This window comes from Talpa europaea (genome assembly GCF_964194135.1).
Source record: "Talpa europaea genome assembly, contig: HAP1_SCAFFOLD_60, whole genome shotgun sequence".
Lineage (NCBI taxonomy): Eukaryota > Metazoa > Chordata > Mammalia > Eulipotyphla > Talpidae > Talpa > Talpa europaea.
In genome coordinates, this window is record NW_028168043.1 from 25,954 (window position 1) to 296,842 (window position 270,889).

The 270,889-nt window shown below is 66.8% G+C and overlaps 11 protein-coding genes across 23 annotated transcripts in view; 7 read left to right on the forward strand and 4 right to left on the reverse strand.

Moving 5' to 3' along the window:
- Nucleotides 1-8,862: 8,862 nt before the first annotated feature.
- On the forward strand, nucleotides 8,863-17,225 carry LOC311187932 (golgin subfamily A member 2-like; the record flags this gene model as incomplete). Its single annotated transcript, XM_084259701.1, is given in 23 exon segments — nucleotides 8,863-8,946; nucleotides 9,107-9,187; nucleotides 9,951-9,989; nucleotides 10,227-10,289; nucleotides 10,373-10,466; nucleotides 10,574-10,680; nucleotides 11,034-11,083; nucleotides 11,338-11,479; nucleotides 11,880-11,960; nucleotides 12,061-12,168; nucleotides 12,370-12,457; nucleotides 12,796-12,851; nucleotides 12,855-12,995; nucleotides 12,998-13,147; nucleotides 13,431-13,544; nucleotides 15,263-15,487; nucleotides 15,580-15,655; nucleotides 16,092-16,294; nucleotides 16,459-16,512; nucleotides 16,516-16,549; nucleotides 16,633-16,739; nucleotides 16,810-16,963; nucleotides 17,047-17,225. Coding segments are annotated over 23 exon segments (2,430 nt in total).
- A 20,227-nt stretch (nucleotides 17,226-37,452) lies between these two features.
- Nucleotides 37,453-61,905, forward strand: NAALAD2 (N-acetylated alpha-linked acidic dipeptidase 2; the record flags this gene model as incomplete). Its single annotated transcript, XM_084259702.1, has 19 exons — nucleotides 37,453-37,531; nucleotides 37,613-37,724; nucleotides 40,513-40,699; nucleotides 41,937-42,038; nucleotides 42,503-42,628; nucleotides 42,952-43,138; nucleotides 45,563-45,656; nucleotides 47,214-47,312; nucleotides 48,063-48,148; nucleotides 48,388-48,507; nucleotides 48,596-48,678; nucleotides 51,937-52,000; nucleotides 52,798-52,865; nucleotides 54,203-54,294; nucleotides 55,174-55,264; nucleotides 56,285-56,549; nucleotides 56,773-56,854; nucleotides 57,531-57,623; nucleotides 61,716-61,905. The coding sequence occupies 19 exons, from the start codon at nucleotides 37,453-37,455 to the stop codon at nucleotides 61,903-61,905; spliced, it is 2,220 nt and encodes a 739-aa protein (XP_084115828.1).
- A 7,925-nt stretch (nucleotides 61,906-69,830) lies between these two features.
- Nucleotides 69,831-157,917, reverse strand: CACNA1B (calcium voltage-gated channel subunit alpha1 B; the record flags this gene model as incomplete). 2 transcript variants are annotated; one of them, XM_084259720.1, is made up of 46 exons in its annotated part: nucleotides 69,831-70,390; nucleotides 71,042-71,286; nucleotides 71,364-71,559; nucleotides 71,751-71,867; nucleotides 71,949-72,084; nucleotides 73,491-73,618; nucleotides 74,570-74,682; nucleotides 75,003-75,110; nucleotides 77,527-77,635; nucleotides 78,353-78,449; nucleotides 80,211-80,338; nucleotides 81,111-81,255; nucleotides 82,280-82,371; nucleotides 83,064-83,129; nucleotides 83,499-83,615; nucleotides 91,718-91,801; nucleotides 91,899-92,009; nucleotides 92,140-92,304; nucleotides 92,418-92,619; nucleotides 93,138-93,275; nucleotides 95,772-95,932; nucleotides 96,186-96,282; nucleotides 97,806-97,912; nucleotides 98,457-98,516; nucleotides 98,716-98,845; nucleotides 99,372-99,498; nucleotides 110,846-111,063; nucleotides 111,597-112,379; nucleotides 116,990-117,096; nucleotides 118,836-118,903; nucleotides 119,795-119,912; nucleotides 127,589-127,661; nucleotides 127,782-127,913; nucleotides 128,582-128,694; nucleotides 130,592-130,704; nucleotides 131,726-131,932; nucleotides 132,625-132,714; nucleotides 133,209-133,265; nucleotides 133,533-133,648; nucleotides 134,929-135,032; nucleotides 138,687-138,880; nucleotides 138,987-139,139; nucleotides 139,719-139,810; nucleotides 154,721-154,860; nucleotides 156,945-157,066; nucleotides 157,644-157,917. In XM_084259720.1, 46 exons carry the CDS (start codon nucleotides 157,915-157,917, stop codon nucleotides 69,860-69,862), a joined length of 6,984 nt encoding a protein of 2,327 aa, XP_084115846.1. The 2 variants fall into 2 exon arrangements, with proteins under 2 accessions (XP_084115846.1, XP_084115847.1); XM_084259721.1 differs by having other exon boundaries at nucleotides 69,979-70,203.
- Nucleotides 157,918-164,970: 7,053 nt separating this feature from the next.
- On the reverse strand, nucleotides 164,971-187,232 carry EHMT1 (euchromatic histone lysine methyltransferase 1; the record flags this gene model as incomplete). Its single annotated transcript, XM_084259719.1, has 25 exons — nucleotides 164,971-165,145; nucleotides 165,257-165,432; nucleotides 166,564-166,642; nucleotides 166,765-166,851; nucleotides 167,369-167,484; nucleotides 167,916-167,993; nucleotides 168,171-168,315; nucleotides 168,409-168,576; nucleotides 169,019-169,173; nucleotides 169,748-169,852; nucleotides 170,356-170,457; nucleotides 171,804-171,926; nucleotides 173,604-173,710; nucleotides 174,311-174,393; nucleotides 174,692-174,865; nucleotides 175,136-175,362; nucleotides 175,775-175,918; nucleotides 177,672-177,817; nucleotides 179,938-180,063; nucleotides 180,629-180,749; nucleotides 181,412-181,489; nucleotides 184,239-184,427; nucleotides 184,533-184,690; nucleotides 185,810-185,981; nucleotides 186,771-187,232. 25 exons carry the CDS (start codon nucleotides 187,230-187,232, stop codon nucleotides 164,971-164,973), a joined length of 3,696 nt encoding a protein of 1,231 aa, XP_084115845.1.
- Nucleotides 187,233-199,712: 12,480 nt separating this feature from the next.
- ARRDC1 (arrestin domain containing 1) lies at nucleotides 199,713-204,527 on the reverse strand (the record flags this gene model as incomplete). The annotated part of the gene is made up of 8 exons (XM_084259698.1): nucleotides 199,713-199,934; nucleotides 200,003-200,435; nucleotides 200,531-200,707; nucleotides 200,798-200,980; nucleotides 201,072-201,226; nucleotides 201,301-201,351; nucleotides 201,643-201,753; nucleotides 204,410-204,527. 8 exons carry the CDS (start codon nucleotides 204,525-204,527, stop codon nucleotides 199,870-199,872), a joined length of 1,293 nt encoding a protein of 430 aa, XP_084115824.1. The 3' UTR covers nucleotides 199,713-199,869.
- Nucleotides 204,528-209,331: 4,804 nt separating this feature from the next.
- Nucleotides 209,332-213,749, forward strand: ZMYND19 (zinc finger MYND-type containing 19; the record flags this gene model as incomplete). Its single annotated transcript, XM_084259699.1, has 6 exons — nucleotides 209,332-209,382; nucleotides 209,902-209,961; nucleotides 210,393-210,499; nucleotides 210,798-210,938; nucleotides 213,209-213,389; nucleotides 213,478-213,749. The coding sequence occupies 6 exons, from the start codon at nucleotides 209,332-209,334 to the stop codon at nucleotides 213,619-213,621; spliced, it is 684 nt and encodes a 227-aa protein (XP_084115825.1). The 3' UTR covers nucleotides 213,622-213,749.
- A 916-nt stretch (nucleotides 213,750-214,665) lies between these two features.
- DPH7 (diphthamide biosynthesis 7) lies at nucleotides 214,666-221,273 on the forward strand (the record flags this gene model as incomplete). Its single annotated transcript, XM_084259703.1, has 11 exons — nucleotides 214,666-214,669; nucleotides 215,089-215,196; nucleotides 215,290-215,528; nucleotides 215,816-215,949; nucleotides 216,239-216,326; nucleotides 216,777-216,868; nucleotides 217,153-217,325; nucleotides 217,811-217,880; nucleotides 217,995-218,060; nucleotides 218,176-218,348; nucleotides 220,813-221,273. 11 exons carry the CDS (start codon nucleotides 214,666-214,668, stop codon nucleotides 221,235-221,237), a joined length of 1,572 nt encoding a protein of 523 aa, XP_084115829.1. The 3' UTR covers nucleotides 221,238-221,273.
- Nucleotides 221,274-222,133: 860 nt separating this feature from the next.
- MRPL41 (mitochondrial ribosomal protein L41) lies at nucleotides 222,134-222,871 on the reverse strand (the record flags this gene model as incomplete). The annotated part of the gene is made up of 1 exon (XM_084259693.1): nucleotides 222,134-222,871. One exon carries the CDS (start codon nucleotides 222,869-222,871, stop codon nucleotides 222,464-222,466), a length of 408 nt encoding a protein of 135 aa, XP_084115819.1. The 3' UTR covers nucleotides 222,134-222,463.
- A 1,279-nt stretch (nucleotides 222,872-224,150) lies between these two features.
- PNPLA7 (patatin like domain 7, lysophospholipase) lies at nucleotides 224,151-250,422 on the forward strand (the record flags this gene model as incomplete). Its single annotated transcript, XM_084259704.1, has 35 exons — nucleotides 224,151-224,366; nucleotides 224,613-224,687; nucleotides 224,836-224,929; nucleotides 225,244-225,323; nucleotides 226,174-226,265; nucleotides 226,347-226,487; nucleotides 226,970-227,129; nucleotides 227,405-227,485; nucleotides 227,639-227,767; nucleotides 228,002-228,082; nucleotides 228,544-228,643; nucleotides 229,474-229,637; nucleotides 229,869-230,018; nucleotides 230,131-230,430; nucleotides 230,518-230,667; nucleotides 234,451-234,528; nucleotides 234,657-234,862; nucleotides 235,510-235,641; nucleotides 235,828-235,951; nucleotides 236,371-236,484; nucleotides 237,480-237,549; nucleotides 238,491-238,640; nucleotides 241,113-241,176; nucleotides 241,554-241,722; nucleotides 242,037-242,219; nucleotides 242,656-242,774; nucleotides 246,931-247,087; nucleotides 247,994-248,110; nucleotides 248,248-248,317; nucleotides 248,622-248,738; nucleotides 249,078-249,226; nucleotides 249,403-249,555; nucleotides 249,626-249,736; nucleotides 249,841-249,925; nucleotides 250,024-250,422. The coding sequence occupies 35 exons, from the start codon at nucleotides 224,151-224,153 to the stop codon at nucleotides 250,308-250,310; spliced, it is 4,668 nt and encodes a 1,555-aa protein (XP_084115830.1). The 3' UTR covers nucleotides 250,311-250,422.
- Nucleotides 250,423-250,998: 576 nt separating this feature from the next.
- NSMF (NMDA receptor synaptonuclear signaling and neuronal migration factor) lies at nucleotides 250,999-256,384 on the forward strand (the record flags this gene model as incomplete). Of its 12 annotated transcripts, none has more annotated exons than XM_084259713.1 (15): nucleotides 250,999-251,069; nucleotides 251,143-251,204; nucleotides 251,740-252,255; nucleotides 253,152-253,227; nucleotides 253,860-253,928; nucleotides 254,276-254,328; nucleotides 254,627-254,716; nucleotides 254,834-254,958; nucleotides 255,044-255,127; nucleotides 255,340-255,373; nucleotides 255,447-255,517; nucleotides 255,591-255,670; nucleotides 255,752-255,854; nucleotides 256,015-256,090; nucleotides 256,184-256,384. In XM_084259713.1, the coding sequence occupies 15 exons, from the start codon at nucleotides 250,999-251,001 to the stop codon at nucleotides 256,279-256,281; spliced, it is 1,608 nt and encodes a 535-aa protein (XP_084115839.1). In that variant the 3' UTR covers nucleotides 256,282-256,384. The 12 variants fall into 12 exon arrangements, with proteins under 12 accessions (XP_084115839.1, XP_084115833.1, XP_084115837.1 ...); XM_084259707.1 differs by having other exon boundaries at nucleotides 251,740-252,240; nucleotides 253,836-253,928; nucleotides 254,276-254,352; XM_084259711.1 differs by having other exon boundaries at nucleotides 251,740-252,240; nucleotides 253,836-253,928.
- Nucleotides 256,385-263,419: 7,035 nt separating this feature from the next.
- The window catches only part of ENTPD8 (ectonucleoside triphosphate diphosphohydrolase 8), a gene marked incomplete at both ends in the record, with an annotated part of 9,550 nt that continues 2,080 nt past the window's right edge, over nucleotides 263,420-270,889 (forward strand). The window contains 11 exons of the mRNA XM_084259705.1: nucleotides 263,420-263,542; nucleotides 263,618-263,735; nucleotides 264,236-264,386; nucleotides 264,562-264,721; nucleotides 265,052-265,618; nucleotides 265,750-265,860; nucleotides 265,946-266,086; nucleotides 266,155-266,342; nucleotides 267,780-267,952; nucleotides 268,807-269,012; nucleotides 269,981-270,220. Coding sequence (XP_084115831.1) covers nucleotides 263,420-263,542; nucleotides 263,618-263,735; nucleotides 264,236-264,386; nucleotides 264,562-264,721; nucleotides 265,052-265,618; nucleotides 265,750-265,860; nucleotides 265,946-266,086; nucleotides 266,155-266,342; nucleotides 267,780-267,952; nucleotides 268,807-269,012; nucleotides 269,981-270,220 — 2,178 coding nt within the window. The remainder of the gene's footprint in view (nucleotides 263,543-263,617; nucleotides 263,736-264,235; nucleotides 264,387-264,561; nucleotides 264,722-265,051; nucleotides 265,619-265,749; nucleotides 265,861-265,945; nucleotides 266,087-266,154; nucleotides 266,343-267,779; nucleotides 267,953-268,806; nucleotides 269,013-269,980; nucleotides 270,221-270,889) is intronic.

Below are 270,889 nucleotides of genomic sequence, written 5' to 3' on the forward strand. Positions count from 1 at the left end.
GAAAAGCCTGGATTCTATTCAAGGGTTATTGTAAAGTCGCCTCATGAGGCAGTTTCCAGGGTCAAACCCCCTTCAAGGCTCTGAATGGCCACATCACCTGCACGACAGGTAGTGACGCCTCGGCCCCCAGACGTGGGCCCAGGCCCAGCACGGGCGGCATCTCAGGCCCCGTGAGAAATGCGGAGCCCCAGGCGCCACGCAACCCCCTGGGTCAGAACCTGCACCCCGGGAGACTGGGACTCGGCTCTGCCCTTCGGCCTGCTAGACCTGGCATGGGGAGGGGGGTGTCAGCCCCCAAAAAGTTTACAATACATCCCCCAAATTATATCCTAAGTCCACAGAAATAAAACGCACAGGTCAATGGAACAGAGCGGAGAGCCCAGAAAACCCACCCCAGGGGTGATCGGTGCAGCCGGGAGGAGCCGGGAGCAAACACAGGGGGGGGGGGGTGCGCCTTCATTCAGGGGCGCCGCGCACCCACGGGTCACACTCGGGAATGACCCGACCCCCATGTTCCTCCAGGACCCCAATGACCCGGCAGAGCTCCCCACAGCCCGCCCGCCCCGCCCGGGCCCCCGACGCGCCGCTCCGCATCAGCCACGGGCGGGAGACGCCCTCGGCCCCCTCGCTCCGGGGCGGCCCCTGAAGAAATCGGGTTCCCGCGGGCGAGGCCGCACCCCGAGTCCCGGGCAGCGATGCCGCGGCGAGCCCGGCCGCTGGGGAGGCGGGAGCCGGTGTTGGGGCGGGGCGGCAGGGCGGGTGTGGGGGCGGGCGTGGGGGCGCTCCAGAGCCGGGGGCGGGGGGAGCTCCAGGCCGGGGGCGGCGGGAAGCCCGGGGCGCTCACGGGGGCGCCCCCGCCCGTCCCGCCGCGGCTGAAGTTGGGAAAAGCCGACGCCAACGGAGGCCGAGCGCGCGTCTCTGGAAGCGCCGTGACCTGAAATTCCCGCAGCCGTGAAACAGCAGCTCGTGTCCACGCGCATCACAGACACCGACCCGCGGCCACAGGGGGCCCCAAACCCGCTGGCCCCGCAGGGAGAGAAGGGGCGGCCCGCCCCGCCCCGCCCCCGCCCCCCACTGCGCCCGCCTCCCCCGCCCCCCTGCCCCGGCCGCCCCGCCCCCGCCCCCGCCCCCGCCGCGCCTCCTCGGGATTCCCCGCGAGGCCGCACTTCCCGCCTCGCCACCAGGCGGCGCGCGCTCCCCTCACGCCCGCGCTGCCCCGGGGCTTCTCCTTCCTCGGCCCGGGGCCCGCTCCGCCGGGGCGGGCGCTCCTGGCTTACGCGTCTCCGCCACTTCCGTTCCGGCCGCCACTCCGCGTCAGCGCGCAGGGGCATGACGTCAACACGCAGGGGGCGGAGCGAGGCCGAGGAAGGAGAGGCGCGCGGGGGGACCAGGGCCAGGGCAGCGGCGCGCGCCGCCTGGTGGCGCGGAGGGGCGGGGCGGCCGGGGCGGGACGCGGGCGGGCAGAGGCGCCGGGGCGCGGGATGCGCGGGATGCGCGGCGGGGGGGGGGGGGGGGGTGGGGGGGTGCGAGTCAGCGGAGCCACATGGGACGCGGCCCGGAGAGTCCTGGGGGGGCCGCGCAGAGGCGGAGCAGGAAGCAGGAGTTTGTGACGTCAGAGCCCTGAAGATGGGGAGACGGAATGACGTGGAGGCAAGAACCCGCTGAAATAGGGGTCCTCGCGCATTCGGGGCAGAGAACAAGTTGGTGCTGCCCTTCCGCGGGGGCTCTGGGTTGAGAACTGGGAACATTATCCATGTGCGTATGTATTAAAAGAAATAGTAACTCAATAGCAATTCCCAGTAGTAATTGGGAAATGACCTAAGGAAATGGTTTGAACACAAATAAAAATCTTTATTTGTAAAATGCTAGCCAGCACTCTCTTATACTAACAAATACTTGGGAACAATCTGAATAAAAACCCCAGAAAACAGTGACATATATTACACTGTATACATAAAACAAATGTCGCAGCTGGGTGCAATCATTCTGAATGGCTTTAAATGACTTGAGAAATACTTATGTCATAATGTTAAATGAAGGAGGAAAGACATAAAATTGTAGACATCGTGTCATTCCAGATATAAAATGAGCATACTATGATTGATTTGAATTTTAAATACCAGACAAAATTAAAAGCATGTGTTAAGTCTACAGTTACTGACATGCACTTAGGTGATGAATTGTCCTGAAGGGCAAGGGAAATACTTACAGTGACACCACACATTGGTGCTTACTCAGAGGGGAAGATTATGACAGAGCGTGGCCTTATGTTTCCTCACCCAGTTAATGGAGTTCATTTGGTAATTCTAAAATTTCACGTTTATACTGTCATATAAATGTCACGTTTATAAATGTCACATTTATGTCTAAAATGTCACGTTTATACTGTTTACACGGATACAGCACCCAGAGCAAACCTGGAAACTGTGTCCCCTTCACTGACATCCAACCAGCTGCCCCTGTCTTATTTTTATTTATACAAAAACCGGGGTGCAGGTCAGAGGCACGGGAGGGTGAGAGGACTCACCAGAGAGAGCGGGGAGCAGAACAGGCAGATGGACCAAAGACACTGCCGAGGGGAGCAGTGGGGAGACTGAAGAATCTGCCGCGCCGTGTGGGTAGCTCCCTGGTGGGCCGGAATCGAACCTGCGCTGCAGAGGCTGCGGACAGCTTCACAGCGCGGCGCTCAACCCACTGTGCCACGAGGGAGGCCCTTAATATTTGTTTTTAAAGATTCAGTTATTTATACAAGAGCCAGGGTACAGGCCAGAGGCACGGGAGGGTGAGAGGATTCACCAGAGACGGAGCAGGGAACAGAACAGGCAGACGGACCTAAGACACTGCTGAGGGGAGCAGCGGGGAGACAGGAGAATCTGCCGGGCTGGGAATCGAACTGGCACTGCAGAGGCTGCGGACAACTTCACAGCGCGGTGCTCAACCCGCTGCACCACAGGGGGGCCCAGCCCTCTCCTTTTGCCACCCAGAATCGGACCCCTTGGGCTCCGGCCTCCAAGGACCTCCTCCCTGCGGCCCCTCCCCCCCACCGTGGAGCACTACCTGGGCATAGGTGGGGAGGGGTGGAAAGCGGTGACGTCACAGTCCCCTGGGAACCATCCGTAGTCGCCAGCCCCGTGCTTGATCTGTTGACCCAGCCCCCCAGTGCTCACCCCTTCTCAGGTTCCTCTTGTCGCCCCAGATTACCAACTTGAAGGGGGTGTGGGACCATGGGGCCTGACCCCAGGAGAGGGTTCAGGCTGCTTGCTCTGTACCGTACCCCACCATTGAACACTGGTAGCCTGCCAAGCCCGCCCGTCCCTAGTGCTCGTGGAACGTTGACAGCCACTCTGGGGGACACTGGGAAGAACTTTCTAGTTTGGTTTTCTGCGGGGTGTCTACTCCGTGGAGACTTTCCAGTTTGTCTCACTTCTCCCTCTCACATTCTCATTCCTCGTGACCCTGGGGCCAGGCGCCCCCCAGCCAGTGCTCTTGGCAGCGATCTGTGTATCCTCCGTGGCTCAGATCCCAGCACACTCACTTCCCGGCTGGGAATCTTCCCCCAGTCCCCTCAGCCTGGGTTGCTCTGCGCGCCCCGGGGTCAGCAGGTGGAGGAAGCAACCATGCTGCTCCGGCCTGAGGACAGGCCTGTGTCCACGCACAGACGCACAGGCGTGCGTGATGGCAGCAGACTGCCCGGAAATGTGCTGGCCTGGGCCCCCGGTTGGCCCCTCCCTGCCTCCTGCCACGGCATCCGTGGGCGCAGGAGCTTGAGCGGCGCTGGCAACAGCTCACATGTGTAAGAAAGGGCCTGGCGTCTGAGGACTCACATGCTTGCTGGTCCACCCCTCGCTGGTGTTGCCCCCGGCAGCTCCTGAGTCGCGGCATCCCAGAAGTTCGAGTCTGAGGACGGAGTGTAACCTCCTCACCATTTTTTCTTGAAACCACATTATCTGTCCCTGTCTTTGTCATGGGGGGTGCGGGGACTCACAGCACCTGGTAGAGTTGCTGGTGGCGTGAAGGCAGATGGCAAATCTACCTTGTGAAGTGGGGTGCAAGGCCAGGCGCTTGCAGTTCTCGTGAGCCTCGTCTTTCTCCTCTCTGCCGCTGAGGGACTACCAGCAGAGAAACAGCGTGGGGTCTCCTGCAGGAGCCAGGAAGAAAGGGAAGAACAAACGTGGCTGCAGGCCAGAGACACCCGCTTCTGGCGGCTGGGAGTCATGGAAAGATGTAAGTCTGGCCCGGCCGGCTTCCTGGGAGAGGGGTGCTCCGGGGGCCGCCGAGTGAGAGGTCAAGGGCACAGGAGCACCGCTGAGGAGCCAGGGTCTGAGTGCGGCCTCTGGGCAGCTCTGCCGGGATCTGATCTGGGCCAACGCTGTTGAAGCTCTCCCTGCCCCCGCGAGTCAGGGCGCTGCAGTGCTCCCGAAATCCAGGCCGCAGCTGTGAGAGGATCGCGTGTTCAGCCCTCCGTGCGGGCCGGTGCGCAGCCCGCCTTCGGCCCAGGGCGTGGCCAGTGACTTCTCGCTCTGGCAGTTTCCCTCCTCCCCGGCCTCCAGGGGCGGCAGCCAGGGAGAACCCCTCTCCCGTTCAGGCGGCACAGACGCCGGGTGCCTGGGACCAGGCGGCCTCTGAGGTGGGAGTCTGTCTTTGCCGCCTGCTTGCCAGGGGGTCCCCGCGAAAAGCACGTCCTCCCCGGGACTCGGCTGTCTCCCCCGGGAGAGGGGACTGTGGGGCCAGACCAGCGAGCTCCGGGCGGATCTGGTCGCGGGGCTCCGTCCCTGGGCTCGCGTAGCTTCTGCCTCAGGCAGGCGGTGAGCGGCCGTCGGGCAGGATGCGCAGGCCGGGGTGTGGCCCCGTCCTCCTGCCTCCGGCGCCCGTGGTCCAGAGCTGCTCTCTCTCTCCCCTGACCTTCGTGTCCTCTCTGAGCCGCTTTTCTCTTGCTCCCCTTGCCCTTGTTGTTCCCTTTTCACCTCCTGAAGCGTCAGGACATTCCGCAGGCGCTGGTGTCCGACCTTAGCCGCTCCAATGGGGTAGCGCCCCCCTCACCCCCGGCCAGGAGGAAGGCGAGGCCGCACCGAGACCCCTCTCTGGCCTGCTGTCTCCCCGCGTGCGGGCCGCGGCTTGTCTGGCGCAGGGTCCTTGGCCTCCGGCTGGTTCCGTTGCCATCGTTAGCCCTCGGCGTGGCGGCGTCTGCGCTTTCACCGGCTCGGCTGATGGCTGGTTTCCTTGCCGTGCATCTTCGTCTTCTGGGAAGGCGCCATGCGCCGTGAAGGGTGAAAGGTCATCGGGAACAGCGTCCAGAGCAGGGGTGCGAGATCGGGCCTTCCGGGCCTCCCGCGGGAACGCCCGGGCCGTCCTGCAGGAGAGCGTCCTAACCGCCGGCACAGGGCTTCCCTCAGGCTAAGAGAAAGGGGCTTCTGTTCCAGGGGCAGGGGTTGAGGCTCGCTTGCAGCAGGACTGCAGAGCGACCGAGGTTAGCCAGAGAGGAGCGACTGGGACATTCCGCCCCCCGTTGTCTTTTAAAAATCAACCGGACACTCACCCTCCCTCCGGGGGCCCTCGGCGGCGGGCGCTTTGCTCGGCCACACGGTGGGATGTGGAGCTGCGGGAGCAGTTGGCAGTAAAGGGCGTGGAGGCTGGAGGGGTGGCCTTTGAGAGACCGATGTGTGGAGGGGGCGGTGAGCGGGGCAGGTGGGAGTCGCGGCAGAGGGCTGGTGCGGAGAGGATGAGGGTGCGGAGCGCAGAGAGCGCTGGGCAAGAAGGTAAGTAAGGCGCCCGGGGTGCCCTGGGCCGGGAGACCACCTCGTCCCGAGGTGAAGCGCTGCTTCCAAGGTACATGGGAGGCCGCTGGGGCGGGGCGGGGGGGGTGTCAGACAGCCGCCCGGCGAGAGGACGACGACCAACAGGGACAGATCCCGCCCAGGACAGCGTGGCGGGAGGGCTGGGCCGGCCCGGTGGCCGGTGTGAGTCTTGTCCTCAGGATCGCTCGCGCCCAGTCCATCGGGTCTGTGCGGTCCTGGGACTCACCTGTGGGCTCAGAGCAGGCACTGGGAGGCACCCGGGAGAGCACAGGCTTCCTTCCCCTAATGTTCACCCCATCTCCTCTGTTCCCCTGGAGACGAAGACCCAGCCCCCCATACGCCTGCTTGTTTTTAAGCCTCTCCGTGACATAAGGGTTCCCCGCTCACGTTTTCTGTCCCAGCGACACGGCCCGTGACTGGTGTTCTGGGCGGAGCTGAGGGCATCTCCAGAGATGGGGGATTCTGGGGGAATAAAACAATTTCTAACGGAATGGGACCTTTGAGGGGGCGTGGACAGTGTTATCTTTCTGAACTCCAGACTTACCTCCAAGGCTCGAAATGACAGAACTCGGTTGCTCACGAACCAGCCGTGTGTATTTCAGAGAAACAGTACATCTCGAGAAAAAGAACATTTTCCCCTTGTGAGCTTTCCTGTGTCTAACTAAGCATCAGCGGGAGCCCAGCAGGCACCTGGAGCCTGCCAGGCCCCGGCTAGACGTGCCCACCTCACCCCAGCGCCTTGCTCTGGCCTCTTAGGGTCTGTTGTAGAGGTTGGCATGGCAACACCAGGCTCCAGGCCAGAAGTGGGCGGTAAGCACATGCACAGCGGGACCCCCCACCCCCTAGGCTCTGCAGCCCTTGCTCTAAGGAGGGTCGTGATTGGGTTTTCAGGGGCCATCTGAGGGGTCCAGAGAATAAGAAGCCCTTCCCCCCGAGGGAGCTGCAGCCCCATCCTAGTGCCCCTGCCACGCCCCTGCCTCCCTCAAACTGGAGCTTGTCGGCCACCCTTCCTGCCTCTCCGTCCGGCCTGCTGGATGCCCACTCTCAAGGGCCAGGGGCTTGGGTTCAGTGTGGGGCCTGAGCCTGGAGAGGCTGGTGGGCCTCTGGCCGAGCAGGTGGGTCCAGCTGGGGAAGGGGAGGCCGCTTCTGTAAAGCTCTGGGCCTCCAGGAAGCCAAGGGTCAGCGGGTCAACATCTCTCTGGTGGCATCTGGGGTCTGTGGGTGTCCTTGAGCTCAGAGGTCGGGGTGCAGGAAGCGGCCAGGTTTCTCTTTTACCAAATCCAGCAAGAGAGAATGGAGTCCAGGGGCAGCTTCTTCCCCAGAGAAGGGAGGGCCGCCCCACCAGAAGTAAAATAATTCTGATGAAATGGGGCAATTGAGGGGAGTGTCTTTTTGAACTCCAAACTTAGTTCCAAGCTCCAGGGATGTATTTGGTCACTCACAGACCAGTCATGAACGTGTAAGTTCCAAGGATTGGGCCTTTTTCCCCCTCCTGTGCGCTCTTGTGTCTTAACTGTAAAGATCCAGGGAACCCAGGAAGCAGGAGGCATCAGAGCCTGCCAAACCCCGGCCAGGTGTGCCCGCCTCGCCACAGCCCCTGCCCACCGGCTGCCTTGCTCTGGCCTCTTAAGGTCCGGTGTGGAGGTTGGCATGGCAACACCAGGTTCCAGCCACTGCCCTTGGCCCCTGCCCCTGCTGAGCTTCCCGCACCGCTGACCCCTGAGTCCATCCCCAGGGCTTTCTGGCTGGGGGAGGAGGACAGGAGGAAGGGACGCAAGAGGGGAGAGAAGTACCTGGCGGCCTTGCCGTCTGCCTCTCACACTGCCACTCTGCCCTGCAGGGCCCAGGGTGCGCGCCAGGCGGGCTTTCCAGAACAGTGCCTCACTTCTCCTGGGCTGGGCACACCTTTCTCCTGCAGTGACGACCTGTGCCGCGCCCGCCCGGGCTTGGGCTGTCGTCTGGAAGGCCGCAGAGCGCCCCGAGGCCTGGGCTCCCTTGGCCACGCGCCATGGTGGCTCCCAGCGTGGGACCGTCCTCTGGCCACAGCATCCCCGTGCTCCCTGCCCGCACCCCTGCACCCTGGCAGTGAGGCAGCCCCTTTCCTGCATGGCTACCCTAACCCCCGCCCCGCTCTGCCCTGTGCCAGGCGCCCTGCGGCCGCGCCCCTCCTGCGGAGACACCGGCTGGCGACCACAACACCATGTCCCCTGGTGTCCCTCCTCCCGACGCCGCCCTCCCTGATGCGAACAGCACGGCGTCCACTCAGGTCTGTGCCCCTTATCCCTGCCTGCACCCCACTGGCTCGCCCGCCCTTCCGGAAGGACCGCGCCTCCCCCGTTCTCTCCCGCGTCCTCCGTGCCACTCGCTTCCTAGAGCCGAGGGCCCTCCCTGAGGACGGGGTGGGGAGACCGAGAGCTTGGGGAGCCGAAGGTGGTCACAAAGCGCCGGGCCCGCCCCAGCCTGGTGGGCTCTCCCCAAACTGAGTGGCCGCCTCCTGCATTTCTTCCCACACAGAACTGTGGCGCGGAACACGGCTCTGGTTCCTTGGGTGAGAGCATGTGAGTGTCTCCCGTGGGGCAGCAGCCCCTCATAGAGGGCGTTGCGGCACCTCCTGCTCGTGACCCCCACCCCACTGAGCTTCCTGTGGCCCCGACTCCTCTGTCTGTCTCCAGGGCTGTCTCTTCCACCGAAGGCCAGCGGCAGCTCTCCCGCCAGCTGAATGGACTTCCAGCAGAGGTGCCCTGGGGACGGGGCCCAGAGGGGTGGGGGGGAGGTTCGATAGGAAGACACTGAGGGAGCAGTTCCCAAGGGGGGTGGCGTCCTAAGGCTGGCCCTCGCCGCCAGGGGATGTCTAGCTGGCCGCTGCTCCTTTGGAGCGGTCAGGTGAAGGGTCGGCCCGCGAGTCTGTGGTTCCATCCTGCCGCAGAAGCACGGGGTGAGGGGGCCAAAGGGGAGCTCAGAACCAGGAGAAGTTGGCACAAAGGCATTATGAGCAGAAGGGAGGCAGGAAAAGGAAATTTTGCCAGTGGATGGGGAATCTGAGGACTTGGGCCTTGAGAGCCGCTCCATGGGCGTTCTGCCTCCCTCCGAGCCTCCCTCCTGTGTCAACGGGGAGGACCAGGCGTCTGTTGTTAACACAAAGGATCTGGAGGTAAGGGACCCTGCAGGCCAGGCCCCCCCTTCTCCCAGAGTGGGGGCTGGGTGCCCCGCTGCCAGGGGAGACTGCCCAGATGCCCCTCCCAACCCTGCGGACCACTCCCTCTCCCTGTCTCCGGCTCCTCCAACCCTCCTCCTCTCTGCACGCGCCTCAGCACCGGCATCAAGAACTGGCACTAGCCCCGGACTCCAGCAATCTAACAAATAAGCAGCTCACTAGCAAGATAGAAGAACTGGGAAGAGCCCGCTGGGGCCCCGGATTCCCAGCTGCAATCCAGGACTCTGATTTCCTCTTGGGGCCCCGAAGAGAGGGTCCAGGGGTCCTGGGCCAGGGGAGAACGGGGTGTTGGAGGATCCAGGGCTCAGCTGGAGGGGCCCCGGGGCACAGAGCTGGCAGCATGGCTCTCTTGTGGCTGCCCTCTTTGCCCCTTTTCTACTCCCCAGACACCCCTGCTTGTGCTCCCCCTCCCTGGGGGAAGCACTGGTTTGGCTGGTGTGGTCTGGCCCTGACTCAGCCCCTCACTTCCTCCGCTTTCACCTTGGACAAGACACCTCTGCGCCCTTGCTTTTGTTCCTCCAGGAGGCAGACCTAGAAGGTGTCAAGGTCTCCGGTAGCTCAAACAATCCCAGGTCCTTTTCCTTCCTCCCCCTCTTCCTGTGCACAGCGCCCAGCCTGCAGCTCGTGCCGCCTCAGTCTCTGTCGGGTGAACGGACAGACCCTGCCAGGTCACCCGCCGGCGGAAGGGTCGTCTTCCCTTCTCAGACTCTGCCTGGGGCTTAGGGTGTTGTCCTCCAGGGGAGCCAGGTGCAGACTCTCCCGTCGCTGTGAGCAGCGCCCCTGAAGACCCAAGGTCTGTCTCCTGGGGAGTGTGAGGAGGGCCTGGCAGCTCGTGCATGAGAACTTCAAACCCATCGCCGGCCCTGCGCATGTCCCCCTGCTGGTCTGAGAAGACGGAAAAGGGGGTCACTCAGTTCCCTTCCTTTGACTTTTCCCCACAGAAACAACAGAACCAGGAAACTTTGGATGAGCTGGAAAAAACAACATTCCTTTGTTCATTCCCTGACGGGGGGACCTGAGTGGGGGGGGGGGCTGATGTGGGGCGTCTGGGCTTGCCTGCTTCCAGCCTGCAGACACACAGGGTCCCCGGCTCCTCTCCTGCCCCTTCCCCCCACCCCCATGGTCTGGGCTCGCCGGTGGGCCCGCCTGGGCCGCTGGTGGCCCACGGGGCTGTGCCTCGCCTCTGCCTCCCGTGGAGACCCTGATTCCCTTTGCAGGAGAAGAAAGACCACGAGCGGAAGCTGGTGAGGGAGCAAGGCGCGCTCCGGGAGCAGTTACAGGTGAGGGGCAGCCCGGGTTCCCCGTCCCCGAGGAAATGCCTCTTTACCGCCTCGGCCCGACTCATTTGCTTTGTTTCCCGAAGAGTCACATCCAGACCATCGGGGTTCTGGTGTCTGAGAAGACGGAACTGCGGGCTGCGCTGGCCCACGCTCAGCAGGCAGCCAGGCAGAAAGCAGGTGGGGCTCCAGGTGCCCTTCATCAGAGCACCTGGCACGCGGCAGGCCCACGGGGCAGGGTGGGGGGGCTCCTCCTTAGGGCTGCGCTCTGACCTGTCTCACGGCAGGCGAGTCGGAGGAACTGGCCGGTCGCCTCCAGTCTGCGCGTCTGCGTGTTGGAGAGCCGGAGTGCACGCTCTCTGCCATCTCCACCCATCGCAGACAGACTGACCAGGTGAGCCCTGCCGCCTGCCCAGCCCCTGGTGGGGTGCCCCCCCATCAAGGTGGGGGCGAGCCTCAAGGTCCCTGATGTGGGATGGAGCTCTCGGCGCCCAGAAGGTAGCACAGCCTGCTGCTCGAAGGCTGTGGTCAGTTGCAGCCTGAGGGGGGTGGCCGCTGTGGGCCTCGTCCTTCCCTCCCGAGCTCCTAGTGAAGGCAGATGAGAAAGGGGCTCGGAAGTGCTTTGAAAAAAGGTGAAGTGTGACTCCGGGCGAGGAGGGCTGCTCTGCGCTGGTCCCCGTCTAGTAACGAGTCTGCAGGCTGCATCCCTGCCCACAAATCCTGACCTTGCCTTTGCCTCTCAACAAGGAGCTAATCCGAGAGAGAGACGCTCTCAAGCTGGAGTTATCTGAGAACAAGTAGGCCTGGGGGCGGATGGGGTGCTGGGGAGCAGGCTTTGGGCCCAGCCGTGTGCTGGGCAGTGGGAGGGATGCAAGTGCACGGGGTGAGGAGGGCAGACAGCTTGCGACCTCTCCCTGGCCAACCTCTGGCGATGCTGAGCCCTGGGGCCCTGGGTCCTGCCACGGCTCTGGGGTCTGTGGCGAGGACAGCGTAGATCTCCGGGGGGACCCTTTCTGGCTCTGGTCACGCCTCTCTCTTTGCGTGGCCCTAGCAAAGTCAACGAGGACCTGCAGCAGTGCAACTCCGAGCTGGAGGAGCGGCTCCGGCTCTTGTTGAAGGAGAAGGACACCATGCAGGCAAGACTGGAGGACCTGGAGAAAAAGCTGGAGATGTCTGAGCTGCTGTCGAAGCAGGTGAGAGGCTGGAGCAGAACCCCAGGGAATCTGCGCTCCATCCAGGTGGGGCGGGGTCTCTAGGGGTGACTGTGATCTAGCTGAAACCCTTTCGGGGGGACATTGCACAGAAGACGCTGGGCTCCACATATCACCCCCTCACTTTTTGAAAAATTTTACTTTTGCATATAACTGGGGGGTAGGCAGGGTGAAAGGACTCCCCAGAGACAGTGGGGAGCAGAGCAGGCAGATCCACTGAAACCCACTGCTGAGGGGAGCAGTGGGGAGACAGGAGATGTCCGCTGCACCCTGTGGGTCGTTCCCTGGCCGGGGATCGAGCTCAGACAGTAGCGGTGGAGGCGCTGAGACTCCACCCCAGGCCTCCAGGGAGGCCCTCACCACCTCACTTTCCACCATCCAGTTCTCCGGCCCATCCGAAGTCCCTGACGGCCACCAGTCACCACCGGCCCCGCAGGCGCGCCAGAACATCCGCGTGGAACAGGTGAGGCTCTGCCGGAGGAGGCGGGCTGCGGAAGGAGCCCAGGGGACCGGGAGCGGTGGGGCCGGGGGCAGCTCCCCGACGCCTGTGTCCGCTCTCGCAGCTCAAGGAATCGCTCCGGCTGCTGCGGGTGGAGAGAGACCTGTTTGCCCAAAGGCTGAGGGAGGAGGGTAACACCTGGCAACGCAAAGTGCAACAGGTCTTGGAGGGGGTGAGTTGTGACCTTCGGGCCCCACCGTGGAGAGTTCACTTGTCCGGGTCATCTGTAGAACGGAACCAGGTATAGGCTGTGGTGTCGCCAGCGGGGGAGGGGAGTGTGGTTTTGTAGATGGAGGCTGAGGGGAAGATGGTGGTGGGGCCATTCCCCTCCACCTCCTTTATGAGCTTCCCCCTCACCCCGGATTCTGGGCAGATGAGAAAGCTGGAGGAGGGGAAGGAGCACAGCAGTGCCCAGGTCCGGGACCTGGAGAACACCGTGGCGGAGCTGAAGAGTCAGCTCGGTGAGCTGGCGCCGGAATGATCGGGGGAGCTGGCGCGGGTGCCTTAGAACGCCCCAGGAAGCGGGGGCAAGGTGGCAGAGTGCAAGCGGTCCGTACCAGGACTCAGCAAGTCTGGTGCTCTGAGGCTGTGTCCCCGTTTGCAAAAGGGATGGGGGCCCCCCGTCAACAGTTATCTCAACCCTGAAAGCGAGATGAAAACTGTGCATCCTGCGGGTGAAGAGAACCCTTAGCAAGGAAGCCAAGGTCTGGGGTGAGGACCTGGGGTAGGAGCCGTCGACCAAGGAGAGGGGCTCGTCCCAAGATGACGAGCCCTTGAGGTGTGCTCCCTCCTTCCTCAGCTGTGCTCCCAGCCCCGGAAACACCAGCGGGGCCCTCCGATGCAGAGCAGCAGCAGTAGGCGGAAGCCCAGGCGCTCCGGAAGGAGCTGGAGCGCCTGGAGGAGAAGCTCCTGGTTCAGGTCCGGGACAACGAAGACCTGAGCCGCCTGAACCAGAAGCAGGAATTCCGCCTGCGGGAGCAAAAGCTTTGCCTGCGGGAGCTCGACCGGAGAGGTGGGACGAGCAGGCCGAGGCCCGGAAACGGGTCTTGGCCGAGATAAAGAGCAGCCGGGCCACGATCAGCCGGGCCGTGTTCCAGAACCGCGAGCTCAAGGCGCAGCTGGCTGAGCTGCAGGACAGATTCATCTGTTTGGTCCGCAGCCTCCAGCCCGAGCAGGCCGCCCTCCTCCCCTCCGTGCCGTGTCCTGGGATGCAGGGCAAGACGCCCAGCGCCTCTGGGCCTTTGTTTCCCCACCTGCTAGATGGGCTGGTCCTGGTTGGTCGCTGCTGCTAGGCAGCTGCTGAAACGGTGCCTGAAGCACCGTTGAGCCGAGAGTTCCGTGCAGTGCAGGGGTCCCAGAGCCGTGGGAGGGGACACTGAGTTCCAGGTCTCCACTGCACTGGGGGGCGTCTCATTGTGTCCTCTGTCTGTCCAGTCCCATCAGAACATGGACGTGACCAGCTCGCTCCAAACGGAGCAGCATCTCAAGGGCGAGCTGGCCAAGAAACTCGGTCAGCTGCAGGAGAAGCTGGCAGAGCTGCAGGAGACGGTGAGCCCTGTGCCAGCCGGGAAGGGCTCGGAGGCCTCCGGGAGGGAGGCCCTTAGGCCAGGACAGAGGGAGCCCCAACTCAGGGCAGGGGGCACGGTGACCTTGTGTCCTGCTGGGTCCATGGCCACCTGTGCCCTAGGCTCTGCCATGGAGCGGTGGACCTGGGACTGTCGGTCACCTCCCTGCTGGAGGCACGAGCCACTAGCGGAGAGATGAGGAGACGTGGAGACATCCTGGATTCCAGACTCGGCTCCAGGCTCGCTCTTCACTGAACAGTGCTAAGCCTCGGCATCCTTCCCTTCAGAGGGCACTCGCAGGCAGTTCTGAGGAGGGTTAAGGAAGGGGCCTGGGCAGGCGGCAAAGTCCCACAGTGCTGCCTCAGGAAGAGGGGCCCGGCCTGTCTCCTGCATCTGTGGGCGCAGATCTGGGAGGAGCCTCAGTGGCGGGAGCCAGCAGCAGTGGTGGTCTCTCACTCTGCCGCTCCACCACAAGGCCGTTGTGGCAGTTGCTCCTCAGAACTGGCCTTTTCTGCACACTTCCTGGGTGATGGAAAGGACCAAACATGTGCAGGCTATGAGCTGATGGGGGCCAGATGGTCCGGTCAGCCGCAGGATGAAAAATGGTCCAGGGCCTCCCCGGTGGCCCATGGGTTAAGTCTCGGCACCATCACCACTACTGCCTGAGTTTGATCCCTGGTCGGGAGCCGACCCACGGGGCGCAGCAGACCCCTCCTGCCTTGCCGGCTGCTCCCGTCAGCAGTGGATTTCAGTGAGTCGGCCTGTTCTGCTCACTCTCCACCTCTGGTCAGCACCCTGGTTCTTCTGCACAAAAAAGGAAAAATGGTCCAATCAGACTGATGTCAGGGCACCCTGAAGAGTGATAGAAGCCAGGGTCAGAGGGAGCTGAGGGGCTCTGTTCCCACCTCCAAAGAAAGAAGGGGAAGACTCTGCTCCTGGCCTCTGAAGAAAGAAGGACCAGAAGCTGAAAGAAGAAAAGCAGCATCCAGTAGCCAGCCTGCGCGGGAGGAAGAGAGGATGACGACCTCTGGCAGAGTCTGGGCCTCCAGTCCTGTGTCTCACATCACCTGCAGGGGGCGCCCAAGGCTCGGGCCTCATGTCCGAAAGAGCTGCTTGTCGGTGTTGTCCCGCAACTCACCAAGGGCTTTTAACGCTTGGTGTCTCTGACACCGGCTGGGATCCCAACTGAAAAGGGGAGTCACAGGGCATGAAGATGGGATGCCAGGACAGGCCGCAGTGGCCACCCACCTGCCCGGGCTCGAAGACAACAGAACCGCCAAAAAGCCCCAGTGCCAAAACCAAGGGCCGTAGCAACACAGTCCCCATCGATAGGGGCCTACAGGCTAGAGCCGAGGGAAGGCTAGTGCCCATAGGGGACTCATCACTGTGCTTCTCAGCCGTGTGCACAATTGCAAGAGACTTCAGCCTCTGGGAACAACCACCTTGGGGTTCATTTTACAAATGGGCAACAGCTTACTGTGGCCACAAGTGGTGTCTGGCTCACCCAGGTAGTGTCCACCAGAAGTACCAGCAGAGTTCCAGTCCCCCGTCACCAGGAGTGCTGGGCAGCACTGGCCAGTAGTGATGGTCACTACCAGTCCCCCTGTGGTAGTGTCTAGCTGAGGCAGCTGGGTTCCGGTGACAATTTGGAGACCGACCACCGCCTGCCCTCACCCTCCCCTCCCCGCGTCTCCCCTGCAGGTGGAGGAGAAACATCAAGAGGCTCAGGAGCTGCAGCAGCAGCGGGACCAGTACCTCGGTCACCTTCAGCAGCACGTGGCCGCCTACCAGCAGCTGGCCAACGAGAGGGACGTCCTGCAGAAGCAGGTGCTGCTTAACACCCAGCTTGTCCACCGGATGCAGCACGAACAAGAGCAGAACAAGATGGAGGTGGAGCTGGCCCGCCAAGAGCTGCAGGAAACACAGGTGGGGCAGTTGGAGTGCCAGACCCCCAGGGGGCCACCCGAGCAGGAAGCCCTGTAAGCGGCATCCCTCCTCCTGCTTTCCTGACCCCTTAGGGCCGCCTGGAGACTGCCAGCAAGCAGAACGAGCAGCTGAAGGCCCAGCTGAAGCTCATGGCTCAGACTGGAGCAAGTGAGTGGGACGTCAGCAGAGGGCGGCTGTGCAAGAGAGGGAAGCCACCCCTCGGACAACTTGGATCCTTCTCCTTTGGGGACTTGCTGGCGCAGGGTTGCAGAGAGAGGAGGGGGCAGACCTTGCTGGCTTTCAGGGCTGCTTCAGAACCCAGGGGTTCTCTGAGCCCCTCTGGCTGCCCCCCAACAGTAAATGGACTGAGCGGCGAGGAGGAGGAGGAAGAGGCGGACAAGGGTCCCCTGCTGAAGCTACGCATCCCGGACAACCTGGACAGCCGTGAGGCCGTGGTGAGCTCGGCCCGCAGGCCCCTTCCCTGCCCCACCTTCTCCCTCCCTCCCGCACACCTTCTTCCTGGTTTCCCTCCCTTTGGTTACGCCTTCCCCCCACCTCTGCTGGGGACCAGCGGGCAGGCACCAACACCAGCCTTGACTCTCAGGTGTGCCCATGAGGCCCGAGAGGTGTGCCTCCCGGGCCCCTGCCTGCACCTCTGGCCCACGGGTGGCATTTTGTAACGCGGCCTTGGCCAGTGCTGAGGAAGAGCGGGCGCGGCTGCGGGGGCAGCTAAAGGAGCAAAAGCTGCTCTGCCAGCGCCTCGCTCAGCAGGTGGCCCCATCGGACCAGGAGCCCAAGAAGATGGAGGCCCCAGCCCCCAGGACGGGGGGGGGGGGGGACATGTGCCTGGGGAGACCCACCAGGCCCTTCAGGGAGCCATGGACAAACTGCAGGTGAGTGTGGTTCTCCGGAGGGCTGGGCGGGCCGGGGGCTGGGCGGGCCAGCGCCCTGAGCCCGCTGTCTGGCCGCAGGGGCTCCTGCAGGAGAAAGCAGCCTTAAAGGAGCGGGTGGAGGAGCTGGAGCATTGACGCACCCAGCTGTCTGGAGAGAAAGATACCATCAGTGAGCGGGGAGGCTGGCGCCCTGGGGCCGGGGCCGAGGCTGGCGAGACCCCAGCAGCTGAGCTGCCCGCGCCCTCCCCCTAGCAGAATACCTCACGCTCTACGGGCACCAGAGAGCACTGATGAGGGCGGAGCGCCGCGAGAAGGAGCAGCACATCAGCCGGCTGGCCCAGGACAAAGAGGAGATGAAGGTAGTCGGAGCTCTGGCTCCTGGGTGGTGCGGCTGGGGGTGGGGCGGGCTTCGAGCGTCTCTCCTTCCAGGCGAAGCTGTGGAATCTGCAAAAGCTGCTTTTCTGGGTGGCGGCAGAGCGCAGCGAATGGCGGGCAAAGTTCCAAGCAGCCAACCAGAACCCTGCTGCTGAGCCCACCGGCGCACCCCCAGCCCCCAAGGAGCCCGGTGCTGCCAAGGGCCAAGGTGAGGAAAGCCCCACGCGGGCGGCCGGGCAGGAAGAGCCCCCTCCGCCCGGCACTCAGCGCCCTGTCTCTGTCTCTCCAAAGAACCGAGTGAGGTGCGCCTCGCCGCCGCCGTGCGGCCGACCCAGGGAGAGGCCCAGCTGGGCCCGACTCCCCTGGAGCTACAGAGCCCCCGGGAACGCGTCACCACCAAAACCAGCCTGTTCTTTCCATTCTTCTACTGGGCTGACCACATCGAGGTGGTGAAAACAATGGTGGTGTAGGCCACCAGCATGGGGCCTGGAGCTCTGCCCCAACCTGGCCCTCACCAGCCCATCCCCGTTCCCCGGAATTTCCCACCCTGTCCTTTGGCTCCCCGTCCTGGTTGTCCTCCTATCCCCAGGCTGACAAAAGGGGGATAATAACTCCCCCATCCAATGGGGGAAACAGGAGCAGACCCCACCATCTTAGGGAAAGGTGCCTCCCCGACCATGTGGAGCGGGGCAGCACTTCGAAGGCCCTGCACACCTGTCTAGACTAGCCAGAGAGAGCCACAAAGGGGTGACCTCCCCTGTCCCCCCTCACAAAGGACCCACGGGCATGAGGCCACCCCAATCTGCAAAGGGGTGGCATCCCCTGTCCCCACTCACTGCAAGGGCGTGGCCTCCCCTGTCCCACCCTCACAAAAGACCCGTGGGCATGAGGCCACCCCAATCAGCAAAGGGGTGGCCTCCCTCATCCCCCCCGCACAAAAGTCCCGCGGGCATGAGGCCACCCCAATCCACAAAGGGGTGGCCTCCCTCATCCCCCCCGCACAAAAGTCCCGCGGGCATGAGGCCACCCCAGTCCGCAAAGGGGAGGCCTCCACTTGCAGTCTTTAAAAAGTCCCGTGGGCCTCTGTGCCTACATATCTTGGAGGCCACCCCAGATCTGCAGAGGGGTGGCCTTTGGTGCTGCTTTTACAAAAAGTCCCCATAGAGGGGATGTGTGGCTTATTTGGGCAATTTGGGGGTACACACTTACTCCCCCAGCCATGTGGACAACTGGGCTTGGCTCAGAGGCCGGGCCGCGGTGGCTGGTGGAGGCCGGGCGGAGGGCGCAGGGGCGCCCCGCGGCGTGCACGCTGGCCTGGGACACCCCGGGGGAGGAGGCGTCTGTGAATTATTTGGCACGGAGGAAACTTACTTGTCGCTCGCCTGCGCCAGACGGAGGAGGCCGGGACAGGGGGTGGTTCCGGCCGTTGCACTTTTGTTTCTGAATAAACCGAATTCACCGCGTGGCTTGGACTCGTGTGTCTCGGCGGCGGCCCTGGGACCTGGGCTGGGCACCGCGCCGGGGGTGGGTCCCGCGGGCAGAGGGCAGGCTTCGGGGTGGCGAGGTGCACCGCGCGGTGTCGGCGTGTCCGGCCCCGCTCAGCTCTCCCGCCTGCCGGGCCTGTGGGCTGCGCGCCGCCCGGGAGGGCCAGGGCCCTGCTCGGATGACAAGGCTGGGAAACCCGGTTGAGTCCTGTGGAAGGAAAGCGGGGTGCCAGCACCCCAGGCACTGGCTTCCACAGGCATCTCTGCTCTCCCCCTGCTCCTCTGGGGCGCCCAGCCAGCCCGCGCGGCCTCCAGGCTGGCACCTACCCCCGTGGCCACAGCAGGGCTCAGAAGACCACCAGCAAACGTCCAGGTGCTTTCCAGGGCAGCCTGGGAAAGACGGGGGCCTCCCCGGCACCCCTGCGCCCCCCCCACCCCGTGCTTAAACCCTCCCTCCCCCTGAACCCCCGGGACACAGCCGCCCGCAGCCCGTCACTCCCGCCGGTCAGAAATGGGCTTTGCCCGCAGCGAGAGGCCGCAGGGGTTGGCGGGGCGGGGCGCAGCGTTTCCTGCAGCTGGGCCAGGGGCGCCTGCGGGACAGCACGGGGTTCCCAGCACCAGAGATGTGTGTGTGTGCGCGTGTGCGCGTGTGTGTGCATGTGTGTGCGTGTGCATGCACACGCGTGGGTTTACAGACGTCTACAGGGCAGGGCAGGCGCGATCCCATGGGGGGCACCGGGGTCGCCGAGGCCCGCTGGGCTGTGTCACCCACAGACTAGAGCCACAGGCGAGGCGGGGCTGGGGAGCCCCGTCATGGAACAGCCCCCCGCAGGCTCGGGAAGGGAGGTGCGCGGCAGAGGGTGTCTGGCTAGAGTCGCGGGGGACTTGGGGCTCAGGACAGGTGACTCGCCCGCCGCCGGGCCGGCAGCTGGAGAGGGACAGAGAGGATGGGCGAAGGGCAGGGGCAGAGCTGGGGCTGCGGGGCAGGAGGGGGTGGGGAGGAAGACACGCGGGGGTGGGCAAGGGTTCTGGATGAGAGGAGATGGGGGAAGAGGGGGCGATGGAGCAGGAGCTGGAGCCTCTCCCTGACACTGGTGCCCCCCACACACACCAGACGGCGCCCCGTGCTCCAAACATGCGCTCGCCCCCCCCCCACTTCCCTCCCCTGCTCCCCTGTCCTTCAAGCCACCGGCCCAGGGCCACCCTCAGCCTCGGGAGTAGGGGGCGCCGGCCCCACGACACCCCCATCTCGGACGGGGAAAGGCAGGTGGGAGAACACAGTTTGCACCGGGAGTCAGAGCGGAGAGGATGGCTGGAGGGAGCCTGGGGGCCCCCTGGGGTGGGCAGAAAGCCCAGGAGTGCTCCGAAGGGACCCTGGGGAGGCAGGGAGGGCGGGAAGCCGGATGCCAGTGGCCACAGGCTCCTCAGTCTGAGAGGGGAGCCTCCCTGGCCGGGGGCCCGCGGGTCGTGTAGGTGAGGCCGGGCCCTTCCTGCTGGGGAAAGGTGGAAGAGCAAGTGCCAATGTGGGGGTGCAGGGGCAGGCAGGTCCGTGGGGCGCGTGTTACTGCCCAGCTGGGGCAGAACTCAGAGAAGCCGACTTGCCCGGGTCAGCAGACGCTGAGGTCCCCTGGCTTCTAAGGGGAGGTGACTGTAAGGAGACACGGGCCCCGGGTCCACAGCCTGCAGGCGGGCCACGGCCTTTCCCCTGGGGCACAGGGGCTGCCTTGGCCCTGTACTGGCGGGCACAGCCATACCGGGCATGGATCCAGTCGTCACCCTACAAGCCTAAGACTTTGGAAAACGGTAAGCTCAGTTAGAGCAATTACAAAAGAGCCACACGCCTTGTGTACCACTTTAGGGTTGATCTGTTCAAGCCTTCCTATTAGAAGTCAGTCCTGGGGTGCCCTGGACAGCAGCTCAAAGAGCAAATTCAATATCAAAGCACAGATGACCCCTCCCCACACTCAGGAGACATGGCAACGACATAGGGGAGAAAAACCCAGTAGACTGAACTGAAATCCACTGCAGAGGGGAGCAGCGGGGAGACAGGAGAGGTCTGCTGCGCCATGTGGGTCACTCCCTGCTGGGCTGGGGAACTGACGTCCTGCTGCGCTGTGCTTAACTCCTTGCACCACCGGGGAGGCCCAATACCTTGATTGTTATATACAAAAAGACTGAAGTTTGGTGTTACATAGGTACACCACTGATATTTAAGTCAATTAAAATCTTTTCCCATAAGTCACTCGAGCACACAAAATTTCTTTTTCTAAAATTTGTCATTCAGACCTTTGACCATTTCTTTTGCTTTCTTATTGGTTAACACTTTTGCTTTCTTAATATTTCTTTTTCTCCCTCTCTCAGACCTTTAACACTTGCTTTAAAACTTTTTACTTTACCTTTAAAATATCTATTGTTAATACATGCTTTTCTTTGCAAACACTCATCTCACTTTGCATCTATTTAGCATTATTGTATCTTTCGTTTTTAGTAAAACATGTAATGGCTGTTACACTATCATCTGTTTAGAATAGATAAATTAGACATAAGCACAGGCTTTCAAAGAGATTGAAAATTAGCTTCCTACCTGACAAGAAATAAAAGGTTACCTGAAAGCTCAATGATTTTATACAAAGTGACTTAATTATTTAAGAAACTTTCATTGTTAAATTTAGTAAAACCTCAGTTTTATAAGGAATTCTGCCATTATTTAAATAACGATAAAAGAACAAAGCTAAGAGATACCAAATGTATCTTTCAGTTTTTCTTAGGACTGCTATGCTAAATTAATCACAGAGTTGCCAAATGTAACAATGCCAGAAACCAAGTTTCTTCCTTAGGCAATCACTGGATAGACAAAAAAAAAAAAAAAAAAAAAAAAAAAAAAAAAAACAAGTTCAAAAACAGAGTTACTATCATATACATTTCTTGTACACTTGTGAGAGACTCAGTATGACTAAGGAGTTGGTCCATGTGACTTTAGATATTCTCTTGAATTCTTTAGCTACAGAAGGAAAGAAGTTAGGGTATTTGCTAAAAAAAAAAATATTATAAGATAAGTGGATACGTTTTCCGGGAAAGGAACTTTATCAAGAGAAGTTTTAATATAAACATTAAAAGACAAATTTATCTTTGTTAATACAGACCAGATGAATCACTATTTTTTCAAATACTATGAACTTCTTTTTAAAATAAAGACGTTTAAACATAAATCAAGTATTGATATACAACATGGTAACTTTAAGACATGCAGGCTTTGAATTATAAAATTAGATTTGAACTAGCTGTTGTTTACCAAAAATCCTGGATCGTGATCTCAAAATTTGTTTCTATTACAATTTATATAGGCACCATGTATAATGAACTCTCCAGAGGTAAAAAATAAAGACATACACAGAGATCTCTTGATTCTCATTTAAATGTGTACTAATTTTAAGAGATCATTATTTTACCAATATGTGTTAAGACACATATTGAGAAACTTGGGGCCTCCCCGGTGGCACAGTAATTGAGCACAGTGCTGTGGAGCTGTCCGCAGCCTCTGCAGCACGGGTTCGATTCTCCTCAGCCGGCCATGGAGCAATCCACATGGCGCAGCAGACCTCTCCTGTCTTGCCCGCTGCTCCCCTCAGCAGTGTCTTCGGTCCGTCTGCCTGTTTTGCTCCCCGCTCTGTCTCTGGTGAATCCTCTCATCCTCCTGCGCCTCTGACCAGTACCCCAGCTCTTGTATAAATAAATCAATCTTAAAAAAAAAAAAAGACACTGAGAAACCTGGTTTTGATTTAATTTCAGTTTCTTAGCAACCCCTTTTGATCAACCATCTTCTAAATTTGTATTTTTAAGAGTGACTCTTTGGCTTTAAAGAAGTTGTGCACAGAGAATTTACACTGATTTTTTTAAAAGATTAATTTATTTATTTATACAAGAACTAGGGTACAGGCCAGAAGTGTGGGGGGGTGAGAGGATTCACCAGCGACAGAGTGGGGAGCAGAACAGGCAGGCTGACTGAAATACACTGCTGAGAGGAGCAGCGGGCGAGACAAGAGAGGTCTGCGGCGCCATGTGGGTTTCTCCCTGGCCGGCAGGGAATGGAACCTGCGCTACAGAGGCTGTGGACAGCTTCACAGCACTGCGCTCAACCTGCTGTGCCACTGGGGAGGCCCCATTGATTTTTTAGGACTAGAAAAAAACCTTCTTTTAAATTGTAGAGGAGGGTTCTTCATAAAACAATTCAAACTAGTTTTTGAACTACCTTAGATTTTAGTTTAAGTTCAATACTCTCATTGACCAAGTTTTTTAATACTTTTTTATATTAAAGATTTTTAATGAAAGAAAAGCAAAAATCTTTACATAGACTAAGTGTCTAATCTTAATCATTACCAAAGACCTAGGGTTCAAGAACACAATGATTCATGCAGTTTTTACTAACTTTTTAGGTAAGAAAACATTTTTGAGTTTATAGTTCTAAGAAATGATTCTTAGGCTTTAAGTTGTTACTGTTTTATCTCACTGAGACCAAGCACATTCTTTTTTTTTAAGATTTATTTATTCATGCATACAAGAACCAGGGTACAGACCAGATGTGTGGGAGAGTGGAAGGATTCACCAGAGCCAGAGCGGGGAGCAGAGCAGGCAGAAGGACCGAAGGACACTGCTGAGGGGAGCAGCGGGCAGCAGGAGAGGTCTGCGCGCCTTGTGGGACCCTCCTCCGGTGGCCGGGGAGCGGCCGGGGATCGAACCGGTGCCGCAGAGGCTGCGGGCAGCTTCGCAACCCAGAGCTCAACCGCTGCGCCAGTGGGGAGGCCCCCCAAGCACATTCTTAAGAGAAAAAAAGAAGTTTTCTGAGGACAGGAGAAGGGGTAGATTTTTGCAGTTTGCCCGTTTCTAGACTTTTATGAAAATCCGAGGTTTGGAAATTTAGCTCAAAAAAGTTGTATTTTCATTTTATATTTTTACCAGGATAATTAGTTGTAACAAGAATCTCAACCTTTTACCTTTTATTTGCCCAATAAGCAAATTTTAAAAATTTTTTACAGTCAACCAATAATCATGTAGTAGGAGCCACAGGGAAATAGAATTTTTTTTACCTACAGAACAGACCAGAAAGCATCTCAGGGCGGGCAGAAAGAGAGCCCGGGCCCCGGCAGGAAGGCAGCGGAGACCTGCCGGAGATCTCAGCCCTGGAGCAAAGGCCCAGGCAGCCCCGCCCGCCCGCCGCTGGCGGCTGATGCTGTTTCATAAGAACCCTTTAGTCTCAGGGTCACCCCTTTAGTCTCAGGGTCACGCGCGACCCACTTCCGCAAACCTGGACAACTTCGAGTGCACTTGGAAGACCATTTTTAGAAATACCCTTTTTATTTTCGCCAAAAGAGCAAATGGCAAAACGCTGGTGTGAGGGGACCCCGCCTCCGCCTCAAATGATGAACTGGACAAGCTCGAGACTCGGGGAAACGTCGTCCGCGCGGGGCTCCGCGTCTGGAGACCGGCTCGCGCCGTGGGGGCTCGGCGGCGCCGGGAGGGGGGGCGGCGCCTCCGCTGGGGAGACAGACGCGCTCCCTCCTCCAGGCTCAGGGAGGCCGCGCCCGCCCGCGGGCTCGAGCGCCGGGGAGCAGAGTCCAGAGGGGCCAAGCCCAGGCGGAGCGGCCTCCCCCGGGGAGCCGCTCTCACCCCTGAGCCGCCCCCACCGTTCTCACCTGCCCCGGGGAGCCCAGCCGAGCCTCCGCGAAGCCAGCGCTCCTGAGGGGACGCGCGGGCCTCTCCACCCGGCCCTCCCCGCAGACCCCGGGAAGACGCGGGCTCCTCGCTCCCAGGCTGTCCCAACCGCCAGGGAGCCCCCAGGCCTCCCCGAAGGTGCGGGCTCCTCCCCTCAGATCCTCCCCTCGGCCCCTCCCCTCGGCTCCTCCCCTCAGATCCTCCCCTCGGCCCCTCCCCTCGGCCCCTCCCCTCAGATCCTCCCCTCAGATCCTCCCCTCGGCCCCTCCCCTCAGATCCTCCCCTCGGCTCCTCCCCTCAGATCCTCCCCTCAGATCCTCCCCTCGGCTCCTCCCCTCAGATCCTCCCCTCGGCTCCTCCCCTCAGATCCTCCCCTCGGCCCCTCCCCTCGGCTCCTCCCCTCAGATCCTCCCCTCAGATCCTCCCCTCGGCCCCTCCCCTCGGCTCCTCCCCTCAGATCCTCCCCTCGGCCCCTCCCCTCGGCTCCTCCCCTCGGCCCCTCCCCTCGGCTCCTCCCCTCAGATCCTCCCCTCGGCCCCTCCCCTCGGCTCCTCCCCTCAGATCCTCCCCTCGGCCCCTCCCCTCGGCTCCTCCCCTCAGATCCTCCCCTCGGCCCCTCCCCTCGGCTCCTCCCCTCAGATCCTCCCCTCAGATCCTCCCCTCGGCCCCTCCCCTCGGCTCCTCCCCTCAGATCCTCCCCTCGGCCCCTCCCCTCGGCTCCTCCCCTCAGATCCTCCCCTCAGATCCTCCCCTCGGCCCCTCCCCTCAGATCCTCCCCTCAGATCCTCCCCTCGGCCCCTCCCCTCGGCTCCTCCCCTCAGATCCTCCCCTCGGCTCCTCCCCTCGGATCCTCCCCTCGGCCCCTCCCCTCGGCCCCTCCCCTCGGCTCCTCCCCTCAGATCCTCCCCTCGGCCCCTCCCCTCGGCTCCTCCCCTCAGATCCTCCCCTCGGCCCCTCCCCTCGGCTCCTCCCCTCAGATCCTCCCCTCAGATCCTCCCCTCGGCCCCTCCCCTCGGCTCCTCCCCTCAGATCCTCCCCTCGCCCCTCCCCTCGGCTCCTCCCCTCAGATCCTCCCCTCAGATCCTCCCCTCGGCTCCTCCCCTCAGATCCTCCCCTCAGATCCTCCCCTCGGCTCCTCCCCTCAGATCCTCCCCTCGGCTCCTCCCCTCAGATCCTCCCCTCGGCCCCTCCCCTCGGCTCCTCCCCTCAGATCCTCCCCTCAGATCCTCCCCTCGGCCCCTCCCCTCGGCTCCTCCCCTCAGATCCTCCCCTCGGCCCCTCCCCTCGGCTCCTCCCCTCAGATCCTCCCCTCAGATCCTCCCCTCGGGCCCTCCCCTCGGCTCCTCCCCTCAGATCCTCCCCTCGGCCCCTCCCCTCGGCTCCTCCCCTCAGATCCTCCCCTCAGATCCTCCCCTCGGCCCCTCCCCTCGGCTCCTCCCCTCAGATCCTCCCCTCGGCCCCTCCCCTCGGCTCCTCCCCTCAGATCCTCCCCTCGGCCCCTCCCCTCGGCCCCTCCCCTCGGCTCCTCCCCTCAGATCCTCCCCTCGGCCCCTCCCCTCAGATCCTCCCCTCAGATCCTCCCCTCGGCCCCTCCCCTCGGCCCCTCCCCTCGGCTCCTCCCCTCAGATCCTCCCCTCGGCCCCTCCCCTCAGATCCTCCCCTCAGATCCTCCCCTCGGCCCCTCCCCTCAGATCCTCCCCTCGGCCCCTCCCCTCGGCTCCTCCCCTCAGATCCTCCCCTCGGCCCCTCCCCTCAGATCCTCCCCTCAGATCCTCCCCTCAGATCCTCCCCTCGGCCCCTCCCCTCGGCCCCTCCCCTCGGCTCCTCCCCTCAGATCCTCCCCTCAGATCCTCCCCTCAGATCCTCCCCTCGGCCCCTCCCCTCGGCTCCTCCCCTCAGATCCTCCCCTCGGCCCCTCCCCTCAGATCCTCCCCTCAGATCCTCCCCTCAGATCCTCCCCTCGGCCCCTCCCCTCGGCTCCTCCCCTCGGCTCCTCCCCTCAGATCCTCCCCTCAGATCCTCCCCTCGGCCCCTCCCCTCAGATCCTCCCCTCAGATCCTCCCCTCGGCCCCTCCCCTCAGATCCTCCCCTCGGCCCCTCCCCTCGGCTCCTCCCCTCAGATCCTCCCCTCGGCCCCTCCCCTCAGATCCTCCCCTCAGATCCTCCCCTCGGCCCCTCCCCTCGGCCCCTCCCCTCGGCTCCTCCCCTCAGATCCTCCCCTCAGATCCTCCCCTCAGATCCTCCCCTCGGCCCCTCCCCTCGGCTCCTCCCCTCAGATCCTCCCCTCGGCCCCTCCCCTCGGATCCTCCCCTCAGATCCTCCCCTCAGATCCTCCCCTCGGCCCCTCCCCTCGGCTCCTCCCCTCGGCTCCTCCCCTCAGATCCTCCCCTCAGATCCTCCCCTCAGATCCTCCCCTCAGATCCTCCCCTCGGCTCCTCCCCTCGGCTCCTCCCCTCGGCTCCTCCCCTCAGATCCTCCCCTCGGCTCCTCCCCTCAGATCCTCCCCTCAGATCCTCCCCTCAGATCCTCCCCTCGGCTGCCCCCCTCCGCCCCTGCTCGGGCGCCGCGGGGAGGCCGGGGAGGCCGGGGAGGACTCCGGGAGAGGAGGGGCTGCCGTGCGCGGGGAGGGGCCCCCTGCGCGCCGCGGACCGGCCTCCCGCCGGGGACTGCGCGGCGGCGCCCGGGGCCCGCGGGATGAGGCGCCCGAGGACGGGGGGGAGGAGATGTTTCGCTTCGCTAATTAACGCGCCGCGAAGGAAGCGCCTGGCGAGCGTGAGCGGCGAACGCGCGTGACCGCGTCACTGCCCGAAGCGCGTCGCGGGGGCCGCGCCGAGGGGGCCGCGCCGTCGCGGCCGGGGCGCAGCCGAGCCCGGACCGGACGGGCCGAGACGCCGGGGCCGCGAGGGCGAGGCTGGCGCGCGGCGGCTCCTCCCGCGCCCGCAGAGCCGGACGAGCGGCCGGGGAGCGGCCCCGCGGGAGGCGCCGCCGGTGGCCGGAGCTTTGCGGGCAGCGCAGAGGCGGGCCCGGGGGAGCCCCGTGCCGGGCGGCCCCGCTCCCCGGGCCTCAGGGGGCGCCCGGGACAGTCCGCAGGCCTCGGACACCGCGGGGGGCAGCGCCCGCCCCGCCGCGCCCCGCCGCGCCCCGCCCCCGCCGCGCCCCGCCCCGCCGCGCCGCGCCCCGCCCCCGCCCCTCGGCCGCACCGCCCCCCGCCCCCGCCCCTCGGCCGCACCGTCCCCCGCCCCCGCCCCTCGGGCCGCCCCGCCCCCCGCCCCGCCGCGCCCCGCCCCCGCCCCTCGGGCCGCACCGCCCCCCGCCGCCGCCGCCAGGGGGCGCCGCGCCCCGCGACGGGCCTTTCCTCGGCCCCGACTCCCCCGGGGCCGGCCCTCGGCCCGCGCGGCCTCGCGGGGACTTCTCGCCTCGGGGACCAGCGGGGCCGAGAAGCGCAGGAGGCCGCACGGGCGGAGCCGGCGGGGGCGGAGCGTCCCGCTGCCCGGGGTCGGGGCCACAGCGGGCAGGAGCGGCCCGGGGAGCGGGAGGCCGCCCCGCCCTCGCCCGCCCCGCCCGGCCCGGCCCCCCGGGCCCCCCAAGCCGCGGGCGGAGGAGGGGAACCCACGCGGGGAACCCACGCGGGGCCGGAGGGCGGCGACGAGCCGGAGGCTCTGGGCGGCCCAGAGCGAGGCAGGGGGCGCGGAGCAGGGCCGGCCGCCGGGGTCGGCGTGCGGAGGCCCGAGGGCCGCGGAGGAGGCACCCCGGACCCCGCGCCGCGCCCCGGCACCGCGTCTGTCCCCACCGCCTCCTGCGGCGCCGGGAGCCGGGAACGCGCGCCACGGAGCGCGTCACTCGGTGTTTGGGAAATGACTTTGAAACAAGAAAACGCTGCGCTTGCGAAGACGCCCGGCCCTTCATTACTTACAGGAACAGACGCCGGGAATCCATCTCCGTGGAAACCCAGAGGACCGGCCAGTGCCGCCCCGACACGCAAACGGCCACCGCGATCGGTGGAGCAACGGGCGCGCCAGCTCCCGAGGCCCCGCTCTTCCAGCTCCCATAGACTCATGCCTGACATGATCTCGCGGCCCTACCAGAGAAGGTCCAACGACCGGCCCCGGGGAACACTGCACGGCGGAGAAGACACGCGCCTCTGGCTACAGCCAACCCTGTGGATCGCCTCGCCCGCGCGTTGTTGGGTGAAAGAGCCTAGATAGAAAATGAACATATGATTTATTTAAATTTTAAACACCAGACAAAATAAAAAGCGTGTTTTTACTATACATTCAATAATACATGATCGTGTGGGGATGTGTCTTGGGGAGCAAGGGAAACGGTGATTGAGGGGGTCCCCTATTGGTGCAGACTCAGAGAATCAGAGGACGGTATGGGATTTTATGTTTCTTCATCCAGGGAAGGGGAGTTCATTGTGTGATTCTTAAACCGTACATGTGTCCTACCTGCCCTGATACACGGGTGGCGCAGTTCACGATTCAAGGTATTGGAAATGACGAGGGTGAAAGTCAGCAAACTCATAAAAGCATTTCTCTTTGGATGAAAAATCATAGCTGACCCTTGATCACTTCGGTTTTATTCTACCGCTCATGTTTTCTAGAAGGTACACGGCTCTCTCTTAGGATCGGAGCCAGTCCACTAGAGCGGACGAACACATCATCAGCGCATTCACTTCCCCGTCCTTGGCAGGGGGAAAGGAACCGGGAACACGATTTTTAAACTAAATCATTCCATTGTGGTCATACAAGAGCTTTTAATAAGGATGAAAATGTGGCCTCCCTGCTAGACAGGCAGGCGTGGGCAGAGCGGCTTCATTTGGAGAGAGTGTCAAGCTCACCTCAATTACTTTGGTGAAGGGGTTTGTGTTTCTGGCCTGAACCTAGACTCCTGCTCGTCTATAAATACCAATAAACACATTTTGCCATTTTTTTAATTTCTAAAATTTTAAGTTTATTCTGTTTTATGCAGAAGTTTCATACTGATTTGATTTGTTTAAAAAAAGTAAAATAAGACACTCATCCAAAGTCTACACCCATTCAGCTTTCCAATACAAGAGTTCTGAAAGTTGTACACGTACATGCTGGAGCCATGATATTTCATAACACAAAATTTGAAATGACTGAAAGATCCTTGCTCTGACTAGTTCATTGCCTTTACCAAAACACAAACCACAAAAAAGAATAGGACAGAATATGGGCCTCCCTGCTGGCACAAGGGATTAAGCACAGAGCTAGGAAGCTGTCCCCAGCCTCTGCAGCACGAGCTCGATCCCTGGCCGGCCAGGGAGCAACCCACAAGGCGCAGCAGACCTCTCCTGTCTCGCCCACTGCTCCCCTCAGCAGTGTAGTTCAGTCAGTCTGCCTGTTCTGCTCCCCACTCTCTGGTGAATCCTCTCACCCCCTGCATTGCTGGCCTGTACCCCAGCTTCAGTATGCATAAATAAATAAATAAATAAATAAATAAATAAATAAATAGGCAATTTTATTTTGGGCTCAAATATTTCAGTCTCAATGAATTTATGTCAACTGTTAGTGAGCAGAGGTCACTAACGTACTGCAGTTGCCTTTTGCAATGTCTATCCTGGCCCTTTTATTTTTACAGCGTCATTTTCAGCATAGTAATGTGGACAACATCGTTATAGTCAAAAGCTCAACACATTTTAGCAACTTTGAAATTGAATTGTGTACAAACCACATAAAATTGACGCCCCAACATGTCTGCCAAGGCCTATGGGGGCGTTGAGCCTTCCGCTTTGTACTCAGGCTTCTTAGGTGGACACTATTGATGGAGCAGGTTCCGGGCATTTTTTGACGTGGGTGTGGATGTGGGGTCCCAACCTCCCCAGCGGGCCCTCCTGGACCTGGAGTGACATCCGTGCTGGTGGGAACCTGGTCCCTCCCTCGGGACCCAGCAGGGCAGCGCCCTCTGCACTTTGAACTGGGGAGAAGGGGTGCCCTGAGGGAGGGGAAGGTGAGGAGCATCTCCCTGTGGGCAGCGGCTGCCTGTGGAGGGGCGTCCAGAGGGAGGACGCACTGGAGGGAAGGCTGGGTGTGAATGCTGTCAGGTTTGAGGTTCTTTTTGTGCCTGGAGAACACAGGTATCCGGTTTCATTCCTGAGCAGCCGACTGGGTCAGAACCTGCCCTGGGAGGGATCCCCAGGAGACCTGCGCTGTGCTGAGCACTCTGAAGACAGAAATCAATGGAACAAGGTAATAACATACCATGCCACTCCCAGGAGCCTCGCCCTGCAGCTCCGTGCACAGCCATGGGTCCCGCCGGGAAGGGGGCCGGCTGCTCACTGACTCAGGTCTCAGTGGTCACCCGAGACCATCCGCATTCGCCTGACCAGAACTCCACCCCCGGAGGAGGGTGACCCCACACCGGTTGCCACAGAGCCCAGGAGGAACGCAGGGTCAGTCCGGCCAGCATGAGGGAGGCCTCCGACGGCCCTGACGTGGGGAGGGCAGCTCCAAGTACTCGTCCCTCCAGAAGGCAGAGCCCTAACTCTCCTGCCTCACCCACTGCTCCCCTCAGCAGTGAGTTTCAGTACTTCTGCCTGCTCTGTCTCTGCTAAATCCTCTCACCCCCCGCACCTCTGGCCTGCACCTCAGCTCTTGTGTGCATAAACAAATAAACCATTAAAAAAAAGGATTTTAAAAAAGCTCCCACTCTGAGCTTACCTGTGGGCATCTGGCCTCTGGGTGACTAGTGGTGGTGGTTTGGGGACGTGATTCAGTGGCCTGGTGGTGGCCACGGGATTTGGCTGTGCACTTGCACCCCCACGGGGGGGTGCTCCTGTGCTCGGGAAGGGTCAGAACACCAGGCGTCACAGGGCCCATGGCATGAGGGGCGGCACATGACCTGCTCCTCTCCTGCAGACAGGGCTTCGGACACTGGCTCTGTATCCTATGGGCTGACGGCACCGGGGCCACGAGCCAAGTGCTGATGACAGACACTCAGACACAGGCCCAAGTGTGACGCACTGGGGCTCTCGGGGCGCCCATAGCGTTTTGGCGTCAGGCGCGTGGCCGTCGGTGCCCACGGCAGCAGGTGGAGCCCGCAGGCGTGCCTGTGTGCCGAGAGCCGAGACGTGGCTTCAGTGTGTCTGGACCTGTTGGAGGCTCCGGCGCCATAGTCCATCTGGGCTCAGGACCATGGTCTGTGCCCAGAATGGTTTGGGCTCAGGTTCCTGATGCAGGTGTTCATTTGTCAGAGTAGGGGGTGCAGGTGGCCAGGGGTGCAAACACACAGGCTGCAACACGGATGGTGCGTTTCCCCTGCGGCCTTTACTCACAAGACAGTGTCTGCAGCAGCTGAGTCATCTTTTGATTTCACGCTTAGTTCAATTCCACTTCTTTAACTGGGGGGCTGTTACCCCAGCCCCTGCAGGTGTTCTGGCATTCTGTCCCACCTTTGAGGATTTTCATGAAATGCTCCAACAACGTTCTTGCTTGTCAGCAGGGGCTCCGAGCAGTGAGGTGTCTGCTGGCCGCAGCCGTCACTGCAGACGGGGGCCTGTGCTGGAGACCCGAGGCCCCGGTCTCCGTGGCCGTGGTAGGACCGGAAGGCACCCAGGGACCACCTTCGTACCTCGGCCACGGCACAGGCCTCAGGTACTTTGTCTCATCATTCCTTGTTCCCTTTTCATCCGCCTTTACTTTTCAAATCAAATTTTATTTAAATATCGCTCCATGGCTTGAGAGGACAGCGGCACCCCCAAGGCGGCAGCTACATCCCTCGCCGAACCCACTCCCCGCCAGGAGCCTGAGCCCGGCAGGAGTCTGAGCCCCCGCGGGACCCCTCGCCCAGCGGAGCCGCCGGCCCCGGTGACACGCGTCTCTCCAGTGCCCCGATCCCTGCCGCTTGGCTCACGTGCCTGGTCGGTGCGTTTCCTCCACAGATGCCGACACCATCCTTAACTGTCTGATTTCTTTCTTTCAGGGTGACCACCTCCACCCCATCTGAACTGCTACAAAGGCTTGACTCCATCTTTTTAACGGCTGGACGGTGTGCACGCCACGTCCCCAGGGCGGGCGCTCGGGCCTCTGTGTCTGCAGTCACTCCTTTCGTGGCTCAAACGGAGTCGGCAGCGGCTTCATGTTGTTCCTCTGACACCCCTGACCTCCTCACTGGCTGCCTCGCTGGCCGGGGCCAGGGGCGGAGGGCGTTCTGCACACAGCCAGTGCGGGCGAGAAGCCCTGGGCGGTCCAGCAGCCCGTCAGGGAGGCCCAAGGGGCAGAGGGCAGGAACACGCCTCGCGATCCCGCACCGACACGCAGACCCGGGCGACCGGGGAGCGCCTCCATCATGGCCAGGGCAGGCGGACGGGGTCCCCTGTCCGCCCTTATGAGATGCGTTGTCCTTGGTCAGCCCAGGGACCCGCCCATCACCGCTTGGTCTCGGCTCACTGGAGTAAGTTCGGGGAGTACCTTCCCTCTGCCGACGACGGTCTCCCTGTGTGAGCTTCCTGGACTCTTCTTTCTTGTTCTTTAGCCTTAGGAGGGGCCGTGGGGCAGGCCGGTGGGAGCCCAGGAGCTGCCCGGGCCATGGTGCCTTTACCAACCGCCTTCTTCCGTAGCCATGGACACAGGGTTGGCCAGGAGAGCGCAGGGCCGCAGGCCCAGGGCTGTGTGGCTCTTTGTGATGCCGGCAGTCTCTGCTGCTGAGGTATGTCCCTGGTCGCTGCCGCTGCCGCTGCCGCTGCCGTCTGGTCTGCGCATCCCCGAGTGTCTGCCTGTGGGGGCTGAGCCTCCGAAGCAGGGCTGGGGGGGGCTGCTACTCGGCCTGGGGCTGTAAGTTCCATGAGAAACGCCCTTGGAGGGACTGTAGCGAGCACACGACGTGACGGCTAGTCTCAGAAAGCGACTGTACCGAGCTGACCGTGGCCTGTGCAGAAGCGAGGCCGGAGGCAGGCAGACCGGCGAGGGGCCGCGAAGTCCCTGGACTGTCCCGACGGTCCTGCTGTTGAGCCCAAGACAGCTGGGAGTGCGGCTAGAGCAGGGGAGTGTGGCGCAGCAGCTGGAGTCCAGGCGGCTTTGGGCTGTGGAGCCAAGTGTCCCCACAGGGCGCGATGCACACGAGGAGGCAGCAGGAGGACTGTGGCCCCGCCCCCACCCCCCACCCCCCACCCCGGGCCCCAGGGAGACTCGAGCTACAGAAGTGAGGTCTTGTGTCTCTAGGGAGCGCCGTCCAGGGAAAGCAGACATCAGGAGGACAGGGCAGGCGGGGCGCGAGGAGGAAGAGCAGGCAGGAGGGGTCTGCTCTGACCAGGCTGGGGCCAGCGGGAGGTCAGCACCCCCGGCCGTGGCTCCCCCGCTGCAGGCAGAGGCGCGTGGCGCTGGCAGGGCTGAGCAGGCACAGCCCCAGGTCCCGCCTGGAGCCTGGCTGGGCGCACCCTGAGACCCGGAGGGCTCCTCGCAGACTCACGCCTTTGTCTCGGCGGGTGGGTCCTTCCTGACACCTGCCCTTCCCGCTGAGCGGAGGGGTCCTGGCGCCGGCAGGAAGCCTTCCAGTCACGGTGCCCCGGCTTCCTTCCAGAGCTTCTGGCTCACGGTGATGCTTCTCCCAGCGTCCGTGCCGCCCCACCCGCCGCGCCTCGGGTCGTGACAGGCCGCGCGACATACTGACAGGCCAGCATCTTATTTTAAGGTTAAACCCGACTGTTTTTTATTTGGGGGTTACACGTTTGCTCTTCCACGTGTGCACTTTACACTCACGCTCGACCCACCGCCCACACCCGCGCCCCACGTGCCTCCCTCCCTGCCCCTTGTTCGCGGTGGTAACCAAGCTATTTTTTCACTGAATTCCCGATTTCTCCCGACTGTACTCGGCCTGTGGATGTTTCTGGTTATTTGGACTCCACAGACGAGTGAAGCCTTCCGCTATCTTTCTTTTGCTTTTTGACTTACTTAACACAATCACCTCAAAATTCCATCCGCTGTCTCCCAAACGCCCTTTGCCCTCTTTCGAGCGACCGTGTGGTGCTCCGCTGAACATACGCTCCCCGATTTCTTCATCCACCCATCTGGGGAAGGGCACGTGGGATGGTCCCATGACTTGGCCATTCTGGACGGTGCTGCTGTGAACACAGGCACGGGGGACCCATATTTGCTTTCTTATTATTTGGATAAATACCTAATAGAGGGATTGCCAATTGTAGAATTTTCATTCTTATTTTCTTAAGAAATCTCCATGCCACTTTCCATGGGGGCTGCCCCAATTTGCACTCCCAACAAAAGGGGATGCGAATTCCTCCTTCACCACCACCTCACCAACCTGTAATGGTTCTGTTCCTTTTTCCGCAAGCCATCTCCCAGCGGTGAGGCGGCATCCGAAGAGCTTTTGATTGGCCTTCCCCTTCTGAGAGGAGAGGTTGGACAGTTTGTCATATGCTTGGAGGCCATCTGGATGTCTTCTTTAGCAAAGTATCTATTTAGGTCCTCTATTTTTCAGTCGGGTTATTTGTTTCTTTGTTGTTGGGTTATGTAAGCAGCTCGTAAATTTGGGCAATTAGCCCTCTGTTAGATGTCTGATGTAAAAGTATTTTTGCCCATTCTTTAGGTTGCCTTTTGTTTCTGTGATTTTTTTTAAGATTGCTTTATTTATGCCCACAAGAACTGGGGTACAGGCCAGAGGTGGGGGGGAGGTGAGAGGATTCACCAGAGACAGAGTGGGGAGCAGAACAGGCAGAAACACACTGCTGAGGGGGCAGCGGGAGACAGGAGAGGTCTGCTGCGCCATGTGGGTAGCTCCCTGGGTGGGGATGGAACTCACGCTGCGGTGGCTTGGGACAGCCTCCGAGTGCTGACACTTAACCCTTTGTATCACCAGAGAGGCCCCTGTATGGTTTCCTTTGAGCTACAAAAGTTTAACATCCTCCCACTTGTTTGTATTTGCTTTTGTTTCCCTTGCTCTTGGGGTTAAGTCCCGAAATGCATCTTTGTGGTAGATATCCTGGGGTGTCCCCCATATTTTTTTCAAGCACTTTATGGTTTTGGTTCTTATATTCAAACCTTTAATCCATTTTGAATTAACTTTTGTGCATGCAGTTAAGTATGGGTCCTGTCTTGCTGGGTTTTTTGTTTGTTTTTGAAAGCGGCCATCCGTGTTTCCCAGAACCACTGATCTAAGAGGCTGGCTTTTTCCCATGGTCTGGCCGTAGCGCCTCTGCCAGAAATGAGCTGTCTGTGTGGGTTTATCTGTGGGCTTTCGATTCCCTTCCGTTTGCTTGAGCTCATCTGCCTGTCTGTCTGTCTGTGTCCCAGAGCCACAGTTTTCATTACTACTGCTGTGTGACACGGTTCAAGTCAGCAAGTGTGATGCCTCCTGGACCTGGTTCTTGGCAGCTCCTGGACCCAGAACGCTAGAAGTAATCCACCGGAAGTGGAATCTTGCCGCGAACCACCCAGAACTGCTCAGAAAGCGGACCCTGCACTTGACCTGCCCGCCCTTCTCCAGTAATGTCACCTTATGACATCGCCGTCCGCGGCGCGAGCACGCCGGTGAGCCTCTCGCATGAAAGACGACGACGTCTCCAGACCAAACACCACCTTTGTGACAGCGAACAGCACCCCTTCTGGTAAATCGCAGCTGTCACGGTCACCCAGGAACTTACTTGTTGCACACACGCCGCTTGGCTTCAGGCCTTGCTGCAGCCCTCAGGGAGGCTGGGGCTTGGGACCTTGCAGGGTCACCCCCTCCACCCTGGGAGGCAGGAGGAAGGTCATGTGGGAGCAAGCTGCTTTATGAAGGAAGAAGATGATGCATTTTGTGATGCAAAATCCATCTAATAACGAGCAAACCAAATGTGTTCAACAGTTTCACTGAGAAACTGGTTTCACAACGCTGGCAGTTTCCAGCATACTTTTTAGTTTTGAAGAAAATGCAGTTGGCCCAAATCAACTACGTTCCTTTCTTAAATGACCTTTGCAGATGCAAGTATCTTTCTAGCTGCTAATAACTATCAACTGTGATCACAGCCTTCTAAGCTGGAATAACGTATCTATATCTGTATTAACGAAAGGTCAGAGTCTTGCCGAACCACCTAACCGAGCTTCCCACACATGGACTGGCAAGATGCAGGCGGCAGATACCAGCTACGGCGGCGGCAGCATTCCTACCTAAGGTATCACCGCACCTTACAGCACCTGGCCCTTGATTATGTGCTCCTTATTGGTCTTCTTGTCGTGCTAGAGGCTCCCCAAAGGCAAGGGCCGTGTCCCCAGAAGTTTTCAGTGTGTAGCGTGCTGTGTAGCCTCTCAAGTATTAAAACAATACGATTTTTAGATTAATCAAGCTTAAAAACTGCTAATATACTGATTTCTCTTATCAGACTGTAATTAGCTATCGAGATCAGAGTAAGAACAACTTCACAGACATGGGCTTTCCATCTTCAGGGCCTGACTTCCCTGAGCCACACCCCCAGTTCACAGACACCTCAGCCTCCCTGGGGGGGGCCAGCTCTGACACCAGCTGCATGTCCGGCAACGCGGCTCAGCCCAGACACCAGCCTGGAGACGGTGCCCTGCGGCTCGGCGCCCCTGCCACCGCTGCTCTCCTCACCCACCTGTGCTCAGGGGCCAGGGCAAGTGCAGGATGTCGCCTGCCCGCGGGCTACAGGCCAGAGGGTCCAACCCCCTTTCAGCTCAGTCACTTTGCCAGAGGGGCTCTCGGGACTCTGGAAACACACTCCCAGTTCAAATGAAGAGATTCAGGGACGAAGGGGCCTGGGCAGGGGTGTCTGTCCCCAGAGGTGGGGACTCCTCCCTGGGGTGCATCACCCTCGGGTGTCGACGCATCTGTTGGCCTGGAAGCCCCGAGAACCCTGCACTTCCGGGGTTCCCGGGGCTTCCTCACTAGGCCAGACCAGCTATTAACTCGGGGGGGGGGGGGGGGCTCCCTTCTCTGGAGAATGGAGGCAAGGGAAGGGCAGAATCTTCCAAGCTGGCCAGCATGTCGGTCTTCTGGCCCAGCCCCCTCAGGGGCCACCAGGAGCTGCCTCAGTGGAGCAAGAGCCGTCCCTGCGCCCGCCTGTCAAAGCACTTCAGGAGCCCGGTCAGGGGAGAGTAGAGGCTCCCGCGCTCTTCTGAGCTGAGGGGGGCTTGGGGGTTGTGCCCTACAAGCAGAGCAGAGGCCCGAGCTGCCTCCCATTATTTCACTGATGCAAATGTAGGCACCAGTATGGGGGCCGGCAAGCAGCCCCATTGCATCCGCTTTGATATCAAGGAGCTCAGGCTTACGGGGTGCCCCTGCCCCCGGAGACACTTCCCAGAGCGACCAGGCAGGCCAGAGGCAGGGCCACCCACAGGGAGGGCGAGGCTCAGGCCCGCCCCCGCCCCCGGGGGAGGACGGTCAGCCTGGCCCTCCCAGCCTCCCCCGCCTGGGCCCAGCACGGCCTGTCCCTGCCCCTTCCTGGCGGCCGCGCGCTCACCAGCCGCGTCCTCTCTGCAGCGTCCCCGCCCAGCAGGGTGGTCGGGGCCGGCAGGCGGCAGCCAAGACCGCCATGGCCGGGGCCCGGGGCCGGCTGTGCCTGGGCTTGTGCTTGGCGGTGCTGGCGGCCTTCCTGGCCGGGGTCCTGGCGGGTAAGTGCGCACCGGGTCTGCCTTGGGGCGCGGGCGGGGCGGGCGGGCTGGCTGGGGTGGCCTTGACAACCCCTCCCCCAGGCTGGATGGCGAAGCTGCTGGAGGGAGCAGCCCGGGCGCCGGGCCGGCACCAGAGCGTCCGCGGGAAGCTGGTCTCGGGGATGGACGCCGGGAGCATCAGGTCCTTCCTCCGGTGAGTCCCGCGGGGCCTGACGGCCACCTTCTCCCCGCTTCCCGCAGCGCCAGCGGGGCCATCGCGGACACGCCCGGCCCTTGCTTTGAGCAGTTTTCACTCTGGCTTTATTACTCCAGCTGGATAGTGGTGGGGCTCGGCTGGCCCTCCCTGGCCACCCATGTCCCCCCCGTCCAGCGGCCGACTCTGGTGGTGCTGGCGGTGCCTGTGACCCGCGCCCCCCCACGCCAGTTCTCGTCCTGCGCCCTGCGGCCTGGGCTCCATGGGCATCTTGTCAGACAGGGTGACCTGCCATCCATTTCAGTCAGGCCTGAGGGACTGGTCCTCCCTGCCAGGGGTCACGCTTCGGGCTCAGGTTAAGAGCTCCTCAGCCTCACATGCCTCCTCCCTACACTGTCCTGACCTCACCGTCTACACTCTACTCTCTGCCTCGCGTCCAGTTACTCTCGGGGTGCACGTCTGCGGAGAAGCTTTCTCTGCCTCTGGCTGTGTAGTTGCTCAGCAGCATGCGCTGACACGTTTCTCCTTTCATTTCACTGCTTTTGCGCCTTTATTAAGAACACGGGCATAGCTGTGCGCGCCTCTGGGCTCTCTGATCTGCTGAGTCCCCCGATGTCCTGCTCCGCCTCGAGCGTTCGCGGTCCACAGGGAGCCTCAGCAGCGTGTGGGGTGATTCCCACCACTGTACTCTTCTCAACGATTGCTCCGCTTATTCCCTATAACACGCACAATGAGTGTGGCTGTCCGCGAGTCCCTGCTGGGAACGTGGCAGCGAGGCTTGGCCACCGAAGAGCCCCCGGGGCACCAGGCTCTCAGGAGGCGTGTGCGAGGCGGCCGTCCGAGTTTGACGTGTCTTTAGGTCAAGTATAAATCCACTGTGAGTCACTTCATGCTTTCATGTTTGCTGTTAATACGTGGAAACACTGTTGGATTCTGCGCGCCGTCTTGCATCTTGTGGCCTGTCTAAGCTCTCGTTAGGTCTAGAAGTTATTTCTTCGTTTGTTAGGGCTCTGCATCTTTGAGCAGGGAGTTTTTATTTCTCTTTCCAAACTGTGGGTCTCTTATGATTTTGTGTACTTGTGCTGAACAGAACCCCGGCACTGTCCCGGGGAAGACTGAGGAGAGCAAACATCCCGCCTCTTGGCACCTCAGGGGAAAGGATTCTGTTTCGCCATGAAGTCACGGCAGCTGCCCTCTCCCCCAGGAGGGCCGAAGGTGCCACAGCTCTAAACTTAGGAATGGACAGTCTAGCAAACCGCTTTCCTGCATCAGCTGATATGGTCGCATGATTCAGCTTCTGAAGCTGACTGGCATCGTGATTCGCATTTCTTTAGTTTCTGAGTTGCGGGGTGACCAGATTCTACCAAGATGACGGTTAACAGTCTCCTCCGGGCTGTGAAATTGTCTGTTTTTCCCGCTGACTGGAAATTGTTGCCAAGTATGTTGAGGCCTGTTTGTTGTTCCCACAGTGATGGCGTCATGTTGCTCTTCATCTCGAGAATGTCCTTTTCTGTGTCTGGCAGGCCCGTCAGTCCGCCTCCCTTGGTGTAAACGGGCCTTTCCAGCTCTTACGGGCTGTGTGCTGTCTCTTCTTCCCTCCGCTTCCTGTCAACCTGTTGTTTTCTTTACAATTACAATTGACCTTCCGCAGAGAGGTGCCAGTGTTCCGTCTCTTCTCCCTTCCGAGGTTCCAGCTAGACCACGGAAGCAGATGCGTGGAGTGAGGGACCGCGGTACAGCCCGCCACGTGTCTGTGGTTGGGCAGGGGTCACGAAGTTCCACTTTAAGTGTCCACAAGTGTAACTGGAGCAAGTGAAAACACTCGACCGACGTGACACTTGTGTCTCATCTCCACTGGGGCTGCGCGCAAGAGCGCAGGGGCGGTGTCCTGTGTGAGCAGCTGGATTGCAGCCTGTCACCTCGCTGGGGTCGGCCGTTCCTTCCTCCACACCCGCCTCGACATAGGTATTGCTCACCAAGGACGACGCCCAGAGTGAAGGGCCTTAAATGAAGAGCCCGAGACTTTAGGGACCAAAGAGGCGTGGCCCTCAGTCTTGCCAGCACCTAGGAGGAGGAGTAGGTGGGGGCTTTTGGTAGGCGTTTCAAGTGTTCTGTTATTTTTGAAAGAAAGAAAAATATGCGAGAGGGCCAGTGGAGGGTGTGGCCTCCTAGCCGAGACACCTGCGGGCACAGAAAGCAAAGCTGTGTGCAGGTACATGGGGTGCTCAATGCACCGGCAGGCCGGGAGGAGGTTCGGACAACGTGGAAGGGCCGGAGTCGACTGGCCACAGGCCGGGTGGCGGGAGGCAGGAGGGAGCAAGGATCAGCTACAGGGGCTAATGCCATAGAGCTGGTCTGGCTTCTCCAAGCTGTGCAGCGCTTGCCCCACTCTCTCCAGCCCAGGAGGCCTGAATGGCCCATTACCCATGGCTGTGATTCCCTTCTGGCGATTCTGGTTTGATAATGCGCTACGTTGTTATTCCCGACAATAAACACAAAGTTTTCTTCTGTTAAACACAGACAGAGACAAGCGAACAACCAGGCAAAAGTTCAGGGTTACTCTTCCACCTCAAGGAAGGCTGTTACTCTTCCATCTCACTTTCCCCTAATCATGCAACTCCCTGCTCACCGCAGAGTGCGCCTTCCGGGCCGGGGCGCGGGCCTGCGCCCGCCAGTGCAGCTTCCACCTGGGGTGGACGCGGCACCGCCACGCCTGCAGGAGAGTGTGCACTCGGCCTGGAGTCCGGACGGCGGCTGTAACCCAGCTTCTATCTCATTTTCATTCTAGTTCGTTTACAAAGCTCCCTCACCTGGCCGGAACAGAACAGAACTTCCTGCTTGCCAAGAAAATCCAAAGCCAGTGGGAGGAATTTGGACTGGATGCGGTCAAGCTGGTTCATTACGACGTTCTCCTGTCTTACCCCAACGAGACGAACCCCAACTACGTGTCGGCCGTGGACGCACAGGGGCTGGAGGTGACAGAGCACCACGGACACCGTTCATGCTTTTACGTGTCCACCGTTTTCTGTGAAATGGGACGTGGGCACAGTCCAAATGGACACTTGCCAGGCCGCAGCGGGCTCCTGAGCTTAGGAGCCCATGGGCTGTGGGCTGATGCCGCGGGGCCCAGTGCTGGCCCCCACGGCACTAGGTCGTGAGTCAGAGCGAACCCGAGGATGTGGCTCCTCTGCGTAGGTAAAGTGAGGCAGGTGCAGGACATGCCGCAAGTGAGTGGGGTGAGCACGGGACAGGGCCAGCTCTTCACACAGGAGGGTCACTCAGCGCAGCCCAGGAGTCAAGAGACCCTTCCTGAAAGTATTAATGTCCCCAGGAGCTGATGACACGAAAAAGCAAACAAAAAGCTTACTTCTGGGCAGGAAAATTGTATCGGCAAAGGCTGGGAAACACAGTGGCTCCGTGAGCGGGAGAATAAGCTCTTCTCTATTTAACAGTCAGGTGCAAAGTGGCCGCGGAGAGCGCCCAACAGTGTGTCCTCAGGCTTCTGTGCTGTCCGAGGGGCTGAGGCCCCACTCAGACCGCAGGAGCCACTGGCAGCCCTGAGCCCGCAGGTGTGGCCGGCGCTCACAGCCCGGGCAGGGGGCACGTCAGGCTGGACAAGGCGAGGGGCTGGGTGCGGAGTCCTGCCGAGAGGTGGCACAGCCCGTGGGGCAGGGCAGGGGGAGGCTGGGATCAAGGAGCAGGCGGGACGGGGCAGTGGCTCCCTGGAGGGAGGGGGCAAGGGCCTCCGATGACACTGGGGTCAGAGGGCACCAGACACAGGCCCGGGGTGCAACAAGTCCAGGCTTTGGCGTGTTGAGCTCAGTCGTCCACGGGCCCATCATAAGCATCCGGGTGAAATGTTGAGTCATTTCAGCCTCGCGGGCAGGGCTGGAGGCGGCAGGCAGGGGCTGGGGCGACTCGTTTGGGGCAGACAAAGGGGCCACGCGTGGCGGGAGGTGGAGGGGCGGGTGCCGCCTCTGGAGCCCCCTTGGCTCCTGAGCACCCAGCTGCCAGAGGGCCAGGCACTTCTAGAAGCTGCTGCTTTGAAGACAGGACAGAGCTCTCTCTCGCCGCTGTCTGGGAGGGTGGCCTGTGCAAGGTAGGCCCTGTTTTCAGGAAGCATAACTTTAAGTGGATAGTTGGGGGCAAAATGCGTTATTCTTCAACAGCAATCTGGAATGTTCCTGTCCAACTTCGTATGTTTCTTGTTAGATTTTCAAGACCTCAGGCCTCGAGGCAGCACCAGGCGGCTATGAGAACGTCACAAATATCGTCCCGCCATATAACGCCTTCTCAGCCCAGGGCACGCCAGAGGTGAAGACACTCAGCCCCTCACAGCTGCCTGTTTTATAAACCTGCGTGGTAGGCAGGCCAAGGCAGTGGGTGGGCCACGCACGCCCCAGCATGGGTGCCCGGGGGAGTCCTGGACGTGCCTGCACCGCGCCCTGCGACGGCTGGTCCCCTGCCTGTGATCCTGGGGCAGGGACCCTGCACCGGTCCTGCTGCGGATTCATGGGGCGGAGTTCACCGACTCACCACGAGGCCAAGGCCAAGGGTGGAAACTGAGCAGCTGGGGTGTGGCCGTTATTTTATTCCCGTTCTCCTCGGCAGCTCCTGCCACTCGGGCCGGCCCAGGCTGTCTTACACGCTGCCCCTTTTTAGCTTCGCAGGGCTACGAGTGCCCCCGCCAGCCGCACAGAGCCCGCCCGCACCGGCTCAGGCCCGAGCTGGGCGCTGGTCTGGCCGGGGTCCAGGCCTGACGCAGCTATCGCCCACAGGGGGACCTCGTGTACGTGAACTACGGGCGCACCGAGGACTTCCTGCGGCTGGAGAGGGAGATGGGCATCAGCTGCGCCGGGAGGATCGTCCTCGCCAGATACGGGAAGGTCTTCAGAGGAAACAAGGTGCCTGTGCCCCGGGCCGCCCCGCCTAACCCTAACCCTAACCCTAACCCTAGTCTGCCCTGTGTTGTCCTGGAGAAAGTTGCCTTTTGCTGCCTGAGACCCCTGGAAATTGCATTTACTGGTTGGCAGGTTTTAGGGGTGCAGGCTGACAGCTCCACAGATGCCGTCACCACCCCCTCCTCCCCCCAAGGCACCCACAATTCTCCATCAGCCGGTGCCCCACCCTGCCCCAAGGGCTCCGCACGGCACCCCCTCCCAGTCTGCTTCGCACCCGGGCACCCCAGGCCAGCCAGCATCCCCTGCTCCCCCCGCTCTCCCCTCAGGTCAGGAACGCCGCAGCGGCGGGGGCCTCAGGAGTCATCTTGTTCTCAGACCCGGCCGACTACTCTGCGCCTGGGGTGCAGCCGTACCCCGAAGGGTGGAGCCTGCCTGGGACCGCTGTCCAGAGAGGCAACGTGTTGAACCTGGATGGCGCGGGGGACCCGCTCACCCCGGGCTACCCAGCCAAAGGTACCCCAGCCCACGCCCCATCCTGCAGGACGCGCGACACGGCCCGGCCCCTCCGCGTCGTGCCTGGGACGCCAGGAGGGGGTCCTGGCCCAGCGCCGCCCGGGCTCGGCATGTCCTGCTCTCGGCCGCACGCATCTTGTGACGACACCGAGGCTTCCCCTGGGAGCGACACGGGACACACGCTGTCGCCTCTGCCGTCACCCAGAGTGTCGCCGCCCCATCCTGGCCCCCGCGCCAGCCCCTCCCCACTGAGCGGCTTCCTGCAGGCGGGCCCTGGGTCTGCTGCCCACTTGGCGCTGGACAGCCAGACGCCCGCGCTGCCTCTGTCCCAGCAGCTACCACTCGAAGGCTGCCGTGCAGGGTTTCAGGAAAGTGTTCGTGGGCTTCTCTCTCTCGGGCAAACACAGAAACCGGTTCGCAGGAAACAGGCCCAGGGGGTGCCTGGCTTTCTAAGAATCCCAACTGCTTTGAGGGGGGCCCTACGCCCAGAGGCCGGCCGCAGGCACCAGCCACAGCCACCTTTGAACTTTATTCCAGCGGGGCCGCACACCCTCCAGCCTGCGCTGCCTTTTTCCTCTTCAGAGTCCGTAGCGCTAGTCCAGATGCTTCCGCGCGGCGTTTGGAATCAGTGGTGAAAGAAGCCCCTTGTTTCCACAGGGTGGCTTATAGACCAGCTTGGAGAAAACTGACATCTTAAAACATGTTAAATCTTGGGGTGCAGGAACGAGTGCCGGGGGCCTCCCCAGCTGTCAAGGTACCCCAAAAGGCTTCCCAGCACCTGTGGCTTCCCCACACCCGGGGAGCCGTCTCCAGCTCACCCGGCGCCGCACACGCTCACGCCGGCCCAGCTTCACTCCCCAGCGCCACAGTCGGCGCGTCGGCCTTGGGCCCTGCAGCCAGGGGTCGCCAGCTGGTGGGGTCTCCGTGGGTCGTGTCAGGGCTCTCCGAGCAGGTCAGCCGTGTGCAGACTCAGCTTTGTCTCTTTCAAGTTCTTTCTTGCCTCACCATCGGCTGACGCTTCCGATGCATGCTGAAAACGGCCGTGAGAGGAGACTGCTGGCTTGTTCCTGCCCCAAGAGAGAAAACACAGCTTTTCTCTGTTCAGTAGGACATTAGCTACAGGTTTTCTTGGACTCTCTTGTCGGTCCGCGGACGTCCACGCCCCTCCTGGATGGGGGGTCAGCACCGGGTGCGGCACCAGGAGCTGTCCTCCAGGGGCTCTGCTGCGCCGCCATGTGCCTGCACCATGACTGCTGCTCTCAGGTCACGCTGACTGACCAACCTGCCTCCTGGGCAGACCAGACCCTGGTCACCACATACCCCCTTTGACCCGTCATCAGTGCATTGCGGACTTGTGTTGACATTCCGAGAATCCTTGTCTGTCACCGTGAGCCCATTCCTGCCGCCAGGAAGGCTGTCCTCGTGGCATCTTCTCCCATGGACCTGGTCCTCGCAGCCCTGCCTGCCGCGCCTGCCTGCCGGAAAATCCGCCTGGGCCTGCAGTCCCGTTTGCATGGAAAGTCTCTGCTGCATGCTCAAGCTCCTCGCTTGCGGACGGCCGCTCAGGCACGCTGTCTGTCCTGCCGTTTGGTAGCTTGTGTCTTTCAAGAATCTTGTCTATTTCATCTGAGCTGTCGGATTTGCGGACACGGAGCTGCTCAGAGTCGTTTTTCTTTCTTGGGGGCCGCAAGCAGGGGGGCGACGTTCTCTTCTTGCTGCTGGCCCTGGCCACTTCGCGGCTCCTTAGGCTCGGTCTTGCTAGTGATGTGTCAGTTTTACTGACCTCAAGTAGCCTGGGTTGGGTTTCGTTAATAGTGTGTTTCCCGTCTCTTACATTCCTGCTCTGACCCATGTTGTGGGCTCTTTTACTATTTTTTTTTTTTACTCATTAACTCTTTTTCCTAGTTTCTGTAACTGGAAGCCGGTGTTGTTTGTTTGCAAATTTCCTTGTTTTCCTAAATTCTGGGCTGAGAGCGGAAGTCCCAGGGAGGTCCTGGGCCGCCTTCGCCCCCCCTTCCAGGCAGGCTGTGTGGCTGCTGAACAGGCCTCCATCAGGGTCCCCCGAGCGCCCGGCCTCCCCTGACTTCTTCACTGGCTTCTTGTTTCAAAAATCCTGGATACATTTTCCAGACATCTGGTAACTTCTGCAAGAATCACACATATCCTTGAGGAAACCTTATAAAATTAACCAAGAGAACTGAGCGAGGTGGCAAAACCAACTTGAAAATCTCAGTAACCAACATGTTCCATTAAAACCTGAATGATTTCATGTCTTACTGCTGAATCAGGCCCTCGTAGAACAACCATTGGCTTTGGGGACACTTGATGTATTTTTAGTATCATTTCAAATACTTGGCAAATATGGAATAGTAATAAAATCAAGTCCTTTTCACCAGTTGTCTTGTTTTCATGTGATTTTTGCAGAGTATGCCTTCAGACTTGATGCAGAAGAAGGAGTGGGGATCCCCCAAATCCCGGTACATCCCATCGGGTATCATGATGCAGAAATACTATTACGGTATAGTTTTTAATGGATATAAGAGATTTTGCACTAATATGTCATTTTCCAACTAAAACGAATACACATCAGCTCTGCTGTCGCTTCTGAATAAGCAGGCCTGTTTTGCTCCTCTCCCAAATAAACATGTCCTTTTAAAATGTAAAACAGGGGCCTCCCCGAGGGCGCAGCGGCTGAGCGCTGGGTTGTGAAGCTGCCCGCAGCCTCTGCAACGCTGGTTCAATCCCCGGCTGCTCCCCGGCCACCGGAGGAGGGTCCCGCATGGCGCGCAGACCTCTCCTGCCGCCCGCTGCTCCCCTCAGCAGTGTCCTTTGGTCCTTCTGCCGCTCTGCTCCCCGCTCTGGCTCTGGCGAATTCTCTCACCCTCCCGCGCTTCTGACTGTACCCAGTGCTTGTATAAATAAATAAATAAATCTTAAAAAAAAAAATGTAAAACACATACACACATACACACGCTAATGTAACCTAAATATGTTAAGTCAAGGCTTGTATGAAAATAGTACCTGAAGCAAGAATAAGAGCAGCCGTTTTATTCAAGAAGAGCAGTTGCTTCAGTAACTCAGACATAAAACATGACTCTTTATGGGCCTCCCTGGTGGCGGAGGGTTAAGACGCAACCTATGAGGCTGTCCGCAGCCCCCGCAGCACGAGTCCGATCCCCAGCCAGAGAGCTGACCCGCATGGCGCAGCAGACCTGTCCTGCCTCCCCCGCTGCCCCTCTCAGCAGTGGATTTCAGTCAGTCTGCCTGTTCTGCTCCCTGCTCTATCTCTGATGGATCCTCTTACCCCCCGCCCCGCACCTCTGGCCTGCACCCTGGTTCTTGTAAGCATTAAGTAAATAACTCTTAAAAAAAAAAAAAACTCTTTGCTACAGATGGAAAAATCTCAAAAGCAAAACTATGTCCAGAGATAAAAATACTGATATTTCAGGCCATTGGGTTTCTTGACATCCATGGGGTGCTTGCATGTTCCTGCACTTTGAAAACATACTGCCCCCCGATCGCTAAACGGGCTGCCTTCAACCAGCCAGACAGCCAGCCTTTCTGCTGCGGTTCTCCTCCGACTTAGCTTCCTTGTCTGCAAATGAGGAGAGAAGTCAGTTCCCTGAGGGGCGGGCGTGCAGACCGTGTCTGTGACACGTCGGGGACAGGTGCGCACTTGGCTGCTGTGTGCCTCTTTGCAGTGAGCGGCCGGAGTCCTCACAGACCCGTTCCTCGTCACCAGATGGATCGACACAGTCGTGTTTTGAGTCTCTTAGGTGACCAGCAGCTTCTCTAACCAGATCTCTTCTGACACGTATTTCCCGTCTGCAGAATTCCTGGCTGACTCTCCTCGCGTGCCTCGGCCTTGCCCGCTCCCCTCCCCCTGGGCACATATCGCGGCCACATTAAGTGTCACTTTCTCACCTCTGTGGCCGCCAGAGTGGAGGCCCGTAGGACAGGCACCTGGACAGGACCTGGTGCTCCGCCGAAACGATCGATGACAAACCCCCATCACGTGGGAGAGCCGCGCGGCCTCGGAGGAGGCTCAGTGCCCTCTCCTTCCTCTCTTTGGCAGCCACATGGGGGGCGCGGCCCCGCCGGACACGAGCTGGAAGGGGCGCCTGGATGTGGCCTACAACATCGGGCCGGGCTTCTCAGGGGAGGCTTCTTTCAGGTAATTCTCGTCACGCACGGTCTGCGCATTTGGTGGGGAAAGGCCGAGGCGACTCCTGCGTCAGGGGCACGCTACTTGTTTTTTCCTCACTTTCCACAGCCAAAAACTGATCTTCTCTCACTTAGGAAATACATTTAGGACATTTCACGGTCTCAAAAATGACCGCATTTGCACTATAGGTTAACATCTTCCCCGTTCACCGGCAGGTGGGCAGCTCTCAACATGCTACACACGCCAAGCAGCAGGCTTCCTCCGGGAGGACAAGAGGCGAGCAGGGGCCAAGTTACCAACTCCCCCGTGCTGGCCCGGTGCCCAGCAGCGCTGCCTAACCAAGGATGCGAGGCAGCCGCAGAGATGAGCTGGCCACACACTTGCCCACCCCGGATGGCCACAGCCACCATCCTTCTTTGGGGCTGAGGGCATAGCGAAAGTCTTTAGGCCGCCCAAGACATTTTGAAAGGAAATGTTTTGGATTTTAAAATCCCAGCAATTATGAGGGGGAGGCAGGATGCAGGAGAGCGGCTCCAGTTTTAAGATCTGATGACCAGGTGTGCACTCAGCGGGTGGGAGCGAAGGGTCTCACCCGTGGCCGGCAGTGGCTGGTGGTGCCAGACACAGGATCCAGGAGGCTGACGGCTATGGAGTCATCATCCTGTTGGCTTCCTGTGCTTCTGAGATTTTTCGTAATAAAATATGAAAGACAACTTACACATAACACTCTGAAGTAATCTACTTCCTTTGAAATTCCAGGAAGGTTAGAATGCATGTTCACAATACCAATAAAATCACAAGAATTTACAATGTCATCGGAACTATCAGAGGAGCTGTGGAACCTGGTGAGTCAGTCCTTTTTTTAAACCTTTCTTTACAAGAATTGAGATTCAGAGTAGATAGACCTTTGTCAGCTATCAGTCTTATTCAGGCAGATGTGAAATAACCAAATCTGGAAAACTGTACAACTCTGAAAAAAACTATAGTGTTGATTTCCCCGATGAAGAAAACTCAGGAGGGAGTTCGACTTAGGCACAAACCGCAGGTGTTCCTACCGCGCCCCCAGTGTATGTGTCCCTTCCAGACAGGTACGTCATCCTGGGAGGCCATCGGGACTCCTGGGTGTTCGGCGCAATCGACCCGACCAGTGGGGCTGCGGCCCTGCAGGAGATTGTGCGGAGTTTTGGGAAACTGATGAGCAGAGGTGAGTGTGGTCTCCTGTAGGTGATCACAGAAAGGGGCGACTTGTGCCTTTAGAGGACTGCCCCTAACCTGGCTCCACATGATTCCAGGCTGGAGGCCGAGGAGAACGCTCATCTTCGCCAGCTGGGATGCAGAAGAATTTGGACTTCTGGGTTCCACAGAATGGGCTGAGGTAAGGAAGACAGAGCGTGCCCTTTCCTGGCCACCAGGGAGAGGCATCTCAGGGGGCTCCAGACAGACCCTAACAGTCCCTAATGTGGATTCAATGTGGAGAAACGTGCAAGAGAATTTTTAAAACGGCTTGTTTTCACTTTCACATCAGTTTGGCAAACAGAAAAACCTCTTTGTTCCAGGGCTACAAGCAGATTTATTCATTGCTTTCAAAATATTTTAGTTTCTATTTGTTTTGTGAAAAATAAGTAAACTCTGCGTGGTTAGAAAATAACCCTAACTAGCAAGACACTTCTGACAAGTGAATGAATGTGTCTAATTTTCAAGTTTCTGAGATGTCCTTGCATTTCGTCCAGGAAAACTTAAGCTGTTCTAGTAAGATGACTGTACACTTGGTTAAATTTCACAGGTATGTTTTATCCTTCACACACGTAAGTCTGCATCACTAGGCATAAGATGTTAATTTTGTGAACTGCGAATCTAGTTTAGTAAATTGACTTACTTTATGATTTTGTGATTTATCATTTTCTTCGGAGATTGTCACAGGTTACTGGCTCTAAGCGCTCTTCCGCCACGTGTCCCTGCCAGGCCCTTCCTGCATCGTCCCCGAGCCTCTCTGTCCACAGCGCTAATGCACAATGCAGGTGCAGGACACAGTCACTCTCCCTGTACCATACCCTTAAGTTCAGATTTCACAGAACTGCTTCAAAGCAGGGCATCCATGTCTTGTCATTGTGTCTAGTTTTTTTTTTTTCAAAGATTAATTTATTTATTTACACAAGCACTGGGTACAGTCAGAAGTGCGGGGGGGGGGGGGGGGGTGAGAGAATTCACCAGAGCCAGAGTGGGGAGCAGAACAGAACAGGCAGACTGACGAAGTACACTGCTGAGGGGGGCAGTGGGCGCGGCAGGAGAGGCCTGTGGCACCATGTGGGACCATCGCTGGCGGCCAGGGATCGAACAGGCGCTGCAGAGGCTGCGGGCAGCTTCGCAGCCCAGCGCTCAACCGCTGCGCCACTAGGGGAGGCTCATTGTGTTTAGCTTTTAAAATGCTTTCCTCTGAGACTAATTAAAACAATAAACCAGTTCAGTGAAGTAGGAGGTTACAATATGAACACACAAAAATCAGTGGCCTACCTGTATACAATCGGTATAAAGAGGAAGAAATTAAGAAAACCATCCCATTTGCAATTGTACCCAAACAAATTAAATACCTGAGAATGAGCCTAGCAAAGGAGGTGAAAGACCTATACAAGGAAAACTACAAAAGCAATTTACAGGATGCAATTCCAATAAAAATCTCAATGGCATTCCTCAAAGATGTCCGGAGCCGCCTGGAGCATGCGCCGTGTTGCGCATGCATGCGATAAGTTAAGTTTCGATTTACCGTTTCGCCTTCTGAGAAACCACTGGGTTTTCCTGTAAATCACGCGGGGCTGGGAGGTACGATGGGAGGAGCTACGAGGGTATAAGAAGGGAACCACGGGAGAGAGTAGAAGAGACTGCGTAGAGGACAAGGAGAAGAGACTGCGTAGAGGATAAGGCGAGGAGACTTCGAGAAGGAGACTGCGGAAAGGATACTGCATAGAGACTTCGAGAGAGAGACTTCGAGAGAGGATACTGAGAGAGGTTACTGCGAGAGGAGCAGGGAGAAGGCCAGGGAAGGTAGAAAGACGGAGAAAAGAAAAACATGTAAAAGTAAGAGAAGGTAAAGGAAAAATAAAGAAGCAACCGCTAGCGGCAAGTCGTCTCAAGCTCCTCATTTCAATCTTCAGCCCTTCTCTTTCCGTGCCTCCGAATCCCGCGGGTCGGGACAAAAGAAATACAACAAATACTGCTGAAATTCATATAGGATCAGGAAAAAAAAACCTCAAAGAGCCAAATCACTCCTGACTAACAGGAAAATGGAGGAATTACACTCCCAGACTTCAAACTATACTGCAAAACCCTAATAACAAAACAGCATGGTACTGGAACAAAAACAGACACACAGACCAATGGAATCGAATTGAAAACCCAAAAATATAGCTACACGTAATGTTGGTCAACTAACGTATGACAAAGGAGTGGAGAACATACGCTGGAACAAGGACAGTCTGAAAAAAATGGTGCTGGGGAAACTGGACTGCAGAATGCAAAAGAATGGAACTAGACCACTGTCTCTCACCACATACAGAAGTCAACTCACAACGCTAGAAGACAGGACTGTAAGACCTGACACCGTAACACACAGACGAGGACACAGGCAGGACACTCCATGACATGAATCTCAGAGACGCCTTGGAGGACTCGTGCCCAGAAGCAAAGAAAATGAAGGAAATGACAAACAGCTGGGACTACATCGAATGAAAAAGCTTCTGTCCAGCAGAAGAGACAGTAAGCTAACTAGATACACCCCGTGGAATGGGAGAAAGAATTTGCACACCATGTGACAGATAAGGGACTGATATCGAAGATCTACAAAGAGCTCACACAGCTCAGCAAAACAACGCAAATAGCCCAGTCAGAAAGTGGGCAGAAGAACTAAAAAGAAACTTCTCCAAAGAAGAATGGCAAATGGCCAAGTATAGGGAAAAACCCTCGGCAGCACTAGTTTCCAGGGGATGCAAGTCAAAACGCAGCGAGATGCCCCTCGTCCCAGCGCATCAGCCCACATTACAGAGACTGGCAACACCAAGTACCGGCGCGGGTGGAGAGCCAGGGTCTGGGCAGTCCCGGCCAGGTGACCAGTTAGCCTGTCTTCCTTGAGTCTGTCTGGAGGGGGCGGGGGGGACGCGGCGCGCGAGACCAGTCTTTGTCCTGACAGCCTTTCTCTCCTTCTTGTTCAGTCTCTGTCCTCTTCTTTCTTTTTCTCCAGATCTTCTCTTTTAAAAAATAAACACTGTATTTCACTTTTAAAATGGTCAGCTGACTTGGGAGGCTGATCTGAGACTCCACCTTCATCGCCTGCAAGGGTCCCCAGAGACAGGAGGGGCCTCGCCCGCCATGGTCCCCACAGGGACCGAGCCCACGTGGAGAAGAGGCCTCCCGGGCCTGCTAGTGCTGCACACTGCAGTGAAGCACCATAGAGTCTTTCCTGTTGGCATCACATTAACACTGCCGCCAGCCGGTTATCGCGGCCATCCCAGAAACTTGGCGGAGGCATAGGGATTCCACTCAGAAAGGCTTGTGCCTGCCGCTTTCCCACTGGTTTCTTACTGTGCTTATGTGTCGGCTGCTCGTGACTGCGAATCAATTACCCACTCTGTTCCCAACGCAGGAGAACGCGAAGGCACTGCAGGCGAGAAGCGTCGCCTACATCAACTCAGACTCCTCCATAGAAGGTGGGCCTCTCCCAACACTGTCAGCCGTGGCCAGGCCGGCTCTCTGGGGCTGCCCTCCCGATTGTCTCCCTGATGCTTTCACCTTCCAGTTTAGCAGAGAGGGACCCCGGGCTGGAGCCGAGGTCGGGTATCCCTGCAGGGGCTGCCTGGGGCAAGTGAGGGTCACCATACGTGCGAGCCCGTCTACCTTCTGCCTGTTTGGCACTTGCTGTCTGCCGCCTGGGCCTCGACTCCATCGTGGGAACAGCCACGGTGGGCCGAGGCCAGGGCCTGGCCATGACACCCGTCTGGGCGCCCACCGAGCGGGCCCAGCCCAGCATCCTCAGCCCACTGGTGGGCACCCGGGGCTGACGTCCAGACACACAGCTGGCTACGAACGAGCCAGGTGGGCACTGTAGCTGGGTCACCCCCGGCCAAGCACCCATGCTGCTGCCCTGGGCCAGCCCCTCCAGGATGACGGGCACTGCCCATGGCCAGGCCTCGCCCCTCGCCCAGTGTGCTCTGGGGCCTCTTGCTCCAACAGCCGCCACCACCCCATGTCTCATTCCCCGGACCAGCTGCCTTCATCTGATCCATGACGTCTTGCTCTAAGTCTTTAAAAGTTGCACTTTCTTAACTGCGGTGACATTGGCCTCCAGCCATGATGACCTGGGGGCAGTGCACCCTCCTCCGCCTCCAGTCCACAGGTCTCTCCCCTCCGGCCCCCACCTCCCAGTACCTCAGCTCTGCGCAGTTAACATCAGAATGGGTTGGGCCCTCACTCACGGGATGAGGCAGTGACATGTGTTCTTTTTTAGGCAATTACACGCTCAGAGTGGACTGCACGCCCCTTCTCCACCAGCTGGTATACAAGCTGACAAAGGAGGTATGACGTGAACTGCCTGAATGTTTCTGGTCAGTGGATAAGTGAACGCTGCTTGTTTTCCTAGTTAATGGAGCTTACTTTCAAGACAGTGACAGATGATGGGCCTCCCCGGTGGCGCAGCGGTTGAGCGCTGGGTTGCGAAGCTGCCCGCGGCCTCTGCGGCGCCGGTTCGATCCCCGGCTGCTCCCCGGCCACCAGAGGAGGGTCCCACATGGCGCGCAGACCTCTCCTGCCGCCTGCTGCTCCCCTCAGCAGTGTACTTGGGTCCTTCTGCCTGCTCTGCTCCCCGCTCTGGCTCTGGTGAATTCTCTCACCCTCCCGCGCTTCTGACTGTGCCCAGTGCATGTATAAACAGAACAAACAAATAAATAAATAAAACATGCCTCTTAAAAAAAAAAGACAGTGACAGACGGAGCTTATCTGCACAAACAAGCTGGACGCGTGCACGCCAGCCACGAAGGCAGTGGGCTGGACTGTCCTGGACATTCGTATTGATAATTATTTTAGCAATTTTTTTAAGTAGACGAAATATTCCACACAATCCACAATTTTCTACCACATGGCCTGCTTTTCTGAGTCTCAGGAGAGAGGAGTTAATTATTATACTTTTTTTAAAAAGATTTATTTATGCATCAAGAACTGGGGTACAGGCAAGAGGTGTGGGTGGTGGGAGGATTCACCAGAGACAGAGTGGGGAGCACAACAGGTGGATCCACTGAAACACACGGCTGAGGGGAGCAGCGGGGAGACAGGAGAGGTCTGCTGAGCCATGTGGGTAGCTCCCTGGCAGGGGATCGCACTCATGCTGCAGAGGCTGCAGACAGCTTCATAGGTTGCGTCTTAACTCCTTACGCCACTAGGGAGGCCCAATTAGCATACTTTTTTAACGAGGATAGTAAAACCTGTATTTACACACGCAGAAGCTGTCAAAATACCCAGACTGAAATCTGAGTTTATATAGATTTTTTTGAACTGATCAAATGCCAGCTGTGTTTAAATACGACTAGAACATGTGAAACACTAGTGCCTGCGCCACAGACCCAGGACTCACAGGGTCAGGCTCAGCTTCTTACACCTGCGGCCTTGAGGGCTCTCGGTGGACTTGGACAGAGCAGCGCACCGAAGCACACATCGTATCCACAGCTTTCCTTCAACGACGCCCACTAAAAGAGGTCTCAGCTTCCCAACACCCAAGCCATTATGCTTGTTTAAAATCCAAATGAAAGGAAATCTCGTCGGGGTTCGGGCAGAGTCTCCAGCAGGCAGACACCACCAGGAGGGCGAGGCTGTGGGGGCAGCGGAGCCTTGGCCCCCGCCCAGCATTCAATGTCTTTCAGATTTCCAGCCCCGACGACGGCTTTGAGAGCAGGTCACTCTATGAAAGCTGGCTGGAAAAGGACCCGTCGCCAGAAGATGGACGTGTCCCCAGGTGAGCTACTGGCAGATGCGTTTCCTGCCCAGGCCCCCTGTGTGGCCTTTCTGACCTGCCAGAGCGGTGAGGAGCCTCCCCTCGCGGCAGAGAGCTCTGGTCTTGCCAACTCTTAGTCAGTTATTTGGCCTTGTTGTTCAGCATTATTTTCCGTTTCTGCGTAAGACTGCATTCAGGTGTGTGAGACGCACTAGCAGGTAACCGGAGAGGCAAAGAAATAAAGGATGGATTCTTGCTTCTGGGCTTGACAAGGGGCTGGGACCCCTGGGCTGGGTCCTGTCTGGGTCATGTCCTCCTGACTCACAACATGTGTGCCTCTTGCTGGGACGCTCGCGCCAGCGGGTGGTGGCCTGTGGCACACCTCTCTCCCCAGTACGTGCTGCGGTGGCTTAAATGTTTCTAATTAAAAAGTTACACATGCTCTTCCAGAGAAAGCGCTAGACTAGAAAGATTCTGCAAACACTCAGGGTCTTGGTCTCAAAAACGTGCCCTGTGTCCTGCGAGTGGACAGCTCCGCGCTGGACACGGGCCCCTTCTGTCCTGCCTCTCCGCCTGGCCTGCCCCCTGGGCTTCCTATGCCACAACTCGGCATGTGAATAAAGTGGTTCAACCACCTGCGAATAAACATGTGGCAGGTTTATTTCTGAAATGAGACGCATGCAGCCCTCGCCACATTCGAGGCACTTCCTCTACACAAACACCGGGACAGGGACAGGCATGGCTGCCAGGCCAGCTCTGGGTCAGTGGACACAGGGGCATGGGGCTGCCATGTGGCGTCCAGCCTCAGCCTCCGGTCCCGGGGGCGGGGGCACAGCGCAGACGTCTGACTTGGCCTCACTCTCTCTTTTCTCTCCGTGCACGGCTCGTCTGCTGCACCAGGATCAACAAGCTTGGGTCCGGCAGTGACTTTGAGACTTATTTTCAGAGACTCGGAATCGCGTCGGGCAGGGCCCGCTACACCAAGAACAGGGTAAGTGGCTGTGCTGGGCTGGACACGCAGTGCCCACTCTGTCAGCAGCCGGCACCAGGGCGGGGCGTGGCCTGGCAAGAGCTGCAGGCGCAGGGATGTCCTCTCTCCTCGGGTAGGCGAGGAGAGAGCTGGGCCTTCTTCTGGGCTCCCGCTGCCAGGGCAGGGGAAGACATGGCAGCTGACCATGTATGGCCGGGCGGCTGGCGGGATGACGGGCGGCCCTCACCGTGCCCTTTGCGATGTCGCCTGGAAAGGCTCTTGGGCCCGTGGAGACCGCCCCATCCGGGGAGCGCCCGGCTGAGGAGCTCTGCTTGCAGCTGACCCCGGCTCTTGGGTGGGGCATACAGCAAATCCAGTGACCGGTTATGACGTGTCAGCACGGGCTGAATCCACCCAGGTGCCCTAAACCAGGTGCAGTCACATCAGTAAGCCCCGCCGTCTCGCAGGTGTACCCCGCGCTCGCTCGCCCCCAGGACAGCCTGCCGACGGCCGCCCCGCCTGGTGCCGGGCACGCCGCTCTCCCAGTCGGCTCCCTTCCCTCCTGTGAGCAGCCGGAACCCCTGCCTGGCTCCAGGCTCTGGGAAGCAGCGAACAAAGAAAGGCTGAAGGCAGGAGTCGGGAGCCCTCGCCCGCCCAAGCGCTGTGGCCTGCTGCCGCGCTGTCTCTCGGGGCCTCCTGGGGATGCAGGGGGGCAGCCGCAGACACAGCTTCCCCCGCCCGCACCCCGTCGGCTGGCCGTCCGTGCGGTCCCACGCGGCCCGGAGCGCACCCAGATTTTAGTCACCGCAAGCAGTGTGGGGAGTCCCCAAAAAGCGGTATTTCTAGGGAGGCGCTCAGGGGCTGTAAGCGGGGGGTGGCGACACTGGCCTCCGAGCACAGCTGGCGGGGTCTGCTGCCTTAGAGCTCAGCCCTCCCCCCTTCACGGCGACACCCTCGGGCGCCAGGCGTCGGCATCCTTCCTGCCAGCCCGCCTGCGCCCACGGGGATGGTCCGCTCAGCCCTCCCTCCGTGTGTTTCCAGAAAACAGACACCTACAGCAGCTACCCGGTCTACCACACAGCCTACGAGACGTTCGAGCTGGTGGAGCAGTTTTACGACCCCACGTTTAGGAAGCAGCTCGCCGTGGCCCAGCTGCGCGGGGCCCTGGTCTACGAGCTGGCCGACTCCGCGGTCATCCCTTTCGACGCGCGCGACTACGCGGCGGCGCTGAGGGGCTACGCGACCAGCATCTACAGCCTGGCCCGGAGGCACGCCCCGCAGCTGGCCGCGCACGGGGTGTCCTTCGGTGAGAGGGCGCCGACCGCTCGCTCCCGGGCCCCTGCCCCTCCCGCCGGCCTACAGCGTGCGCGGCCGGGGGCTCCCCGCCGCGGGCTCTCCCCTGCGGTCACGGGGCGGCCGTGGGAAGCTCCTCAGCCCTGGTGTCAGCTTCCTGAGCGCGCCTGCGCTGGGGGGGTCCCCACAAGGGGCAGCACTTACTGATCTCGCCTCCATTTTTCTATTTTTAAAAGATTCCTTGTTTTCTGCCGTGAGCAACTTCTCAGAGGCTGCTTCCGAGTTTCACCGGAGACTCCTGCAGGTGGATCTCGATAAGTGAGTCTCACGCGTGCAGCCCCCACCGCCTTGAACGCGGCCTGGTTCCCAAACCGCGCTGTGGGCCGAAAGCCCGCCCAGGACGAGGGCCACGAAGACCCGTCCCGGGGTCTGCAGGGTCGGGGCTCTGCCCGGCTGGGGCTTCACGGCTCTGCGGGGTGACGGGCAGCGGCCATTTCTCACCCCCTCCCCCCTCCCCCGCTCTCAGGGCTCCCGTGGCCAGTCTAGAGACTTGTTTTCGTTGATGCTTTTTTTGCATTTCATTTGGCGTCTTGCCTGTTTTGGGGTGATAACTCACACCTCACACAAAGCAGGACGTTAACAAGCACAAACTGCCCCCCCACGCCCACAGTGGCGGAAAGCTCCACGTGTCATTTGGAGGGGCCCTGCCCCTGGGTTGTAGCAGAGCTGGAGGACTTGAGCAGCTCCACCGAGAGAGCCGGCCCACTCCGGAGCGCAAGGGGCTCCCGCCCCACCCGGCAGCGCTGCCGGCTCCCGGGGAACGCCCAGGCCCCGTCGGGAGGGGGGGGCGGAGGCTGTCTCAGATGTCTGACCGGTCTGGGCTCTCGGAAATCCACAAATCCGCTCCCCGAGGGCGTCTCCACAGGCCGCGAACGCGGGCGCGGGCCTCGCCTCACGTGGCACCCGACTCCGCGAGTGACTGTCCGTCTCTCAGCCCCCTGGCGCTGCGGGCCGCGAACGACCAGCTCATGCTCCTGGAGAGGGCGTTCGTCGACCCCCTGGGCCTGCCCGGGCGGCGCTTCTACAGGTGAGCGCACACAAGGCACCTCACGCCGGAGCCCCGTGCGGCCCCGTCTGCGCGGCCGAGAGCTCACCCAAAAGGGGCCTCCGGCACCGGCTGACCTCACTACGAGCTCTTGGGGAGGCCCTGGGTGGGGCCGGCAGAGGGGCCGATGGGTGGGGGTCCCGGACGGGCCAGCGGAGGGGCCAGCAGGGGGCCGGCGGAGGGGCCGGCGGAGGGGCCGGCGAGGGGGCCAGTGGAGGGGCCCCGGATGGGCCAGTGGACGGGCCAGCGGGGGGGCTCACTGCACGTGCGCAGATCGAGGTCCCTCCGTCTACAAAAACGGCCAGATTTTCTTCCTACAGACCTATATTGTAACTGTCCCCCACCCTGTGCTGCTTCCCCAGTCTGCTGGGCCTGCACCTGCCCCCAAAGGACGTCCAGGTTTGGGGGGACGGCAGCCGTGCTCCCGGAAACCCCCTCTTCCTGCCTGTGCCTGCCACGCTCCCTCTCCCGTCCCAGCCGCGCGGACGGTCTCGCTGGCCACCGTGCTCCCCGTGCCGGCGCCCCTGGGCCCGCGTGGCTCCATGGCGGGCTCGGGGGTCACTGCCCCCCCCACTCCTCGCCCGCGGCAGTCCTGGGGCCTCCTGTCCCCGGAGCCTTGCTCTCCATGGGCGCTTCCTGGCAGCCGCCTCCCGCGCCATGTCCTCGTGGGCCTCCACCCTGGGGCGGCATTTCTGCCGCGTCCCCCCACTCGACCTGCCTGGTCCCTGCCCCGCGCCTGCGTGTCCCCCGGGCGAGGCCGCTCTCCCTCCAGGAGCGGGTGCTGTCCCCGCGGACCTGTGTGGGGCGCCGGGGGACGGGAGAGGGTAGGAGGGAACCCGCCCAGGCCGTCAGGCTGGGGGAGGCCGGCACAGAGCCAGGCCCTTGTTTCCTGGCTCAGCGGCGGGTATTAGCGGCAGCGACTCTGCTCGGCCTCCCCGGCTCCCAGGGCAGGGGGGTGGGGTGACCCGGTGCTCCTGCAGCGGGCAGGGAGGACGGTGGGAGGGGTGACGGCGAGGCCGGCAACGCCAGGAAAGGCCGGGCTGGCCTGGCCTGAGCAGCACCTCCTGGCAAGGAGACGGGGCGCCGCGGGCAGCCTGACCCCGGGCGTGACCACTGAGGGGCGGCTGCTCTCTGAGGCGAAGCCAGAGGCCCGGAGAGCATCTCCTGCCCCGCAGAGGCAGCGCCCGTCCTGTCCTTATCACGCGCTGCCCTGGACGTGAGGGGCTGAACCCGCCCACCAAATGCGGTGACTGGGTGGACCAAGAAGCCAAGAGGGGCAGACGCTGCCATGGCGGGCTGGAGCCGAGGCCGGCAGGCCGCAGGGAGGGCGGTGCCCGGCAGCAGTTGCCGCAGGAGCTGCAGGCGCAGCCGCACCCATGGGGCGACCTCGGTCCAGCTGCGCTGAGACAGGAGCGCGGTTACAGGCAGTGGGACGGGGCCGCCACGGCAGGGAGATGCCGTCTCGCCGGGCCGGGCCCTGGGGCTCATGTTGGCACCGGCTGCGCGTCGGGCATGAGCGGCCCGGGAGGTGCCAGAGACCGTCACAACGGGGCGGCCCCCGGGACGGAGCAGACGGGAGCCACAGCCCAGTCTTCACAGAGGCAAGGCCAAAGCCGTCCCCGGGAAGGACGAGGCCTGCGAGGTGCGAACTGACCGCTGCTGGGGCAGAGGAAATCAAAAGGGAAATGAAAAGTCAAGTGGAAACAGAAAAACGCGCCCCATTGCGGGATGCAGCAAAGGGACCCGCGCGGGGACAGCTCGCAGCGGCACATGCAGAGACACCGCGCGCTCCCGCCACGCTCCACAGCAGGGCCTGCGGCACAGCAGCCAGCGCTCAAGCACGACCGCGTCCCAAAATCAAAACACGTCCCCCACGAGACTCAAGGACTAGAACAGACCCCCAGACACGTGCAGAAAACTGGACGCCAGTCCTCCTGGGCACTTCCGGCGCTGAGAGGGCCGGTCGGGACCGGCCCTGGCGAAACCAGAGAGGCCACGAGAGAGCCGCAGACAGGCGTCTTGCGGAGAGATGCGGAGGTTCTCGGCAAAGTAACGGCGAACCAGAGTCAGGAACGCGGCTCAAGGCCCACGCGTGGTGACTACGTGGGGCTCGCCCCGGAGCAAGGGTGGCCCAGCGCACGACCCAGCAGCATCGCTCGCTAACGAAACGGAGGGAAAGGCTACGTGGTCACCCCAGCAGACACAGGGGCGCGTTCCACGGAGCAAAACCCCTTTTGCAACAGATGCCGACAGCGTGGGGTGAGCAGGGACAGTCCTCGACCCCGTCCACAGAGGGCAGGGCGGGGGGGGGCGGGGCGGGGCGGGGTGGGCCCACCCGACACAGGACAGAGACCCTGAAAGCCCCCACAGCCAGAAGTGGGCGCCCGCGCCCCACTGCTCCCGGCACAGCACAGCACGGAGACCCCCGTGCATGGGGCCTGAGACCCCGCACAGGACTGACGCGCAGCCAGCGCCTGACCCTGCCAGCACCAGCAGTAGTGGACTCATGGCGGACACAGCGAGGGGCGGCCGGAGCCAGGAAGCACGTCATGATGCGCGAGTCTGAGTTGCTGACGGTGGCGCCCTCAGACACTGCCCGGGCGCCTGTGGCCCGAGATGACCAGCACCTGTGTGACGCGGGCAGTGATGTGAGCGGCGGCGGCATGGTGATCAGGCCGGCGGTTACTGACCATGTGCCAGAGGCGGCCAGAGGCCAGCGGTGGACAGTACCGGTGGCTGGCCCGACAGTTGGCTTTTGTGGGTTTGGGTTTTGGGTTTTTTCCCAAATCTCTTGTCATCAGAAGTTTTTCCTTCCAGCTCACCAGAGCGTTGGTTCAGAAGCTGCAACCCAACGTGGGCGGTGATGTGGCCTCATGCAGCCTCCCCCAGGCGTCTCGGCGGTCCTGTCCCCAGTGTGGACGATCTGAGCCGCTGGCCAGCCCGCGCCACATCCTCGGGGAGTGGCCCCAGCTCCGCCCACACCGGCTGGTGCGACCCCGTGGCCCTCGGCTCGCTCCGCCTCAGCACCGCGCATGTTGGCAAGTCCCTCCCCGCCCGCCTGCCTCACTGTCGCGTCGCCCCGGGAGCCCCCCCTGTCAGTTCTCACCGAGGCGGCTCGCGTGGGCCTGCGAGGCCCAGAGCTCGAGCGCACACGGGCCGCGTTCCCCACGTGGGCCCATCCTGGAGAACCAAGTTCCCCGGGGCGCGGCTTCTGACACGCTGTTTTGCCCCCTTGACTGGGAGCTCATTTGCTTGTGTCGACTTAATAAGATACATCAAAGTCACGGTGGATTAATAAAAACTAGAAGCTGTAGATGCCTCCAGGGAGAGCTTCTGGACTGAAGCTGCAACTTCAAGGCCCACCTGAGGGCTTGCTGAGACTCCCCGCGAGAATGGACTCTGAGGCGACGGACTGTGAGCGAGCCCCGCGTAGTCACCACGCGTGGGCCTTGAGCCGCGAGGCGCTCCGGGAACCCAAAAGGCAACACGGCCGTCTCTTGGCGCATGCGGCTGGCTGGGGCCCCCTGGTGCTCCGCGCGCTGGCCGGGCAGGCTAAAGCCGCTCTGGCTCATTCTGATAAGCGTCTAAAAAAGCACGTCTGCTTTTAAGGCAGAACTCCACGCACTGCGGAGGGAGCAGTTCAAGCCTCGAGCTGTCACGAGGCGGGGAATCAACGCAACATTCATTTTCCTCCTGGGTCAGAAAGTGAGCATGTCCTTGTGCGGGCCCGACACGGCCACACTTGGCCTTTGGAGAAGTTTGGGGACTCGGCTTCTTCCGTCACTGCCTGTTCGCGCGTGACTGCTCCAGCAAAGGCAGCTCACAGACGGCCGTGTCTCCGGCCCCGCGGCGGCCCCATTCCGAACGTGCGGCGTGAACTGGCGCCGCCACCGCACCTTGGCCACTGGACACCGCCAGCTCTCCCTGCTGGGCACCGCCAGGGCGCGGGTGTCTCGGCCGTGGCCTGGTCAGGGCTTGAGAGTAATAGAGGTGACCGCGGGAGGCGACGCAGAGGGCGGGGTGAGAGGGGCGGGCCGGGAGCAGGACGCGCTGACCGCTCTGTCCTCCCTGCAGGCACGTCATCTCTGCGCCCAGCAGCCACAACAAGTACGCCGGGGAGTCCTTTCCCGGCATCTACGACGCCCTGTTTGACATCGAGCGCAAGGCCGACCCCCGCGCAGCCTGGAGGGAGGTGAAGAGGCACATCGCCGTGGCAGCCTTCACGGTGCAGGCGGCCGCGGGCACCCTGGCGGAGGGGCTGTAGGGGCCGGGAGGCCGCGTGGGACGTGGCACCGTGTCTGAGGACCCTTTGTCCTTCTTTTCGATGACTCAGGCCTCCTGAAAAGCAAGCGTGCGTGTCAGCTTCTTACTTTAGACTGCACCTTGTTCACCTGCAAAGGGAGTGTCTTGGCTCTTTAACAGTCGCTAGCTTCATCACAAAAGTGTACTTAATAAAACAAAAAAGCTCCAATCAAATAGCAAAAGCTTAAAGTAACTGAAAGTTCACCCAGAACATGGCGCGGACGTGAAGCCTGACTCCGCTGGCGGCATGTGAAGGGTGTGAACCGCTAAGGAAAACGGCAGCTCGCGTAACACGGAGCACGCTAGTGGGTGCGCCGGCGGCTTCTGGACCTTTCCCCAAGGGAAGCCAATGCCTGCGCCGTTAGCAGACGTGACCCGCGGCCCGGCCACCGCTTGGCCGCAGACGCCCGCGGGGGGACGCGCCTGCAGCAAGAGGCAGAGCTGGCTGCGCCAGGGTGGGGCAGGGCAGGAGACACAGCTGGGCCCGGGGCTGCGGCGGGGGCTCCCTGCGCTTGGCCTGGTGGCGACTAGGCAGGCTGCCCACTGGCCAGATGGCAGCGAGGCTGAGGCCTGCGCAGCGCACGCCGTGTTGAGGGCGGACGCTGGACCGTGAGGCGAAGCTGGCCGGCGGGAGGAGTGTCCAACGAGAGCTGTATCCGCGTCCTCACGAACGATTTTTAAGGTTCCTTCCAATGCCATCATTCTAGAGGACACAGTCACGGAGGCCGCCAGGCATGGGGCAGAATGCTGAGCCCTTGCGTAACCGTAACTGCTGTCGGGCAGGCGCCTACCGTCCGCCTGCCCAAGCGGCTGCACAAAGAAGGCGCCCCCCAAAGCAGAGATCTAGAGCCGAGAAACAGCAGGAAGGGAGCGACCCAGAAACTCCACAGGGAGACACCCAGGGCGGCTGCGCCCAAACTCAGCCCCAGCAGGAGGAGCTGGAGGGACCGACCACAAGGCCCAGCCACCCATGGCCTGCTCGGGGGTGCAGCCGCTGCCGGGAGAGGAAAGTGGCAGGAGACCCCATGGGGTGGAGGGCAAAGCGGGAGGAGGCCAGGAAGGACATGGCCGGCACCAGCAGGCAGGCCCCAGGGTTAGGGTTAGGGTTAGGGTTAGGGTTAGGGTTAGGGTTAGGGTTAGGGAGACGTGGCCACCTGGGCGCGCTGCGCGGCCTGGCCAGCGGGAGGCGCCAGAACCCCGTGGAGCAGCAGCAAGGCCGTCCCAGCGCAGGGAAGCTCCACCCTGAGGGAGGGCCCGCCAGAGGCCTCAGCAGCCCGGCCAGTCACCCCGGGGCTGCCCCCGCCCGCCATGGTGCACGCGCGCATATCCAGGAGTTGGGGTCCCGCTGGGCTGACGCCCCACAGGAGCCGGCAGCACAGGGGAGGGCCGCTGTGTACAGCCGGTGGGACAGAGACACGCAGGGAACAGGACGAGTCGGGTGCGGGACCGACACCCAACCACAGAAAACCTCGGACCACGCTCCCCACGCCTGGCATGACTTCTCGGAAGTGACATCAAACAGCCAAAGAAAGGGGGGGCCGGGAGGTAACACCTGGGGGCGGGCAGGGCCTGCGCCGGGGAGCCTGGGGTGCACAGAGGGGCCAGCCCTGCACAGCCCGGAACCCCACTGCTCCCTCCCGCGAGCCAGGAGCGGACTCTGCAACAACAGCAACCTCGTCACGACACACAGATGTGCCAGTGACACTTCACACACGCACGTCGAGTCTCTCTCAGTCACGGCGGACGCCCCAGGAGCGCGTTGCTCGTCGGCGCAGAGCAGAGGACACGCATCAGAGCATCAGACCCCAGCGCGCCTCGCCCGGGTCCACGTGTCACCCCTCAAAATGACTTAAGGTCAGCATTAAGCTGCTGACCGTCAGGTCCTCAGGCTGGGCAGGGAGCGGCTCAGTCAGCGCGTTGCCGCATCATCACTGAGCTTCAGAATCAAACTTAAATGAGACACAAGCCCCTGTCCTGACGCGATGACTCTCATTCCACAAAGCCGCACGCGGCGCTTGGTCTCACAGGATAGAAGCGGGGGGACAAAAAGCAGCGAAGGACATTTGGAAAACCTCTAATCAGGTCTAACACGCCGGACATCGCTGGAGAGAACCCCGACGGGCCGGGGTGGGCACCATGTCTCTCCTACTAATACCCCCGAGAGCTGCTGACGCCCACAACAGGGCCCCAAGGAGCCGCGCGATAGCAGGCTCCAGCCGGGTCCGCCGCCCAGCCTGGCCACGGGTTCCAGGCACGTCCCATTCCTTCATTTTTGTGCTGCTCGGCTTTTTCCCCCAGAATACATTCCACGCACAATGGAAAGCTATAATAAGATCGGGCTGTTCCTGCAGCACGGAGAGGACACAGAGTCCTGGGCTGCAAGAACATTCCCAAATAGAAACGTCTTTGCGTCTCGGCCGCTTGCTGGTTCTATTCTGAGAACACAAAGGACGCTCGTCCGCAGACACGGGGCCCGGGCGTCTTCTACCGCCAGCCCGGACCCGCTGCACCCCATGTGCGAGCGCCGAGGTGGGGCGCGGCGGCTCCAGCGAGTCTGCACAACACGACCGCAGGGCGACGGCCCGTCACGGGGTCTTCGCAGCTCCGGCGCTGGCTTCCCGTCTCCCCAGCACTCGTCCGCCTCACGGGGGGCCGTGAAGACAGGCCCGCGGTGCCTCCCCTCCAGGGATGTGGCCAAGGCCCCCTCAGGTCAGCCTTTCGGCCCCTGCACGCCCCAGCCGGGCCGCCCCACCGTCTCCGCTGCCGCCAGGAGACCGTCTGGTCGCACAGCCCGGACAGCGGGACACTGCGAAGTGCTTTCGGGGCACTGAGGACCGTGGGAGCAGCAGGACTGGAAGTGCCGGCCCCTTGGAGCTGGGCCCCGAATGGTCACAGCCCGAGGCGGCGGCCAGCTCTGCGAGCAGGGTACGGGCAGCCGCGCGGGCCCAGGCGCCAGCGCCAGAGTCAGCAGAGCTCCCGGGCGCGGGGTGAGGCCGCCATGCTGGCCTGGAGAGAAGCCCCCAGCCAAGCCGGCCTGCGCGGGGGGCGAGGCGTGGGGAGGCGGGGGGAGCTCAGCGAACACACCGAGGGTCTCAACAGCTGCTGCCGCCTCGCGTGCCAGCCTCCCCGCCGGCGTTTCTCACGGCCCGGGAGCTGCCCCTCCACAAAGCCCGGCCGCTCCTTAGGTTTTCCCGTGAGCACGGTTTCTGCCCTCGCGCCCTTGCTGCAGGCGTCCCAGGGCGCAGAGGCCTGGCTGCTGGGTCAGCGCATGGGAGACAACTGGACACAGGACGGAATAAACAAGCAAGAGGACAACTGCGGCACCGAAGATGGTCTCGAACTTCGTTTCGTCAGGAGCGTTGACAGAGCCCGTGAACGTCACACCTGTCCGCGCTGAACAGCCCCTGGGGGGAGCACCGTCAGGAGATGTGGGCTCGGCCCCCCGCCCCAGACGCGCCCCCCACTCCAGACTCCACGCGCGGCTGGCCCCGCGGCGGGACGGCCGACTCGGGGCTTGGGAATGCCATCTGCTGTGATCCCCGGCGGCGGCCTCGTCGCCACCAGCGAGGCCCAGCCGCTCCATGTGCCTGGACTAAGGGTGCCTGCTGCTGCCCCACGCCCTGGCCTCCTCAGGTGTCCCCTCAGGTGTCCCCTCAGGTGCCCTCCTCAGGTCAGCGGAGCACCTGGCCCGCCCGCCTCCGAGCACAGGAGCGGATGGCCGTTCTGGGCCCAAGGATGCGGGGCCCGGCCGCGGACGTGCACAGACCCCGGGCCCCGGGCGGCCCTAAAGCTCTACCCCTGTTGTGAACTGCCCGCTGGCCATGCAGAGCCCCCCAGCCGCTGCCGGGACTACGGCAAAAGCCAGAAACCGCACCCTGAGGCCGTGGCTCTGAGGAGGGGCGGCTCCCTGACGAGGCGGCTCCGCCTGCAGGCCTCGCCCAGAGACGGCGGGAGTCGCGATTCCGGCGGGAAAGCCCCGCAGTCACCGTCACGCCTGTTCCCGCGCGGGGAGCGGCCTCGCCTGGGCCTCCCCAGGGAGCAGCGCGCAGCCCAGAAGCCCGCGAGCCGGCGTCGCGGTGGCCCCTGCTCGCCGAGCTGCCGACGGGGGCCAGAGCCGCGCGGCCCTCACCCCGCACCGACCCCGAGCCCCGCCGCCACGCCAGCCCCGGGCCGGCCCGCCGCAGCCCCGCGCCCGAGGGTGAGGCCGAGGAGGCGCCATCGCGAGCGCGGCCAGCCGCGCCTCCACCCCCCACGCCCACCCCCACCCCCCCCCGCCGCCCCGAGGCGGGCAGGTGCCAGGTGCGTCCACGCGGCGCGGGATCTCAGAGGCGGGAGCTGCCGCCGAGTCGCCTCCCGCTCGCCCCGAGCGTCGCCCGGTCCGGGAAAGTCGGGGCGCCGCGCGGCGCTGCTGTGGACCCCGCCGCTCCGGCGCCCCCGCCCCGCCCCCTCAGGTGCCTCACGGCTCGGCCGCCCCCGCCACACACGCGCCCCAAAGCCCGCCCGCCCCGGCCCCCCCGGCTCCCCCCGGGCCCCGCCGGCCCCCCCGGCTCCCCCCGGGCCCCGCCGGCCCGGCCCCGGCCCGGCCCCGCGCTCACCTCGTCCTCCCCGCGGCCGGGAGCCCGAGCGCTGACTGGACCCAGCTCCGCGCTGACCCCGCTGACCCCGCTGACCCCGCTGACCCCGCGCCTCGTGGCCGGCGGGGGCGGGACGCGCATGCGCGGGGCGGGGCCGTCTGCGCCCGAAGCCACGTCCGGAGGAACCCGGAGCCCGCGCGCCCGAGCCGCCCCCCCCCGCCCTCCCCTCCCCCCGCCCTCCCCCCGCCCTCCCCCCTCCCCCCGCCCTCCCCCCTCCCCCCCTCCCCCCTCCCCCCGCCCTCTCCCCTCCCCCTCCCCCCTCCCCCCGCAGGGCCGGGGGAGGCGTCCTGAGCTGAGGCGGGCGCGCTTGGGGTTCGGGGCCAGCCGAGGGCGGACGCCGCGCGGGGACGGCCCCACCGGACCCCCGGCCGGCAGCGCGGGGACGCAGGCGGACGCGAGGCCGCCCCCCAGCCCGGCAGAGCGACCCCCAGACGGGCCGCGCCCGCCCGTCCTCCCCGAGCCTCGGGCGTCCTGGCCTCGGGAGAGGCGGGCGCGGGGCGCGGGGCGCGGGGCGCGGGGCGAGGTGCTGCCTCTGGGCCTGCGCGCCGGTCCCCCCACCCGCGGACACCCCCGGAACCCCGGACCCGCAGCCGCCCCCGACCCGCGGCCGCCCCCTCGACACCCCCGGACCCGCCGCCGCCCCCCCAACACGCGGCCGCCCCCGGACCCGCGGCCGCCCCCGACCCGCGGCCGCCCCCTCGGCCGCGCCCGGCCGGGCCACGGGTCGCGGGCTGCGGACACGCGCGGCTCCCGGGCGGCTCCTCCCCCGGGCTGGTCCCGGCGCCTCGCGGCGTCTGCAGGCCGGGCCCGGGCTCCGCTGGCGGGCGGCGAGGGGCGTCCCCCCACCCCCGCCCCGGCGTCCCCCCCCCCCCCCGCCCCGGCGTCCGCGCCGTCCGGCAAAGCCGCGAGCGCGCAGGGAGGCCGGGCCGGGCCGAGGCGCGGGGCGACCCCGAAGGGCCGAGGAGGCCGACCACGGAAGGGGCGCCGAGTGGACGGCGCCCCGAGGACGGGCTGCGGCTCGCGCGACCTCGCGCAGCGGCCAGTGTGGAGCAGGCGGCTGTCCCGGGAGGGGCCTCCTGACCGGCCCGGCCCGGCCCGGCCCCGCGGCGCTGCCGCCTCCCCGCCGGACGGTGCCTCCCGTGCCCGGCCCTGCGCACGGCGGCCTGCCCCGGGCCGGGCCCGGCCTGCCCGCGCCGCAGCGCGTGGGGGGCGGAAAGCCAGGGCCAGCGCCACCTGCGACGCGGTCCCCTGGCCAGTCCCGGCCCCCCTGGAGGCCACAGAGGGCGGAGGGGGGGCCGGCCAGCCGCGCTCCGTGCCCCGCGCCCTCACCTCACCCCTGAACCCCAGCCCGCGGGATCAGTCTCCCAGGAAGGCTTCCCCCGGTGTCCCTTCCATCAGGGGTGGGGCACCGGGCCCTGGAGGCCCGGGGTGCTTCCAACCCCCGCACCCCCCTCACACCCCGGCCCATCCTACTGCATGTCTGTCCAGTCCCTGGGCACCTCAGCCGCACCGTTGGCCCACAGGCCCCGTCCACGACCCTCGCGCGCTCACCTGCCGCCCGCCTGGCAGCGTCTCAGCCCTCACAATCAGCAGCAACAGGTGAGGTTCGGCTTTTGATTTTCTGCTAAGTTTTATTTTAATCCAAGGACTTTGCTTCATACAAAATGTCATTGTAGAAACAAGAGCGGAATCCAAAGTTTGGCTGATAAATATCACTCAGGCAGCAAACTAGTCAATCACAGAATCTGTTAAAGCGAGTCCCAGTTTGCGTGGTTGGGACATCTTTTTTAACACTGTTCTTAAATATAAAGTTTTGCAACAAACCTTTGATTTATATCAAATATAATTAAAAATTAACAAATGAATACATTGTATCAAAAAGTACGAAGATAGCCGTTTCCATGCACATACCTGTATATATGTATATATGTATATATTTTACATGCACACATAACTTGTTCAAACTACAGCCACGTCTTGACCGGTTCCAGATGCAGACAACTGGTGGATGCATTTCAGATTTGGCAACTCACTATGAGATTTCAGGAGACACGTGACAGTCAGAAAAGACAGTACAGAAATAAAAACCCAAAGTTGAGAGTCCAGGCGGCATCGCCTCCCCTGCCCGCGCCCCTTGGCAGAGCCGCCCGGACCACCCCAGGGCGCGCCCGGGGCACCGGAGGCCGCGGGGAGAGGACACGCCGTCCGGGCCGCCCGCCGAGGCGAGGGGCTCTGCGGTGGGAAAGTTTCAGAGTGTTGTGCCTTCGAGTGAGGAAATTCTATAAAAGGTTTGGTCACAATCGTGCTGAAACTTAGAACAGGCCGCGGTCTGCTGTGCTGTGTCCAGACACGGTGTCTGTGTTGCATAGCCCTGTGGTTGACGGCATCCAGTCCCGGGCACGCCTCCACGCACGCACACGCACTCGCACACACGCACCACACGCACCTGCTTCCCGCGGGAGGGGTGCCGCCGGCCGCGGGACCCCACGGGCACTCCCCGCCGGCCTGTCCTCCCCAGCCCTCGCCACTCCCGCCTGGCGGGCGCGCGTCCCTGAGAATCCCACGGGGACAGACTGGAAACGCCCTGGCAGCCACGCTCCCCTGGGGAAGGGGACCAGACGTCCCCGGTCCCCATACCCTGCCCGAGGGGTGCTCCCCGAGCGCCGCCCGCGCCACCGCCTCCCTACCTGGCTGCCGCCAGCTCCGGCTCCACACGACCACCCTGGACAGTCGCACGGGCCTCCCTCGCGCCCCAGGAGCCAGCGCGAGGGCCCGGAGGTCAGGCACTTGGTCAAGAGCAGCGGGAACCAGGGCCGTCCGGAGCCCTGGGCGGGCGCGAGCACCCCGTCAGCACCCCTGTGGAGGCGCTGCCGCAGCGGGCACCCTGAAGCAGGCCGGCTTCTCCTCCCCCCTTTCCTGGTTTTGTTTTCTTCTGGATCAAAATACAGAATCGACAAGAGTGAAGGGTGTTGCAACGAAAACCAAAATCCACCGCAAGCCCGACGTCCAGATTTGGTCCCTGTCGAGTTGACGGCGTCTGGGGGCGCAGAGATGGGCATGCGCGTCCCGCATCCGCTGGCCCCTCGGTCCGGCTCCTCCGGACATGGGTCCGGACCCCCACGCCGCCACCCAGAGCCCCAGGGTCCCGGGGCCCCGCTCCTCTGCACCGGGCGCCCCCCGCGGCCCCAGGCCCCGCCGGCAGCTGGCGCTGGGCCTCGGGGCAGGCTGCGCGCCAAGGGCCAGCCGTGCCGAGCGCGCCGGGCGCCAGGGCTGCGGGGGCAGCTAGCACCAGTGGTCCTGGTCGGGGTGGTGGTAGCTGTGCCGCGCCCGGCCGCCCGCGCCGAGCCCCAGCGTGCAGTGGAAGCCGTTGGGCACGCGGCGCAGCGGGTGCGGCTGGGACGTCAGGGAGGACACGTAGGAAGTCCGGGAGGAGCGCCCCGAGTTGGTGGCCACCGCCTCCTCGAAGGTGAGCGTGTCCTCGGGCTGGGTGCGGGCAGCGGCCTCGCCGTCCAGCCGCTGCCCCAGGTAAGGGTCGGAGCCAATCCGGGAGCTGGGGGCCAGAGGCTGGCCCAGGGGGTCCCTCTGGAGCAGGGCGTTGTGTTCGGAAAGGCCGCGGCTGAGCCGGCCGGGGGAGAAGGCGGGGAGGCTGCTCTGCGCCCCCGAGAAGTGGACGGGCGAGGAGTTGGCCGTCTTGTAGGTGATGCTGGGGCGGGGGGTCAGGGGGGTCTGGGGGAGCTGCCGCCTCCCACCGCGACCTGGAGTGCTAGCACCAGATGTTGACAGCAAGGGGCTCCCATTAACTGAGCTGCTACCCTGCCAGGAAACGGAAAAGGGACGGTCACCCGGCTGGCGGGCCAGGGCCCCAGGGGACCACGGCTGGGGGCTGGGGGCGGGGCGGGCCGGGCCTGGTGGGAGTGGGCTGTGATGGGGGCAGGGCCGCGCAGGACTCCGCGGCCTGGAGGGGTGTCTGGAGGGGGCGTAGAGGGGGTTGGGGGGGCCTGGAGGAGGGTCTGGGGGGCAGGGGGGAGGGGGGGCCTGGAGGGGACCTGGAGGGGGTCTGGGGGGGCCTGGAGGGGTGCCTGGAGGGGGACCGGAAGGGACTTGGAGGGGGTGGGAGGGGCCGGAGGGGGCCTGGAGGGGGGTCTGGAGGGAACCTGAAGGGGGGTCTGGGAGGGCCTGGAGGGGGTCTGGAGGGGCCTGAGGAGGCCTGGAGGGGATCTGGGAGGGCCTGGAGGGGGCTTGGCGGGGGCTGGAGGAGGCCTGGAGGGGGGATCTGGAGGGGGTCCTGGAGGGGGCCTGGAGGCAGCCTGGAGGGGGTCGGGAGGGGGATTTGGAGGGGCCTGGAGGGGTCCTGGGGGGGGCTGGGGGGCGGAGGGGGCCTGGAGGGGGCCTGGAGGAGGTCTGGGGGGCGGAGAGGGCCTGGGGGGGCCTGGACGAGGCCTGGGGGGGCGCAGGGGGCCGCACCTGTTGGGGCGGGCCCGGCTCCGGCCCGGCCGTGGGCGACGTGGGGTGGCTGCTGAGGCCGGGCTTGGGCGGCGGGGGCTCGCGGCCCCCGAAGCGGTCGCAGGAGTAGAAGCGCTGCTTGTCGGAGGACGAGGACGACGGCTGCCTGCGCTCCTGGGAGCGGCCGCGCTCCTGCCTGCGCTCGCGCCGGCCTCCTCCGGCGGGCCCCTGGGGGGGCGGCCCGGGCCCCGCGGCGCCGGCGGGGGCTGCGCGGGGAGGGCGGGTCAGCGGGGCGCGCGGGGGGCCCTGGGGCGCCGCCCCCCGCCCAGGTCCCCGCACGCACCGTCGGCGTCGGCCGGGCCCGGGCCGCGCTCCGGCGGCCTCTGCTTGCGCTCGCGGCGGCGGTGGCAGCGGTGGTGGTGGTGCGGGGCGGCCGCGCCGGGCGCGCGCTCGGGGGCGCCGCAGGGGGGGGGCGCGCGCGGCCGCGGGGGCGCCAGCGTGGACACCGAGCGCTTCATGGGGCTGGCGTCGGGCGCCGGCTGCGGGCACAGGGGCGCGGCTGGGCGGGGCCTGTCCGCGAGGACCCGGCCCTCCCGCGGGCGGATCCCCAGGAGCACGGGCGCCGCCCCTCAGGCCCGCGAGGGCGGCCGCGGCCGGGGGAGTCCGGGGCTGCCCAGGCGGACACCAGCCCCTGCGCGGGCCGCCCCGCCCGCCCTCCCGCCGCACCCACCTGCGTCTCCGCGGCCAGGCGGGGCATGGAGGCCGCCCGGCCCTGGCTCTCCAGGCCGGGGTGGGGCTCCCCATCAGCGTCTCTCAGGGCCACACTCTGCATCTGGACGTCCCCAGCCTGGGGGTACAGCGGCGGTCACGCGGGCCCCCACCCCGCCCCCTCCTCACCGCACCCCTCTGGCGTGGCCAGGAGCCTCACTTGTTTCCCCGGCTGCGCCACCGGGATCTCGGTGGAGTGGCCGCGGCCCAGGGGCGCCTTGGCCTCGCAGGCCGGCTCCTGCGTCCGCTGGGTGCCCCAGGAAGCAGACTCCTTGATGCCGCCCTCCTGGCTCTGTCTGTGGGGACAGGAGCTGCTTGGAGGCTGCTGGCTGCAGAGGCCCCCTGCCCGGCCCCCTGCCCGAGCCTCAGCCAGGCCCGGGACAGCAGGAGCACAGGGTGGGGCCTCCCCGGAGGGGCACGGACCGGTGCCAGGCTCCAGGGGGGCGGCGGAGACCCCGGCCCCCAGCAGGAGCGGCGGCCCCCCAGCCCGCGCACGAGCAGGCCCCTGCGCGGCTGGCAAGCCCTCGTCCCCACAGTGGGCGAGCGGGGCATGGGAAGGAAAGGCCATGCACGCCATCGCTGTCCCGGAAAGCGGGCAGCAGAGCACACACGCTGCTCCCCCGAGGCCCGCGCGCGCCTGCCCACCTCACTCCACACTCCACATCGGCACGCCACGCCCTGCCCCAGCCAGGCCTTTGCATGCGCAGGCCCAGGCTCCATCCCCAGGGGCACCCGCCTCTCCCACCAGCGTCCTCCTTACGCACTGCCCTCAACTGCACCATGTTCACCCAGGCAGAGGCGCCCACCACACTCAGCCTGGCCCCCACAGGCGGGCCTGGGGTTCCCAGGGCACCCTGTCCCCAGGCTTGCAGACTGTCCCCACCATGTGCCACTGCAGCCGTGGTGGCTCGGCAGAGGAACAGCGTGGGCTAGCAGGCCTGAGGCAGTGCCGTGTGAGAACGGGCGTGCTCGCACACTGTCCACTGCCCAGCCAGATGGGCACACATGACCCCCGTCCAAGGGTAGCAACTGATCACACAGAGACATCACTGAGGAATAATCAACACTTTCCTGAGCTAAGAGCCAGCTCAGGTCAGCCCAGAGACCCCCCCACGCCCCTGACCGGTCACTCTCTGGACCCAGTGCTCCCTGGGGGCACCAGCACCAGCACGGGGGTAGTTCGTGAGAACAGGGCCTTGGGGCTCAATGGCCAGTCCGGGCCTGTGGTCAGCGCCCACTCGGGTTCCAGTCAGGCCCTCCGGCCATCTGTGATGCCCCCTACCTGAGCTCTTAGCCGGGTACTGAGGCCCAGGGAGGGCCTGAGCCTGGCCATTAGGCAGCCACTCCAGGAGCACCAGGCAGGTGGGTGAGGAGCTGGGCGGGAGCTGGCAAGGAGCTGGGCGTTCTTAACATCAGGCCATGCCCCGGCAGAAGGCGGCCACTCCAGTCACCAACAGGGAGCGGCAAGAGCCACGCGACGCACCTGCCGGGGCCAGCTCCCACCCACGCCCGCTCTAGAAACCGGGTGGAGCAGAGGCCTGGGGCAGTGCCGCCGGGGTGGGGACAGCAGGCCGCGCCGGGTGCAGGTGAGGACGACCCGTGGGACCCCGTCGGTGTTGCCGAGGCTCCTGTCGGACTTCATCGCAAACTGCTCACCCATCCCTGGCCCCGCCTGCCCGCCCGCCAGTACCCCGGCACTCACACGGCGCCTCCGTTGCTGAGGGAGGCCGAGCTCTTCTGCCGAAGGAAAACCCTGGCTCCCCGGAGCACGGCCGGCTGCGTCTGCTCCAGCGTGGCCTTCAGCGGGTGGAACAGGGACGCAGGGCCCATCTGCAGCTGGCAGGGGCGGCGGCTCTGAGGGCGGGACCCAGGCACCTGCCCCGCTCCACCCCGCCCCTCGAGGCGGCCTCTCCGTCCTGGCTGCAGGGACTCAGGACAGCCACGTCGCCTACGTCTCCCTATCCACTCATGGAGGGGGAGACCTCATCAGCGCGGGCTGGCGGGCAGAGGCTGCTGGGTCTGGCGGGTGGGCACCAAGGAGGCCCAGGAGTGTCTCGCTCCAGGGGGTGGCTGGCCACATCACTGCAGACGCCCGTGAAGGCCTTGGCAACGGCCAGCACTGCCCTGCACAGTCCGAGACCCACTCGCAGCCTGGGCAGGGGCGAGGGCCAGGCCAGCCTGTGTGTGCTGTGGGCACCTGCTAAAAGGGAGGGACCGAGGCCTGCACAGCCTGCCCAGAGCCAGCAGGCTCTGAGTCGGAGCCCTGGGGAGCTGCAGCCCCTCCCGTTCTTAATATCAAAGACTCACAGTTCCCATCTCCGTGAGCTAACCCACTCCTGGGGCTGCTTCCCGGGGCCCAGCCCTCGCCTGGGCATTCGACAGAGTCTGACTAACGGTCATCAGGACCGTGTCCAGTGGAAAGCCTGGAGTGAAGCACACCCGAGGTCTCCCTAGGGCCACAGCAGGTCTCCCTGGGAAGGGTGGGCACGACCATCCCGTCAGCACCTGGCACCCCCGTCCCACCCCAAGCCAGGCATAGAGGGTCTCCAGGCACAGAGGATGTCCGGGCACAGAGGATGTCCGGGTACAGAGGTTGTCCGGGCATGCTCCACTGCTCCCCACTCAGAGACGTGGCCTCACCCAGGCCCCAGCCTCCTGCGGCCCCCAGAGGAAGCCGGGCTGGGCCAGGGAGGGGAGGCGCCTTCTCCCAGAGGGTGTGGTTTTGCTGCCCAGCACCCAAAGTAGCCGCCGAGAAAGGTCCAGGGCTTGTAGACCCAGTACCTGGGACAGGCCTCCGGGCGCCTGGTGACTCTGGTCTTTGGTGCTCTTGTTCTGCTTGTAGAAATCGAAGATCATCAGGGCGGCGTAGACCTTCCCCACTGTCATCTCGTCGGCTGCAGGGGAGCAGGCAGGTGGACTGAGCACGCAGGGGCAGAAGCACAGGTGGGTGCAGCAGGGGCTGTGGCTGGGCAGGGGCTGGGCAGGGGTGCCTGCACGGCGGCAGCCGGCCTGGCTCACGGCTCGGCCGCCAGCCCCCGGCCATTTCTCTGGCTCATGGCAGTGGTTTCCCGCACAGGCTTGCACAGGCGGCCAGGAGACCCAAGCCAGGCCCCCCCCACACCCCGCGCCCCGCCCCGCCAGCAGCTCACGCCTCCGGAGGCTGGACTTGGACCCGCCACGCCCGCGGCCAGCACAGCGGCCTGGGCTGACATACGTTTGTGGGGCGGCACCAGCAGGTCCAGCGTCTTCTGGGGCAGGCTGGCCCACACACACGCGATCTCCTTCCTCAGCTCCGCGTCGCACTGCTGCTGCTTAGTGCCAGCTGGGGGCGGGAGACAGGGTTAGAGCCCCACGCCGCCGGGAGGCAGTGACGGGCCGGGCTCGGGAGCCAGGGCCGTGCCCGGCACTCGCGCCACACCCAGTGGCATCCAGCGCCGTCTGTCGGACTCCCCGACGGCCAGGAGCTGTCGTGGACGGGGACAGAAGCACAAACCCTGCCCTCTGGACGTGCTGGGCTTGCTCCCCCAGGCGGGGTGTAAGCGCAATACCCCTCAAGCTGGGCGGGGGCGGGGCAGGTCTCTGGGGAGGCCTGGCGCCGGCGTGTGGAGGCTGGACACCCAGGCCATGGCGTGCACCAGCCAGTGCGCGCTCAGCACAGCCGCACCCTTGGCCCCGTGTCCAGAACCCGCCCCTGGGCCCTGTCCAGGGCCGGCTGTCCAGGCCCATGGCCGTGTGGCCTCCTCTGCACCTTCTGCAGATGTGCACGGCTTTGGGTGACTTCCAGTCCCAGCACAATGGCTTGCGGTCCACCCACGCGGCGGAGACGTCTGCCTCGTAGCCAAGCGCCAGCCACGTGTGGACATGGACACAGCGGCCAGTGTCCACCCGCCGATAGCTATTGGAGTCGCTCTCAGTTTGGGGCAATGGTGAAGGACACGGGAGATGCTGGCATTTAGGCCTTTGTGAGTGCGTTTCCTCTCACCCATCCCCACCGCCAGGGGAGGTGAACGCAATCTGAGGGGCGCCTGGGGGTCTCCCTCATGGCCCGCGTGGACGCTGGGCACATGCTGCCTGCCATCCACTAACACCCACTAACACCCTCTAGGGCCCTGGCTGTGGAGCCACCAGCCGGGTACGCGGTGGTTCTCGCTGACTTGTGCAGCTCTGGATGCCGGTCAGACGCAGGCTTTGGAAATGTGTCCAGCCCCTGCTCTGTGTTCTCGTTTTCTTAAAAGTCTTTTGTAGAGCGAATGTGTTTACTGTTGACAAAGCTCAGTTTACAAGTTTTCTTATTTGATGGCTCACGCTTCCTGTGTCTTAACCCTCGCCTGACCCAGGCGGCCACCGCCTTCCTCTGCTGCCCTGGCCCGGAGGGCCCCGGGACGACAGTCTGGCTCCGCAGGAGCATGACGGCTGCCACCGAGCCCCCCTTCACTCAAGCCCAGCAGTCACTCGTCAACAGCCTCCATCGTGAGCCTCTCTTCGGCTCCTCCTGTGCTTCTCGTTCTGCTTCAGCGCAGCCAGCGGTTTATTGACTTCGCTGCTTTTACCTGGAACACGACCGCTCAGGCTGCCGTGCTGGAAGCAGACAGACCAGCCGGGCGTGTCACTTGCCGAGCGCACACCGCCTGGCCAGCGGCAGCAGAGGCACAGGACACGTGAGACCCGACGTGGAGCAGAAGTGGGTGAGAGAGGAGGAGGGAAGAGCGAGCCCCAGCGCTCGGGCCTGAGCAGCTGGAGAAGCAGTTTCCGCTGCGGGGTGCAGGGTGGGTGCTGGGAACGGCTGAAGCCCAAGTTGGGGCCAGTGAACTCTGGCGGGCGCCAAGGTGGGCGCCAGGCAGAGACACGAACAACCCGCGCCGGACGCTCGTCTGCAGCCCGGCAGGAACCCTGGTCTGGACACAAGACCGGCTAGTTAGAGCCACGGAATTCGGGGAGCTGAGAACACTCCCTGCATCCAGAGCCTGAGCCGTCTTGAAGGCACACGAGGGGGTTCGGGATGGAGGGGGCGGCAGCGGGGGTGGGGGCCGCAGCCGCAGGGAACAGGGCGGCGCTGGGGCGGGCAGAGCAGCGAGGAGCCGCAGGGCCAGGGGCTGGGGGCAGGCGGGGCTGGGCAGTCTGCGGGGAAGCGGCTGCCAGCAGGGAGAAGCAAGCAGGGACGCGGTGAGCGGGGAAGCGACACCGGCTGAAGGAGGGGGAGCCGCACACAGTGTTCCGTACTGAAACCAACAGTCCAGCAAAGAGCGAGAACCCTGAGACCGTAAATTTCTGGAGTGAAGCGCAGCCCCACAGCGAGGGCAGGGGCTGGCCGCCCAGAGGTGGGGGTGGGCTGGCGTCCATCACAGGGGAGGGGGTGGGTGGGGGGCGGGGCTGCCATCTGCCCTGCACCCGGCGAGGGGAGCTCCAGGGCCCACTGGCCAGCCAGGAGCGGCCCTGGAGGGCACAGGGCAGCAGATTCGGGCCCCGGTGGGCCCGGGAGCCGGGCCCAGGTGGGATCTGGCCCGGTAGCTCTGGGCCACCTGGGCGAGTCCTTAATCCTCCGTGCCTCAGTTTCCCTATCTGAAAACAGGACTGCTGTGGTGCTCGCCTGCGGGATGGTCACCAGGGGCAGTCAGGCCCCACAGAGATGCCCTGGGCAGCCGTCCTCAGGCGCAGCCCTCCCAGCACACCCACCTGGGTGGCCCCTGAGGGCGGCGGCCAGCCCCAGCTCCACACACTCCCTGGAGAGAGCCTCTCACCTGGGGCCAGCTTGATGTCCAGCGCAGTCCGAATGAGGGCCATCAGGGTGGATGTGAAGTGGACGGTCATGTCCTCACTGGAGATGGGCATGTTCATGCGCACCAGGCGCTGGGGACAAGGGGCGGTCAGGCCCAGTGGCACCCACCACCCTATGCTCAAGGTCCCGGGGCTGCTGGCCCCGGCCGGGCCCAGCAAAGGTTGCAGACAGGAGCTTTGCCAGCTGCCCCGTCCCGCTCCGGCCCCTCCCCGGGCAGAGGACCCTCCTGGCTTCAGAGCAACAGGTACCCGGCCAGGGGCCTGGGGCCCTCAGGGAATCAGCACGTCCTCAGCCCCACAACCTCCCCTCTGGGGAGGGGCTGGAGCTGAGCAGGAGGCTGGGGTCTGGCTGCAGACCCCAGATGGGAGGGGAGACCCCGGCCTCAAGGCCCAGCTGCAGCCTCTGCCTCTCACCATCCGGCCAGGTCCGGCCGAAGATGGCAGGGGGAGCTGAGACCAGCCCATCCCCTGGAGGCCCAGAGCAGATGGGCCATGGGGACCGGCAGGCCAGGGGCTCCCGAGACCCCGCCCGGTCCAGGGGTCTGCACTGGTGAGCCAGGCGGCCAGGCAGAGGGCAGGTAGCCCCGCCACAGCAGGGGCAGGGACGGAGCAGGAATGGCTCTTGTCCAAGAAGGGGTGTCACCGCCTCCAGGAAAGAGAAGGGGGAGGTAGGGCAGCTGGACGGGTAGGGAGCGCAGTGGGGAGACGGCCAGCCCCGGAGTCTGAGGCAGGTGGGGTCAGGGAGGGAAGCAGACGGGGTGGGGCGCAGGGGGCGGGCAGGCGGGGTACCTTGTAGGCCACGCGCGCCGGGCACTTCTTCCCCAGCCCCAGGGGCGGCGACATGTGCTTCAGCATCTCGAACATGTCGTCGTAGCTGATGCGCCCGCTGGGCAGGCGGGTCCGAGGGCGGCGGGAGGAAGCAGAAAAGAGACCCGCGTCACCCGGGGCTGGGCGGCCTCGACGGCTTCTCAGGTCACCCCAGCGCCCAGCTCACCCCTGACCGGAAGTGGCGCGTTCCGGGGCCGGAGAGGGCAGCGAAACCTGCGCAGGACCCCAGCAGGCAGGACCCCAGCAGGGCTGCACGAGGGGCAGCGCTGGGGGCCGCACAGGTGGGGTGCGCTGGGGGCTGCCCTGGAGGGGAGCCACACTGGGGGCTGGGCTGGGGGGACAGTGCTGGAGGGGGCTGTGCTGGGCGGGGGTGCACTGGGCGCCTCTGGGGGGCTGCTCAGGGGGGCAGGGCTGGGGGCATGGAGCTTGTGGGGGTCAGTTGGGTGTGACTGGAGCGGTGCCACTCTTGCCCCCTCCTGGGTTGGGGGGCACACATGAGATCAGGCTCCAGGCTCAGGGGGGCACCTGACGTCCAGGCCCGCCTCTTCCCAGGGCCCCAGGCCTCATCAGGCATCCCAGAGGCTCGGTGGGTACCGGCTGCCCACAGAAGGGGCAGCTCTGTCCGGGCCTGGCCCTCTTGAGGCCCAGCTCAGCTGAACGGGTGGTCCACAGGAGAGGGCGGGGCGCCCTGGGGCGGGGGGGGGGGGGGGCCGCTGGCACGAGCCTGCACTTTGCTGTGACGTTTTCACATCGCCTGACTGCCCACGCCTGGCAGGGTCCAGCTCTGGACTCACCTCGTCGGGCGTGGTCTACGCAAGGCCACAAGGCCGTGTCCAGCTGTGTCCACCTCCAGGGAGGTGACCGGGAAGTCCCGGGTCTGCAGGTCACAGAGACCAGACGCCCCGCAGCCCCACACAGCCCTGCTGCCCCCAGCACACCCTCGGCCGCACCTCGGGAGGGGCCTCTGCTGGGGTGAACCCTGAGCGGCAGCCTGCGGGTGGGAAGTGGCGCGGGGTGGGCAGCTGCCTCCACGGCGCTGAGAATGTCTGCGCTACAGACGCCGCCACAGGCAGGACGGGGCTGGAGGGGCTGGTGCTGCCTCGCCCAGGGCGTGCCCAGACCGGAAGGGCCTTTGAAGGGTAAATGACTGAAATAATTGTCAGGCTTTTCGGCCCTTCCTCCCCTGGGATGGATGAGGGACCCTGAGGTCCTGAGTGCGTGCCTGATGGCGGCACCTGGAGTGGGGCGTGGGCATGAGAAAGTGGGGACACCTGGGCTGAGACTGTTAGAAGATCGGCGTCACGCAGAGGGGACACCAGCAGAGCAGAGCAAAAGGAGCAGAGAAGCGGAGGCCACGAGAGACGCCGGGGAGCCCAGAGAGAGTGAAGACTTGCTGGGGGCTGAGAGCCTGCCAGCCCCCGGCAACCCTGCCTGCCGTGTACCTGGTTTAAACTCAATAAAAGCCTGCAAAAGCCCCCGAGGGCGCCAGGACGCCTCCATTACCCCATCTGCTCGGATCATAGCCAGCACTGGCCCTTCCTGCCCCTGCAGCTTCGCTGTGTCCCTGAGGTCTGCCGCTGCCCTCTGCCAGCCAGAGCCCTCCCGGCCAGCGCCAGGCCGACGATCTGCCCTGCACAAGGGCCCTCCTTGGGGCTCAGGAGCCAGCCAGGCCCACACCAGTGGAGGGAGCATGGCGGAGGGTGGCCAGGCAGAGGGTGGCCCGCGGGCCTGCAGCTTTGCCTGCTCCCGCACCCGCCCGCCAGCCCAGCCCTCCCCGCCGTGGGAGGGCCCGACGGCGCATCCAGGGCGCGCCGCTCACCTGGCGGCCGGGTCATACTCGGCCCAGACCCGGATGAACTCGTCCAGGTGGTGAGGCCCTAGGATGGAGGAGTCTCGCGTCAGGTACTCGAAGTTGTCCATGATCACAGCCACGAAGAGGTTCAGCATCTGCAGGGAGGCGGGCAGTCAGGCGGGGCCGGCGACCCTCCCTGGCCGCACCCGCTGAGGACCAGCCCCCGTCCCCAGGCCGCGCGGCCCACGTGCCCTCTGTGGACCGGCTGTGACTCCCGCAGTCCAGTGACTCTCCCTGGGCCCACCCCAGCCCCTCGGCAGGCCTGGCTTCGGGCCCGGAGGCCGACCGGCCGGCTCTGCAGCCCCATCTCCAAAGCCCCGCCTGCGGGTGTCCATCCCTCCAGCGCCTGCTCCCAGCAGCCAGGAAGAGTGCCCGGGCCATGGGGGCCCGAGACCGCGCAGCCCGTCTGTCCATGTCCGGCACCCACCCCAGCAGGCCCCACTGCCCAGGTGGCCACGGCTCACCATTAGCACAGACCCAGGCACCACCCTCCCCTGCGGGCGGCCCCTCCGGCGCTCGTGCAGACGCCGCTGAGGCCCGCCAGGGACACGTCTCCGTGCGGACGCGCCTTCTCGGGGTGGCCGGTGCATGGCGACTTTCTGCTTGACTTGAGGGGCTCCCAAGCTGTTTTCCAGAGCAGCCGCTGAGTCCGAGCTCCCGGCAGCAGCGAACAGGGCCCTGCTTCTCCATGTCCTCACCAAAAGGACTATTTTCCATTCAAAAAATACCCCCCACTGGGGGGGGCCAGTTACCACGCATCATCTCACACAGTTACCACCTGCTGTCTGAGCACACCTAAGCTCTGGCCTCCGTGACACCGTCACGGACCCAAGGACAGCCCGGAGGCCAGGGCTCACGGCCGCTCACCAGGAAGGAGCAAAGGAAGATGAAGGAGACGAAGTAGAAGTAGGCGAAGTCGCTCCCGCACTCGCTGGCATTGGAGCGCTCGTCACAGGCCTGGTTGCTGAGGCAGGACAGCATGATCTCGTGCCAGGCCTCCCCAGTGGCGCTCCTGGGGGCAGAGAGAGGCGGAGGGAGCTGAGGGGCGGCGGGTGGGCCCCCCCAGCCCGGCCCTGCCCAGGGCGCCCAGGCAGGCCCAGGCGCGGCGGCTGCTCCCACCAAGAGCCCCTGGCTCAGATCTCCACACGGCTGGGAGCCAACATCGGGGTCGCCAGAGCGCGAGCGCCGAGGCCATGCCAGCACCTCCGTCCAGCCCAGGAGCCCGGGCACCCGCCCAGAGACACCAACCGGCTGCCCGCCACGCCCTGCCCCCAGCCAGCCCTTGCCCTTCCCCCTCGGGGGAGGCGGCAATCCCCCGGAGTCGCGCTGGCACATCTCTGGCTCTCCCTGACCCTAACTCGCTGCCCGCTGCCTGCTGCCCACAGCCCGCTCTCACCTGGCCCCCCCCAGCACCGTCCCTGCAGCTCCCCCAACATGCCAGGACACCCCTCGGGCCTCCTGACCAGCCCCAGGCAGAGGCTGGGCCCTTCCTCTAGATGTGGCCAGATGGAGGCGCCCGCGAGGCAGAGGCTGGGCCCTTCCTCTAGATGTGGCCAGATGGAGGCGCCCGCGGGGCCACGGCGCCAGGCCGGGACTCCTGGCTGCAGATCAGGGAGGGGGAGAGCTTGCGCCGCGGCTGACAGCGGAGGCTGTGCCCGCCGGCCACCACAGGTCTTCTCGCAGAAAGCGGCACTTTAACAATGGAAACCAACATGGCCGTGAAGCCCAGAGACGCACGGCAGGACCAGCGGGGACCTCGGCCACACCGCTCGGGACGCGGCAGTGGACGCTGGAGCTGCCCAGACAGCGGCCAGGGCGGTATGCCCCACCCGCCCGCAGCAGCCCCCGCACTGCCTCCGCAGCACGCAGAGCAGCCTCCGCGGGCCTTGCAGGTGGACTCCCGGCTCGAGGGACGCTCTGCCGCCAGGTCCTCCTCACACCGAGAGGCCCCAGTCCAGTCTCCCGGGGCCGCCGCAGGCACCTCTCCATCCCAAACGAGGCCCCGAGCCCAGATGGCCCCCTGAGCCTGGGCCCACCTGAACAGCAGCATCAAGGCCTGTAGAAATGTCCGGAAGTTGTTGTGCCGGTTTATGCTGGTCTCGTCATCCAGGGCAATGTTTCCAAAAACCTGAAATAGAGAAACAGCTGCAGGCTGGCCGCCCCGGGCGGTGAGGGCCTGTGCCTCATGTGTAGCCAGGCGCACTGCCCGGCATGGCAGCGCCTGCTCTCGGTCGGCAGGGCAACGCTGCAGGGGCGGGGTGGGTGGGGGGCTTAGGGGTGCAGGCTGGCTGCAGGGGCACTAAGGCTGAGAGCCCAAGGCCGGGAGCCTGGGCATGGGTTAGCGACGCATTCTGGGGTTTCCGTCCAAGCCCGTGCCGACGTTTATGGCCTTCTTACCCACACCGGTTTTCCTCAAGGAGCCAGTACCTACAGTTAGCTTAGAATCTAAAATCCAGCCGAGAAATTTGTGAGCTGCCACGTACACCCCCAAAACAGACTAGTGAGGTGCATGTTCGGTGCCTTCACAGACCCACGCAGGGAGAAAACTGTCAAGTGGCGTCAGCGCTCGGTCCTGAGCTTGCAGGAACCCACCCGACCAGCCCGGCGGCCCCGCTGCACCAGAGACCATGGCCCGCGCCAGCAGACACTGGGCCAGCAGACACTGGGCCGGGCGGGCCGTGCAGGGCGGTCTCCGGACCCCCGAGGGCCTGGGCCCTGCACCCACCACGGGGCCGGCGCCCAAACCCGGGTCCACGCTCAGGCACGCGGGAGCTCAGCCTGGCCCACCCGCCCGCCCTGGTCCCGGGCGACCGCACCCACCTGCATGCCGATGATGGCGTAGATGAAGAACAGCATGGCGATGAGCAGGCACACGTAGGGCAGGGCCTGTGGGCAGCGGGACGCAGCTCCAGGAGCGCCCGGGCAAGCCGCGTCCGCCAGCGCCCCCACCCTCAGGACCCCATTCCACTGAGAGGCTGCCCGGTCCACACTCGCCCTCGGCGCCCCAAATGCTGTGGGAGCTCGCCACCCCCAACCCGCTGGGGACCCCACCCCCACCTCCTGCCCAACCCCGCACGCCCCTCCACCCTGCCCCTCGGCCACCCACCCACCCACCCACCCTGCGGGCCCCTCCGCTGCCTGCCCACCCCTGAGCTCCCCACGCCTTGGGAGTGCCCACCTCAGGGCCTGCCCGGCCCCCATCTCTCCCCGCCCCCCACCTCCGTCCCCCGCCCCTGGCCGGCCCGCGGGGCTGACCTTGAAGGACTGCACGAAGGTCCAGAGCAGGATGCGGATGGTGTAGCCCTGGCGCAGGAGCTTGATGAGCCGGGCTGCGCGGAAGAGGCGCAGGAAGCTGAGGTTGATGAAGTTGTTCTGTGGGGAAAGGGCCTGCGTGGGCAGCCAGCTCCACCTGCGCCCCCTGCCCGACAGCCGGCCCGGGCAGTGGGGAAAGGCGGACCACAGGCACCACAGGCGGACCACAAGCGGTAACGGCCGCCAGACACCGCCTGCGGTCAGTCGAGCGGCCGTGGCCCCAGCGGGGCTCCCTGCTGCCCAGCGGCCAGCGCGGTTCAGCCTCAGCGCCCCCCCACCCCGCAAGCCAGGGCTGTCCTGGGGGCTGCTTCTGCCTCAGGCTGGCCCAGGCTGGGGCCAACCGTGGCCTCCCACAGGCCAGCAGAGCCCCTGCCTCCTGGGCCCCCAGCTGGCCCGAAGGGGCGCCCGCGGGGATGTCGCGGGGCGGGAGTGCTGGGTCCCTACTGTCCATGCCCGGCCTGCTGCAGGGCACCTGAGGCTGGCCTGCCCTCGTCCAGGAGCCGCTCCCAGCTCAGGCGCAGACCGTCCGACTCCAGCTCACCCAGCGCACCAGGAAAGCCGGCCCGGCCCTCAGGGACAGTCCACATGGACGGTGCTGGCCTGGCCCGGTCGCTTGGAGGGCAGTGCCCACCCTGGCCTCAGAGCAGCTTCCCCAGGCGGCCTCGGAAGCCGACTCAGGGCGGTGGGGGCAGCAGTGAGGCAGGCAGCAGTGAGGCGGGCAGAGGCCATCTGAGGGTGAGGGGCAGAGCGGGGTGCATGCAGCAGGCTGGGGAGCCACGCCTTGCTCTCTGGGGCTGGCTGGGCTGCCGCACAGTCCCGGGTGGGTGGGAGTTCGGCTTCCCCTTCCAGGGACAGGCCCCTGGCCTGCCCGCCTCGGCCGGCCACCTCTGCATGCTTGGCGGGCATCCCTGCTGCCAGACTGGCAGCCGCCCAGGCAGCTCAGAGATGGGGGGGGCCCACACCAGCAGGCGGCTGCGGTGGGGTGACCTGGGGTGCACGGGCTTGTGCCAAGAACTGCAGGGCCTGGGTGGGCAGAAGTGCCCTGGGGCCCAGGGGATCCTCTGCAGAAGAGGGGGCTGTGCCTGCTGGGGGGCCCCACTTTGAAAGCACTTCTCAGGGACTGGAGAGGCCCGGGAGGGGCAGCACCCAGCACAAAGCAATGGGCTCCAGCAGCTGAACAAAGCACTTCCCTCAAGATGCCGGCGAAGAACAGGCCCCCGAGACAGGCGCACAGACCCGAGGAGGCAGCGGGCGCCAGTGGCCAGGGCCCAAGCTCGCCGGCCCTACTCCTCAATGACTCCCCCCACCCACCGCTGTGCAGGCTGCTGCCACCCCAGGGAGCTGAGGACCCTGCCAAGCACAGAGAGCGGGCGGCTGCACGGCCTCCTCTGGTCTCCGCCCCGTCGTGGACAGGCCCCTCCAAGCCCACGGTTTCTGTTGCCCCAGGGAGCAGCGACCCCCTGCAGCCTCACCACAGGGGCAGTGCGGGGCCAGGGTCAGGGGCCCGGCACCCCCAAGCTCGCCCCTCCCAGCTGTCCTGCCCTGTCAGCTGCAGGGCGAGGGAGGGGCTCAGCGGGACGGGCCAGCCAGGACGTCCTCGCACCAGTGGCAACAGACAACCACCCTCCATCCATCATGGGGCCAGGGCCTACGCCTGAGGCTCCTCTCGGGCACTCCTGCCGGATGCAGGGGGCAGGGGCCGGGGCCACAGGGCTCGGCGCCACAGACGCAGGAGTCTGCACCCCACTGTCTCGCCGTGTCTGCAGCCCCAGCCCGGCAGGAGCCGCAGGGACGCCAGGCGGACGTGTCTGAGGCCTCTGGGGGCAGCTACGCCTCCTCACTCACGGACAGGGCCAAGGGGCAACAGAAACCGGGGCTGGGAGGGCCCTGAAGCCACCCGTCGGGGGCCACTGCCTCTCCCAAGGCAGGGCTGGCCAGGCGGGCCCAGGACCAGCAAGAGCGCGGGAGGCCGGAGGGGCGCGGGCAGGGCAGCAGGCTGGGCGGCAGGCTGGGCTACAGGCGGGGCAGCGGAGGCGCGGGACCAACCGTTTCCTGCACGGTGATTGATGGACGGCGGTTGTGAGTTATGTGAATGGGTGATGGCGCACGACACACACGAGACAGGCCGCCGGCGTGACGATGGATGAGTCGGCAGGCGGTGGATGAATGGGGGGCGGGGACAGAGAACGAGAGATACGGCCGTCAGCGCAAGCAGGGCCAGCCCGCGGCCAGCGCAGCCGTCCAGCCTCGCGGAGGCCCGCGGCCGGCTCGCGCTCGCGTTTTAGTTCCAGGCAGGGAAATCCGAGGCGCCGCCCTGGGCCGTGGGCGCCTCTGGCAGCAGGCAGGACTGCTGGGGCGGCCAGCCCGGCTGGGCCTTCACTGGGGCGCGCGCCGAGGCCACGGGAGTCGGGAGCGGTGCCCCCCACGGCAGCGGCTGCTCCCGCGGTGGGGCCTGGCTGGGCGCCAGGACTCGGAGGCTGCCAAGGAGGCCCGGGACGCGAGGTCCTCCCCTGCTCGGCCGCCCAGTGAGGTCCCAGCGAGCACCCACCCGCTCGCCCCGAGGCCTGCCAGCGGGGCCAGCGCAGACCCCTCCGGGGAGAGGCCCACGCCCACAGCCACCGCAGCGCGGCCCCGCAGCGCGAGCCATCAGCTCAGACGCCTGTATCCAGAGAACAAAGACCCCCGTGTGCAGGAGTGGGGTCTGAAACACGGTTAGCTCCCCAAAACCTCCCGCACCACAGGTCGGGGAGCAAGGGGGGCAGGGCAGACCCCAGGTCAGGGGGCCCGAGGGGAGGGCACGGAGAGGACCCCAGGACAGGGGGGAAGGGAGGAGGGCCACAGGGCGGACCCCAGGATGGGGGGACCCATTGGGGCGGGCCCTAGGACAGCAGGTGTGGGGTCACGGGATGGACCCCAGGATGGAGGGGTCCCCCACAGGATGGGCCCCAAGGGGGTGAGCGGGCACAGGGCTGGCCCCAGGACAGTGGGGTGACCCGCTGCTGGCTTTCCTGTGGCAGCTTCAGCCTTTCATCTGGCTCCCGGTTCGGCGACTTCGCTATAGTGTAGACATCTCACGCAGCCCAAGGAACACGGACCTGTCCGCACCCGGTTTCCTCGGAGCCACAAGACACCCACAGGTAGAGGCAGCCCAGCTCAGCCGTGCGTCTGCCTGGCCCTCTCCCCAGCACAACCACGAGGGGCAGGCCGGAGTCCACCGTCCCGGAGGGCACCCACCACACGGTGCCCGGATGCCCGGGTGCCCCAAATAGTGTGGAGTGTCCCTGAGGGCTCAGGGGGCGCCGTGTGCCCCCACCTTCCCCAGGACCTCCAGGCCCGGCCCCACTCAGAGCACACTCTGCCCTCCAAGGCCCCGGCCAGGCCCAGCCCCCACTCGGCCTCCCAGCCCGGGGGCTCTGAGTGGACACCCCGCCGCTCCAGGGGCGCCCACGGCAGGCCCTGAGCAGTCGGTGCAAAAACCAAGGAGTGTGGGGCAGACGCCCACCCAGACTTGAGCCTCCTGAGGAACAGGACGGGGCAGAACAGCTCTCGGCTCGCTGGTGCTGTCTGCACGGACGGAGCAGCCCCAGCCAGGGCCTCAGAAATCATCTCCTGCGCCTGCTCCAGGAGTTTCCAGTTTGGTCTCAAACTTGTCCTTCCAGCCACTGGAAGACATTTTCGTGGGTGGCGTGAGCCGTCTAGCTTCTGCTCTCCCTCTGCTGACCCCCGCGGGCGCAGAGCCCGTCCCCACCGCAGCACTGCGTCAGCCTCTCAAAGGCGCCAGCCTGTCCTGGCTCCTCAGCCCTGGTGAGGGGCTGCCCGTGCCAGCCTGGCCCCCAAGGCCGGCACCTGCGCCCCAGCTCCCCGGCAACCAGGGGAGGGGCCTCGCTCCTTCCCAGAGCTTAGAGGCAGCTTGTCAGGTTCCAAAGCACGTGCGTGACAGCAGGAAGGCAGAAGGACGTCACGTCACGGGGACTTTGAAACTGCATCAAACCACAGACCAATGGGAGGGATGCCCCACGGCTGCACCCGGAGGCGGCGCCTTTCAGGGAGCGGAGGCACTTTCCAGACAGGCAACGGTGTGCGGGCGCCTGCCTCCCCCACCGCCGCCTGCCGCCTGCCGCCTGCCGCCTGCGCTCACAACCAAGCTTCGGCCGCGCAGCTGACAGGCCCCGAGAGGCCGGCGGGCGGCCGGAACACACCAGGCAGCAACTCGCGGGCTCAGGGTCCGCTGGATGCCCAGCCATGGACCCCTCGAGGGGGTGTTGCTGGGGCAGCCTCCCTGGCTCGGAGCACACACTCACATTGGGGACCCTAAAAACCTGGCACTAAACTGGAGACGGGCGGAAAGCAGCAGCGTCCAGACAGAGGGGTCCTGGAGGAACAGAGGGACAGGGAGCCGGACCACAGCGAGGTCAGGGGCATCCCCATCGGCGCCGGAGGCGGTGCTATGCCAAGAGCCTGCCATACCCCGCCCGGGGCACCCAGCCCGGGGCCAGAGTCCGCGCCCGCCCAGTGCGTCTGGTCTCAGCAACGGGAGCAAGCGCCTGAGAGCAACACTCCATCCTCCAGCAGTGAAGAGAATGGCCCTTTGGCCCTGTGTGGCTGCTGGTCCTCAGCTCTCGCCCCGCCCTGCACCACAGTCCAGCCACCGGCAGCACGTGAAGCCAGCTGCAGGCAGCCTTTGGAGGTCACTGCCCCGTTCTTCCCTGCCCGCTGCTCCCAGCCAGCTCCCCAGCCACCTGGACAGGTGCAAAGGCCTATGAGGCAATGGCTGGAGACCCTGGGCAGAAAGCCAGGGCTACACCAAGCTTCTTGCAAGAGGGAATCGAGCCAGTTTACTTGGATAAGGTAAGGAGATTCCCTCTTGCAACCAGTAACAGCCAAAACAAAAAGGTGGAAGAACACACCTCAGATGCCGGGGGGACTCCAAGGGGAACTGCCGCGCACAGAACCACGGCCTGCCGAGCAGGAGCCCGAGGCAGCAGCGCTGGGTAGAGGACGACGGGGCTGACGGCAGAAAGACCATGCAGGTGAGGAAGACGAGCCCGCTACAGAACTAAAGAGCTAAAATACTGAAGCGAAGTCAAAAACTCACGATGGGCCCCCAGCAGCATGGAGGGGAGCCAGCAAACTCGAACGCCCAGAGGCAGAGAACACACGAAGAAAGCAGCAGAAGGAAAAAACAGGTAAGAGAAAGTGAGAGCTCTTTGGGGTAACCTGAGACAGGCTGTGCGTGCATCAGGGAGCGCCAGCAGGAGAAGAGAACCAGAAAGGCAAAGAAACCTCCTGAGAAAATAGCCACTGAGACCACCTCAGCCAGGGAAACAGACCAGACGTCCTGCTCCAAGAAGCCCAACGAGCTCCCAAAAAATTACATCCACACACACACCAGACGTAACACAGAAATGCCGCCGGAAGCCAAGGCCGAGAACAGAACGGTAAAGGCACTGAGAGGAAGGAAAGCGACCCACACGGGAACCCCCGTCAGACTGTCCTCAGACTTCTCAGCGGAAACCTTGCAGGCAAGAGGCGTCCGTGTCCAGCAGGGGCCTGCGGCCCGGAACGACGATGCCAGATCATCGCCCAAGACAAAGGAAGGCGGCGGAGCTTTGCTGAGAGGCTGGAGCTGAAAGAACTCGTCTACACCGCATCAGACACAGAGGCTGTCAGAAAGGGGGTGTATAAGCAGCCACAGAACAAACCAGGGGCAAAGACCAGAAGCCGAGCGCGTGCGGGGGCAGGAACGGGCGGGCCCTCGGCACAGGCCTCGGCTCCCACCTTCCCGTGGGCCATACCTGGGGCCCAGGTCAGCTGTCAAGAACACCAGGAAGATCCAAGCCTGTGCCGGGTTGTCAGAAAAGCCATGGTGTGTTTTTTCTCTTTTTCAAGCAAAAATGCATCGTGGCTTTTCCACAACCCGGCATAAGTAGAAAATGCTAAGACTTCACCGAAAAGCTATTACGTTAAAAGCAAAGCAAGCGGCAGGTCATAAAACCACACAAAAAATCAGTCACATTTTATCCACCTAAAGTGAGTGATGAAGAAAGAAATTAATAAGAAAATCAACTCCATTCACTATCGCAGCCGGAAGAATCAAACACCCGGGATTAACCCCACCAGGCGGCAAAGGCCTGACACGAGGAAACCACGAGACATAGGCCGAGGGCGAGGCCAGCCCGCGAGGGGCAGTGCCGGGAGGGCCCCTGCAGGAGGGGCCGGGCAGCACCCGCACGGCGCGGCGGGGAACATGGCCCGGACCGACCCTCAGGACAAAGAGCCGGGGAGCCGTAGGGCCCGGCGATGCCTCTCCGGCGGCCACCGCACAAACCTCATGTTCCTTGCACAGAAGCGGCGGGCGCGGCGCTGGCCCCAGGCAGGAGGCGGCCCGGCAAGAGGGGTCTTGCCAGTGACCACGCCAGGGAGGCGGCGGACGGCGGGGGGAGACCGGCTGTGGCGGCTGCAGCAAGGGGAAGAGGGAGGCCAGGGCGGCCAGGGCGGCCAGGGCGGCCAGGGCGGCCAGGGCATCTCAGCAACGCGGGCTCGCCTCAAACAGGCTGCACCCCTAAGCCTTGAAGTGCTAATTCCCAGAGCCCTGGTCACTGTCACGTCTCCCAGGTCAACACGAACAACAACCAAGTGGGGCCCTAGAACTTGAAGGTCTGAACGCACGTCCGCGAGGGCTGGGGTCGGCTCTTGGGGGGAGGGGACACGAGCGCGCTACCTGAGCTCACAGCTAATCAGAAACACGTTAGTTTCAGATTTTTCCAGATTCCCCCACAGAGAGCAACACCGTGGTAGAAAACAGCCTGTCAGCGCCGTCCCTTTGCCAGCCCCAGACGCTTCCTCCTCATCTTATCAGACAGGCGTTTGCTGACCGTCTGCAGACTGCCCGGCGCCGCTGGGGGCACTGGGCACAGACGTTGCTGCTGCCGAAGGCTGCTGCTCCACACGCCCACCGGCCTGCAGCTCACTCGGGCGAGAACCGTGATGGCGGAATCGCTGGCCCTTCTGAGCTCAAAGCGGGTACACTCCAGGTTTCACCTCTGTGCGTGGCTTCACAAGCTTTTGGGGGGCTGCTCGAGTGGACAGCCCGAGAGCATCACCAGCTTCCGTCACGACAGCACCAGTTCCGCAGGGGAGGAGGGCTGTGCCCGTGCCCTCGGCTGCTCTGGGTTTTAGAGTCAGGGAACATGCGGGACCCTGTACCAGCAGCCCAGCCCGCAGTCAAGGTCGTCTGGGGAGAGGGAGATGCGCCAGGTCCCAGGGCCCACACTGACCCCAGCTGGCGAGGGGCAGGCACAGGCCGGCGTCCCCAGCCCGGGCACAGCGCTGGCTCTCGGGAGAACGCATGGCCAGCGGCAGCCAGACCCAGGGTGCCCCAGGCGCTGAGGGCCACGGGGCCAGCTGGCCACTCTGGCTCCTCACCCAGCGGCCTGGCCCTGTGTTGGGGCATCGGGTTCACAGCGCATTTCTGGACGTCCACCTATGACTGGACAGAGGCAGCCGGAGCCACCGGCCTCCTCTCCCGCAGGGCAGTGTGTCCTCGGCAGCGGGATGAGTGGTGGGTGCCCCTCCCAGGACCCCTCTGGGCTGATTTTGCCGGGAAATGACCGCACTGGACGCTGAGGTCTCCGCTCCTGGCTCCAGCGACTTCCACAGCAGCAAACAGATGAGGGCTCCGCCAGCGAGGTCTGCCCTGCGGCCTGGCTGGCGGGACACCCTTGCGACTCAGACCGCGGCACGAGCGGGCTGGGGGTCTGTCAGCCCTTCCAGCACTGACCTCAGCGCAGACGCGGGCACCGTCTGTGTTCGCACATGCACACACACTCGCACTCACGCACACTCACATGCACACACGTGCACTCACACACACGCACGCACACGCAGACACGCACGCGCACACTCGCACGTGAGCACAGCGTCCATCCGACGCCACAGAAGGCGCCCCGCGTCCCTGGTGGCTGCAGCGGCTGCGCCTGGACAGTCGCCGGGTGGAGCGGACACACCCGCCGAGCCCACGGGGGACCACGCACACCAGGCAGCAGCCGCCACCCCCGCTGCGGCTCCCCACCGAGGCATTTACCCAGACACCCCGTTCCCACAGCCCTGCGGCCGGAGGCGCGGGTGGCCGTGGAGCCCGCTGGGCAGGCGGCGCTGCGTACCGCGATCTCGGTCACCAGGATGTCGGTGATGCTCCCCAGCACCGTGACGAAGTCGAAGACGTTCCAGGCATCTCTGAAGTAGTTCTGGAAGGAAGTGCAGCGGTAGGGCCGGCCGGGCTCTGCCACCGGACCAGCGCGCGCCTGCAGGGGGCAGAGGGAAGCCGCGGCCAACGGCACCTACCAGCGCCCCAAAGGCGACGATCTTCAGCACGCACTCCAGGGAGAACACGGATGTGAAGGCCACGTTCAGGCACTTCAGCATCAGCTCGTACTGGTAGGGCGCGTCGTAGAACTGCAGGAAACAGCGGTCGGCCCAGCCCTGGCCCCGGCCCGCCCCGAGCCCGCCCCGAACCCGCCCTGGCCCTCCCCTGCCCCTGGGCCCGCCCCCCCCAGGGCCGCCCACAGCGGGCGCCCACCCTCACCTTCATCATCAGCACCACCGTGTTGAGGGCGATCATGGCCATGATGAAGTACTCGAAGGGCGGTGAGACCACGAAAGCCCAGGCCTTGTACTGGAAGGACTGCTTGTTCCTTGGCATGTAGCGCGTCAGCGGCTTGGCGCTGATGGCGAAGTCGATGCAGGCCCTCTGCGGGGACAGGCACCGGGCTGGCCGCCGCCTCCCTAGACAGGCCACCGGGTGGGAGGGGCCCCGGGGGCCGCACTGCCCACAGGGGCACAGGGACAGGGCGAGGGCCCTACCTCGTTCTTCTCCAGGCTGCATTCCGACATGGCCTTGTCGCCCTGCTCCTGGAAGGTGATGATGATCAAGGCCACGAAGATGTTGACAAAGAAGAAGGGGAAGACCACGAAGTAGACCACGTAGAAGATGGACAGCTCCATGCGGTACCCGGGGCTGGGGCCCTGCTCCTCGTAGGTGGCGTCCACGGAGTGCTTCAGCACCCTGGGGGTGGGGCGAGTCAGGGCGCCCAGACGCGGCGGGGGCCGCCTGGCGCAGGAGACCCCATCGCGGAGACAGGTGGAGAGGCAGGGCATTCAGCCCCTCTGCCCGCCCTGGCTGTCCTGCCTACACAGCGCAGCACCTCGCACTCCCCTGCTCACACCCATCTCACCTGTTCACATGTCGCCAGTGAGCTCACGCCAGCCCGCCCACCTTCAGGACCCGGCATGGCAGGGCCCCCAGAGAACTGAGCCCACACCTGAGGAGGGGTCTCCCAGCACGGGCAGGGCCTGCCATCCAGTGTGGGGACCCCACATGGGGGAGCCTGCCTGCTCAGCCCAGCCCCTCCACAAGGGGGTCCAGGGGTACCATGCAGGGCCCTTGGCCGAGCCCCTCCCAGGCAGCCCTCTCGGGGGCAGCTCGCCTGGGGCAGAGGCACCTAGGGGTCCCTGCTGAGTGACTGTAGCATGCCCCCCCCCCGCCCTCCGTGCAGGCCAACCGCCATGCCGGCGGGCACTCACATGGGCCAGCCCTCCCCCGTGGACACTGTGAAGAGCGTCAGCAGGGCCCACAGCACGTTGTCGTAGTGGAAGTCATACTTCTTCCACTGCCGGGGCTGGGCCTCCACCTCCTCCTTCTCGTAGTCCAGGTACTGGCCCCTGGGACAGGACACGGGGCGGTCAGAGGCTCCTCGGAGACCCAGGGTCACAGAAGCCCTGAGAAGAGCTGTCCACTCACAGTAGAAAGGGCCAGCCCTCCAACATGGCTCTGGGGCAACTGGACATCCACACCTGAAAGGATGAAGCTGGACCCAGCCCACTCCACCCACAGGACTTAGGTCAAGACGGGTCGGTGCTGAAACACAGGGGCTGACCTGTGTGCGAAACCCTTCAGGGAACATACAGGCCCCCAACCTGGCAACGGACTCTTAGGTAGGACATCAAAACCGCAAGCAGCGAGAGAAAACAAACAGGTAAACTGGACTTGCTCAAAGTTTAAAGTCTCGGTGCCTCACGGTGCACCTTCGACACAGAAGGAGAGAGAGTGTGAGGAGGGGCGTGTCTGGCGCGCAGGGGCTACTGCAGTCAGGAACGAAAGAGCAACCTGACCAGACTGGTGATCGTGCAAATGGTGAGCGAGCCCATGGGAAGACCCAAGCCAGCCAGATGCCCACACGCCCAGCACACCCCAGAGAGGACAGGTCAGCCGGAGCGCATGGGGGTGCAAGCCCAGCAGGCCCCGGCATGGACAGGTCAGTCACCCCATGAGACCCGGCAGTCCCACTTCTAGGCAGTCCCCGAGAGGGGGGTCCCTGGCCTCCCGAAATGTGCCCACTGACGTCCACAGCCGCGTGGCCACAGGCCAAGCTGCCACAGAACCTGGTGGCCTCGGGGGCAGGGCAGCAGCTGCAGCGCTCGTCTCTCCCTCGGCTCCACCACGAGCCAGTGGGGGCAGGTGCGCCTCGGAGCCCCCTTAGGCAGCTGTGGGCTTCCTGGACTGTGGGATGGGCCAGTCAGGTGTGAGCTATGAGCTGATTGGTGCTAAATGGACCCGTCAGCCACAGAGTTGAAAAATGGTCCGATCAGACTTGTGGGCGGGACACCCCGAGAGGGTATAAGCCAGGGTTGGCAGAGCGAAGGACAGACATCCCCAGCCTGGGCCCCCTCCTGTCTCTCCCCCCTGCAAGGGGCCCCAGGGGCCCAGCCTGGCGGCTCGGACACCTGTTGTTGGTGTCCTCCAGCCTCTCACAGAGCCGCGAACTGACACCGCCTCTGGGGACCAGTGAGGACCGTGCCTACCGGCCAGTGCGGTCTGGACTCTGGGTGACCAGTGGCGACCGTCGCTGATGCGATCTGGGTGTGGCCATCTGTGGCCACAGGGAGCCCCTAGCCCCTGTGTAAGCCCCAGGTGTTCATTCCTCGAGCCCAAGACCTCCTGCAGGTGCGCAGGAGAGAGCCATGGACGGTGGCTTGTCCTTGTTGGGCCCCGGGCTCTGGTCAGCCGCAGCCCATAGACCCCTCTATGTGGGTGTTGTGCTGCTGCAGCCCTTGGTTTTGGTTTTAGCTCTTGGGGGCTTTTTGGCGGCTCTTGTCTCAGAGCTCGGGTGGGCGGTCGTTCCGGCCTTGTTGCCCTCCACCCTGGACGCCCATTCCACGCTGCCCACCCCCATGGGGTATGACTCAACGGTGGGATAGCACTGCCCTGGGGAACAGGAGGCACCGGCACTGGGGCACAGAGGCTGCAGCCGCTGGGGCCGGGCACAGGGGCACAGGTGGTACTCAGGGCCACAGGGCGGTACTCAGTCCCACAGTGGGAGGCTGCATGACTGACGGGTGGCGGCCGCCGCACCCAGAACACCGGACACTGAGGCTGTTACGGGCCCAGTTTGGTAAGTGCGCCACACCCAAGCTGCGTGCCGACGGCCAAGGCTCCCGGGGCCGCCCCGGGGCTGGGGCTTTCAGTCACGTGACATGGCCAACAGACGCCACTCCAGAGCACGAGTGGGCCCCGTCCACCCCAGGGCAGCACCTGTCGGGTCAGCTCTTGGGACGCACAGACCCAACTGAGAAGGCAAAGCATGTCTGAGAGCCCAGGAGGACATCTTGCCCCGCCCTGGGCACCCATGCCAACACCAGGGACACGGCGACCGCACCACTGGCCAGGCCTCCCGTCCTGAAAGACAAAGGAAGGGGCGGGCGCCTCCAGACAGAGCCCCGTAGACCTGGCAAAGGGCTCCTGAGTGGGACCATAAAGGAGCCCTCAAAGTCGCCCGGAAAGACGGAGGGGAAGGGACGAAGACCTGCGATGTCCCTGCGGGAACACCGGCCCTGTCTGGGCCACGCATGCCAGCAAGGGCCAGAGAGGGCCCGGCACGCTCAGGGGCCGCCACGGAGAGCAGCAGCCGGGCAGCGCCCGCAAGCACAGCAACCGTCCAGGCTCCGCTGCCAGGTCTGCACAGCCCGGGGAAGGCCCTGCCCACCCCACACACGTGCCTGGAGCACACCCCACCACACCCACAGCACACGTGCACAGCCATGTGCACACACATGCACAGCACACACACATACCCACGCGCCACGTGCACACAGCACACACGCGTGCACACACGCACATGCACACACGCACATCCACGCGTCGCGCCTGGCCCGGCTCACCTGCAGTCCCGCTCCAGCTCCTTGGACTCGTCGGTGCAGTAGAAGAACTTGCCCTTAAAGAGCTGCACCGCGATGACAGCGAATATGAACATGAACAGCACATAGACCACGAGGATGTTGAGCACGTTCTTGAGCGAGTTCACCACGCAGTCGAACACCGCCTGCGGGGTGCAGCCGTGAGGGGCGCAGGCAGCTGCAGGGGCTCCGCCCGCTGAGGCCCAGGGCCCGCTGTGGCCCCTCAATGGATGTGCCCAGCCCACTAGCTCCGCTGGTCCCCGAGGGGAGCCTCAGGACGGCGGGCGCTCCCCTGGGCCTGCCCCCCGACCCAGACGGGCCGTCACACACCCAGGCCTGTGCCCTGCACTACCCCACAGCCCCCCACGCGCACCCCCCGGAGCCTGCCAGGGTCCCAACCTTGAGCTTGGGCAGCCGCTTGATGGTCTTGAGGGGCCGCAGCACGCGGAGGACTCGCAGCGACTTGATGGTGTTGATGTCCTTCCCCTTGGACCCTCTAGGGGAGGAGCCACACATGTGGATGCCTGCGGGTCTGCCCACGCCCGCCCGGCGCGCGCTGTCCTGGCCCAGCCTTGCTCGCTCCCGCGCCGTGGGGCTCCCCACTGGCCAGGCCAGCTCACCTGCGCGGCCGACGGAAGGCCCCTCCCTCCCAGCCCACCCGTCCGCCACGCCCAGCTCCCCGCCACCCCCACCAGGCCGAGGCCAGGGGCCACCGGAGCGGGGCACCGGCGCATGCCCACAAGCAGCCACACCCGCCAGTGCCAGCACCGTCCCCTGCTCTGCACCCCAGGGAGGGCGGTGAGGGACACATCTGTGGCCCTCTCAGCTGCCAGACGCCCCCAGAGGACTTCACAGTGACAGAAGGGGGAGGGGAGGGTCTGGGCAGGGAAAGTCAGTAAAAACAGGCAACACAGGGGATGGGACGTGAAGAGGAGTGAGTCAAGGAGAAAGGAGTGGGGCAGGGCCCCGGAGATGGGAGGGGGGCCCCTGAGGGAGGGCGCAGGAAGGCACCCCGGGAGGCTGGTCACAGGGAAGGAAGGGGCCCGGCCACCACGAGGGTCCAGGCCAGGAGAGAGGGAAGGGTCTCGTGAGCTCACTCCTTGCTGCGGGCCCACTCCCAGAAGCTCAGCCGCTGCCCAGGTCAGGGCCGGCCCTACCCCACTTGCTCCCGGGCGCCCAGGGCTGCCACACTGCGGGGGATGCCCAGGCTCGTCCCGAAACCCAAGCTTCAGGGCTGAAACCCGCCTGCGCAGCCCTGTCGGCCCAGCCTCCCTGCCTGGACAGCGTCCTGCAGCCGCGCCCGCGGAGACTACAGCGGGGTGCCCAGGGGAGCCAGGGGCCTCTGGGGCAGGCGGCCAGTGGGGGGCTATCAGCCCTCGCCCTCCGCCTCCTCTCCCTGGAGCCCCGCCCTGAGGCTGGCAAAGGGGTCTCCCCCGCTCAAAGCCAGCCCGGGGGTGGAGGCCGCGCCCGCAGCGGTCCTGGCCATGCGCAGCCCCGCCCTCCGCGCCAGCCCACCCCGCCCGGGCAGCCGGGCCACATGCAGCCGGCCAGCGTGCTGATGAGATGGCCGCCCGGCGTGGCGCGGGGCGGGGACAGCGTTACCCCATGAGGCTCCTACCGAGAGTCCAGCGGCAGGAGACAAAGAGAGGAGAGTCATTGAGGGGCTGGGCGGGCACTGCCTGGCCCAGGAGGGCGGCCCGTCCCTCGAGGGCACCTTCTGGGTGCCTGTCTCAGCAATCCCGGCGCCCCAGCCTCCCGTCCCCATGAGGCCCTGGCGTCCTCCCGCCCGGCGAGGCAGGCTGGCGCCTCCGTGCCCAGCGCAGGCACACTCACAGCCACCGGCCCCGCGCGGGGAGCCACTCCCAAATCCTGACGACCGTGAGGCTGAGCGGGCCCAGCCAGGGCCGCCCACCACTCCAGGCCGCCAGCGTCAGGCGACACAGGGCCGGAGGCCGCACCCACCCCACAGCCCCGAGGCTCCAGGGCCGCTTGGCCAGCCCAGTAGCTGTGGGCACTTACGAGAAGGCGAAGGCCACCAGGGCCCCACTGACCACGATGAAGTCCAGAATGTTCCACAGGTCCCGGAAATAGGCCCCAGGGTGCAGCAGCAGACCCAGGTCCACCATCTGCAGGACAGACTCTCTCAGGCCTGAGGCCAGGGCCTCGGGGGAGGGACCCGCGGCCGCACCCTCCATGGCCTCTGGGTTCCAGCAGCACCAACCAGAGAGCCCTTGCGGCCACGCCTGGCTGAGCTCACGCTCCACCCAGACACCTCCAGTCCAGACCAGGCCTTCCTCCCCTCCTGGGCCCCCCAGCCAGCTCCCCAGGAGAAGCGAGGGCGTCGCAGGGATGGCCCTGCACTCGGCACCAGGCCAGCTCAGCGCCCGTCTGCAGGCCAGGCCACAGTGGCCCAGGAGACCCTGCAAGGGCGCCATGCTGGTCAGGAGACAGACACGTGCCTGGGCCACTGCACCCCCAGCCACCAACCCCTCAGGCCCCCGTCAGCCCCACGCCCGGCTGGGCGCAGAGCAAGACCAGAGCCCAGTGGGGAGATCAGGATGGGGCAGGCGCTCCCGGCGCTACCCGCCTGTCCACCTCACAAGCCCTGCCCGCCTGGGGCGGCCACTCCAGGGCCCAGCCCACCCGCGAGGTCGGGCCACTCGCACTCACCTTTATCACCATCTCGAAGGTGAAGACGCCTGTGAAAATGTAGTCCATGTACTTCAGAACCTAGGGCCGCAGGCGGGGCGCCGTCAGAGCTGGCCCCTGCAGTTGCGGCTCCTGCGGGGGGCTGGTAGCCAGGGGGGTGCCCACCCCACCCCTCCTATACCCTGGCCAGCACCCCGGCCTGCACCCCTACTGCACCTCCCTCCTGCACCCCAGCCCACAATCCGCCCAGACCCCCTCCTGCACCCTGCCCCTCACTCACGTTGTTCCTGGGCGAGTCGGCCTGCACGGGGTCCTCGGCGGCCAGGGCAATGCTGCTCAGGGCGATGACCACGAGGATGACCATCTCGAAGTACCGCATGGTGACGATGTAATGGCAGAAGCGGCGGAGCCTGCAGGGACACGTCGGCTAGGCAGGGTCCTGGAGGACAGCTGTGGGAGCCCGGACTGCCCACCCGCCGGTCAGCACCAGGCCCTTGGGCACAGGAGCACAGACGCTGCCCTGCCAGCCCCACCCCACGGCCGCGGGCGCCACCTCTCCCGGCCCCACCGAAGGCCGGCCCAGCCCTTGGAGTCGCAGCTGCTGCCCCCTGCCCTCCGCCCAGCCCTGCCCTGCCCTGCCCGCGCTCCACCCTGCAGCCTCACTCTGCCCGGGGGTCCTCTCCCCACCAGGCGGCCACGCCCTCCCTCCACCCCCCCAGTGCAGCCCCACGGGCCGGCAGCAGCACCCTCGCCCCCGCTCTGCCCACACCCCGGCCGGGCGCCCCCCCCCCCACTTAGCCGGCCCTCCGCTGCCCACCTCTCCCAGGGCAGAGGCGCCAGCGGACCCTTACCCCCCCACCCCACACACCCCTGTGGGTGCTGCTAGCGCGGGCCCAGCGGGCAGAGGTGCGCCGCGGGGGGCCCGGCGGGACTCACAGGTTGGTGGGGCTCAGGCAAAACATGGAGCTGTAGGGCACGATGGGGCGCGGGCCGCTCCTCGGCTCCCCGTCGGCCGCCGCCTCCTTCTTCCCCTCCGCCTGGCTCTCGAGGTCCACGGGGCCGCCTGCAGGGCACCCAGGGTGAGGCGGGCACCCAGCCCACCACACCACCCCGCACACCCCGGCGGCAGGGTCCCGGCCGGCAGGACCCTAGGCGGGCAGGCGGCGGCTGACCACACCAGCCACCAGGCCCGCCTCTCCAGGAGCCCTGGCCCCGCCATCCAGTTGCGCCAAGGACACCCAAGCCCCTCTGCAGGGACCAGGGTCAAGGCCACCCTCACGAAAGGCAGCGGGCACCTGGCAGGGCTCCCTGGGGCCTCTGGGTAGGGCCCAGACCAGGGGGAGGGAGGGCAGGGCAGCCTTGGACCACAGACGCTGGCCCGCAGCCCCTCCTTAGGACCCTGCGCAGGCCCGCAGGCCGGGGCCTTCCCGGGGTGCCAGGACCGGCTCCCCAGCAACCCAGCCGCTGGACCGCCACTGAAGGCGCTGCTGCTGCCTTCCAGGCACCAGCCCGGTCCGGGCGCCATGGCTGGGGCCCTGCTCTTGTCTAGACGCGACGTGCCTGTGCACAGCTTTCCCACGGGGCTCCCGCCTTCCCGCTGTCCTCAGGGGGCCTCGGGGACCCGGGACACGTGAAGGGCCCTGCGCCCAGCCACTACGGGCTCTCAGGGCCTGGGAAGGGGCTGCTCGTAAGTGAAGTAATACAGAACACACTGATCCCACAGGCGCCTGGGGGCGGCAGCGGCTGCGTGGGGGGCCTGTCCGGGGCGGGCTGTCCCGGGAGGCGCTGGCCAGCAGAAGGGGGGGGCCAGACTCACAAGGAGCAAGTCGTGAGGCAGCCCCGGAGGGCCCCGCCCCTTCTGCTGGGGCCAGGCCCTCCCCTGCGGGGCACCGGGCACAAGTGGCCACCCTGGCAAGAGGCAAAGCAAGCTGAGCACCATACAGCCCGCAGGGTGGGGCACCCCAGGTGCACAGAGCAGCCAGAAACTCAGCTCCCGGGTCTCACAGCCACTTCTGGGGCGCCTGAGGCTGACTCCTCACTTCAGAAGTCACACTAGCCGGGGCAGACGCACCCTCTGGCGCAAAACAAACATGAAGGGGACATCCTGGCGGTGAGTGTTCTTCCTCGCGGTCCTCCCTGGCGTGATCGTCAGGCCAGCACCGCAGGAGGAGGATAGGCCAGGGCCCCGGCCTCCCCATGACCCCACCCGGCATGGCGGCCGCGGGCTCAATGGGCCTCAGAGACATGCAGCTCAGGCGGCCCGAGCCACGCAGCCGCCAGGAAGCTCCTGGAGCTTGACTGGCGTCTGCTGCCACCGCGCTCCCTGTGCTGCCCGTGCCGGGGTGGCCGAGCCGTCCCCCTCGGATGCCTGGTGGAGAGGCCGCGTGCACAGCGACAGGCACCCTGAGGACGAGCCAGGAGCCACAGGGCAGCGGCCTTGACGCCGGAGAGCCCAGGCCACAGCGAGTGGGAGACGCGGACGAGCTCGGGCAGGCATGGCCATTGTTTGGTCCTGATTCAAACAAAACAACCCTACGTTATTTTCGAGAGAATCATAAAGTCTGTGCGCAGCACAGACATTAGCTGTTACGTCTGACGTCGTGACAGCAGGGTGGGGCTGGCGCGAGCACGGCACGTGAGCCCCAACGCCAGGGCCGCCCGGACGTCGCCACCAGGAAGTGCCGCGACGCGCAGCCACTGAGCAGGGTGCGGCCAGGGCAGCGGTGAGGGCGGGCGGCAGTAGCGCGCCCCACACCCATCCCTCCTCCCCACGTGCCTCATGACAGGAAGGGTCCAAGGGGACACCGAGGGGGCAGAGGCGCCAGGACCTGGGGCAGCAGCAGGAGGCAGAGCACTGCCGCGGGGGAAAGTAACAGAAACTGGCAACTCGACAGGACTGACTGTCAAACGTCGCTAGAGGAAACTAGAAATCCTCGTTTAGGGGCAGAGGGTGTTCATGGCCTGAGGTATGAGGAAAAACATATCCCAAGAGAGAATGGTGAGCTAACAGCAAAGACACTCCCAAAATTAAACAAAGAGGGAAAAAAAAATCACAAAACCCGCTGCCGTTTGGAATTCTAAACCAGAGGTGTAAATGCCTCAGGTCAAATAAGAGATCCTAATGACACTTGGAAAAATGATTTAAACTAAAAGAATTCAAAATTTTAAAACTAGTCAAACACACAAAGTATCTCCTAGGCTGAAGCATGGAGGCTCCGGCCCACAAGCAGGCGGAGCCGCGCGCCATGGCTGGGGCCTCCCGGCAAAGGGGCAAGAACAGACGATGAAGACAAAGAACAAATAAAAGAATCAATAAGTAAGAATGGGAATTAACAAGGCAGAACGCAGAGGTGCAGCAGGGAAAGAGAAAGCCTACGACCGGCACTTTGCTCGTCTGTTTCAATCAACAGGCCTTCGGGGGAAGAAAGCTTTCCCATGAAGGAGGAAGCGCAGAGGAAGGCGGGCTGGTGTGGGGACTTGAACATGCAGAGGCTATAACTGCAGCTGCAAACCAAGGCTGCTCCCCCACGATGGCAGCCCCAACATTCAAATGCCCCCACATCGCACATGAAACAATGGGGGGGCAGGGTAGAGCAGCCCACAGGCCAGGCCTGCAGCCCGTAGGAACTGGAAAAGTGCAGGCCTGAGCTCACACGCGAGTTACAGAGCAGACCAGGGCCCAGTGCCCTGGGCGGGGACACCCACTGCTCACCCTGCAAGGGGCTAGCCCCCCAAGGAGGGTGGAGGACGGTGAAGCCTGTGGGGCTGTGCTCTGCTCCAACTGGGGACGGGGCCTGGAGTCCACGGTCTGGAAGTAGTGACTCAGGAGGAGAGAAGGCTGTGGGAAAGGCACAAGGCGGTGATGGGGGGAAGAAAGACACATGTGGCAGAGGCCTAGATGCGGCACAGATACACAGTCAGACACAGACACACTGCCCAGGGCCACTGGGCGGTCATCATGGGCCGGCCGGGAGGGCGCTCACCACTTATGCCGAGTCACGCCAGAGGGCCCTGTGCTCCACCAGGCACAGCCTGGTCCAGGGAAGTGACCTCTAGTCATCCCCAGGGAAAGGAGCCCAACTACACAAGAAGAGAACACACAGTAAGGGTGGAAACATTTCAGCTAATTAAATCAACACACACTCACACACACATCAACACACACACCTGCAAAGCAAAAGAAAACTTTAACTCAAGTGTCCAACAAAAGTTAAACATAATCAAACAAGCAACTGCTCCTAAAAAAGACCACCACACATCCAATTCAAAAGCTCAAATTAAAAATCGATAGACACGTGGGAGGCAGAAGATGAGAGCTCACCGGACTCTCAGACATCTTCATTTGAGAAATGAAGCAAAAGAAAAAGGCAAAATTACCTCATAAACCAGAAGGAGCCCAAGGGAGGAATCACAGCAAAGGGTATGAGAGAGAGGAGAGACATGAGCCAAGAGGAGAAAAAATGAAATAAAGAGTGAGTGTGAAAAGGAACCAGAGAGAAAGCCACACAGAAGACAGGCAAAGCAGATGCCACACCTGTATAACTGGAGGTCCTGGGAAATGATAGCGAAGCAACATAACCTACATTTAAAATTGTTTTCCCAGAGATTTTTCCTGAAATGAAGTAACATCAATCAATTTTTCCAGAAATGAAAAAGTAATTCCATGGGGAAAGGTTGCCTTTCAACAAGTAGTGATGGAATACATAGACACCAACAAGGGAGCAGATAAAAAGAACCTCAACCCTTATCTCACGCTATATAATCAAAAATAACTTGAGACTCCAGCTTCTAGAAGATGGAATAAAAGGATTTCCCCCGATTGTGCCATGGAACCCTGGACATCAACACAGGCAAACATGAGAAGACACGAGGCAGCAAAAGGCGGGCCGGTGGCAGGGGCCCTGGGGCCAGGGGTCGACACAGCAACAGGCTTCTCTTTACCGGGTTTCCCTCATGCCTCGCCAATCACTAGTACTGGAGAAGCCAGCCGTGCAGAAATGCCAACAGGCACATTTTCAAAACCCACAGCAAGAGCCAGCGCTCCCTAGTGACTAGACAAGGTGCAGCTCAGCAAGACAGGAGACTCACAATCATCATCCACTCCAGACAAATGTCACGGAGAGGGCAGGCCTACCCCACTCACGTGAGTGGAGGGCAAGTGGACAGCCCGCCCTGCCTGCCTGTGCCGAGGCGCCCCGAAGCTCATGCAGGGCGTGTTGGAGTCAAGTGGGGAACAGGGATTTTCACCCCCCCGCAATGGAAACAAGACTCCAGCCTGCTCACTGTCAGTAAAGGCCACACAAGGAACAGCACTTTGAGTGCCACCCAGAGGCCATGGAAGCACAACGTCCCCCTGACTTGCCTGAGAGAATCCTAGTGAAAAGCCAGAATTTTCACCACTGCCCAGAGGTGATGCGGTCAATGCTACTGTGTTGGGGGGAGCCAAGTAGGGGTAGCTACAAGGCAATCCCACATCTCCTGGACAGAAGGGCGGCAGTGGAGACCTAGAGGGCATCAGGAACAGGGAGTCCAACCCCATTGGGTGTCCAGGAACTGGACAAGGAACAATGTGCCAGGAACAAGACTGCTCCCTAGCCTTGCCCTGACGAAGGTGTATTACAGCTGACCACCTACAACAGAAGACTTGAGAAAGACTCAAATACTCATCACAAAACCAACTAAGTTTCATTCAAAAATCGCTCATCAAACCAAAAACCAGAAAAATCACATTTTGAATGAGAAAAGACAATCAATAGACACCGAGATGATATTCCTATTATTTTAAGGTACCAGTCATAAAAATGCTTCAACAGACAATTAAAAATATATATGAAACCCATGAAAATGTAAAAAAACTCAGTAGTTTTAGCAAAGAAATAGAAAACACAGAAGAACCACACAGAAATTTTAGAACTGAAAAATACAGTAAGTGAAATTAGATGGATTCGACAGAATGGAAGGCACAGAGAGAGAATCAGTAAACTTGAAGACGGGACAATTGAAATCACTCAGTCTGACAACAGAGAGAAAGCAGGTCGAGAAAAGTGAGCAGAGCCTCAGGGACCTCGGAACTATGACAAAAGATGAGCCATTCATGACATCAGAGTCCTGGAAAGATAAGACAAAGAGGGTGGAACTAAAGATGAATTCAAAGACATACTGGATGAAAATTTTCCAAAATTGGTAAAAGACAAACCTACAAATTCAAGAAGCTGAGTGAAACCCAAACAGGATAAACCTAAAGAAACCCATGCCAAAATACATCACAATCAAACTTCTGAAATATAAAGACAAAGAAAAAAATCTTGAAAGCAGCAAGAGAGAAACAACATCTTACCTACAGGAAGGAAACAATTCGAATGACAGTGGATTTCTCATCAGAAACCATGGAGGTCAGAGGAAGAGGCACACGTTTTTTCAAGGGCTGAAAAAAAAAGAACTGTCAACCCAGAAATCTGTATCCAATGAAAATATCCTTCAGGAATGAAGGGAAAATCAAGACATTCTCAGATGGAGGAAAACTAACAGAGTTGGTTAGCTACAGACCTATCCCCTCATAGAATGGGAAAGGAAGGGTCTTCAAACACAAAGTGGATTATGGAAGAAGAAATGTTGGAACATGGAAGAATGAAACTAGAAGGAATAAAGTAGGAGCAAACACCGCACACTCTCTGTCTTCTCTTGGGTTTTCTGAGTTGTGATTAATGACTTTGGCCAAAATTATAACATACACTGATGTGGTTCTACATATCTGTAGGGAAAATACTTCAGACAATAATATTACAAATGGGAGGAAAAAGGAAGATAAAATTTCTATTCTTCATTTGAATTGGTAAAATGACAGCTTCTTTATATGCTGAGATGAGATATACCTTACACCACTCTGCTGGGGACTTCATCAACATATCTACACCTATACAGATGTATGTATGTGTTGACACATATATATAAACATACATATCTGAAAATGGCTACATATATAAGCAACCACTAAAAAACAACACAAACAGGGCCTCCCTGGTGGCGCAAGGGGCTAAGCACAGCACTGTGAAGCAATCCGAAGCCTCTGCAGCACGAGTTCAATCCCCAGCCAGCCAGGGAGCTACCCACATGGCGCAGCAGACCTCTCCTGTCGCACCCACTGCTCCCCTCAGCAGTGTATTTCACTCAGCCTGCCTGTTCTGCTCCCCACTCTGTCTCTGGTGAATCCTCTCACTCCCCCGCATCTCTGGCCTGTACCCCAGCTCTTGTATGTATAAATAAATAAACTGATCTTTACAAAAGAAAAGCTGCGAAGCTGCCTGCAGCCTCTGCAGCACCGGTTCAATCCCCAGCCACAGGCGAGGGTCCCACATGGCGCGCAGACCTCTCCGGCCGCGCCCGCTGCTCCCCTCAGCAGTGTACTTCGTCAGTCTGTCTGTTCTGCTCCCCACTCTGGCTCTGGTGAATCCTCTCACCCTCCTGCACGTCTGACTGTACCCAGTGCTTGTATAAATAAATAAATTAAAAAAAACAAAAACAAAACACAAACATGTACCCAAAAATACTGTAGCTACATTAAAATAGAATTCTCAAATATATATAAATAACCTATAGGAAGTCTGGAAAAAAGAAACCAGAGAAAAACAGACAACAAACAAAAATATAACAGCAGAACGAACCCCTAATGTACACAATTGCTAAAAATGTCAACGTTCTAAACATGTCGAATGGGAGAAAAAAAAAAAATCACCCAACTCTATGCTGCCTGCAAGAAACTCACTCAAACCTACAGTCACTCAGTGTGTCTGAAAGCCTCGAGGGGAAAAGGCCCCACCGCAGCATCCAAACGCGGCAGGAGAGGCCTGTTTGTGCCAGACAAAGCAGACTCCAGGAAAGGCGCCGCCTGGGCCTGAGAGACACGTCACACCAGGCAAGGGAATCAAGCTTTTAAGATGACAGCAATTCAAATCCCAGAGCATCAAATCCCAGAGCTGCATGACATAAAACAACATAAAACATCACCTGTGGTGATGGGCAGATCCAGGACGAGTCCCACCGCACAGCGGGGACGTGAATGCCCTTCTCCACCCCCCGACAAGCACGGCAGAGCACACCAGCCAACACAGCAGGACGCGTGCTCTTCTCACGTGTCCACGGAACATACGCCCAGATACCCTGTATCCTGGTCATAAAATCAACCTCAAGGAAATTATAAGACTGGAATCACACAGAGCACAGTCATGCCTGGGAGGTAAAAGCCAAAACTGCATTTCTTTTAAAACATGATGAAAATACAGATGCCAATTGTCAGGATCTACCGGTTACCATAAAATTAGCCATCAGGAAAAGTCATAGGCTTAAAAAAATTAATAAAGTATCTAACTCAAAGCTAAAAAGGACAAGTAAAGTAAACAAAAAGGCTGGAGGAGAGAAACAGCTAAGATAAAATTGGAAAGGGATGAATTAAAATCAAAATAACAATAGGACTAAAATGGTTGGTTACTTTTATAAAATCTAAACTACATACAAACTAACTAATCAGGAGGAGCAGAAAACACAGAACATGCGTGCTATGGAAAGTGGACGGGGGGAGCACTAGGTCAGGGAGCTGTTCAAAAGCAAAAGCTGCTGTGTGGCCACCGAGGACAGGCAGGTCGGCGACCCAGATGGAACCAGCCGCGTCTGCAGAAATCACGACTCATAGCTTATCTCAGGGCTATGAAAGCTCGACCTGATGGTGTCCAGCACACAGAGGCCATGGAAGCCTGACCCCCTAGAAGGCTGGGCAGTCTCAGAGAGTCCCACTGAGTCCTACAGATCAGGGACTCCAATGAGATGCAAGCGCCCCCATGACAGGCAGAGAGGCATGCCCACCTTCATGAGTGGGCGGCAGGTAAGCCCCTGGGGCCCGGCCACGCTGCCTGCAGGGCACCCAGGCCCAGCAGGCTCTCAGGAGACAGCCAGCACCCACACACATCACGGCTGGCTCCCGGGCTGGTGCTGCTGGGGGGACACCACACACCCCAGCCTCTGTGCTCACCAACACATCTAACACAGCCCTGGGGAGCCCCCTCAGGAGGGTCCAGGCTCCCAGGAGGCCTCATACCTGGGTGAGGCTCAGCCAAGGAGGCGGCCAGAGGCCGCTGGGGCCAGCAGGGAGCTGCCGGCAGGTTTTGTGTCCTGGCATGGGAGCTATTTTCAGTGTGTATCTGTGCTTCAGTTGTGTTTCAAGAAGCTGGTTGGGGATTTTAAGAATAACCAATTGTAATTATAATTTCTGTAAGGCTCTATCATCTTCCCCACTTAAAATAACAGGCTGTGGCCTCCCATAAGGACACCTGGTTTTCAGGAATGGGGTTATTCAACTGAGCAAGAAATAACCACACAGCACTGACATCTAAACCCTCTGGCCCTCGAACATGATCTAAGAAGCTGCAGATTACATCTCATTTTAAAGTGTTAATCCAAAAATCCTACATAAAACATGAACAGATTCCACCACCACGTTAAAAACGAACATGATTAATCCCAACTGGGATTAATTCTAAGACTGCAAAGATAATTTACCATCAGAAAATGCATTATTAAAAACCCCATATTTAAGGGGGAAAAAAATGCGACCTGGCAGAAAAAACAGGCCGTCTGCACAGGCCGGAACCAGCGATCGTCTCCTCCCCAAGCAGAAAAGGCCGGCCCCAGAGGGGATGCTGGGGAGCTCGGACACCTGAGGGAGACCAGTCCCTCCAGTCGAGCTGGAGGGCCTCTCCGGTGGCGCAGCGGTTGAGCGTTGGGTTGCGAAGCTGCCCCCTCCAGTCAAGCTGGAGGCCAGAACTTCCCGACATCACCCAAGGCCTTTGGGAAACTCCAGGCCAGTGTTTCTCTGAACACAGATGCAAACCACAGGAAGCGCAGAGAATTACACAGCACACACCAGCTGCCAAGGGCTTAAGCAGAACGGATCCTGCATGTGAGCACCGGCGTCCCCGCGGCACCCACAGACGGAGACAGAAACTCCAGGACCTCAACAGACGCAGCAAGAGCGCCTGGAAGTCCGCGCCCGCTCGCGGGTCGGAAACAAAGGAATAGAGGGAACGTCTGGACGGGGCATCCACACCCCGACAGCCAAGACCGCACTCCGCGGCCAGACGCTCGGGCGGCCCTGCCAGCCCTCTCGGGGTTCTGGGGGAAGCCCTTGCCCACGCAGCCAGCAGGGAGGGGGACAGGACGGGCGCTGACAAGAAGGAAGACATGAACCGCTCTTGCGTGCAGGCGGCAGGGCCGCATCTGTGGGGGGAAACCCTCAGGTTCAACCAGAGACCCCGGAGCTACCAAGAGCTCCCGCGAGGCCGCAGGGTAACAGGCTGCCGGAGTCGCCGCGCCCCACCGAGGCTGGACGTGGACGGTGACAAGGCCTCGCCGTCTGGAACAGCATCCCCCCAGCAGAGCCCGCACGTCGGAGGCGAGCACAGGCCTCGGTGGCAGGAAATCCAAGGGGAACTAAACCTGAGCGGGGGCGTCCTGCCCTGCTGGCTCCCCGGGGATCGCAGGGACGTTGCTGCTTTCCAAACGGTAAACTCGGCACAATCACCAATAAACCCCAGCAAGTTCATCTGTGGACGCTGCAGAATCATGCCAAGGGGCAGGCGGGGGCCTCAGGCCAGCCTCGGCGGGGGCGCGGGCGGGCCCCGCGGGGTGGGCAGGGGCGCGTGAGGCGCTGGGGCTGGGGACAGCTGCCGCGGGGACAGCTGGGCCGCGGGGACATGGGCGCGGCCGGGCACCCTGCATGGGACGAAGCCCCGCGGCTCATGGGTCTCGGGGGACATGCGCAGACGGGGGTGGGGGGCACAGGGGTGAGGCCGAGGGGGGCGCGGGGCAGGTGGGCTCGCCAAGGGGGGACAGGTGGGCTCCCCCAGAGGGGCACAGGGCAGGCGGGCTCGCCAGGAGGTGAAGTTAGGGGTGAGAAAAGACGGCTTTTACAAAGGACATGTCTGACCAGGGACTGTTGCTCAAAATCAGGTCCTGTCGAGGCCCGGCTGTGGATGGGGCGACCCTGGTGACCACACTGAGGAGGCCACAGGCGCCCCGCAGGCAGCAGCCCAAGCTGGCCCCTCCGTGGGCAGTGGACAGGGCCAGCCTGGGGCGGGGCCTGGAGGGGGCAGGGCTGGGCCTGACCCTGGGGGCTGGAGGGGGGCCACGTCTCATGCCACAGCAGGGCCACGCGCGAGGCCAGGCGGGGCTTGTGCCCCAGCACTGCCCACACGACACGGCTTGCGCGCAGCTCCGGCGCGGCGGCCACATCCACGCGTGGCCAGGGCGCGCTCCCAGGTGGACATACGAGCTCAGGCGCACCGCAGGAGGAAGCACCCAGGAGCGCCCAAGCCCGGTCACGCCGCACGGGGGAGGCGCCACATGCGGCTGCTGCGGGGCTTGGGGGGCCTGGCCGGGCACCGGGAGGGTGGGGCACGGGGCGGGCAGCTCCCGCGTCTCCTCAGTTGTGTTTGAACTTTAAACTGTTGTTGAAAAACAGAACATTCCAGATGACGAGAAGAGTAACAAAGCTCTTTAAAGCAGCCAGATGCCAGCAGGTGCCCCCCAGGGGACGCGCCTGGGGAGTGAGCATGGGGGAGGGGTGGGCCAGCTGCAGGCAACACCAGGAGGGCCACCCCCACCCCACCCCGCACCAATACCCCCACCCCACCCCGTACCACCCCACCGCTTCCCAGGTGCACAGGAGACACTGTGCACACTCCTGGGGGAAGGCTAGGAAAGGCCCAGCAGCCGCCAGGCCCATCCCTCCCCAGGGTCTGTGCTCTGGGCCCACGCAGGTGGAAAGTAACAAGGCCACCGCCCGTATGTAAGGCTGGGCACCGCTGGGGTGCCCCGAGGCCTGACGGGAGGCCGGTCAGGGCAGGAGAGGCCCGCGCAGGGCAAGGGTGCCTGTGCTGGACACTCCTTCCTGGGCCTGGCCCCTCCCTCCTGCATGCCAGGGCCCCTGGTGGAGGCCCGCAGGCCCCTGCTGTCCCCGTGTGGCCAGTGAGGCCCAGAAGCACACAGGGCGGGGCCGAAGGGCGCGGGTGGGAAAACCCCAGGCCTTTGAGCAGCTGTAAAGGTAGGGTCCTCCTGAGCTGTCCTCCCGGACACCAGAGCCCGGTGACCCGCAGCCCTGCGCCCGGCCTGCACTCCATGGCAGCTCAAGTCCCTCCCGGGGACGGGGACGAGCAGGGCGACCGGGACCAGCAACAGTGAGAAAGCTCCCGGGGGCGAGGGCCGAGGGCCCAGGCCAGACGCTCGGCCCAGCTCCGCCCACCAGCTGGGCACAGGCCAGAGTCTGTGCTGCCGCGGCCGCCACCACAAGCAGGCATGAGGGGACGGTGAACTGGGCTGCACGGCCAAGCCTGCTCTGTGGCCTAGGAAAGTTAGACACTCACTGGGAAGGACTGTGGTCTCCCCGGGGTGGCCGGTCAGTGTCACGGGGATGTGAGCAGAGGCACTCGGGTCCGAGGGCTGACTGCCCATGCGGGAGACGTTCCGCTGGTTATCCGCGTCCTCCGGCTGCTCCTCCACCTTCTGGAGACAGGTGCTGGGCAGCGTGTGCCCAGGGCCCACACCCATCATCCCGCCGACCTCCAGGTCACAGTGCAGCTCCCTGCAAGCAGAACGCCCAGGACAGGCTCAGGCAGCACCGAACTCCTATGCAGTCTGCAAAGCCCAGCTCCTCAAGCCCCTACTCGGGTCAAGTGGCTTTCCTGCTGCAGTGTCACTGTGTGTGGCTCTGACTGCCTGGAAGACGAGCCAGGCTGACTCGCCGTCCACACCGGCACACGGCAGGGCAGGGCCTCTCCCACAGCACGTGAGGGGACCGTATGGGGTGAGGAAGCCTGGAGAGGACGTCCCTGAGCCCCCCGGACCCGCCCTGCACACAGTGATGTGGGGCTGGGAGGCTCCGGGCGGCCGTGGAGACTGCAGACCAGTCCCCACCCCGGCCCTGAGGCATAGCGCCATCGGCCGACCTGGCCAGGGAGTGGGTGGGTGGCTTCCTCTGCCGGGCCACTCGGCCTGGCTCCCTCCTGACTGCCGCTCAGGCATGGGGCTGGGAGGGGATGACGGGGCTGAGCAGGCCTGGGCGGGGCTGGGTGGGATGGCCTGTGCACCTGCCGGGTCTGCCTGGGCGCGACTCACTTGGGCTGGTGGTTCCGGAGCTCCCGGTCTCTGTCCTTGTCCTCGGGCTCGCCCTCCTTGTCTGGGGCCTCATGTGCGGGCGGGCCCTTGTGCCGAGTCCGGTGCCGCCGGGCCGGCTCCTCCCCGCTCTCCGCCTCCCGGGGGCCGGGCCTGGGGCCGCGGTGCCGGGCCCGCCGCTCGCCCTTCGCGGCCGGGGCCGCGCCCTCCTTGCCTGGCTCGGGCCCGTGCCGGTGGCCCCGGTGGCGGCGGGGCTCCCGTTCACCCAGGTCCTCTGGGGAGCCGTGCCGGTGGTGGCGCCGGCCGCCCTCGGGCCCCGGGCCGCGGCCCCGCTCCCCCCGGGCCTCTCGGGGACACGCGGCATCCTTGCTGCGGCTGCGGTGGGGCCTAGGCCGCTGGTCCCCCGGGGTAGGCTCAGCGCCATCGGCCTCCGGGACCTCCGCCCGGTCCTGCTCCTCGGGCTGCGGGGCCTTGTCCCTGCCCCTGTCCCTGTCCCGGCGCCGGTGGTGCCTGCGGGGCTGGTCGGCGCCCTCTGCGCCCTCAGGCCGGGCCTTGCACCCCGGGGGCCCCCGCGGGCCAGCGTGGCCGGGGGCCTCCACCACGAGTGGCCGGTCCAGGTGCGTCTTCATGTCGGGCCGCAGGCGGCGCGAGGTGGCGAAGCGCAGCCGCTCCTCGGGGCCCATCTCGCTGTACAGCGCCTCGCGGCTGGCCCGCAGGTTCTGCAGCCGCAGCTGGCTGGCCCGCTGCTCCCACACCGAGCGCGCCTTGGCCGCGTTCTGCTGCCTGCTGTGGGAGAGCGGGGTGAGTGGCCGCCCGCCGCCGCCTGGGGACCCACGCGTGGACGCGGCAATGGAGGGGCGGCAGGCGGCGGGCGGCCAGAGCCCCAGCGGTGATGAAGGAGGTGAGTGCCCGAGGCCCCGGGCGGGGACCCCAGGTGCTGAGCGCCAGCCTGGGAGGTCCAGGCCCCTCTGCGCGGGGACAGCGGCCGGAGGCCAAGGGGTGCAGGGCGTGGGGATGACAGGCACCAGCATGAGGCGGCGGACAGGCTTCCAGGGCAGGCGGGCGTGGCCAGGTCGGCGAGGAGGGGCCAGCGTCCCCACAGGCCGGCCTCACAAAGGCAGGGACAGGGACCCCCGCAGGCTGGGAGCTGCCCGAGGCAGCGCGGACAGCGGAGCTGAGGGCCTCTCCGCCCACCCGGGAGCTGGGTGCGGGAGCCCAGTGGGCCGGCACGAGCCCAGCGGCCAGGCCCGACTGCTCCCGAGGCCCCAGCAGGGCAGCCTCCCGTCTCCGTGACCGCCTTCTCCCCAGAGCCCGGCGGCCGGTCTGAGGCTGCGCCCTGCCCTCCACGGCCTCTCTCCCGGCTCCTGGACAGAGTGGGCGCTGGCTGCAGCCTCCAGCCTGGGCGTGCCGAGGACGCCGAGCCTCAGAGCAGGGCCCCAGGCTGCCCTCCACCCACACACGGTCCCCGTGGGCGGCACCCAGGTACGCGGCGCCTGGCCATGGGTCCCGAACAAGCCCTGCCCCAGGTCATCTTTCGGCTCCAAAAGCTTCTGGGTCCCCATGGTGGCCAAGGCCAGGCGAGGCGGCGGGGCCAGCCGCACAACAGACTGCCACCAAGCCCACAGCCCCGGGGACCCAGCGTCCCCGCTCCACGCTGAGCCAAGAGAACGGGCCACTCCAGCCACTCGGGTCGCTGACCGGCAGGGACCAGGCGCCCGAGCCCAGGACTTAGAGGCTGCACCTCACTGCCCTGCACGCAGAGGCGCCTGGAGGAGCCCGGCCTGCAGCAGGCCCAGCCCCACGGACACCGGCCCTCGGCACGGCCCCTGCTGCTGCCTGGCCTGACCTGCCTTCTGACAGGGCCCACGGACGCCGGCCACTGCCCCTGCCTCCCGAGACGCAGGCCCGACCGGCCCTGTCGCCGCCTTGTCCCAGGCCCACTCTGAAGCAGCGAGCCGTGAGGAGCACCCCAGCGGGGCCCGTGAGCACCAAGGGCCACCGCCCCGGTCCCCACAGCAGCTGTTCAGTGGCGCCGCCCTGGGGCCATTCTCTGCCACACAGCAAGGCCGGCAAGGAGCTGGGCGGGTGCTGGGCCCTCAGGACTATGTCAGCGGCGTGGGGCCGCTGCTCTCCGCCTCACCCAGGCCTGCGCCTGCCAGAACCCACACAACCGGCCCAGCACTGGGCTGTGCTGGACGGAGGAGGTGTGAGCTACAGGCCTCTCAGAGCTCCTCCCGGCCCCACCCGCAGGCCCCCAACTTCAGCCTCCCGCCCGCTCGTGCACCCTGGTGCTGAGTGTCGCGCCCGCTCGGGCCTCTGCCGCTGCCTGACCTGTCGCGTCTTGGCCTTGCTCTCCCGGCTGCAGACCCAAATGATGCCCCCCTCGTCCCCCGGACTGAGCTCATGGGCAGGTCAGGCCTCCAGCGGAGAGCCAGGCCAGCCCCACAGCGGCAGCATGGCCGGGGTGCAGTCCAGGCTGCGTGGGGCCCTGGTGGTCTCCCTGGGCCTGTGCCTGAAGCCGTGCCAGCTCCACCCCTACCCTGGGGGTGCCCATGCTGCACACCCGTGTCCCTCGGACTGGGGTGGCTGCCCAGTGGGACTCAGCGGGGCCCACGCCCCTGCCCAGCGGCCAACCCAGCTCCCTGCGCCCGCTGAGGGGCAGTGGCTCAGAAGCAGCGGTGCCGCCCACCCGGACACAGCGGCAGGCCCTGCACCCCAGGGACCCGCTGCCGCCCGGCCTTGCCGGGAGCCGCCAGCACCCTCCCGCGGGCTCGGCGGATGCGGACGCGCCCGCTCCAGCAGGAACAAGGCCTCCTGGGGCCGCTCCCGGGAGGGAAGGGGAGCCCGGGCGCCGGGCAGCGCCTGGCACGGGGCCGCAGGGGCGCAGCGGGAAGCGTGACCGGGGGCGCCAGGAAGCGATGGCGGCGGGCGCGGGCGGGCGGGAAGCGCAGCGGAGCGACTCACGGTGAGTTCACGCTGGAGACAGACGAGCCGCGGGACGCGGCGCCTCGCGCGTGCGTGACAAGACTGCACATGCAAGAGAGAACAGGACGCGTGAGGCCGCCGGGGCCTCGGCCGAGCTCGGAGAGCCACGCCCGGGCAGAGGCCTCGCCCCGCCGCGGGACCCGCAGCCCAGGCGCCCGCCCCACGCCCCACGCGCGCCGGTGCGGCCCCGGGCCTGTCCAAACCCTGAGGGGAACCCCAGAGCGCCCCGCCGCTCCCCGCAAGGCGGCTCCGGGGTGGCGGGGCTGAGGCGGAGCTGCCGGCACTTGTGAGCAGCCGGCACGCGAACCACACATGGGTGCGAGAGAGGGAGCGAGCGTGGGGGCTGCAGCTGTGTGGACGCGGGCGGGGCCGTGCGATGGGTGCGGCTGAGAGTGACTGAGTGTGACTGAGGCCACATCTGAGTGTGAGTGTGAGCACGAGGGGAGTGTGAGTGTGAGGCTGAGCTGAGTCTTTACGTGCGGGTGCACGATGCGAGCGTGGATGTGGCGTCTGTGAGGAGGCCGAGGGGATGAGGGTGTGGACCCGTGTGAGGAGGCTGCGGGGCGAGTGTGGGTGTGGAAGCGTGCGAGGCTGAGAAGTGAGTGTGACGCTAAAGGGTGCGTGTGAGCGTGAGTGTAAGTGGGTGTGAGTGGGTGTGCAGGGAGGGCCCGAGAGCCCAGGTGGCCCAGGCCCTGGTGGCAGCTCCCCGCCCCCAGGCCCGGCCTCCATGTCCGCCGGTCTCAGCTGCCCGGGTGTGGGCCAAGCCGAGCCCAGGAAACCTTGCTGAGCGTGTGGAGACACAGCGCAGCCCCCGCGGGCCCCGCTCCACAGACCCCCCCAACAGCTGCGGAGCACGTCGGGGAGCTGGGCTGTGCGGAGACGCGGGGCCGCCCTGAGGCCACGTAGGAACCGTGGGGCAGGAGCGTGGGACACAAGGGCTGCAGGGGGCATGGGTTGGGGAACCCCCAGCCTGCAGGACCCACACTGGCCCGAGAGGGGGACCCGGGACGACGCCTAGACGCAGGCCTGGAGGTGAGCGTGCCGCCCGCGCCCCCCCAGAGGACGCGCCCAGGGCCGGCGTGCCACCACGTCCCTGCGGGGAAGCGTGCCGCGCTCTCCACGGCGCGCTGAGGGCAGGCAGCCTCACAGGGGGCAGGGGGACGGCCTGGGGCGCACAGCCCGCGGTCACGGTCACGCGGAGCAGTAGCCACGGCCGCATCTACACCCCGCGGCTCCCTCTCCACAGCAGACCACAAGGCCAGGGCCAGGGGAAGCAAGTGCGCGGGCGCCGGCCCCCACACAGCCAGGCCAGTCCACGCAGGCCGGGCCCCGAGGGCTCAGAGGCCACAAATGGGAGCCCGGACCCCCCGAACCTCCTGGCCACCGGGCCCGCCCCTGCCTGGGGCTCTCCCCGAGGCAGCGCCCCGCCGTCCACACACGCATGCAGAGTAACACGTGTGCTCGCACAGGAGCACACATGCACAAAGGTGCACACACAGCACTGCACACGTGTGCACGCTCAGGCGCACATGTGCGTGCCCTCACATCACACACAGCAGCGGAATTCGCACGCAGGTGCCCTAGTGTGCTCACTCACGCACACAGGACGTGTGTGCACACAGGTATGTGTGCGTGCACAGCACGGACACACGGGCACACCCCCGCACCCACTCTCACATGCTTACAGGCATACCCACGAGAATGTGAACACAAGGCCACGGCACACACACTTGCGCATGCAAGCACGCGTTCGCACGCCAAGGAAGGCACACGCCTGTGCTGCAGGGAATCACGCGGGGCCGCACACATGCAGCCTGAACGCACATGTCGCCACAGACGTGCTTGGGGCCCCCCGGGCGTGGTCGCAGCACCCACGGAAGGGGGAACAGCATGAGCCCTGGTCCCCGGGGGCGGGAGGGCGGAGCCGAGCCTGGGCACCCCCTCCCGCAGGCCGCGGCCCCTCCGCCAGTGCCCACCACACCCAGGGTGGCGGCCCCAGTCCCCTTGGCTGCTGACCTGGGCGTGGCCAGTGCCCGGAGGCCTCCGCCCTCCCCCCTCTCCCACCAGCAGGGGCGCCCACGTCGCTGCCCCCAGGGGCTGAGGGAGGCAGTTTTGGAAACTGCTGCAGTCCCGGGGCCTGAAATGCCACCTAAGAACAGATCTGAGGAGCTGCCCGCAAACCCCTAGCTGCCCACGCCCCCAGCTGCCCGCCCCACCCGGCTGCCCGCCCCACCCGAGCTGCCCTCCACGGCCACAGGCCGCGCCCCACATTGGGGAGCCCCACCCCGTGTGGGAGAGGCCGAGGAGCCCCCTGGCGGCCGCACTCACAGGGCCTGCGGGAGGCCACCCGCACCTGCCCGCCGCAGCGGAGTCCAGCCCGCCCGCCCGCCCACCCGCCCGCCCGGCCTTACGCAGCGATGGAGATGTTGGCGGCGGACATGGGGCTGACTTCCGCCACCTCCTTGGCCTTCTGCAGGGCGAGCTTCTGATTGGCCGCCTCCTCCATCTCCTCCTCGTCCTGCGAGCAGAGGGACACGCATCTGCAACGCCGCCTCCGCAACCCGCCTCACGCCCGCCGCCACCAGGCCCTTCTCCGGCCGCGCCCAGGGAGACGCCTGCAGGCCTCGGCCGCAGGAGGGAGGCGCGGGCCGGGCCGCCACTCTCCAGGCGAAAGCAGAGGCTGTGCTGCCCGCCCCGACCAGGGCTCTCCAGGGAGCACGAGGCCAGGTGACCACTGCCCCGAGGCCCCATCCAGGCCCACCGGGCTCCCCGGCAGCTGACCTTCCCAACGTGCCCAGCTGCCTCGGGTCTGCTTTAGGGACACACTGACTGGGAAGGGGCCCCATCAGCCGCCACAGGATTTCTGGCGCAGAGGAGCTGCAGGTCCGGGCTGCATGCAGCGCTCGGGCCCAGCAGACGTCCTCCGGTGGGGGCAGCAGGGCCCAGGAGCGCTGCAGGCCCACGTGGCTGAGGTCCGATCCCCTTGAACAGCAAGGGCAACGCAGTCCACACCGGCGCCCAGCCCCCTCCCAAAGGGGGATCCCCAAACTGGGCAGCTGCCCAGAGGGTCCAGGGATGGGCTCCGGGGCCTCTCCCACAGCAGCGCTCAAGGACAGCGGGAGCAGAGAGGACGCCCACGCCCTGGGACGAGGGGGGCCACACCAGCCCCCAGGAAGCGTCAGCCCTGCGCAGACCCACCACCAGGCAGCCTGCGGGAGGCCTCGGCCCGCTGACCACAGAAATGGGCGGGCGTGGGCCCAGGGCCAGATCCCCAGAGGAGGGAGGCGACACAAGAGAGGCTGGTCCAGGGCACCCAGGCCCCATGTCTGGGCACACTCCTGACCAGTGTCTCGCCCACCTGTGGCCAGGCCAGGCACGGCAGCCCCAACAGGTCCAGTGAGGCCCCCTAGCACCTGGGGCTGGGACCATCAGACCAGGACGTACAGCATAGGGGGCGCTGGCCAGGGGTGTGCACAGGCCACCACACGCGGAAAGTATCCAGAGCACACACGTGTGCTCAGAGCGTGCACCGGGGCGCCTGCACGCTCACAGGGGCGCCTGCATACGGGTGTGAATTGGGGCAGTGCCTTCTCCCACAGCCTGATCCGGCAGGCCAGCGTCTTCCCAGCCCCGCCCTGGTCCCGCCCTCCCGGCTCCTGGCCGGACCGCCCTGCGAGCCGAGCCTGAGGCTGTGGCAGCAGCCCCGGAGGCAGGCGCAGTGCCAGGAAGCCAGGGAAGGTGACTGACGAGGGAGGAGCTCTGGGGAGGCGTAGGAGCATGGTCAGTGCCGCCGGCTGGGCTCAGGCCGGGAGGATCACAGGACACCCACTGGGCAGGGCGGCAGGAGGAGGGAGGGGGGCAGCGGCCCCCAGGCGCCAGCTGGACACACGAGCTCGCTGCGACCCAGGGAGGGAAAGGCCCCACAGGGAGGCCACAGGTCCTCATCGTCCTTTAGGGTCCTCAGGGCTGGGCGGTCCTCAGAGTCCACCCCGCTGTCCCATTTCTGGGGTGACACCTTCCCCATCGGCAGCTCCCAGTCATCTGTCCCGCTGCCCCCCGTGCCCCGCACCCCCCTCCCTCTGGCCACCTGCCCAGGGGATGCCTTCTCCAGGGTGCCTCGTGGAGATCCACCTCCCAGCTGGTCTCCTCCAGCGCCACGTCCACTCCCTGGCTCCAGGAGACCCTGCAGCGTCAGCCAGGCCCCAGCCCGGGTCCTGTGGCCAGCCTGTGTCCTGCGGGGGGTGCCCGGGCACCTACCTTGGTCAGCTCCTGGGCGTTGGCGAGGTTGTCCACAGCAATGGCCAGGAAGACGTTCAGCAGGGTGTCTGGTGAACTCAGCTAAGGAAGGCACCGTCCTGCCACAGACCCTGGACACATCCCCAGGTCCCAGCTGCCCCAGCCTCTTCCCTCGACTACACCTGCCCTGCAGCCCCCCACCGCTGCTGGACCCAGGGGCAGCCGTCCAGGCCTAGGGGCCCCCAAGGCCCCTTCATCAGCGGGCCCCAGACACCGTAAACAGCTCCCCACCCGGCTCCTCCCCAGGCCGACGTTCCGGTGGAGCTGGGGCTGCAGTGTGGGCTGCCGGGGCCCGCGGGTGCTGTCCACTCTGCCCCTGCTGGGACCAGCCGCACCGGGGTCCTCTCCTCTGGTCCGGTGCGGCACCCGAGAGGGGCCGCAACCACACATCCTCGCCCGCCCAGGACCAGCACCCGGGGCCGCCCAGCCGTGCCCTCCCCCAGGGAGAGGCGGGGTCTGTCCCCCGACAGTGCAGCCGCCCCTCAGCCCACCGGGCCTGGGGCCTCCTCCCGCCCGGCCCGCCCTGCCGGCAGCCGCCCCACGGCAGCCCCGCGCGGCCCACGAGCCTGTGCTCCCCGCCCCAGGCCTCCGGGCCGGAGCACCCCTTGCTGTGGGCTGCGAGCGCCCCGGTCTCTGGCACCCATGTCTCACCCCGCTGACCCCCGCCTCGCACCGGCCAGCGTCTTGGGGAGCTGGCCTCGCCCAGCGGCAGGTCCGCGGGCGGGCTGGGGCGCGGCCAGTGGCTCGCAGCTCTGAGGCCGGGAACAACGACCGGGGGCGGGGGGGGGGGCCGGGGGGCAGCGGCCGCGGCAGGCGAGGTGAGCGGGCGCGGCCAGGCCCGACGGGACGGCGCTGCCCTGAGCGCGGCCCGGCCCGCGGCGCCCCCGGCTCGTGCCCGCGGCCCGAGAGCGCGAGGATACAGTTCCCGAAGAGCGTGAGGACGATGAAGTAGACGGAGGAGAACATGCCCTTGCTCACGCCGCCCTGGGACTCGATGCCGTGGTACATGACGGCGTTCCAGTCCTCGCCGGTCAGGATCTGCGGGACACGCCGCGTGGGGCCCCGCCCTTCCCGCCGGCCACGCCCACAGAGGCCACGCCCACAGAGGCCGCGCCCTTCCCACCGGCCCCGCCCACCCGATGCCCCGCCCTTCCTGCAGGACCCGCCCACCGAGGCCCCGCCCTTCCCGCCGGCCCCGCCCACCCGATGCCCCGCCCTTCCCGCCCGCCCCAATGCTCCGCCCTTCCTGCAGGACCCGCCCACCCGAGGCCCCGCCCTTCCCGGCGGCCCCGCCCGCCCCAATGCTCCGCCCTTCCTGCAGGACCCGCCCACCCGAGGCCCCGCCCTTCCCGCCGGCCCCGCCCACCCGATGCCCCGCCCACCGATGCCCCACCCTTCCCGCAGGCCCCGCCCACCCACGGCCCCGCCCGCCCACCCACCCCCCCACCCCCACCCCCCCCCCCACCCCCGCTCCCGGGGCTCCCGGGGCAGGGCACCTGGAAAGGTGCAAGGCGCAGGCCGGGCCCTGGGGCGAACGCTTGGCTTCGGCCACGCCCGAGGGGGGCGCGGCGGGCAGAAGGGGCGCCCCCGCCTCCTGCGCCTCTGGGCCCGGCCGCCGGGGCGGCGCGGCAGCCCCTGCCCACGGGGCCCGCACCCCGGCCCGACCCGGCCCGACGGGAGGCACCGGGGTGGGGGCGCCGGGCCCCCGACCGCGCGCTCCCGGCCCCTCCGCGGGGAGCTCGCCCCGCGGACCCGGCGCGCATCGGGTCGCGAGCACCCCGCACCCCGGCGTGGGCCGGCGCCCCACTGCCGCGCACGGGTCCGGAGTGGGCGGGGAAGGGGCCCCTCCCGCAGGGCGGCTCCCGAGCCCGCCCCCGTGCTGACTCCGCAGGCGCCGGGAGGGTCACGTCCCCGCAGGCCCTGCCGGTGGGGGTGGGCGCGGCCGCCGCCCCTCAGGGTGCGCGTCCACGCTGTCGCTGCGAGGGTCGCTCTTGGGGCGGGTCTCCCGGTTAAGTGGCCACACACAAAAGCCCTGCCGCTGCGCGGAGCTTGGCCACGGCGCTGCCTGCGCTTGTGTCCCCCTGGTGCCCCGCGGGACACGGGACAGCCACGCGTCCACCTGAAGCCCTGCCATCCACAGGGCAGCCACGTGGCTCGCAGCCCTTAACAGGTCATCTGCGCCTGCTCCACCATCGTTCCTGCGCTTCGCACAGGGACCCCGCCCTCTGAGCACCGGCGTCCTGGTCCAGCCTCACTCCCCCTGCGGTCGGCCTGGGTCAGTCTGGGCTCGCAGGGCGCAGCACCACCCAGAGACAGAAGTGCCCACAGCGGGCAGAGCCACGCACCCTGGCTCAGGCCAAGGCCGTGGCCACAGGGAATGAACGTCCAGCGGGAGCCGCAGAAGTGCCCGCTGGCCCAGGCAGTCTGAGGCGGCCAGCCCCAGGCCTTGCGCTCACTCGCCCAGGAACACCGCCAACTCCCAGGGGCCAGTCTGGGTTGCAGCAGCACCCTGGGCCAGCGGACACGGAGAGCCAGGCTCACCAGTCCAGTGCCACCGCTGCGGCCACAGACTGAGGTGGCCACAGGCCTGCTGCAGCACCAGGCGCTCTACCCGTCCTTGGCTACCAGCTTCCTGCAACTCAGGCGCTGGGTGCGAGCTCGGGAACACTCAAGCCCAGGCCGCAAGGCCCAGACAGCTCTTGCCTCAATAAAAACATGAGAAAGGAAGGAAGGCACCTGCTTGACATACCCCACGGCACACGCTGCACCCCAGTGGCTGCCCTTGCGGTCCCACACCCGTGTTCTGGCACCCAGCCCGGCCCCGCCTGCAGCCAGCGCCCAGCAGCACGGCTGACCGGCCAAGCGGCCGCCCCCACCCCAGCACCCGCCCGCCCACCCGCACCCCACTGGGAGCTGTGTGCATCCCCACCTGACCAAGGATGCCCCGATGGCCATCACAGGCACAGCCCGGTGCCTCCAGGGTGTAGGGCCACCCCCTGCTGGTCAGAGGCAGGAGGGCCAAGCAGTCGGGCAGAGGTCTCAGCCCAGCTCAAGGAGCCGTGCTGGGCCTCCTTAGCACCAACCCCGCAGCCCACCAAACCAATGGGCTCAGGCTGGGGGGCTGGGCCTACCCGTGAGCACCAGGCCACGCTCCCCGCATGCAGCAGTAAAGGCCCTGTGGGACCCCCAGCAGCAGAAAGGGGCACATGCACCCTCAGACAGCAGTTCTGGCAGAGACACACCTGGGAAGCGTCTGCCCCTGAGAGCCCAAAGCTGTCCCACCATACTGGCCGCCGGGTCCACCTGCCGTGGGCCCCGGCTGGCCACGGGAATGGTGAGACTTGCAGGCGTCTGTGTTTGGCATTGGCTTCTGCTGTGGGACCTGGACTCCTAGCAGTGGGGCCAGCCAGGTCGGCTGGGCAGGTAGCCCTCAGGGTCACCTTGAGGCCCCAGAGAAGCCGACACCGCAGAGGACAGCAGGCTCCAACCCGTGCCTCGCCCACAGCCTGGCCCCACCTGCACAGGGGTCGGAGCACTGGCGCCTGGGGCCAGGGACAAGGCCAGGATGCCAGGGGTCCTGGGGCTTTGCAGTGATGCAGGGCGAAGCCCCCCAGACAAGGACTCTCAGTCCCTGGCTTCACCAGGGGCTCCCTCACTCCCCTCCAGCCCACAGGTTCTTGCCCCTCAGTGGCCTCCGCGTGAGGTGGGCTCCAGCCTGTGCCGTGTCCAGCAGCAAGGCTGGGCTCGGGGGGAGCCTGTGTCCCAGGCAGGGGCTTCCAGCACCCAGGCGGCCGGGAGTCAGAACCGCCTGGGCCCGTCCTCCCCTCACGCTGTGTCCAGCGACAGCAGAGGCAACCGGCCAATCTCATTTGCTGGTTTTCTAAGACTGTCCCAGGAATCCTGCACACAGCCCAGCCCTGACTCTTCCAGGGCAGTCCTCAGGGCGCAGCCTCGAGCTGGAGCCCACAGGGGACCTGTGGTTGCCGCTGTGGTCCAGAGTCAGCCTCAGACACCCGCTGCGCGGGCAAGCCCCCCCGCCCCGGGGCAAGTCCACACACAACCCACCCAGCGCACCAGCTTGTTTCTGCAAGGCTTGCCGCCTTTTCAAGACAAGCTTTACTGACCTAGGAACTGAAACTGAAGTGCCCCCGTGGCGGGAGCAGGAGCCGGCAGCAGCAGCGCCCGGCTCTCAAAGGCCACTCCGGCCCAGCCACTGCCCTTTAATACTCGGGGCTGGGATCCCACAACGGGCCAATCAGGTACGAGCCATGAGCTGATCGGTGCTAAAGGGTCCAATCAGCCACAGGATGGAAAGATGGTCCAACCAGACTTGTGGGTGGGGCACGCTGAGCGAGGCTACAAGGCAGGCCTGAGGGAGCTCCCGGGACTGCTCCTGGCAGCTGAAGAAAGAATCCAGCAGCCGACCTCCAAGGAAGGGAAACCGAAGACCTTCGCAGAGACAGGGCCACGGCACCTGCTCGCACCTGCCGCTGACGTGGCCTGAGAGGCGCACCGAAGGCCTGGTGTCTCGGGCACCTCCCAGTGACCGGTGATGCGGTCCGTACTGGCCAGTGCTGCCCAGCTCTGTTGACAGGCGGCTGGTCCTCTGCTTGTACTTCTGGTGGGCACGATCTGGGGGAGGCCGCCTGTGGCCGCAGTGAGCTCCTTGTCCCATATAAACCCCAGGGTGGCTATTCCGGGAGCCCGAGGCCTCCTGCAGTTGCGCCCGGTGGGCTCTGGCCATCGACCCACTACCGCCCGCTGCTGGACAGGGGTAGCTACAGCGCTTGGGTTGGCAGCTGGTCTCAGCAGCCCAGTTTCAAATTCACATGCCACGGAATTGAGTCTCTTGTGACACTAGGGCAGCCGTTTGTGTCACAGTCACGGGCATCACCGTAATTGGCTTCAGAGCATCTTTATCTCCTCAGGAAAGAAACCCACACCTGTGCCCTCCACCAGGCCTTGGAGCTGTTGGGCTCCACCGACTCCTGGCGTAAGCTGCCTTCATGGCGCCATCATGTCCAACCCCGCACCTCTCGACGGACACTGCTGCTTCGCTCCCAGGCATGCGAGGTGGGGGCGGTGGGGTGACATGGGATCCTGCCTGTGCACCCCACAGGCTCTGCTGAGCCTCACGCCTCAGCCCACTCTGCCGAGCTCCGTCTGGAGTGCCCAGACACACACACTTTGGGTCTGGGGTCAGCGGCTGCAGCGCGAGGGCCTCCTGCACAGCCGCACTGGGCTTCGAGCATCTTTCCAGGTGGTTCCCGTCTGCGGCAGACATCTGGGGCATGTCTGTGTCATACCAGGTGCGGGGCTGGGGCTGCCTCCAGGCCCTGCCAACCCCACTGGCCTGGCCCGGCCGCGCACCGGGTCCTCGCTGCCTCTTCAGTGGCTGCTCCCTCCCGAGACGGCCGAGCCAGCAGCCGGCGCTCCCGTGAGGGGACACTCCCCTCGCTGCGGCCAGGCCGGGGGTGGCAGACGACAGCTCCCCCCGACCCTCGGTTGCTCTTCGCAATACGACTGCGCAGGTTTTCCTCCTTGCGCTAACGAGGCTGAAATCTTCCCATAAAAGAGCGTCTCGCCGACTGCCCCAAATCCAGGCAGGATGCTCTGGGCTCGGCTGCCCCCGGCTCTCCTTGCTCTGCCCCACATCTGCTCTGCCCTCGCGGGCCCGGGTTTACGCCTCTCGCAGGCGTTTGCGCTCATAGTCACCGGAACCCACTGGCTCAGCGGGGGGAGCTGCAGGACTGGGTGTCTCTCGCCCTGCGGCTCAGCCAAGTCGGCGCGGCAGCTGCTCCTCAGAGTCCAGTGACTGCCGTTTGTGACGGACCGACCAGGTGCGAGCTGTTTGCCGAATGGTGCTAAACAGTCCAAGCAGATGTGTGGGTGACAGAAGATCTAAGCCAGGGCCAGAGGGAGCTGAGGAGCCCCCAAAGGAGAGGAGACGATGCCAGCCTCCGAAGGAAGAAGAAAAGCAGCATCCGGAAGGCCCCAGGAGGGGAGGAGCCGGAGGCCTGGCCACAGACGGGCCTCCGTCCTGTCTCTGATGTCGCCCGAGAGGAGCCCCAAGGCCCGGCCTGGGTCCCAAAGAGCTGCTGTTGCTGGTGCCGCCCGACAACTCCCCCGGGGCTGTGACACTGAGTGTCTCCGACCCCGCCTCAGAGGGTCCAGCAGTGGCCATGCCGACCGGCCAGTGCCGTCCAGTGCTCCTGGCGACTGGTGGCACCATCACTGATGGTCCCTGGGTGAGGCGGCCGCCACTTGTGGCCACACGAGCGCTCCGGCTCCCTGCTTGTAAGACACCCCGGGGGCTGTTCCTGGAGCCTGCGGTCTCCTGCAGCTGGGGGGGGGGGGAGGCCCACAGACTGACGTGTCCTCTCACCAGGCCGTCCTTTGTTAGGCTCTAGCTCTTGGTTTTGATTTTTGGGCTTTTGGGGCTTTTGGGTGGCACTCTGGCCTTGGCGCCTGCGCAAGAGGGTGAACATTCCATCCATCCGGCCCCCTACCCTGTGGCCTCCTTTGTGGCCCTCTCCGCCTGTTTCATTGTCGGACTTGGCTCCTGCTTCCCGTTTTGCTCTGGCTTGTTCTGTATGTTGCTAGTGTTAAGAAGAGTCCATCACCTGGACAGTCACGCCCAGGTCATAGCTGCCCCCTCAACCTGGCCTCAGCCCTCCGGTTCTGATTGGGCTGCTCGCCCTGAGCCTTGTGATGTCTCGTGCCGGCTCCTTTGCCCACCCCTGGGCTTGCAAGCGTGTGGAGACTCTGGACGGCCTTTCCCCACATCCGCTGCTCACTGACAGAGCATGTGCTGTGGGCAGCAGCTCTGCGTCCTCGAAACTCCGGGCGACCAGACAAGGGGCGGCTCTGTGATTGTCCTCAGGGCTGCAGAGCACCACTGCCCTGGCCCCCACTGAGCCCCTGCACCCCCATCCGCCGCCCCCTCACGGCACCACCCCCCACTCCCCCGCCGCAGCCGTGAGCAGCAGCCCGGCCGGGTCCCCCCCAGAGGCCCCACGCCCCAGGAGCCTCACAGGCAACGGTGCTCCCCCAGGGAGCACTGCCCCTCAGGCTGCCCCATGGCCTCTGCTTCGCTGTCCACACCCTGCACTCGGGCCCAGGCCTCCCTGTCTGCTGGCCCTGCAGGCCCATCCACCCCAGGCCCGTGCTCGTGATCTGCCTTTTTATGTGATACGCGAGATTTCTGATATCATGAAAACTGTCGGTCGTTTTCTTCAAAATCTGCTTTTCACCTTCTTCAAGGCCCTCCCCACCTGAGCTAACGGTGTCACAGCCCTGTAAGTCCTTCCAAGATTCTAGGTTTGCTGTTTCACAGGGGGGTCACTTAACCACCCACACTGGTTTTCAACTTTGGGTCAAGCAGGGGCCGATCTCAAGGCTCCCCCAGGGCGCGGTGCCAGCTCTCGAGGCCCCCAGGTGGATGGCGCTTCACCGACATTTCTCTCCTCCTGGTCAACTCTGACAAGCCTCAATTCATTTGTCCTCGTCCCGCCTGCCAGGCCCAGTGCAGCTGGACAGCGCGAGGCTTTGAGGTGGACGGTCCACGCGCAGGGGGCGGCCCTGTGGCCAGGGCCACAGCGTGGCCCCACCGCCCCCACGTGGGTTTCCTCTTGCACCCCGAGGGTGGCGAGACCCATCGGGCTCCCGGCTGGACCTCTTGGATGTACCTCTCGGATGGACTCGGCTGCCCTCAGGGGCACCTCAAGCTTCCTGGACTCGACAGCGGTTTTCCCCTTCCGTGTTGCTTGTCTCTGAGCCGAGGCATGTGGTGTCCTGTTCTTCCATCGTCCTTGTCTCATCTTCCCATCCCCAGGCTGTTTTGGCCTCATAAAGGGAGCTGGCACTGCCCCTGCCTCTTCTGGGGCAGCTGCACAACCTGAGACGGCCGCCCTCCCGGGCGGCAGGGTTCATGGTCAACGCAGCAGCAGGCGGCGGCTCGGTGGGTGATTTCCAGAGATCCGATTTCTGAAACAGCTTGGGTTTCTATTTCTTCCTGGGTTTGTGTGTGGACAGCCGCCCGGGCCCCCCGGCTCCCCCTGTGGGTGCAGGCAGCGCTCCTGGTCCTGCCCCGACCCCCCATACCCAAGCCTGTCTCTGCCCAGAGCCGCCCTGCCCATGGCCCGAGCCAGTGCTGGGCCCTCCCTCCAGCCGCACGCCCAGGCCGGCCCCGCAGTGACCTGCTCGGGCGCCTGCTGTGGCTCAGGGCAGGGGCCCCCACAGCGGGTCGGGGAGCCCAGGGCTTGCCTGGCCAGTCAGGCCGCCGCCCTCTCGCTTCACCCCCTGGGCCCCACAGAGCAGTCCCGCCACCCACCCCATCCCCACTGTCCCCCACGAGGCAGAGCCCACGTCATCCACGCTCCTCCCTGCCAGGAGGCCCGACAGCCTGGCCACTGCCAACGCCCACCCGACACCCACACATGGGGCGCCCTGGCCGCCCGGGAGGAAGTGACCCCTGCACATCACCGAGCAGGACCCATGGGGGGCCGGGGGGCTCCCAGACACAGGCGGGTTGGCCAGGCCGAGGGCGCACGGCTGCCCTCAAAGAGCAGGCAGCGGCCAGAGTTCAGCCCTGGGTGGAGTGGGGAGCCGTGGACACACCCCCCCGCCCCCGCCCCGCCCCCCACGCCCGCTCCCTCTGTGCCAGCAGGCGCAGAGCACCCACGAGGGGTGGGGGGGTGCGGCCAGGGCCCCACCTGGAAGACAGTGAGGATGGCGGCGGGGAAGGTGTCAAAGTTGGTGGTTGGCGTCTCGTCCCTGAAGTTGAACCTGAGGAAAGAGGCCTCCGTCAGGGCAGCCCGTGGGGGCAGGAGCGCCTGGCCCGGGCGCTGGCCCCCAGCCTGGGGCCCCTCCCATCCCCCCGGCCTCGCCAGTGGCAGGCCCACTTACTGGCCCCCGAACAGCTGCATGCCCAGCAGAGCGAAGACCACGATGAACAGGAAGAGCAGGAAGAGCAGGCTGACGATGGACTTCATGGAGTTGAGCAGCGACACCACCAGGTTCCGCAGCGAGTTCCAGTACCTGCGGGCGGCCGGCCTGAGCCCCACACCCGGCTGGGCCGAGCCCCACCTTCCTGGACCCGCCTCAGCATCCCGGCCCCACCCCGACTTCACCCTGTCCCACCCTCTCGCCAGCACCAGCCTCAGTGCCCAGCAGCGGCTCTGCTGTCATGGACGCCTGCAAGAGGACTGCGCGGGGACCAGGGACGTTCACACAGGGGCAGGCCCTGGCCGCCTCCCCCACCCCAACTACAGGGGTGGGGTTCCCAGGGAGTGACCTGGCAGGCTCGGGAGAGGCCTCCCAGGTGACAGGGCTGCCCTCAGCAGCACGGGGGTGAGCCAGGATGCTGCCCGCCAGGAACCCAGGGGAATGCGCCGCAGCTTTCAATGCTGAGGCTGTGGGGCGGCGGGGGGGGGGGGGGGGGCGCCCTGCCGTGACCCCAGCTCTGGCCAAGAGGACAGAGGCAACAGGCCTCTCTGACCACTTCACGCTCCATTCTGGGCTTTGGTCCCCCCGAAGGCAGAGCGGCACCTCGGGTGATGCAAAGAATCAAGAGGACCAGAGAGCACCGCAGCCTCAGGGAGGGAGTGGGCAGGGTCCAGCGGGTCCGGGGAGGGAGTGGAATGGCCCGGCAGGCTGGCAGGGAGCAGGCTGTGCTGGCCGGTCCCCGTGCTGGCCCAGGGACATACTTGGTGACCTTGAAGATGCGCAGCAGCCGGAGCGCCCGCAACACGCTGATCCCGAAGGAGGTGCCTGGCTTGATGGCCGCCCAGACCACCTCAAAGATGCTGCCCACGATGACCTGCAAGGGAGAACGTGTCTGCGGGTGTGTCTACAGGTGTGCCCCGTGTCCGCAGGTGTGCCGCGTGTCTGCACTTGTGCACGTGTCTGTACATGTGGCCATGTGGCGTAACTGCACATGTGCACACATGTCCCTCTGCAGCACCCACCCACCTTCCCCTGCTGCAGCTCAAGCCAACGAGCCCAGCGGCACCCAGCCCCCGACCAGCCTGTCCCCCGTGGCAGGCACAGTGGCCAGCGACTGCTGTCTGAGGGCCCCGAGCTGCTCTCTCCAGGCTTCCTGGGCACCTGCGGAGACAACTCAGACTGCCAGCTGTGCCCAGGGCCCCAGATTCTCGGCTACCTTCTCCCAGACACCCCACCTGCCCGCCTCATCCAGATCTGGGCATATCCTTCCCGGTGACAGAGCCACGGGTGCCACCCAGGTCAGACTGCACCAGTGGCCTCTGGCCTCTGCTTCGGTGCAGGACTCAGCGTGTCCATGGTGATTGGGGCGATGACCCGCTCCACAGAGGGACAGCAGCCTGTGTCCAGCATGAGCACCCAGCAAGGACAGAACACAGCCCGGCCCCCAGGCCACATGGAACACGCTGCCCCACCCCGCCCCCCTCAGCAAGTGCTCAGGCCCAGCCGGGCCCACCCGACACCCCGTAACGGGTGGCTGAAGCCAAAGACTGTTCAGGGGGTGCCTAGAAGGGTGCTGGTGAGGATGGAGCCCCAGGGAAAATGCTGAGACGTATCACATTTTGAGGGGGGAGAATCTAATGAGGGATATAAGTGAAGGCAGAAGCAACCCCAGCATTCGGCATCCAAGGTTTAGAAGGCTGTTGTGGCGTCTAATGGTGTAGGCGGCCAGCGGCCAGCCTCAGAAAGGAACAGTTCCAGGCTTTGTGAGCAGCCAAGCCACCAGAATTGTTCCCGGTTTTGACTCTGGGACTGACGTTCAGACACTGGGGCCAGCGCTGGGGGGTTGGCGCCACCACACATGGGGCCGCAGTCGGAGGACAGAGCCGGGCCTGGCCATGGGCTCTGGAAGTCGCGCCTCACGAGAATGCGGGCAGAGGGCCCTCCCGGCAGGGAGCTGCTCTGTGCACTGGGCCCCAGGGGACAGCCCCACACCCCACAGAGCTCTTGAAAGGCCGCGGGGGCAGAACCAGCACAGCCCGGCTTGAACGGGGAGGGCACAGCAGGCCCCAAGTCCCACCAGCAGACTGAGGCTAGGGCTGCCGCCAGCCCATCCTCCCTCACACGCTGCTCGTGCGCCACCCAGGGAGGGCCATGGGCGAGGCTACTCCTCGGAGCCTGTCGGAGCACATGGGGCCAGGAGCACACACCTGCAGCTGCGCGGGCTGGCGCAAGGCCTGGCAGCCCCCACGCTGGAGCCCGACCTCGGAGGTGCTCGCTGTCCAGCATTCGCCAGCTAAGCACCCGGCCCCGCGTTCTGGGCCTTGGCCAGTGCTCACGGCCCCCCGGGCAGCACTGCCCTCGCACTCAGTGGGCAGTGAGAACAAGAGCTAGTCTCTGCCCAGCCGCCTGTCAAGATGTCAGCGCAGGTCTCAGCCGAGAGCCCCGGAGACCCCATCACTCCCTCCCCATGGACCAGGCCCCGGCAGCCGGGAAACCGCGTCCCATTCCTACCCTGCCCCAGCCCCGCTGCTGAACTCTCCAGCTGCAGCTCTACTGCTCCAGGGTCCAGGCCCTCCAGGCTGGCCGGAGCCTCACTGGGAAAGGTCGGCCTCCAGGCAGCAGCGGGCACCAGGCCTGGGCCTAGCAGAAGGCGGCACCCAATGGGCAGCCACGCTCAGGGCCACTGTCCCAGGCAGGCCAGGCTCCTGGACAAGCCGCCCCCGCAGGCCCTGCTGGCATGGCTCCAGGCGGGGGGCACCCTCCAGACTTACCCCAAAGTCGAAGCAGTTGAAGGAGGACCGGAAGTAGCTCCTGGGTCCCAGACCGTACATCTTCAGAGACATCTCTGTGAGGAAGAGACCCAGGAAAACAAACTCTGCAAAGTCTAGAAGAAGCCGGAGAAGAGGGGGTTAGCTCGCGCCCCACGTGGCTCCAATCCAGGGCTCTGGGCCCTTCAGGCCTGGCTGCAGCCCAAGCTCTGAGGCCACCAGCCAGTTTGGGGTCACCGCTGGGCCAGCGAGCAGGCAGGAGGTTCCTGGGGCCCCAGAGAAGGCCCAAGGCCGCCAAGCGCAGACGGGTCGCTCCTCCCCAGCTCCTCATTCCACTGGCCCCTCGCCGGAGCCCCGTGGCAGCAGCCTGGTCCTCACGCGGCGCCGGGAGGGGGGCTCAAGGGCCGGGAACTATGCCTACTCTGTGAGGTGCGGGGCTCCGGGGGCGACAGCAAGCAGACCACCTCGCCAGGGGCCCAACCCGGCCAAGCTGAGCCAGAGGGCCTCAGGGTGGGAGGGAGGACACTGCACCCAACCCAGGACAAGCGAGAAAAAGATGTTTATCCAGAAGCCAGACAGCGGGGCACACAGCGGCCTGGCCGTGGCCACGCGAGGACGCCAGGCAGCAAGGCCGGGCCGACCCTCCTGCCGGGTACAGCTGCCCTGACCCTGGGGCTGCCTCACCCCAAGGCAGGGCCAGCAAAGCAGCTCAGAGCCCAGGGTACCGCCAGGTAGCGGGGCTTTACCACGGCACAAGGTGGGTGAAGGCCGCCCCCGCCCGCTGCCCACAGGTCCGGGATGGGCAGCTTGCCGCAGACAGGCCTGTCCAGAGGGGCTCCAGGAAGACCCCTTTCTCCGGCCACGTCAGCCAAGCCCCGGCAGGCCGCTCCAGAAGCCCCTGAGGCCCAACCCAGGGGCCTGACTCGGCAGACAGGCCAGAACACCAGGCAGCCTGCGGGCATGAGGGGCCAGCACCACCTGAGTGACCCTCCTCCCTGGGCTGGCCCCAAGTCCAGCTCAGTGTCCTGGCCACCTGCCAGAACCCGGGGCTCCTGGGCCCAAGCCCCAAGCCCCAGGGCTCCGTCCCTCTCGGGTGCTGGCGGCTACGGGAGGCGGCCGGGTAGTGCAGCTACCTACACAGCGCAGTGGTGAGCGGCTGCGGCTGGTCGTAGTGCACCATGGCCACACACAGCGTGTTCAGGGCCACCACGCACAGCACGGCCCAGTAGAAGCTCTGCGCCTTCACCATGCGCCGCACCAGGAACCGGAACAGCTTCTCCTTCCGGCGGAAGTACGAGCTCTCCGTCTTCCCGCTCTTGAGGCTGGCACGGGCGAAGGGGGAGCCTGGGGGACAGGGGCGGCTGAAGACGGGGCCTCCACAGCCAGCCCAGGCACTTGCCCCAGCACCAGGGCCAGGCAAGTGGCTGTGCATGGTCCCTGCACCCCACTCCTCAATGAAGGGCCCAGAGTCTCGTGGTCAACACTGCAGTGGGCCCCAGAGGAGCTGGACAGGAGTTGCTGTCAGGGCTGGGAGCTTGGCCTGATGCCCAGCCCGGCGCCCCCCGCCCTCCCTCGTCAGAGGAGCAGCCTCGGCTGCTGTCAGGGAGCCGTACTGGGATGAGCGCGAGAGCACCCTGCTCTTCGTGAGCCCGCGGCTGCTGCATGGCCACTGGGCCCATCGGACCAGAGCAGGGAGTTTGCTGGAGACGCTGCCCCTTCCCCGGCCCCACGCCACTGCCCCCGCACGCCAGTCTTTTGACCCGGGGTGGGGGTGGGGCAGACAGCCAGGCAGGGAGGCACCCAAGGCCACAGAACGGCCGCCTTGGGCAGGAGTGCAGCACCCAGGCTGGAGGCTGGACACAGTGCCCACCCCTGCCTGCATGCCCAGCACTGAGATGCCCGCCCCTGCCCACCCAGGGACGGGAGGCCTCCAGCCCCAGCCACGGCTGCAGGCCAAGTGGCTCATGCAGTGGAACCTGTGGGCCACCAGCCAAGGGCAGGCGCCCAGGCCCAGCAGGCACCTGGGCGACACTCACCCACAGCGCACAGGTCCGCGAACCTGTCCTCGCCCTCCTCTGCATGGATCAGGTCGTTGCGGCTCTTCTTGGTGGCCGCCCGCTTCAGCACTGCTCCAGACAGAGAAGGGTGAGCCATGTCCATGGCCGCCTCCCTATCTGCCCGGCACACTGTCCTGAGGTGGAGCGGAGGGGAAGCCCGGGACAAAATGGGAATAGGGCCCAGCCCCGTGCGGGAGGAGCTGTGCAGTCTGCTGGGTCCCGGCCTGTGGACGGGAGCTTTCTCTGGGACATCCCGGGCCTGGACAGGTAGGGTTCAGGTAACCCCTGCAGCTCTGGAGCCTGTGGAGCCGTCTCTGCCCACCGACCCTCTGGACAGCGCTTCTCCACTGGCCCCACCAGCCCTGACACTGGGGATGAGTGGGCAGAAGGAGTGCCTGGTCCACTCCCACCTCGCGCGCAGCAGCAAGCCGGGGGCAGGTGGTGGACACGGGTCAGCCACCCACGGGGCTCCCCAGGGCCTGGCCTGGGCCACGCAGGGCAGGGCACAGAGGCCGCACCTGCCCCCCAGCCTGCGGCAAGGAGCACGACCAGCGGCCACCTACCGTCCAACGGGGACTTCTCCTCCGCGTTTTTGTCTTCCTCAGCCAGCATGACCTCCTCTGTGAGGGAGACACAGGCTCAGGGCCGGCAGCCCCGCCTGACCAGGCTCGCCACGGCCGGTGCCTCCAGGAGCCGGGGGCTCAGCCGAGCCGTGGCCGTGGCACAGCACCCGCGCACATACGCAGGCCACGTGAGGACGGCGGGCCCGGGCGTCCCCGCCGCACCCCCAGAGCCCACAGCCGCGGGTGCCAGGCCCAGGGCAGGGGGAGGCCAGCTCCCTCCCCAGGACCAGGCCCGACGAGGCCCAACAGACGCGCCGGCCTCACCTGCCTTGAAGATCCACTCCAGGTAGCCGTTGAGCTCCCGCTCGATCTGCTGCTGCCTGCGGAGCTTCAGAAAGGCCCTGCGGTTCTCCACGCGCTCGCGCTCCTTGGCAAACTCGCTGCGGGGAGCGGGGCGGGGGTGAGTGCTCGTGGGGGCCCCCCGCCTCTCCCCCGGCCCCCGCCGGCCCGGCCGCCCCCGCCAGGGTGGGGGACACGCGGCGCGGGACCCGCCAGCCCGTCCCCGCCGAGAGGCCCAGCAAGGAGCTCCCCGGGCGCCCCAGCCGGCGGCCAGCAGCGCCCAAGCTTTAGGCTCCGCCGAGGAAGCCACTTCGGTCCTGCTGTGGGTCAGAGCCGCCCTGTCCAGCCGGGTCGGTGCCCTGCCCGCCCCGCCCCGCCCCAGCCCCGCCCCGCCCCAGCCCCGCCCCGCCCCGCCCCGCCCCAGCCCAGCCCCAGCCCCGCCCCAGCCCCGCCCCGCCCCAGCCCCGCCCCACCCCAGCCCCGCCCCGCCCCGCCCCAGCCCCGCCCCAGCCCCGCCCCGCCCCAGCCCCGCCCCGCCCTCCATGCTGGGCCCCGCCCGCGGCCCAGCCCCGTCCCCTGCTAGCCCCGCCCCGCCCACTCCTAGCCCCGCCCCGCCCACGCCTAGCCCCGCCCCCAGCTGGACCACGCCCCGCCGGGCACCGCCCCTGCCGACCCGGGAGGCCAGAGGCCGAGCCACGCCCCCTGCCACGCCACAGCTGGCGGTTGGACGCCAAAGGGGCTGCGGCCTCGCTGGGGGGGTCTGGGGGAGACCATGCGCGGCGCACCCCTGCCAGGAGTGAGGCCGCAGCACGTGGCTGAGCCAGAGTGAGCGGGCCTGGCCCAGCCGGTCCTCTCCAGGCCAGCACCCTGCCCAGCCCCTCAGGAGCCCCGGCCAGGCGGGGCTTGCGGGGGGCACGTGGCATTTCCCCCCAGCCTCCCGGGGTCTGAGGCCAGCCCAGTCCTCTGCTGCCATCCTGGCACGGCCACCTCGGCCCCCCGCCCCTCGGGAGGGAGGGTGCCTGCACCCACAGGTCAGCCCTGGCCACACCAGCCACCACGACTGCCAATGTCAGGAGGCACCCCGGCCCTCGCCTGCCCTCATCCGTGTCCTCGGCTGCTGGCTGAGAGGTGGCCAGGGCTGGGGACGCCAGAGGTTGCTGGGACCTGCATGCACACTCAGGGCCACTGCCCCTGCAGCCGCAGAGGCAGCTTGGCCCCAGGGGCCCCAGGGAGGGCAGCTGCAGGGGCCAGGATGGTCAAGGCTGACCAGAGCTCAGAGCAGGGGGCCACCGACGGGGTGGGCTGGGCCAGGCCCCACCCCCACCGTGCAGGGACTGGCCAGTGCTGAGCCTGCGGACACAAGGGGCCGGGCGCCACTCACCCGGACAGCACGCCCAGCACCAGGTTCAGCATGAAGAAGGAGCCGATGATGATGAGAGGGATGAAGTACAGCCAGTTCCAGGTGTTGCCAGCTGCGTCGTTTGTCTGGAAACAAGGAGGCGAGGAGGAAGGACAAGTGGACGAGAAGAACGGCCGTGGCCACAGACACGCCCCAAGCCCCTCGGGACGAACACCTGGCGGAGTCCAGGCAGGGGCAGGAGGGGACCTGCCGGGAACGCCCCTGAGGACTCCGTCTGGGGCTGCAAACCCCATGGGGTCAAGATGCCTGGCGCTCCTGGCCGCCGCCCTGCAGAGCAGAGGAGCCGGGGGACGTCCAAGGGCAGGGGCTGCCCAGAGCGCCCTATGGGCAGGAGGCGGCCTCCGCTGGGCTCACCCTGCCCCCTAGTCTGCTCCAGACACCTCCTCATGGGCAGCCCACAGACCCTAGCCCCAGGCCCTGTTCGTCCGCAGCAGCTCCGATGGCTCGGGCCAGGTGCACAGGCAAGGCCACGCGGCCAGAAACAGACCCGCCCGGCTGGTCCGGGGCAGAGCGCAGAGAAGAGTCGCCCCGGCCTCCTGCGCAGGAACCCACCCAAGGCAGCCCCTCTGCACCAGCCTCACCGACGCTGATCTCTGTGGGCCCCCAGCAGAGGGGGCCCAGGGACCCGCACCCCGTCCAGGCGAGGCCATAGGCAGGGCAGTGGCAGCACAGCCCCTTCCTGCCTCCACTGGGTGCCCCGGCTGGTGGGAGACAATCCATAGCCCCCCACCGGTGAGAGACACTGGGTTCTCAGCTGCCAAGAGAAGAGCCGTCAACACAAACATCGACATGCCCCGTGGGCATGAGGGGTCAACGCTTTCCCGGAGCTCAGCTGAGGCCACGGGCACTGGAGCCCTGAGGAGCCGACACGCGGAGGCGGGATGGCGGCACCGCTGAGACAGCGGGGGAACGACGCTCAGGAAACCAGCAAGGACATAAAAGACCCGGCGACGGCTCAGCCGCTCGTTTGCCACAGCCACGCCCGCCAGCAACACCAAGGGCCGCGCGAGGGACAGGCCAGCCGAGCACGAGGCCCCCAGCCCCACACTCAGGAGCCCTGAGGGCCAATTCAGAGTGTTCTTGGGTCGCTCAGTAACTAACCTCAGATGCCCACGGGACGGTCTCCAAGCAGAGTGAGCTGCAGATGCCTGAACAATCGCGGGCTAGAGAAAAGCTCCCAAGGGAAATTATAAACACACTGAACTGAAGAAAAACCTAAGGTGTCAGGCGCGTAAGACATGGCGAAACGGTCTAACAAGAGAATTTATAGCATTAGACATAGATTACAAATGAAAGAGAATCTTTAAAAAGCATCCGAAGCTTTCACCTCAAGCAGCTAGAGAGAAAATTAATGAGAAAGTAACAGGAGGAAGAGATAAAGAGCGGGGGGCCCCCCTGGGGCGCAGGGGCTACACCCGAGATCTCAAAAGAAAAATCAGTCGATGATAAATGTGAGGGTGTGTTTCTACACCTCGATCCTACTCCACTGATCAACAGGCTCGTCCTTGCCGGGGAGAGTCTTGGAACTGTAATTTCACTTTCTGGGCGAGCTGCGCGGCTGGGCGTTTATTTTATCGGGGGATTTTGGAACTTTGTGTTTTTTGAGCAGTCGGTCCATTTCCCCCCCGTCGGATGCGCGCAGACTGTCCTTTCAGTCTCCGGCGCTTGCCAGGCTGGGATGTTCCCCGTTTCACTCCCGAGAGTGCTCATCTGGGTCATCGCTTTCTCTCTGGCCATGATCACTAGTGGCTGGTCGATCTAGCTGATGTTTTTCAAAGAATGGAAATTTTTTCTCTGTTGTAATTTTCCTGTTTTCAATGTTGTTGATTCCTGCCCTTTACTATTTTTTTTTCTTTAAGATTCATTTATGCGTACAAGAGCCAGGGTGCAGGCCAGAGGTGGGGGTGAAAGGACTCCCCAGAGACAGTGGGGAGCAGAACAGGAGGATCCACTGAAACACACTGCTGAGGGGCAGCGGGGGGACAGAAAGGTCTGTGGCACCCTGTGGGTCACTCCTTGGCCGGGGATTGAACTCCTGCTGCAGAGGCTGCGGACAGCGGCATAGGTTGCATCGTAACCCTTGCCCCGCCAGGGAGGCCCCGTCATTGACTGACCTTACCCAGCAGCTGAGATCAATCTGCAGAAAGAACGACCTTCTCAAGAGCCCCGTGCTGGGACAGGCCTCGCGCAACAGGACGCCGCCGCCCGGCTCACGTCACAGGCACAGACCCGGCCACAGCAGAGCACAGGCCCGGGCGACAAGGGCAGACACTGGAAGACTCGTAAGCGCCGTGACCCCTCACGCCCCGTGGCGTGCGCGGGACCCCCCGCGGGACACCGAAAGCACAAGCAGAGGAAAGGAAATGGAGGAACTGGATTTCAGCAAACGAAACGCTTTGTACCTCAACGACACCGTGGAAAACGTGATGCCAACCACAGACCGTGAAAACAACATACTCAAGTCCAGGCCTGGCAGGGGCTCGGCATCCGTGGTATGGGACGAAAACAGGCAGGTCGGTCACAAAGCGACAGGCATCCCAGCCTCGAGGTGGCAAAGGTTCCGAGCACACACCTCTCCGGGAGACAAGCGGCGTGTAAGGAGGCCGTGGAGAGGCTCCCGGCACGCGTCACCGGGAACGTCATCGGGACCGCACGGCTGCCGGGGTGGCTGGACGCACAGGACGGCAGCAAGGAGTGGGTGAGGCGCGGAGGACGCAGCCCTGGGCGCCAGCGGGAGGTGCCACCTCCTCAGCCAGCTGGCAAGTTCCTGAAAGGTCAACCCCGGGACACCCCCAACTGGCAGCCCCACGCCCAGGGGCACACTCAGAGAAGTGAAACCTGTACAAGAAAGTTCCCAGCCGTCTTGTTCCTTGGTGTAAAAAGTGGCAACGGCCCACCCACTGGGACGCCAGCCAAGCCGGGTCAGCATGCAAGGACGCGTCTGAGAGGACAGAGCCGGGGTGTGGACGCTGGACGCTGCCGCCGCGGGCTGCACCAAAGACACAGAAGCTACGACACCATGAGGGGCCTCACCCCCACAAGACGGGGGACACGGGCAGGGCTGTCCACGGTGCTGGGGGCGGCGCAGGTGGTGGTCTGGGACCTTGCGTGGGCACAGCCGCTGCAGGAGCTGGTGGGTCTGTGGTGTGGACGGCGCCCCCCAGCGCCATTCCAGATGGGAGCCCGCCGACACCCGGCCGGGACGGGGCCCTACAAAGCGCTTGAAGGAGGAACCGCAGCACTGAGCCCCCACCGCGGCCAGGGGACAGCGAGGGAGTCGCTTCTCGTTCACAGTGTGAAACTTACGTCCCCAAACGCAGACAAAGTCACTCCCAAGAAAAGGGAAATCACAGGCCAGGAGCGGGGCAGCGCCGTGCGGGGAGCTAGCTAAGGGGCGCCCTGGCCACACCAACACAGGAAAAGCCCCTCCTCAGCAGTCGGCTCCCACCAGTCACTGCCAGGAGAGCAGGCTGGGGCTGCCTGGACGTCCAGGGGTGGGAGGCAGGGCCTCCACCTCACTGCGCCCCACCCAGACGGGAGGTAAGCGGGGAGACGTGAGAGCAGGTGTGGGGTGACGCATGTGTCCACAGAGGAAGTCCCCGGGAAGCTCCACTTCCTGGAATGGGGGGGCGGCGAGCCCACGAGGCACAGGGTGGGCACCGGCTCTGCGCCGCCTGCCCAGGCGGCAGCACGGCCTCCGCCTCCCCACCGGCACTCACGTTGTAGAGGATGTCGGTCCAGCCCTCCATGGTGATGCACTGGAACACGGTCAGGATGGCAAACAGGATGTTGTCGAAGTTGGTGATGCCGAAGTTGGGGCCGCGCCAGTACAGCCGGCACTCGGTGTCGCCCTCGCACAGCCGCGCCGGCGCCTCCTGGCCGCAGGGGAAGTCGCCCACCGGGTCCGTGACCTCTGCGCCCCGGGAGAAGCAGCAGGCCCTGAGCCCCAGACCCGCGCAGCCCCGGGGAGCCCGCGCCCCCTGCGCCCCCGCCCCCCGCGCCCGCGCCCGCGCCCTCACCAGAGCTGTTGGGGAAGCAGGCCTTGTGGAACTTGCCCATGTAGAACTCCAGGCCGATGATGGCGAACATGAGGATGGCGAAGAAGAGCAGCAGCCCGATCTGCAGCAGCGGGACCATGGCCTTCATGATGGACTTGAGCACCACCTGCAAGCCTGGCCGCGCCGTCGGGGTCAGGGGCGCCGGCCGTGGGAAGCCCAGCGGGGCAGGGGTCCGGGCCAGGCGCGGGGTGCGGCGCAGCGCGGCTGAGGCCCCGGGAAGGGAGCGGCCGCTGGGGCGGAGGAGGTGAAGGGGAGCCCGGGGTGGGGGGGGGCCGGGGGCGCAGGGCGAGAAGGCGAGGGGGAGCCCGGGGAAGGGGGTGCAGAGCCGAGAGGGCGAGGGGGAGCCCGGGGGAGGGGGTGCAGGGCCGAGAGAGCGAGGGGGAGCCTGGGGGAGGGGGTGCAGGGCCGAGAGGGCGAGGGGGAGCCCGGGGGCGGGGGGCAGGGGGCACAGGGCCAGCAGGGGTGCATCAGAGCTGCGGGTTCTGGAAGCCGAGAAAGGGCCCCCGGGAGGGCGGGGGGCTGGGCGGGGCCTTGGTGGGCGGGGCCTGATGGGGCGGGGCCTGGGCGGGGCGCGGCTCTGTGGGGCGGGGTGGGGCCGGGAGGGCGGGGCCAGGCTCGGGGGCGGGGTCTGGGGAGGGGCGGGGCTCCAGGGCGGGGGCGGGGTCTGGGCGGGGCGGGGCCTCGGCGACTCACTGGGAATCCCGGACACGAGCTTCAGCGGCCGCAGCACGCGCACGGCCCGCAGGGTGCGCAGGTCGAAGTCGGTGCCCGCCGTGGCCAGGATCCTGCGGGGACCGGGGCGTCTGCGGGCGGCCGGCCGGGCCCGCCGCGTCCTCCGCGCTGTCCTGTCCGAGCGGGACCGGCCAGGCCGCGCAGGCCCGAGGCGCCGCCCTCCCTCCCTCCCTCCCTCCCTCCCGCCGCCCCGGCCCCGGCGCCCCCGCCTCGAGCCTGCCGGCCGCGGCGACCCGCTGGGTCACAGCAGGGGTCGGGCCCGAAGCCGCGGAAGCCCAGAGGACAGCGGGCGGCGGCCCCCCGGGCCGGGGGACCTTCGGGAGCCGCGTCCACGGCGCCCGGCAAGCGGCGCGCACACGGCGCGGGGCCTCCGCGCACGACGGGGCACCCCGCACCCCGCCCCGCACCCCCCAGGCACGCGCGCAAGCCTGACTTCGAGTGGCCGCGAGCCTCGACGGACACTTCCCCGCGGGAGACACGGCCGGCGCGGGCCCGGGGAGCGGCCGGACTCTCTGTCCGGGAGGCGCGGGCGACGCCGCACACGGCGCTCCGCCACCCGAAGTCAGGCGGGGCCTCCCCGGGCGCGCGGCTCAACGCGACCCACGGCGCGGTCGCGGCCTCTGCGCCCCAGGCCCATCCCCGGCCAGCGAGCGGCCCGCGCGGGCGAGCGGACCCCGCCTCCCCCGGGCCTCGGCGGGGCTCAGCGGATCCGCCGTCCCGCTCCCCACGGTCCCCGGTGAACCCTCCCACAGCCCCTGGCCTGTACCCCAGCTCTAGTGTGCACAAATAGATAAATCTTCTTTTAAAAGCCTTTATGAAAAAAAAAAGACAAGAAGGCCTCGCTGGGCTGCGCCGGTTCGATCCCCGGCCCCGTGAGGGTCCCACACAGCGCGCAGACCTCTCCTGCCGCCCGCCGCTCCCCTCAGCAGTGTCCTTCGGTCCTTCTGCCTGCTCTGCTCCCCGCTCTGGCTCTGGTGGATCCTCTCACCCTCCCGCGCTTCTGACTGTGCCCAGTGCTTGTATCAATAAACAAATAAATATATTTAAAAAAAAAAATTGAACATCTACACAGGCACTAAAGCCTTAAAAAAAAAAAGACAAGAAATAAGAAATGTTGGCAACAATGCGCAGGAAAGGGAACTCTGGGCACTGTTTATGGGAATATAAATTGGTGGAGCCACTATGAAAACCAGTATGGAGTGAAAATAGAGTCATCGTATGATGCAAAAAATTTGACTTCTGAGTAGTTACCTGAAGAAAATGAAAACACAATCTGCATTCCTGTTCTTTGCCATATTGCTCACAGTGGTCAAGATATGCAAACCACCTAAATGTCCATCAACAGATGAAGAAAATGCCTGCATACATGCATCCCTTATGATAGAATACTATTCAGCCATTAAAAAGAATCAAATCTTGCCATTTGTGATGATACAGATGAACCTTAAGGGCATCATGTTAAGTGAAGTAAGTCAGACAAAGAAAGATAATGCCATATGAAATCACTTACCTGTGGAATCTTTAATAAAAACAAAAACCAAATTCAAAAAACAGAGGCAGATTGATGGTAACCAGAGGTGAGAGATGGATGAAATGAACAGCAGGGCTGAAAAATTAAGTTTCAATAGATTCTAAAAGATAGGTATCATGCAAAATATCTTCTCTGATAACAATGGGATAAAGTTAGAAATCAAGAACTACAAATAAAACTGTAAAATTGACAAAACTGTAGAAATTCAACACATTTTTTAAACCACCAATGGGTCAAAGAAAAAAAATCACAAGGGAATTTTTAAAATACCTAATGATGAAAACAAAAATACAACATACCAAAGCTTATGGGCTGTTGCAGCAGAAGGAACTGCTAAGGGGTGAGTCCACAATTAGAAATACTTACATTAAAAAATAAGAACAAGCTAAACCCAAAACTAGCAGGAGGAAGGAAACATCAGAAAGACCAGAACAGAGATAAACAAGATAGAGATTAGAAAAAAAAATTAATGAAACAAAAAGTCGGTTCTTTTAAAAGAGCAACAAAATTGACAAACCATTACTCAGGTGGAATGAGAGAAAGGACAGATGACTCAAACGGTAGATGTCATAAATGAAAGTGATACATCATTACCAGTTCTACAGAAATAAAGAGAATATTAGCACTCTGAGCAATTGTATGCCAACAAGTTGTATAACCTGGGTGAAGTGGACAAATTCCTAGAAAAACAAACCCACGAAGACTACACCCAAGAGAATTAGAAAATATGAACTGACGTAAAACTAGTAAGACGACTGAATCAGTAATCAAAAATCTCCTTAAAGAAGTGTGCTAGGGCCTCCCTCGTGGCACAAGGGGCTAAGCACAGCACTATGAAGCTATCCGCAGCCTCTGCAGCACGAGTTCAATTCCTGACCGGCCAGGGAGCAACCCACATGGCGCAGCAGAACTCTCCTGTCTCGCCCACTGCTCCCCTCAGCAGTGTATCTCAGTACATCTGCCTGTTCTGTTCTGCTCCCCACTGTGGTGAATCTTCTCACCCCCCACACCTCTGGCCTGTACCCCAGCTGTTGTATGCATAACTAAATAAATCTTTAAAAAAAAAAGTGCTAGACTGGATGACTTTAGTGGCAAGTTATATCAAGTATTTAAGAAAAACACTGGTCCTTCTCAAACATTTCCAAAAAATTGAAGAAGAGGGAACACTTTCTATTGTGTTCTATAAGGCCAGCATTATCTTGATACCAAGTCAGTATAAGAAAGCTACAGACCGGGCCTCCCCGGTGGCGCAGCGGTTGAGCGCTGGGTTGCGAAGCTGCCCGCGGCCCCTGCGGCGCCGGTTCGATCCCCGGCTGCTCCCCGGCCAACGGAGGAGGGTCCCACATGGCACGCAGACCTCTCCTGCCGCCCGCTGCTCCCCTCAGCAGTGTACTTCGGTCCTTCTGCCTGCTCTGCTCCCCGCTCTGGCTCTGGTGGATTCTCTCGCCCTCCCGCGCTTCTGACTGTACCCAGTGCATGTATAAACAAAACAAACAAACAAACCAGCAAACAAATAAATAAAGCATGCCTCTATTTAAAAAAAAAAAAAAAAAAAAAAAAAAAAAAAAAGAAAGCTACAGACCAATGTTGCAAATGAAAAGTGGTGCCAACATCCTGAACAAATATGCTAGCAAACAGAATTCAGCAGCATGTGAAAGGGATTATATAGCATGACTGAGCGAGATTTATTCCCGGAATGCAAGGATGGTTCCTATGTGAAAGTGAATCAACTTAATACACCACACAACAAAATGCAGGGGGAAACACATGAGCACCTCAATTGAGGCAGAAAGATCATCTGACAAAATTCAGCACCATTTCATGAAACACTCAAAATTTCATGAAACACTCAAAATTTCCAGCAACACAAGGAAATTATATAAGACACATGCAAACAACATGCTTATGAAGCTTCTCCTCCGAGATCTGGGCAAGGGAAGGAAGAGTGCCCACTTTCGCCACTTCCATTCAAAAAGTACTAGAAGTTCCAAGCAGAGCACATAGACAGTCAAAGAAATAAAAGAGCCAAATTGGAAACCAAAAAGTAAAATTATCTTTGCTTACAGATTATATAACCTTAAAAAACTCTGAAGATTGCACTCAAAAAAAAAGTTGCATTTCTATGCACAATGGATAATCTGAAAAGGAAATAAAACACTTTCGTTCATAATAGCATTAAAAGGGGTAAAATATCTAGGAATTAATGAAGGAAGTGAAAGACTTGTTAATGAAAACTATGAGGCGTGGCTAAAACATAAAGACAGATGGAATTTCATATCTTACAGACTCTACTTAATCTCTATCAAAATACCAATGGGGGCCTTCCTGGTGACGCAAGGGTTAGGACACAACCTGTGAAGCTGTCCACAGCCTCTGCCTCTGATTCCCAGCCAACCAGGGAGCTTCCCGCATGGCGCAGCAGACCTCTCCTGACTCGCCCGCTGCTCCCCTCAGCAGTGGATTTCAGTCAGTCTGCCTGTTCTGCTCTCCACTCTGTCTCTGGTGAATTCTCTCACCCCCCCCCCACACACACACACCTCTGGCCTGTACCCCAGCTCTTGTATAAATAAATAAATCTTTTTTAAAAATCCCAATGGGTTTTTTTTTCCAGAAATAGTAAAAACCATGCTGAAATTCATATGGAATATCAACAGGCCATGAAAAGCGAAAATAATCTTGAAAAAGAAGAAAGCTAGAGGATTCAAACTTCCTGATTTGAAAACTCACTACAACAGTAATCAAAACACTGTGGCACTAGCATAAAGACAGATATGAAGACCAATGGAATAGAACAGAGAGCCTGAAGCAACCTCACCTGTACGCCTGACTGCCTCTCAACAAGGCTGCAAGAGCACCGCTGGGGCGGGACGTCTCTTCAACCAGTGGTGCTGGGGAAACCGACTATCAACATGCAAAGGAACTACCCTACATGGGCTACAAAAAGCAATTCAGGGTCCCCCCCGGTGGCGCAGTGGTTGAGCGCTGGGTTGCGAAGCTGCCCACAGCCTCTGCAGCGCCAGTTCGATCCCCGGCCACCGGGTGAGGGTCCCACATGGCGCGCAGACCTCTCCTGCCGCCCGCTGCTCCCCTCAGCAGTGCATTTCTTCTGTCAGTCCGCCTGTTCTGTTCCCCGCTCTGGCTCTGGTGAATTCAAAGAGGCATGTATATTTATTGATTTATGATTTATTTATTTGTTTGTTTGTTTGTTTTGTTTATCCAAGCACTGGGTAGAGTCAGAAGCGCGGGAGGGTGAGAGAATTCACCAGAGCCAGAGTGGGGAGCAGAGCAGGCAGAAGGACCGAAGGACACTGCTGAGGGGAGCGGCGGGCGGCAGGAGAGGTCTGCGCGCCATGCGGGACCCTCCTCCGGTGGCCGGGGAGTGGCCGGGAATAGAACCGGCGCCGCAGAGGCTGCGGGCAACTTCGCAACCCAGCACTCAACCGCTGCACCACCGGGGAGGCCCTGGCTCTGGTGAATTCTCTCACCCTCCTGCGCTTCTGAATGTACTCAGTGCTTGTATAAATAAATGAATAAATCTTTTTTTAAAAAAAGCAATTCAAAGATGGGCCCAAATCTAAAAATAATACCCCAAATTATAAAACTCTTAAAAGAAAACAAAGAGGGCCTCCCAGGTGGCGCAAGGGGTTAAGACGGGGCCTATGAAGCTGTCTGCAGCCTCTGCAGCACAAGTTCAATCCGCCAGCCAGGGAGAAACCCGCATGGCGCAGCAGACCTCTCCTGCCGCCCGCTGCTCCCCTCAGCAGTGTCTTTGGTCCGTCTGCCTGTTCTGCTCCCCATTCTGTCTCTGGTGAATCCCCTCACCCCTGACACCTCTGGCCTGTACCCCAGCTCTTGTATGCATAAATAAATCAATCTGAAAAAAAGAAAACAAAGGGCCAAGATTTGTGGCAGTGAATTTGGCAAAGATTTCTTGAATATGACACCAAAAGCACCAGCAACAACAATAGATTAACTGAACTTCATGCAAATGTGAAAGGTTTGTGCATCACAAGGCAATCGCAGCAGGTTATAATGAAGCCAAAGAGTGGGAGGAAATGTTTGCAAACCACATACCTGACAAGGAAGTCACTTCTGGAACACATGAAGAACTCTGACAATCCAACAACAAAAAACAATCACGTAAAAAGGGGCAAAGGGCTCGAGCAGACATTTTCCCAAGACGCACAAGCTCCAGTACGCCCAGAGGTGGTGCTGCACCCAGAGGCTGGCTCCTGGGGGGGCGCTGGGGGACGAGCCTGGGCTGCTAAAGCACACGCAGCCAGGGGAGGCCGCAGGAGGGGCTGCAGCACGGTCACCGGCGGGGACTGGCGGCCTGCAGGAGACTGGACAACACTGAGGAACTACACCAGAAGCCCACGGGCGCTGGCGGCCTGCTCTCGTCGCTGCGCCGGGAGGTGGACCATCACCGCCAGCAGAACCCCCTGCCCAGCACCGCTGACAGCCCCGGGTGGCGGCGGCAGCACAGCCAGAGTGACCAGGGGCCTGGGCACGCCCCCGGGCAAGGGAAGCGGGCCCACAGCAAGGGTAAGGCACCCGCCGCGGACGACGACCCCGACGTGGTGCCCCGTGAGGTGGGTCCAAGAAGAGGTGAAGTAGGCCCAGTCCCCGCGGAGAGCTGCGGCCAACGCCTGCCCTGGGCTCGGCGGCAGGACGAGGCTTTGCGGGTGGTGGCCGCAGAGCAGGGGGCACTGCAGTGGGGGGGCTATAGCGACGCACCTGAGGCGAGATATCCTATATCGTGGGAAAATAAACAAGGATAATTTTTAAAAGGCTAGAAAATAAAAAGTTTACAGAAAATAAACCCTAACTTCTGCGACGAATACCAGAGAACACTCGGGATCACAAGGCGGGCAGAGGTCCACAAAGACATGAACCTCGGGGACCAGGCCGGCCGGTGGGACAATAAAAAGCAAAAAGATGCTCTCGAGAAAAGGAAAAGGAAAGGCATTGGTGATGCGTGTCACTGACGGCGACCTGGTTTCAGAAGAAAGAATTTCTGAAAAGTCACGTGAAAACCACAAACACCCTCTTGGGAGGACCCGCAAGCAGAGCCGCCCAGAGCGAACACCTGCCCCCCAGCACCTGCCCCATGGAGAACCTGCCCCCCCAGCACCTGCCCCATGGAGCACCTGCCTCCCTAGCACCTGCCCCCCTCCCCTGAGCATCTACCCCCCCGGAGCACCTGCCCCCCCAGCACCTGCCCCCCCCCCCGAGCATCTATCCCCCCGGAGCATCTACCCCCCCCAGCACCTGCCCCCTGGAGCACATGCTCCCCCCAGCACCTGCACCCACCAGCACCTGCCCCACCCACCCCACGTCAGTCAGGCAGGTGAGCCTCACGGGCCTTTTATGGAACTGTGCACTTCCCGGATCATGTAATGGGCCAATCAGGTGCGAGCTATGAGCTGATTGGTGCTAAATGGCCCAATCAGCCACAAGATTGAAAACCGGTCCAATCAGACTTGCGGGCGGGGCTTCCGGAGGGGGGGCGCCAGGCCCTGGAGGAAGGAGGAGGGCTCAGAAAAGCAGCGTCCGGAAGGCCCCAGGGGGGAGGAGCCGGAGGCCTGGCCACAGACGGGCCTCCGTCCTGTCTCTGATGTCGCCCGAGAGGAGCCCCAAGGCCCGGCCTGGGTCCCAAAGAGCTGCTGTTGCTGGTGCCGCCCGACAACTCCCCCGGGGCTGTGACACTGAGTGTCTCCGACCCCGCCTCAGAGGGTCCAGCAGTGGCCATGCCGACCGGCCAGTGCCGTCCAGTGCTCCTGGCGACTGGTGGCACCATCACTGATGGTCCCTGGGTGAGGCGGCCGCCACTTGTGGCCACACGAGCGCTCCGGCTCCCTGCTTGTAAGACACCCCGGGGGCTGTTCCTGGAGCCTGCGGTCTCCTGCAGCTGGGGCCGGGGGGCCACCACAGTAGCTTGTCCTCTCATCGGGCCCTGTCCTTTGTCAGGCTGTAGTCCACAGGCCCCTGTGGTGTGGGTGTTCTATTGCTACAGTCCCTGGTTTTTGGCATTTGGGGGGCTTATTTTGGCAGCTCTCTGGTCTCTGAGCCTGGGCAAGTGGGTGGCTGTTCCGTCCTTCCATCCGGCCTCCTGCCTTGTTGCCCACTCCTGTTCCAATACCGCTGCAGAGCGGCAGCTGGAAAGCAGACCCAGGAGGTGCCCAGCACTTTGAGCTCCTGCACAGCGGGGCCAGGAGCTGCTGTGTCTCCTGGACAGTGGCCACGTGTGCACTCTCATGGGGTATCCCCCAACCCTGGCAGCACCCCCTAGTCTCAGCCACGCCCTCAGGAGTTGAGGGAGCCTCTGCCCCTATAGGGCTATAACCCTAATATTTCAGAGTCCCACAAGAAAGGGAGAAAGAAAGGTGCTGAAGACTCCCCTAAGTTGACAAGAGACTTTAACTGACAGAATCAAGAAGTCAAGTGAATCCAAAGTAAGACAAAGCCAAAGACACTGACAAGGAGCTTATCACAGTCAACTTCCGAGAAGAAACAATGCAGCTTGTGACAGCTGGGCGCTGGAAACTGGAATGGACTGGGTGATGATGAAGCTGTTTCCTCACGTATGGTGATGCCATCGTAGTCATGGAAACCAGCGTCCTATTCCTGGAATGCTAGAGAGGGAGCTTCCCAGTGCTACAAGTTTTCAGTGACTCAGCAAAACGGACGATGCAGGGAGAAGGGTCTAAATAAGAGACGGAACCGGCATACCGGGCTTCGACACACAGCTAAAAGTAAAGGATGGAGAAAGCTGCCTCACGCGGGCAGTAGTCACAGAGAGGCTGGGCGAGCAGCGCCGGGTGAGGCAGGCCCTGGATGCGTGGCCTAAGCAGGCTGGGAGACATGCAGCCAGCACACGGGCCGCAGAGCAGAGGGCATGGAGGAGAAGCAGGGTGCGTGCTGCAGCAGAAGGGCTGGCACCCCTGGACAGCCAACAGGGCTGTGGGGCCCACAGGATGCGGGGGGCTTCCCAGATGCCCGGGCAGCCCCTGGGTGCTGGTGGCACCACAAGGCGACGGGCACACCTTCCCGAGCGCCTGGCACCGGAGCAGAGGGGCCTGTGGGGCCTACACCAGGCCGGTGTGTCCTCCAGCCAGGGAGTCAGACTGGAAATCAGCTGGGGAGGAGTCCAGGGAATCGCCCACACCTGCGCGCTGCAGGCTCCTGGCAGTGCCGGGCCCCAGCAGCGGCCTGGAGGAAGAGTCTGAACACATGGCACTAAAGGAGCAGCATTCTCAAAAATAAATAAATGATCAAAGATGCGCAGCACTGAGCGTAGGCGAAAGCACAAATATCGGGGTGTGTGGACACAGCTGGACCGAGCTGGGCAGGCCTGGGGCTCGCCCCACGCCCCAAGAAGGCCGCCCAGTGCCGCCACCCAGGCGAGCAGGCCGCGGGGATTCAGGGGCAAAGCCGGCGCGCCTTTCAGAGGAAGAAGAAAACCACGGAACTGAAGTCTGGCTCTGGGGAAAGACCAGCAAAACCCCGCACTCGCAGGAGACGCGGCAGGGAGCAGCGCAAGGGAGCAGCAGCGGCGGGCGGCCGGGCGAGGCCCAGCGCGGGGCGGGGAGCCAGGCCACCCCAGTCCGGACCCCGAGAACGCGACCCGCGAAGGCCCAGCACAGGCCGGGCGCGCCACACCCGCGGCCTTACGGCGTCCGGCGAGCGCTGTCCGGGCCCGCCCGACTCACCCGGGAGCCCGGCCGTCCTCACCGCAGCCCCGAGCGCCGCGTCCAGGCCCAGCGCGAGGCCTGTGCCCCGGGCCCGGCCGCGGGCGGCGGCAAGGGCAGGGCGGGGGCTCGGCCCAGCGCCGGCAGCCGGGCTCGGGCCCCGCGCGCCTCGACTCCGCGCCAGGCGCCCCCGCCGGACTCGCCCGGAGCCGCCAGGCGGGCGCCGGGAAGACCCTGCAGGCCCCGCCCGGGCCCCGCCGCGCGGGGCGAGCAGGACAGAGCGCGGGCCCGGGCACACGCCGCGGGCCGGGCTGCAGGTGGCCGCGCCGCGCGGGAGCGAAAGTCCGAGAAGGCGCAACGTCCGAGACGCGGGTCCAGCGCGCCCCGGGGCTCCAGGGGCTGGAGGGGCTCCCGCGCGGCCGGCCGGAGAGGCGCGCCCGGCAGAACAAAGCGCGGGGCCCGCAGGATTCGCGCCCGGGGCACCGCGAGCCCGGCCAGCGCTCGAGGACGCGGCCGCGGGGCAGGGAGGACGCGCCGTGGGGGGACCGGCAGGGAGGGACCCGCGGGGCGCAGACTCCCCGCCGCCCTCAGCGTGGCGCCCCGGCCCCCGCCGGCTCTGGGGAGGCCGGTCACCCCCGCGGCCCGCGCCCCAGCCCGTGCAGCGCGCACCCGCAAACCTTTAAGAAAAAAGGAAATTAACGGAATTTAATGAAAAGACTCTGCATGCAGTGACATCATCCCCAAGTTCACGGAGATGAAAAAGTGAGAAAAATCCTAAAAAGCTCAATCTGAAAAAAAATACCAGTGGGAGGGACTGGCCCAGCTCCAAGGCCCGCGCCCCCCGCGGCCGAGAGGGGGGGCCGAGGCCCCGCCCACGCCCGGCGAGGAGGCGCGTCCGGCGGGGCTGGGCGCAGGGGCCGAGGGGGCCCCCGGGGTCCCTGGGCGCACGCAGGCCCGCCGGGGCCCCGCACGGCGAGGACACGCTCAGCGAGGGGGCGGCCACCGCCCAGCCCCGGCCGGCCGAGGCGCTGGCGACCGCCCAGGCGGCCCCGCCGGCCCGCGCTGGCCCCCAGGCCCCCGGGGGCGCCGCCCGAAGCGAAGCCGCGAGATGCGCCCGGGCGCAGCCCTTGCCCGCGCCGCCTCCCGCGCCCGCCGAGGGCCAGGTGGGCCGGAGCCGGGGCCGCCCGCCGCGTGGCAGAGCCAGACGCCCAGACGCCCTGCACAGGACGCCCCAAAACAGCAGGCTGTGGGCGGCGGGCAGGAGCCGCCCCCCCCCGCGCCCTCCCCGCGCCCTCCCCGCGCCCTCCCCCGCCCCCACCCCCCCCACCCCCCCCACCCCCCGCAGGCCGGCCTTGGGGTCCCGAGGAACAAAGCCCCAGGCCTGACCCGGCTTGGCAGAGCGCCCCGCGGGGAGGATCACAGCCTCCCCGGGCGGGCGCGCTGCGGGGCTCCGTTCTCAGGCTGCGGGGCGCCGGCTCCGGCTCCGCCGCTCGGCCCCGCCCTGCCCACTGGCGCTGGGCCTGGCTTCTCGGGGAGGAGGTGACCCTGCACCCGCTTCTCAGGCCCAGGGAGGTCCTGCCCGCCCGGCCCGGGGGCCCCTGCGTGGCAGCCGCCCGGAGGAGTGAGCAGGGCCGGCGTCAGGGGCCGGGGAGGGAGGCCCCATTTCAGCCGGGCCCCCCACACTCTGGCCTGCAGCCGCCGCGCACGAGCCCTCTGCAGAGGGGCATGGCCGGGCGTGGGGCCAGCCGGGAGCCGGGGGCTGTGGGCAGGGAGGACACACAGGGCCCTGCCTGCCCCCCGGCCTGGGTCCCCGCCCGCCCCCCCGCTGCGGCCCAGGCAGCAGCTTCGCTCTGGCTTAGTAACACGGGAGGGGGCGCTCTCCCCCACAGCGACTGTCAGCTCTCAGCTCGCGCTCCCCAGTGTGAAATGGGGGTGGTGAGGGGAGCAGCCTGCGATGAGAGGGAAGGGAGGTTCCAGCCACCAGCCAGCTCGGCACAGCACCCCTTCCCCCATGAAGCTGGGGGCGCTGCCGGGGCTCCCCTGATTCCACCTCCAAGGCTTCCCAGCTCACGTAGGTGTCACTGCCCACCGCGCCTCCCAGCCCGGCCCTCCCCGGCCGCCCACTGCCGACCCCAGGGCCGGCCTCCCCACCACACCATGAGCCCCAAGACCAGGGCCCGCACCCCCGACACCCCCACCACGCACAGGAGCCCCAGGACCAGGGCAGCATCCAGCACAGCTGAGCTCCAGGTCTGAGGGTGGGTGAGTTGGGGCTGAAGTTGAGGGTGCTGGGCCTCAGCCCTGCCCCCCACATGAGGGAGATCAGCAGGCAGGAAGGACCTGGCTATGGCTCCCTCCCCCATTCCCCCCAAAAGAGTAAAAAGGATCCTAAGACCAAGGAAGGGGGAAACAAGAGAGCAGGACACCCCCGGCAGCCACCCCTCCCCCTCCAGTCACCCAGTCTAGCGGGGGGCCAGGAGGCAGGAGGCCCGCAGCCACACGCCCCCCGCCCCCCGCCCCCCACCCTGGTGGCTGAACTCACGTGGCCCAGCTCTGCCCCGCGGCGGCGAGCCAGTGTCTCCACACGGCACATGGACAGCCCCACGGGCAGTCTGCGCCCTCGGTGATGCCCCAACCTCAGAGCCCCAATCGTGGGGCCGCCAGAGCCTCCCAGTCCCTCCCCTGTCCCCTCCTCCCTGGCCCAGGCAATGCTGAGGCCACTTCCAGGCCTGGGAAGAGAGAGGAACCCCCAACCCTATGGCACTGAGCCCCCAGAACCCCCAATCCAATGGCACAGACCCCAGAACTCCCAGCCCAACAGCACTGACTCCCTAGAGCCCCCAACCTGACAGCACAGACCCCCAGAACGCCCAACCCAATGGCACAGACACCCCTGGGGCCTCCAACCCGATGGCACTGGCCCCCCCAGAACCTCTAATCGGACGGCACTGATGCCCCAGGACCCCCAACCAGAGAGCACAAGCCCCAGGCCCCCAGGAGGAGTAGCCAGCCGGCCCCAGCCCCGCCCCAGCCCCTGCGTGCGCGCAGCCCCCCTCCCCTGGCGTCCCGGGGCGGCGGCTCTAATTACAGTCCTGGAGAGAAATCCCAGTTTAATTTGGAGCCACAGGAGCTGCAGTCGGAGAGTCCCCGGGGCCCTGCCGGCCGCGCTGGAGCCGGTGGTGACGGGAGCTGGGCCGGCGGGACACGGCTTCACGGTTCTGGGGCGCTGCCCAGGGCTGAAGGACCCTGACCCCGACTCCCCTCAGGACCGCAGAGGGGGCGCCCGGGGGGCTGGGGTGCGGGACTCGGGAGGGTCCTGAGGGAACCCTGGGCCGGGGACCCGTCCCGCCGAGCGATGTCAGAGGGTTCCTGGGGCGCGGCCAGACCCCCGCCTCCCCCCGGCAGCAGGCCCCACTGCCCTCCAGTCACCGCCTCTGCCCTCCTGCCCCCTCCCCGCCGGGCTCGGCTGCCCGCACCTCAGGGAGGGACGACCGGCCGCGCCGCCCCCGACTGTCCCACAGCTCAGCACGGCGGTCAGCGCGGGAGGGCGCCCGGAGGGGGGGGGGGTGTTGGGTTGGGTGTGGCCGGGGCTGTTCACAGGCCCCCCCCCCGCCCCCTCCCCCTCGGGCGCCTGCGCTGCGGGCTCCTCCCCTGCAACTGGGGCACAGGCCTGGACTCCGCCTCCCCTCGCCCGCCAGGACCCTCTCCAGCCCGGGTGCACCCCAGCCCCGCTGCCCAGACCCTGGCCAGCTCCTGCCCCGGCTCTCATCTGCTTTGCTGCAAAACCCCCAAAGGTAGCCCAGGCCACCCCACACGGCCGCCTCCAGCCCCAGACGTCTTTCGGGACCCCCGCCCGGAGGGGCCAGTGCGGGCTCTGCCCCTGACGCCGCCCCGCCTGACATTCCCCCGCCCCACCCGGACTCTCTGGCGTGCTGGGGGGCACAGGCGTGCCTGGGGGCTCTGCCTGGTCCCACCCTGTCCTGGGCCGACCCCTCCGGCCAGAGACCTCCCAGACACCCGACCCCGGGCGAGAAGAGGGAGCGGGCACTGCGGCGGCCAGCCTTGCGCCGGACACGGCCGGGCCGTGAAAGCAAAACAGGGCGGGGCCGAGCCCCAGGGCAGCCCCAGCTCCCCACGGGCGGCCAGCCCCCCAGACCTCCCCGCCAGCCGGGGCAGAGGGCACCCCACGGCCTCTGGGACGAGGAGCTTCCGGGCAACGGGGCTCCCAGCCAGCGCCGCCCCCCAGGCCCCGGGCCCCTGAGCACCAACTACTGGGTCCTAATTAAAACAGCGGCGTGACAACCGGCAGCCCCCGCGCCCGCGGAAGGCGGCTCAGCCTCGCCCCAGCAGACCCCGCGGTCCACAGACCCCACCCCCCACGCGGGACCAGCTCTCGCCCGGCAAAGGGCCCCGGGGTGAGCGCCCTCCCTGCCTGGGGGTGCCCCAGCCCAGCAGCACTCTGGGGGAGGCCAGGGGCAGGGACGCCACGGGGCTGACTCCCTGGGGCGCAGCCGCTGGGGCCGGCCGCGATGCGCAAGGAGGGACGAGAGAGGAGACGAGACGGGGTGAGGAGCGGCAGAGCGCGCCGGGGAGAGACAGACGGACAGACGCCCAGCCCAGACAGAGGCGGGGCGGGGTCCCGCAGGCTCCGGGTCCCTGACCCCACGCACGCCCCGGGCCCCTTTGGCCCATGCACAAGGCACCCACGGCCCATTAACGCGGCAGACGCCCCGGCCCCCAGGGGCCGCCCCCAGCGAGGCTCTGGGGACACCCTGAAAAATAAGCCGCCTCTCGTCCTTGGGGACCCCGGCGCGAGGGAGGTGCGGTAAACAGCCAGAGCAGCGCCCCGCCCACCCGGGGCCACCCAGTGCGGGGCCCAGCTCTGGGACCAGGGCCACGGCAGCCCCGGGAGGGTCTGTCTGCGCCTGCACAACCTCGGGACCTGGCGGGCACTGCCCACTGCCCACCCTCCCCATCGTGAACAGCCGGAGCCGCCCGGGGAAACAGTCCAGGCTCCTGCCCCCCAGCACTGCACAGACGGGCAAGCCAGACCCCCGGAGCTGCAGGAAGTCCCAGGCCAGCCATGATGCCCCAGGGAGGGACAGGCCAGGCGGAGGCGGCCCCGACACCCAGGGCCACAGCGACCCCGCAGGTGGCTGTGTGCAGGGAGGAGGCAGCCGCGGCAGCCGACCCCACACGCAAGAACCACATGGCCGCCCGGCCCGGCCCAGGGGCACATGTCCTCGCCTGCCGAGGGACGAGGCTGGACACCCTGCCCCCGCCCTGCTCGGTCCTGCCTCCTCCGCCCGGGCTCTAAGTCTGGGGCAGCACAGGCTTCAGCCCTGGCCCCGGCACGGCCCCTGGACTTGGGGCGGGCAGTTGTGTGGGCAAATCCCCCACCGCCCCCACCAGAGCGGCCTCAACCCCTGGCCAGGGCGCAGAGCCCACCCAGCCGGGCAGGTGGGAAGGCCGAGCTGGGGCTACGCCGGGTGCAGATCCCGGAGCTGGCCTGCACCCCCAACTCACTTCCCAGATGCCCGGCTGCCCTGGAGTCACGGCTGGGGTCGTCCGAGGGCAGTGGTGGGTACCCCAAGGGCAGGGACTGGACACACCCAGGCTTGCCCGGCGGGGGCCAGGCAGGGGCTGGTGCCCGTGTGTGCTCCAGCCACGGCGGCAGCCCTTCCCGCCAGCCCCGCCCCCATCACCCGGCCGCCGCCGGGTTCCAGGCTGTGGGCACCTACCCCGTGAGCACCACCACGAAGTCCATGACATTCCAGCCGTTGCGCAGGTAGGAGCCCTTGTGGAAGGCGAAGCCCAGCGCAATGATCTTGATGCCCGCCTCGAAGCAGAAGATGCCGATGAAGTAGGGTTCCGTGTCGTCCTGCGGGCACAGGGCCAGTGAGCCGCTGTCCGCTCGCCGCCCACCACATGCCCCCCAGCACCGAGGCTGTGCAAGCGGGGTGCCAGGCGACCCCTGCAGCCCCACAGCCAGAGGCAGGGGGGACACTTGGGCCCCCCCTCACGTCTAGGGCTGGACACCGGGGCTGAGGCTAAGGGCAGGCCTGGGGGAGCTCAGCGTCCAGCCGCAACAGGGGCCCCCGGTGCAGGGCAGGTGTGACCCCAGGGTGAAGGGCGGGCAGTGCCATGCCGCCAGCTGCACCTCCACTCAGACAGGCCCGGGTCTGAACAGGGGGCCCCAACCTGTAGCCCGGGGAGGCAGCGCCACGTGGGGCCCTCCAGGTGCTGTGGAAGTGGCCAAGGCCGTGCTGGGGCCAGGGCAGGAGCCCAGGGAAACTGACCACAGAGGGGGCAAGGAGCCGGCCCACGCCCAGCCCTTCCCCGCAGCAGGCCTGACAGGCCTGACCCAGAGGTTCTTGTCCAGCTGACACAGGGGTCCTCTCCTAGGAGGCTGCCAAGGCCCGATGCAGCCGGGCCAGCAAACAGGCCCCGCAAGAGCGGCTGGAGCAGCAGGAGCAGCCACCAGGAGCGGGGGGGGGGGGGGGGGGGGGGCTGTCTGCCTGGGCACACAGCACCCCCCTGCGGGCTGGCCTGGGGCAGGTGGGTGGCGGCCGCAACCTGGCCTGGGGGATTGGGGGCCTGCTGGAGCAGGCGGGTGGTGGCGGGGCAGGTGGGAAGCGGAGTCCCGAGATGGGGAGCTGGAGAGGCCCTGCCTGACCGGGTCGCCCAGACAGAACCAGCCCCGACCCGCTCCCGCCTGGACCCGGCAGCGCCACCTCCTCCCAGCCCGCCTCCGCCTCCGGCTCTGTCTGCCCTGCCGCTGCCAAGGCCGGTGTCCGCGCGCTGGGGTCAGCCAAGGGCTCCTCCGGCCTCCGGGCCAGGCTGGTGTGTCCCCTGGAAGTGTCTGCCCCATCATCACACGGAGGCTCTCGCCTCTGAGGCAGGAGCCCAGACCTGGCTGCAGACCCACTCAAGCCAGCGGGAGCCGGCCTGGCCGCCGAGCACCGGCCGCCCTGCCCCCCATCTGCCGTCTGGGTCCCGCCGGCCCTGCTCCCTGGGCTTTCTCGAAAACGTGAGGACGGCCTGCGGGCGCCGGCCAAGCCCTCACTCCCAGGCTCTCCTCCGGCTCCCACAGGCACGTTCTCTGCACGGCAGGCGCCGGGCCCTGGGGACGGCCACTCTGCTGCGCCGCGCCCGGGTCAGTCCCAATGGAGGCCACAAGGCAGCGCGGCCTCACTCTGCACCCCACACCTGCCCGTGCCCCGGCCGCCCCCCGGTGCCCTGCACAGCGCTTCCCATGGCCTGTCCCTCCCTCACTGCCAGCCGGCACGGAACCTGGACCTGCGTGTCTACACTGAGGCCAGGGGTGAGCCACTGGGCAGGGTGTGGGGAAGACCATGGGCTCCAGGCACCAGCGCCCCAAGACACTGCCCGCGAAGGCCTTGGCCCTGCCCAAGGCCGGCACCCTCTGGCGACCCAGCGCCAGCCCCTTCCTCCAGGTGTCCAGAGCCGCCGGGCCCGGGCTGAGGCTCAGGGGGTGGGCAGGGGTGAGGGCCCCGCGCCTGAGCAGGGCTGAACCCCCAGGCCCCAGCATCCCTCTGCCCTGTCCCGCCAGAGCCCCAGCGGGCCCCCGGCCACCCCCCCTGGGCCGCCCAAGCCCCCCGCGAAGCCTTGGCAGGACCAGGTGAAACAGCAGGTGCTGGGGGGGCGGCTCCCGGGGCCGACGACTCCCTGGGCCCCGCGGCCAGTGTGGTCTCCCGGGCCGGCCGCGCCCACGCCCCCGCCCCAGGCGCAGACGAGGGTTCCCGGTCAGGCGGGGGCGGTCCGCGCTGGGGCCGCGGCTGCTGTGGGGGCGCGGCCGCCGCGATCACCGCGCCGCCCGCCCCCGCCCGGCCGCCCAGTCACCGCCCCGGTGGCGCCTCCAGCCCTTCCTCGCCGAGGGCGGCGCCGCGCAGGCCGCCCCGCCGCCGGCGCCCCGCCAGCGCCCCGCCGCCCCCGCGCGCTCACCAGCCGCTCGGACATGGGCGTCTTGTCGCCGTCAGGCAGGTGCTGCTCCAGCGCCAGCACGATGCAGTTGGCGATGATGGTGGCCAGGATCATGTACTCGAACGGCGTGCGCGCGTCAAGGACTGGCCGGAGCGCGCGGGCAGCCGCCGCCCCGGGGCCGCCAGGGCCCGGCCCAGCCCTCCCGCGGGGCCGCCGCCCGCCCCGCCCGCCCCGCCCGCCCCGCCGGCCCGGCCCGGCCCGGCCCGGCCCGCGCGCCGCGAGGCGGGGCCTCCGCAGCCGCGACCGCCGGCCCCTCGGCCGTCAGCACCGCGGACAGCGCCCGGCGCCGGGGGGGGGGGGACCCCGCGCAGGCGCACAGCCCCCGCCGCGCGCCCCGCCGACACGGCGCGTGAACACACATGTCGGGCCCGCGGGCCACGCACGCGCAGGCGGCCCGGGCCGCCCGCACCGCCGCCCGCGCCGCCGCCAGGCCCGGCCCGGGCGGTCGCGCCCTCGGGGCCTCCGGGCGCGGGGCCGGGTCCCCCGGGGGGGGCTCCGCCCAGGCCCGGCCCGCGGCCGCACACGCGCTCGCGGCGCCCGGAGAGGGGCCCGCGCCCCGCCCGCCCCGCCGCGCCCCCGCCCCGGCCCCGGCCCCGGCCCCGGCCCCGCCCGCCCCGCGCCCGCCCGCCCCGCGCCCGCCCGCCCGCCCGCCGGGAGGATATGGCCACTCGGTGATGCGCTTGGCGTATTTGCGGACGACGTTGTCCTCGCTGAAGACGAAGAGCGAGCGGTTGACGGTGAGGCAGTTCTGCTTGACCGGGATCGGGTTGTACAGCGCCATGGTGCGCGCGCGCTGCGCGATCGACTGCTTGTACAGCCCGCGCGCGCCCGGCGGGGCCCCCGCGCCCCCCGCGCCGCCCGCCGCGCCCCGCGGCCGCTCCCCGCCGCCGGCGCCGCCATAGCGGCCGCCCAGCTCGTCCCCGAAGCGCACCATGGCCCCGGGGCGCCGCGCGCCTCCCCGGCCGCCGCCCGCAGGGAGGGCGCGGGCGCCGAGCTCCGCGCAGCCGCCGCCGACCCGCGACTCCGGCCGCGCCGCCGCGCCCGGCGCCGCCCGCACCGCGCCTATAAGGGGCCGGTCACGTGGCGGCGCCGGCCAATCGGCGCGCGCCCCGCCCCGCCGCCCCGCCCCGCGCCCCCCGCCCCGCCCCGCCCCGCCCCGCCCCGCCGCCCCCCGCGGCGCCCCGGCCGCGCCCGGAGCCCGCGGGCGTCCTCGACGGCAGCGCCGCGCCCGCCGGGCCCCGACCCCCGCCCGGCCCCGCCCCCGCCGACCGGCGCGGGCCCCGCGAGGGGACGCCGGCGCCCCCGCCTCGGGCGCGCTCCCCGCCGCCGGCCCCGCTCCGGCCCGGCCCGGCCCGGCCCGGCCCGGCCCGGCCCGGCCCGCGCGCCCCCGGGCGAGCCCCGTGCGTCCCGCGCCGCGGGAATGGGAGGCGCGCGGGCCGGCGCGGGCGGCCAGCGCTGCCCCCGGGGGCGGCCTGTCCTGCGCGGCTCGCCGGCCCGGAGCGGCGCTGCCGGGCGGGAGGCGCGGCACGGGCCGCGGGGCCCCAGGCCGAGGCCGCCCCTTCCCGGGCCGGGCGGGGGCCGGGCGGGGCGCGGGCACCCCGGGAGGGCACCGCCGCCCGCTCAGGACACGCCCGCGGACACGCCCGCGGCCAGCACGTGCCCGGCCCCCCCGCCGGCGAGGCGGGCGGGCGGGGTCCGCAGTGAACGTGGCGTCCCCCCCCCCCGTGAGGGAGCCGGGGACGCCCTCCCGACGGGCAGCCGGGACGGCAGGGCGGGCCGCGCCGGGGGCGGTCCAGGGGGCGTGGGTGGCGGCAGCCCCGGGGCTCCGGTGGGCTCCCCCGCCCGACCCCACGCCCTGGCCGCTGGGGCCGCGCGCCGTGGCCCTGGAGTCAGAGCCCGAGGACGCAGGGCCAGGTCGGCCAGAGCTCAGTCCCTGCCCCAGGCCAGGCCCGCTCGGGGCGGTCCGTCGCACAGAGCCCGCGGCCAGCCGCAGGCCCCTGGCCCTCTGGGGCGGGCGGCACCGGCGCATGGGGCCGCAGAGGCCTGGGCATCTGGACTGCGTGCGCTGCTGCGCCGGGCACCACCCCCCTCAGGCCCCAGGGCACAGCCTGTACAGCTGGGGGGCAGCACCGCACTGGGGTGCCCCCCTCTCAAGCCCATCCTGGAGTTTCTGTTTTCACGTGTCCCTGGTGTTTAGCTCAAAGCAGAGCAGGTGAAGAGGGCATGGTGCCTGTCCCGGCCCGGCCCCGGCCCCCCACACCCTCAGACCACACACCCCCCTGGCTCCTTTAATTCACACTGGGGGCTCCCTGGGCCACAGGGCTTAGTCTCAGCACGGTGAGGCTGCTCGGCCCCCGGCCAGGGAGCGACCCACAGGGCGCAGCAGCCCTCTCCTGTCTCCCCGCTGCTCCCCTCAGCAGTGGGTTTCAGTGGATCCTCCTGTTCTGCTCCCCACTCTGTCTCTGGGGAGTCCTCCCACCGCCACCACTGGCCTGCACCCCAGCTCTTGTATGCGTAAATACATAAATCTTTTTTAAAAAGTCTGTCTTGGGCCTCCCTGGTGGCGCAGCGGGTTGAGCGCCGCACTGTGAAGCTGCCTGCAAGCCTCTGCAGCGCGGGTTCGATTCCTGCCAGCCAGGGAGCTACCCACATGGCACCTCTCCTGTCTCTCCCGCTGCTCCCCTCAGCAGTGTATTTCGTCCGTCTGCCTGTTCTGCTCCCCGCTCTGTCTCTGATGAATCCTCTCACCCTCCTGCACATCTGGCCTGTGCCCCGGTTCTTGCATAAATAAATAAATCTTTTTTAAAAAAAAAAATATATATATATATATAAAGTCTGTCTTGTGTTTTACATCTTAAACTACCTGCACCCACTGTCCACGTGCCGGGGGTCAGAAGCCCACGTCCAGTTGTTGGGCATCCATCTGGGGGCCCCCTTCACAACTCCCCACCCTGCAGAGCTCGGTCCTGCCACCCCACCCCACACCCCCTGGCATCAGGCTGGCCCCAGGCTTCAGAGTCCGCATCACCCCACACTCGCGACAGTACTGTGGGGCGAGCACTGGGGACCCCCTGGCTGTGCTGCTGAGACTCCCACTGTCCTTGAGCAGATGGGCTGTGTCTGTCCTTCGGGGCCTCTGGCTGCCCTCAGTGATGTTCTGTGGTCCAGGCGGCGCCTCCCATGGTTTGTCCCCAGAGGTTTCGCATCCTCGCTCGCGGCGAGGCCCCTCGCTCTCCCGTCCCTATCCAGGCCTGACCACAGTCTCCGGCTCCTCCGCTACAGCTGAGAGTCCTGCCCCACGACACGTGTCCTGGCTGGACGTGCTGCCTTCATCAGCGGCAGCAGCTCTGCCCAGCAGGGGCCACCGGGTCCTTCAGCTCTGGGCTGCCAGATGCCCACCACTTGCCACGAGGGCCTGCCCAGTGCCCAGCTGTGAGCCCCAGGAGCACAGTGCCTGTTTCTCAAGCACCCCATTTCCACGACTTCCCCACAGATTGTCGAGAAGGGACATTCAAAAGGGACAGCCACTAGAAAGTGAAACAAGGTCAGGGCGACCTGCAGTTCCCTCTGGCAAAATGCAGACCGCGTGTCCCCTTGTCATGGCTAAAGTGACCCCCACATGGGGGCCCTCTGGGCAGTGCCCGGCCCCTGTGTACCGCCAGACTCACCTGTCCATTGGCGGCTGCTCCTCCGGTCAGCGTCCTCCTGTGTTGAGCTGCTGGCCGAGGGCACGTCCAGCGTCTGCCTGCGTCCCTGGCTCCGCGCACGGGGTCCGGTGCCGTGTGCGCTGCTGTGAGGAGGGGCCGGGGCCTGGTCTCTGCTGGGCAGCCCCTGCGTTTCCAGTGCTGGTGTTTGAAGGCAAATCTAGGCTGCCCCAAAATGTCTGTGCCGCGCCCCACACGCCCCTCCTCTGGGCGGCGGGAGGTGCTGCTGCGCCGGTGGGGCGCAGAGCTCCCCCAGGACCCCCGCGGGACACGCAGCCGGACGCTGGGGCCGGCTGGTCTCTGTGACTTCACCCCTCGTTCTGTCCCCGTGGAACACCCGGAGTGTCCCTCGCGCTCGGGTCGCGCTGGGCCAGCCATACTCTGCAAATGTGTCCCCTAAGGGCTTATGTTCTCTTCCTGGCCAGCGGGCCGCGGCCGTGTCCAGCGCCTGCAGCCCCGCCCTCCCCGGCCGGCGGCTGCTCCTGCGGACGCCCCGGGCTCTCCTCGCGGCGCCGCCCGGGACACGGCGCCCCCCCCGCCCCCGCGCCCGCGCCCGCGCCTCCCCCGGGGCCCGCGGGGCTGGGCGCAGGCCGGCAGAGCGGCGGGGGCGGGCAGGTCTCCCCGCGGGACCCCGGGACGGCCGAGCCTGCAGGGCCGGGCGGGGAGGGCGGCGGGCGGGCGGGCACCCGGGGCCGGGAAGGGCAGAGGCGCCCACGGACGGGCTCCAGACCCCCCACGGCCGACGGCCGCTCGCGGGAGAGACCGCGCGGGGGGGGGGGGCGCTGCGGCCAGCGCGTCACGCAGGCCGGGCGGCCGGACAGCGGCGCGGGGGCGGGGGCGGGGCCGGGGGGCCGGGGGCGGGGCTAGACGCGGGCTCCGTGGAGGGGGCGGGGCCGGGCGCGGGCTCGCGTGGAGGGGCGGAGTCAGGCGGGGCGGGACGTGGCCTCTGCGGGCTGGGGCGGGGCCAGGCCTGGAGGGGCGGGGCCAGGCCTGGAGGGGCGGGGCCTGGAGGGGCTCTGCGGGGCGGGGCCGGGCGGGGCCCTGGGGGTCCCTGCAAGGGCGGCGGTGACCAGGGGCCACTCTTGAAGCAGGGCCGGGCCGTGAACCCCGGTGATCGCGCGCTGTCGTCCCCGAGCGGCCCTGGAGCTGCTTGGCCAGCCCTGGCAGCCGGGCAGGGTTACAGGCCTCGCCCGGGCACAGCCCGAGCTTTCCCCGGGGAGGCCGGGCACCAGCACTGGGCTCTGAAGCCGGAGAGAGGCGCGGACCAACGCCGCCGGCCAGCCGCAGAGGCCGTCCCCGCCCAGGAGAGGGATGCGCAGAGGGCGCGGCTGGGGGCGCCCAAGGGCACCGCGGGCGCCGTGCCTGCCCCACCCACCACAGAGGGTGCCCCCGCAGCTGGCCCACCCCTGAAGATAAAGGGGAATGTGAACCCCTGGAACAAACAAGACAAGCTGGGTCGTGCCAGAAAACCTGCTCTGATGGAAATATGTTAAAATTCGAGAACTTTAGAGAAAAACTATAGCAGTTGGAAACCTGGACCCACGGAAAGGGGCCCAGAGGCGGCCAGTCTGTGCCCAGCTGTGCCCGTCCTGCCTCTCCTGCCCGAGCTGCATTCTCAGCCCGAGCTCAGGCCTCAGGCCCTCAGGCCAGCATCACAGCAAGAAAAACACTCGACAAGCTGCAAGCGGGTCGCTCATCGGACTGGCCGGAGAACTGGGGTCACGGAAAACCCCCAGGCCCCTCCCCCAGACACTGCACCCCTGGGGACCGCACACCCAGGATGCCCCCCGAGTTGTTCTCAGCAGCTTGAAAGGACCCGTGAATCAATGCAGCAAAGAGGCAAGAAGAGTAAGAGAAGCTGAGGGAATGGCCGCCTCCCCCACAGACCACGCACTTGGGCTCCAAAACGGGGAATGCTAGCCAGGGTCGAAGGAAGCCCAAGAGGGCACCTGGAGATGGCACGTGCGGGCGGCTGACCGTCCACCCTCCAGAGTGCCCGGGCAGGAGTAGCCCCTGCGTCTCGCACATGCAGGTCACACCACCCCACTGAAACCTCTCATTTGTCGTTACCGTGGACCCGACGCCAGCGGGACCCCCCCCAGATCCCAGGGCTGGGCCGGCGGCTGGACAGCCAAGAGCGCTGAGGCAACACGGCCACCTGGGCGGGAGGGGCTGGGGACAGCCGGAAGTCACAAGGCATGTCTCCCCACATCAAAAGCTTAAGGGGGGGCCTCCCCGGTGGCACAGCGGTTGAGCGCCGGGTTGCGAAGCTGCCCGTGGCCTCCGCGGCGCCAGTTCGATCCCCGGCTGCTCCCCGGCCCCCGGAGGAGGGTCCCACATGGCGCGCAGACCTCTCCTGCCGCCCGCTGCTCCCCTCAGCAGTGTCCTTCGGTCCTTCTGCCTGCTCTGCTCCCCGCTCTGGCTCTGGTGAATTCTCTCGCCCTCCCGCGCTTCTGACTGTACCCAGTGCTTGTATACATAAATAAATAAATCTTTTTAAAAAAATAAATAAAAAAAGCTTAAGGGGCCTCCCTGGGGGCACAGGGGTCAGTCTCAGCGCTGTGACGCTGTCAGCAGCCTCTGCGCCTGAATGCCATCCCCGGCCAGGGAGATGCCCACAGGGCGCAGCAGACCTCTCCTCTCTCCCGCTGCCCCCTCAGCAGGGGGTTTCAGTGGATCCACCTCTTCTACCCCCCACTCTGTCTCTGGGGGGTCCTCTCAGCCCTTACACCTCTGGCCTGCACCAGTCCGAGCGCATCAAGCCGCGGTGCGGAAAGGGCTCGCACAAATCAGCAGGAAAACAGGAGCGTCCCTGGGCACAGCCACAGCTCGCCCAGAAGGCCACTCTGCAACCCACAGACAGGCCACGGCCGGGGAGGCCAGGACGCACGGGGGGCGCGGCCAGCAGGCGCCGCGGTGGACCTCAAGGTCTCCCCAGCACCATGGGAAGGGGGACACCTGCAGGCCCCACCACACGGTCCGTCAGCCAGTCGGGTCCTCTGGCTTTGGTGCACAGTCCAGATGCCCGGGGTGGGGGCACAAGAGTGGCAAGGGAGTGGCTGGCTACCCGGGCAGGAAGGGCTCTTCGGGGGTGGCCAGGGCCCACCTGCACCCTGCGCAACCTCCCTCCACGCCCTTGCGCTGTCCACCCCAACGGTCAGAGTTTGCTGCTGGTGCCTATAGTTGCCACTCCAGCGCACGTGACTGGTTTGCGGCTCAGACCCTGGCCCTCGGCACCGGCAGGCCGGCCACAGCACAGCAGTGTGGGTGATGCTCATGGGGCCCCGCGGGCGGGCCAAGGGCCATAGGTGCCCGAGACAAAGCCGCGCCCCACGCTGACCACCTGCCAGCGCCCTGCGGCCCCCAGGACAGGGCCACCTGCTGGGGCCAAGCGCCCCCTTCCCATGGCACAGCCCACCCTGTGTTCCCAGCAGGCCCGGAGGAGGGGGCAGCCGCAAGGGTGCAGGCCCAAGCGCAGACCAGCCATAGGTCGCGAGAGCAGCACGCAACCGGGAGGGAGGCGCCTCCCAGCGCCCAGCCACCCCGACATGGCCGCGCTGCACAGGCGCGCCCAGAACCGCGCGGCAGCGTGTGGAGGAAAGCCTCCAGGAAAGGGCTTTTTATTGATTTCATTGAAAACAGAAGGAGAAGGGGTCTGAGCCAAAAGACTGCTCTTGGGACCGTCAAAAACGCTTGAACAGAAAAAATAAACGTAACTGCATCGTGAATGTTTTAGAAGAGTCGCACAAAACCCACGATTACTGCACTAATTACAGTATTTAAAAAAGTATATGCCAAAAAAAAGTACGTGACCGGCAGGCCGCGGCCAAGAGAGGGCACGGCGGCCGCGCGAGACCACAGCCGGGGACGCCCCCGCAGCCCGGAGCCCGCGCTGGGCAGGGCTCCGGGGTCAGCACCGTCGCGTGTATTAATTTCTGTCCTAATGTTCAACGATGGTAGAAAATAAATCAGTTTTCATCATCATAGCATGTGGCTTAAAAATCAAGAGGTGGGGGGCCCTCTGGGCCGCACAGCGCCCGGCCCACATGGGGAGGAGGCGTCCTCAGGCGCGGGCCACACTCCCTTCACCTCGGCCGGCTTCGTGGGGTGGCGTCCGGGGTCGGCACGGCCAGTGACCTCGAGGGTGCCCGTGGTCCACTGCCTGGCGCCGGGCTGCAGTCACGGAGCGCGGAGGGGACAGAGACGCGCGGCCACCGTCGGCCAGGCGCCAGGACGTGGGGGCCCAGAGTCCAGGCACTGCCCGGCCGGGCACGGCCGCCGCTTCATAGCGGGTCCGTGGAGGAGCTGGTGTCCGGCAGGCCGTTCTCCGGGGCCTGCTGCGCGGCGCTGGCCTGCCGCTGGGCCAGGGCAGAGCTGGAGTGCCGGCACTTGGGGGAGCCGCAGCGGCAGCTGAAGAGCTTGCCCTTGATGTCCCAGAAGCGCTCCCCGTAGTCGAACCTGGGGACCAGCAGCGCTCAGGGGAAGCAGGCGTGCCCGCCCCCCCCATCCCCCCGTCCCCCCACGGCGCTTGCCACCTGCCCCGCTGGCCCCGCCCCCCGCCTGGCCTACCCCAGCGGCTCCCCGGCGGCGATGAGGCGGGTGCTGAAGAAGGCGATGCGGGGGAAGCGCAGGTCCTGGTGGGCCATGAACACGCGCACCGGCACCAGGTTGGGCTCGCAGTGGTGGTTGATGAAGCGGCTGACGTTGCCGTAGAAACGTGCGTCGATGCAGTACACCTCCCCGTCCTGCAGGAGGCGGGCCTGAGCAGGGAACCCGAGGGAAGGCCTGGGCGCCTCCAGGGCACGGCCTCCCCACCACATGCCCCAGTGCCCAGCCTGCCGGCCCGCCCAGACAAAAGAAAGCCTAGCCCTAGGGCAGGTCCTCCGCAGAGGCCAGGAACGGCTGCAGCCCTGGACCCCATCTCGGCCAAGCTGAGCAGAGGGCTGGCCGCAGGGTCACCTGACCACCCACCCGGCCACCATGCAGGGCCCACAGCACCGGGGACGGCCCCAGGGGACAGCCAGCCAGGAGCAGCAACGGCACCGCCCGGCGGTGCCGAGTCAACCCAGCTGAGCACAGGAGACGCAGCCAAGCACTGTTGCCAGAGAGGGCCTGAGGCCAGCGGGCATGCGCCTGAAGCCCGCGCCGGCTGCGGCCAGAAGGCCCAGGTCAAGTCCCGGCGCCTGGGACTGGCTGAGGGGAAGCAGGTCCTGGGCTACCACGCCAGGTGGGGCAGCTGCTCCCAGAAGTGACATCTCACAGCCCAAAACTCGGGCGTGGGCGCCCACCTGCGGGGGCCTTTGGGGCAGCCCCGACAAGCCCTAGGCCCCCACCAGGGAATTGCCAAAGCAGAGGAGGGCAGCCACTGCCCACTAGTGGACACGTCGGGGCCACTAAAACCCCATCGACGGTCACTAAGCAGGAGCAACGTGAGCGACCTAAGGGAGTGTTTACACGTGGCGGGACCGGGAGGCTACATGGAAGACCGTGAGCGCGCAGGGCTGACATCGGCGCGGCCCTCCCGCAACAGGACAGCCAAGGGGACGCCACGCCCAGAGCCAGGACTCCCAAGCTGGAGCCGCGGAGACGGGGCAGGGCCTCTCCACAGAGGGGCCAGGCCCGACTCAGGCTGAGGCCCCGCCGGGCACCCTCCAGCATCCTCACGGCAGGGCAGGCGCTCCAGGAGGCGCTCAGACAGGAAGTCAACGGTCAAGGCGGCCTGAGATGGCCTCGAAGTCCCCTGCAAGCTCCCGTGACAAGCTGCGGACACCAGGCTCCCCGGGATGGGGGTCCTGTGTACTGGGGGCAAGCCCAGGCCCGGGGCTGCCCCTGCCCCGACTCCCGCGGCTCAGGCACCAGGCGCTTGGAAAGGTCACCTTGTTGTCCAGGTCGAAGAGGTAAGAGTCCTCCTCCCGCACGTCCGCTTCAGAGTCAGAGATGAGCTCCCCGACGTACCTGTGGGCGGGCAGGGGTGAGGACTGGGCCTTGGAGGCCAGAGCAAGGCCCCTACAGGGGTCTCCCGAGCCCCAGGCCCCCAGGAGAACAGCAGCGCCACCGCGCCAGCTGGGCACACTCACTCGCAGACAAAGGTGCCGGCGGGGATGTCCTGCAGGGGCCGGACGCCCCAACCCATGCTCTGCGTCCGGTAGAGCTGCAGCCGTGCCCTAGAAGGCAGAGCCTGGCCTCAGCCCCAACGGCACTGGCAGGGGCAGCAGGACGGTGGAGTGGCCAGGAGACTGGGGCGGGAGGGATCAGCCTTCTCTGTGACCGGGACAGCCTGGGCCAAGGCGCGTGGCAACCAGGGCACCGTCCCGCAGCCACAGCTGCCCCGGCCTCCACTGACTCCCGCCAGGGGAACGCCAGGCAGCGTGGCCGAGTCCCCATCGCCTAGTGCGCAACCGCAGCCGGTGGTGGCCAGCGTGGGCCAGAACCAGGCTGGCCGTGGGGCCAGGCTAGGCAGGGACCCCACCCCGCCAGAGAAGGGGGCCAGCCAGGCTCGCAGGCACCAGAGACGCAGAAACCAGGAGTCTCAGACTAGAACTCGCCACACCAAGCTGCAGGGGCTCGGGGGCGCCCAGGCGGGGGACCAGCGGGCAGCGCCCAGGACGCAGCAGGGAATGGGCTGCCATCGCCCAGCATGGCGGGGTCTGTGTCTGGTGCTGCCGCCCGCCCGGCGCACACCTGAGCCCGTTCTGCACCACGCGGTTGCGGCAGCTTCTCCAGCAGGCGCAGGCATGGTTGCACTCGAACAGCAGCGGGGGCTCGGCCATGTTGAACTCGGGCAGCAGCCGGCCATCCTGTGGGAAGGGGCCGTGAGGACTACGTGCCTGCAGCGCTAACACCCACGCTGACAAGCTGGGGTTGGACACGGGCAGCGGGGAGGCCCCACACCCACCCAGCCTGGCCACCCACTGGACAGTCTCCCGAGCCCCGCCCACCCAGGCGGCACCAGCAGAGAGGGTGCCCTCCCCCGAGCAGGACGGCCGCGTCCTGGCTCTCGCAGGGCCTGCGGCCCCCGTCAATAGCCACTGGCCTCGGGGCCCCACCCGCTCGCCCCCGCATCCGGGAGCGGCTAAGGTGGCGGCGCTGGCGTTGTGGGGCCGCGGACCGCCCGCAGCCCCCGCACAGCCCCAGCACTCCCCCTGCAGCCACAAGCAGGGCGCTGCCTCCTCCCCACCCGGCCTGCGACTGCCCACACCCACCCAGACGCCAAGCACAGCCAGCTCACCTGGCCGTACCAGCAGCGCACGCTGAGCTGGCCGCACATGCAGTTGCTGGAGGAGCAGTCGTCCACGCACACGCAGTACTGAGGGGAAAGACTAGTTGAGCCCACGGCTCCCCGGCCACGCCCACGGCCCCCCACGCCCAGGTGCTCTCAGGAGGGAGGGTGTGCGGGCAGAGGAGCGCATCCCCCCGGAGCCACTGAGGTGGGCGTGAGGGCCCCCCAGCCCTGCCATCCCCGCTCGGCCCTGCCCCCGCCCACCTGCAGGTGTGTGATGTTCCTGTCGATGTCCATGGGGGACGTCACGCAACTCTGTGACACATACTTGTAGTTGCTAGGGCAGGGCTCGCTGTCCACAGCATTCACGCAGGGGATGGGGGTACGCTCGTAGCCCCGGGCGATGTCTCTGCCGCAGGAGGGGGCGCCCCATCGTCGCTGGGCTAGCCCCACCCAGGGACCATGCCCATCTGTCCTGCCCCGCCGGGGTGCAGCCGCTCACCTGCTCACCGTCCTCTCCACGGGGCCTGTCCTGTCCGGTGCGGCGTCCCGCAGGGCCTTGCTGGTCTGCAGGGCATGCCACACCTGGGAGTGGAGGCTGGCGCACTGCAGGGGCGTCTCCCCCTCCTTGTTCTTCAAGGTAACATCTGAATCCCGAGAAAGAAAGAGGCTAAAAGGAAAAACGCAAGCCGACAAGACGAGCGGCCCTTAGCGCAGAGGCCAGCGCTGCCCACGCTGCAGCCACACGCCTCCCACGGCCCCCGCCAGTCCCTTGGCACGCAGCGGACCACAGGGGATGGGGCACAGGCTGACCTGGCTGCCAAGGTGCCCCCGGGTGAGCGAGCGGCAATGCAGCAGGCAAGCTGCGCTGCCAGGCGCCCAGATGTCCCGCGCCCAGCCACCCAGGTGCACCACCGAGGCCACAGCACCGCGGGCATTGCCCCCCAGCCACCGCTGGGTGATGCGCCCGGCGCCAGTGGGGCCAGGGTGGGGGCGGGGCCACGGCAGGGGGAGAGGCTATGCTGGGGTGGTGGGAGCGGGGCCAAGCCTGGTGGGGACGGGGCAGGCAGGGGCCAGGCAGGGGCGGACAGGGCCCCGTGGGCCACACTCACACCACACAGGCGTAGCGGTCCTCCCGGGCAGCAATGTGCAGGGGCGAGTCCCCGTGCACGTTCACGGCGTGCAAGTCACACCGGGCGGCCAGCAGGATCTCGGCTATGTCCACGCAGCCCGAGAAGGCTGCCCAGTGCAGGCAGATGTTTTCCTCCTACAGAGAGACAAACGCAGGGTCGCGGCAGCGCAGGCACACCCAGAAGAGGCGCCTTGTGAGCCCCAGAGTCTCATTGTGGGTCCCCATCAGACAGGACACGGCACAGCATGAGGGTGGGGCTGGAGGCCAGCTGAGGGCAGGGCCTGGCCGGCGCACAAACACCTCAAGGGCTCGGCCGGCTAGCGCAGCAGGGAGCTTGCTGGGCACTGCAGCCCTCCTCCACCTGCCTTGCTCCTCCCCGCGGGTGGCCCCTTGACCTTAGTGTCCCCAACATAGTGCGCTAGGGTGACCAGGCCCACCCGGAGCAATGTGAGACACACCCAGAGCAGCGCCACGGGGCAAGAGCCTCCTGAGAAGCCCTCGGGTCATCAGACTCGCCTGCTCTGGGGAAACGGACCAGACAGAGGCCCGAGCGCCTTGACCAGCCCAAGCCCAGCCCACACTGACTGCTGGGCAGAGACGCCCTCAAGCCCTCCATAGGGCAGCTCAGCCACAGGGTGGGGCCCACAGGGCCGGGTGGACGAGGGGCTGGGCCGCCCAGGCTCGAAGGGCTGAGGACAGGGAGGCTCACATTGTCCCGGATGTTGATGTCGGACCCCTTGGACAGCAGCAGCCGCACCAGGTCCACGTGCTTGTACTCGGTGGCCCAAATCATGGGCGTCCAGCCGCCGTCGTCCTGGCATCAGAGGAGACAGCAGCAGTGAGCTGTGGTGCCCAGGGGCTGGCTGGGCACCCGTGAGGGCTAAGGGGGAAACCAAGGGCAGAGCTGCCCAGGGGAGGCCGGGAGCACAGGAGCAGACCAGGTGGGCAGCACAGCCTCAGGGACTAGATGCCCAGCACACATCAAGAGCTCCCTGCACACCTGCCCGCAGCCGCCAGGAGGGGGCCCAAGAGGGGGTACGGGGGCCAATGCTCTTGCCAGCAGGGTCACTCTCAGGCGTGTGGCTCTGGTGGTGGGTGGGGACAGAGGTGGACAGCCGGCAGATGCAAAGGGAGGAACTGGCCAGTGTGGAGAGAAGACAGGACGTGGGGATGGGGACCCCAGGAGAAGCGCCCGTGGGCAGCAGCCTGCAGAGCGGCTATGAGTCACCGGGCTGTGGTGACCGGGCCTGAGGGGATGCCCACAGGGGAGCTGGGCCTGCTGTCCAGGCTGCCTTGAGGGGACAGGCAGGGCGTTACCTGGCAGTTGACGTCCATCTGTCCGTTTGAAAGCAGATACTGGACCACATCATAGTGGCCTTTCTTGGCAGCCAGGTGCAAGCACGTGGAGCCCTCTGCGTCCTGCAAGGCCAAGGCCACCAGTCGGAGGCTCGCTAGAGGCTCTGGGCACCCCCAGGCCTGGGGCAGAGCCGCCTCCCGAGCCCTGGCTGGGACCCGTGTGTCTGGGCTCGGGCCTTCCCTGCTCACAGGGCGCCGGGCAGGTGCCAGGTGCTCCAAGGGCAGAGCCCGGGCAAGGCTGGGACGGGGCTGCAATGATGCTGGAACCAGGGACAGCGCCACCCACCCACCCGCCGCCGCAACCACGCCGGCGCCCGGCCCCCCACGCGCCATGAGACACGACGCGGACGGACGTCTTGGACCCACGCATGAGACCCACCCCAGAGCCGGAGAGCCAGGTGCCGGGGCCTGGCCGGGGCTGCGGGAGCACAGCACACACCCACCTGTTCCCCAGCACCCCCTATCCACGCGCCTCCCGGCTCGTGGCCCGTTGCTGACTGGAAGGCCCAGTCCTGACCCACAGACCGGCCCCCGCAGCACCGACCGGTGTCCCCAGGGATGCGGAAAGGCCTCAGACCACCACGGGCTCAGGTGCTGCCCATCGGGACGGCTGGCGTCCCGCCATGGCCACCTTCGGGGCGCCACGTCCACTCTCCGCGTCCCCTCGCTCCACTCCCGCATCGTCAGGGCCTCATGAGTGTCCCGTTGGGCTTGCAGCCCTGGCTCTAAAGAGAGTTCCCGAGCTCACAGCTGCTGCTCGCCTGGAGCCACCCGCCGCGGGCTCTTCTCTCTGAGAACAGCTCTGACGGGCTGGCAGGTCTGATAGGGCTATAGCGGCTCCACCAAAGGCCCGGGCATCCTGACCATCCGGTGGTGCTGGCCCTTCCCACCTGGGCACAGTGTCCTCCCCGTGCTCGGTGCGCGGCTCCTGTGTGAGGCTCAGCTGTGCATCCTCACTGCTCCGCCTCTCGCCCTGAATCAAGTTTTTCTCCCAAATATTTTACTCCCTTTGATGCTCTGTTCACAAGACATCGCCACAACGTCCTCCAGGTGGCTGGTCGTGCATGTGAAGATACGGCTGGTCGTTTGCGTGGCACTGGGCCTTGCCGCCTCAGGGCACGCTGACTCGCCCGGCGCCCCTTTCGCTGGGTACTGGGGCTTCCGCGTGTGAGGCCGCAGCTTCCGGGAACAGAGATCACTTCGCTTCTCCCTTCGGGTGTGCACGCCTCACACCTTCCTAGCTGGCCGCTCTGGGTGGAGGCGAGGAGGCCCCGCCGAGGCGCCTGCCCTGCTCAGTGCCCCTGCATGCACAGCGATGCCACGTGGGAGCGCAGCGCTCGGGACAGTGGGTGGAGGCTGAGGGCACCCGCCCCGAGGACCCTGCCAGGACCAGGGCCAGCCGTGCGTACCTTGGGGTCCACCAGGGCACCGGCCTTGATGAGGTACTTGACGGCGTCCAGGTGGTTGTTCTCTGCCGCCTCCATCAGGGGCGTCCTCTGGTCCTCCGAGCAGGTGTCGATGTTGGCGCCGGCCTGGAGAGACAAGGGCCACTCAGGGCGGGCGGGGCGGGCGCTGCTCACGAGCGACGCGATGGCTGCTGCTGGGCAGGCGGCCGGGGCCCAGCAGGCGCGACGGGACTGGTCTGTCACAGTCAGTGCCTGGTCTGGGTGGAACGACCGTGGCATCAGGAAAGGCCCACGGCAGCCGCCCCTCTAGGAGCGTGGGCCGCAGCCCAGGGACTGAGCCGCCAGCCAGGACAGGGCACAGGGCAGAGGCAGGGCAGGAAACAAGGCAGGGCATGAGGGGGCTGAGGTTGGGGTCCGGTCTCCCCAACACCACCCCAGCCAGGGCACAGGCCATGCCGGAGGCCCCCCGGGAAGCAGGCAGCACCCAGCACAGGGCGAGGGGCAACAAGGCAGAGAGCTCCAGGCCCGGGCCCAGCAGGTGGGGCCCCGCAGCCCAGAGGGCCTCCCAGGGCAGGTGCATGGCTGGGGAGCATCCCCCATGGCGCTGCCAGCCAGAACCCTGCACCCCAGGGCCCGCCGCACACCTACGCAGCACTAGAGCGACAGAGCCGGAGCCAACCAGGCGAGGGTGGGACGCCTCGTCAGGAGTGATAGGAGCTCCAGTGCCTACTCCAAGCAGCAGGGCCGCCCAGCCCCGCCCCACGGTCTCCCCGGCCTGGCCACCTCAGCCAGTGGTCACCTTCCCCAGCACCCTCAACTACCCAGAGTGGAGCTCCTGCAGGGGGACAGCCTCAGTGGCCGCCCGGACGCCGCTCCACGCCAAGGCCAGAGCTGCCCTCTGCAGCCACGCAGAGCGGGCCGCGCCCGCCGCCCCACAGCTGGCACCTCAACTCGGCCAGCCATCACCCCTGCCCTTCCCACCCGCTGCAACAGCCCTAGAGTGGAGGATGCACCGGCCACGCGCCCAGTGGGTAAGATGCGGACAGAGGACCTCCCCGCAAGGACAGCCCGCCGACTTTGGGAGGCTGGACTCAGCGGGAGCCAGCGTGGCCTCACAGCAGAGCCCATGGGGCTGACCAGACCCAGGCCCTGTGAAAGCACAAGACCATCAGCTGGGCCACACGAGGGAGCCCCACGGGGGTGGCTCCTGGGCACAGGGTGAAGCTGGGCCGGGCCTGACGATGTGACAGCTGCAAGGACCGAGACCCACGGCATGTGGATGGGAAGCGCGCAGCAGAGGGCCCCAGCGAGCTTGCGTCCACCTGTCACCTGGGGCCTCACGCTGCCCACCTGTGGCGGGGGGTGGGGGGGGGTGGCAGCGGCACACGGGGACGACCCAGCAGTCTTCGTGCAGGAGGCAGATGGGCCAGGACGCCCGCCTGGGGCACCGCAGGCCGCGAGGAGTCAGGTGGGGCCAGGGGCCCGGGACAAGTGGGCACAGGCCTGGACCAAAGCCGACGGCCACAGGGTAGGGCTGGCCTCCACAGCGCAGCCAGGACAGAGCAGCGAGAGGAGTGGCTGGTGCTGCACCTCCCCACTGGGGCACAACTTCAGGCACGGGCTAAAGGACCCCAGACACCCAGCAATCAGGGACTGGTCACCAGGGGTCAGACGTGGGTTCTGGTCTCCAGGAGGGACCCGTGCAGGGACCCGAGCCCCGGTAGGATGCGTGACACAGCCAGCACTGGCAGGGCAGCCGGATGGGGCCCGTGGGCTCCTGTCCCACCGAGGCAGGGAGCTGACCTGGACGAGCATGTGGCAGATGTCCACGTGGCCGGCCTCTGCGGCCGCATGCAGCGGCGAGCGCTTGCTCTGGTGCTCCATCTTGAAGTTGGGGTCGATCCCGTCCACTACGGACAGACAGAATTTGACTGGTCACTTCAATGGCAAAAACAAAGGCCCCACCGGAGCCACGTCTGGAGTGTGGCCCCCATGGCTGCCCAAGCGGCCAGACAGCCTGCAGGCAGAGGTCACCTCGCAACACAACACACAGCTCGGGTGTCCCAGCCTCACCCTCCCGGGACCCTGCCCCCCAGACCCGGCACTGGCTGAATGAGGCCCTCAAGAGGCTGCCGCGGGGTCCAGGCAGAGGTGCTCGGCCCCACACCAGGTCTGTGAGGAAAGTGACCAGATGGCTGCCTGCTAGGCACGGATGGTTTCCTCGAGAGCTAGCGGTCAGGGCTCTCTCCTGATGTAACAAGGACGAGGGATCACAGTCACTGCCCCGACCCCTGAGGACCCGCGCTGGGCTTGGGAAGCGAGACGGGGAGGACAGGCACCCGGGCCACAGCAGCCCCCGGTGCACAGCTCCACCCTGGCCCAAGTCTCCTCTCCACCCGCATCCGGTCACCCCTCGCCGCTCAAGGTGAGCGCCCTCGGAGAGGACGTCTGCCGCGGTGGGACCTGGCCAGAGATCAGCAACCGGCTGAGCGGCAGGGTGGGGCACTCACCCAGCATGAGCAGCACCTTCTGCAGCTCCCCTTGCCGCGCAGAGAAGTACAGCTGCTTGGGGTGGAAGCGGAGCTTCTTGGGTCTGTGGGGAGCAGAGGACGGCGGTGGGCCCCAGGCCGCCCCGCTCTGGTCAGCCCTGGCGCCACGCACCTGTCCCGCAGCAGCAAGGCCGTGTCTCCCACAACCGCGAGGGCCACGGCGCGAGGGGACAAGGCCACCAGGGGACGCGCCCACGCCAGCACCTCCTGGCTAGCAGCGCCCAGGGGAGGCAGGGAGCACCCACCGGACACCTCACTGAGGCCTCAGGGACCACCAGGGTCCACCAGTGGCTCCCGGGGTCCTCAGGGTGAGGGAGACGGCCCAGCCCGGCCCGCGCTTACTTCTCAGAGTCCAGCGCGATGAGGGCACTCTCCAGCGTCTCCTTCCCCGGCCCTGGGGTCAGGCCGGCGGCAGGCTTCACCAGCCCCGCGGGCCCCGCCAGGTCGCAGCCCTCTGGCCCCAGGGGCGCGGCGCCAGGCAACTTGTCATCCTCGGGGAGCAGGGGTCCCACCGTGCTTCAGGGGGAGACAGAGGGAGCCTCAGATGGGGCCGTCCCCCTGCACAGCCTGTGGGCAGCTCTCCAGCACCGTCGGGGTCAGGGCCTTCCAGACGAGACCCACGTCTCCAGGAACCGGTCAGGACCTGCCCTGGCGACGGCCGGGCTGGGTCTCCGCAGCTCTCCCAGCCCGAGGACAGCCGCAGGGGGAGGGACGGGGGCCATGAGAGTCTCTGCAGCGGGCAGACCTGGGGGGTCGGGGTGGGCCCCAGCACCCTGCTGCGCGCACCTGCCTGTGGTGGTGTCGGCCCGGCCCTCTCCGGCGCAGCCTCTCTCAGGCCCGGGGGTGGGTGTGGCGCTGGAGGTGGTGTCGGCCTTGGCGATGGTCACCTCCCTGGCCTTGGAGGCCTCCTCCCCGCAGTGGGGACAGTAGCTGGCGTTGTTGACGCGGGAGGCACAGCCCTTGTGAAAACGGTGGGAGATGCTGCCCTCGGGCTGACACTCCATAAAGCTCCCCTGGGTGGGAAGAGGGCGGCTGAGGGTGGCGAGGCGGGCAGGGCCGGTGGTGGCCCCTCATGCTGGCTCCGGTCGCGGGGGGCGAGGGGTCCGGCCCCCCTCCTCTCCAAGGGAGGGTGAGGCGGGGCGGGCTGGCAGCGCCCTGGAGACGGGGCCTAGCGCACAATCAGGGCCGGGAGGGGCCAGGCCGGCCAGCGGGGCAGAGTCTCCGCGGGCAGCGTTGGGTGGGACGCCCAGGGCCTCAGGGAGGACCCCGGGGAGCTCACGAGGCCGGCAGGTCCCTCACAGCAGGCTTGGGATGCGGAGCCCGGGAGGGAAGGGTTACCGCGTGCACAGGGCCCAGCGGGCACAGCACGGCAGGAAGCCCAGGGCCTGCGTGCGGTCAGTGTGCACGGGAAGGGGGGGGACTCACGGCCGAGCAGAAGTAGCCACAGCCAGGGCAGCACTGGTGCTTCACCATGCGGCCCCGGTGGTCCTCGCACAGCACCAGGAGCGGCGCCTTGCTGGACGGACGCATCAGTTCGTGCTTGACGACGCTGTTGGTGCACCTGCCCAGCTGCCCGGGGACAAGCGTCAGAGGCGTGTGGTCCACGTGTGGCACCCGTGAACAGAGGGCGGCAGGTGGACGGGCGAGTCCAGGCTGGCAGGGGGACCCATGGGGGCAGGGCCCCAACCCAGGGCCATGCCAAGGTGGGAGGAGCAGAGGAGGGGACACCACACAGAGGGAGCTCAGGGGTGGGACAGAGCAGGCGGCCATGGGGCAGCGGTGCCTGAAGGCCCCTGGCCGGCATCAGGGGCCAGCCCTTGCAGGGCCCTCAGGAGGACGGTGAGGGGGCAGCGGGGCACAGGCGCACCCAGCAGCGTGCACCCAACAGCGGGCAGACCAAGGAGCCCTGGACAGGATGCGCCAGACACCGCGGGGTCAGCCCCACTGGCGGAGCGGCGGCCAGGCCAGCGTGGGGCCCGGGGCAGTTTCAACACACTCGCCCGCGGCTGACACGGGGTGGCCCAGTGCCTGCTCTCGACCCACCCCACAGGGCGCCCCGACGCTAAGAGCCAGAGCAGGCCCCGGGCCAGAGGGCGCCAGTCAGCCAGGACTGCCATTGCCTCCCACAGCAGAGTTTGAATCACTGGACACGCACAGACCCTGAGGGACCACGATGCTAAAGGGGGGCTGCGCCGAAGCAGGGGTGGGGAAGCAGGGCCTGAGCAGGGGCCCTCCGCAGCGTCCTCGTGGACCGACTGAACAACGCCGGCCCTGCCCCGCCGGGTCTCAGCGGACCCCACCACACACGGGAGCCCCCCACCAAGTTGGGGCCGGAGCTGCGGGCGGCGTGCAGAGGCTACATGGGGGATGGGGGTGGGGGGCTTCCTGAGAACCCCGAGGGCGGACACACCTGCCTCTGGATGGCGTCACCTGGCCGCCGCGGCCCCCTCGCCACGAGAACGTGCTCTCACACACATGGGTCTTGCACTTGAGGGGCCCCAGACCCGCCTGGGGCTGATGTCCCAGAACCCACCTCGCCTCCGCCGCCCCCTGCAAGCAGCAGCTCCCGGGAAGGGCCCGCAGGGGGCCAGAGAGGGGCCCCCACATGGTTGCTGCCCCCCCATGCAGGACGGGCCCTCACTGTACTTGGCCGCAGAGCCCAGAGGCCTGAGCTCGGGGTCGCGCGCGCGCGGCGGGGAAGCCCCAGCCGCCAGGAGCAGGGGGCGGGGCGGGGGCAGGGCGGGGGCGGAGCGTCCTCACCGCAGGCCCCCCACGACCCTCCACTCCTCCCAGCCGGGGAGCCCCGACGCCCCTCCCTCGGGTCCCCAGCGCCCATCAAGTCCCCCGCGGGTGGGCTCCGCTCGGGGGTGGGGGGCTCGACCCCGCGGCGTCTCTAGGCCCCGGCCCGGCCCACCCGTGGGCGCTGCCGCCTCGCCCACCGCCGTGAGACCCTGCACCCCCACACCGGGGAGACCGAGGCCGCAGCCGCCGGCCAGGCTGAGGGCAGAGGCCCTCGGTGGACGGCGAGCAGAACACCTTCCCAGAAATCAGCCCGCCTGGTCCAGGGGCTGCCCGGGCAACCAGCCCTTCATTAGCACAGGCCCGTCTGAACGGCACCTATGGACGCGTCTCAGGCTCTGGTGTCTGACCAGGACGGAGGACAAGAGATCAAAAGCCACCCGGGGGCCAGAGAGCAGGGTCCCGGGCGGGGGCATGCACACTGCCCTGCGCGCAGACTGCCCGACAGCGGGTCTGCGTCCGTCAGGCTCCGGCCTCGGGGGGGGGGGGCCGCGTGGGGGACTCTGGCACGAGGGGCGCTCACCTGGTGGTCCACGCTCTCGGTGGCCATGCACTGGCTGTTGGCCAGCGTGCTGACCTCCCGGCTCTTGGGAGTCTCCATGCGGCAGCTGCACAGGGGCACCTCCTGGAGGCCGTCCGACTCGGCCGCGCCAGGTCCGCTGGCCAGCCCTGGAGGTGCAGACACAGGTCAGTGTCCACAAGCCCACAGCAAACAGGCTGACCGCCCAGGCTCACCCGGCAGAGGCTGGCCGGGGCGGGGTGGGAGGGGGCGGATGGGGAGGGGAGGGGCTTCAGGCTGCCCCTCCTGCAGCGCAGGCTCTCGGCAGCCAGGACACGGCCCCTGCCTGTCACAGCGGCTGCTGCGCCCAGTGGTCAGTGCACAGATGCAGCACTGCCGAGAGGACAGCAGCACCTGTCCCTGGACCAGGCCCACCACTCACAGTCGCGCCCAAGGCTGCAGGGGACAGGCCCGGTGTGACCCCGACTCTCCCCGCTGCCTGAGGGGCCCTGCCAAGAGGAAGGGCAGCCCCGTGGCCAGCGGAGGGTCCTGCCTAGGCGGTGGCCAGTGGACAACCTGACTTCAAAATGAGAAAGACAGGCCTCCCCGGTAGCGTAGGTGGTTGAGCGCAGCGCTGTGAAGCCATCCGCAGCCTCTGCGGTGCTGCTTCCATCCCGGCTGGCCTTGGAGCAACCCACGTGGCGCGGCAGGCCTCTCCCTTCTCCCCGCTGCCCCTCAGCAGTGTTTTCAGTCCGCCTGCCTGCTCTGCTCCCCGCTCTGTCTCTGATGAATCCTCTCACCCTCCTGCACCTCTGGCCTGTACCCTGGTTCTCATGTAAACGAAATAAAACTTTAAAAAATAAAAATAAAAAAAGAAGTGAAATGAGGACGTCGCCAGGCCACAGTCAGGGCCCAGCGTCTAAGCCTCCTGAGGGGACTCCCGTCCCAGCCGCGGCCACCAGGACCTCCAGAGCGGCCAGCTGCGCGCCCTCCTGCTGGCTCTGCCTCCTGGGCCCTGCGCTGCTGCCCAGCTCCTGCTGGGTCCCTGAGCGTGTGACGTCCGCAGACGGGCTCCCCCAGGCAGGGGGAGGCGCAGGGTGCGGGGACGCTGAGTGGGGCTGGAGGGAGGGAGGACGTGGGCAGCCACTGGCTGCCCGGCCTTGGGCTTGCCCAGAACTCCTGGCTGGGCCGTGGGGGAGCCCGTGGGGAGGCGGCCGTGGTGGCCTTTGTCTTGCCTTTGCTCCTTTCCTCCCAGACCTCCTGGCCCCTCTGGCCCTCTCCTCTGGTCTCCGCCGGAAGGCGCCCTAGACAGTCTCAGCGCCCGCTTTATGCCCACCCTGTTTGGCTGGGCATGTCCCCGGGAGGGACGGGCACTTCCCGGGGAAACTACGCTCTTGCTCTCCCTCCAGGGACGGTCTCTGCGCAGCCTCACACACTGGGGTGTGTTCTGTGACTTGATGCAGCAGACAGCATTCACAGCAGGCAGATGTGGGGGACCCCAGGTGCCCCCTTCTACCTGCTAACACCCCCACAACAAGCGCATGAAGTCTGTTTGGCTCAGGGCACCCCAGGGGGTGGCTCTAGGCTGGTGGGCGGAAGCAACACCCCGCACAGCAGCCTCAGGCTCAGGGCCCTGGGTGGGCCCGCGGCTCCCGCCCTGCCCTGCCCTGCCCGCCGCCATCCCAGGGCGAGAGGCCCGGTGGCCACTGCCCTCGGCAGAAGGGCCGCCCGAGAAGGGAGCGTCCCTGCCTGCCTGCACCAAACCCACGCCTTCCGAGACCAAGCTGCGGGCAGCTGTGAGGACTGGACACCGTGCCCGGCCCTGGGGCAGGACAGCCTCCCCCGCCTCCAGCTGGAGGTGCGGCTTCCTGAGCCAAAGAGGAGTGTCAAAGTTCCTCTGGTGCTCAGACGCCTGACAAGCTCGTCCCTGGCCTCTAAAAGACGGTGACCCCGAAGGAGGGCCCTCCCGAGTGGTGCCGCCGCGTGGACATCAACAGCTACGGGACCTCGCACTGCCCCAAGTCACGCTCCGAGCTGACTTCCCAAGAGACCCAGGTGGTGCCAAATCTCTGGCTGGGGGTACGGGTGCCCTGGTGGGGAGGCCTGGCGGGGGAGCACACGTGTCCTGCACTTGGGCCAACGCATCGAGGCCGCAGGAAAGCTCCTGCCCCCATGACGGCCGAGGCTGCTGCACCCACGGGAGCCGGCCCCCAGGCCTCCTGGCTGGCCCGTGCAGGCTCCGGACTAGGTGGGCTGAGCTGTCCACGGGCCCCACGGGGCTGGCCATCACCTTCTGAGGGCAGCGTGCCCGTGACCCGCAGATCCAGGGAGTCCAGGGACACCTCCACGTAGCCCGCGCTGTCCCCCAGGGCACCTGGCTCCACGCTTCCTGAGGGCGAGGCGCACACGTCGGGCCCTGCGGGCGAGAGCCCCGTCAGTCAGCGGCCCTAGGCCAGGCCTGCACCACCGGTCACTCCCTATGCGCAGGCAAGGCACCGGCACCGGGCGAGCTGGCAGAGCTGCCGTGGAGGGACACAGCAGAGCCTGCCCTGCCCAGGAGCCCAGTGGTGGGCAGAGCCAGCCGTGGGCGAGCACAGGGGCCCCTCCAGTTGCACAGCCCCTGCCCAATGGCAGCCCAGGGGGCGCCTGGAACCACCTGCGTGTCTCCAACAGGTACTGCTTTGAAGCACTGGAGCCCCTTTCAAACGACACCTGCACGCGAGCCCAGCCCCTCACCACTTACCGTGACTCTTTCTCTGCCCAGGTGCCCCGCAGAGCAGGCATCACATTCGCTTGACACACAAGTACACATACTCACCTGCCTCATGCTCACCTGGGCACATGCTCGCCCGGGCATGCACTCACCTGGGCATGCACTCACCTGGGCACAGGCTCACCTGCCACGCACTCACCTGGGCACATGCTGGCCTGGGCATATGCTCACCTGCCACGCACTCACCTGAGCATGGGCTCACACTCACCAGGCACACTGCTTGGCTTCTTTTTACTCCTCCTCCGCCTCTTCCTGGCGGGCTTGACCCAGGGGCTGTCTGGCTTTCCCCTCCTCTTGAGGAACTTCTTCTTGAGGCTGGACTCAGAGCTCTGGGAACCAGAGGGAACGGGCCGTGAGGCACAGGTGTAGTTCTGGCTTCGGGCACCTGACACTGTTTTCTCACAAAACGAAAGCGCTGCCGCGCCCTGGCTCCTGGACTAGAAGATTAACCTCGCCTCTCGACCCTCCGGGCCCCGCTTTACGGGCACCTATCTCTTCCCCACGCCACTCCAAGCTCGGTTACCTCACAGGCAAAAGAAAGAGAAAAAAATAAGCCAAGGAAACTAAAATGAAGCTCGTAAGTCACATACGTCGTCGGAGTCCTGCGCAAACAAAGCAGCCCGAGTACGCCCGGACCTGTGGACTCTAAGGCCTCGGCGCAGCACCGCCCGCCCACGCGCCGCTGGCCAGGACAGTCGGGCCCCGTCCTGAGCCTGGTGCCCGCCTCCAAGGCCGCAGAGGGAGGCGCCTGACCACAGGGTCCACGCACCGCACCGCGCCCTGCCCCTCGCCGGCCTCCCCGGGGCCCCCGCACAGGAACCCAGGGCCGCCGTCCCTGTCCTGCCCGTACCACCACACACGGGCCAGCACGCCGGCCCCGCATGCCCCGGGCACCGTTCCAAGGCCGCCGGGTCCGGCCCACACGCACACGGCCGGGCTCTGCAGCGCTCGGGCCGGGCTCTGCACCACACGGGCGGCGCCGCACGGTTACCAAGTCGGACTCGTCGTCCTCCTCCTCCTCCTCCCCGGTGCCGGCCGACTCCTGCTCCTCTTCAGACTCGGCATCCACCTGAGCCGGCGGCACAGCCAAAGAGAAACAAAGACCAGTCAGCGCGGGCGGCGCCGAGAAGCGCCCCGCCGGCCGGCAACCGGGCGGCCGCGGCCTGGGGAGCAGGCGGCAGGCGAGGCCTGGGCCGGTGGGCACCGAGAGCGTCCCAGCCAGGCCCGGGGGGCGCCACGTGGGCTGTTTCCGGGGGCCCTCGGCAATGAGCCTCCTGAGACTTCACCCCATGGGCCAGACCGCCCAGGACGGCCTCTGGCGGACAAAGGCAGCGCTTGCCTGCGGGCACCGCCCCCGGCAGGCAGCCCCCCAGGCCGCGCCGCAGCTGCCGAGACCCTCCCGCGTGGCCCCGGGTGTCCGTGCTGCAGGAGGCCTTCCTCCCCGGGGTCATGACCCCGGCACTGGCGTTCCCGTGAGAACACATGAAATCCTGTGGAAAGCTCTGGGCGACAGCTTCACTGCGCTGTCGCTCACTGAGCCTAAAACGCGTCCTTCCTGACGGCCCGGCTTCCCGCGTGGCCAGCGCTAGGCAGCCCGCCCTCCCCAGCTCCAGGGCGGAGCCTGCACCTCGTCCCGGCGTCTCATCCCCAGCGACGGCCAGCACGCTGTCCAGGAACCTCTGTTGAGGAGCTCGTGGTCTCTGGACCGGCGGCAACCCGTTCTCACCACAAACAGGCTCTCGCGGACACACGGGCGTGCGAGCGTGCCCCGACCGGCCACCCGCCGCCCACGGTCCAGGACAAAGGGCGCCGGCTCTGTTCTCAGACCCTCATCACAGGGAGCCCCAGAACACCTGCTGCCAGGAGCCCTGGGGGCGGCCAGCGGGGAGTGGGCGCTGTCCCAGCATCTGCACTTCTGTTTTTTCTGTGTGGAGAAGCCAGAAACGCGGGGGCAGGCGGGCAGGAGCACGTGGCATGGCTGACTCTGGCGCAGCTGAGGGGGGCTCCATGCTCGGCAAACTCCCCAGCCCAAAAGCCCATGCGCCGTGGGGGCCCAGCTGCCCAGAGGGGTGTGCGGGGTCTTCTCCGGCCAGCCCCGAACGCCCTGAGCTGCCGCACCCGGACATGTGCTTTCCGGCAGGGCTCTGCCCCCACATGCTGGACCTTATCGAAAATGTTTCCTTTAAATGTTCATGAGATCGTTTTTGCTTCGAAAAGGTGGCACTTGCAGTTGCCAGCGAAGAGTCGGGCCAGCAGCCCGGCGCCCACCTCGGCAGCCTGCCCGGAAAGTGGGCGTGGGTCACAGGGAGGCCGCGGCGGCCGTCGCTGCAGGAGCCAGCCAGGCCGTGGCCCAGAGCCGAGGCCGCCCAGGTGGGCGCAGCCACACAGGGACGCTCAGGAGTGCCCGGACGCCCTGCACTCCCAGGTCTGCAGGGGACAGAGAGCTCCTGTGGACGGGGTTTCGTCCTTCAATGTGCTCCACCTGGAAGACGAGCCACAGCGTGTCCCGGGGCGGGAGTCATGCGACAGGAGTGGCCGTGGAGCCCCTGGAAACGGGCCCTGGAACCCCCGTCCAGGGTTGAGATCCTGAGTGTGGAGCGGAGAGTGGAAGGCAAGTCACGTGGGCCGGTCCCACAAACACAACACCCCTTTGCTGAGTAAAATAAGCCACAGGAGAGGAGTTGTCCAGGCACATGTGGTGACCCAGTCACACAGGGACAGAGGTCAGGAGGCCACGCTGCGGCCGGGGGGGTGGGGGTGGCTGTGCGGCCCAGCGGGCTCACGTAAGCGGAACCGAGGATGCGAAGGCTTCAGACGCGGTGCCTGGGCTGGGCGGTGGCAGGGCCTGGCCTGGGCCCCTGGGCTGGGCCCCACTTGCCCGCAATCGCCTCACTCCAATGAGAAGGGCCTGATTTCCAAGACCAGCTGGGGCGCCGGGCTCTCCCACCCACTGGGCATCCCACAGCATCCGCGCAGGTCAGCTGTCCCCACACCCTGTTTCCTGGCTCCGGCCTGCCCAGCGCCCTCGATGCGCCCTCCTAGGGGCCGGCCCTGCAGCTCCGCAGCATACCAGGCCCCCCGGTGCAGACACGGGGCTCCCCACAGCAGAGTCGCACAGTGGACACACGTGCATCTGCCCCACACCTGACCACAGAGGGGCTCCACATGGGTCAGGTGCTCGTGGGCCAAGCAGGAAACAGCAACTTCCCAATCGCCAGTGCAAGCTTTTGCCCTAACGCGAGCGCAGAAGCCAGAGGGACACAGACCCTGGCTCTGGCAGGGCCGGGCAGCGGGGGCTGTCCAGCCCACCTGCAGGACAGAACCCCTCCCACAAAAGGGGACACAAAGAAGCGGCGTTTCTGGACGACTCATTTTTAAGCTCCCTTTGCAACCTCCAACGTCAGCATCTTCTAGCAACTTCTAACAATCACCTGAAAACGCGAGCAACCGTGATGTCTGCCCCAAACCTTGGAGAGCAGAAGTGCCGAGACCAGCTAAAGCGAACCCGACACGACCTCACGCTGAGCAAAGGCACATCTGGGCCTAGGGCCGCGGGTCTGGGCTGAGGGAGCTGCGCGGGAGCAGAACCGGCCATGCACCCAACAGCCGGCCCTGAGCCCAGGGCTCCCCAGGAAGGCAGGGGCAGCAGAGCCCCACCCACAGGCACTGCCCCAGCGCCGCTCAGCCTCAGCCCCCAGCACGAGGCCACGCCCAGGGAGGCCAAGCCACACGGGCCCGAGAACTGGCCATCCAGCAGTGCAGGGAGGCTCTCAGACCGGTCGTCACGCTCACTGTCCGCGAGGCCGCGAGGGGCCTACCTTCGGGGGCCGGTCAGTCTCGGACATGCTATCCCTGGAGGTGCGGCTGTCCTCCGTGGGGAAAGCCGCGGCCTGCTCGGCACCATGGTCCTCGTCCTCGTCCAGGTCCTCTGAGTCCTCCTCCTCTGAGTCCAGGTCCAGGCTCTCCCCGTTGACGTGCAGGGCGCCGCCGCCCAGGTCCTTCTCGCCCTGGGACATGCGGAGCCCCGGGTCAGGACCTGGGGGGCCCAGGCCACGTGGGCAGCCCCAGCAGACGCCTCAGAACCGCCCGCAGGGATGCAGCCGCAGCCTCACCTTGGCGTCCGCGGCGGGGTGGGCCAGGCCCTGGAACATCTCCATCACCGTCCGCTGCTTCAGCACTTTGGTCTTCTTCTTGGGAACCAGGCTGTAGGTGCCCATTCTCCGCTTCTTCTTCCGGGACACTGCAGCCGCTGAAACGGAAGGCAAGCGGGCCAAAGACATAGGTCAGAAGGAACAAGACAGGAAGAGAAATGCCCCGAAGGGGCATCTCAGGGGCCGGTGACCGCCCACGAGCCTGTCTGCACACGCGGGTGGACTGCGAGCTCCTGGGCCTGGGAAGGGAGCTGGCGGAGGGGCCCCTGGGCCAGGACTGTGGCTCGAGCACCCGCTCTGGCTGTGGAGCGGCTCTGCTGCAGCGGGGACACGCGTCTGTCTCACAGACCGGAAAGGCTGATCCCCCCGCACAGCACACGCTGACCGGAGCCCCGCAGAGCTGCTCGTGCCAGGCAGGGCGGGGCCGAGAGCCCAGGGCCACAGGGAGGCCGTGGCAGCCCCGATGCTGCCGGTAAATTTGGCAAAATGCAACCGAAGCCAAACTTGCAGTGCAGGGCATCGCCCCACAGGAAGCGGCGCAGAAGGAGGAGGAGTCAGACCAGTCTCCACCAAGGGGTCTGCACCCCAAGGGCGCAGTCACCTCAGCACCAGGCAGTAGCCCCAAGCAGACCCACAGGCAGCGCTGGGGCCTCCTTGCAAGTGACACAGGCCATGGCATCTGCGCCCCCACAGCAAGAGTGTGTCACCTCCGGGCCCCTGCTGGCCTTGGGACACCCAAAGCAGTGGGCAGCAGAGACAGAAGGGCAGGAGCTGGGGACCAAGCCCCTTCCTTCACATCAGAACAGGACCAGGCGTGGCCTGCCCAGCCTCCCACGCACACCCTGGCGCGAGGCAGCCAAGCCCAGACAAACGCCACTGGGTCCAGTCAGCGACTCCCGGGGGATCAGCCCTGGAGACAATGCCCCTGCTCTGGAAAGGCGCCCAGCAGCCGCTGGAGGGCAGGCCCTACTGGGCTGTGGCGGGCACAGCGCCCAGGGCTGCTCGGAGCACTGAGGCGGCCGCAGAGACCCAGCGCCTCAGGGCCCCAGCACACACAGCCACAGTTGGAGGGCTCGTCCAAGCGCGGGGAGACACGGCCGACCGGCTCCCGGGGTCCTCCCTGCGGGAGACGCCACCTCCGCGAGGCGGGGCAAGTCCTCCCTCCCGCAGGGCCGGGCAGGCGGGGGCGGCCCCTGCATGCAGTCTCCCCCGGGGCCCCACCGCGAGCCGCGCCCTACCTGTCTGCGACCTGGCGGTGGCCACGTAGCACTGGTTCTGAGGTAGCGACTGGTGAAAGGCCGGGTAGGGGGGCAGGAGCGGCTGCTGCCCGAAGTCGGCAACGCTGGCGCCCAGCTCCTCGCTCGGCTCCTCATGCCCCCGCGCGTCCCGGGCGTCCCGGCCCGCCGCGTGCTTCAAAACAGAGACGCCAACGCCTCAGCAGCGTGGGGCCTGGCCAGGCTCTGGAGTGGCCACAGGCTGAGGGTGCGGAGAGGCGGGCGCTGGGGGCAAAAGTCAGCCCCGGGAGTTGGCAACAGCCAGCGCCACGGGAAGGAAATACCCAGAAGGGCTGTGGCTAACACCAGCGGAGCCTCTCCTCGCACCGGCCTGCAGCGACCGCCGGGCCAGGCCCCGACGCACCGTGAGGACCCGCAGCCTGATCCACCCTCTGATGGACTCAGGCAGGGCTTAACCACACCCCAAGAAGCGCGGGGTCCTCCCCGACAGCGGCCCGTGCAGGGGTGCAGAGGGGAAAGCCGCCGGCCGGACTTGACCCAAGCAAGACTGCGCAAGGGGCCTGCGGGCAGGCGGGACGCCTGGGCGCAGGGGCCTGAGTGCCCCAAGGACCAGCACCGACCAGGGACTGCACGGGCTCGCAGGCCAGAGGCCCCGGGCGAGGGGCAGGGCCAGGCAGGAGCCGCTGTGGGGTCCCGCCTTCGCCCACAGCACCGTGGTTCGCGGGGCGCCGGCGCGGGCAGGTGGGGGCAGGCGGCGCCCCGAGGGCCAGCGTGACCCTCCCCTGCCGGCCACGCGGAGCCTCAGCCTGGGGGCCCAGGGCCCGCCGCCCCCGCCCGCACGGGAGCCCGCAGCCGAGGCGGCCCGGGGAGGCGGCGGGCCAGGGGCCCAGAGGCCGAGGCCGGGCGCAGCCCCCGGGGTGTCCCCGCCCGAGCGCCCCGCCCCGCCCCGCCCCGCGCGCATTACCGGGCCGGGCGCGGCCTTGGGCATGGTCTTCCGCGCGCGGTGCACCTTGGCGCCGGGGGCCGCGGGCCGCCTGTCCTCCGCGCGCGCCGCGTCCCCGGGCTTGGCGGGCGGGGCGGCCGCGGGGCCCGGGGCCCGGGCCTGGCCGGCGCCCGCGGGCAGCGTCTTGGCGGCGTGGCCGGGCAGCGCGGGGGCCGGGGCGGCGCGCGGGGGCGGCGCGGCCGGCGCGGGCCGGCCCGGGAAGAAGCCGTTGCTGCCGGCGGCCGGCGGCGCGAGCCCGTCGGCGCGGACGTGGTTCTGCGGCCCCGGCTCGGCGTCCCGGTCCGGAAGCCCGTTCTCCGCCGCGAGGGCCGCCTCGGCCGCCGGCTCGGCCGCCGCGTCCTCGCAGGGCCCGTCCGAGTCTCCATCCGCGGCCGCGGGCGCCTGGCCGCCCTGCTGCTCCGCCGCGCCGTCGTCCGCCGCCATGGGGGCCGCTGCGGACAGAGGACCGGGTCAGGCGGGCGCCCCGGGCCCTCCGCGCGCGAGCGGGGCCGCCGGCGGGCGGCGCCGGGAGGGGCAGCGGGAAGGCGCGGGCGCTCAGGGGCCCCCGGCGCCGGGAGCCGCCCCAGGGCCGCCCGCCCGCCCGCAGGCCCCGCGCGCCATCGACTCAAGACGGAGAAGCGGGGCACGGGCAGGGCCGAGCGTTTTGGGGGGAAACGAGAGCAAGGCTTTGGGACGCCCGCCAGAGCCTGCGCGGACCCCAACACGTGCCCTGCGGACGCAGCCGGACCAGGCAGCCCCCACCCCAGCAGGGCCATGGCGCCCTCTGCCGCAGGAGGCCGTGGGGGGCAGCCTCAGGGACACCAGAGGGACCTGGGCACACCGCACAGGGCAGGGCATCCTCTGGGCACCGGGCCACGTGCAGGACGCCAGTGGTCAGACCCTACTCGGGCAGGCAGCTGCGCTGGCCCCGGGCATCAGCTGGGCGAGCAGGCACCAGCGGCACCCAGGGCCATGCACTGACCGGCAGGGCAGACAGGAGGGGCCATCGCCTGCGGCTGCAGCGGCTCCGCTCCCACCCCAGAGCCCACAGTGCGGCGCAGGCAGGAAAAACAGGAGCTGGAGGAGCGGGACTGAGGCGGCCACTGCAAGGCCAGCAAAGGAGACGCCGGGTGTCCACGAGCCAGAAGGCACCCCAAGGAGGGCGGCTCAGAGCAGGCAGGGAGGCCTGGCCAACAGGGGGCTCGAAGGGGCTCAGTGGGGGGGGGTCTCGGTGGCCGAGCCCCTTGCGGGGCTGAGTCTGGTCGCCGCACAGCGAGGTCCCGGCACAGCGTGGCCGGCCCGAGGGGAGGCCCTCACAGCCCACAGGCACTCCCGGAAGACTGAGGAGAGGCCACACGGAGTGGCAACCCATCAAGTACCTCAGAGGAGCCCATGCAGCCGCGGGTGAGAAAAGCCAGCCCCCAGCAGCAGGACTCACAGCTGCGGGCCAGGCGAGCCCCAGGCACGAGGAAGGGGTGGCCTCCCCCGGCCTCACAGGCCTCTCCAGGGCGCCCCTCGGCCAGCTCCAGCATTAGGCGCAGCCCCCAGCAGGCGGGGGCAGACAAGCTCCACCGGGGCGGTGGGCCCCAGAAGGACACGCACGACCGGGGCTGACCGGGGCGTCTGCGTGAAACAGCAGCCAAGGGTGGGCCCTCCCTGGCACCAAAACCTCTGGCAGAGACAGCCGGGGCCAGGTGGCCCTTCAGAGAGCCCCGGAGAAAGGACACCCACTCTGAGGTGGCAGACTCCCCAAAAGCAGAAAGAGCGCGTCCCAATCGAGCACAGGGCCGCCCACCTAATGGCGACTCAGACAGAGGCGCCCACAAGGATCCAGGGTACAGACACCCTCCCCCATACCAGCCATGGGGGCCGAGCCCCACGCCAGGTGAGCCAGCAGCCGCAGCACCCACGGGGGGACACTAGCTGGGCAGGCGCTGCGGGCGCATCTCCCACCTCCCAACTAAATCCCGTTTGCCCGCCCCCGCATCCTTCCACTCTGGGGCGGGAGGCCCCCCAACCCTGGCCATGTGCAGCCCCGCTGCCAGCACCAGGCTGACCCCGCGACCCCACCCGACTGTTGAAGTGTTGATCAGTTGTAGCTCCCGCCAGGGTCACTGCCTCCTCACTGACCCTTTGTCCTGTTGGCCTGTCCGTAGCTGCAACGAGGGTGTCAGGCCCCCACGATTACTCTGCTGCCGCCGAGGTCACTCCCGGAGCCATCACGCCCATGCTGTGCCCCGACACCCACCGTGTGCTCGTGCGTGACACGCTGCTGCTGCTGGGCCCATGAGGCTCATGGCTGTCCGCAAGCGCCCGGCCCGTCTCCTACGCCTTCGATGCCCCGACGCCCGTGGGACCCGAGGGGCGGCAGCTGCCCCCGCCTGTTTCTGCCGCGTGGCTACTAGTCTGGAGGGTGTGGTCTGGCCTCCAAATCTGCACGTCTGCAGAGCTGCGCGTTTCCCGTTGCCGCAAAAGCCGGGTTTATTTTGTGACCCGGCAGCACGCTTGGACCCGTCTGTGTTAGACAATTACGGGAACACAAACGTTGTCGCCGTGCGGGAGGTTTCTTCGGTGTTTTCAGTTTATCTCTGTTGTGCTTCTCCCCTCTCCGCGCTGTCGTCCCCCTTCTGGGCTGGCGGCCCCCGTCACAGCACCCCCCCGCCCCCGTCCAGTGTCTTCTGTGGTGTTGGTCTCCAGGCGGCCTGAGGCCTGAGGCCTGCATGAACACTGGCGGTCACGTTTTCACCCTTTCCTCCCTCGCTCTTTATTCCAGGGGTCTCGCCGCTCCCAGAGGTCTTCTTGTGTGGTAAGAGCCCCTCTAGCATTTCCCACGAAGCAGCGCACGGCGGTGCAGTCTTCTGTTTTCTGCCCGTCAAGCTCTTAGCTCACCTTCGATGCTGACCGGCAGACAGCAGGCCCACCCGCTCCGGCTGCAGGCCCTCTCCTGCCGGGGCTCACACACGCGCCATTCCCCCTTGGCCTTCAAGGTTCCCGCCAAGAAGCCTGCAGCGAGCGTGCGTGGCCCTGCACAACGCCTTTCTCTGCACTTCTTGTACGGTCCTCCCCGCCGATGGGCAGCAGCGAGGGAGGCCTGCCCTCACCTGGGGGGGCCTCCTGCACCTGCTCTGTGGGCCTCTGGACTGGGGCGTGTTTCCCTCCCCAAACTAGAAGGCACTCGGCATCATTTCTCTAAATAAAGCCTCCGCCTGCCTCTCACGCCCTCCTGTGCCCGTGACGCAGGTGCTGCTTCTCTGGGAACACGCACAGGCGCTTACACTGGTATTTATCCTCCTTGCTGACCCTCGTGATGGCCGCCGCCGCGTGCTCCTCTCCTCGCTCCACCCACTGCTGTGGCCCAGCGCTGCGCCTCTGCCCACCCAGCAGCGGCCATTGGCTATTTGACGGCTACTATTTCCACTGGAAGCTTCCTCTATCCTTGTAACTGTCGTGTCGCTTACATGCTCTTCTCATTCCAACGTAGCGAGGACCGTGCCTTAAACTCAGCTTCAGGGACGTGACCTACTGACAGTCCTGCTGGGCTCAGATCTGGCAGGGTCTTGATCCAGCACCTGGAGCGTGTTCACCTGTCTCTGCATTTGTAGTTCCTAAACTGGACGCGTGACCTTTTATTAAGAAAACAGATTGGGGGATCCAGGCGGGGTGTTGCTTTATACACCAATGTGCCTCTGCTCTGAAGTTCCAGAGCTTTCTGAGGGTGGGGCCAGGGCACTGGGGAGCCAAGGGGTGCTCTCAGAGAGGACCAGAGCGACATCTTCTAGGGGCCCAGGTGCCTGAGTCGACACGGCGGCCTGCAGCTGATGCCACCCCTCAGCCTGCAGGTTCTGGGATCAGTATGTCTCACCGGGTGGCCCACAGCCGAGCGGTCTGCGCTGGGCCTCAGGAAGCACCAGGATCCACCCGGAGGCCCTGGCACACAGGTCCAGCAGCGCAGACTCAGGAGGCCAACAGGAGGACCCCGGCGCGTCCTTCAGCGCTCACACACAGAAGTCCCAGACCTGCCCGCGTCCAGCGACATTACAGCCAGGCGAGCCGGAGGCCACAGCACTCCCGGAGTCAGGACGCTGCTCTCCGGGGTGACCTGCATGCCTCGCACATGGCCTGCATCACTCTGTGGGTCTGGGTGGGTCTGAACGCAGTGTCCACCACCACAGTGCCACACCAGACAGTCCAGCCCCAACCCTGCACAGATGCCCCTTCCCAGCCCCCTCCAGCTCCTGGCAGCTCTGCAGCCCCCTCCACGCCTCGCCACGCAGCTGCCTTCTGCCAGGTCACTGGCCCAGCATGGAGTCTGCCCTCGCGAAGCATGGCCACGCCCCTGCTGCTATGCTGCGCCCGCGGTGGGGGGCCCAGCGGGCTGCGGGTGGTGGCTGCCGCTCTCGAAGTCTCCCTCCTCGAGCAGGTCCCGCAGGGCCTAGTGTCCGGGCAGGGCGAGGAGCAGCCACCCAGCAGCCTAAGAAGCAGGGAGCAAACGCCAGGCCCTAGCCAGGCCGGGCCTTACCTCCCTCCGCCAGTAGCTCGGTGCGCGCGCAGCAGTCCTGCGTCGCCTCCCCCTTGGCCGGAACTGCCTGCAGGAGGAAAGGACAGTGTCACCCTGGGTGCTGGAGGGAGGCCCGAGCAGGCTGCCACCCGCCCTCAGCCCACACGGGGCCAGGAAGAGCTGTCCCGCAGGGAGGGCTGCTGCACGGCCGGCCAAGGCCCAGGCAGAGAGCTGGGAGTGGGTGCCCAGAGAACATGCGTGCGGGTCAACCGAGTGAGAAATTCAAACGCTGGGGCTGCCATCACAACGTCAGGTTATTTCCAGCATCCACAACCCACAAACCGCCACAGACCTGCCCGCTCGCCCAGCGGCCCCTGGGGTGGAGCTGCACCCAGCAGGTCCCTCAGGAGCAGCAGCCCAGCGGGTAGGGGCCCGGTCACCACGAGCCCCGCCACATGGGCCAGTGCCACAGGCCCCAGGATCTAGGGTGTGAGCCCACAGCCCAGGGCTTCTGGACCAACCCTCCCAGGAGGTGCTGCAGCTTGAGCTCCCGTGGTTTCCCCGAGGCCTGGGGCCACAGGCAGAGCCCCTTGAAGCCGTGCAGAGGGGGAGCCGCTGGGGCCTCGCGGCACAGCCCTGTCCCAACCCTGCGGTGCGGGTGCTGCCCCTTCGGGTGGGGATGCCTGGGGCACGGGCGCTCAGGAAGTAAGGACGCTGGCCCGGCCCGGCGTAAAGTGCGACACAGCATGTGCAGCCTTGTCCCCGTGCTGAGGAAGGAGGGAAACTTGAGCTTCTGAGATTTTGCTTAAATGGAAATCGGTGGATTTAGACACAAAAACCAATGGGAAAAACACGTCGCAGGAGGTGAGGCGGGCGCCCCAGAGCCCTGGCCAGCAGGGCAGAGCCCAGGAGCCGCTCTCCGCGGGGAGGTCAGGGGCGGAGGCAAGCGTCCTCTCACGCGCTCAGACTCCCCGCCCTTCTGTCTTTTTGCTTTTCCCTCGGCAGGAAAAGGAGCGTTTGACCCTGAGTCTGGAAAGCACAGCTAATACCCGAAGCAGCCCCCAAAACGAACTTCAGGAGTTCTGAAATGCCAGAGTGCAGCGAGCGCAGAGCAGGCCAGGGCTGCCCACTGCCCCTCACCCGGCTGCCCGCCAGGCCCTGCCAGCTGCCCGGCCGCACCCGCCGGGGTGGTCAGGGGCGGTCGCGCCCTTCAACTTGGACGAACCTCCAAGCGTAACCACGTGGAGCAAGCCAGACGTGGGCCCAGAGGAAGCCTCGGCCCCACACGCCTCTGTGTGGCTCCGGGAGCCGCCCGGAATCCGGGCGACAGGGCCATGCCCAGAGGGGACCTCAGCCCTACACGCGCGAGACCCGGCAGGTGGCCGCAGGTCTCTGCAGCCACTTCAGAGACACTCCTGAAAAGCGCCCCGGGGCCCTTCACGCTGCCGTGTGCCCAGTCCGCTGCCAGGAGCCCGGCCGCCCGGAGAGGCAGGCGGCCTGCAGCAGGCCGGGCCCGGTCCCCCCGGCCACGCACGAGGACCCCTTGACCGGTGGGGAGCCGCGGGGCATCGGCTCCAAGCAGACCCTGCCCCCTGGCGCCCGTCCCCCAGCCTTTCCAGCAGCGTGGCCCCCCCACTTTCCATAATGCGAACACGAGGGAGAACCTCGAGTTTCTGGTGTGAGATGTCCCGTCTGGCTGTTCCTGGCTTTGACTTTCACTGAACACACGTGTATTTACTCGGCATGTGGACAGAGAACAGGGGGCCAGGAAGGCCAGAAAAGCGCTTTCAGTCCAGAGGCCGTGGCAACCCCGGCAGGACAACTGTGCCCCCTGACCTCCCTTGGGGGGCCGGGGGCCACGCAGGCCAGAGTGGGGGTGGGGTGGGGAGTGTCCGCTGCCCAGGGAAAAGCGCCCTCCTGTGGTTACAAGAGGAAGCCCAGGCTGCGCATAAAAGCCAAGATGTTTTTAAATGAACTTCACCGGGTTTCTATCAAACGTAAAAACTCCCGTGCGTCAAAGAGCACCGTCAAAAACACAGGCTGAGGCCCATGATGGCACTGGCGGAAGCTCGGACACAGTAAGGTGAGTGGGGCCTCCCTGGGGACGCAGGGCTTAGTCTCAGGCTGTCCAGCCACTGTGGCCTGAGCTCGACCCCCGGCCAGGGAGCTCAGGGCGCAGCAGACCCCTCCTGTCTCCCTGCTGCTCCCCTCAGCAGTGGATCTGCCTGGTTCTGCTCCCTACTCTGTCTCTGAGGAGTCCTCCCACCCCCACCTCTGGCCTGCACCCCAGCTCTTCCACATAAGTTTTTTTTTTTTTTTTTTAAAGATTTACTTATTTATTTACTTATCCAAGCACTGGGCACAGTCAGAAGCGCGGGAGGGTGAGAGCATTCGCCAGAGCCAGAGCGGGGAGCAGAGCAGGCAGAAGGACCGAAGGACACTGCTGAGGGGAGCAGCGGGCGGCAGGAGAGGTCTGCACGCCATGTGGGACCCTCCTCTGGTGGCCGGGGAGCGGCCGGGGATCGAACCGGCGCCGCAGAGGCTGCGGGCAGCTTCGCAACCCAGCGCTCAGCCGCTGCGCCCCCGGGGAGGCCCTCTTCCACATAAATCTTTAACTGAAATCGCACAGCGGTGTCGGTGAGTGTTCTGCTGGCTACCACGCCTGCGGCTTACCCGGGCGGTGGGCAGGGCCGGCACTGCCCCAGTGGCCTCCAGGAGGGCGATGCCCAGGGAACAAAGCACAGGGTCCCCACCATGGGCTGCCCCAGTGGGGTAAAGCGCCCCAGGAGCACAGGTGCTGAACAGGCACGTGGCAAGGGAGCCAGAGCACGGGCGCAGCCGTGGAGACACCAGCCGAGCACCGCCAGTGGCTGGCAGGGGAGGGAGAGGCACTGGGCACGGCGCGGTGGGGTGGGCGCACAGGCCGGGTGCTTGCTCCACCAGGGGACGCCCACTCCCAGCGCCCCAGCAGACCCACGGGCGGGCAGACGGGCGGGCACCGGGCAGCCGCGGGACGCTCAGAGAGGGCGTGCAAGGCAGGCAGGCGCCGCCTCATGCAGCCCAGACACACAGGCGGCCGCGGGGCAGCAGGGACGTGTGAGATACAGGTGTGTCTTCCCGTGCAGGTGGAAACACCACAGGACACGCGTCCGGGTCCCACATCCGGGGCGGGTAGCACAGGCCGCAGCCCAAGAGCAGCCCCTCTGCGCCGGTCCCTGGGGGTCCCACCAGGGTGTCCGGGGCTCACAGAATACCCACAGCTGCAGGCGCGGGCTCCAGGCTCCACAGTGGCCGTGGCCTCACCGGGCGGGGGAGCCACACGCGCACAGGTCTCGGGGCTTCCCCGAGCTACTCAAGGCAGCCGCCCCCGGCCCAGGAGAGTGGCAGCTGCCTGCCCCCCCCAGGGCCAGTGCTCCAGCAGGAGCGCCAGAGACTCCCCCACCCCCACCGGTGGTCAGCCTCGCCGCCTGACGGAAGCCCCACAGGGCACGACCCGGCCCTGGTCCCGCTTTCCAGAGACAGCCCGTGCCCCGGGACGTGCACTGTCAGGCGCGCCCCAGCGCTCAGGGAGCCGGGCCCGCTGGCCACACTCCAGCGCTCAAGAGCCGCGCCTCTTTGTGTTACACTTTGTAATTATTTTTTCATTCCACTTTTTTGATAATTAAATGTTTTCCTGCCAGCCTCCCAGCCCCCAGCCCCCCTGCCTGCCACGTGCCTGGTAAAACCCCAATAAAAGCCTGAAAAGCCACCGAGGCTCCCACCACAGGGCTCCTGCTCCGTCCCTTGCTGCCGCTACAATGCGGAACCGCGAAAGCCCAAGACCCGCAGAGGCAGCCCCGGCCGGCACGGAGGCAGGCGCGGGCCGCAGAGCAGAAAGCCCAGGCACCGCCGCACCCCCCCACCCCCCAGGCGGCTTTGCCCAGGCCCGGGAGGGCAGCCCCTGGACACGGGCGCGGGGAGGGAGGAAGCCACCCGAGAAGGAAGCTGGGCCGCTGCCTACGAGCGCCAGAGCCACAGCACAGGTGAGGGGCTGACACAGACACCCCCCCCCAGACAACGCCGAGGTGGAAACCCCGGGACGCTGCCGTGGGGCCGCCGTGAAGGGGTTTCTGGGAGCCCTCTGGCGAGGGGCGAACAAAAAATACACAGTGGGGACGACCTCAAGCTGAAACGCTTTAATTCAACTCGAGAAGCTGGAAGGGCAAAGACACCCCCGGGACGGGAGCGCCCCGAGGCTGCAGAAGGCTTACAGAGCTGCCAGTTACCAAGTGCTGGCCCCGCCTGGGGGTCCCCTCACGCCCCGAAAACCAAGTTTGCCTCCACCCTCCGGCATCCGCGCCCCTCAGCTGCTGGACTGCCGGGCTGGGTGCTGAAACCCGGGGCGCTGGCAGAGGGAGGACGCCGAGACCGCCAGCCCACGTCCGCCGGACTCTCCCCACCCGCACCTTTCAAGGGCCTTGGGCCAGCAGCCGAGTTCACTGGGGCCGGGGCTGGGCTGGGGGGCCTCAGCACCTGCTACGCCAGGGGCACCAGCTCCTGTTCTGCGCCAGCAGGGAGGCCGAGGGCTCCTCTGCCAGGTGGGGCCCCTCACGCCGCCCGCCAAGGGAAGGAGCCGGCTCCACCACCCCTAGGTGCGCCCGCGCCTCTTGGACCCGCACCTTTTCCCCAGCGCTCCAGGCAGCCGGGGCAGTAGCTGGCTGGGGGGGACCGGAAAGCACACACCCCAAGCCTCAGCAGCCCGTGCTCTCGGGCCCTCCCGAAGAGCAGGAAACGCGCCCCCACGACCCGCCCCGCCCCGCCCCGCCCGGGGTCCCGCCTCGGCAGAGCACAGAAGCCCAATGGCCCTGGACTGGACGTTTAAAAACACTACCCTGCCCCTTCTCAAATCCAAAAGTTGAAGTTTTTTTTAACACCTACACTAAACTAAAATAAAAGCGAAGCCGTGAACGAAGCAGCGAACGGGAGACTCCTCCCTCGGCCTCCCCGAGACGCGCTGGGGCTCAGGCCTCAGAGGAGGCAAGCAGGGGGCCCAGAACAGGGCCCTCAAAGCTGCCCTAGCCCGAGACACACTCGATGAGACAGGGGCAGACACACAGAACACGTGGCGATGGCGAGGGGCCGAGGCGGGGAACCAGGGCCCCGGCCCCCACTCCGCGCCCAGCACTGGGGTCTCCGACGGCACCAGGCCGCAGGGCTGACCCCAGAACATGGCCCACAACGCCAGGCCCGAGGCGGCCGAGGGCCCGAGATGCTGGCGAGCGTTGGCAGGCTGGCGCCTGCTCCTCAGGCAGCTGCAGGCAGGAAAGAGAAGCATCGCCTCCGCCGAGGAGACCCTTGAGACCCCGCATGTGACCAGGGAAGGTGGTGGGCGGTGGGGACTCCACCCTGCGCAGAGCAGGGGGGCCGGAGAGGGGCCCGAGAGGGCTGACCCCCCAGGGGCGCGCGGAGCAGCGGACTTGGCCCAGGCCTCCCCGCAAGCGCACACGGTGGACGTTCCTCCCCACCCGCCTCCCGGAGGCCAGCCCCGCAGGAGGGGACGCAAAGCAGGAGCAGCACCCGGGCAAGCAGGGAAGCAGGCATCGGCGCCCCAGAAGACCCAGAGGACCCCAGCACCCGGCCCAGGCCTCCGCGGGCACAGGGCGGAGGCGTCCAAGGGAGGCAGACAGCGGGCACAGAAGTGGCTGGCACCAGCGGGAAGGGGCAGGGATGCCCGGCCCTCCCCGTCAGCACCCGGGGGATGGCCCAGCGTGGACGGAGACCAGGGACACGAGGAAGAGGAACGTGGGGACGGAGAAAACAGGGGAAAGAGGCGCTGGCCGCGCTGGGAGCAGTCGACAGCAGCTCGGGGACTGGCGGGAGGGGGCCGAGGCCGGGAAGCGTGAGCAGCCTCGGAGGACAGAGCATGTGGAGGCCCGGCCCGGCCCGGCCCGGCGCTTCCCTAGGAGAACCCGGCAGCGCGAAACGGGCGCGCGGGCAGCAGCGACGCCCGGGCCAGGGGGCGGCCAGGCCCACGGGGGCGCGGACAGCGCGGACAGCGCGGCCCCGGCCGCTCCAGGCGGGGCGGGGGCGGCGTCCGCCCGGGCCGGGCTCGCCGCGAGGACGGGCGCGGCGTCACGTGGAGGCCGGAGCAAGGCCGGAGCCGGGAGCGGCCCCGGGGGACCCCGCGCGCGGGGGGCGGCGGCCGGACCCCGACCTCCACCCGGGAGCCGCGGCGCGCGCCGTCGGGCCTGGGGCGCGCCCCGGCCGCGGGTCCTGGCGCAAGGCGGCCCCGCGCGCCGGGCGAGCGCCGCGTCCACGAGCCGCGGCCCGGGCGCGAGGCCGGCCGCGGGCAGCTCCAGGCGGCGGCCCGCGGCGAGGAGGCCCCGCCGGCGCGAGAAGCGCCCGGTCGCCGGCCCGGACGCGGCGCGAACAAAGGAGCGGCCGGCCCGGCCCGCCCGCCCCGCGCGCCCCTCGGCGCCCGCCCGCCCGCGCCCCGCGCCCCGCGCCCGCGCCCCGCGCCCCAGGCCGGGCCGGCCCCGCCGCCCACAAAGCGCCGCCCGCGCGGCCCGGACGCGGCGCCCCGGCCCGGCCCGAGGCGCGCGGCGGCGGGGCGGGCGCGGCGGGCCCGGCCGGCCCGGCCCGGCCCGGCCCGGCCCGGCCGGCCCGCCGCGCCGCGCCGCGCCCGCCCCGCCGCCGCCCGCCGCCCGCCGCCCGCCGCCCGCCGCCCGCCGCCCGGCCGGGCCCGCTGCTCACCTCGGCGTCGGCGGCGGCCATGGCCCGGGCCCGCAGCGTGGCCCCGCCCCGCCCGCGCGCCATCGCCCCGCCCGCGCCTCGCGGCCCGCCGGGAGGACCGCGCACTGCGCCTGCGCCCGCGCCGCGCCGGCGTGCGCGGCCCCGTGGCGGCGCGCGCGGCCCCGCGGCCCGCGGCGGCGCGCCCGGCCCCGGCCCCGGCCCCGGCCCCGCGCGGCGGCGGGAGAAGGGCCCCGGGCGCGGGCGCGCCCCGCGGGAGGCGCGCGGGAGCCCCAGTTCCCGCAGGGGGGCCCCTCTTGAGGGCACGTCTGCCGGGGCGTCCCAGGTAGGAGGCGCGGGCCGGCCCGCCCGCAGCTGCCCGCCCCCACCGGGACGCGCGCGCTGCCCTCGCGCCGGGACCCCGCGGCCGTGGGACCCGCCGGGCGCGCGCAGGAGTCACCCCAGGAGCCCGCGCGCCCCCAGCACCGCCTGGCGGCCCGAGACCCGGTCTGCACAGAGGCGGGGAGACCCGGGGATCCTTTCCCAGGCCCCGCGCCCGGAAGGGCATGTTCGGGACCAACGTGCCCACCGGCATCAGGCCAGGCCCGGGCGCGCGAGCCCTCCCCACCCGCCTGCTGGAAGGGCCTTCAGGTCACCCAGGTGCCGAGAGGCGGAGATGGTGCTGCAGCCCGGCCAGCAGCCCGCGCCCTCGAGGCCTCGCCACCCGCAGCCTCTGCAGAGGTCGCGCGGGTGCAGCCGCCCCCGTCTGACTCCCGGGGCTTAGCCGGGGTCGGGCTGCCTGCAGGGATGCCTCGAGCAGGCAGGGTTGGCCCCGGGCAGGTGTGCAAGAGACACAGTGGACTCCCCAGGCTGTCCCCCGAGGCTGGAGCCGCAGGCCCGGTACGCTGGGTGACAGTGGGGAGCCTGGCCGCGGGAGGGCAGCCACCCCAACAGCCTGGCACCCCACCCCCGCCCCCACCCCAGAACAGGCAGTAGGCTGTCAGCCCGGGGGGCGACCGCACCTCTGGCCCCACCAATTTGTCACAGAAGAGAGGACAGACACCCAGCAGGGCCTGCCCTTCAGTGAAGGGCAGAGTCAGCGTGTGAAGGCAAAGCCTCGCCTCAGCCCACCTCCAGCCTCGCCTCAGGGGCGGCCCTGCTGGGCGCTGGCAGGCCCTCCCCGGGCCTGGGCTTCTGCAGGCCCTTTGAGAGGTGTTGCCCAGCGGGACTCCCCCTTCTGGTGAGGTCCTCGGGCCCTGGACCCCAGTCCTTCGAAGTGAGTGTGGGCCGTGGGTGTGGACACCCCCACTGGGCGGGGGAGCCAGCCCCGGCAGGGGTGCCTGCAGGACCGTGGGGCCCGCCGGAACAAGAGGCTCCGCTGGGGAGGGGCGGTGACGGCCTGCCTGCTACCGTGAGGCTCCAGCTGGCCGCAGGGCCCGAGGGGCAGGTGCCGGGCGGGAGGCTGTGAGTGCATGACCGGCCAGGCCACGCACCCACTCGCGCGAGGTTTCAGACGAACACCAGGTCTCATGCACACACCCAGCCCCACGGCACCTCCTTACTGAAAAGTCTGGTCCTGGGCTCCTGGTGGACCGTTTAGCACACCCACAGGGGAGCGAGGCGGGGAGGGGCACCAGGGGGAGGGGGCACCGGGAGGCGGGCCTGGGCCTGGCTCTGCCACGAAGCACTTTATTCACAGACGCGTCCCCACCCCTGGCTGGGCGCAGGGCCTGGAGGCCACGGCTGTGTGGGGCTGGCGAGGGGCTCCCTGCTGCGGCAGGTCCTGAGTGGGCCAGGCCAGGCTGGAGCAAAGGCACAGGCCCCGGGCGTCCAGGCCCAGGGCAGGGTCAGCCCGCCTAGAGAGGCAGCGCAGGATCAGCTCCCAGGGGTCAGGCCGGGGTCAGCACCGCTGCAGCTCTGCTCGTAGGACGGAGGAGCCTCTGTGGAGAGAGAGCCAGGTCCGCGCAGGCCGTGGCAGCCCCCCGTCAGGCCCAGGCACGCCACTTACCATAGGGGCAGCTCCATGAGCAGTACTCGGGTGGGAAGATCACAGTGCTGGTGGGCACAGGCCCCCCAGAGCCCTCGGCAAAGTAGGGGACAGTGGCACCTGTGGAAATGCACAAGGGAGGGGGCAGGGGATGGGGGGTGGGGCTGCCATCCTGAGAACGGGGCTCAGGGGCACCAGGCACCGAGTGGCAGGCAGCGGGCGGTGGCTGCTGCTGTGGGTGGGTCTTGGTGGACAGGGGGACGGGGCCTGTGAAGTGGGGACCCGCAGCCACGGCCTCGGCCTCCTCCTGGGGTGGTGCTGAGGGCACCAGCTGGGACGGGCCCTGGAGAGGAAACCCCAGGCCCGGCTGGGGGCTCAGGGGGACGTGGTTCACAGCAATATTGCCAATGAAGACCGGGAGGGTCACGGAGACTTCAGGCACCTTCAGGGAGACCTGGAGAGGATGGGTGGTGAGGGCCAGGCCCCCCCTCACAGCACCCAGCCTCCCTCCTGGCGGCGCCTGCCCCCCTACGTGCCCGCCCCACGCACCTGCAGGAAGTAGTCCACATGGATGAGGCTGCAGCCGGGCAGGGCCGACTGGGGCAGGGCGGGCACCAGCACCTGCTCCTGCCACCGCGCCTGCCTCCAGGCCTTCGTACCCGCACCTTCCACCTCCGCCACCGCCCGCACGTCGTAGATCCAGCGCTTGGCCTTGTAGGACACTTTCTGGGGAAGGGTCAGCCTGTGAGCTGGGCAGGGGCCCCCTCCCCTCTTGCAGGGCTGTGGGGTGGCCCGGGCAGCCAGAGGGGCGCCGACCTGCAGCAGACTGGCCACCACAGGGCTGGTGTCCTTGCCCGACTGGTTCTCGATGTCCACCTGCAGCCGGAGCACCTGCCCCACCACGTAGCCGCGGAGGTCGGTGCTGGCAGTGAGGCCCACGCTGCCTGTCTTCAGCAGCTTGTAGGAGAATTTCTTGGTGGTGGAGGCCACGTTGGGTTGCTGGGTGGTGGCAGCGACTGTGAGCCCACAGGATGCCCAGGGCCTGCCCAGCCCGGGCCCCGCCCGGGCCCCGCCCCCGGGCCCGCCCCACCTCAATGTCCGGGATGGCGTTCAGGTTCAGCGGGTTCAGGACGTAGAATGCGAGGCTGCACTGGCGGTCCTTGCAGAAACGTGGGGTGTCGATGGTGGCCCGCAGCTGGTACACTATCCTCCCAAACGGGCCCTCGAAGGACGTGGGCACTGTGGCTGTAGAGAGAGCAGGCCTGGCACGACAATCCCCAGCCGGCCCACCCCTGCCCCCTGCCAGGCTGGACTCTCACCAGGAAGCAGGAACTGGAAGGGGAAGCTGTGCTCTCCAGCAGGCAGGCTCCCTGCGGGGACAGGAGGGTGTGGGTGGGGCCTCTGGCCCACCTCACACTGGACCTCAGCACCCCCCACTGCACGGTGCTGGGCGTAGGATGGGAGCAGAGCCCCCCAGCACAGAAGCAGAGCCCCTCAGCCACCCAGCCCATCAGGCGAGGCCCGCTGTCAAAGGGGGAACCCCACCAGGACCACAGCCTGGATGGGGTCAGCCCAGGCACTCAGGAGTCTCTAGCAATCAGTCACATGCCCAGCCAGGGGCCGCCACGCAGATCTGGGGCGGGCAGCACCCCCAAACTCACCCTTGTCAGCCAGCGATAGAGAGCTGTTGGCATAGGTCTCCTCTGCCGCCCACGTGGTGTCATTGGCCTTGCCGGAGACCCTGCAGGCCCCCGTGCAGCTCACACGGATGGCTGGGGGGCAGAGCACGCATGAGCCCAGTTCGGTGCTGGACTGGGTTCCTCCCTGCCCCTGCACAGGAACGTGGGCCAGGCTAGCAGCACCTGGGGCTGGACAGCCCCACCCCACGGGGCCTGGGGAGGTCAGTCGGGCTCCCTGCCCAGCCCCCACGTTGGCTACTGCCGGGTAGCCAGGGCGGTGAGGCGCTGTCCAGGCCAGGAGGCCCCAGAGGCCACCCAGAGACCCCTGGGCAGGACCTGCTTGCTTCCCTTGGGCCCCAGAGGCCCTGGGCCCAGCAGACCTGCGAAACCCCGCCCCCTGCAGGCAGTGCTCCTGACCACAGACAGGGCGTGGGCGGCAGACCTGACTGCCTCACTGCTGCCTCCCAGTCAGTTAGGCAGGAGGCCTCCTCCAGGAAACTAACTGCTGACCTCCAGTTGCAGGAATGTGGTCAGACCCGCCTGGGCAGGCCAGTGCCCAACAGCCTGGCTGGAGGGCAGGGCACGGCACAAGGGTCTGGCCTCCTGCAGTGTAGAAGGCACCTGAGGGTGCCACCCCCTGCGGTGGTTGGTAGCCAATTCCTCAGCCCCGCAGGTAAGTGTCCAGAGCCCGCTGAGTTGGGAGGGCAGCGGCTGGGCAGCAGGGAGCACAGCACATCAGGGCGGGGTGGGGGCTGTGATAGGTGCCACGGGCCCCCATCCCCCAGCGGGGCACTCAAGGCCATGGCCTTTCTGCAGGCCTCTGCTTCCGCCATCCGACAGCCAGACAGGGAAAGCCGACTCAGGACCCAATCCCTCTCATCGCCCTGGCTGGTGCAGGCTTCCTCCAGTCACCGCGGCCCGGGCCCCCTCCCCAAACCAGCAGCAGGGCCAGGGACCACCTTCTGCCTCCATGCCCGTCAGCCTCACCATCCCAATCCCGCAGACTTCTTGACAACTTCCCCTCGGGCCGGCCTGCGATTGTTGCCACCCTGGACATCTGGGCCATCAGGGTGCTCCCTCAGACCACTGCATGGAAGCGGGGCAGAGGGTGCTGCCTGGCCGCAGGACAGCAGGGAGAGTCCCAGAGGGCTGCTCCGAGAGCGGCGGGCGACAGGCATGCGGGGGCTCCCCACACTGGCCGACCAGGTGCAGCCTGGTGCTGCCAGTGACCACATGAGGAGGGCACAGGTGGCTGCCACCTCTGTCCAGACCACAGGCCATCACCCCGCAAGGAACGATGAGACCTTGTTAAGCCCCTCAGTTCAGGGGGGTCAGTTACTCGGGGTGCCTTTCATGTAGCAGCAGGAAAAGGGAGCAGGCATCGCGCCTCGCTGGGGTCAGGGGACGCAGTGGCTGCCCCATCTCTGGGTTGGCCAGCATCTGGTGTGTGGCACGTGGGGGAGGAGGGGAGAGAGGCACCCGACCGTGGTCAGTCAGCAAGTCTGGACCTGGGGGGAACCGCAAGCACCTCCTGGGGCCCCCGCCCTTAGTCTCCCCCAGGCCCCCCAGGTGCCTTGGGGCCCAGCCTGGAGCCACAGCAGGCACAGCAAGTTCCTGCCGGGTGCACGGCAGCAGCCACAGGAAAAACAGCTTCGATGGACTCTGGGCTGCCTCAGACAGGCCCACACTCTGTGGCCTTCCTGAGGCCCCAGGGGCCACCGAGCAAGTGGTCTCCACCCCTGCCCTGAAGTCAGCCCCATCCCCCTCCTCTGTGGGGGTCCCCCTGTCCCAGGCAGGGGGTCTGCTCCTGGGACCCGCACTGCAGGGCTCTGCAGCTGTGTTCTGGCAAAGGAGTTAAGGTAAGAAAAGCACTGGGGGCCACAGGGAGGCAGATCCTGAAGTGGCATGCACCCATCTTTAGGGCTTGGGGGGACTCCAGCCCCGAGAAACATGACTTCTGGAACTTCCCTCTAGAGCCACCACAGAGGCGTCCAGAGGGCAGCCTGGCCGCTGTGGTCTGGGCCAAGCGCCCCAAGGTGCAGAAGAACGCCCGGCAGGGACATGACACACGGCCTGGGCTGAGAGGCAGGGATCCAGCAGAGGTCACGCACCCTGTGTCCGGCACACCTGAGGGCCCAGGCAGCGCGTGAAGCCCCCGCCAGCGACTGGCCACACCCCCGCAGCCCTCGCCAGCCCCCAGCCCCTACGTCCCCGCATCAGCAGAGGGGCAGGCCAGGGGCACGGGTCAGCGCCAGACGCCCACTAGGCCAGGCCTGGAGAATACGGGCGAGCCTGAGGCCGGGGGTGAGCCAGGGCCCAGCGCACCCGCCGGGCACACGCTGTCTGCAAGGACGCGGGCCTGCAGAAGGGGCCTGGGCTGGCGCCGGAGCCGGCGGGCCGGGCTCCAGGTGAGGCCCAGCAGGTGGCCGGCGCCGGAGCGCACGCGGGAGGCCGGGCCCTGCACGCGTCCAGGTCGCGGGGCGCGAGGGGGCCGCGCTAAGCCCCGCCCGGCCGCGGGGCCAGAGGCCGGACGCGGAAGGCAGGGGCCGCGGCCCGCCCGCGCCGCCCGCCGCCGCCCGCCCGCCCCGCCTCGCCGCCGCCGGGGGCCCGGGCGGGGCCGGACGCGCGCTCCGGGCGGCGGGAGGGCGGGGGGCGCCCAGCCGAGCCGGGCCAGGCCGGGGCCCTCCCGGGCCCGCCCGCCGCAGGTGCGAGTCGGCACCGGGGCCCTCCCCGGGGACCCCGCGCACACCTCGGAAGGGCAGCGGCGCCCCCAGGCGCACGCGCACGGCCCCCGCCAGCGGCTCCCCGGGGCCGTAGACGACGCGCCCGCGGCTCAGGCGGATCTCGAAGAGCTGCAGCCGCCCCATGCCGCGCCCCGGCCGGGCGGACGCGCTCTGAGCCCGCGGCCCGCGGCGGCGCCGCCCGCCCGCGCGCCCCGCCCCGCCCCGCCCCGCGCGCCCCGCCCAATCCCCGGCCGCCCCGCCGCCCCGCCCCGCCCCGCCGCCCAATCCCCGGCCGCCCCGCCCCGCCCCGCCGCCCAATCCCCGCCCGCTGCGGCCGCCGCTCGCGCCCAATCCCCGCCCGCTCCGACCGCTCGCTCGCGCCCCATCCCCGCCCCGGCCCTGCGGCCGCCCCGCCCCGCCGCCCGCCTCGTCCAATCCCCGCCCGCCCCGGCCCTGCTCGCCCCGCCCCTAGACCCCCAATGCCCGCCCGCTCCGGCCGCCCCACCCGCTGCGGCCCCAGCCCCGCCCCCAGGCCCCGCCGCGCCCGCACCTGCTCGGCACCGGCACCGGCACCGGCGCCCGCGCCCGCGCCCGCGCGCTCCCCTGCCCGCGGCGGCCCCGGCGTCGGGAGGACGGGCTGGGAGAGGCGTCCACGCAGCGCGCGCGCGGGGCGGCTCCGCGCGGGAGACCGGGCGCAGCGGGGAGCGCGGCGCCGGCCCGTGCCCAGGGCCCGCATGGCCGGCGCCGCGACGGGGTCTTGGCGCGGGAGGCGGTCAGGCCCCGCGGTCGGAGACGCCCGGCGGGCAACGGGGGAAGCCGCCCCTGCGGGCGCGAGCTTGGGGGGTGCAGGACTGAAGATACGTAGACCCTGGTGGTGACTCCAGTCAGGGCGCCGAAGACGTCGGAGTTGGGGTACCACCCGCAGGAACAACCCCGCAAAAGGGGAGGGCCCCGAGGGCAGGGTGTCCCCGGTGCTCGTGCCTGGATGCGCTGCTGCCCACGCCATGCCAAAGCCGGGCTCCTGAAGGAGGCGGGCAGGACGCCAGCAGGGAGGGCGTGGTGGGCAGCAGCCCTGGTACAGAAGGCAAGGAGTGAGGAACAGTTGCCTGCTGCCGAGAAGGCCCAGGCTGGGGGCAGAAGCAGTGACCTTGACCCGCCTCTGGGGCTAGCAAGGCTGGGCGCACCAGGCTCGGCGCTGGGTGCCCTCCTGCCTTCCTATCACCACTTCCAGACCCTTTGCCACTCGGCCTAAAAGCTGCCAACTTTCCCCCTCGTCTGTTCAGAATGGCACCCACCTCTATCTCCACTGCGGCCGGATTCAAGGCCCAGGCCAGGCCTGTGCATCTCCTGGTGGCCTCAGCTCCTGCTCCAGCGGTCTCCCCAGTGCCTGTCTCGCAAGAACGCTCAGCGACTTCAGAATGAACATCAGCGATCCTTCCAGCCTCCTGCCTGTCTCAGCCCGGCGTGGCCAGGGCAGGCAGGGATGGCTGCCCTGAAAGAGCTCGGCCCATCCTGCAGGGCTGGGGGCCGCACAGGGCTGGCTCGAGGCAGATGAGTGAGTGGGCATGCCCCAGAGTCGTTGCTGGATTCGCCCTGGAAGGAAAGGGGTGAGGATGGGGGGGTGGGGGGCCAGGGCCAGCTTGGGATTGGGGAGTTGGAGGAAATTCATTGTTGGCCAACATGGGTGGACTAAGCTGTCTAGCACCTGGACTTGCAGTGGTTTTGGGGAGGGGAACTAGATTAAGTGGCCCGGGTGTGGGCTCAGGATCAGCTGGCTTGGCGGTGGAAGGTGAATTTGCCACCTCCAGGGTTAGCCTGTCCTCAGAGCACAGGCTCACCCCAGCCGGTAAGACCACAAGATGTCAGAGCATCATAAAGCACAATCAGAAAGCTCCCCCCAGCTCCTGTTTCCATGTCCCCTGCCCTCCAAGAACCCGGAGGGCTTCATCCCGCAGCACCTGGCTTGCAGCCGCAGGAGAGGGGTCTGTGGTGTAGCTTTTGTCTAAGGTGAGCCGTACTTTCTACAGAGAAACCCACAGAAAGTGCTTGAGCTAAAATGGGTGGGGAGGGAAAGGAAGCACCTCCAGGCCCTCGTGTGGCCCAGACAAGCAGCAGGCTGAGACTGAAGCTGCTCCTGTGGAAAGGAAGGGGGTTCAGACGGCGCAGGGGCTCCAGGGCAGCAGTCAAGCAGGCCCCAAAGTGGGCAGGAAGCCCTGCAGGGCGCAGACAGCCCTGGCCAGGACCCAAGTGCCGCAGGCCATGCCCAGGGGCGCTCACCAACTCTTTGAACAGGGTGTGTGTTCAGCTGTCCTGTGCTCCTTTGGGACAGTGGGAGTTTTGGGGTGGTTTGTTACATATCAGTAGAAAACCAAAGCACTTCTCAACACCACCAACTGCAGCTCCCCCCCACCTGCACCCATGCATTTATTTAAGTAAAGGCTTATTTATGCATACAAGAACTGGGGTACAGGCCAGAGAGGTGGGTGGTGAGAGGACTCACCAGAGACACAGTGGGGAGCAGAACAGGCCTATCTATTGAAACCCACTGCTGAGGGGAGCAGCCGGGAGACAGGAGAGGGCTGCTGCATCCTGTGGGTCATCTCCCTGGCCGGAGATTGAACTCGAGCTGCAGAGGCTGCGGAGAGTGTCATGGTGCTTTGACTCAATCCCTTGCGCCACCAGGGAGGCCCCTGCACCCATGCCATTTCTTCTCCCCCACCCTGCTGTGTCAGCAATACCACGCTGATTAGTGGGCACCATGGCGCAGCTGCACAACGCAGGATGCTGTGGAACAAGCAAGGTCCTGGCCTTTTTACTGATAGAATAATCACACAGCATCAGTTATGCTGGGCAGGACAAGGAGGAAAAGATGGAGAAACTAAAGAATGTGTTTTCGTCATCGAGGGCTTTGGGGGGACATTTGTCTGCCAACTGGGTGATTCCTATCTGCTTGACAACCAAGTGTTGTCTTCGAAACCAGACCCCAGACCCTGGCTGTGGTTCAGTGCTTATCAACAAGATGTCCGCTGATCAGCTCCTGGGGTCCCTTGTCAAACATTGGTTCTCGGCCCTGGGCGATCCTGGACACACCTAGTGAATCAGCAATAAGTTTACGCATGGGTCCTCGGCCCCCCAGGCGTTCCTTGCGATGCACACCCTTCCCAGGGTGATCAAGCTTCCTGCTCTTGGTTGATCTGAGAGGCACCTTGTAAGGTTGGGCTCCTATGACTGACTGACCAGGCAGTTCTGACCTTGTAAGGAATGTAGAATCTCATGAAATAATAATGGTGGCTGAACAGGCCAGTTAAGTCTAGCAGAGCCGCCACCCCTTCAGTACCCTAACACCAGCCATCCGATAGACCCTGCTGGGACCTTCAGCCCCACCCTGCCCCCTCTGGCGTCTTCTCTCCCCTTCAGTTCCAATGCCACAGGCAGGGATGCAGAGGGCACAGCCCGGTGTCCTCCCAGCCTCCCCTGAGTGCCCACACTGCGCAGGGCACAGGCCAGTGTGCAGTAGGACACTGCCTGCCCCCTCACCTTGCCAGTGGTGTCCTCCTTCTGCTGCACCTGGTCAGGCAGGGTTGGCATGGCCTGTGCCCCCGGGGCCACTGGTTACCCCCCCACTGTCATCAAAGACCTGGTTTTGTGCTTAGTGGAGAAAGTAGAGAGGTCTCAGCAGGAGAACCCCAGTTCTGCACCCACACCCCCTGCCTCCCAGAACCTTCATGCCAAACCCTTCCCTGTGCTACTCCTGAGGCACCCGCGTCGAAGCCTAGTCCCTGGCCGCCTCGGTGGGGGTGCTCTCCTGCTGTGCGTCGTCCCCTCCGGTCCAGGGGCCCCTCCCACTGGGGGGCCATCTCCTCTCCCTCCAAAACCCACCATCTCTCGACTCTCCACCTCCTCCTAGCTTTGCCTCCACTTCTCCGCTCCTTTTTCCTGCCAAAAACGTCTCAGCGGCGTCTGTTCCCCTGGTGTCCAGTCCCTTCCCTGCCCTCTGAAGGGACTGCCCGGCACGGGCCCGGCGCCCTGGTGCTGCCCTGACCCGGAGTCCCCGCCGCGCTCCTCCCCTCGGTCCGCAGCCCGTGGGGGAAGCGCCGACTGCACGGCTCTGAGCCCACACGCGCGCCACGCCGCCGGAGCCGCGGGCCCCGCCGCGGCTCCGCCCGGGCCTTCCCCGCAGGCTGTTCGACGTGCGGGCGGCGGCCCGGGAGCTGGCCGGGCGGGGGGCAGGCGGGCCAGGCCAGCCCCGCCAGCGCCCCGCGCCCGCCCGCCTCGTGCCCGCCTCGTGCCCGCCCCGCCAGCGCCCCGCGCCCGCCCCGCCAGCGCCCCGCGCCCGCCAGCGCCCCACGCCCGCCCCGCGCCCGCCCCGCCAGCGCCCCGCACCCGCCCGCCCCGCCAGCGCCCCGCGCCCGCCAGCGCCCCACGCCCGCCCCGCCAGCGCCCCGCACCCGCCCGCCCCGCCAGCGCCCCGCGCCCGCCCGCCCCGCCAGAGCCCCGCGCCCGCCCGCCCCGCCAGAGCCCCGCGCCCGCCCGCGCACAAAGCTTCCCGCGAAACTGACGTCGCGCGGCAGCCGCGCAGGCGCCGCCCCGGCCCCACCCCGCCCCCGCGCCCCAGCGCGCCTGCGCGCCCGCCCTCTGCCCATTGGCGGCTGCGCGGCGGCGCGCGCCGGCCGGCGGGGAGCGCGGCGCGCGATTGGCCGGGCGGCGGCGGGGGCGTGTCCGCGCCGCGCCCCGCCCGCGGCCCGCTCGTGGAGGTGCGCGGCGGCGGCGGCGCGTGGCAGGTCGGCGGGCGCGCGGCGCGGCGGCCCGATCCCGGCGCAGCCTCGTCCCGCCCGGGCCCGCCCGGCCCGCCCCGGCCCGCCCGCCCGGCGGCCGCGGCCCCGCCCGCGCCCGCGCCCGCCGCCCGGCCCGGAGGAGCGGCGCCCGGGCCGAGCGCGCAGGCCCGGCCATGACCGACTTCAAGCTGGGCATCGTGCGGCTCGGCCGGGTGGCCGGGAAGGTGAGCGCGGGCGGCGGGCGGGCGGCGGGCGGGCGGGCGCGGGCGGGAGGGCCCGGCCTGCGGCCGCCGCCCCGGGACCCCGGCGCCCGGCGCGCGCGGCCCCCGCCCGGCCCCCGCCCCCCGGCCCCGGCCGCCCGCGCCTCCGCCCCTCGCCCGGCCCGGCCCGGCCCGGCGGCGGAGCTCCCGGCGGCGCGGGGGCCGGGGCCGGGGCCGGGGCGGCGGCGGCGGCGGGGCTGCCTCCCAGCCCGGGCGCTTCCCGCGGCGAGAGGGACGCGGCGCCCTCCGCGGAAGGGCCGGGCCCGGCAGCCCCCGGCGCCGCGGGGAGGACGCCGCCCGCCCGCCCGCCCGCCCGCCGGCCGGTTGGGGCCGCTGCGCTCGGCCCCCGCGCTCGCCGGGCCACGCGGCCGGGCTCTGGCCCCGGAGGCGGGAGCGCCCAGGGGGCCCGGCGTCTCGGGGGCCGCTCGCTCGGGGGCGCGGCCCGCGCGGCCCCGGTGACGGCCGGATCGCTCTCCATTCCAGACCAAGTACACGCTGATCGACGAGCAGGACATCCCGCTGGTGGAGGGCTACTCCTTCGAGGTGAGGCGCCGCCCCGGCCCCGCGGGAGGGGCTGCCCAGGCCTGGCGGCCGCCCCGAGCCACAGCCGGGGGGCCCGCGCCGCCCCCCACGGCCCCTGACCAGTCAGGCCACCTGTGAGGGGACATCAGCTTGCGTGGTGCCGCCTCCCAAGGGGGCCTGCCCCTGCCGCCTGCTCCTGTCCCGCGCGCTCCCTGCCCCTCCCGCAGGGCACAGGCCCCTTGGAGCCTGCCCCGCAGCGCCCACCGGCCCTGCAGCTCCTGGCCCACTGGGAGCGGCCAATGTCCAAGGACACGCCCCCTCGCTTGCCCTGTGAAGGGGCCCTCGCGGGACACACTGGCATGTGGGGCCCCAGGAAAGGCTGCCATCCATCCCCGCCTCTCCAAGAGGGTTGGGAACGTGGCTGAGAACAGACCCTGTACGTGTCTCCTCAGGCGCGGATGGAAGTCGACGCAGACGGAAACGGTGCTAAGATATTTGCCTACGCCTTTGACAAGAACCGGGGCAGGGGCTCAGGGAGGCTCCTGCACGAGCTTCTGTGGTGGGTACTCTCCCGCGCCCGCCACCCAGGCCCCTCACGCACAGGAGGCGCCTCCCAAGCGTCCCAGTTACTGCCGACCCAGGGGCCCAAGGGGACAGCCTCTGCTGAGGTGTCTGCTCCCCACGAGCCCACAGGCCAGTGGCCGTGGGTGAGCCCCACTGCGGGAAGTCTGGGGCTGAGTGGCCACCACCCTGTCCCGAGGGAGCACGGATACACAGGCCCCCAGGGGCCGCCCTCCTGAGTGGCGGCCCGGGCAGGGGCCTGTGGAGGCTGCGGCTGCAGAGTCATCTGTTTCCAGGGAGCGTCACCGGGGGGGCGTCGCTCCGGGCTTCCAGGTGGTGCACCTTAATGCCGTGACAGTCGACAATCGCCTGGACAACCTGCAGCTGGTGCCCTGGGGCTGGCGGCCCAGAGCCGAGGAGACACCCAGCAAGCAGAGGTGGGTTTGCGGCCAAGTGGGTGGCCTCAGGCGCGTCTTGCTCTGGCCCTGGTGCTCCTGGGCTGGGGCACTGCCTCCCCTGCAGCGGGTTTCCTTACGCGGGTCAGGCTCTGACCCCGTGTTGGGGTTGCTCTTTCAATGCCTGGGGCTCGGGGATGCCGGCTCCTGCCGGCTCTGCAGCTGGTGTGGCCCAGCTGCCCCAGTCCTGTGTGTATCTTTCCAGCTGGCTGTCAGGGGTCAGGTTTCTGCCGTCCGTACCTGTCCTGAGCCACACCCCCTCGCCAGGCCACGGTTCACCACTGTCCCCCACTCTGCGGGTTGCCCTTCACACCGGCTCCTGTCTTGCTGCGGGGCCCACCTTGCCGCTGCCTCTATCCCCTGGCCTGGGTCCCGTCCAGGAGGCCCTTCCCGGCATCTCACGCTCTGGTCCTCTTTCTCTCGGGGTTTCTGTTGAGGGTTTTCCATTTAAGGCCTTCACCTGTTGTGGTTTCCTTTTTTGAAAAATTTACGTATGTAAACATGTAGGAGCTGGGGTGCAGGTCAACGGTACGGGGGTGAGAGGACTCCCCAGAGACAGAGTGGGGGGCAGAACAGGTGTATCCACTGAAACCCCCTGCTGAGGGGGCAGCGGGACAGAGGAGAGGTCTGCTGCGCCCTGTAGGCAGGTCCCTGGCCGGGGATGGCCTTCAGGCAGCAGAGGCTGCCAACAGCTTTGCAGCTTTACAGCTGCCCCCGGGGAGGCTCCCACCTGTTATGTTTTGACTTTTGTAAATGGTGTGAGGTGCGATGACATTAGTGTTTACTTTAATTTTTTTTTTTTAAAGATTTATTTATTTAGGGCCTCCCCGGTGGCGCAGCGGTTGAGCGCTGGGTTACGAAGCTGCCCGCGGACTCTGCGGCGCCGGTTCGATCCCCGGCTGCTCCCTGGCCACCAGAGGAGGGTCCCACATGGCGTGCAGACCTCTCCTGCCGCCCGCTGCTCCCCTCAGCAGTGCACTTCGGTCCTTCTGCCTTCTCTGCTCCCCGCTCTGGCTCTGGCAGATTCTCTCACCCTCCCGCGCTTCTGACTGTACCCAGTGCTTATATAAACAAAACAGACAAATGAATAAATAAATAAATAAATAAATAAATAAAACATGTCTCTATAAAAAAAAAAGATTTATTTATTTATACAAGCACTGGGCACAGTCAGAAGTGCGGGAGGGTGAGAGGATTCACCAGAGCCAGAGCGAGGAGCAGAACAGGCAGACTGGCGAAATACACTGCTGAGGGGAGCAGCGGGCGGCAGGAGAGGTCTGCGCGCCATGTGGGACCCTCGCCGGTGGCCGGGGATTGAACCGGCGCTACAGAGGCTGCGGGCAGCTTCGCAGCTCAGTGCTCAACCACTGCGCCACCGAGGAAGCCCAGTCTTTTTTATTTTAAACTTGGAATAATCCTGACAAAAGGGGAAATCGTGGGAACCCAGACGTCCACATCATAGCAGGGTGTAAAATAAGTCTCCAGGGACTTTGGTCCCTAGCGCCTCTGGCAGGAAATCATCGGCTCAGGGCCTCCCTGCATGCACACACCGTGCTGGGCCCTGGCTGCTGGTCCTGGCCATGCATCCTCTAGCCTCGGGCATCCTCATCGCCTCCTGGGGGATGCAGCGCCCCCAGCCGGCCACCATCTTCCCGGTGTGTCAGCTGACCGTCCCCTTAGTGCAGCCCTCAGGTCGCCCCAGTGGCTGGCAGGGGCCGAGGACCCAGCTCCTTGGTTCAGCCTCCACAGGCAGGCAAGACCCTGATCTCAGCAACACCTGCCCAGCCCCTTGCATTGTGGCCATGGTCCACCCTTGAAGTTCTTGGGTGTCGGGCGGTTCCCAGCATGGGAGAGGGCGGCGGCCGGCAGGTGAGCAGGGCAGAATCTGGGGTGGGGGGGGCCTCCCTGGTGGCTCAAGGGGTTAAGACTCAACTGAAGCTGTCCACAGCCACTGCAGCACGAATTCAATCTCTGGCCAGGGAGGTGACCCACTTGCCACAGCAGACTCTCCTGCCTCCCCGCTGCTCCCCTCAGCAGTGGATTTCAGTAGATCCACCTGTTCTGCTCCCCACTCTGTCTCTGGTGAATCCTCCCACGCACCCCCCCCCCACATCCCTGGCCTGTACCCCAGCTCTTGTATGAATAAATACATAAATCTTTAAAAAAAAAAAAATCGGGTGGGGAGGCCGGTGCAGGAGTCAGGCAGGGCGGCCAGCTTGTGAGCAGGGCCGTTGCCGCCTCCGTGTCCCCAGGGAGCAGAGCCTGTACTGGCTGGCAATCCAGCAGCTTCCCACGGACCCCATGGAGGAGCAGTTCCCCGTCCTGCACGTGACCCGCTACTACAATGCCAACGGGGACGTGGTGGAGGAGGAGGAGAGCTCCTGCACCTACTACGAGTGCCACTACCCACCCTGCACCGCCATCGAGAAGCAGGTACCCCGTGCCCTACCCAGCTCCTCAGCGGTTCCCTCGCCCCCTGCCCAGGTTCCATGTGCAGTTCTGAGCCAGGCTGTCTCTGCAGCTCCGGGAGTTCAGCATCTGTGGGCGCTGCCAGGTGGCGCGGTACTGCGGCTCCCAGTGCCAGCAGAAGGACTGGCCGGCCCATAAGAAGCACTGTCGGGAGAAGAAGCGCACCTGCCAGCCGGAGCCGGAGCCGGAGCGGTGACGGGCCCCACAGGACGGCCGTGGGCATGAGGCAGCAGGACACCCAGGACGTGGCCACTTCCGGCCAGGCACCTGCGGGCGGCCTCCGGGCGGCCTCCGGGCCTTGCACTGTGCAGAGACAGCTGGGAGGCCCCGGACACTCCTTATTTATATGTTGATATGTTTGTAAACTCATGTACAGTTTTTTGGGGGAGACGTGGGTGGGTAAGAAATGACCAAGAGAATCATTTGCTGTGACCCTTGGTGGCCAAGGCCGCAACGCGCCATGTGGCCGGGCGCCTGGGCAGGCACAGCGCAGAGGCCCTGGGAGGGTCCCACCAGGGCAGAAGTAAAGGGTGGACTTAGATGGCACCTCGGCCACCTGCTCTCTTCACCTTCCTGGGGCCATCACTGAGTGAGGGGTGGGGTTTCCCTCCTGAGCGAGCCAGCAATGAGGTGCATGGCCTTTCTCGGCCTGGATCAAGCCCGGGTGGCCAAGCCCTGCCTGAGGGCATGAGGGTCTCGCGGCACCAGGCTGTGAGCTGCAGAGGCCCTGCCTGCGGACGGGAGGGGCTCCAGGTCCACTGCTGGCCATGGGCCCGGGATAGCCTGTCCCTGCTGAGGATGAAGCATCATCTGTGGAGCCGCCTTGGGGAAGCAGCAGCCGAGCTACGGGGGTCCTGCCAGAGGCTTTTTGGGAGACTGACGTCCAGCCAGCCCGCCTGGCCATGTATCCTGGCTGTCCCTGGCCCCAAACACGGTGCAGCTCCAGCCACCTCCACTGCTGTGTTCTGGATGCTGCCGCCCAAGCAAGCCGTGCTGTGGCATTTCGGTGGCCTTGGAGCCCTGCGGGCAGCGTGTCCAGGGTAGGACTGGAAGGCAGGCGGCGGCAGCCTGCAAATACGTGGGCAGGAAGCTTCTGCAGGCCCCTGTGGCCAGCTCTGCTGTGGGGTTTGCAGGCCAGGGACTTGGTGCCTCCCTTCTGTCTGCTCTAGGGCCGCCCAGCCCTAGGCTGAGTGGGAGGGGATGCAGAGCTGGGCGTTGTGACCCTGAGGTGGTGGGTCCCATGGGTAAAGCCGGCTGCAGCCCTTGGGGGTGCCAGGGTGGGGTGACGTTCCTGCCCCCAGGGGCTAGCTTGGCCGGCGCTGCCCGCGGGCTGCTGTGTGGGTCCTCCAGGCGCGCGGGGCCGCTCAACCCGGCCGGCAAGGGTCTCCCTCGGGGGCGGGAACGCCTCCCCACTGGGTGGCTGAACCGCGCGGTCTGGGGGTGGAGACCGCTGGGCCCCGGGCGGCCTCCGCCGCTGGCGGCCGCGGGTGCTTCCAGCGGGCCGAACGCCCTGCGCGGACCGCCGCGGGGCTGGGTCCCGCCGCCCTGGGGCCGCGCCTGGCCCCGTCTGCACAGGCGGCCCTTCAGGCCGTGGGGTCCCGGCGCGGCTTCCCCGCCCCGCGGCCGGGGGCGGCCTGGCGCTCGCGGGCGTCTTTCTCTGCAGAACGCGACCTGCGTCCCCAGCGCAGGCCCCGAGAGCCCTTCGGGGCGCCCGCGCCCGACTTTCTGCGCGCGGCGCCCGGCACGTGGCCCCAGGCCCGCCGCCCCGGAAGTCCCGCCCGCCGCCCCGGAAGTCCCGCCCGCCGCCCGGAAGTCCCGCCCGCCGCCCCGGAAGTCGCGAGTCTCGCCCGCGGAGTCGGGGCAGCTGCGGGCTCCACGCCGGCCCCGGCCCCGGCCCCGGCCCGCCCCGCCGCCGCCGCGCTGGCTTCCCCGGCCCCCGAGTGCTGGGCGGGGGGCAGCCGCCTCCGGCTGCTGCAGGCGGTGGACACCGCGTACACGGCGGACGCGGTGGAGTGGTGCCCGCTCGAGGGCTGCCGGCACCTGCTCGCCTGCGGCACCTACCAGCTGCGGGAGGAGGCGCGGCCCTGCCGCCCGGGCAGCGAGGTGCGCCCCGCCGCGCGCCGGCCCCGGCCCCGCTGACCCTCCGCGGAGGCCGGCGAGGGGGCCCGTCGCCGCGCGGCTGTCTGCGCCCCCCGCCGGCGGGGGCGCTGGGAGGGAGGCCCGGCGCCGCGGGGGGGCGGGGCGCCCGCGGGACCCGAGAGAGCCGACCCGGGGCGGCAGGCCCGGCCGGGACTCCCGGGCACGGTGGGCCCCGGAGTGAGGAGCAGCCCGCCCCCCACCCCTCGCCTGGGCCGCGGGCCGCTCACGGAGGACACGTCTGTCTCCTGCAGGACGGACTGAGGGCCCACGAGTTCCCCAGCCGCCTGGGCCGCCTCTACCTGTACAGCTTCAGCGAGGACAGCTCTGCGTGTCCCCTGACGGAGGTCTGGAGACGGGACACCAACGCCATCCTGGACATGAAATGGTGTGGCTCTGACAACGCCCCACTCGCCTGGACCTCGCCTCCCGCCTCTGGGGACCCTTGCAGGGCAGCGTCCGCTGGCCCCAGGCCTTGCTGGGGACTCGGCGCCGCCTCTGTCAGCTTCTGAGCCCAGAGTCAGGACCAGCTTGGTTTCTGGCTTCACAGCTGGGTGGGAGTCCCATGGGGTGGTCACGGTCGCCAGGGACTGCGAGTGGGGTCCGGGCACCCTTGGGGCCTGGCCGCGGCATGCACTGCGTCCTGTGTTCCGACTCCCTGTGAGCTCTCTCCCCAGGTGCCACGTCCCAGTGGGTGGCCACGTCCTTCTAGGCCTGGCAGACGCCGGTGGGTCCATTGAGCTGCTGCACCTGGCAGAGTCCCAGGTCAGTATGCGTGGGGCGGGCGCGGACGGGCTTCTTGGGCTGGCTCTGCATCTGACTCCAGGAGGGGCTGCCACTGGCCTGTCCCCAGTCTGACTGCTGTTAGGCGGGCCCAGCCCCGCTCCTCCTGGTTGGGCCAGAGCAGCGTGAGCCTCCTGTGTGACAGGGCCCGGCCCTGGGGCCCAGCGGGCTGGCTGTTCCCTTGTGAACTTCCCACGGTTTGGCCTCTACTTGTGGACGTGCAGAGCTGCTCTGGGGGGCGGGGTGGGGGCCCGGGACACCAAGGGGGTCGGGAGGGCAGAGAGCTGCTCCTCCCTGCAGGCTGTGTGGAGCGGGGCAGGCAGGCCCAGTTCTTCTGCCCAGGGCTGAGGGAGGGCACGCTGGCCCGGGGCCCGGGGCGGCATCCACTGCTCAGGCTCCAGCGCCCTCCAGCCCGCGGCTTTCCTCAAGTAGGGTGCGTACATGCTGCAGCCGCTGTCCCGCTTTGCCCTTGAGGGGCAGTCCCTGGCCTTGTCCCTGGACTGGTCTACCGGGAGAGCCAGCGGGTAAGGGTGGCACTGGCGAGGGCCGGGCCGGGGAGGGTGGGTGCCCCTCCTGTGGGCCACCTTAGTGGCAGCGCCCAGGCCAGGAAAGACACACTCCCGACCCGCGGGTGAAGGGAAGCAGTATTTCCTGGAGAGGCTGCTGCGCTGCCTCAGCTTAGCACAGCCCGCCCTCTGCTGCCGCGCGAGACCCAGCCGTGTCCTGGCATCGCCTGCCGCGGTCCCAGGAGGTGAGGGGCCGGGCCCAGTGATGAGAGGTCAGCCCAGCCCGGCCGTCCCCTCTGCAGTGCCAGCGACCAGCCCCTGCGGGTCATCAGCAGTGACTCCAGGGGGCGCCTCCATCTGCTCAAGCTGAGTGAGGCGGACCCCGGGCTGCTGGACGTGGTCACGTGGAAGGCCCATCACTTCGAGGCCTGGGTCGCCGCTTTTAACTACTGGCAGACGGACATCGTGTACTCGGGTAGGCGCCCGGGGCGGGTGAGGACGGTCCTCGGGCGGGCGGGGGGGGGGGGGGGCGTGGCCATTCCCCGGAATGCCCTTTGTGGAGAGGGCGCCTTCTGGGCAGGAGTGGCCCTGGTGACAGCTGTTCCTCTGCTGTGAGGTGCGGGCGGCGCTGGCCCAGGCCCTGGGAGGTGTGGGGTCCCCTCGCCCACTCACATCCATGAGCCCCTCGCTGGCCTGCTGGATGCCGGGTTGGAACTCATCTCCCCAGCTGGTGTGGCGAGGGGGTGTGGCCCTCCTGCTCCTCACCGCCTGGCCCCTCCTTCACTGCAGGCTCAGCCTGGGTGGCTTCCTGGGCGCCCTTGGGGGGCGCTTCTGCCCAGGGCCCTTGAAATCACCCAGGAAGAGTCACCCCTGGGTATTTCCTTGCTGACGTGGGTCTTTCGCGTGCGGAACGGCCACGCTCCGTCGTCATGCTCTCCTGACGGGTTTCTGTCCTCACAGGCGGGGACGACGGGCTGCTGAAGGGCTGGGACACCCGGGTTCCTGACGTGGCTGTCTTCACCAGTCAGAGGTAAGCCCGCCTGGCACCTGCCCCATCGCGGCCACCCGTGTCCCCATCCCATCCCTGCCCCGCCGCAGCCACCCCGGCGTCCCCGCCCGCTCGCCCAGAGTTCCCTCCCCGCAGGCACGCCGCCGGCGTGTGCAGCATCCAGAGCAGCCCCCACCGGGAGCACCTCCTGGCGACGGGAAGGTGAGCTGCCCGCATGGCCGGGAGCTGGGTTTGGGAACAGGGTTCGGCCTAGACGGGCGTGGGGAGGGGGTCACCGGGGTCAGCTGTCCGCGTGACTGCGCGTCCGTCCACCTAGCTACGATGAGCACGTGCTGCTGTGGGACATTCGGAACACACGGCAGCCCTTGGCGGACACGCCCGTGCAGGGTGGCGTATGGCGGCTGAAGTGGCACCCCTTCCTCCCGCACCTGCTCCTGGCGGCCTGCATGCATGGCGGCCTGCGGGTCCTCGACTGCCAGAAGGCCATAGGTGAGTGTCCAGCTCCGGCCCCAGCGCTGCCCCCGTGCAGCCTGTGCTCAGGTTCCCACCAGCCCTGCTGGTGCTTCCACCAGGTGTGTGGCTCTGCCCTCCCCCGCCCCGCCCCTCCCACCTCCTGGGGAGGGAGGCTGGGCAGGCTGCAGGCGCCGAATGGAGGCCTCTGTGTGGTGGTCGTGGGCACATGTCATGTTGTCTGCTTCACCCTCGATTCCAGGCCCTTGCTGCTCCGGGGCCTGCAGCGCAGGCTTCGCCCCAGACTAGTCTTCCTGGAGTGCCCTGCGGGGTGGCTGCCGCACACTGCCCCCAGTGCCCTCAGCTCTGCGGCCCAGCCTGGGGGCCTATTCCCACCTTCCAGTGCCTTCTCCCCAGGACCGACTCTGGCTTGTTAGCTGCTGTCAGCTGCGCTATTCCGTGAGTGTCCCCGGCGTGGCTTGGTTAGCGACTGTCTCTCTGTGGTCCCCTAGGTTTATGAGTGCCCAGTGCCCCGCATGTTTCTGGGGCTCCCTGGGGACGCCTGGCTGTGGGTGTGGTGCCTGGGGTGCCTGCGGTCTCCTCTCTGCTCTCATGGCGCCAGGGTTGAGCCTAGGAGCCGTGGCCCTGGCTGCTGGTGCTGGCGTCTCCTTCTCGGCTCAGCCGGGCACCACGGTCTCAGGCTCTGCTGTTGGGGCGCATTTGTCCTGCCGTCTCTGCACAGCGCCTTGGTCTCTTCGCTGGCGTGAGGTGGTCTCTTTCCACGGGGTGTCTGACATGTGCCTTGAAGTGATTGCTGCACGACGGCAGCCACCCTAGCTCCTGGCTGCGAATGCCACCTGCGTGTGAACGCCTGCGTGTGCACAGGCGTGTTTCCACGCGTGGAGGCGAGACTGCACTGTCCAAGCAGATGACGTGTGCACGTGCGGCTGAGGGGCAGGTGCCCACTCGCTCCCTGAGGCCTTGCTTTGCACGCGGTGCCTGCTGGTCACTGCGTCCTGACTTCAGCTGCTTTGCTGCCTTTGGGAACGGGCTGCCTCTTTGGTCACCTCTTCCAGATGGACGTGGTCTGAGTGTTTGGGAGCTGGCGGCTCCGTCTCTTTCTGGGTTTTTTTGCTGTCTGTTCTTCGCTGGGTTTCCAGGTGAACCCGGTGTTCTCTGCAAAGAGGCGGGGCATGGCCCCTGCCCAGTCTGGCCCCCGCCCCGAGCGTGGCGCCGGGCCGTGTGTCTGTTACTGTGCCGGTGAGGCGCCCTCCGCTTTTTGTTTCCTTGATGTTCCTTTAAAGCTGGGAATGCTTCACCTTTCGTCACCTGCTTTTACAACCGCTGTCGGGTGGCTGGCGTGTGGAGGTCGCCACTGCTGGAGCGCCGGCATGAGGTTCTTCTCTGTGGCATTGTGCCCTGCTGATGCCCTGCTGTCGCGTTGATGCTCACAGGCTCTGTGGCTTTCTCTTGTGATGTTTTTATCAAGTAACAAATTTGATTTCTGAAAGTCAAAACCAAGCATGAGAATTTTTCGTTATTTTTTCTTGTAAAAGTTCAGAATTGCTTGGGTTACCTTTTCCCTCGAGGTCCGGTCTGCTCCTGAGGCTGTCTGGGCCAGGCAGGCACTGGGGGCAGCCCTCTGGAGGCCCCTTCCTGCCCTGCCTGGCCGGCAGGGAGGGGTAGACACCGCAGTGGCTTGTGATGCAGAGAAACTTCTTTCTTGATGGTCACTTCCCTGTCGGCTGCGTTTTACTTTCAGAGTTGTGCGAACACCTGGGCCTGAGCGGTTTTCTCCCAGACTGGGTCAGCCAGTGGACGCCAGGCTCCTGGCACTGGCTTCCCTCCTTGTGCTATCTTGGTCTCTTTTAGCTCTTGGGGCAGCGGGTGGAACCCGCCATTTGCTCCGCAGTGGCTTGAGTGCTGGCTCCCGGCAGCCTCCGGGCGCAGGCTTGGGGCTGGCAGCACCCTCGCCCACCCACTCAGACTGCTGTCCAGGCCACCCTGGCCATCCACGCTGACTGAGGACCAGCCTGGTCGCTGCCTTTGAACCAGCAACAGCTCCGAAGCCACACCCTGCGTCCTGGCCTGGGGCCCAGGGCCGACCCCGGGCCCCCCGCCAGCTGTGGTGGCGCCTGGCCATCGTGTCTGGCCGAGCCAGCCCCAGCCTGTCCTCCCTTGCGGGTGCTCTTCCATCCTAGCGGTGCCAGGCTGCGGCTCCTGCCTCCTTCCAGAGCGGAGCTCAGGTCTTTAGGTGTTTGCTGAGCTCGGGATGCCCCTGCAGGACTGCCCTGCTCTGGGCCCCACACTGTGTTTCCGGTTCCCCTTGGCCCAGCGCGTCCTCCCACTGCCCCTTTGCTGAGTCCCAGTCGAGCATGTCCCGCGCCTCTGTGCCTCTGGTAGGCTCGTCCGCACAGGCACACCCAGGGCACCAGCCGCGATCAGTGCCTTGGGAAACCCACTGAGGGTGGCCAGTGACGTGTCCCTTCTCTGCCCCTCACAGAGGACAAGCAGGACACGTGCACCATTTGCATGTCCCACACGCTGTCTGGCTCCCTGGTGTACGGTGCCGACTGGTCCCGGCTCTACTTTTACCACCTGCCCCAGGCCCAGCAGTCCCTGCTCTCAGCCTCCTGGCCCCAGAGCGACCCGGGACCCAGGCCGGACGGGATGCCGGCGGTGGAGCTGGCAGCATGCCCTTCTGACCAGCCAGTGGACAGGAGAGAGGACCACTCCAAGCTCCAGAAGGTGACCTCGGTGCAGCCACTGCCCGAGGACGCGAGGAGCTGCAGCCTGCTGCACACCGTGGGGTCCAGCGTCTGTGGCAACGACCTCTATCTGGACATGGCGAACTTTGACCTCAGTCTTCTGGCCACTTGCTCCTTTTACGATCATGTTCTTCACCTTTGGAAGTGGGAGAACAGCTGAGCGCGGGGACGGATGTTGGTTTGGGCATAAAGAGCGTTTCTGCCAGTGAAGCTGAGTGCGACTTGGCGTTGTCTGCGGGAACTGCCAAGACCTTGCCGGCGTCTGCGCTACGGCCTTGGCCCAGGGATGGGGGGGTTGCCAGAGCTGTAAGCACCACACCCCGAACCTGCTGGGGCCCTTCAGGCGGCCATCTGGGTGGGCGGGATCAGCAGTGGGGGCGCTGACTCCCTGGCATTTAAGCAGTGGCCATCTGAGTGATTGTAAACACACCTGGCCACACATCTCTGCAGGGCAGCGGGCTCTACACACAGGTCAGTGCGCACACAAGCCTGTCCTCCTGACCCCCGACACTCCTGGGCCTCCCCAGTCCCACTCTGAGAATTCTGGGAGTGACTGGAACCACCTTGGGCTCTGCGGGCGCCCAGCAGCAGCTGTGATGAGGTGGGATCAGAGAGCACACTCTCTGACCCCTGGTTCCTGACTGCCAGCGAGGTGGGGCAGGCTGTGAAGGCGCTAAGCCAGAATCACCCAGGCCCCACCGAGCCGCCCTCAGTCTGTTAATAGTTCAAGCAGCAGCCGTAGGTGAGACCAGAGAGACTGGGCAGCCCAACAGGCAGGGGGAGCGGTCCAGGCGACCCTGGTTCTGACGCCGCTCACTGTGCGCCTCTCCTGGAGGTCCACCCAGGGGTGCCGTTTCTTCACCCAACTCCCAGTCACTTTGGGACCCCGGGGAATGCTCAGTGGTGCCTGGACATGGGCCGCGGGTGGGCTGACCAGTGGGGTCCCTGGGGCCATGGCCCTGTAAACCCTCCCCCATGGGCACTATGCTGCCCCTTCCAGGGCCCTGGGCAGCCCGCTAGGTCATTTCAGGGACAGACGCGGACACCCTGGAGGAGCCAAGGTTTTTAATAGAAACAACGGGAGGCCGCTTCCCCGCGCCGGGCAGTGTCGGCCGGTCGGCGGGGCGCAGGCCCCCGGCCAGGGGGCACCGCGGAGGTCGGGGTCTGGGGTCTTCGGGCGGGGTGGGGGGCGGCGGCGGAGGTCGGGGTCCGGGGTCTTCGGGCGGGGTGGGGGGCGGCGGCGGAGGTCGGGGTCCGGGGTCTTCGGCCGGGGGTCGGCGGCGGAGGTCGGGGTCCGGGGTCTTCGGCCGGGGTGGGGCGGCGGCGGAGGTCGGGGTCCGGGGTCTTCGGCCCGGGGGCGGCGGCGGCCGCGTGGCGGGCCCGGCCCTAGCGCGGGAAGTTCTTGGGGTACAGCTGGAAGAGCTTGCCGTCCTGGCTGGGCTCGAAGCCGTACTTGTCCAGGCGCTCGGGGTCGAACGCGCCGTCCCGGAGGTCCCTCTCGATGGCGGGCGCCGCCGCCTGCTGGAAGAGCCGCTCGGCCGTCAGGGGCGCGTCCTCGCCCGCCGGCGCGCGGTAGCTCACGTAGGGCCGCAGCCGGCAGCCGGCCAGCTCGGGCACCACCAGCTCGGGCACCATGGCCGGCACCAGCACGAAGCGGCCGTCGCGGCCGCGCACGCCCGTTCCCTTGGCGCCGCGGCCCTTGTAGTGGGAGCGCGGGCCGCGCTTGCTGGTCCAGCGGCTCCCGCGGTCGGCGCCCCGCAGCAGCACGCGCGCCGCGGCGCTCAGCAGGCCCATGGCGCCCGCGGCAGACGTCAGAGGGGCGGGGCCCGGCGCTCCCGCGACGCCGGCGCCCGCGGCAGACGTCAGAGGGGCGGGGCCCGGCGCTCCCGCGACGCCGGCGCCCGCGACAGACGTCAGAGGGGCGGGGCGGGGCGGGGCGGGGCGGGGCGGGGCGCGGGGCGGCGGCGCGCGGCGTGGGGGCGGGGCGCGGGGGCGGCGCGCGGACGGCGGATCGCGAGGCCGGGTGAGTCGCCGCCGCGTCCCCGCTCGCGCAGCCCGGGTCGGCCCCGCGGGAGGAGCGCGCCGGCCCCGCGCCCGCGCCCGCGCGATCCCCGCAGCCTCCGGGCCCGCACCCCGCCCTCCCCTGAGCGCCGGCCCCGCACCCCCGCCCGTGACCCGACGGCCCGCGCCCCATGGCCCCTCACCCCAGTCTCGGCCGGTCAGATGGCCCCGCACCCCGACTTCCCCTGGCCGACGACTCCGCACCCCGACCTCCCCGACCCGACGACCCTCACCCCAGTCTTCGCTGATTATTCGGCCCCGACCTCTGACCCGATGACCCCGTGCCGCCGCTGCTGACCCCGTGACACGGCGCCCAGCCTCCCTGGGGCACCCCCCCCCCCGGCTCCTGAGTGACCCCAGTGGTCAGCGGCGGGAGGTCAGGCTCGGCGTCCTGCGCTGGGGCCTGGGCTCCCGCGCGCGCCACGCCAAGGGGGCGTGGCCGGGGCGTGGCCGGGCGCCGAAGCCTGGGTGAGGTGGGCGGGGCGGGGCCGAGCGCGGGGGCGGGGCCGAGCGCGGGGCGGGGCCGAGCGCGGGGGCGGGGCCGAGCGCGGGGGCGGGGCCGAGCGCGGGGGCGGGGCCGAGCGCGGGGGCGGGGCCGAGCGCGGGGGCGGGGCCGAGCGCGGGGGCGGGGCCGAGCGCGGGGGCGGGGCCTCGCCGCCCCTGACTCTGGGCTGCTTGCAGAGATGGAGCCGGAGCGGGAGCCGGAGCCCGAGCCCGAGCCCGGCGCGGGCGAGGAGGTGGGACCCCGCGACCGCCGCTGTGTCCGCTTGGCAGAGCCCGCTCTACCTCGCCCGGAGCCGCCCCGCCGCGTGGGGCCGCCCGAGCCCAGGGCCGGTGCGGGTGCCCGGCGCGCCGCGGGCTGGGGCTCGGGCCGGGGGCCGGGGCCCCGCTGGCGCCTCTGCCGCTGACCACAGGCCGCCCCGCCCGCAGGCCGGGCCCGGCGAGCCTGCCTCAGGGGCTGCTGCGCCCGCCGCGCCCGGCCGCCCAGGCCTGTCTGGCCCTCGCGCCCCGCATGGCCGTGTGTGGGCACCCGCAGGGGAGCAGGCCCCCGCCCGGCTGCCCTGACGGGGTGTGGACACAGCAGGGCGGTTTCTCCCCGGTGCTCGGCCTCGGCCTGGACCCCGGGAGCGGTAGCGCCCTAACCGTGGCTGACCCAGCGTCCGCACCCCCCACCGATTCCCCCTTCCCCCTCTTCCCCGGGTCTGGACTTGTGGTGCCCCGGCTCAGGGTGGGGCTCCAGCACCTCCGTCTGCTGCCCCTCTCCTGGCCCTGCCCTGCGTCTCCTGCACGGCCGTGCTCACGGCTGGGGGTCTGCGCCCTTCGGCCGGCCTCTCCCCAGCGCCCACATGACAAGAGGGTGCTTGGGTGGCCGCTGGGCCTGGTTGCCTGCTTTCTCCCTGTCCCCAGCCGTGTTCTTGCTGTGGGCAGCCCTGGCCATGCCCATCGTGGTCTCTGACCCTGTTGTCTTCTCCAGGTTGGCTTTTGCCTGGACACTGGCCTGTGGTCCTGGGGGCTGCAGCTGACGGAGCAGCACACACAGTCCCCCATGGTAACCACTCAGCCTGCCTCCGGGCGAGCGTGGCCTGGGGTCCCGGCCTGTGTCCCTGGGCTGCCCCTCGCCCGTGCCTGCCCGGCCCCGTCCAGGGAGGTGTGGGCTCTGCGGGGACCTTGCTGAGGGCCTTGTCTCCATCACCCAGCTGGCAGGGATGATGATTGGCGCCCTCCTGGCCCTGAGCCTGGCCCTGGCTGGCGTCACAGTCTTCTTTATGTACCGAAGGGCTAGACGCTTGCGTGAGTATCCTCCGGCTCAGGCTCCCACTGCGGGGAGGCAAGGCCCAGAAGGGGGGCGCTGGGTGGGCACCCGCGTCTGACCTCCTGGGGGCGCTCTGCGGACCTGACAGCCGTGACCGGCTCGTCGAGTCCAGGAGCCTCAGTCGCTCTAGCTTTCCGACTCTTCTCATGCATGGCTTCCGTCGGCAGAGATGCCACTCCCAGCCCCTCCGTGCCAGCCTCTCGGCTGGGCTCCTGCATCCACCCGCTGCCGTCTGCCCTGGGCCTGCACCTCAGTGTCCCGGCCACGGCGCCACGGCCCTTCTCCCTTGCAGGACAAGTGCAGCCTGCTCCGCAATACAGGTTCCGGAAGAGAGACAAAGTCATGTTTTACGGCCGGAAGATCATGCGAAAGGTAGCGGGGGCTGCTGGCGGCGGCCGTGCCCATCGCCCATGTGGCAGGGCTTGACAGGGCTGAGGCCCAGGCTGGTGCAGGGGGGTGGGGCGCCCCTGCCCTCCTCAAGGCATATGTGGTTCCAGCGCCAGGACTTGCTGGCTCTGCCGGCCCCAGGGCTGGGCTACGTCCGGTGAGGGGGAGAGAAGGCTGGCCCGGGAGGAACAACTTGGTGTCCAGCAGGTGCCGGGGCTGGTGGGATAGGAGCGTCCCCTCAGGTGGCAGCGGCGGCTCCGGGGCCTCTCTCTGGGGTCACGCTCTTCATAGGAAGCTGCTCCCCGTCCTGCAGGGCCTCCTTATCCGTCAGGGCTGTCCGTGAGGGGTTGGGCACCTGCTGGGGGACGTTGTCCAGGAGCTGGACCCGTGGAAGTGAGGGAGCATGATGGACTGGACACGGGGCACCGCCCACCTGGGGCAGGGGCTGAGCTGGAGTCTGGAGCTGACCTGTCACGCACCCCACCAAGGCCCTTCAGGCAGCTCAGGGCTCCTCGGGGGCAGCTCAGGGGGCAGCTCGGGACTCCTTGGAGGTGGATGCAGGCCCGGGCAGACGGGGGCTGGAGAAGCCTTGCTCCACTGTTAGGCTCCTCGGGAACCAGCTGACAGAGGAGGGTCACCTCCCCGCAGCGGGTAGCAGCTGGGCCCCGGGGACCGCTGAGCAGTGCGCAGGGTGGTCTATGCTTTGGCTGGGGGGATGGTGCAGCCAGAGCCAGGGATGAGGTCAGCATGTGGGCACCTGACAGCGGGCCTGACCGCTGAAGCTGAGCATGGGGTCCACAGGCTGCAGACTTAGCCTCTCGCTCTCGCTCTGCAGGTGACCACACTCCCCCACACGCTCGTGGGGAGCACGGCTGCCCCCAGGCAGCGGGTGAGGAAGAGAACCAAGGTGCTGTCTCTGGCCAAGAGGTACTAGAGTGTCCTTGTGCCCCACCCTGCCCACCCTGAGCTCCTTCGGGCGGCTCCACCTGTGTGTCCCCCACTTTGCAGGATTCTGCGTTTCAAGAAGGAGTACCCTACCCTGCAGCCAAAGGAGCCCCCACCCTCGCTGCTGGAGGCCGACCTCACGGAGTTCGACGTAAAGAACTCCCACCTGCCGTCGGAGGTTCTGTACATGCTGAAGAACGTGCGGTGAGAGGGGACGCGGGCCGGCGGCCGCAGCCGGGGCTCCCTGTGCCCCCACGCACCCCCCAAGGCCATGCACGAGCCCTCCGGTGGTGGGGGCTTGTCGGGCGTCTCCCCCACCCCCACCTCCCAGGGCCTCCTCCAGCTGCTCCCAGCCCTCGCCTGCCCAGCCCTTGCCCTCAAGGGAATGCAGGGCCGGCGTGGGAGGCGGCCGGGCTCAAAGCTGGAAGTCTGGGTGCCCCTCCATTGCTCCCCGACGCCTCTCCTCTAGTCGCCGCCATGGGGGGTGTCTCTTGGCTGCCACTGGGTGCGCCATGCTGCCTGACTTGGCCTCGAGCTCTGTGAGCCGGTGGGCAGCAGCTGACGGGCTTCCTTCTTCCTCGAGTCCCAGGCGCCTGCCTGGGGCCGGGTGCCCGCGGCTGTGGGGCGCCAGGGCTGGGGCGATGAGCCCACACTGCCTGCTGGAAGCCTGTGCTCTGGTGTTTCAGGGTCCTGGGCCACTTTGAGAAGCCGCTTTTCCTAGAACTCTGCAAACACATGGTCTTCGTGCAGCTGCTGGAAGGGGAGCACGTCTTCCGGCCGGGGGAGCCGGACACCAGCATCTACGTGGTGCAGGACGGGCGGCTGGAAGTCTGCGTCCAGGGCGCGGTAGTGGGGGCTGCCTTCTCCCCGCGTCTGCGTCTTAACTGCGGCGCGAAGCTTCCCCGGGACCTGCTCTGGGCATGGGGCCTGGGCAGGGGCGGGCTGTCTGGGGCATCTCCTCACAGCTGGTCATGGCCCCACGACCCCCTTGCCAGCTTTGCTCTGCCCCTCCGGACTCCGTCCCGTGGCCGAAGCGCCTGCCTCGGCTGGCAGAGGCACAGTGTTTGCCGCGGGGCCGGCTGGCGCCGCCCACGGGTGACTCTTCCCCCTCCCAACCACAGGATGGCCCCGAGACGGTGGTTAAAGAGGTGCCGGCTGGGGACAGCGTCCACAGCCTCCTCAGCATTCTGGACGTCATCACCGTGAGTCCCCGCGCGCCCCATGGGCCCACGGCTGGCGACTTCACACTCGGTGCCCCGCTCCCCGGGGCTCACACGGGGTCTACGGGCATGACATGGGCGGCCGGCGGGCAGGAACTGGGCAGCTCCGAGGGGCCTGACAGAGCCTCCCCGCAGGGCCACACGGCGCCCTACAAAACGGTGTCCGCCCGCGCCGCCGTCCCGTCCACCGTCCTGCGGCTTCCGGCGGCTGCTTTTCAAGGCGTGTTTGAGAAGTACCCCGAGACACTGGTCAGGGTGGTGCAGGTGGGTGCCCCCAGCGCGTGAGCGCCACCACGTGGGCCAGCCGAGGGCCACGCGGGTCCAGGAGACAGGCTCTCCGTGACAGCTGTGGTCCGTGGCCTCGGCCGGGCCAGACCCCGCCCCCCAGAGTCCTTTCTGTTTCACGCGTGTGGTGGAGCAGCCCTGGGTTCGCGGGAAGCGTCTTAGACGTGCAGGCCCCGGGCCGGCCCTGGGCGCGAGCGTTTGGCGTCTCCACAGATCATCATGGTGCGGCTGCAGCGGGTCACCTTCCTGGCTCTACACAACTACCTGGGCCTGACCACAGAGCTCTTCAACCCTGTGAGTGGCGCCCGCAGAGGTGGGCGGGAGCAGCCTGACCCTGTCCGCCCCTCCCCGCCCACCCAGGCCGCCCGCTCCTGCCTATGCAGCCCCTCCAGCAAGTCAGGACTGGCCGGGGCGAGCCCAGGGCCGTGGAGAGCAGCCCTTGCAGCTAGTCGGCCAGACCCCGTGTCCGCCTCTGGCCCCGAGGCTGCGGGCCGTGGTGTGGGCCCTGGGTTCCCCCGTGGCCGGCATGAGGCAGCCCCCTGGTCTCCAGGGGTGTGTAGTCCTCATCAGCGTCCTCTGCCGATCCCTTTGCTCTCTGCGTCACCCTTTCATCTCGGTGAGGCGACGGGGCCTCTCGCCCTTTGGCTGGCCTCGGCTCTGCCCGAGTGGCCGAGATGGCGGCAACGAGCCGTGTGCTGAGGCCACACGGCCGGGCACCTGTCCACGGCTGCTCCTGGGGCTTCCTTCCCATCTAGGAGAGCCAGGCCATCCCCCTCGTATCCGTGGCCAACGTGGCTGCTGGGAAGGCCCGGAGGCAGTCGGGCTGCGGCCCTGAGGAGCGGCCCCCGGACCCAGGTACCACCAGCAGGTCTCACCCCTTCCTGCCTCACATTGCCTCTTCCCCGGCTTCCTTGACTTAGCCCAGCCCGCCCCACCTTGCCCCTGTGTCCACTCACACCCTGTGGCCCACTCAGCCTAGGGAGCAGGCCTCCACCCCCGGCCCTGCCCTGCCCTTGCGGGCCCAGGCCTGGGGAACTGTGTTGTTTGCTGGGGGCGCTTCCCCCCTCCCCCGGTAACAGGCTGTGGCCTCGCTGTCCCTGGGGCTCTGCTGCTGCCTCCCAGTGGCCCCCAAGCGCAGAGGAGCCAAGGGCTGTGGACCCTGGCCAGTCTCCCTAGAAACGCACGATGGCGGGCCTCCCCGGTGGCGCAGCGGTTGAGCGTTGGGTTGCGAAGCTGCCCGCAGTCTCTGCTGCACCAGTTCAATCCCCAGCTGCTCCCCGGTCACCGGAGGAGGGTCCGCAGTGGCGCGCAGACCTCTCCTGCCGCCCGCCGCTCCCCTCAGCAGTGTCCTTCGGTCCTTCTGCCTGCTCTGCCCCCCCCACCCCCCGCTCTGGCTCTGGTGAATCCTCTCACCCTCCCGCGCTTCTGACTGTACCCAGGGCTTGTGTAAATAAATAAATAAATCTTTAAAAAAAAAAGAAAGAAATGCACCTTGGGAAGTGGGTCCCGCCTCTTGCCTGAGCCTCTTGACACCAGGCAGCGTTGGGGCCAGACCCTGGCGTGGGCGGGTACCTGGGCTGGGTGGGTGGTACCTGGGGCCACCAGAGTCATAGGGCGGGCACCCTGAGGTGGGTGGTATGCATGGGGGGTGGGGGCCCCCGATGAGGCTCATCCCTACCCGGCAGACCGAGGGGGCAGCCGTGCAACAGCCTCAGCACCGCTGCTGAAGAGGAGCCTCTCCGTCCCGCTGCCCACAGTGCACGAGGAGCCCGTGGATGCGCTTGGCCAGGCCCTGGCAGGTGAGGCCTCCTCAGACGTGGGCCGGGCCCAGCACCTCCCGCCTGTGCAGGCGAGCTGGGGTCTGGGTGCCCCGGCCCAGGCTCCCCCTCGGCCTCCTGCAAGTCAGGACTGGCCGGGGCGAGCCCAGGGCCGTGGAGAGCAGCCCTTGCAGCTAGTCGGCCAGACCCCGTGTCCGCCTCTGGCCCCAAGGCTGCGGGCCGTGGTGCGGGCCCTGGGTCCCCCCAGGACTGTGTGCCGGAGGGCGTCTCCTGCCCCACTGGCTCTCTGGCCACACCCTCAGCCTGCGTCCACCTGCCGCAGCCCCTACCCGGCTGCCCGCGTGGGGCCTTCCCCACAACTGCCCCTTCCCCACCCTACCCGGCACCGCCCCGCGCCACCCCCAGTGCCCTCTCGGTCTGGACACCAGCTATGGCTGCGGGCCCTGTGCCGGGTGGGGCCGTCTGTGTGCTGTCCTCTGGGGCCACCGTGCTCACCCTGACACTCGTGGGCTCGGGATGGCCACAGCGCCCTCGCTGCCGAGTGGCGCCTGCCCTGGTGTCCAGTGCAGCTGCTACGTGACACCGGCCGTCCAGCCTGCAGCACCAGCAGCCAGCCCACCCCCTGCAGCCTTCGAGCCCTGCGCGCCTCCCTCCCCCGGCCACCCGCCCCCTCACCGGCTCCCGGCCTGGGGGCCGCGGGCACACGCCGCGGAGTGGCCCGCGCGTGGCTCGGCCGGAGCCCAGAGCGCAGGCCCCGAGCCCCCTGTGCCGGCAGGTGCCCCCGCGGACCCGAGGGCGACGTGCCACGGCGCCAGGGCGCCCCCGCCCGCAGAGGAGCGCCCCGCGAGCGGCGCGGCGAGCAAGGTGGGCGCCCTCCGCCGGCTGCGCCCCGCGCCCCCCGCCCCCCGCCCCCCGCGGCGCCCACGTCCACCTGCCCCCCTTGTCCCTCAGGCCAAGAGGAACGTGGTCGTCGCCGAGACGCCCTCCGCCGTCTTCCGCTACTCGGAGCGGAGCCCGGGCCCGGCCGCGGGCAGCAGCGGCAGCGCGGACGCCATGCTCAGGGCCGCCAAGGAGGACCTGCTCACGCTCATGCAGCTGGACGTGAGTGGCCGCGCGCCCCGCGCCCCCCGCGCCCCCCGCGCCCCCCGCGCCCCCGCGGCCCCGCGGCCCCGCGCCCCCGCGCCCCCCGCGCCCCCGCGCCCCCCGCGCCCCCCGCGCCCCCGCGCCCCCCGCGCCCCCGGGCCCCCTTGCCCCCGCGCCCCCCGCGCCCCCTTGCCCCCGGGCCCCCTTGCCCCCGCGCCCCCCGCGACCCCGCGCCCCCCTGCCGCGGCGCCTGCGCCAAGACCCACGGGCGGGGCGCTTCCAAGTGGGGGGGGCGCCTGGGGCCGGGGCCGGGGCGGGGCCTGCTCCCCGGGGGGGCTCCAGGCTCCTCCCCGCGCCCCCCTCGCGGCCGCCTCGGGACCGGTGGCCAGGGCTGTCCGCGCCGGAGACGCGGCTGCCTCCGTCCCCCGGCGCGCTCGGGGCTGCGCGGCTCTGCTCCTCGGCCGGGCCGGCGGGGCGCTGCGCGGGGGGGGGGGCGGCGCCGCTAGGCTGCCGCTTCACGCGCTGCGGGCAAAGGCCCTTCGGGGCCGCCGCTCCCGCCGGCTCTGCCGAGAGCCCCGCGGGGTGGCCCCAGCGGGTCCGCGCCCGCCCCCGCTGCTCGGGGGGCCGCGCAGGGCCGTGTCCAGCTGCCGGGCCCGCGCGGCCACCGCGGTGTCGCCCTCGCCCCCGCGCGCCCCGCTCCCCGCGCCCCGGGCCTCTGCTCTCCCCCCACGGCCCTGGGCCCACGCCGCGTTCTGCTCCGAGGGCCGCGTCCAGCGCGCGGGCCGCCCAGGCGGGCGCCTTCCCGGTCTGTCCAGGCCGCGGGGCTGCGTCCCGCCTGTGGTCACTTGTGTCCTCGTGATCGTTCCACATACGGCAGGGCCCCCGGGCGCGGGGCCGTCGCGGCACCACGGAGCCATGGCCACCCGCGGCGGCCCGAGTCCATCGCTGGCCCGGGAGCTGCCCACAGGGCGCGGCAGACCCTCCCGTCGCCCCGCTGCCCCCTCAGCGAGGATGTCGGTCCTTCTGCCTGTGCTGCTCCCCGCTCTGTCTCTGGGGAGCCCTCGCACCCCCGCGCCTCTGGCCTGCACCCAGCGCCTGCACACAGGAACCTGAAACGCGTCCCGCTCTCTCCAGACTCCTCGCAGGCCGCCGCGCTGTGCACGAGCCGGTGTCAGCCCCATGTGTTTGGGGGCTTTCCGGCTGCTTCCGGCATCGAGCCGGGTTTCACAGCGGCGGTTGTGTGGCTTCTAGTGCCTGTAACTGACCGAGGTGTGTTTCACGGCCCAGAGCGTGGCCGGCTGGCGAGTGCTCCTGTGGCCGAGGAGGTGTGTCGCGGCTGGACGAGGCCGTTCTTGGCTGTCCAGCACGCGGGGGCGCCTGGTGGCGGGGTTGGGGTGCGGTCGTGGCCACGCCAATGGGGTCGCGCTCTCCTCACAGCCGCCTTCCTCCCGTCCGGTGTTTCAGCGCTGCCGTGAGGCGCCCCCACATCAGGGCTTGCGTTTCTTCCTGGGGAGTGGACCCCTTCCTGCGTGCGGTGACCCCTTCCCGCGCGTCCATGCCGCTGCTCCGCCCTCCCTCTGGCTGGCCAGGTGCCCCGGCCCGCACGCCCCTGGCTCTGTCTTGGCGTCTTTCGTGGCTCCTGGGCCGGCTCGGGCTCCCTGGCCTGCTCACGTCTCCCAGGCTCTCAGCGCACCCGCGTGTTCGGCCCCTGAGGGTGATGCAGTCGCTGATGCCGACTGGCTCCGGTGCCTTCCGCCCTGTCCTCTGGTCCTGTCCTTGTCTACGACTCTCCCGCCTGCCCTCTGCAGTTTAAACCGAGCACTTTATGGGGCTCTGCCCTTCCCTCAGGCTGTTGGTCCCTCCCTGCTTTACCCGCCTCCAGCGGCTGGGCTGCCCGTGGCTTGCAGCCCTCGTCTCCCATCAGCCCAGCCCACTCCACATGCCCCGCGCTGGCCCTACAGAAAGGAGGCAACGCCGGGGTTCCAACGGGCTGCTCCCCAGGACAGCAAAGACTGGCTGGACACCAGGACCGCCCAGCCTCCATGAGCAGTGGGGCTGGCATAGCCTGGCGTCCCCGGTGGGCGAGCACTGCCCTGTGCTCGGCGGCCCCCGCTGGGGCCGGCACTCCTGTCCGCGGGACCCCTCACCTGACTGTCCGCCAGCGGCCCTTGCTCTGGAGTGAGCTGGTCAGTGGGCATGTGGGAGCCCTTCTAGCCAGTCAGAGGCCGAGGAGGGCCTGGAGCCTGGCCCTGCAGCCATGTCAGGCCGCTGCTTGCTGTGTGGGAGGCCGTGGGGTTTCTGCCACCGTGGGCCAGCCAGGCCCCAAGACCCCAGGGAAGGCTGATGCTGTTGGCCGCTGTGGGCGCCACAGTGTCCATGTGTGGAACCAGTTTCCCTCTAACACTGCGCAGCCCTGTGTGTAGTGTAGGCCCTCGGGACAGCCCCTCGGCCCCTGCCCGCCTGGGCCTGCTCTCCCGGCACTTAGGCGCGCCGCACGGTCAGAGGCGAGGCTGCCTTCGCTTTCAAGAAGCTTCCTGTCCCCTCAGCCACATGCACGACCAGCTCGGTCCCGCCCCCTCTCGTCCCGCTCCTGGGACCCCTCTGGCTGCGGGCGCCCCTTCCTCGGAGCCGCCCCGGCGCTGGTGAGGCGGGTCTGCTGCCCGGCCGGCAGTCTATGTCGGGAAGGTGTTTGTTCCGCCCGGAAGGGCTACTCTGCAGGGTGCAGAGCCCGGCCTGGGTTCCCGGCACTGGGGATGTTTCTCACCCCCTTTGCTTGGAGACTCTGGGAGAGGCCAGAAGTGACTCCTGCTGAGTCTCCGCTCTCGGAGAAGGTCTGCACTCTGGTTTCCGGGCTGTGCTGCCTCTGGCTCTCTAAGGCTGGGCTGGGCAGTGCTGGGCCCACTCAGGCTGCTCTTGCCTGGGGCTGGGTGTGTGACGCTGGCTCCTGCTGCCCCCCCATCCTGTGTCCACCCCGGGTCCATGCACCACAATGTCTATGCTGCCCCCCGGCCGGGGCGCCCTCTCTTGGCTGCCTGTCTGCTCTTCAGTGTGGGGATCTGCCGGGACAGACCCTCAGACACAGACGCGCCACCTCCGACAGGCCAAGGGCGCCCGCCGTGGGCACCTTCCCCCTCCATGCCCTCAGGGCTCTCCTCAGGCCGTATCTGGGCCAGGGTCAGCTGCTCCTGCACCGCAGCACTAGCACGTGGGCCCATGTGGCGTGGCTCTGGCAGTCGGGGGTACCCCTTGCCCTGACCGTCTCTAACATGTGCGGCCGGTGTCGCACACACCACAGCCCCGCGCTGTCCAAAACGAGGCGGCCTTGGCGGCCCCACTGGGAGGGACACGTGATCTCGGGGGTGATGGTCGGCTGGGGTCACTCGCCACTGGGGCTTGTGAAGGCCACCTGGGAAGGACCACCGGTTCCCGCGTGTTGCGGTTCTGCGCCCGTGGGGACCGTGGAGCTTCACCACGAGGCTCCTCCAGCCTCTGCAGCTGCTCTCCAGGACCAGCCGTCCCAGGCCGCTGCCCGGCGTCCTGTGTGTCCAGCACCCGCGTGGGCCCAGTGGCGTGCAGCAGGGGTGGCCCGCCGGCCTCTGGGGCCGAATCGCTGTCTCCCGGGTCACTGGCGGGGCACAGTTGGTGTGCCCTCACAGTGCCCACTCTGGTCTGCGGTATCTGGTTGTTCTGCCCGCACAAGCGGACCTGCGGGGTGCTGGGAGGGTCCTGTGTTCTGTGGCCGGTCGCCCTGCCCTGTGGCTCTGGGTCCGCCGCGCTCAGTGCCCCTGTGCCTGCTTGTAGGACCCCTCCCTGCTGGACGGCCGCGTGACACTCCTGCACGTCCCGGGGGGCACGGTGGTGTCAAAGCAGGGAGACCAGGTGAGCCCCACAGAGTAGGGGCACAGGCCGTGGGGCTCCCCCCCCCCCCGGCCCCGCTGTAGAGCCGTGCCGCTGACCGCCCGGCTCCGGGCCTGGGGCCTGCTGGCCGACGCCCCTCCTCTTGTCAGGACGTGAACATCCTCTTCGTGGTTTCGGGGCTGCTGCACGTGTACCAGCGGAAGATCGACAGCGAGGAGGACACCTGTCTGTTTGTGACGCACCCCGGGGAGATGGTGGGCCAGCTGGCCGTGCTCACAGGCGAGCCCCTCATCTTCACCATCAGGGCCAACAGGGACTGCAGCTTCCTCTCCATCTCCAAGGCTCACTTCTATGAGTACGAGCGGCCGCCCCCAGGCCCCTTCCCCACCGTGCCCCGCCCCGCCCCTCCCGGGCCTCGCCCTTCGCGGTCTCAGCTGGGGCCTGTCTGTGCCCAGCTCCACGTCCGCCGTGCGCAGACACTGCTGTCCTCAGCCTTCCCGCGTGCGGGGTGTGTCGGAGCCCGCCAGCCGAAGCTCCAGATTGTCCCCCGAATTGCTCCTAGCCACCCCCACCCCCTTCCAGACTGTGGGCCGAGCACTGCTCCCGCCATCAGCTTCCAGAAGCCCCCAGTATAGCGGCGCCGCCCCGCTCTGCCCTCGCCCTGGGTGCCTGTTGCAGCCCGCAGCAGGGAGACCGCTCCGCCCTGCTCCTGCGCTGGGGCCGCCTCCAGCAACTGCCTGGGCACGACCAGCCCACCTGCTGGCCGCCTCGCGGGGCCTTCTCTGCGGCCTCTCAGCCTCCCCTTGAGCTTGCCTGTCCCGAGGGTCGGTGGCTGATGGCCCCTGGGCCCCGCCCCGCCCACGGTCAGCCGGTCTGTGCAGCCTGGCCCCCGCTGCTGGGCTTGTGGGCGCTCCTTGTGCCCGCGGGGGTGTCTGGGCAGGGGGCAGCGTGGGCGGCCGCCGCCTGGGCGCTGGCTGCTGCAGGCGTCTGGCCCGCCCGCAGGATCATGCGGAGGCAGCCAACCGTGGTCCTGGGCGTGGCGCACACGGTGGCCAAGCGCATGTCCTCCTTCGTGCGGCAGATGGACTTCGCGCTGGACTGGATGGAGGTGGAGGCCGGCCGCGCCGTGTACCGGTGAGCAGAGGCCCGGCCTGCCCTGGGTCGCCGCGGGGGGGGGTGCCCCGGGGCTGCGCGCAGGGGGGGGGCGGCCCTGCCCTGGCCGGCCCGGCGCGCTGCCCAGGCGAAGCGCCCTGAGTCCCCGCCGGGCCGGGCCTTGGCGGGAAGCCACGCCCGCGCTGAGCCCCCGCGCCGCCGCCGCAGGCAGGGGGACAGGTCCGACTGCACCTACATCGTGCTGAGCGGCCGGCTGCGCGCGGTGGTCCGCAAGGAGGACGGCAAGAAGCGCCTGGCGGGGGAGTACGGCCGCGGGGACCTCATCGGAGTGGTAGGGGGCCCGCGCCGCCCGCCCCCCCCGCCCCCCCCCGCGCCCCCCGCCCCCCCCGCGCCCCCCGCCCCCCCCCCCCGGCCCCGCCACGCCCCCGCCACGCCCCCGCCACGCCCCACACCGGCCCGCCACGCCCTGCGCCTCCGCTGGCCCCGCCCCACGGCCCCACTGGCCCCGCCCCTCCGCTGGCCCCGGCCCCGCCCCCGCCTGCCTGGCCCCGCCCCCGCCCCGCTGGCCCCGCCCCGCCCCGCCCCTGAGCTCCTTCCCGAGTTCTGGGCGTGGGTCAGGGCCGAGGGCTGGGGCGGCCCCGGCTTGACCGCGGCTTGGCTCGTGCTGTCTGGGGGCGCGGCCCGCCCTTCCGTCACCCCGTCTTGCCGGCCCCCACGCGCGCGGGCGGCCCAGCAGGCGCCTCTCCGCAGGTGGAGACGCTCACGCAGCAGCCCCGAGCCACCACGGTGCACGCCGTGCGGGACTCGGAGCTGGCCAAGCTGCCGGCCGGGGCCCTGACGTCCATCAAGCGCAGGTACCCGCAGGTGAGTGCGCTGCGGGCGCGGGGCGCCTGTGCGGGGGGCGGCCGGCCTGCGGCAGGGCTCAGGCCAGGGAGCGGCCCGCCCCGCGCGGGGACTCGGCCGCCCGTCCGTCTGTCCACGCCGCCCTGCTGCTCGCGCCCGTTCCCGCCCCTGGGCCCGGGGCGGGCGGCTGTCCCGGTGGCCCTTGGCTGGGGGTCTGTCTGCCTGGGCCCTGGTGCCTCGCGGGGTGCTCTCTGCGCTGCTCCCTCGGGCCCTCCAGGGCCGTGTCCAGCCTTTCCCGGTTAGGAAATGACCGCTTTGCAGGTTAGATTTCCCTTAAAAGCACCGTCAGCGCGGGCGGTTCTGCGGGGCTGTTTCTGAGGCCCTTCTTTTGGAGAACATGCGGGTCGGCGGTGAACGCTTTGATCCGGCTTGGCCTCCGAACGTGGGAAGGTTGTGCATGAGAGGAGACGACTGCATGGGACCCGGCTCCGCGCTGCCCGCGTTCGAGGGTCTGGGCCTCCCTGCTGCGCGGCCTCCAGCGGGCCGCCCGAGGCGGGTCAGGCCTGCCAGGCAGACGCCTTGCTCTTCTGCTCTGGAGGCTGAGCCGTTGTCCTGCGCAGCTCTTGCTGTGTCACACCCCAGAACCGGCTTCCTTGCCTGGGGAGAGGGCCCCAGCCCGGTGTCTTGGGGCGCCCAGGGCCCACGGGCTGGTTCGCACAAGCAGGCCCATCAGTGTGGCGGGCAGCGCAGGTCCCCATGCAGCTGCCGCAGGTGTCCCAGGCTGGGTGGTCGGAAGTACCCCTGCCCTGCCCGGGGTGCCCCTGCTGCTGGCCGCCGGCCCCAGGTGACAAGAGAGGCAGACCTTGCCCTCACAGCTACCCCTGCCCAGGACCCATCCCCAGGGGCCAGGCCCCGCCCTTGCAGCCCTGAGCCTGAGGCTCTGCTGCCCAGGACCTTCCCGCTTCTGGGTTGCAGTGTTGCGGGGTGTGGCACGGGGTCTTTGTCTTTGCCCCCAGGTCGTGACTCGGCTGATTCACCTTTTGGGAGAGAAGATCCTGGGCAGCCTCCAGCAGGGAACTGCCACAGGTGGGGCATCCTTCCGCTGCAGCCCTGCCCCCCCACCCCAGGAAGACCCGGGGTACCTCTGGGCGGGCCTGTGGGGCACCTGCGACCTGGTATTGCTGGAAGCGCTTGGTGGCACAGATCTGAGCGGGCGGCCCTGGTACAAGTAGGCCGGGCTGTTCGGCCTGGGGCCCGTCCCGCCTCTGAGGGGCCCAGCCCAGAGGGCACTTCAGGACTGGGGGGGGGGGGGTCGGTTCGGGCTGCCGTGCCAGCAGGGCCTGCAGGGCTCCATGTGCAGCAACTCCAATGCCTTTCCTGCTTCTTTGCTCACCCACCTGTCACCATCTGGCTCTGTCTGTGGCCCCTGGGGTGGCCCCTTTGCGGCCGAGGTGTACGCTGACTTGGGGGTGGGGGGCAGCAAGCCTGGGGCATCGGCCCCTCGACCCGCCTTGTCCAGATGAGCACGCCGGCAGGCATGCAGGAGGGGCTCTGGCACAGGTGTCCGCCTCGTGTTGCTCTCGACTGTCTGTGGCGGCGGCTGCCCACATCCCTGCGCAGGCCCCTGCAGTGTGGAAGGCCGCTTGTGGGGACGCGTGGCTGGTGCGTCAGGTTGTGGCTGCCCGTGTTGCTTTCTGCTGCCCCTTATTTTGCTGTCCTTCCGAGTTACTTGAATGTTCCATCTTATCAGTCGGCATCTTCCCGAGTCCTTCCAGGGGTGACTGCTGTCCATACCGGCTGCCTGGTGTCCTAAGGCTAGCGCCCGCCACACAGTGAGCAGACCCTGGTGGCTGCCCACACTCACCTGAGTCTTGCTCGGCTGGGCCCTTCCGTGCTCGGGCTCCTGCATGCTGGGCGTAGGCCCTGGTGCCCACCCTCCTCCCCACAGGCAGCCATGGCCACAGGTCACCCGGGGATGCCTGTCGTGAGCCCCTGGGGCCAACACAAAACCCTCTGCTGCTTTGCAGGTCATCAGTTTGGTCTGCACAGTGCGGGCAGCAAGTGGGACACGGGAAACCCGGCCAGCAACCTGTCCACAGTGGCCATCATGCCAGCGTCTGAGGACGTGCCCCTCACAGCCTTCGCCCTGGAGCTCAAGCATGCCCTCAGTGCCATAGGTGAGCCACCGACACTGCCCCCCACATACACAGCGAACACTGCCTGCCTATGCTCCAGGGCTCGTGGGGCCTGTCCATGTGAGAGGATACTCCATCAGGCGTCCCTGCTTATCTCGATGTACAGCTCCTGGCTGCCCCTCCAAGATGACTGGGGTGTCCCAGAGGAGATGGTGCTGGGGCACGTGCAGAGGGCCCAGGCAGCAGCTGCACAGCACTGGCAGGGGCCCGGCTGGAGTCCTGAGCGGGGCTGTGGGCTGGGGGCATGGCCTGGTGGTTCACTCCCAGGCCCAGGTCATCCGTGTGTCGGAGGGTCTGGGAACCTGGCAGAGCGCCCTGCCCTCGGGGCCTTGGACGTGAGCACCGCAGTGCGCACAGGAGATGGGTTTCCTGCTGGACGGGCAGGGGTGTCTGCAGAGGAGACACAAATGCACGTGACTGTCATGGAGCAAAGCTGTGACGGGGTGACACCGCAGACACAGCTGAAGGTCCAAAACGGCTTGCAGAATTGACAGATGCCACCGCCAATGTTTAATATTTAAAAGCTACTCTAGGGGGCGCAGGAAAATCAGTCCCAAAGTGAAAGTCTGAACTGCAGGCGGCAGTCAGCGCCCCCCTGGCCCCAGGCAGCTTCGTGGCACATGCTCCAGGGGCCAGAGGTGCCTTGGTCCTCCCTGGCCTGGCCGGTGTGTCCCTGGGCCTCTCAGGGCTGCAGTGAGACATGTGGCTTCTTAGAAGCTGATTCGTTTCCTTTTTAAAAAACAGCTTTTCCCCTGCAAATAGTTATAGACTCACAGAAAGAGGCAACAGTACTGAAGAGAAATCCGCCTGTCAACATGCTGGACTGCGCTGGCCAGTAGGGACGCCGCCCCCAGGGCCTCCCCGCAGCCCCTGCCATCCCAGAGCCGGCGGCTGTGTCCAGAATGGGCTCGCTGCTTGCACGGTGCGCTCGGCCCCTTTGCCGCTCACCGTGGAAGGGCTCTGGGCCTCCAGTCTGGGGGTGGCCCAGCAGAACTCTGTGAGCACCTGTGTCCGGTCCGTGCGTGGTCTCGGGGGCTCTGACGGCCGATGCGGGGCATCCGGGCCTTCCTGGCCAGGGTGCTGGGCCAGCCAAAGACCCTGTGGGGAACCTGACTCCATTCCACGGTGGTGTGACCAACGTGCGTCCCGGCCTGCGGGGAAAGGCGAGGCTGTGGTGCTTACAAGAGCCTCCCTGCTACCCCAGCCCCTTGGCCGCCTGGCCTCTCCTGTGGCTCCACCTCAAGCCACTTGTGGCAGGTGCCTGCGGGCCCTTTTATGCACCACGTGCTTCCGGGCTCGTGGAATGGACCAGTCAGGTGTGAGCTATGAACTGATTGGTGCTAAATGGTCCAGTCAGCCACAGGACTGAAAAAAACGGTCCAGTCAGACTTGTGGGTGGGGCACCCAGAGAGAGGATATAAGCCAGGGTCAGTGGTAGAGAGGGACATACGGTTGCAGCCTATAGGCCAGTGCTGTCCAGAATCCTGGTGACCAGTGGCAACCATCCCTACTAGCCAGTGCTGTCCAGATGCCTGGTGACCAGTGGTGACCATCCCTACTGGCCAGTACTGTCCAGACTCTTGGTCACTGGTGGTGCCCATCCCTAAAGGCCAGTGCCATCCAGTGTGTTGACAAGCGGACGGCACTTTGCTTACTTCTGAACACGGTGACACAATCTGGGTGAGGCCACTTGTGGCCACAGTGAGCCCTTGTCCCCTGTGTAAGCCCCAAGGTGGTAATTCCTGGAGCCCAAGGCTTCCTGCAGTTGCGTGGGTGGCCTGACCTTTGTCGGGCCCCAGCCTTTGGTCAGCCACAGCCCATAGAATTAAGAGCTTATTTTTTCAAAAGACATTATTGAAAGAATAAAAGAGGAAGCAGAGGAGCCTTGGTGCGGTGTCAGCCTCCAAGAAGGCCTCCAAACTCTGGGAAGGACAGTGCCCCTCAGCTTCCGGGCCTGCGCCGGGTCGTGGCCCTAGCCCTCAGCTCCACAGTCAGCAGGCTGGACCCTGAGCTGCAGGGGAGCGGTGGGGGGGGGGGCGCGACAGTGTGCCCCAGCTGGAGGGGACCCAGCCAACCTCCCGGCCTGGTTGCGGGGAGTCTGCCTCTGCCATTTTCAGACCCCCCCACCCCGCCCCCACAGTCTCAGGCGCCACTGGGACCTTCTTGCTCATTTGGAGACGGGACTTAATTCAGAGAGGCCGTCCCTGTGCCCGGTGGGCTGGGTGGCTGCTCTCCCGGCTACAGTGCCCGGGCCTGCTTCTGCACTGACCAGGCCTCCTCAGGTGGAGAGCGCTCGGTCAGCCCAGCGGCCCTTCCGCCCCAGCTGGGCGTGCCGCTCGCTGCTGTCCAGAAGAGCCAGCCTCCGTGAGTTCCCTGCCCTCGCCAGGCTGCACTCACAGGCCTGCTGGTGCAGAGGTGGACCCAGGCCACATGCCGTCCATGCTGTGCTTCCAGGCCCCGCCTTGCTGCTGACCAGTGACAACATTAAACAGCGTCTGGGCTCTGCTGCTCTGGACAGGTGCTGCCGCCTCGGAGGGGACAGATGGGAAGTGTGCCCACATCTGCCCCGCACCGGCCCCTGTTGGCATGCCCACCCGCGCCCTGTCCGCACCCACATCTGCACCCCATCCTCATTCTCCTTGTCCTCACCCTCTGCCCCTGCAGCTGTGCTGTGGCGGGGAGGTGACGGCCAGGGTTGTCAGCCTGTTGTCTCCCCTGGGGCCCGAAACCTTTGTCGCCGGTGGCGGCAGCAGCCCCTGGACCCACAGAGAGACCCCACACCCCAGCCCTGCCCCAGCTCGCCCTGGCCCTGGAGCACCCACAGGGTGGGGCAGGGTGGTGGGCGCTGGCCTTGGCACCGCTCCGGGGATGCCAAGCCAGGCTCCTGCCTTGCAGCCTCCACGAGTACCGGCTGTCCAGCTGGCTGGGACAGCAGGAAGATGTCCACCGCATTGTGCTCTACCAGGCAGACAGCACGCTCACGCCCTGGACGCAGCGTTGCATACGGCAGGCTGACTGCATCCTCATTGTGGGCCTGGGCGAGCAGGAGCCCACCGTGGGCGAGGTTTGCGGGGGGCCTGGCGGGCCTGTCCAACACTGCCTGGGTCCCTGCTTGTGCGCCCCACCTCCGCGAGCCAGCCAGTGGCAGCAGCCCCCTCCCCTGCAGCTAGCCGAGGCCGAGTGCCAGCTCCGCCCTAGGCCACGGGCAGCAGCCACATGGCCTCAGGGCGCTGCATCCCATGGCTGGTGCCATCCCCGCTGCGCTGGGTGCAGCCCGGGCCCCCCCAGTTCTGCGCAGCCCCAGCTTTATGGTGGGGGCCGGAGCCCGTGTGTCCTGCCCGCTGTCCCCCCTCACCTATGGCCCCTCATCCTGGGCAGCTGGAGCGGATGCTGGAGAGCTCGGCCGTGCGCGCGCAGAAGCAGCTGGTCCTGCTGCACCGGGAGGACGGGCCAGCCCCTGCCCGCACTGTGGACTGGCTCAACATGCGGGGCTGGTGCTCCGGCCACTTGCACCTCCGCTGCCCGCGCCGCGTCTTCTCCCGGAGGAGCCTGCCCAGGCTGGTGAGGCCCGGCTGGGCAGGGTGCCCGGGGCTGGCGCTGGGCTCAGCTCTCCCCTCTGCGGGGTCTGCTGCTCTGGCAGAGCCCGCCAGACCACAGCGCTCTTCTGGTGGCCTGGAGACTGGGCTGCGCAGGGGCAGCACCCGCCTAGCCATGCTCGGTGGGCCAGGGTCGGGTCCAGGGTGGCTTCAGCCAGGGCCTGGGCTTGGCTGCCTTAGAGCCCAGGGGCATGTGGCTCGGCCTCTGCTCCTCCCGCCCACCCATGTGCTCTCTGCGGGGTCCCTTGAGCTAAGGGGGGCTGCCTTTGGGGTGTGGCCCAGGTGGCTTTCGGACCCAGGGCTCTCTGCGCCCTTGGGTGGGGAGGGAGACCGGCGCTCAGGGCAGGCGGTGGGGCCCCGCGGGGCGGCCCCGCCGACCTGGGCCTGCCGCACCCTCGCAGGTGGAGATGTACGAGCGGGTCTTTCAGCGGGCCCCAGACCGGCACTCGGACTTCTCCCGCCTGGCACGCGTGCTGACGGGCAACGCCATCGCGTTGGTGCTCGGGGGCGGAGGAGCCAGGTGCGTGCGCCCCTCCCACGCGGTTCCCGGGCAAGCATGACTGTGTTGGCACCCGCGGTGGGCGGGGAGACCCCAGCCCCGCCCCCTGCCGGCGCGGCCCCCCCCAACCCACTCCGGCCCCAGCCCCGCGCAGCGCGCGCCCCGAGCGCCCACGCGTCCGCCCCTGAATGCTCTGCTCTTGCCCTTGCCAGTCCTCCCTCTGGGCGGCAGGTGAGTCTCTCCGTTCTGTGTGCGGCTCGTGGGGGACGGGCGGCCGCGCTCTGCCTGCGGCCGGTGCCTCTTGTGCCCCAGCTTCCTCTCAGATGTGCCCGCCTGTCCCCAGCTTGTTAGAGAAGGGCGCCCGGGCAGAGTGGGAGCCCGGGCACCGTGCCAGGCCAGGCTGCCCAGGTGCGGGAGGGGCACTCGTTGCGGGAGGGAGGACAGGCCTTGGGTGGCCCCGGGCCCCTCTGCACGCTCGCTCCGCTCGGCGTGTGGGCCCTGCAGGCGCCGGCCACCTCTCCCCCGTGTCCGGCAGAGGTGCCTGGACGTCCCTCTCTGGACGGCAGGAGGACGCGACCCCGCAGGGTGTTCGCCGCGGTCACCTGCACACGCCCCAGCCCGGCCCAACTCCCAGAGGCCGACGCTGGTTGGGGGGCTCCAGCAGCCCCGCAGGCAGGGCCCCGCCGGCTGATGACAGCTCCTGTGCTCGGTCAAGAAGTGGGTGCCGTCCCCCCCGGGTCCCGCCCCAGCCGGTCCCGGGCCCCCTCCCAGCGTGCTCGCTGCTGGGGCCGCGCAGCGCTGCTGGGCGAGAGCTGTCCGCCCGGGCCCTCCCTGTGGCGCAGGCCTGGCTGGACCGGGTGCGGGGCCTGGGGTCAGGGGTCTGGGGCGGGCCGGGCGGGGCACTGTGCCCTGGGCTTCCCACGCGCACGGCCCGCCCCCTCTGCCGGCCCGCGTGTCCACCCTCAGCCGGCCGTGGAGCGCCCCCTGCCCGCGCTCGGAGGCCCCTGCTCGCGCTCGGTGGGCCCCGTGGCACCGGCAAGCCCCGGGTGTCGTCAGCCGGCCGGGACTCGCAGGCCCAGGCGCCCGCTGGGTCCGGCCGCGCCCGGCCCCGCCCCCTGCTGCTGGCCGCGCCACGGAGTCGCCTGGGCCTCGCTGGGCCGCCGTCCCGGGAGTGCCCCTGTCGTGCGCCCTGGGTCCCCCCACCTCGCCCATATCCTGGGCCAGGTCCCCTTTTCTTGCTGCGCCCAAGTCTGGCCGAGTCCATGCTCTCCGAGATTCTCAAGAGGAGACACACGGGATGTCAAAGCCCAGGGCCCGTGTGCAGGGCGGCGGCCCGACCCCAGAAGGCGGCTGCAGTGGACATCGGGGAGCAGTGACTCCCTGGGGGTTTCATGGCCGCCTCCCCCAGGCTGCTGCGGAGCAAGGCCTGTTCCTCCTGGGCCTCGGAGCAAGCCTGCTGACCCTTGCTCTGGGCCGACCAGACATGCCTGGTGTAGCTGTACCCCTCACGCTGGGCAGGGGCCGTTGGGCTGGTCAGCGTGGCCACTGGTCACGTATCTGCCCCAGGCCGGACCTCTCGGTTTCTTCCCACCCACGTTTCCCGTCTCAAACTTTTTGTCCTACTTCTGGGTAACTCCTCAGATGTCCTCCGACTGCCGTCACCTGCTAAAATTACTCTGAGTGCTTTTGCCGACTTTCCCCCGCTGGCCCACCGGTGCCTCGCTGGGTTTCTCGGAGCACGTCCGGCCTGCGGCCTGCCTCGCTGCCCTGGGCAGGCCTCCGGCTGGGGCGACCCATGCTGAGCCCGCTCTGTCCTGCCCGGCTCTGCGCGCTGCACCTGCCCACAACACTTGTGCTGTGTTCTGGGTCTGCTCGGAGGGTCAAAGCTGCTGTCCCCGTCCTGGGACAGCTCCCTCGAGGCCGCGCTGGCCTCCCATGCGCGAGGCGCTCCCTGGCCAAATGCTCCGGCCTATGCCTTACCTGCAGGGTGTTGGGGCACCGCCGCCTCTCCACCAGCCTGGAGGGTCCATGTGCTGGGCGCTGGCAGCTTGGTGGGTATGGGGCCCTGCATGGCCAGTGCCCACGCCAGCTATGCCTGTGAGTGCTCTGCTGGCCTGTGAGGGTGGCGGGCTCAGCATCCCCGGTTCAGCATGTGGCTGGTGGGCGCACTGGCCCTCACGCTGTCTGCACCTTGTGCGCCCCGCGAGGGCTTACGCTGAGCAGGGTCTGGCCAAGTGGCTCCGGTTTCTGCAGGGGCCTACTCCAGCACGCTTCCCTGCGGGGCGCGGAGGCTGTCTGCCTTTCCTCCAGCGAGTGCGAGTCTGGCGGGTACGTTGGGTCTGTCACGTTCATTTTTCTGTTTCTCCAAGACTGTGCCCTCGGCCCAGTTGCTGTGGTGCCGTCAAAGCCCCGGCCTGTGCATTGTGTGCCCTGGTGGCCCAGAGCTGCGAGCGGGTAGCTCCGGCAGCGCCAGGTGCACTGGCTGGTCTAGGCCCTTTCTGTGTGTGCTGTAGTGTCTGCCATCAGTGTCCACTGAGCGAGGCGCTGCGTGGGCTGGTGGGTAGCCTGGGGGTCGGGCTGCAGTGGGTGGAGCTAGTGTGGGGGTGGGGTTGCAGTGGGGGTGGGGCTGGCTTGGGGGGCTGGTCGGGCAGGCCCACCCTTGGGCTAATGAGGGCGGTGCCCGCGTCCTGCATCTCAGGACCCTGGAGGGTGAGCAGGGCCGGCTGGGTGCTCCACTCCGGCTCGGCGTGCCCAGGGGGAGGGCCGGGGAGGAGCGCGGAGTGGCCGTCCCTTCCCAGCCGGGGCCGCAGGGCGTGGGCGAGGCCGCTTGGCTGGTCACGACCGGGCCGCTTGGGGCCGTGCTGCGCCTGTGCGCCCAGCGCCGTCTTGTTCTCGCTGGCCTGGTGCGCTGTGTGCACCGTGTGGGGTTTGCCTTTGGTCTGTGCCTGAAACGCGTGGCCTTTCTGGACTGAGCGCCGCCCGCGCGGCTCTGAGCCTTCCCGAACGGGCTGGACTTTGTTCCTGCCCCAGTTTTCCCTCCTCCTGCCGGGCCCAGCGTCCTGGCCTGCGGCTGCCTGGCGCCCACGCGGTCTCAACCGCAGCCTGGTGTCCCGGCCGAGCTTTCCCTCTGGGCGGGCGCCGAGTGTGACTTTGTCTCCCGTGACCCCCGCGCCTTTTCCCCCGTGTGACGCTGCGCGCAGGAGTCTCCACGGGGGGCGCGGGGCGCACCCTCCTGTCCCCAGACGTCGCGCTGCGAGTCCAGAGCGCAGCGTCTTGGCGGCGGGCCGGGCCCCCTCGGGGCTCCGAGAGTGGGGCCGCGGGGTCGTCCTCTCCCGCGTCGCGTCCTTCGCCCACCGCGGCGCCGGGTGCGGACTGTCCTGGCTCCTGGGGCCGCGCCGGCCTCCTCCCGGGCCGGCCTCCCCGCCGCGCCCCGCGCCCCCCGCCCCCCGCCCCGCGCTGGCGGCCGTGGGCGAGCGGCCGCGGCGAGGAGGAAGGGGGCGAGGGCCGCGCCGGGTGCTGGCGGCCATCTGGCTTCCACGCAGGCAGCAGCCGCGGGCCGGTCCCCGCGAGGCCCTCCTGTGTCTGGCCGCGGGCTGGCCCGGGCCCTCCCCGCGGGGCCTGGGCCCGCCGCTCAGAGCACGCGCCCCACGCCCCGCGCCCCGCCCGCGCCCCCGCCCGCGCCCCGCCCCCGCCCCGCCCGCGCCCCGCGCCCCCGCCTCCGGCCGCCAGCGCCGTCCCACACTATTGCCTGGCGGTAGTGGCCGCAGCCCCCGCGGGCGGCTTCTGCCCCGCTCTCCGCCCCTCGCGGTGGGCACGGGGGGCGTGGCGTGGAGGGGGCGTGGCGTGGAGGGGGCGTGGCGTGGAGGGGGCGGGGGCGTGGCGAGGAGAGCGTGGAGGGGGCGTGGCGTGGAGGGGGTGCGGGGCTTGGCGCGGAGGGGCGTGGCGTGGAGGGGGCGGGGCGAGGAGAGCGTGGAGGGGGCGTGGCGTGGAGGGGGTGTGGGGCGGGGCGCGGAGGGGGCGGGGCGAGGAGAGCGTGGAGGGGGCGGGGTGTGGATGGGGGCGGGGCGCGGAGGGGCGTGGCGTGGGGCGAGGCGCCGAGGGGGCGCGCTGTGGAGGAGGGTCGGGGCGCTGCGCTGCTCCCGTGGGCGCTCAGCGCTGCGCTGTGCCCCCGGCACAGAGGCTGTGCCCAGGTGGGCATCATCCGGGCCCTGGCCGAGTGCGGCATCCCCGTGGACATGGTCGGAGGGACGTCCATCGGGGCCTTCATGGGCGCCCTGTACGCCGAGGAGCGGAGCTATAGCCAGACCCGGATCCGCGCCAAGCAGTGGGCCGAGGTGAGGGCCCCGGGGCCGCGCCTTCCTGCCGCGGTGAAGAGGGCAGCGTGGGGCGGTCCCTGCCGCTGAGGGTCAAGGGTGGCACCCATTCTTGCGGTCGCCTTGGAAACAGGGCGCCAACTGCGCTGGCGGCTCCAGGGCCCTGGAGGGGGTGCGGGGAGGCGAGGGCGGCTGCCCTGGGGTAGAGGCCACGGGGGCTCTGGCAGCTGGAGGCGGCCCAGGCGGCTCTCGGGGCTCTGCTTGCTCGAGCGGGACATTGCGGCTGAAACCGTGAGTGGGGCCGAAGCACAGGTCTCTCAGGAAGAGAAGAAAGAGGGTCGTCCTCTCAGGACAGAAGCTCCCAGCAAGGCCTGTGCCGGCGCAGCCCCGAGGACATGGCACAGGCACCCCCCTGCTCAGAGCCTTCTTACCAAAATGAGCTCCCCCACGGCAAGGCAGCTCAAGGACAGGCCCCGGGGGACACAAGGACAGTCTCTGCAGTGGCCACCAGGGCCCCGTCACCGCAGGCTGGCCGGTCCTTGCCCTGCCCTGCCCTGCCCCTACGGGTTGGGCCACAGTGGGCTCGCCGCCAGGTACCCTCTACTTGCGGATGCCCATGGGCTCGCACCCCACATGCGGGGTGGCGCTGCAGGAACTCCATGGCCAGAAGGCGGGCAGGCCATGGTGGTCTTCCCTGCGGCTGCCCCTGCGCAGCTGCCTGGGCACCTGCCCTGCCCCAGCAGGGCTGAGGCCTCCTCACAGAGGGGACAGCTCATCCCGTCTGAGGGCCCTGCAGCACCACAGGGCTCGCCCGCCATCCCCAGGAGGCTGCACTGCTCTTGGGCGGCTCCGCTCAGCTGCCAGCACTCGCCCCGCTGCTGGGACCCGGCTCCCGCCCGGGGGCCTCATTTGCACCCTGCTCCTCAGGACATGACGTCGATGGTGAAGACCGTGCTGGACCTGACCTACCCCATCACCTCCATGTTCTCAGGGGCCGGTTTCAACAGCAGCGTCAGCAGCGTCTTCAAGGACCGGCAGATTGAGGTGTCCTCCCCGGCAGGGGACACCCCAAGGGCCCAGGGGGCACTGCAGGCGCCCAGGACGCTCAGCCCTGCTTGGCCCCTTGCGCCCAGGCCCACGGTGGGGCACCGGGAGGCGGCCTCTGACCCTCTCCTCCACAGGACCTGTGGCTCCCTTATTTCACAATCACCACGGACATCACGGCTTCCGCCATGCGGGTGCACACGGACGGTGAGCATTGGGCCTGGGCAGGCCTGGCGACTTGGGATGGGCCCCAGGGGCCAGGCAGGCCCCGGGGTGAGGGGACTGGCATGTTGGGGGAGCGGAGGGCGCACTCAGGGCTGGGCAGGGCTCCCACGGCTGGAAGCAGGGAGGTACTGCCTGTGTGGGTGTCCTTGGCAAGGGCCTCGCTGCGCCAGGTCTCTGCAGGGCCCCCAGGCTGCCCAGGGGAGAACAGGCCACGTGGGCCCTTCCTTGCCCTGGGCTGGGTGACCACAGGGAGGGAGTGTATGGTGGACACCTCTGGCCTCTGCAGGCTCCCTGTGGAGGTACGTGCGAGCCAGTATGTCCCTGTCGGGCTACATGCCCCCCCTCTGTGACCCCAAAGACGGACACCTGCTGATGGACGGCGGCTACATCAACAATCTCCCAGGTACTGTGTGGCGGGGTGGGGGGGATGGGGGCAACCCTGGCCAGCGCCCTCTCTGGGCACTCCTGCCTGCACCGAGGGGGTCGAAGCCTGTGCACTGCCCGGCCCCACGTGGCCAGAGTGTCTGGCTCAGGTGGTCGGCTCAGAGGCGTCGGGACAAGGGCAGTGAGGGCCTGTTCTGATGCCATCGGGGGCTGACAGGCCACGGCATGTCACTGGCGCTCACCTGGGCAGCTCTGGCAGCTGCCCAGAGGCCTGGCCTGGGGGGCTCCGTGCTGCCCTAGATCCTGCCTGCCGTGGCGGTCACCAGGCCTGCGGTCACCAGGCCGTCTCCTCCCCCAGCGGATGTGGCCAGGTCCATGGGCGCCAAGGTAGTGATTGCCATCGACGTGGGCAGCCGGGACGAGACGGACCTCACCAACTACGGCGACGCGCTGTCCGGGTGGTGGCTGCTCTGGAAGCGCTGGAACCCGCTGGCCACCAAAGTCAAGGTGGGCGGTGCCCGGCCTCCTGCCCTCCAGCCTGCGGGGAGACAGCTTCCTCCTCCCTCCCCCACCCCCAGACCAGCTGGGGGAGGGGTGGGGCTGGGGACCCCGCCCCACACTGGTCCCCAGGCTGGGAAGACTCAGGGGAGGGGTGCGGGGTGCTCAGGAGGCGGCACCCACAGGTGCTGAACATGGCGGAGATCCAGGCCCGCCTGGCCTACGTGTGCTGCGTGCGGCAGCTGGAGCTGGTGCGCAGCAGCGACTACTGCGAGTGCCTGCGCCCGCCCATCGACGGCTACCGCACCCTGGACTTCGGCAAGTTCGACGAGATCTGCGTGAGTGCCCGGGGCGGGGTGGGCAGGCCCGGCCGCGCGGCCGCCGGTCACGGGCCTGCCGTGCGCGCAGGAGGTGGGGTACCGGCACGGGCGGACCGTGTTCGACATCTGGGGGCGCAGCGGCGTGCTGGAGAAGATGCTGCAGGACCGGCAGGGCCCCCGCAGGATGAAGGCGCGGGACGTGAGTGTGCGCGGCTGGGCCGGCTCCCCGGGGGGCCACAGAGCAGGGGGCGGCCCAGCCCCACGGCCAGCGAGGCCCGACGGCTGTCGCCCGCCTCGCCCCAGGTGCCCGCCTGCCCCAGCGCCTCCTTCACCGACCTCGCGGAGATCGTGTCCCGGATCGAGCCCATCGCCGCGGCCTCTGCGGACGGTGAGCCGGCGCCGGGCTCGCGCGCGGGCGGGGGCGTCCCGCGGGTTCTGGGGTCCGGCCCGCGCCCAGCACGGGCGCTGACGGCCGCCCCCGCCCAGATGAGTCCGACTACCAGACGGAGTGCGAGGAGGAGCTGCCGGGCGCGCCCCAGGACGCCTACGCCGACTTCCAGAGCGCCCCGGCCGCCGCGGGCTCCGACTCGGTGAGCCGCGGGCCCGCCCGAGCCCGGCTGGACGGCGCGCCCGCCTCCCCTGACGGGTCGTGTCCGCTTGGCTTCCAGGAGGACGAGCCGGCGCTGCGGCGGCGGCGGGACCCGCCCCCGGACCCGGACCCGCCCCGGGACGCCTCGGCCCCCGGGCGCGCTGACCGCGGCGGGGCGCGCTGACCGGTGCTCGGCGGAGACGGAGACCGCGCTGCAGCCTCGCGGGCGGCTGGGGGGCGGGGGGCTCTGGGCACCCCGTGCCAGCCCTGCGGGCGGCGCTGCTGCCGCGGAATAAAGGCGGAGCCTCGCACAGGCCGTGGTCCCTGGGGCGCCGCGCGCGGGGGCGCGGGGGGCGCGCGGGGGCGCGGGGGGCGGGGGGGGCGGGCGGCCGGGGGGGCGCGGGGTGGGGCGGGCGGCCGGTGGGTGCGGGGGGGCGCCGGGGGCGGGGGGCGGGCGGCGGGGGGGGGCGGGCGGCCGGGGGGGGGCGCGGGGGGCGGGCGGCCGGGGGGGGGCGCGGGGGCGCGGGGGGGGGCGACACCGCGGCTCCGGGAAGGGCGGGCGCGGGGCCCTCCCCGGGCGGCGGGCGCGCGACCTCGGGGTCCCACCGGGAGCCCCGCCCCGTGACGCCCCGTGACGCCGCGTGACGCGGGGGGCGGAGCGCGCGCGGGCCGGCGGGCTGCGGTGGACGCGGAGGGCGGCCGGCGCGGCCATGCGGGTCCCGGGCTGCGGTCCGCGCGCCAGCCCCGGCCCCCGCCCCGGCCCCCGCCCCGGCCCCTGCCCCGGCCCCGGCCCCGGCGCGGCGCGGCGACCCCGGCGGAGGCGGCGGGCGCGGGGCGCGCTCTGAGCCCGGGGATGCGCGGCCGCCCCGACCATGGGCGTCGCCGCCTCCCGGAGGAGGGCGCTGCGCAGCGAGGCCATGTCCTCCGTGGCGGCCAAAGTGCGGTGAGTGCGCGGGGCCGCGGGGGCGCGGGGCGCCGGGCCGGGCGGCCGCGCTGAGGCGTCGCTGTCCCTGCAGCGCGGCGCGGGCCTTCGGCGAGTACCTGTCCCAGACGCACCCCGAGGGCCGCAACGGCGCAGGTAGGGCCCGGCCCGGGGCGCGGCGCCCACCCGGCCTCGCACGCGCTGCCCCGCGGCCGCGGCCGGCGGGGAGGGGGCCGGGCGGGCGCGCGCCCCTGCCCGCCCTGGCCCGGAGCCGCGGGCGGAGCTGCGAGTCACCCGTCACCATGGCACCCACCCAGCCGGGCTGTTGGCATGGCAACAGGCCTCCTGGCGCCCCGGGGCTGGCACCGCGTCTCGGGGGGCCAGCTGGCGGGGGGGGGGGGGGGGGGGGGGGGGGGCGGGGAGGCGCTGGGCGCGCGGCCGCGGCGGGAGGACGGCCTGTGCCTTGCGCGGGGCCAGGCGGCTGTGGCCCCGGCCCCCACACCGCCGGGCGCGGGCCTGGGAGGTCTTGGCTCAGAAACATCCCTTTGGGAGACGCTGGGCCGTGCAGTGGGGCCCACAGCCCCGACTGCCCCTTCCTGGGCACCCGGGGTGCTCCCCGCACTCCGTGCAGCCGCAGAGCGCGAGGGCAGGTGGGGCAGGGGGCTGCGGCTCACCGGGCCCCTCTCCCTAGACCACCTGCTGGCCGACGCCTACTCTGGCCACGACGGGTCCCCCGAGATGCAGCCAGCCCCCCAGAACAAGCGCCGCCTCTCTGTCGTCTCCAACGGCCGCTGTGAGGGCAGCCTCTCGGAGGGGACCGGCGGAGGGAAGCCGGCCGGGGAGGGGCCCCAGCCTCGCGTGTACACCATCTCCGGGGAGCCCGCCCTGCTGCCCAGCCCCGGGGCCGAGGCCATCGAGCTGGCCGTGGTGAAGGGACGGCGGCAGCGGGAGCGGCACCCCCACCACCACAGCCAGCCCCTGCGCACCAGCCCCGGTGGCAGCCACGAGGACATCAGCAGGCCCTGCCAGAGCTGGGCGGGCAGCCGCCAGGGCTCCAAGGAGTGTCCCGGCTGCGCCCAGTTGGTCTCCGGGCCCTCCCCTCGGGCCTTTGGGCTGGAGCAGGCACCGCTGCCCGAGGCCGCCAGCCGCCGCAAAAAGCTGGAGAGGATGTACAGTGTCGACCGCATGTCTGGTGAGGGCCGCGGGCGTGGGCGCCGGGGACACAGCGGGGCCTCGGAACAGGCAGGGGCCCAGCCGCAGCACGGCAGTCCCCGGGGGTTCAGTCCCTGGCCTGGCCTCGTCCCACACCCCAGGCTCTGTGCCGTCACCCGGGTCCCCGGCCTCAGCAGAGCGCTGCCCGTCTGGCGGTCAACTTTGGCCCTGCCAGCACGTTGAGTGGTCGACGGGGGGCGCCTGGGATGATTTTGGGCGTTGAGCAGGCAGGAGACGTGGTTTAATTTGCAGAGTGGGCTGCCTTTGGGGAGACAGGGGGTCAGTTCCTGCCCCAGGCCCCCCAGTGGGCTCCCGCTCACCTCAGAGGACCACAGAGCTGTCGCCCCGAGGCTGCCTGTACCCCCGGCCTGAGGGCGCTGAGGCCCTCACAGGGCAGAGCTCTCACCAGTGAGCACCTCCACCTCCTGGGGCACTTGCACCCCGAGGCAGCCGCCTGCCCAGCGCTGTGCTCAGGCCAAGGTGGCAGGCAGGGTGGCGGCCCCCAGCATGGCAGACCCCCACGGGGGAGGCTCTTCCCCTCCTGCTCAGACAGGGCAGTGTCTGGGCTGCCTAGGTAGCTCTGGAGAGTCTGGCCAGTGTCCCTCCTGCCAGGGAGACGAGGGATCCTCTCCGCAGGCCCCTGGAGACAGGCTGTGCTTTCAAAGGAACGCTCCGGGCTCTGCGGGCAGCCGGGCAGGGGGTGGGGAGGTCTGAGCAGCCAGAGCAGCATCACGACGTGGCGCCTGCACAGCTGAGCACACGCTGCCTGTGGCGCCATGCCAGCCGCCGCCTCCGCTGCAGGGCTGGTCCCGCACTGAGGACGCCCCCACCTTGACAGCCAGGCGGCAGGCTGTGTGGCCCGGGCCCCATCACGCCCTTGTGTCTTCCCAGATGACACCCCCATCCGCACCTGGTTCCCCAAGGAAAATCTCTTCAGCTTTCAGACGGCGACCACAACTATGCAAGCGTGAGTGGCGCCCGCGCCCTCCAGCCCCCGGGGCGTGCCCTGTGCCAGCACCGCAGCTAGGCCCCCACCCGCATTCCGGTCCCTGCCCCGCACCTTCCCAGCCGCCCGGAGCCCACCGGGGCCCAGAGCCCGCTCGCTCCCCTCCCCTCCCCGCCCCAGCCGCACCCTCGCCGGTGCCGGACTGCAGCCTGCCTGCGCCTGGATGGCCTCGCTGGCCACAGCCCCGGGCCCCTCAGGCTCCCCAGACCCATGCCCGCACCCTGGCGGGCGCCTCCTGCTGCCCCAGACCCAAGCACGAGGGCTCCGTGTGGGCACGGCCCGTACCCCGGCCAGGCTCCTCTGGGGGCCCCCGGGGTGGGCGGCCGGGGTGGGGGGCAGCGGCCGGCGGCTCACCCTGTCTTCTCTCCCACGCTGCCCCTTCCCGCTCGGCGCAGCATCTCGTGAGTACCCGCGGCCGCCTGGGCGCGGCGCCCTGGGGACCCGCGCGCCGGGTCTGGGCAGGCCGGAGGCTGGGTCTCGAGGGGGGGCGCACGTGCCGGCGGCCCGCGGGTCCGAGTCCCGCAGCGCCGCCCGCCCCGCCCGCCCGCCCGCCCCGCCCCGCCGGGCGCCGCTGACGGGCGCTGGTTTCCCAGGGTGTTCAGGGGCTACGCGGAGAGGAAGCGCCGGAAGCGGGAGAGCGAGTCCGCGTCCGTGATCCAGAGGTAGGGCCGGCCAGCGTCGCCACCGGGCCCGGCGCGGGTCTGCGCTCGGCGCCCGCGGCTGAGGGGGGGGTGGCGACGCTGGCCGGGCCCTGCCCTGGGGACGCGCCGGCGGAGGGGCCGGGGCTGGGCGCGCCACGCTGCCCCGCGGCCCCCGGCCCCGCCCCAGACGCGCCGCCGCGGGCCGCCCCCTCGGCGCGGGAGGGGGCCCCGGGTCGCGCCTCCGCCGGCCGTCGAGGGGGGCGCGGGGGCGCGGCCGGGGCTTCCGGGGGCGGCCGCCGGGGGAGCCCGGGCGCCGGGAGGGCTGCGGGCTCCGCCCCGCGCGGCCTCAGCGGCCTGTGCTCCCGCAGGAACTTCCGCAAGCACCTGCGCATGGTCGGCAGCCGCCGCGTCAAGGCCCAGAGTAAGCGGCGCGCGGGGCTCCGCGGCCCGGCTTCGCGCTGCCCCCGCCCGCCCGCCCGCGCCGGCCCCCGCGCCCCGGCCGCCCCCCCGCGTGCCCCGCTCCCAGCCCGCACGGCCCAGCCGGCCACGCCCCCCGCACGGCCCCGCGCCAGGCCACGCCCCCCGCACGGCCCCATGCCAGCCCCGCCCCCGCGCCAGGCCACGCCCCCCGCACGGCCCCATGCCAGCCCCGCCCCCGCGCCAGGCCCCGCCTCCGCCCGCACGGCCCCGCCCGCTCGCTGACCCGGCCCCTCCCGCAGCCTTCGCCGAGCGGCGCGAGCGGAGCTTCAGCCGGTCCTGGAGCGACCCCACCCCCATGAAAGCCGACACCTCCCACGACTCCCGCGACAGTAGGTGCCCGGCGCCCGCCCGCGCTTGTGCCGCCGCCCCGGGCCGCCGCCGCCCGCCCCGCCCCGCCCCGCCCCCGCCTCGGCGCGGCCGCGGCCGCTGACCGTCCCGCCCCGCAGGTGGCGACCTGCAGGGCTCCCGCTGCGCGCTGGGCGAGGCCTTCGAGGACGCGGACTGGGAGGCCGAGAAGGGCCTGGAGGCGGCCGTGTGCGCCGCGGAGGGCTTCCTGCCCCCCAAGGTCATGGTGAGCCCCCCGCCCCCCGCCCACCCTGGAGCCGCTGCCCCGCGGAGGGCGCCCGCAGGGCCTGAGCAGCCGCCTGTCCCCCCAGCTCATCTCGTCCAAGGTGCCCCGGGCCGAGTACATCCCCACCATCATCCGCAGGGACGACCCGTCCATCATCCCCATCCTCTACGTGAGTGCCCCCCCCCCCCCGTGCTCCCCATCCTGTCGTGAGTGCCCCCCCCCCCCGCCGGGAGCTCCCCCTGCTCTAGTGAGCGTCCCCGCTGTGCTTCCAGCCTCTCGTGAGTGCCCCCCACGCCCCCCAGATGCTCCCCCCATTCTCTAGTGAGTGCCCCCCTCCGCCCGGGTGCTGACCGCGGCGCTGAAGGGCCTGTGTCTGTCCAGGACCACGAGCACGCCACCTTTGAGGACATCCTGGGTACGTGCCCCGCGTCCGCTGGCCCAGCCCGGGGGGTGAGGGGTGCCCGGCGCTCACACCGCTCCCCCTGCAGAGGAGATCGAGAGGAAGCTGAACGTCTACCACAAGGGCGCCAAGATCTGGAAGATGCTCATTTTCTGCCAGGTAGGGCTCCCGCCCGGGGCGCCCCCACGGGGCTCCGGGCAGCCCTCAAGCGCCCTCTCCTGCGTCTGCGCAGGGCGGCCCCGGGCACCTGTACCTGCTCAGGAACAAGGTGGCCACCTTCGCCAAGGTGGAGAAGGAGGACGACATGATCCAGTGAGGCGGGGCCCGGGTGGGGGGGTGGGCGTGGATGGGGCCCAGCGGGGCCCCCGCGTGCCTGATCCTGCCCCCCTCCAGCTTCTGGAAGCGGCTGAGCCGCCTCATGAGCAAAGTGAACCCCGAGCCGAACGTCATCCACGTGATGGGCTGCTACGTCCTGGGCAACCCCAATGGGGAGAAGGTACACGCCCCGGTTCTGGGCCCCGGCGCCCAAGGAACGGCCTCTCCGCGGGTGCCCTTTGCTCTCCCCTCCATCCCCACGGCGCCCCCGGGCCTGACGCAGGCTGGTCTGGGCTGGTCCCCTCTCCTTCTCCGAGCTCACGGCCCCCTCCTCTTTCCAGCTGTTCCAGAACCTCAGGACCCTCATGACTCCTTACAGGGTCACCTTCGAGTCCCCCCTGGAGCTGTCGGCCCAAGGTGAGCCTGCGTCCCTCCAGCAGCAGGTAGGGCCGCGCCCTGAGCCCTGGTTCTGGCACCCCCCGCTGAGCCGCCCTCTCGCCCCTGCCCCAGGGAAGCAGATGATCGAGACCTACTTCGACTTCCGGCTGTACCGGCTGTGGAAGAGCCGCCAGCACTCCAAGCTGCTGGACCTGGAGGACGTCCTGTGAGGCCGCCACCCCGCCGCTGCCTTGGGTCCAGACCGGCCACCGCGGGCCCCTCCAATGCCGCTCAGGGTCCCTCCCGCTGCCCACAGGCCGCACAGGCCGCAGCCCTGGCGTGGCCGGGCGTTGACCGGCCCGGGCTTTGCTGGAGGCCAGAGGTCTCCTCTGAGGGGTTCGTAAGAACAAGTGCAATTCTCTGCGCCTGGGTGACCCCGAGAGCAGCACCGCTGGGCGGCTAGTTCAGGCCGCGCCCCCAGAGGCCAGCCCAGCCCAGCGCGCCAGGACCCCAGCCCCAGCCCTGCCGTATCGATCACCAGCACCAGGCGGCCGTCCGGGGCCGGTCGCCCGGCTGCCTGGCCCAGCTCCGTCCCCAGCCAAGTCCCCGACTGTCTGCGCTTTGCTCCCTGCTCCCCTCCCCCGAGCTCCGTGCTGGCGCCCCTGCTCGCGCAGGGGTGGGTCGAGCAGGCCCTCCTGCTCCCCATCCTCTGCGCCCCCAACCCGTTGCTGCTGTTTCCAGCTTCTGCCGCCGGGTCTGCAGACCTCTCCGCGCGAGAGGCCCGGCGGGGCTGGCCGGGGCAGGCCCCGGTGAGCAGGCACCCGCCGCGCGCTGAGTGGGGCCGGGACCCTGTGCTCCAAGCCTGGGCGCCGAGGGGCTGGTGGCTCCCCACCCAGCTGGGGGCTCCGGTTCATAGCTGGGGCTTGGGGGCGGGCCCCCACACAGGCCCGGGTCCAGGGGCACCTGGCTGTGCCCTGCGCCCAGGCGGAGCTGAGGGCGGCAGCCCCGAACCGTGTACGATACCCACAAGTGACCATTAAAAGTGACCCTTCCCGAGGTGGCTGCCCGGCCTTCTTTCTCCGCGTCCTCCCGGCCGCCTGGCCCCGGAAGCGCCTGCTCTGCTGTCCAAGCCCACTGCCCCGGTGTGGCCTGGGGGCACCTGGGGGGAGCCCAGAGACCCCTTCCCCAGTGGCAGGCACAGTCAGTGAGGGTCAGCCGGCTGCCCCGGGAGATGTGGGCGGGGAGGGATGGGGAGGCGCCAGCAGGGCCCCAGGAACGGCGTCCGGCAGATACTCCAAGTGCAGTGCGGCCGCAACCCCTGCCCTCGGGCCGGGCACCTCGTCGCCCGCATCCGGGGGCACTCCCTGCGGCCCCAGGCGGTGCACGCTGACCACTGGGCATGGTCCCCGTGTCCTCTGCGCCCCCGCAGGCCGGGCTGGCTGGCAGGTGCCCCGTCCTGGAGCTGGCCGTGCAGAAGGGTCTGGGCGGGGCTCTGGGGTCTCCAGCGGCCGCGAGGCAGGCTCCTGGCCCAGAAGGGGTGGAGAGGCGCGTGGGCAGGAGACCCAGGCCCTCGGCCCTTGCGGGCAGCCCGGCGTGCCCGACTGAGTCAGTGGGCGCGAGTGCTGCTCTGCGCTGATAAAGGAAAAGGTGACCGCGGGCGGGCGGGGAAAGGCGGAGGGCTGGAGAGAGAATGCGCGGGGGTGGGGGAGCGCAGTGCCCCGGGGTCCCCCCTCGGGTCTGGAAGGTGCCAGGTGCCCGCTGCAGAGGCCAGTGAGTGACTGCAGCCTTTGTGGAGCAGAGCTTGGCCGCAGCCCCTCACATAGGGGTGCCCCCCGAGCCACCACCTCCCTGGAACCCACTTCCAGGCCAGACGTGTGGACAACAGCTCCCGGGCAGCGGGACAGCAGGGGTTGGCCTGCAGGGCCCCGTGCCCAGTTACCCCTCGGTCAGGCCCCACCTGTGACACGTCCTGCCTGAAGACCGCCCAGAAGTGGGGCACAGCCTGCTGGCTCCCCACGGAGCCTGGCCTCCCTGGGTGGACACCCCGCCTGCCTGTCCAGGCTCGCCCCCACGGCCGCGCCCAGCCCCGATAGTGCCCTGGCGCCCAGATGCCACCCTGGGGAGGACGAACCCGTGTGGCCTGCAGGCGGGGGCTGCGGGGATGCTGGCGTGGTGGGGGGTCTAGGGTCACATCGAGTGGTGACCCTGTTGTGGGAAGCAGCGTGACCTGGAGGCGGGGGTGGTGGGCGCCTTGGTGGGGCACATGCACCAGGCCCAGGTCACGGGCGTCCGCACCAGCAGCCAGGTCCGCGGCGGCAGGAGCTCGCTGGCTACTGCAGCTGGGCTTGGCCCCGCGCATGGAGGGCTGGCTGGGCACTTGCGGGATCAACGTGGCCGCTGCGGGCAGAGGGCACAGGCGTGCCGGTGGGCGGCGCGTGTCCCCTGCTGGAAAGCGCACCGCGCGGGGCCTCGCCCTGGAGTGGGCCGGGAGCTGCCCGCCCTCCCTCTCGCCAGGGCGCTCACGGCCAGCGGCCGAGGCAGGAGGGACGGTGCGCCGGCCCCGTGGGCAATCTGTGTGCGGGGCCCGGGGACCAGAGACCAGCCCGGCGTGGGCAGGCGGGCCAGGCCTCACCCGGCAGGGGTAGGCGCTGGGCCGGCCACAGCACCTTGGAAAGCCGCGTGGAAGGCGCCCGTCCACCTCCGCGCAGACCGCCCAGGCCCCGCGCTCCCAGGCCCTCACCTGCCGGGGCGGCGCACGCCGCCGGACACCCCGCCTGCGTCCAGGCCGCGCCAGGAGCCCCGGCCCTTAGCGGGGAGCGGCCTGCGCCCCTGGAGCCGGGTGGCGGAATTCTGGGTCGTGGCTGGAAAGGCAGCGGGCGCAGAGCAAGGGGCGAAACGGGTCCCGTGACAACGTTAACGCTTCCCAAGCCACACGAGGCTGCAGCCCGGCCGCTCCCCCGACGGGGCTGATGGAGCGCGGAGAACCTCGAGACAGCGCAGCCCAAGCCACCGCAAAGTGGCCAAGTGCGGCTGCTTCTCGAGGACACCGGGTGCCGGCCGGCCCCGCTCCCGGGCACCGGCCCAGCGGTCACAGCCAGGAGGCGGGAGGAGGCAGGGCCTGCGGCCTGTGTGGGGAGGGGCCTGGAGCTGCGGCCCTGCAACCCCACCCCCACCCCCAGCCCCACCCCCGCAGGTGCAGCGCGCCATGGAGCAGGCAGAGAGCGGGGTGCTGGCTGCAGGGGGCGGTGCGGAGGCACCTCAGGGCAGGAAGGGCCATGGCACTGTCTCTCTAAAAAGCACCAAACGCAAAGGGTGGCCCAGCCCTCAGCCCGGCCCGGCCCTTCCCGCCCTGACTGGAGCATGTCCTCAGCTGAACTGGCACCCCCTCTTCCGTCTGGGGCAGGGCGGGGTCACAGGGCAAAGTCTGAGCAGCCTCCAGGGAGGGGCCAGATAACCTGGGGCAGCAGGTGGGGCGTGCCCTGGGCGGCGGGTACACACCTGGTGGGCCTGAGCTGACTCCGTGGAGCCTCCATGGCCTTCTGGGGCGAAGGTGGCAGCACACCCCCTCCTGGCTGAGTCACCCACGTGGCTGGACCCCGGCGGGTGGGCAGGGCCTGGCCAGCACCCACAGGTACTTGAGGGATAGCCGTGCAGCTTTGTCCCGACCCGCGGGATTCGTAGGCACGAAAAGAGAAGGGCTGAGGATGAAATGAGGGGTTTGAGACAACTTGACGGTAGCGGTTGCTTCTTTATTTTTCCTTTACCTTCTCTTACTTCTCCATGTCTTTCTTTTCCCTGTCTTTCTACCTTCCCTGGCCTTCTCTCTGCTCCTCTCGCAGCACTCTCCTCTCGTGGTTCTCTTAAATCTCTTTTCTTCTCCCCCCTCTCTCCCGCGTTCTCCTGTTATATCCTGGTAGCTCCTCCCCCGTACCTCCCAGTCTCATGTGATTTACAGGAAAAACCTATGGTTCTCCGAAAGCGAAATGGTAAAGCAAAACTTAACTCATGGCATGCATACGCAACACGGCGCATGCTCCAGATGGCTCCGGACATCTCCCCCTTTTTTCTTTTAAAAAAAAAAAAACTTTTTTTTTTTTAATAGAGGCATGTTTTATTTGTTTGTTTGTTTGTTTGTTTTGTTTATACAAGCACTGGGTACAGTCAGAAGCGCGGGAGGGTGAGAGAATTCGCCAGAGCCAGAGTGGGGAGCAGAGCAGGCAGAAGGACCAAAGGACACTGCTGAGGGGAGCAGCGGGCGGCAGGAGAGGTCTGCGCGCCATGTGGGACCCTCCTCCGGGGGCCGGGGAGCAGCTGGGGATCGAACCGGCGCTGCAGAGGCCGCGGGCAGCTTCGAAACCCAGCGCTCAACTGCTGCGCCACCAGGGAGGCCCTCTTTTTTTCTTTTAAATGAGACACCTAGCGGGCCTCCCCCGGGGCGCAGCGGTTGAGCGCTGGGTTGCGAAGCTGCCCGCGGCCTCTGCAGTGCTGGTTCAATCCCCGGCTGCTCCCCGGCCACCAGAGGAGGGTCCCGCATGGCGCGCAGACCTCTCCTGCCGCCCGCTGCTCCCCTCAGCAGTGTCCTTCGGTCCTTCTGCCTGCTCTGCTCCCCGCTCTGGCTCTGGTGAATCCTGTCACCCTCCCGCGCTTCTGACTGTACCCAGTGCTTGTATAAACAAAATAAACAACAAACAAACAAATAAATAAATAAATAAAATGAGACACCTGACCTGTCTTAGGTTGGCACATCCCGTGACCAGTCTTACCCGTCATCGCTAATCCGGCGCACTTTGTCCAGACCGCTGTCTTAGGTTGGTCTGGACGGGCTACGCTCTTACCCGTCTTTGGCTCACAGGTTCTCTAGGACTAAGTTGACCCATCCGGGTGCCACTGGGGAGTCCTGATCGAGTACCATGGTGCCAAGTGCTTGCCTGACCGCAATAGCACATTCTTTGTTTCGCTTCCGTCGCCGACGGAGAAACCATATGCCGAATACACAAACAGCAAAAAACCAAAAGCTAAGGCTAGCACCCTGCCCCAAGCTTGCAACTCTGGGAGGAGTCCTCTAAACCAGGCAATGAGACCCTCACCCGTAACAGGGGTAACACAAATAAAACGGTACAGAGGGTTACAAGGTATGTGAGCGGTTAACAAAAGTGCGTCTATCCCTTCTTACATTAGAGCTATCTGCTGACTAAGCATCAAAAGTCCATTTCGTAAATGTCCATTCATATCTTGCTGTGTTGATAATGCAGAAGCAATACCGGCAGCTAAATTGTTTATAGTGTCAGCACCTGCAGCAGCTTGAGTGACAGCAACGGCGGCAGCAGCCACAGCCGTGGCCACCGCTATTGAAACGGCGACAATAGCTGCAGTGATGCCAAAATCACGTCTCCTCCTAGGTAGAACAGGGGAAAGGTGTGCAGAAACATCCACAGGCATGACCAAAATAGAAGGTAGACGAACGATCACCGCCCTCTCCGCACTCCGGGCCCAGCAGGCAGAGAGGGTGCAGGTCTCCGCTGAACAGTTCAACACAGTGGCATCTCCTGCATTATTGGAGAGGACAAGAAAGAAGGGAGGGGACAGACAGACAGACAGCAGCAGACAAACTCTCCGACCCATTATTCTGGACACTAACGGATTGTTCAAAGGTACTGTTTGCAGAGTAAGTGCCATTAAATAATTTCACCTCACCCTGGCCCACCAGGGCAAAAGGGCGCCAGTCCAGACATGAACGGTTATTACATACACAAATATCCTTGCAAAGTCTCACATAATCATCCAAACTAGCCCGAGCTTTCCAGGGTCTAACAGCTTCCTAACACCACTGCTTAGCATTTTCAAATGCCAGCTGTTTAACTACCGGTAGGGAGGCCTCAGTGTTACCTAGAATTCGGCCAGCTGCAGTCATCAACTTTGGTTCTGTCGACCCTTGAATGACCTTTGTTAATTGAATGTCAGCTCCTCTTCTATCTCTCCTATTGCCTTATTCCAGTTGGCACTATCGACCTGACCCTGCTCCAGAAACCACTTATTAGTGATACGAAGGGTCTCTACAAATCTTTTAAGAATTTTTCTTACTAAGAGGAACCCCAAACTTTTTTAGGAGAGCGTCCAGGGAAATAACTAACCGCCCCTTGGACACTGAATTGTCCATGATCCCAGCTACCTACTCTCACTTGCCGGCTCACCACAGCTGGTCCTCCAGCGGTTCCTTCATTCTTTTTCGTGCCCCACGTTCTCCTCTTATATCCTGGTAGCTCCTCCCCCCATACTTCCCAGTCTCATGTGATTTATAGGAAAAACCTGTGGTTCTCTGAAAGCGAAACGGTTAAGCGACACTTAACTCATGGCACGCATACACAACACGCACATGCTCTGGACGGCTCCGGACACAGCTTCCTCTCCCGCAGCCAGCTGTCCACAGGTCAGGTGAGAGGCTCCCGTCCTGGTTGAGGGGGTTCTCCTGGTCCGATTGGGGGTGTCTGCCCATCCTCTTTGCCTGCCCCTGGGGGCCAGGCCAAGGGCTCTCAGGTACTGGAGAAGGTGAAGCAGGTCCCTGGTCCCTGGCCCTGGGGTCTCTGTGCACTCTGGGGTGCTGGCTGGTGACACAGGCTGGTCTCCACCTGCCCCCTGGAAGGCCTATCCTGCCCACGGGCCCTGTGGGCACGTCCCAGGGCCTGCGTTCTCTCCGGCCTCTGGGGGTGCAGTGGCCACAAGCCCCCCAGAGAGGAGGAGCAGGCCAGGGCCTGTGGGGCTTGAGCCCCTGGCTGTGGCCACCGAGCTGGGTGCTAGCCAGTGAAACCGCATCCTCCGTAGGCTGCTGTCTGAGGAGCTGAGGAGCAGCCCCCAGAGCAGATGAGGCCAAGGCCGGCTTTTGAGCCTGCACCTGTTAAGAGCCCCTGGCCTCGGGGCGCTGGCAGGAACTCAGCGCTTCCTGGACCCCGTGGCCTCACTCCTTGGGTCTCGCACCGGCAAGGACAAGATAGCCAGCATGACCTGTCCCCACCTGACCCCTGCTCCAGGCTCCCAGAGAGGAAACCCTGGCGTGGAGAGGCTTGGGGTGGGGTCCCGGGTCCCTAAGTTCAGCCTGGAGCTGCCCTGCAAGCTGGGAGCAGGAGTCCAGGAGGGAGGGACTGTTCAGAGGAATGGGGGGCTGGCCTTGTCCCCCAATACCAGCCCAGCTCCCGCAGGCCCAGCTGGCACATGTCACCTGGCCAGGCCTGGCTGGGGTCCTTGACCTTGCCTCTGCCCAGCCCTGGTGGGCACTGAGCCCCACAGGCCTTCAGCTGGGGGTCTGCTGCCTACTGCTGTCCACACCACCCTTCCCGCAGGTGCCACCTCCCCTGACAGGCCACCTCCCCCACCATGGGCATGGCCTGCAAGAAAGGGGTCCTCGCAGCCCTGCTGGGGGCTGCAGCCATCGCAGGCCTCACCACCCTCATCCTCCTGGTGCAGGCCACCAGGGTCCTCCTGCCCGCAGACACCAAGGTGGGTCAGGGCCCCAAGAGGGGAGCAGGCGGGCGTGCACCAGCCCCACAGCTCCCTGACCCTGTGTCCCCCCAGTTTGGGATGGTGTTCGACGCGGGGTCCTCCCACACGTCCCTCTATCTGTACCGCTGGCCGGCGGACAAGGAGAACGACACCGGTGTGGTCAGCCAGGCCCTGGTCTGTGAGGTGAAAGGTCAGTGGGCAGCCCATGCTGGCTGGTCAGTGCTGGGAGCTGCCAGCATGGCCTGGGGGGCCCTGTCTGGTGGGGCCTGGGAGGTTGTGGGGTCTGGGGGCTGGCAGGGGGTGCAGGTGTGGGCGGGGCAGGTGGCCTGGCAGGCGTGGGGGGAAGGGTGGAGGGTGTGCAGGTTGGGTGGAGGGAAGGGCCGGGGAGAGGGCTGGACGGAGGGGTGGCCCGTGGGCGGGCGTGGACAGAGGACGGTGCAGGGTGGAGCGTGGGCAGGTTGGGGGGCGGTAGGGCTGTGTTTTCCCTCCTCAGAGGCCGAGTGAGAGGTCCAGGCTGGCCAGCGGGTGCCCCGGGCTCTGGAGGGGCCACCGTCGCCCGCAGGGCGGCGCACAGCCCTTGCCCGCCGGGGCCGTCGCTGCTGGGCTGGGACCGAGGCGCCGGCCCTGTGGCCCCTGGACCCACCGGCCGGCCTCACGCGGGCGCTGTTCCAGGCCCGGACAATGTTTCAGGCCCGGGCATCGCCGCCTACGCGTCCCGGCCGGAGGAGGCGGGGGCGAAGCTGCAGCCGTGCCTGCGGGAGGCGCTGGCTCTGGTCCCCGAGGCCCAGCACCCGAGGACGCCCTTGTTCCTGGGCGCCACGGCCGGCATGAGGCTGCTCGAGTGAGCGGGGCGCGGGGCGCGGGGCGTGTGCCGGGGCGGCATGGGGGGGGTCACGCGGGGCCGGGGGTTCACACGGGGCCGGGGGGGGTCACGCGGGGCCGGGGGGCGCGGGGGGGGCGCAGGGGGGCGCGCGGGGGCCGGGCCAGCCGCCACCGGGCCGGTGCTCTCCGCGCAGGCAGAAGAACCGCTCGCAGGCGGACGGCATCCTGGCGGCCGTCGCCCAGGCCCTGCGGGGGTCCCCCGCGGACTTCAGGGCCGCGGAGATCCTGAGCGGGGCCCACGAGGGCGCCTTCGGCTGGATCTCGACCAACTACGTCCTGGAGCAGCTCATCAAGGTGCGAAGCCAGAGGCGGGGCCAGATGGGCGTGGCCCAAGGGGTGGGGCGGGGCCAGGGCGGGGCGGGGCCAGAGGGGCGGGGTAGGGCGGGGCCAGAGGGGCGGGGCCACGGGCGGGGCCGGGTGAGGGGCGTGGTCAGAGGGGTGGGGCGGGCCCAGAGGTGTGGTGTGGCCAGGGGCGGGGCTGGGGCGGGGCCAAAGATGGGGCGGGGCGGGGCGGGGCGGGGCCAGGGAGGGGCCAAAGATGAGGTGGGGCGGGGCCGGGGCGGGACCGGGGCGGGACCGGGGCGGGGCCAGGCCGGACCGGGCCTCACTGCGGTCTGCGGCCAGTACTCCTTCTCTGGCGAGTGGACCCATTCCCCGGCGGAGAAGCTGGTGGGCGCCCTGGACCTGGGCGGCGCCTCCACCCAGATCACCTTCGTGCCCGAAGGCCCCATCCTGGACGCGAGCAGCCGGGCCTCCTTCCGCCTCTACGGCGCCAGCTACAGCGTCTACACCCGCAGCTACCTCTGCTTCGGCCGCGACCAGATGCTGACCCGGCTCCTGGCGCAGCTGCTTCCGGTGGGCCCCGGCCCGGGGGTCTGGGGGTGCGGGCCGGCGGGGCGCCCCACTCATGGCGGCTGCTCCCTGCAGGCGAGCCGGGACCTGGTGGTGGAGCACCCCTGCTACCACCGCGGCTACCAGGACCTGCAGCCCCCGCAGCCCCTGCTCGAGTCCCCCTGCGTGCCCGCAGACCTCGGCCTCAGCCCCGACCGCAACCTGACGGTCAAGGGCGTGGGGGACCCGCAGGCCTGTGCGGCCGCCATTCGCCGGCTCTTCAACTTCTCCAGCTGCGAGAACCAGAAGGACTGCGCCTTCGACGGCGCGTACCAGCCCCCCGTGCGGGGCCCCTTCTATGTGAGCACCCGGAGGCCCCAGCTTCCCACTGGCCGGGCCCGGTGAGCCCAGCCGCCGGCTGGTGGCCCTGGGTGGGGCGGGGGGGCCGCCCGGGGCCCTCAGGGCAGCACACGCCTCCCTCCGCCCCCCAGGCCTTCTCCAGCTTCTACTACACCTTCAGCTTCCTGAACCTCACCTCCGGGCAGTCGCTGGACACGGCCAACACCACGGTCTGGACCTTCTGCCAGAAGACCTGGGAGCAGGTGGGCGGACCCGCTCGCAGAGCAGGCTGGGGGCCGTGGGGGCGGCAGGGGCGCGGGGCGGGCCTCACCGGCTCGGCGCTCGCAGGTGAAGGCAGAGGCGCCGGGGCAGGAGCAGGACAAGTTCCTGCCCGGGTACTGCAGCACCGGCATGTACATCCTCACGCTGCTGCGCGACGGCTACGGCTTCAACCAGGACACCTGGTCTGGGATCGAGTTCCGAAAGCAGGTGAGCCCGGCCCGGGGCACCCGCCCGCCCCAGGCGGCCGCCAAGCCCTGACCCTGCGTGCCCCACAGGTCAGCGGCACCGACATCGGCTGGACGCTCGGGTACATGCTGAACCTCACCAACATGATCCCCGAGGAGGCGCCCGCCCAGCGGCGTGCACAGAGCTGCAGCGTCTGGACGGCCAGTGTCGTCTTTGCCGCGCTGACCCTCGTGGTCGTGCTCGGGGCCGCTGCTGTCCAGCTCTTCTGGCCCTGGGGGTGACCAGGCTGCCCCCACAGCCCGCAGCACCCTGCCTGGATGCTGGCGCCTTCCTGAGCCATGGGGACTGGTGCTGGAGGTGCCCGGTTCACTGCACAGGTGCCAGCTGTGGGCCGGTGGCCACGAGGGCAGCTCCTGGGCAGCGGCACCTCCTGGACTCTCCTACGGGCCCTCCCCTGCCCGCGGCCTCACCGTGGCAGACTGTGTTCATTAAAGCTCTGACCCAGCACCCGGGCTGGTCTCACAGCCCCTGGGAGGCTCACCCCACGCTGGGGAGGGGCAGCGGCACCTCACACACGCTGGCGCAGAGGGACCACGAAGCACTGAACCAAATGCCCACACGGCCGTCCAGGGCCCTCCCTGGTGGGGACACGGGGTCAGGGGCGGAGCCCTAGCGCGCCTGGTGCCCGGCCAGCCCAGGGCCATGGCGTCCCCACGTGGGTCAGGGCCTCAGCGCCCCAGACCCCCGGGCAGGCAGAAAGGTGGTGGCTGGGCCTCCGCAGCCCACGATTGGGGGTGGGGGGGTCGGGGGCAGAGCCGGGGCTGAATGAAGCGGTGCGTCCCTGCGGAGGGGCGCAGAGGGGGTCTCGGGCACCCCGCGAGTGGAACACTGGCGTGGAGGAGCGGGTGCCCGGGGAGCGGAGCCACCACCGCCTCCGGAGGCAGAAGCCGCTGCTCGCCTCCAGGGCCCCAGAGGCGCAGGCTGCGAGCCGGGGGCCTGGGCCCGCCGGGCCTCAGTGGGCTGGGGTTCGGGGCCCAGGGCTGGCCGGAGAGCCTGGGTACTGGCCCATGGAACTGGCCTGGCCAGGCAGGACGCCAGGGTCTGTCCAGCCCAGAGCATGCGGCCAAGGACCGCACTGGCCTCCTGGCGGCCTCCCAGCCCCGCCCGGGGCGTGGCCCCCGCGGACCTGGGGACACTGGCCCCGAGACCAAGATCCAGCTGGACTTGATCCCACGCGGGCACTAGAGGGGCACCCCGTGGAGCCCCAGGTCAGGGGCCTGGTTCCGAGGTCAACTTAACTCACACCCGTGAGGACGCATTTCCCCCTTTTGACGAGCAGCCCCTGGGACGCGGGGCTGCTGGTCTCCAAGGGCTGGGCCGGTCACTCTGACATGCGCTGGCCTGACCCGGGAGCAGCTGGCGGGGGCTGCTGTCCTCGCGCGTCCTGCGGTCGACCCCCCTATCTTCAGAGGGCACCGGCTCCTGGCCGCGGGCAGCGGCCGCAGCTCCCCGCCAGGGAGGGGCCTGTGCCTCGCTCGCAGGCTTCCCCGCCGCCGCTGTCCAGGAGGAAGTCGGGACAGGCGCCCCGGCCGAGGGGCGGGGGGCCCGGGGCAGGCCCAGCGGGGTGAGGGCTGCACCGCAGCCGGCGCCCGGTCAAGTCCCCGGCAGCAAAGCTCTGACCGCCAGCTGGAGACGGCCTCCCCGCCCCGCTCAGCCTCGGGGCCCTCCCGGCGCCGCCCCTGCCCAGGCCTCCAGAGCCCTCCTCGCTCGCCTCCTCGGCCCAGGGGGCCGCCGGCCTGGCCGCGGCAGCCCTGCCTCTGCTGGGCGTCTGGGGCTGCGGCGCCCACGGGGCCTGCGAGGGGAGGCCCCCGGTCCCGGGCTCCCCGTGTAACAGGGTGGTCCCCAGGAAAGGGGGAGGTTCCCTGCCCCACCCAAGTGAGGGTGGAGCTGAGCAGGAAGAGGAGAAGCTGCAGAAGAGACTGAGGAAGGAAGCAGGATGGAGCCAGGAGCCCTGGAGGAGGCGCATGGAGCCGAGAGACACGTGAAGAAACTGCGCTTGTCTTTTGGTCGTGGACGGGGTGACACAGATGTGGGTGAGACCCGTGGGGAGGTGACCGTGGCAGCTTTTATCTTGATGTTGATTTTGCTCTTTTCCTTCCGGGCTTGTCCGGTTGTTTCTGACCCTTTTCTGTGGGTCCCCACTGGAAGATGCTTTAGACTTGGGGCAGGCTTTGGGGCCTTGCTCTGGGCCAATCCCATTTGGATGGACTTTTACCCACGAGGGGACGGGTCACTTTGGGTGCTTCATTTAGAAACTAGACTCTTTGCCTTTCCTGGATTGTTTCCTAGTTTTATTAAAGTTCCTTCCCCTTAAAGTCTCCTATGTTTTCTGTTGATGCGGCGGATGGCAGAACCCATGTAGAATAGGCAGGTTTGCGGGGCTTGGGCTGCCCCTCTCCCCGTCCTATAACACCTGGGCGGCTTCTCCAGTCCGGCGGAGGGGCGGCCGCTGCGGGAGGGCCCGGGAGGCGAGGCCCCGCCCTGAGCAGAGGGGTGCAGGCGCCCACCCGCACTGGGGACGAGCCGGGGGCCCTGGGGCGGGCAGCAGGGGCTGAGCAGGCCGGGGCTTGGCAGCGACCAGGCAGGCCCGGAGCAGGCAGCAGCGGGAGCTGCCGGGGAGAGGCGGGACACGGGCCTGCTCCGCCCGGGGGCTGCCCCGCACCTTCCCCTCGCCTGCCCAGCCTCGAAGAGCGCCGGACACAGCGGCGCTTTCCTGGGTCTGCCCACGAGTGGGCGTTGGGGTCCGGGACCTCCGGGCCACGAGCGGAGGCCGGCCACGCCGTGGGTGGTCCCCGAGGTGCGCGCCCAGACGCGGCCGGCAGTGGGTGGCCCCCTGGCCCCCGCACCCGTGCGGCACAGCCCGTCCCCGCCAGTCCCGGGAACACAGGTGGGGGCTCCGGGGGAGCAGGAGGAGCCAGGGACCGCCGCTGCCCTCCGCCTGCCCCTCAGCCGCTCGGCCTCCGCTCAGCGTGGCCTGGGGTCAGGGCCCCGAGGCCCCTCTGGATCCGTCTCCCGCAGGTGCTCAGGGGCCGGCGCGGAGTCTGGAGGGCCGGGGAGGGGCCCCCTCGGTGTGGTCAGCTCCGGCCGCTCTGCTGGCCTCTCGGGCCCGGCCAGGCCCACTCGGGCCCCCGCGCCAGCAGCCGCCCACACGGTGGTCACTCCCCGGAGGGGCGCCCCGCGCAGGCAGGGCCCTGGGCAGCCCGCGAGCCCCGGCGTGGGTGCGGGGCAGCCTGGCTGTGGGAGGCGGGCCGGGGCCTGGCCTGCAGGCTGGGGGGTCCTGGGTGCGGCCGGGTCCCCCGTGGCTGGGTGCAGGGGCCTAGGGAGCCCCCCGTGGGGTGCCCGGGGTTTCCCTGCCCTCGGGGGGCCCTGCCGTGGGGCTAGTCCAGCCCTGGGGTCCCTCCCCCCTCTGGCCCAAGGGTGGGGGCAGGGCTGCCCGTGGGCGCGGTGGGCACTGGCTGCTGCGGGCGCGAGGGGGGCTGGTGGGGGGGCGGCCCTGGAGGAGCCGGTGCGGGGAACAAAGGGGCTGGGGGGCGCGGGCTGAATGGGCCGAGAGCGGGGGCGCTGGGGCGTCCCGTCTTCTGTTACCGCTTTCAAAGGCGTCTGGGCTGAACGCGCCCCTCGCTCCGAGGCGGGGCGTCCCCACACAAAGGGGGCTCTTGTCCGCAGGCCCCTCCGCGCGGAGGGCCATTGTGCGCGGCGGCGGCGCACGCTCCAGTGCCCAGCCCGGAGCGGGTCAGGCGTCCGCGCCGGTGGCAGCCCCGGCCCGCGCGGCCGTATTTCATGCCCCGGCGGCCCCGGGCGGGATGAATGCCCGCTTTTGTCGGCCGCGCTGTGCTGTGTGCGCTTCTTCAACAGCTTACCAAGGGGAAGCGGTGGCTCTGCCGGGGAGAGAAGGCCCCCGGGCTGCGGGGGGCGCTGCGCCTGGGCGCTGGGGGCGGCCGGCGTCTGCGGCCCTGGGCGGCGGCCGCCCGGGCACCTGCCCGCCCTCCGGCGGGCACAGCGGGCGCCCCGTCCGCCGACCCCTCCCACGGCCCAGCGGCACCTCCAGGCTTCTCAGCTCTTTCCCCTGAAAGCAGCGGAGCTCCGGCCTCTCCGGTCAGAGGCTCCCGCTGCCCCGTCCTCCCCGGCGACCTCGCTCCGTCCTCCAGGGAGGGGCAGGAAGGTCCTGGAGGCGGGCCCGGCCCCTGGCGGTCTCCTTGGGCAGGGCCAGCCGCCCCACCTCCCGCTGCCTGTGCCCGCCTGGGCCAGCAGGTGACCTTTTCCCTGGGCCAGGGGTGGCCGCCTGGCCTGCCAGGCCCTCGGCAGAGGCTCAAGAAATGACCGGAGGCCCATTGTACAGTCCTGCCCCCACCCTCAGATGGAGACCCGGCCAGGGGGCCTTCCTGGAGGAGGGGGTTCGGCTGCCAGGATGGAACCAGGGCACCTCCCAGGGCTGGGTGACACCGGGACCCCCTCCCTTGGCCTGTCCCCAGGCCCCAGGCCTCCAGGGGCTGCGGTGCGTCATGAGGACCCTCCCAAGCCCGCCCGGGGGTCAGCCGTAGTGCCCAGTCCCACACTCACTGGCCATGCTGAGGCAGCGTCCCTGAGCACGGCTCGGCCAAGAGAGGGCACCCTGGGTGTGTGGAGCGCCTTGGCGGGGCTGGACAGAGCGGCCGGCCAGCTGCAGGAGGCCGGGTGAAGAGGGCCAGCGACGCTGCCAGCAGGGAGAGCTGCCCACGCCCGGGGGCGCGCTGGCCAGGCCCCCAGTGGTGGCTGCAGGGCCCA